This window comes from Cavia porcellus, unplaced genomic scaffold, assembly GCF_034190915.1.
Source record: "Cavia porcellus strain 051 isolate PalLab524CR breed Dunkin Hartley unplaced genomic scaffold, mCavPor4.1 scaffold_22, whole genome shotgun sequence".
In the NCBI taxonomy this organism is placed as follows: domain Eukaryota; kingdom Metazoa; phylum Chordata; class Mammalia; order Rodentia; family Caviidae; genus Cavia; species Cavia porcellus.
Genome location: NW_026947505.1, coordinates 52,365,702 through 52,654,059, shown reverse-complemented (window position 1 = coordinate 52,654,059; position 288,358 = coordinate 52,365,702). Strand labels below are relative to the sequence as shown.

The 288,358-nt window shown below is 36.6% G+C and overlaps 1 protein-coding gene and 1 pseudogene across 2 annotated transcripts; both read right to left on the bottom strand.

Annotated features, from left to right (window-relative positions):
- Positions 1 to 99,550: 99,550 nt before the first annotated feature.
- Htr1e (5-hydroxytryptamine receptor 1E) lies at positions 99,551 to 202,347 on the bottom strand. 2 transcript variants are annotated; one of them, XM_063232864.1, is made up of 2 exons: positions 201,898 to 202,347; positions 99,551 to 101,158 (listed from the first exon to the last, which is right to left on the bottom strand). In XM_063232864.1, exon 2 carries the CDS (start codon positions 100,975 to 100,977, stop codon positions 99,880 to 99,882), a length of 1,098 nt encoding a protein of 365 aa, XP_063088934.1. In that variant the 5' UTR covers positions 100,978 to 101,158; positions 201,898 to 202,347; the 3' UTR covers positions 99,551 to 99,879.
- A 79,616-nt stretch (positions 202,348 to 281,963) lies between these two features.
- LOC100724221 (protein EURL homolog) lies at positions 281,964 to 282,609 on the bottom strand (annotated as a pseudogene).
- Positions 282,610 to 288,358: the final 5,749 nt, after the last annotated feature.

Genomic DNA, 288,358 nt, shown 5'->3' with positions numbered 1-288,358 from the left:
TTCCTAAGTCATTGCTGGAAGCAAATACTACTCTAGTACCAAAACCTGAGAAAGACCGAACTAAAATAGAGAACTATAGACCAATCTCCCTAATGAACACAGATGCAAAAATCCTCAATAAAATATTGGCAATAGGATGCAGCAAATCATCAAGAAGATCATACACCATGACCAAGTGGGATTCATCCCAGGCATGTAGGGATGGTTCAACATACGTAAATCAATAAATGTAATCTACCATATAAATAGAGCCAAAAGTAAGAATCACATGATCATTTCTATAGATGCAGAAAAAGCTTTTGATAAGGTCCAACATTCATTTATGATAAGAACCTTGCAGAAAATTGGAATAGATGGTCTTTACCTCAATATAACAAAGGCTGTCTATAACAAACCAACAGCCAGTATCATACTAAATGGCCAAAAATTGAAGGCCTTTACTTTAAAATCAGGCACAAGACAAGGATGTCCTTTATCACCACTCCTATTTAATATAGTACTGGAAATACTAGCCAGAGCAATTAGACAAGCGAAAGAAATAAAAGGTCTAAAGATAGGAAAAGAAGTTAAATTATCATTATTTGCAGATGACATGATATTCTACATAGGAGACCCCCAAACTCCATTGAAAGTGTCCTAGATATAATAAATAAATTCAGATTTATACCTGCGTGGCTGCCGCCTTCGGAAAGCTTGCTTCTTGTGGGCATCCATGGCAGGAAGGGAGACACAGCCAGGTATACCCCGAGTACTACAGGCCACCATTGGAGATCCTTGGTTCCTTTGGGTAGCCAAAGCCCACCAGGAAAATCAGACAAACACACCTGCACATGCCCTCCAATGAAGGAGTCCTGATGTCAACATGCAGGGTGAGAGAAGCAGCACCCCCACTCCCACACACCCTTGACCATCAGGGAAGACTCAGTGTAGCTGCACGGGGCTGCAGAATCCTGTCCCATGCCCTGATACATCCCTGGGAACCTACATTCAGAGAAACCCAAGTGTGGTCCATTTTTATACATCACAGAAGGGCAGCCACTGTGAGAATACCTGGATCCCACAATGAGCTTGTTGGGGTGCATCCAGGAAAATGTCAACTTATTCATCAACCACAGAATGGATAAGAAAGAGATGATATTTTTTTTACAGCAGAAAGCTAATTAGCTATAAAGTAGGATAATCTCAAGACCCTGGTCCGTAAATGAACGCAACTAGAGATCATGCTCATGGGTGAAATAGTTTGGACTCATATGGGTAAACACTGAGCTGTCTCCCCAGCATAAAAAGCTGAAGGAGTTAGTCCAATCCAAAAAGCACAATAGATATCATGAAAAGTAAAAGAGGATGAAACATGTAAAAAAAGAAAGTGGTAACCACCGTTAATTTCCTACTACCTTGTTTTAAATTCTTGTATCATTTTCATAATTTTTGTTAGATTTGGTCTTATTCTGCCTTGTTTTAGGATGTATTATAGCAACCATTGTTGATTTCCTGTTATCCTGTTTTGAAGTCCTATAATTCTTTCATTCTTTTGTTTTGATTGTTTTTATTCTGTTTTGTTTTGTTTGATTGTATTGTATATGAAGGTATGAACAGCTATTTTGAAGAAAACAAGAGACATTATGGTAGCCATTGTTGATTCCCTGTTGTCTTGTTTTGAAGTCCTGCATTGCTTGCATTGTTGCATTCTGATTTGCTATATTGTGTTTGGTTTGGTTTGGTTTTATTCTCTTTAAAATAAAATTTTAAAAAAGCAAAAAAAATGACTATGTGTGAGAAATTAGATAATTAGACATGATGAGGAGTCAGGGAAGAGTGAAACAGGAATGCCTCTTGATCCATAAGTCTGTCTTCTGTAAGCAAGAGGCAAGTGTAGAGAAAGATAAGGAAAGAGAGATCAGGGGAGGAAAGAGAAAGAGGGTGAGGCTGCATAGAGTGTGGGGCATATGTGGTAGTGTGTGCTTGCAATCTCAGCAGTCTGGAAGGCTGAGGAAAGAGTTGATGTGAAGAACTCGGTTAGTGAGCAGACATTGTTAGCCTCCAGAAGTCCTATCTACCCAACAAACAACTAAATACCACTAATGATAGTGTAGCTCTTTAACTTGTTCAGCGTAATCAAGGTCTCATGTGTCATGAGTCTTGTTTAACATCTTGTAGACTTCAAGATAGGGGATGGTTCACCATGTCTGTTTAACAACTGGATAGGTCAGTGATGATGAACCATTTAGGGACAAGTGCTATGCAAAAGCTTGTACAAGTTGCTGCTAATGAATTGGGGTTCATGACATGATCGCCTGGCTCTACTACTCCTTTGCAAGTATGGATATGGCCTCTAAGAGTGCTGTTATCTGATGCTCAGCTGCTGCAGTGAACTGGCTTGCCTGATGACAGGCATGTGTGCCATAGGTTCACCACCACTGGAATAGACAACTGAAGCTCTGGTTTTTGAAGCCTGAAAAATGTATGGATGCCTGGGCTGCTGCTTCTCTTAAAATCTGATTTCTTCACAAAGATTTGAGGGCTTGTTTTACTTACAAAGGACCTACTTCTCCCGACACACTCTTTTGAAGATTTGCACAGGATGAGGAACCACATTAAAAGAAATTAAATCTAAACTGTGAGTTGTGTACTGATGTTTGGTCTTGAAGCTTCATCTGCAGTGTTATATTCATAGTTCCTGTTGATTTGCTCAGCACCTTTTCAGACACTTTTTTCTGAGTTTAATTAATATCTCACCACTACTTCAGCCCTCAGGAAGATAAACACAAAGAAATTTCTCTGTTCTAAAAGCCTAGTAGGATTTCCATAGTCACTTATTTCAACTTACCATATGGAATTATAAACATTAAACATCATTTTCATAAAGAACTGAAGCTGAGTCTAAGTCTCCCTTGAGCAAAGAGAGAGGTTAGTTATTGCACTGAACTTCAAGATGCAAGACATAAAAAAGGAAATAACAGTTAAATGGTTTTTTAAAATGAATTTCTCTTTGAACCCCAGGAAAGGACACATTCTGGAAATTTTTTTTTCTATTGAACCTGATTTCCAGGCTCACTCTTCTCAAGTAATTGCAAATAAAGGCTTTGCAAAGAGGAACAAAGGAAAAACTGGTCAGAGGCGGAGACTCTGAGGATGCAGTCAGAAGCTTGGCACACAATCTGAAATTTGTAAGAAAGTTTCCAACAAAGATACTGTTTAAAATCATTTCCATTAATAAGATGTTTTCAGAAAGTAGAAGAGTAAGGTGGAAAGCACTAAAACTGTAACCATCTTCTCCAAGAATTATAGTCATTTAATTTAGTTGTAAATTGTGAGCAGTAATTGATTTTCAAATAAGCTGGCATATAAGTAGAAATTTAGAATGTGAAAATTTATTTCTATACACCTTTTTCTCAACTGCAACTCATATTAGTGTTAACTAGACAAGGCTGGCATCAGGGCTGGACCTATTAAGTGAAGATGAACTGGGAGGCAGAGCGGTGGTACTGGTTTGCTCAAAATGCTTCTGGAGGACAAAGGAAAAAGAAGGTCAGAGATGGGATCTCCACTTAGAAATGCAATGTGTCTTTATGGATATGGAGGGAATGGGACAGGCTAGGCCTACAAAGGGCTGCTAGTAGGCACTTGGGTTGAAATTATGGTGCAGGAACTAACACATTCATTAATCTTGGATGTTTGAGAATTTTGTAATCAAATTAAATTGCAGTTTTGGCTTTGTTTCTCTGCAACAACGCTGTTGCAGAAGAGTCAAAACATCAGAGATGTGCTCATATTGGGTGAGGACAATGGGTTCTGAGTATGCACTGTGTGGTTTCTGAAGCTGAAGACATGATGCAGACTCCAGCACCAAGAAGCTGAACTTGGCTGAAGAGTAGATCCCTGGCCCCCAGGCCAACCATGCTATTTATTTATTTGGTCTGTAAAGCTCACTGCTGCCCCTTGTGGAAAATGGGATCATGCCCTTCTGGGAGTGCTGGTAGCTGAGTTTGTGTAGAATGTGCACTTTTCTAGAGATGCCTGGCAAGGTGACTGGGCACATAATTCTTCATGTTTATGGAGACTGTTTTAGTTATGTTCTTGTTGCTGGGGCAAATATAGTAGTACTTTGGTTCATGAGTGCTTCTGTTTGCAAATAACTCAGTTTGTGAATAGAATCATTTAGCAAAATTTGCTTCTCTTCATGAACTTCATATTAGGTGACAAGAATGACCACAGCCATCTTCCCCACATGAACATAAACAGGATGACATTTCCTGCTCTGACACAGGTTGTAGCTTCCTCTAGTTGAGATTGAAGTAACAGACAGGGCTGTGCACACGTGTTGTGAAGTTATTTTGTGGGTTTTTTTTTTTGCAATACAGTAATGTACAGTATTATTTGTTCTAGTATAGTTCCAAAGAAAGTCACAGCAAGCACGGTGATAAAAAAGAATGTGCAGAGTGGTAATGAAGGTGAAAAGAATGTGCAGAACAGTAATGAAGGGAACAAGAAAGCAGAGACCAAGAATGGTAAAAAGGTTTAGAAGCAAATAATCATTGAATTGATGGAGGAAACTGTAGAAAAGCATTAGCATGGTACTGGTATGACTGATATGGCCTTGGAGTACAAGAAGGCAAAGTTGACAATATTGATTATTTTGAAAAAGAAAGATGCCATCAAAGGAGCAAATGTGACAAAAGGAGTAATGATATTAATAAAGCAGAGGACACAAGTGCCAAAGAGGTGGAGAAACATTTGTTATGTGGTTAAATGAGAAATGGCTGGCAGATGATAGTTTTAGTGAAGCTATAACATGTGAATATTAGGAAATTGCACAGTGATTTACTGTGCAATTACTATTACAAGGCAAAGAAGTGATGAGCCAGTAGAGGGTGACTTGATGAATTTTGTAAGAGAAGTGGCATCCACAGTGTGGCAAGTGAGGATTCTAGTTTTGACAAGGGCACTTCAAAAGTCTACAAGAATTTATGGAATTCATGAAGGCAGAAGGATACATCACTTCACAAGAGTTCAACCATGATGAAATAGGACTTTTCTGGAAGAAGATGCCCTACAGAACTTATATTACAAAGAGGAAAAGGCACTTCTGTGGCACAAGCTCATGAAGTTCAGATTAGCTTCTGTTGTGTGTGAATGCAAGTGCTAATCTGAAGATTAAGCCACAACTGGTGTGCCATTCCCAGACCTCTTATGCATTCAAGGCACACAAACTGCTTATCTAGAGCAGGGCCAATGCAAAATCTTGGGTCACAAGACAATTGTTCATGGAGTGGCTGCATGAGGTGTTAGTGTCCAGCATTAGAATATATCTTTCTCATAACCAATTGTCTGAAAGATGCCTTCTTTTGATGGTCAGTGATCCAGTGCACCCTCCAGCCTTGGTGGTGATATGGATGCTGAGTGTGACTTCATAAAGGTCAAGTTCCCCCCTCCAAACACAACACTTTTGCAGCACATGGGCCAGCAAGTGATCTACAACATCAAAAACTGTACACACAGGCAAGCTTCAACAGGTATTTTAATGTCACTGAAGAGATATCCTTCACCTTGAAAGAGTTCTAGAAGAATCATTTCAATGTCCTCCACTGTATCAACTTGTCTGATAAAGCCTTATGTCACTGAACATAACTTTTAAGGGTCTGATGCACAAGTAGTGGAGAAATTTGTGACCATGGGCAAGAGTTTGGATCTGGATGATAATGATAAAGGCACAGAGGAGCTTGATGAAGACCACAAGAAGGAGTTGAGAGAAAATCCAGAATGAGCAGCAGAAAGGGCTTATTGAAAAGCATTCTACTGAGGAAGAGAAAGACTGGGAGGAGATTAACAGTGATGTGATAAAATTCATTATGGAAAAACAGACTAAGTGCCTGAATTTCTTTGAGAAGAACCACCCCAACATAACAGTATTGAACAGTGTTTAATTTAAAAAAAGACAACATGGTCTCTAATTTCTGTCAGATTATGCAGTGCAAGAAAAAACAAGTGACATTGGGCAGATTTTTTTCCAATAAAATTTTAGCCAAGAGACAAGAAGAAAAGAAGCCCTTGAAGGAGATCTCCATGATGTCCTTTTTGAGTGGGACTCTGCCTCCACACAGTAATCTCCTCCCCACACACCTTCTTGTCCTCCATGCCAGAAGTTGCCTCAGAGTTACTATTCTCTCTTGTTGGAGCCGGATCTTGCTCTGTCCTTAAGATTCTCTGTAAACAGCCTCCTATGATGATTGTATAAGTAAATGCACTGAAATTGTTTGACAGTCTTTTCTCCCATCCAGGAATGGGACTCCACATAACCTCAGCTTTCTGCATTCTAACTCTTATTTTATTTCTTCATCCTCTTCCTGGAGCCTCAAGAGCTGTGCTGGGCATAGCACTCTCTGCTTTCATACTGTATTATATTTTATTTCATATAATCATAGTTAAAAATACATATAGTTCAGAATGGATTAACCTTATTTACATTGAGCCTTATGGGGAAATTTGATTCTGTTTGATTCTATTCTTGTGTTGAATTTCTGAAATCTTGATTGTGATATGCCTGGCTGAAGATATTGTTTTGATCATGGCTAATTGGAATTCTACACATCTCACTTATGTGTATGTCAAATTCTTTTTCCCTACCAGGACCAGAGGTCCCACCATGACCTCTATGAACAGTTTGTTTATATCGCTTTTGCTGCTTCCTGTTTTTTTATTGACTGTAATAAATAAATTATCCTTCTTTGCCTTATCTAAAGCTTCTGGAGTGATTTCTCATGATCCCATGCTATTTTTAAGAAATCTTTCTTCTCACAATCACTAACTGCAAGCCTGTTTTCTACATCTGATATCCTGTCCTCACATTGTCTTATTCTGCAGATATGCTCAATGGAATTTTATTTTGAATATCTGCTTGAATCTGCCTTATGGATTCCATTTCTTTTTTATGCTGAACATTCATGGATTCCATAATTTTCTTAACCTCCTCTATTTTTTGTTAGTATCTGCTCTAGAGTCACTAAAAATGATTTCCATTGTGGATACCATGTCTGCAGTTATTTGAGAAATTATTCCTGATTTGATATTTTTCTTGAGCCTCTTTCAATTGCTTTGTTATCACTACTTCAGAGAGGTCATTTGGGTGGCTTTCAGGTTGTCCCATCTCATTGACCCTGGATTTGATGAAGTACATGTTTGGCGTTCCATCTTGTATCTTCTCATTTTCCTTTCTTTTATGGGTTTAATTCCTGGGGTGATGCTTACAGGTTGTCTATGGTGGGTTGCTTAATTGCCAGTATTTAGAACCCTTAGGAAATGACTACTTCTCCAACGTGTCTTTCAGGTGTTACTGGTTTTGAGGTTTGAGTGTTTTGCAAGACCCTACATCCTCAATTTGTTGAAGATCAGAAGTTGCTGCCTGTTTGACCCAGTCTCTGGTTCTTTGGCACAGTGCCACAGTATTGACCCTTAGTCAATTTCAGTCTTGGAATACCAGGAAGAGTAGCTATTTAGAATTCATTAGGTCACTTTTGGCTAGAGTAGTACCATCAGCAATAACATTAGCATCAATAACAGCCTAGAAAATAAAAAAATGAAGTAATCATTAATTTGCCACCTTTAAATATATGAACTACATTTGTGATTATATAACTAAATGTTCATTTCAAGATCTTCTTGAGCTGAAATTGTGTTGAGAAGTCTGCTGTGATTCTGATTAATTTTCCTTTTTCAGTGATTTGTTTCTTTTCTCTAACAGCTTTGGATATTCTGTTCTTGTGCTGAATTTCTGGAATCTCGATTATTGTATGTGTTGGTGTAGTTTTCTTTTGGTCATGGCTATTTGGACTTTTATGTGTCTCATTTATTTGTATGTCAAATTCTTTATCTACACTTGCCATTGTTTCGGTGAAGCTTTTTAAAATGGAGTCAAATCAATCTTTTTTATTTTAAATTTAAAACTCAATAAAAATGGCCTAGGCAAACCATTGGAGCCTTGGAGGAAAAACAAGCCACTTTGCTCTTCCCATGAGTCAGCAGAAGCCATTTGGGACCCAGGGTGAGTAACAAGAAGCCAATTCATTCTTCTTGTCAGCTGGCATGCAGTCTGGGAGACAACAAACTTACCCTGCATAAGTAACAGGCTGATTTGGAGGATGGGCCAACTTGATAGCAACTGAAGGACCAAAACAATCCTATTCTTATATTGTTTGACTTTTCAGATCTAAGCCTGGTAGTATGAACATTTATTAAGAGGATAAAAATATGTAATATGACAAATACGGAGATTTCCTTCTGTCTTGTTTTTGAAATCCAATATTGTTCTCACTGTTTTTTGTGTCACTTTATTGTTTTGTTTTATACAACATTCTATTTTGATTGGTTTTATTCTGTTCTGTTTTGTTTGGTTTTAATTATGTCTGATAGTATGGGCAGCAATTTTGAAGATAACAAGAGTGTATCGTAGCTGTTGTTGATATCCTATTATCTCGGTTTAAAATCTTGTATCACTCTTATTGTTTTGTCTTGATTGGCTTTATTCTTATTATTTTTCTTTATTTTATTAAGTGTGAAGGTGTGGACAGCTATTTTGAAGAAAACAAGAGAGATTACGGTAGCCATTGTTGATTTCTCATTATCTTGTTTTGAAGTTCTATATTGTTTTCATTGTTTTATTCTGATTGGCTTTACTCTGCTTTGTTTGGTTTTATTCTCTTTAAAATAAAAAAAAAAACAATGGAACAAAATTTCAAAACAAGAGGCTCCTGCTGGAAGATAGTGTAACAATAAGTAGCAAGGCAAAGAGACTCTCTAAGAGAAACAGCTCAGATGCTAGAATTTACCATCATGGAGAAGACTGGTTGAAAGGAGAGGGATTCGCAAGACTCAGGAAGAAATTAAAGAAAACGAAAAAGAAAAACAAAAGGAAAGAAAAACATGGATGGAAGGAAGGCTGGAGCCAGACACACTCTTACTGGAACCAGTCTAACTCATGGACATGGTGCTCTCACCAGAGTTGGTACAACTGGCAGTTGCACTGAAGTCAGGGATTGGTGAGCCCAATGCCCTTGGCAGGAGGATGCATTGCAACAGAGAACAGAGCTGGCATGGAGACCTTCACTAACCTGCAGTGAGTGCTCGGAATTTGGTCCTCCCATGGGAGGGTGTGTGACCAGCAGAATGACATATTGGAATTGGGCAGGACAGGCCTGAACCAGGAACTGCAGTGGCTTCAGTTGGCTGCCCAGAGCAGATTGGTGGGGTCTGCTTGGTCTGGGTCATGCCACTGGTCAGGACCCAGTAGCCAGGAACAAAATTGCCCCTGAAATGGTCCCTAACCAGCTCCATCTGCATGGCATACACTAACATGGTAAAGGCCCCTGATGGGTGACTTGCTTGGAGTGGAAGGGCCAGACTACACTGCCCCTGCTTGCACCTCAGTGATCAACAGCAAACTGGAGAGGGCAGCAACCCCTAGCCAACATGCTTCAGAAGAACCATAACCAATATGGAAAGGGGCTGGGACCTCTGCCATACACTGGTACGGAAGAAACCAGAAACATGAGAAGAGAAAGAAATAAGAAAAAGCCTTCAGCACCCAACTCAGTGAATATGGGTCGAGGAGAGGTAAATACAGAAGAGATCAAGGGCAGCAAACATGCAATATTGGACATGGTATCAACTGACGTAAAGAAATAGATATTATAGATGAACTCAAAACTGAAATACTAATACAATTAAAGCAAGATACAAGAAAATTAATAAAAGAAATTCTAAGCACCTCTCAAGAAGACACAGATGGAAGAATGGAGGAACACAGAAAAAGGAGAGAAACTTTCAATAAAGAATGTAAAAAAAAAAAACCCTAGAATACATGAAACAGATTTAAAGTGAATACCAGGAAATTAAAAATTCCATTAAACCTGGCATTGCTTGAAAGAAACTAAAGGTAGATTAACAAAATTTGAAGACAGGTTTGCAATGTGTGATTGTAAAAGGAAAGATATCTTAAAAATAACAAGGAAACAGGCAGTAACAATACAAAGGCTATAAGATGACAAGAGGATCTATAACTGAAGCATAAAAAATGAGAGTGAAGAAGCAGGGGTAAACACAAATGAAATACAAGGGCTATTCACAGAAATATTTAAGGAAAACTTACCAAGCATAGGAAAAAGAAATTATATTCACATGTCTGAGGCATACAGAACTCCAGCCAGCTACAACCAAAATAGATCTACACCCAGACATATAATAATCAAGATACCAGAAATTCATCACAAGAACAGAATATTTAAAGCTGAGAAAAGAAACAGATCACCTATAAAGGAAAACCCATCAAAATCATGACAGACTTCTCGACCCAAACCATCAAATCAAGAAGAGCTTGGAGCAAAGTATTTCAAGCCCTGAAAGAAAATAATCTCCAACCCAGATTAACGTTCTCTGAAAAAATGTCTCTCCGAGCTAATAGAGAAATAAGATACTTCCATGGTAAAGAAAAACTGAGGGAGTTTGTGATCACCAATACAACCCTACAAGAAATGCTGAAGGACATTCTAGAGAGAGAGAGAGAAAACCCCAGGAGTTCAGAGAGGCCTCAATGAATGGTGCAGAAAGTAGAATGAAGGAGAAAAGCAGACAATCAATCACAGAAAAATAGCAGAGCAGAAATGAGGCAGAGAAGGTTGGCTATAATCTTTAACATAAATGGCCTTGATACACTAACAAAAAGAAATACAGGCAGGGTAGATCAGGAGATAGGGCCCATCGAGATGCTCTGCACAGGAAATATATTAAACATAAAGAGGATTTATGGACTGAAAGTCAAATATGATAAAACAATGTTCTGTGGGCAGGGAACCAGGGAGAAATTAGGGGCAGCTCACTCAGCAACTGCAGATAGGTTGGAAAGACATGACACTTCTGTGCAGTGGAGAACTACTCAGCTATAATGAAGGAAAACCTTAAGGCTTTTGTAGGTAAGAGAATACAACTTAAGCTCAGGGGTAAAAAGGTTCAGAACCACTTAGGTAAATAACAGGTTTTCCCCCAATCTAAAAACTAAAGGAGTTAGTGGAACTCAAAATGTACAGTGCACCCTGAGAAACTGAAAGGGGAGGAACTGTCTAAAAAAGAAAGGCAGAGGACATTGTTAATAGTGTATCAGGATTTAAAACCCACATTGTTCTCATTGCTCTGTTTAGTTTGGTTATATTCTGTCCCAGTCTGTCTACTTCTACTAGACTTGAGGACACAGACAGCTATTCCAAAAATAGCAGGATATACTATGGTAACCATCCTTAATTTCCTATTAACTTAATCTGAAGCTCTGTATAACTTACACTCTTATTATGACTGATCTTATTTGAATCTGGTTTGTTAGACTGCTGTCTTGTCTTGACTGATTTTATTCAAATCTGTTATTTTTGATAGCATCAAGTGTCAGAGTATAGGCAAATACTCTGAAGATGACAAGATTCACTAGGATACCCATCCTGGTTTGAATATTAAATGCTTTTGAAGTCTTATAATGTCTCCAATTTTTTATTACTATTGTTATGTACTGCTATATTCAATTATACTATGCCTGATGATATAGACAATTCTATTAAGATAACAAGAGACATCATAGTAACTCTTGTAGATCACCTGGTTTTGTGATTTTATATGTCTTTTTCATTTTGTGTTTTTCTACAAGCTCATTTTTTTTTGTTTTTCTCTCTAATACAGAAAGGATAGGTATACATGTAGAGACTCATACATGTGTAGAACTTCTAAACAGTTCATTAGAACTGATTATATAATGAATGATGAAATGAACAACTACTTTGAAGAAAAAGAGACATTAAGGCACCCAGTGCTGATTCTGTAGCATCGTGATGTGAAATCCAGCAATACTATTATTCTTCATCCAGAGTGATTTTAGTCCGTTTGGTTTAATTTCAACATATGTGAAGGCATGCACAGCTATTTTGAAGAGAATGAGAGACATTATGGCAGCCATTGTTGACTTCTTTTTTATCTGGAAGATCTAAAATGCCTTCATTATCCTGTTCTGATCAGTTTAATATTATTTTGTTTTGTGTGAATTCACTGTATGTGAAGATATGGACAACTATTTGTAAGAACACAAGAGACAATATGATAGTGAAGATCTAAGGTTGTCTTGCTTTGAAATCTATGTCTCTTATGTTTTTTAATGATTTGTTTTGTTCTGTTTACTTTTAACCTCTTTAAAATAAAATAAAGAATTCAAAACAAGACTGTAGGTGAGTTACAACAGCTCGTACATTGTGTATTGTTATCTTCAAAGTAATTGGTCATATTACAAGATACAGGCATGAAAAATTGACTCTACAATATAGACACAGATATATCTTTCCAATGAACTAACAGCAGTTAGTAGTATACCTAAATTATGTATATATATTAAATTTTTCCTTTTCTCTTCTTTTCTTTCATCCAAGTTTCTCTTTCCTTCTGAAAAGTTGTTCTTATTTCACAGTATCTATTTCACAATTTGCATCTTATTTACTCTTTCAGCTTCTTGCACTAGGGAGACAATGTGCTATTCACACATGTGAGCCTGATTTATTTCATTTATGAGCATGAACTCAAGTTGCATCCATTTTCCAAACAATCTAATGTCAGTCTTCTTGGCTTCAACATATAGCCATTGGATTGATCTTTTTCATAGTCTCTTGCTATTTTTATAAGATATCTGTCTTTTTCATGATGGCTATCTGCAATTTGGTCTTCAAGATCTTAAACTCCATTTTTTTCCTTCTTTCAGTCTGTTGCATATACTTTTAATCTCTTGGATTTATGTTTGGATCTGGTTCATGGATATTCCATTTTTTCCTATGTTGGGCATTTTTGGTCTCCATCTTTTTCTAAGCTCATCTAGTCTTTTCTATTCTTTACTACCTTTGATTTTAAGCATCGTTTCTTTTGTATCTGAGAGACTGACTTCACTATAGTCTTTTCCACTTGTTTTTTCACTTCTGTTGATACCATTTCAGAAGGTTTCAGTGTTTGACTTCCAATTTGTCTATCCCACTGAGTTCTCAGCTTGTCCTTAGGGCTGAGGGTCTGTGACTGAAATTTGTTTCTGCATCTTGTCTTTTTGTATTCTCTCTTTTAAATTTTGTCTTTTTATATTGATGCTTGCTAACTTCCTATGATAACTTTATCACCCATATTGAGGCTTCCCTAGGAGATGTCTGTTCTTTATGGATGTCTTTTAGATGTAGGTGGTTCTTTACAGCTACCAAGAATTTATCTTCTCAGTGTATATAAAGGATGTGATTACTATTTGGCTCCATACCCAATCCATTGATACTGGGCTATGGTGGTGATTATAACCCTATAAAACCACAGTGTTATTATATAGGGGAGAAAAATGAGTATAATATGAGTGACCTCTTGGACAAAGTAGTACAGTTTGTAAAAACCATAATTTCAAGTACAGTTTATGATTGACAAACTACAATATCCATTAACCTGCTATGAACACAGGAGCAAACTCTAACATTACGTAACAAAATCAAACATACAGCATGTATGTGTATGCAGTGACTTTCTCCTTCTGCACTGGGTGGACGGAGTTAAAGATGGGTGAGGGACAGGATAAAGTGATGAATGAAGTCAAATATAGTAGAGTCAAGGCTAGAGGTCAAAGGATGAGCACCTGAGTTTTGGGAAACTGGAGGGTACAGGAGGAAAACAATGAAATAGAATGTGAAGAAATAATCAAAACAGAAGACACAATGTTTAAATTCAAGAAGTAGCTGAGAAAAAGAAAGAGGGTCAGTAGAAGAAAACAAAAAAATCAAGTTAAGAAACTTAAGTAGTGAATGAAAGAAGGAAGAAAGAGGAGAATGAAAAAGAAGAAAAGAAAAAAGAAAAAAGAAAGAAAAGAGATCAGAGAAAGAGAGTAGGAAAAAAAAGCCCTAAACAGAAATAACCACAAGATACAAAACAAGACAACATCCAACCAGACGGGAAAGGAATATCCAATCAGGCGAAGGAGGGAGAATAAAAGTAGCAAAATACCTCTATGTGGACAGTTCTGGGATAGTACCTTGTTAGATTTCAGAAATGTGCTGGGTGTGGACCTGATCTTGGCCTCCGGGTGTGGGTGCTGGGATTGATGTTCTGTGGGTGGTGTTCTCCAGAGTCCAGCTCTGGACTCCTCCAGAGCTGCTGCTCCAGATGGTCCCACATTGCTGTCTCACTTATTATTCTGTCCCCCAGAGGAATGTATAAGTCTGCATGCCTGGTGCTGGTCTGGGGAAATATTCAATAAGTTAAAAATACATGTCAAAATCCATTCATATTATAACAAGAATTTCAACATTAAATTTGCAATGAAAGAAAAAGAAAATCAGTTAGGCCTTTACATATAGTTTAAACTATTGTAAAATTTTGGATGATTTGTGAAATAATGGATTAAAGGGCTACAAATGTTTACTGATTATCATTAAAAACAATAATGATGAACTTAATGTAACCATTTCAATAACAAAACTTTACAAAAGTTATAAAAGAATAGACTCAAAGTCTGAATTGCTATACTGAATATATTTTCTTTGAAAGTTTTATACAAAGTTGATACTTTATATTTTTCTCATAAATGTAGTTTTTTTAAAAACCAAGCTCCATATATATACATGGCTATCCTCTCAAAACTTTCCAGTTCACTATTTCTTTTTCTTTGTGCTATGATATGAAAGCTGGGAAGCAGTTGCAGCACCTGAAGATACCAAAGGAATAGCTAGACAGGAGTCCGCTACACGGTGGAGCTGCTTTGGCTTAGGTTCAGAGGACAAATCCCACTACAACTGCATAGAAACTTATTAAAATTTAAGACCCATGGAATGGTATGATGGTCACTTGCTTTGGTCTAGTTATTATTTTATGTTGATGAGCATGAAAATATTCATATGTTCATTCTCCTGAGTACAATTTCTCTCCTGTGGTTGGGAGGACACATATAGGCTCGTTTACTCATGAGTCTCTTTGTATGAATTTGATAATCAAATTTGGGTAAAATGATGAAATTTATTTGCTATTAAGGTTTCAGAGAGTTATAAGCCCAGTTGATTGTTGAGAATAGTTGGGATAAGAGTCTTGGCCTTTGAAGGAAATTGGTTCACTCCACCTAGCTATTTACAACTTGCTAGGAATTCACATGAAGGGGTTTGCAGCTCAGCCTCTAGGCTGTACTAGTGACCCAACCTATTCTCTCAGGAATAACAAGGGAAGATGAAGGAAAAGAGGCATAAGAGATAAAGAATATAAAGAAATAGGAACGTGAGGTAGGCTTCAGGCTGTCTTGCTGGGCACTTCACAAATTTCTTTCTCAAAAAATTCTACCTGATATCTTTGAAGAAATTCAACATCAATTCCATAGTTTTCCTAAGGACACCAACCAGTTGCACCAACTTTTGAAGTTTTCAGTCTCTTTTATTCCTCATGCCAGAATTTCAGTAAATATTTGATTATATTTGGGAGCAGAAATTATGTGCTTTTATCTCACACTTTGATCTAATTTAATAACAACATAAAAGTGGAAGGCAGGAACTTGTGGTCAAATTTGGGAGTTGTGGGAGACTTGCTTGGAGACTGGCGCTTGCCTTATGCTTGGAATAGTTTCTCTTTCTTTCCATTTTCCCCTGAAACTCTCCTAGCCCCAAAGACAGACCCATGTTTACCCGAGGGGGGGGCTCTCCTTGATTTCCAGAATTGTTCTGTGGGAAGGCTGATGAGGCCTGATAATTCACGGAATAGATTAAAGTTCTATTATAAAGGGACCATAAATGTGTTGCTAACGGCAATTTAGGAGAGGGTTAGCCAACCACTTGTTCCCCACTTCCAAAATTTCTTATAATATGGTTTCTGTCCATTTTCACTTTCCACCAAAACTGATTAGAGGATTCTTTTCATATAAGGAACCAGATACTTTTTGCAGCCTCAAAGGAGACATGATTGCGGTTCCACAGGTGACTCCGACACCCTCTCCCAGAGAGCATCTTTCTTCTCACTCTGTCTTCATATCCACTTGTAAGTTGGCAGCAGGTAATTAAAAAAAATATTAATAGCTTTTGACATCACTCCAGGTTTCTAATCAGTGTACTCTAATGTTAGAGGAAGAGATGGGGGTGTGTGTCTTTTTTTTTCATTTAGAGGCAAAAAGAAAGGAAATAAAATTAAAAAAACAAAGCAGTAAAAGGGTACAAATAATACAAAGTTTCAAGAAAAAAATACAGTAAGATATCACTAGTTAATAGGTTACATATTGTCATCTTTGAAACAGTTGTCCAAATTATAAATTAAAGCATATAACATAAACATTCATACAATGAGATTGCAGACAGTGCCATTCAATGATCCAACAAAAGCTCAGTAATATGGATTTCCATCCTACACACTCAAACATACATGCAGTTATATCCCTTAGCCCACCTTCCTTTCCTCTCTTGTTAATAACAATTGCACTTTTTGGGTTTTTTTACTCCCACAATTCTTATTATTTTTTTGGACAGAATAAAACCTAACGTGACTAAACAAAACAGAGTCGGTTAGAACAGAAGGATGGGCATAGTACATGATGCAAAAATAGAATATCAGGTGATCAAAAGTGGTTACCATTGTGCCTCTTGCTATTTTTAAAAAAGTTGCCTATATCATCAGGTATAATAGAATTGATCAAAACAGTACAGAACAAGAGCGGGTGTGTGTCTTTTTGACATAGAGAATTACAGCACAGGCTTTCCATGAGTCTGACTTTAATTTTTTATTTATTTTTTCCATTTTTAATTTTATTGACACAAACACATAAATATATATATATATAAATATATATAATATTCATTATAGGAAGTTTGTACCTACACATGATATATCTTACTTCTTTTTTCTCTTCCCCTCCTTACTTATAAAAGCTTTGTTCCCATTTTTCTTTCTATTCTATTATTTTCTTGTCCCTTCTCTTCTTCCCCCACACCTCCTTTGTTCCCCTTCTCATATGAACATTTTCTTCCCATTTCCCAATATCTGTTATACATTTTGGTCCCAGAAATAAAACCTCAAATAAAAACTTGTGTTGATAGAGGTACATTGAGAAGACACAGCAACTAACCTAAAAGAATTCCAGTGGTCAAAAGTGAAACATTTTCAGAAATGATGGCAATCCTTTTAGAGCTTTCAATGGTAATGAACAGCTGGCTGCAGCACGCATGCCGAAGGTTCACTACCACTGATTCTGAGATGGAAAATAAAGATGCATTATTATCCAGAAAATAAGATGAATGCCTATAAATTGATACTGATCTGAATGATTAATTATAATGTAAATGGAGTGAAGGCACAACTCTTCCTTGCTGAAGAATTCTAATTAATAAGTGTGGAGGAAATGAAGGAAATTGAAAAATCATGATCACAGTGCTCACTGTTGTGGGCAAGGTTCATTGTTTCGTACTTACATCAGTGGGCAGAACTTTGTGGAGAAACAAAATACGTATGAAGTCAAAAGTATCTACCCCAACTATGTAAGATGATAGATATGTTAATCTACTTCACCACAGTTATCACTTCTATTATTTATCTTATTATACATTTATAAGTTAAATATACACAATAACACTTATTTAAAATACTTCAATATATTAAGGTGAAAATCATAACTACAGTGGAGAAGTTTGTGGACACTACCTTGACCAACTGACCAGGGTTAGCAGTAGCAGGAATAATGTGTTATCAACATTTTAACCTCTAAATAATACCAAGAGAGGGGCTTAAAATGCATAAGATAAATCTAATCATAAAAAGCACCAGAGAAGGCCTAACTGAAGGACAGTCTACAAAATGACAGGGCAGTAGTCTCTGAAAATGTCAAGTTCATGAAAGACAAGGAAAGGCAAGAGGTTGCCAAAAAAAGGGAGAAAACTGAGAGGACGCACAGACAATACAAAGTAGAATTCTTGGATTGGAATCCAGGCGAGAGGAAAAAAAAATGTGGGGGATGATGCCATTAGTTACTAGTCTGTCATTAGTTAGCAGTATTTCATTAACTTCATTAATTCCTTCATTTTTGAATTATATGCTGTTTTTGAAAGATGTGATCATTAGAAGGAATGGGTGAAGGATGTATGGGAACTGTCTTTCATTTTGCTGCAAAATTATGTCAAAATAAAAATTTAGCAAAAGAATCCTTCTGACGTAATTTCTGCCGTTCCTCTCTGGGGTACTGTTTCCTTAGGTGGACATTAATGACCTGCTTTACAAAGGACAAGGCTGTTCAATAATGTTTCCAACCCTTCCCTACAGCTCTGATTCCCTATATAACTATCTGCCTTCTAGCTACACCCGACTTTTGCACTACAGACCTGATTTATCACGCCCCTGATTCTGGCCCTTAGTGTTCTCATTGACCAGAATGCTCTTCCCTTTGTGGCCTTCAAAACTCAGTTCATACATCTCCTTCTCTGCGATATCTCCTTGGATTTCCCCAATAGAATTATTCATTTTCTCCAGCATTTGTTGAAATCCCTTCACTCTTTTATGAGTTCATTCATTCATTACAAAACATATTTTTTAGCATCTTCTCTGTAGGAGTTCCTGTGCTATGTTTTGAGTATACATAGGTCAGTAAAATAACGTTGTCCTTAGTTGGGTACAGCGGAACATGCCTGTAATGCTAGCAACCTGGAAGGCTGAGGGGAAAGATCTTGGGTATCTTAGGGAGACACTGACTCAGAATAAAAAAATAAAATAAGCTGAGGATACAACATAGTTGTAGTGTGCTCCTGGGATTGATCCTTATTAGTGCAATTAATAAATTATAAAAAAAATAGTCCTTCTTTGAGGAACTTATGGTCAAGAGGAAAGGTAATAAATAAATATGCAAAATAAATGGCCACATAAATACATAACTACAAATTGTGGCGAATGTTAAACAGAAAACCAACAGATTGCAATGATAGAGGTTAATGGATTGGGAATGGGTAGATATTTTTAGATATGACAGAGGAAGCTTCTTAAAAATGACTTTTATTAAACATATTCATTTAAAATCAATCTCGCATGTATGAGTACCGAATAGTTTCCCTAATGTAAGTAATGATTCAAATATATAAAAACATGTGGTAATCATGATTCCCCATTATGTGGCCTTGAAGCCTTATAAAATTTTCACTTATTAATTGGAAAGGCTTTATTCTGGGCTTCTTGATATGGAAATACTTGAAGCTATAGTATATGAAGTTTTATTCAAATATTTCAAGGAAAAAGACAGACACTATGGTAACTACTATTAAGTCGGGTTATTTGGTGGTGAACCACTAGGTTGCTGAAACAGTCATGCTTTGACCTGTATTGTTATATTGTTATGTCCTGTTTTATCTCAATCTCTGCCTTATTCATTAAAAAATTATTTAGTTATTCTTTATGTTTTTTTTAATTAAGGGAAAAAATTAAAAAAATTAGCAGGGTATGTAATAATAACTTTTTTGATTTCCTATTAACTTGTTTTGAAGTCCTGTAATACTCCCACCATCTTGTTTTGACTGATTAGACTCTGTTCCATTCTGTATGATAGTATCAAGTTTGAGGGTATAGGCAACTACTTTGAAGGCAATAAGATTCACTAAGATGCCCATTCTGGTTTGACTATTGTCTCCTTTGGAAGTCCTGTAATGTTTACAATGCTTAAGTTTTATTGGTCTTGTTCTCTACTGTTTTGTTCAACTTTATAATATATAATGAGATAGACAATTCTTTTTAAGGAAACAACAGACATTGTTTATAACCATTGTTTATAACCTTGTACTCTGTTTTACATCATGTGCTATGTCTATCCTTGGTTTCACTGACAGCTTTGTTTTGCCATATTTGACTTCATTCTCCCCCCCTCCCAAAAAAAGTAATAAGAACTAAGGAGTAATAAAACCCAAAATGTGTAAATTTTGTTGTAAAAAAGAGAGGGAAAAAAAAAAGTTCTAAATGATACAACAGCAAGAGTGTTTAGGGGTGTTAAGTAGCTGACCATATTAATGTTTTTGGTTGGATCATTGAACACATGTTTGCAGTCTCACTGTTTGAGTGTCCACTTTGTATGCTTTGATACTGTGCTTTGAGCAACTATCTCTAAGATGATAATATGTAATCTATTAACTGGTGATTTCTTACTGTTTTTTTTTGTAGTTCTGTATTACTTGTACCCTTACACTGCTTTGATTTGTTTTGTTTTTTATCTTTTTCCTTTTAAATAAAATTTAAAAAAAACATATTCATTTAAGGATTCTAGCAACATAGAAAAGTATAAAAATTAGTGAAGAAAATGATAAAGTGGTCATATTGTAAACTTGTTTTAATAAAAATCATTATGTTTTAGTTTCTTTTTTTTAAATTTTATTTAAGGAGAAAAAAAAGCAGAGAAAGGGTACAAGTTATACAGATTTACAGAAAAAAAAACAGTAGGAAATCACTAGTTGATGGATTACATATTGTCATCTTAGAAATAATTGGTCAAGTCACAAAATTAAAGCTTGTAAAGTGGACATTCCAACAATGATACTGCAAACAGTTCTGTTCAATGATCCAATAAAACTCAGTGATATCATTTTCTATCTTATACACTTAAATATACATGCAGTTATATAGTTTAGAGCACTTTCTTTTCCTCTCTTTTGTATAGTGACTGTTACACATTTTGGGTTTCATTGCTCCCACGGATCTTATTACTCTTTTGGAAGAGAGTAAAACCAAATGTGACATAACAGAACAGAGTCAGTCAAATCAAAAGGGTGGACATAATAGATAATGTAAAAACATAATACAAGGTGATCAACAATGGTTAGCATAATGCCTCCCACTATTTCTAATAGAATTGCCTATATCATCAGTTATAATAAAATTGAACAAAACAGTAAAGAACAAAAGCAACAAAACCAAAACATTGGAGACATTGTAGGTCTTCAAAAGTAGATAAAAGTCAATGAGAATGGGCGTCATAATGAATCTCATTATCTTCACAGCTGATGCCTAAACTTTCGAACCTGATACTATCCAGCAAAACAGAATAGGGGAACATCAGTCAAAAACAAGATGGTGAGAGTAATACAGGGCTTTAAATCGAGATAATGGAAAATCAAAGTGAGTTACTATAATATATCCTGCTATTTTTTTATTTTTCCCTTAATTAAAAGGATAAAAATAAAAAAGTAAATAATGGAGTGGAGATTGAAATAAAAGAGGGCATAACAGCAAAACAGCACAGATCAAAACATAACCATTTAAGCAGAATAGTGTTTCACCACCAGATAATCCTGACATAAAAGTAGTTGCCATATTGTCTCTTTCCTTGAAATCCTTGAGTACAACTTCGTATACTGTAGCATTAAATATATCAAAACAATGTAAAACCATTTAAGAGAATGACAGCATTACAGGGTATTTAGAATCGACTAACAGAAAATGAACAATGGTTTCTGTATAATCTCCTTGTCTTTAAAAGGTTTTTGCTTATATTGTCGTACATAATAAAATCCAATAAGATACAAACTATTTAGACCAATGGAGACAGAAGAACAAAAGCTTGATGAGACTTCAAAACAAGATGATACTAAATCAGTATTACCTATTAAGGTGTCATTTTCTCCAAAATAGCTGTTCCTATCATCCAATCTTCTCTGCCTAATTTCTGTTGAGCTCTTTTTCTTTCAGTAGCTGTCAGTTTGTCTTCTTTATTTTGTTCTCTGCTCCATTCGTTGTGGCCTCCCTGCCACTATTTCTGGATTCTTTGTATTTTTCTTTTTTTTTTTAGAATATCCTGCAATACTCTCTGTAGAGTTGAATTGGTGGTTGCAAATTCCCCCAGTTCCTCTTTATCCTGGAAGCACCTTGTTTTTCCATCAATTTCCAGGGACAGTTGTGCAGGATATCTCAATCTTGGCTGGAGATTATTATCTTTCAAAGCTTGAATTATTTCCCCCCATGCTCTTCGTGATTTGATGGTTTGTGCAGAGCAATCTGCTGTAATTTTGATGGGTGTTCCCTTGTAAGTGGTCTGTTTCTTGTCTCTGACAGCTTTTAATATTCTGTTCTTGTATTGAATTTCTGGAATTTTTATTATTATATGCCTGGGTGTTTCTCTGTTAGGGTTGTAGGTAGCTGGGGTCCTGTATGCCTCATACATCTGAGTATCTTTACCTTTTGCTGAATTAGGAAAATTCTCCTGGATTATTTCTGTGAGTAGCTTTTGTAGTTCATTTGTTTGTGGCCCTAATTCTTCTTTTATGTTCTTAATCCTTAAGTTATGGATCCTCTTATCATCTTCTTGTCTTTGTATTATTGCTGTTTGTTTCTTGTTATTTTTAAGAAGTTTTTCATTTCATTCTCCCATATTACAAATCTGCCCTCCAGTTTAGATAGTCTGTCCTTAGTTTCTTTCAAGCTGTTATGCCAGTTTTCGATAGACTTCTTAGTTTCTTGGTAGTCCCTTTGAACCTGCTTCATGTATTCTATGCTTTCTCTGTTTTCTCCATCAAACAATTCTCCCCTCTTTTTCTGTTCTTCCATTCCACCATCTGTTTTTTCTTGGGTGGTGCTTAGCATTTCTCTAACTATTCTGCATACTTCTAGCTTTAGGTCATTGATAACTTCATTCCTGAACTGATCTATGAGGCTCTCTATATGGCGCTTTATGTCTATTGGTGCGGTGTCCGCTATTACCTGTTTCTCAGAATCGGGGGCCGAGGAGCCTTTCTTGTTGCTGCCTCTTCCCATATTCTCTGTTCCTTATATATGCAAGCTTACATAGGAGGCCCAGCTTCTCTCCCTGTCAGCCACAGCCTGATCGAATTGCGCCGGTTAGGTGTTCCCGCCCACCGCAGCGCACCAGGAAGTTCCAGACCAGGCAGCCTACGCAGGGCCTGCCCCTTCCGGCCACCATCAGGCTCTGGGATCTGGGTTGGGCTAGCCTAATGGGTCCGCCAGGAGTGTCACGCAGGCCAGGCACTTTTCACCAATCCCGCCTGAGGGAGGAATGTGTGGCTGAAGTTGCCACCGCGCCCTGCTCCTGCAGGAGTGCCCGGGCCCAGAATGTCCTCCGCTGGAGTCAAACTGTGGTAGAGTGTCAGTTTCTCTCACTCACCTCACCACAAGTCAGTGCATGCCTCCCTGCCCGTCCTGTTTTCGACTCCGTTCACAGATTCCCGTTCTCAGAGCTTCCGTGCATCTCTCTCCTTGCCGAGCTGATGTAGAGGCAGCCGCCGTGTAGTGGGAAACCCAAATTGCGGCTTCCAATGGCGTGGGCTCCAGCCTCCACACTGAGGCTTTTCTGTTCCTGTTTTAGCACCAGGACTGCATTCCAAGTTGTTTTCTCTCAGCCCAGTTCATTCCTGATTCAGCAGAGCATATCTCCACCGGCTTATGTCTCCTTACTCTGCACCCTTCCTGACTTCTGAGCCGAGTCTTTCAGAGAGCCTCCGTAGTAGCTGTTATCTGTCCTCCATGTTCTCCCGGAATCTATGTTTTAGTTTCACATGAGTTCAATCTAAGTGAAACAAATAGAACTGCTGAATTTCAAACAAATGCATGATAGATACTAATTCTACAACAAAGATTCTCAACCTTGGCCATCCATGGGAGTGAATAGTTCTAGGTGAAGCAATCAGGTTTGCCTGGAGAAGGAGGTCGGGGTAGGGACTACTATAGTGTGGTGGCCACTATTAAGTAGTGCTTTGAACCATAAACATAATTTCAGAAGACAGAAAAGGAGGGCCAAGAATGTTTTCATAAGAGGTAATAGCTTGTACATGGGCTGAGGCACATCAGGCCTGAATGAGAAGGAAAGTAGTCTAGTGCTTGAGGGCAGTGGGTGAGCGCTACCAGCTGTGGGAGCCACAACTGGATCTCTAGGTGAGGTCCAGGTGGCAAGGCTGCCACTCCAAGGAAAGCTTTGCTCTCAATCTGTGTAAGGGTATTAGTAAAAGAACTGTTTTCAATTTAAAAAAAACCAATAAAGTCAATTAAAATACTTACATGTTGCATAATCAAAGACTCCTGTGATATGTTCATTCTTTACTTTTCATCTTATTACAGGCTTGGCTAAGATAATTTTTGTGTTGATTAGAGTAGAAGTTGAATGTTAAACAGGTCAGTTTTCTGTCCTATTACGGTAGTTTTTAGGACAGTTGGAAACAGGAATGGGTTTAACTAAATGCCATTTAAGACTAAAAATCTATCTGCTAGGGGATTTCCAGAAATCTTTTCTTTTGTGGTGCTGGAGGGCAAACCCTGAGCCCTCTGCATGCTAGGCAAACATGCTATCATTGAGCATGTCCCTAACCTGGATGTCCACATAATAACTGCTTCTCAGTTCTTGGTGACCATAGTCTTTCACCCACTCATACTTCATGGTGGGCTTTCCTGACACTGGCCGGTCACTGCTGAGTGAAGGACATGCCTTCCAATCAGCCTGGACTGCTCCCAGGCCACAGCTGGCTTCCTCCTCCAGTGCCTATCCCACACAAGGCCATCGCATCCTGTCCTTGCCCACTGAGCCCTGCCTCAATGAGAAGCCACTAGCGTGGTGAGTTAGGAAAAGCCGATTGGTGTGAGTGGAATGAGTGCAGGCGGACAGCGTCACATCACACAGGATTTGCTTTTTTCCCTAGTACAGTGAGAGAGAAATGTCACTGCTTTGCTGCCACATACTGACAAGCTGTTTATAGACAGATAACAACCACACATAGTTCAGAAAGTAACTGATAAGAAGGATTTAATTATTACTTACTTGACTGCAAATAATGGATAATAAATACTGGTAAAGAAAATCCTAGAAAGCATTTCAGCTCTAACCATGATTCTTTTCTGTGAGAACTTGATAGCCTGACTCAGTTTCACAATTTGAACAAATAGAGGTTATATTAATGATAGAAAATTTCACTTACCAGGAAGTTCAGGTACACTCCCTTTCTTATAAACAGGTGGGAACATGTGGTGCCTTATGGGCAATGAACTGCATGAAATGACCTCATCATTTCTGAGCAGGCATGCATGCTCTTTGTCCCCTGGAGACACTAGTCCTGTCCCAAATGATGGTGCCTCTATAAATCTGGGTTCCTGAGTGACTACATGTCCCACAATGACTATGGGCAGAAGGGTTCCCCCTGATCTCTCACTGACCTGTAAGAGAATAAAAAATTTAATCTTTGTCTTATGCAGCCACTGAGATTACAGCAGTTAACTCAGGCTTAAGTAACGCAGAATGCAAAAAGAAAAAAAAAATTCCGAGACATTGATTCCTTTTCTACGCTGTCTTCAAAATGATCAGTGTTTCGAATATCAAAATCAAACTTATGGAGACAGGTATAAATTAAAGCAAGCACACATTTTATTCCCAGATTTTTTGACCAAAGGTCTCTGATGCTTAGAGAATAGCTTCTTGAAGAGTGTTAGACTTCTTTAAAAATATACTGCCTATATTTTCTTGATCATTTTTAATACTTTTTGGTAGTAGCATCTCTTTTACAACCTTAAAGGTTGCTGGAGTGTGTTGGCCAAAAAATTGACCTGCTGGGTCCTTGATACTCTTGAGGCTGCTATTTTCTCCTTTGTCAACTCCAATGATAGTTTCCTACTTCAGGAAATTCTGGAAGGCTGATCATATTGTGCTCATCTTCTTGGAAGCTTGCACTTTGGATTTCAAGTTCCCAAAAGCAGGATTACATCCCATCAGGCTGGGGCAGGAGTTCACACCTGTTTTGTTCTGGCGTCACGTTCCTTCAGAGCTTTTTGGATGTCAGATTAGAAGCCTAGCTCCATAAATTGATATAAACCCTTCAATATGTTCTACCCTTAAACTTTTTAAAGTCTGATGAAAAGTTCCCAAAAAAAGAGTAGAAGAAAAAGTCCTAAAAACTAGTGTAGAATAATAGATCAAGTAAGTTCAGAGAAATCAGAGCGATCATGAAACAAACCTACAGGAATTCCTACTAACAAAGTTATGTCCCACTAAGGTAGAGCGTTCAGCCTCTGTCTTAAGTGGTGTTAAATTCTGACAGATGCGGTGGGTCTGCAGGCACGTGGAATGGTGATGTGGCACAGCCAGGAAAAAGCAAGAGCAGAGAAGTGGAGGGAGGCCTGGAAGTACGGGCTGGTGAAAGACCGTGAAAAGCCTTGAATGTTGGGCTAAGGAGGTGCAATTTTTAACCTCTAGATAATTTTTGGCATCTAGTCCTCCCTCTTTACTATGAAGACTATCATAATCCTAGTGGTGCTAGCCTGTCAGCCAAGTGCAAGATTTAGGAGGGGAAGGATGTGGAGGCAAGACTGCTTCACAGCAGACAGCGATCATTTGTGAGGTCAGAAGAAAGTAAGGAGGTGGTTAGTGGAAAAGGAGGAGATGTGTGATCAGTGATAACAATTGACAGAGTCAACACTTATTAAAGTGTAGAATATTCCAGGTACCTTCAGACACATTATGTACATTAACTCATTTAATCTGAGCAATGATGTAAGTACCGTTACATCAACAATAGCTTCTCATGGATGTACTGTTAATACTTGTGTTTCACAGCTTTAATAACATAAATAAAGTTCAACAACTTGCCAAATGACTTATTAAGATTGGGGACAGTCTCCATTGACTACCATGTGATAGAAATGGAAGGTGGTAGTGGAGTTCAGAAATGGAGACGTCAAAATATGGACTTTAAACTGAGCTCTTCTGGGGAGCAACAATCATAGAGGAGGGCTTTCTCTGAAGTTCCTTTCTCTAATGACTGGATCCGTTGAAGAGAAGCAAAGTTGCTTTCACTTTCCCCCCTAAAATCTCATTAACCAAGGAACATCAAATTCACTTCATAAAGGAGAAGACTTAAAACCAAACAACACACCTAAAGTGTAGAAAAACTTTGTCCCAGGCCACTGTCTTCTTAGAGGATGATTCATCTTCCTGAAAAATGAGTTGCTACCCTCTCAATGTGTCTCCAGTCTCAGCTTCCCTCTCCTCTATGAGGATGTTATCTAAAATCAATCCCTTGGTCCTTCTTTAAGTTTTGTGTTTTATCTGGCTCTCACGCACGGGCATATGTTAGTACATTTGTGTGCATTTTCTACTCTTATCTCTCTATTGGTTTGCTTCAGCAAACTCACTTATTGAAACTTCAGAGCAAAGTTGCATTTCCCTGTGAGTGTTGTAGAAGAACCTGGATGCCACTGACGATACTGCAGGGAGCAGAGCGGGGATCTGACTCCTGGGAAGCCAGATTTTCCTTTATCAACAGGTTGCAGTACTGCTCTGTGGACCACCAAGATGGCTTAAAACCATCTGCTTTTGCTAAACCAGGACATCGTGAGATCTTAATTAAAAAAAAACAACAACAACAACAAAAAAACACCAGTATGCAATGTATTCATTAGTTTTAATTTCCTTCTTTTTTGGGGAATTCTGTATCATTTCTATCCTTTTATTCTGCTTTGCTTTTTTTAATTAAAAACTGCTTGTGAGGAAGTAAGAACTAGAGTTTTGGCACAGAAGGACCTGGATAATGCCATTTCTTAGCTGTGTGTCCTTAAACAAGTTACTTAATCTTGCTGGGGCTCCATTTTCCTACTTGCAAATCAGAGAAGATAATGTTTCTTTTTTTATAGGGTTGCTGAGAGTATTAAAAGGCTAGAGTTAAAATGCTCAGCACCTGATGAATAATAAATGCTCAAGTGTTACCTATTTTGTTACTTCCCACCATCTGCACCTATTTTACACTCAATTCTGTTTTGATAAATGAGTCTTAGATAAATCTGCACAAGAAAAAGATACTGAAAATTGGAAAAAATTGCAGGCATATCTGCAAAAGAAAATGTCATTGCCGCTGGAGCAAGTTGAGACACACCCAGTTTCCATTTTCTCTTTGTTAAAGAACCTTTCAGGACATACTCTATACATAATGAAAGTCTTGTCATTCTTTTCTTCTCTGGTTTGCAATCCTTCTTTTCAGGAGTTTGTCAAAGGAGTGGAGGTTCTAGTCGCCTTATCTAAAACAGTGTAACAGTTGGTCGTCAGCCTGACATTTTGCATTTGATTTTCCCAAAGGTGATAGTGGCTGGAGCCAGACGGCTTGCCTGAATCCCAAGGCCAGCCTCTGGGCTTTCTTATAAAAGTGTATTTAATGTATTCCCATGATTAATATGCAAAGATTTGCATACTATATACATGAAAAATATTGCTTCAGAAATGGTGGGAGCTCTGTACAACTAAAAAGAAGCTGATTTAAAAAAATAAAATCAAACCTTTCTGCAAGGTCCTCACTTCTGTCCTTATTGTAAGCCACCAATCACATGCTCAGTTAAAGCAGACTGCATATTATTGACCTTTGAAAACTGCTACTGGCTGTTTTTTTCTCTCAGCTGCAGTGACATTTTCTTTCTTTTTAAAGATGGCTACTTCCTTATCTTCAGTGTTTGTGGCTTCTTTATGCATCAATAGCAACCGTAATATTTTCAATATGTATGTGTGAAGGCTGGTCAGTGACTGGCTGTTTTCTATTTACGGTCTGCATTTTTACACCCTTTTGTGAACTTTGAGCGCCACCCAATGGCAATAAAATACAGTAAAAAATTTCACAGTTGATACAATACTGCTTCAAAAGGCATTGCACTCAAAATTACAGTAACACTTGCTTTTTGTTCTTTTCAGCCATTCTAAAAATTATCATTGCTAGCATTAAAAAAGTCCCATGGTTTTGTGATGGTTTGTAGTACTTATTCCATGAGGCTGTTAAAAACAGTAATTTTTTCTTGCTTTTTTGTGATAGGACTCGTCCTGAAGTTCAGGCTGTCCTTGTACTCACCATGTAGCCCAGATAGGCTTCAAAACCACAGTAATCTCCCTTCTTTAGCATTCTGAGCACTGAGATTAGAGACGTGTGCAAATGTCTTGGTAATTTAGAAATTAGAATGGTAGCAATACAATCCAAATCTGTGTGCATCTGCCACCATTTCACGGGCTCTCTGACAAAGGTAATGGAACTCTAATGAGAAAGGAGCAGAATACTTTGACCATTGCAGCTGAGGCCACTATATGCACTTTATTTCTTTTGTTCTTTGTGGACACTGACCGTCTTATCAAACAAATTAAATTCACATGAATGACAGGCACTTACCCACTATAAACTCGAACTCAAACTCAAAGCCAAGTGGGTATTTATTTCTTTTGCTGGAGACTGAACTCTAGCTCATGCTTAGCACTCTGCCTCTGAGTTACAGCCCAATATGTAACTAAGTCTTTTAGATGAAACATAATGCTAAGTTTGTCTCAAGCAAAGGTCTCAGGTAGATCAAACACAGGCTTTCCTTTTCTCAAGTCTAATGTTACCTTTTTTTTTTCTTCTGTTTTTGAAACAAGATCTGCTTGTATAGTTCAAGCTAGTTTTGAATTTCGTGTAGTCCAGGCTGTCCTCAAACTGGCAGCACTCCTCCAGCCTCAGCCTCCCAGGCATTCATATCTGGGTTATATTTTTTCACTTTAGGGTTATAGGCATGCGCCAGCACACTCAGCTTCTCAGCAAATGCTATTTTATGGGCTTTGGTTCCAGTGTTGAGGGTCACTAACGTATTATAGTTTTATGGCCTGATTCTATGTCATGAAGAAATTTAATAATTATTTCAACCATGTCTCAAACTATTGACAAATGTATGGGGTGAGATGGGGCACTGGCAGCATAGCAGAAGTTTCTATCAAGGACTATTAATAGCACTGTGGGCTTCTCCCACTCCACAAGGAATCATTATATTTACATGTGTGTTAATGGTTCACCTTTCTCTAGGGTTTCATCATCCAGGTACATATCATTAAAACATATAGTTTACTTTTGCCTATAATTGACCCTGATAAATGAAAACATGCAGTACTGATTCTTCTGTCTTTATGTTTTTTTTGGACCAAATATCATTTGTGAGGTTTATTCATGTTGATGCACTGTGGCTGTGCAGAGGGAAACAGAAACATTGAAATGTCACCCAGGATTTATTTAACATCGAAGAGTTCTGATAGAGATCCATTTCCAGAATATCAGGCTAGTGGTGGGCTAGCATTTACAGCAGAGTACTTGGTTATCTTTGATTGGTTCTTACAATATGTATCACAGTGACCAGCCATTTCTAGGAGAGAGCAGTAACAGGCACTAGTAACAGGACCTGAAATAAACTGGAGGTTACTTGGGCAACTAACAGAAACTAAAGTATACTGGTGGGTGGAGGACATTTTATGCTATAGCTATATCCTGTTCACCATCAGCTGGCGTTCAGTTGCAATGTATTCATTCATCTTCCTGTTGATGGACATCTGCGATTTTTCCACTTTAGGGTTATGATAGACAGTGACCCATAGATATTATTTGTACATGTTCTTTGAACACACGTGTCATCTTTTCTCTATGACAATCATGGAAGTTTTCCGCTCAGATGTTGCTTAGGAGAATCAGCTTTGAGCCACATGCCTGACTGACTGCTTCTCACTGCTGCAAGGTCATGGTCAAGCTAAAACTATTTCCCATGATCTCTCCCAGCTAGTGACCGAGCATGGCATGAGCACCAGAAATAAATCATGTCTGTTCCAGATGAGATTCTTTAATGAACAACTCTAGTGCAGACTTTATCTGGTTGAGATTTTCTAAGAATCATGCAATAATCTAAGGCTCATTTGGTCCATCTTCTAACCTTCAATTTTTTTTTCTTTTTTAGCTTGTGATCTAAGAGCTATTATATAGAAAAATCCAAGGTTAAGCCTCTAAAACTGCTTCTATATCTCACCATGGCCAGTAACTAAGATAGTAAGGTAAAAAATTGTGTCACATTCCAGGTACTGGTGCCACCATTACCTAAAAGATCTGAGAATGGTGATCAACACTATACCTTTATTTAATTTATTGGTATGATTTTTATGTGGGTACAAGATGAAAATAATAGCTGCCTCAGGGATGGCCTTGAAAAATACTTCTAATGGGCAGGACACTCTTTTATATATTAGATCTTTGATCTGATATAGCTGTTTAATGAATACAGTATGATCTTTAGAATTTCTTTAATGAGGAAGCGTGGTGGTGGGGCTCTCAGTTTTTGTCTGAAATGTTTTGTTTTGCCCTAATTCTTAATTCTTTTTTTTTCTTATCTCCTTTCCTGTTTCTTATCCTCATCCTCACCCATCTTTTGTTTCCTTGAACCCTTCCCTTCTTCCCTTTCCTTCTTTGATCAATTTGGAATCAGTCCCAGGAAAAGGCAGCCTAATTACTTTAGCTTTCTGTTTTTGGTTTCTTTTATTTTCTGCTCTCTTAAACAGCAAAGTTTCTTGTAAGTTTTGAATCTACTCATAATTTAAACAACACAGAGCTTGTGTCAGGCTGTAATACTTCCCTCGTGGTTCTCTGTCTCACCCCAGCCAAATTGCTTATTTTTCCACCCATACCCTTATGTCTCACCAATTGGCAGCAGTGTTTCCTGTCCTGCATCTAGCCATTAAACCAGGATCCTTGTGTTGTGTTCAGAAATGATTACTCTAAAATAAAATAAATAAAATAAAATAAAAAATCTGGTGAGTGAAGACTAACTAGTCTTGATCCTGTGGTTCAGAAGAGTAAATTTTGGTTTGGATTAAACAAAAATACATGTTCAGGTTGTTCTTTGGAAAGACGAGTTTGGTATTTTTGATTTTGGGTGCCTTTTGCAAGAAGTTGATGCTGTTGTCTCCAAAAACTTAGCTCTGAACCAGTTTCTTCAGCCCTCCCATAGCTCTTTTTGAAAATTGCTTTCCTTTTTAATCAGTCAGCAATGGAAACAGGTTGGGAAGAAAGCTGAGAGGTTTTTTTTTTTTTTTTTTTTTTACATACCATGTGTGATGATTCTCTGAACATTTCCGCTAAGGAAATAGCCTAATTTTGCTGAGGTGAAACTCAAACTTGAATAATTCTTTGTTATTCTGTTTCTGTGTTCAGTGCTTCTGACCCTCAGCAATACAGTGAGACTAAGAAACCAAACCTCAGAAGTTTGCAAAACTTTGCTTTTGTTAGTTTTGGTTTAAAAAGCTTACAAGCTGTCAATAAGCTGACCTTACTTCAGTCATGCTGATAGTAAATGTCTTCCTTTTTGCACCATGTTCACTTACCTTTATTAGGACTGGACAATGGATGCAAATTTTTTATTATCTGTTAAGTAACAATAAATTTAATGTTTTTTGGCACTGAAACGAATCACATTAAAAAATCTAATATGAACCTGAAAGGAAGTCATGTGTGGAGACAGAAACAATACTCATATTTTGGATAAAAAAATTTCAACTGTCTTTAGAGACCTTCAAAAGATCCAGCGTACAAGCACTGAATTACATTAAAATTGACTGCTAGCTATGATAACAAGAAGAAAAACAGAGCCAGCATGAGCAGTCATGTCCAGGAAAGGATAAAGGCTGCCTGTCACTTTCTTTGAGCTCCCTGAATATTTTAGATAAGATAGGGCTGGACATTTCTTTTCAATGGTATAAACTTTGAATTTAGTCTCATTTTAGGAAAATTTGCTTTATTTCTATTCATATTTCTATTCATTAAATAATTCTTTTAGGACAATAAATTTTTAATGAAGTAGATAAACTAGATTCTACTTATGATACATATATGCTGTCTTTCTCATCAGAAAATAACTCGAGCATCTCAGCATCAATTACTCTGTGTTACTTTTGTGATTAACAGGTTTGCCCTGACTATGGACAACACCATGATGTTTATGTATGAACCTTGCTGGCGATGGGGCACATAGTGCTGGGGAAAAGGGCACAGTCGTAGGAAAATGTAGCTGAAAAACCTTTTAAACAGGTCATGGTAATGCATGCCTGTAATCAACAGTCTGGGAGATTGAGATAGAAAAAAATGTTTGGGATGTAGCTCAGTGAAAACGCCCTGAATTCAATTCAAACATCCCCGTTACTCCATAAAGAAAACAAACCCAAACCAAAACAAATCAAAGTAACAACAACTTCTCCAATACCGTTTAGATATTATCCATGAATAACTACTATTGTATTATTTTGTTTATAAAATAAATTCATATTATACTACCAACATATGAGCAATACATTTTCTATCAAAGTGCATATAATTCTGAGTGCTACAACATTGTTTCAGTTCAGGATTTTCAGTGTATTTTATGGTACCTTAATTCTACCATCTCTATTCTTTTTGATATTTTTTTTTTTTTTTTTTTTTTTTTGTCGTTTTCCTTTTTATCGGTACCGGGGATCGAACTCATGACTGCCTGCTTGCAAGGCAGGCGCTTATGCCGCTGAGCTAAATCCCCAGCCCCTACCATCTCTATTCTTTATTAAAATCACTCTAAACACTTCCTTTCATAGCGCCACTGTGTCATGTAACTTGTCTGGCATAAATTAATCATTTATTGCATTTAAATTTTGTTATTAATTTGCAAAAAGAAGGGAATTATTTGTTTTTAAAATGTTGGAGCGAGGCAATTAAAGGAACAAAACAAATAGAACAATGCCTGGCACATAGTACACATTCAATAAACCCTAGTCTCTCTCTCTCTGTCTGTCTCTCTGTCTTTTTACTTATTTACTTTTTTTTTGAGAAGGGGTTACTATATAGATGTGCCTGGGCTTGAACTCACTATGTAGCCCAAACTGGCCTTGATTTTGTAGAGATTCTCTTGCCTCAGCCTCCTGAGTGTTTGGATTACAGGCACACACCACCACACCCAACTCAATAAGTATTAATTTTATACTTTGTAGAGTTTGAGATTGAAATTTGCCTAAGGGATCAAAGAAGTAATTGCTCCCTTACCATAAGATACAGGTACAGTACCCCTATGGCCACATTGCATTGAAATGGGTTGGATCACACATTCAATGAATAAGTGTGTATTTAGGGTATGAAAATTTTAGCAAATGTGTTCTAAAATTTCTGACTTTTAATTACTCAATTTTTATTTAATTGTAATTTTGTAGTGCTGAGAAATGAATGCAAGGCATTGTGAATGAAAGCAAGGGCTTTTACCATTCAGCTATGTCTCCAGCTATGGAGGTGTAATGAAGTCCATCATGCCTATTTTTATTTTTCTTAGAGTTTTTTAGAGACAGCGCAGGCAACCCAAACTGCTAGTAAAGAGTAACTTTGACTTTGATTTGATTGGTCTGGGGTAGGATCTATCCAGGCATTTTTAAAATCCTTTAAATCAGCCACGTTTGGGAACTGTTGATCTATATAATCTATGTTTTCAGTTGTGTATTGGCAAAATGTACATAATCTCAATCTTCTCAGCTTTAATATGAGAAGATTGTATGAAACTAAGTTTTCAGTTCAAATATCCTAAATTTGGCTAGAAACCATTCTTTTTCTCTGCGTAAATATTTTAACAAAATTAACACTCAAAACTACATAAACAATTCAGCTTCATTGTAAACAAATTAGAAACACAGATAAGTGGAAAGACAATAAAAATCCTTTATTGACATTTTATAATCATTTAACACTTTTAGAGTGACTTTATAGTGACTATGTTTGTGCATTAAACATATTGTTGTTTGAAAGACTTTAAACATATTGTTGTTTGAAAGACTTGGTGTGTGTGTATGTGTGTTGTTTTATTCAGTAGTGTTGTAGATTGAACCCAGGACTTTGTGCATGCCAGCAAAACTCCCTATTGGGGAGATACAGCATCAACCTGAGAGATATTTTTAAATATCTGCCTGGTAAAACTGAAAAGCTGAGTATCGTATCAATAGTTTCTTTTTTTAAACTTTATTTTAAAGAGAGTAAAACTAAACATAACAAAACAGAACAAAGCAGGTCAGAAGAAAACAATGTAAGTAACACAGATTTCACTGCAAGACAGCAGGAGATCATCACTGGCTATCATGTTGTCTCTTGTTTTCTTCTAAATAGTTGTTCATATCTTCACACACAATGAGTTCATACAAAACAAAATAGTATAAAACTGATCAGAACAGAATGATGAAAGAATTATAGGCCTTCAAAACCAGACAACAGGGAAGTCAAGAGTGGCTGCCATAATGTCTCTCGTTCTCTTCAAAATAGCTGTCCATGCCTTCATGTATGTTAAAATTTAACAATACAAAACAGACTAAAATCACTCTGAACAAAGAATAATAGTATTGCTGGATTTCACAGCATGACACTACAGAATCAGCACTGGGTACCTTAGTATCTCTTTTTCTTCAAAGTAGCTGTTCATTTCATCATGTATTATATAATCGATTCTCATAAACTGTTTAGGAGAAGTTATACACATGTGTGAGTCTCTACAGGTATACCTACCCTTTTTCTATTAGAAAAATAAAATAAAATAAAACAAAACAAATTATTAGAAAAACATGAAGAAGAAAAGACAAATAAATAACAATAGCAAAGAGTCCAAAACACTGACAACATATGCCTTCAAAACAAGGTGGTAGGAGCTTACGTAGGGTTGTTATTTTACATAATGATCTTCAAGAGTTCCTGAGATCACCATACAATAACATGCACAATTGTTCCAATCCTATGAATGTTAACTTTTTGTTCCAAGAACTTATAAAATTTGTAGCATAATCATCTTACCTATTCTGTGTTTCTATAATTTTAGATATTTATTCTTTTCCCATTCTTTTTTTATTTTTCCTCATCTTTCCTGAGATATTGTATTTCCCCTTTAAGCAGATTCTTATCCATTCACTGTATTTATTGAGTTTTTTGTATCTTATGTGCTCTTTCCATTTTTTACACTAGGGAGACTATACAGTATTTACACATGTGAGTCTGATTTACTTCGCTTATGAGTAATGGTCTTGAGTTGCATCCATTTACTTATAAATATCTCAATGTGATCATTCTTTATAGCTGAGTAGTACTCCATTGTATAAAAATACTACAGCTTTTTTATCCATTCCTCAGTTAATGGGCACTTAGGTTGTTTCCAAGATCTGGCTATTACGAATTGTGCAGCTATAAACATGGATGCACATATATCATTGTGGTATGACGTTTTCAGTTCTTCTGGGAATATGGCTAGAAGTGGAATAGCTGGGTCAAATGGAACTTCCAATCCCAGGTTTTTGAAGAATCTCCTGACTTATCTCCACAGTGGCTGCACCAGTCTGTACTGACACCAACAGTGAAGAAGAGTTCCTTTTTCCCCCACACCCTCTCAGGCATTTGCTGTTGGCAGTTTTCTTGATCCTGGTCATTCTTTCTGGAGTGAGATGGACTCTCAGTGTTATTTTAATTTGTATTTCTCTAAAAACAATGATGCTGAACATTTTTCATGTATTTATTTGCCATTTGTATTTCTTCATCTGAGAAGTGTGTATTCATCTCAGATGCCCATTTTTGGATGGGTCTTTGAAATTCGGGCATCTGACTTTTTTCATTCTTTATATGTCCTAAACAAAAGTCCTTTGTAGGAGGGACAGCTCACTAAGATTTTTTTCCCAATTTGTGGGTTTTCTTTTGACTATGCTGGAAATTTTTTTTGACATGCAAAAACTCCTTAATAGGACATGATCCCAGTTATTGATTCTGTGAAGTATTTCACGCGTGGTTTGATTCTCGTTCATGAATTTTCTACCTATCCCTATCTCCTAGTTAAGGAGAATTGCTTTCCTTTCAGTTTCATTGAAAAGTTTGAAGAGTGTAGGCATTAAGTCTTCTTTGTTTTCAAAATTTCTACCTCCTTTTTCTTCCAACAGATTTAATGTTTTTGTTTTAATATTTAGATATTTGATCCATTTAGACTTTAGTAAATTGTGATAGGCATGGGTCTAGTGTTAGTTATCAGCATATGGAGAGCCAATTTCTGCAGCTCCATTTATTAAAAGAAATTATCTTTCTTCCAGTGAATGTGTTTGGCCCCTTTATCAAAGATAAGGTGGTTGAGTGTGTTTGTAGTTGTAGTTGTATCTTCTAATCTATTCCATTAATATTTAGGTCTGCCTTTATTCCAGTACCATGCTGATTTTATTATAGTAGCTTGGTAGTATAAATTCAAGTCAGGAATTGTGAAGCCTCCTGTCTTGCTTTTGTTGCCCAGGATTGCTTTTGCTATTCTAGGTGTCTTCTTGTTCTAGATGAATTTTTGGAGTGATTTCTCTAGATCTGTGAGGTGCGCCAGTGGTATTCTATTGGGATTGCATTAAATCTGTATAACATTTTTGAGACAATGGCCATTTTCAAAATGTTTTTTCATCCTATCCATGAACAAGGAATGTTTCTTCATTTTCTGAGATCCTCTTCAATTATTTTTCAGGATATTATAATTTTCCTTGAATGGATCTTTTACTTCTGGTGTTACGTTGATTTTTATGTATTTTCTTTTTTTTTGGATTTTACTGTGAAGATTGTGGCTTCTTTTATTGTTCTGTCAGTGATTTTGTTGTTAGGAATGCTATTGATTTTTGAGTATTGACTTTGTATCCAGCTACATTACTGAATTTAGTTATTATACCTAGGAGTCTTTCAATGGAGTTTGGTGGGGCTTCTATGTAGAGTATCATGTCATCTGCAAATAATAATTCAAATTCTTCTTTTCCTATCCTTACTTCTTTTATTTCTGTCTATTGTCTAATTGCTCTGGGTAGCATTTCCAACACTACACTGAATAGGAATGGTGATAATGGACATCCTTGTCTTGTTCCTCATTTTAGGGTAAAGGCTTTCAGTTTTTGGTTGTTTAATAGGATGCTGGCTGTTGGTTTGTCATAGATGGCTTTTATCATATTGGGGTAAAGGCCATCTATTCCAAGTTTTTTGTAAGTTTCATGAATGCATGTTGTACCTTATCAAAAGCTTTTTCTACATCTATAGAAATGATTATATGATTCTTATTTTTGGCTCTATTGATATGGTGGATTACATTTATTGATTATAACCATTCCTGCATTCCTGGGATGCACTTGGTCATTGTGTATAATCTTCTTGATGATTTTTTGCATTCTGTTTGCCAGTGTTTTACTGAGAATTTTTGCATCTATGTTCATTAGAGAGATTGGCATGTTCTATTTTTCGGTTGGGTCTTTCTCCAGTTTTGATGTTAGAGTAATTTTTGCTTCTAGGAATTAGTTAAGGAGAATTGCTTTCCTTTCAATTTCACTGAAGAGTTTGAGGAGTGTAGGCAATTAAGTCTTCTTTGAATTTCTGGTAGAATTTCTCAGTGAATCTCTCTGGACCTGAGATTTTTTTTTTAGTAATGTTCTAATTACATTTTCAATTTTGTTAATCGAATTTGGATTATTCAGCAGCTTTACATCTTCGTGATCCAGCTTTGGTAATTTGTATGTTCTAGGAATCTGTCCATTGCTTCTGTGTTATCAAACGTATGAGAGTAGAGGTTTTTGAAGTAGGTATTGATGATCTTTTGCATTTCCACGGAGTCTGTAGTTAACTTTATCCTTTTCATTCCTTATTGCTTGAAATTTGAGTTTTTTCTTTCCTTTTTAAAAAATAATATTGGCTAGGTGCTTATCAATTTTATTTATTCTTTCAAAGGACCAACTCTTTGATTCATCGATTCTTTGTACTGTTTTCTTAGTCTCTATTGCATTGATTTCTGCTCTGACATTTGTAATTTCCTCCCTTTCTTTGGCATTGTGCTTGACTTGCTCTTCTTTTTCTAGATGTTTGAGGGGTAGCATCAGGTTTTTTATTTGTGTTTGTTTTCTTTTCCTGATGTGGGAACTCACTGCAATGAATTTTCCTCTGAGAACTGCTTTCATTGTGTCCCATGGGTTTGGGTAAGATGTATTTATATTTTCATTTTTTTGTAGATTTTGCTTAATTTCTTCTTTACTTTCCTCTGTGACCCACTGATTGCTCAGGAGTGTATTATTCAATTTCCATGTGTTTGTAGGGTTTTTGCAATTTCTTTTGTCATTAATTTCTAGTTTCATGGTGCTATGGCCCAACAACATGCATGGGATAATTTCCCTTTTTGGATTTACAGAATATGCTTTATTCTGTTGGCTAGCACATGGTCTAATTTAGAGAACTTTCCATGTGCTGCTCAGAAGAATGTGTGTTGTGATGATGTTGGGTAGAACACTCTGTATATGTCTACCAAGTCCATTTTGTTCACAGGTATAATTCAGTTCTGTTATTTCTTTGCTGATTTTCTGTCTAGTTGATCTGTCTCTTTGTGTCAACGGTGTGTTAAGGTCTCCTGTATAACTGTTCTATTGCTTATTTGATTTTTCAATTCTGTTAATATTTGTTTTGTATAACTGAGTGCTCCTGAATTTGGTGCATATATATTTAATATTGTTATCTGTTCTTCTTTTTTTTTTAGTACTGGGGATTGAACTCATGACCTTGCAGTTGCCAAGCAGGCACTTATGCCACTGAGCTAAGCCCCCAGCCCTATTTATTCTTCTTGAAGTTTTCCCCTAACTAATATGTGACCTTCTTTATCTCTTTGGATCATTCTTTGTTTGAAGTTCACATTGTCCACAAACAGAATAGCCATTTCTGCTTTTTAAAAAGTTCCTGTTGCATGAAGTATTGTTTTCCATCCTTTGACTTTGAGTCTATGAGTTTCCTTTTGGTTTAGATGGGTTTCTTATAGACAGCATATGGTTGGATGTTGCTTCTTGATCCATTCTGCCAGTCTGGTTTTTTAAATTGGTAATTGAGGTCATTAACCTTAATGGTTATAACTGATATATATATATATATATATATATATATATATATATATGCTTATTTTTGACATGTTATCTTCCTACTCTTGATTCTTTACCTTTCCATTCTATTTAATTGTTTGTCTTGCTTGGTGGTTTTTCCTATGTCTATCTAGTGTCTTTCAGGATTTTTTGCAAGTTTGATTTGGTGGTCATAAAGTTCTTCAGCTGTTCTTTGTCATAGAAGTATCTTATTTGTTCATCCATTTTGAAGGACAGTTTTACAGGCTACATCAGTCTGGGTTGGATATTATTTTCCTTTAGGATCTGAAATACTTTATGGTCTTCTTGACTTCATTGTTTGTGCTGAGAAGTCTTCTGTGATTCTGATAGGTTTTCCTTTATAGGTGATCTGTCTTTTCTCTCTAACAGCTTTTAGTATTCTGTTCATGTGGTGGATTTCTGGGATGTTGGGTATTCTATGTATGGGTGTAATTTTATTTATTTTGGTTATGTCTATTTGAAGTTCCACATGCTTCCACTGACCTGTATGTCTGTTTTCATTCATATGTTTGGAAAATTTTTGGCAATAACTTTCTCAAACAGTCTTGATATCATTTGTGTTGTCACCTTTTTTGTTTATGTTTATAATTTATAATATTGTTTTTCTTTGCTTCATCCTGCAACTGTTGAATCACTATTTCCTGATTCCTTGTTAGTTTTAAATAATATTACTTTTGCAATCTTGTCTTTGAGTTCTGAAAGTCTATCTTCATTTTATTTTTAAAATTTTTTATTTATATTTAAATTTTATTTAAAGAAAAGAAGAGAAAATTAAAAAAATAAAATAGAAAAAATGAGAAGAAAGTAGAATATGTAATTTCAAAAAATAACATCATAAAATCACTAGTTGATACATTACATATTGTCATCCTAATAATAGTGGTTAAAGTTACAAAATCAAAGCATAAAAAGTGGCTAGGCACTCAAACATTGACAGTGCAATCTCTTCTTTTCAATGATCAAGTAGAAATTTAGTAATGTGGTCATCTATCTTACACATTATACATTCTGTTATATCCTTTAGAGCACTTTTCTTCCCTTTCACTTTTACAATATCTATTATATATTTTGGGTCCCTTTATTCTGTCAGTTTTTATTATTTTTTATACTAGAGAGATAATGTGATATTTACTAATGTGAGTCTTGTTTATTTCACTAATGAGGATATTCTCAAGCTGCTTCATTTATCTATAAAGGCCTCAAATTCATCATTTTTATAGTTGAATAGCATTCCATTGTATAAAAATACCACAATTTTTTTCATCTTCTCTGTGGTTGATGGGCATTTTGGTTGTTTACAAGATTTAGCTATCACAAATTGTGCTGCTATGAACATGGCACATATATATCACTGTGCCATGAGCTTTTCAATTTTTCTGGGAAAACACTCAGGAGGGGAATAGCTGGATTGAATGGAACTTCCAATCCTAGTTTTTGGAGGATTCTCCATACTGATTTTCAAAATGGTTACACCAGTCTACACTCCCACCAACAGTGGAGGAGTGTTCCTTTTTCACTCCATCCTTGCCGTCATTTGTTATCAGTTGTTTTCTGGATGGCAGCCATTCTTTCCAGAGTGGGATGAAATCTCAATGCTATTTTAATTTGCATTTCTTAAATGACCAGTGATGGTGAACATTTCTTCATATATCTATTTGTCATTTGTATATCTTCATCTGAGAACTGTGTGTTCATCTCCAATGCCCATTTTTGGAGAGGGCCTTTGAATTTGGAGGGCTTGATATTTTTTCAGTTCTTTATATGTTCTGGATATAAGTCTTTTGTCTGAGGGGCTGTTAGCTAAAATTCTTTCCCATTCTGTGGGTTTTCTTTTCATTTTGTTGATTATTTTTTTTGAAGTGCAAAAACTTTTTAGTACTATGAGATCCCAGTTGTTGATTCTTTGAAGTATCTCCTATATGATTTTCATTTTATTCATGAATTCTGTCTCTACCCCAATGTCTCCAAGTTTTTACCTACCTTGTCCTCCAGTAGGTTTAGTGTTTCTGTCTTAATATTTAGATTCTTGATCCATTTTGGCTTTAGTTTAGTGTATGGTGTTAGGCATGCGTCCATTTTAGTCTTTGGCATGTGGAAAGCCAATTTTTCCAACATCATTTATCAAAGAGGTTATTTTCTTTCCATTGAAACTGTTTAGCCCCTTTGTCAATTATAAGTGGCCAAGGGTCTTTGTAGTTGTGTTTGCATCTTCTAATCTGTTCCATTGTTCCTCAGGTCTATTTCTTTGCCAGTATCATGAAGACTTTGCCACTGTGGCTTTGTAGTAGAGTTTCAAGTCAGGAATTGAGATGCCTCCTGTCTTGCATTTGTTGCCCAGAATTGCCTTTGCTATTCTGGGTTTCTTTTGTTTCTAGATGAATTTTTAGGAATATTTTCTCTAGGTCTCTAAAATATGTTAATGGCATTTTGATTGGGATTGCATTGAATCTGTGTAATAGTTTTGGTAGTATGGTCATTATCACAATGTTGGTTCTTCCTAATCAAGAACAAGGAATATCCTTCCATTTTCTAATATCCTCTTCAATCTCCTTTTTTAGTGTAGCATTATTTTCCACATATAGGTTTTTACATTCTTGGTTAGGTTGATTCCCAGGTATTTCACTTTTTTAGATGCTATTGTGAAAGGTGATATTTCCATAATTTCTCTCCCATGGAGTTTTTTTGTTGGTGTACAAGACTTCTATTGATTTTTGAGTGTTGACTTTGCATCCAGCTGTGTGACTGAATTTGTTTATTACTTCTAGAAGTCTTTTAATGGAGTTTTTGGGGTCTTCTATGTAGAGAGTCAGGTCATCTGCAAATAATTATAATTTTACCTCTTCATTTATTGTTTTCATTCTTTTTATTTCTCCCTCTTGTCTGATTGCTCTGACTAATATTCCCAGAACTGTATTGAATATGAGTGGTGATAGTGGACATACTTGTCTTGTTCATGATTTTTGGAGTGAAGATTTTCAGTTTTTGTCCCTTTAGTATAATGTTGGCTGCTGGTTTATCATAGATGGTCTTTATGAGCTAGAGGTACATACCATCTATTCCAAGTTTCTATAAGGCTTTTATCATGAAAAGGCGTGGAACTTTATCAAAAGCTTTTTCTGCATCTATTAAGATGATCATGTGACTTTTATTTTTGGTTCTGTTGATGTGGTGTACTACTTTTATTAATTTGGATAAGTTGAACCATCCCTGCATTACTGAAATAAATCCCACTTGGTTTGATGATTTGTTGCATTTTATTTGCCAATATTTTATTGAGAATCTTTGCATCAATATTCATTAGTGATATTGGTCTACAGTTTTCCTTTTTTGTTTGGTCTTTGGTTTTGGTATCAGAGTGATACTTGCCTCCAAGAATGAGTTAGGGAGAAATTACTTCTCTTTCAGTTTTATTCAGGAGTTTAAGGATTATTTGCATAAAATCTTCTCTAGGTATTTTTTATAGAATTCATCCATTACCCATCAGGACCTGGGCTTTTCTTTGTTAGTAAGCTTTAAATCACATTTTCAATTTTAGTAGCTGATACTGGTTTATTCAAAATTGCTGTATCTTCTTGATTGAGCTTTGGTAGTTCATATGTTCCTAGAAATCTATCCGTTTCCTCTGTGTTTTCCACCCTACATGAGCAGAGATTTTCAAAATAGGTGCTCATGATCTTTTGAATTTCCATGGGATCTGTGGTAATTTCCCCCTTTTCAGTCTTTATTGCATGGATTTGAGTTTTTTCTTTCTTTTTCTTGATAAGGTTGGCCAGGGCTTTATAAATTTTGTTTATAAGCTCAAGCTCTTTGATTCATTAATTTTTGTATGGTTGTTTTAGTTTCAATTGCATTAATTTCTGCTCTAATCTTTACAATTTCCTTTATTCTATGAGCTTTGGGTTTGACTTGCTCTTCATTTTCTAGAAGCTTGAGATGTAGCATTAGGTTATTTACTTGTGTTTATTCCATTTTCTTTATGTGACTATTCATTGCTATGTATTTCCCTCTTAGGACTGCTTTCATTGCATCCAATAGGTTACAGTATGTTTATGTTGTATCTGCATTTTCACTGTATTTTAGGTATTATCTTATTCTTCTTTAATTTCATATGTAACCCACTGGTTATTTAGTAGGTTGTGCTTTAATTTTCATGTATTTGTGCAAGTTTTGCAGGTTTTTTTGCCATTTATTTCCAATTTTAGTGCACTATGTTCAGATACCATGCATGGGATAATTTTGCTCCCTTTGCATTTAGTTAAGAATGCTTTATGGGTTAATATACTATTTTGGAAAATATCCCATGTGCACCTGAGAAGAATGTATATTCTGATGTGGTTGGGTGGAACACTCTGTAAACTTCCCTAAGTCCATTCGCTCATAGATGTGATTCAGTTCTGTCATTTCTTTGCTGACTTTTTGTTTAATTGATCTATCTCTTTGTGACAGTGTGGTGTTAATGTCTCTTATTACAATTGTTTTTGTGCACTTGGTTTTTCATGTCCATTAGTATTTGTCTTATATAGTTGGGTGTTCTGTATTTGGTGCATATATATTCATAATTGTTAATTCTTCCTCTTGTAGTTTTCCACTTACAAGTGTATATAGTGGCCTTGTTTAGCTCTTTTAATACTTTTAGGTTTGAAGTTCATTTTGTCTGCAAACAGAATACCTACCCCTTCTTTTTTCTGGGTTCCTCTTGCATGGACTACTGTTTTCCACCTTTGACTTTAATCTATGAGTTTCTTTTTGAGTCAGATATGTTTCTTGTACACAGATTATTGTGGCATCCTATTTCTTGATCCATTCTGTCAACCTGTTTCTTTTGATAGGTGAATTGTGTCCATTTACATTTATGGATATCACTGATAAGTACTGGCTTGACTTTGCCATATTGTGTTCCTCTTATTGGTCTCCTGCTTTTCTCCCTTGTTTATTTTCTTGTCCAGGCTTGTGGTTTCTTTCTATTGTTGTTCTGGAGATTGTGGTCATTTTTATCTCTATCTAGCATGTCTGTCAGTACTCTTTCTAGGGTTGGTTTGGTGGACATTAATTCCTTTAGTTGTTCTTTGTCATGTAAGTATGTTGTTTCTGCATTACTTTTCTTTTTTTTATTTAAGGAGAAAAAGGAAAAAAAAAACAGAAAAAGGGTACCAGTAATACAAAATTTAAAAAAATAAACAGTAAGAAATCACTAGTTAATAGATTACATATTCTCATCTTAGAAATAGTTGTTCAAGTTACATTATTGAAGCATATAAAGTGGACTTTTAAACAGTGAGAGTGCAGACAGTTTTGTTCAATGATCCAAAAAACACTCAGTAATATGGTTATCTATCTTATACACTTATACATATATGCAGTTATAACCTTTAGAGCACTTTCTTTTCTTTTCTTTTGTGCAATGACAATTATACATTTTGGGTTTTATTACTCCCACAGTTCTTATTACTTTTTTTGAAGAGAGTAAAACTAAATGTGACTTATCAGAACAGAGTCAGTCAAATCAAAAGGATGGACATAATAGATAATGTATAAATAAAATACAAGGTGATCAGCAATGGTTATCATACTGCCTCTTGCTATTTTAAGAAGAATTGCAAGTTATAATAAAATTGAACAAAACAGTAAATAATAAAACTAAAGCATTAGAGACATTACAGGACTTTAAAAGAAGATAATAGTCAACCAGAATGGGTGTCATAATGAATCTTATTGTTTTCACAGTTGTTGCCTATACTTTCGAACTTGGTACTATCAAGCAAAGCATAACAGGGAAAAATCAGTCAAAACAAGATGGTGAGGGCAGTACAGGATTTCAAATCAAGTTAATAGGAAGTCAAAGTAGGTTACTATAGTGTATCCTACTATTTTTATTTATTTTTCCCTTAATTGAAAAGATAAGAATAAAAAAGTAACTGATTAAAAAAAGGGGGGGGGGTAATTGAGATAAAAGAAGGCATAAGAACAGAACAGCACAGGTCAAAACATAACCATTTAAGGAAAATAGTGTTTCACCTCAAGATATCCTGACATAAAAATAGTTACCATAGTGTCTCTTTCCTTGAAATCTTTGAGTATAACTTCGTATACTGTAGCACCAAACATATCAAGACACTATAAAACCATTCAAGAAAATGACATTATTACAGGGTATTTAGAACCAATTAACAGAAAATGAACAATGGTTTCTGTATAATCTCCTTGTCTATAAAAGTTTTTGTTTATACTGTCACATATAATAAAATCCAATAAGATACAACCTTTTAAGACCGATGGAGACAGAAGAATACATGTTTGATGGGATTTCAAAACAAGATGATACTAAATCAGCACTAGCTGTTATGATGTCAGGTTTTCTCCAAAATAGTTGTTCCTACCATCCGATCTTCTCTGCCTCATTTCTGTTGAGGTCTTTTTCTGTCGTTTGTTGTCAGTTTGTCTTCTTTATTTTGCTTTCTGCTCCATACATTGTGGCCTCTCTGCCACTGTTTCTGGAATCTTGGTATTGTCCTTTTTTAGAATATCCTGCAGTATTCTCTGTAGAGTTGAATTGGTGGTTGCAAATTCCCCTAGTCCCTCTTTATCCTGGAAGCACCTTGTTTTTCCATCAATTTCTAGGGACAGTTGTGCAGGATATATCAATCTTGGCTGGAGGTTATTATCTTTCAAAGCTTGAATTATTTATTATTTCCCCCCACACTCTTCGTGATTTGATGGTTTGTGCCGAGAAGTCTGCTGGAATTCTGATGGGTGTTCCCTTGTAAGTGATCTGTTTCTTGTCTCTGACGGCTTTTAATATTCTGTCCTAATATTGGATTTCTGGAATTTTGATTATTATATGCCTGGGTATAGCTCTGTTTTGGTTGTAGGTGGCTGGAGTCCTGTATGCCTCATTTATCTGAGTTTCTTTACCATTTGCTAAATTAGGGAAATTCTTTTGGATTATTTCTGTGAATAGCTTTTGTAGTCCATTTGTTTGTGTCCCCACTTCTCTTATGTTCTTCTTAAGTTATAGATCCTCTTATCATCTTCTAGCTCTTGTATTGTTGCTGTTTGTTTTTTTTTTTTTGTTATTTTTAAGAAGTTTTTCATTTCATGCTCCCATATTACAAATCTATCCTCCAGTTCAGATAATCTATCCTTAGTTTCCTTCAAGCTGTTATGCCAGCTTTTGATAGAGTTTTTAGTTTCCCAGTAATCTCTTTGAACCTGCTTCACATATTCTATGCTTTCTCTATTTTCTCCATCAAACAATTCTCCCCTTTTTTTCTGTTCTTCCATTCCACCATCTGTTTTTTCTTGGGAAGTGCTTAGCACTTCTCTAACTATTCTGCTTATGTCTAGCTTCAGGTCATTAATAATTCATTCTTGAACTCATCTATGACGTTCTGGAGATAACACTTTATGTCTATTGGTGCCATGTCTGCTATTGCATGTTTCTCAGGATTGGGGGCTGACAACCCTTTCTTGTTGCTCCCTCTTCCCATGTTCTTTGTTCTTTATATATAAGCGTATATAGGAGGCCCAGCTTCCTTGCCTGTTGGCCACAGTCTGAATTGCACCAGCTAGGTGTTTCTGTCCACTGCAGTGCACCAGGGAGACACACCTGGGCAGTCTATGCCGGGCCCGCCCCTGCAGGTCAATCTACCAAAGGCTTCACCACTAGGATGCGCCTCCAGGCGCTGGGACCTGGGTTGGGTAGCCTACTGGGTCTCAGCCTGTGGCATCTCGCAGGCCAGGCACTCCCCACCAATCCCGCTTGAGAGGGGGATATGTGACTGAAGTCATTACAGCATCTCATTCCAGGAAGTCTGCCTGGTCCAAGTATGTTCTCTGCTGAAGCCTCCTTCTCTATGGAAGGGTCCCGATCCGGTCACTCACCACAGGTCGATGCAGGGCACCTAGCCAACTCCGCTCCCAACTCCATTCAACGCTTCCCACTCTCTGAGCTTTCTCACCTCTCTCCCCACTGTGCCGACCGGGATGCAATAGCGGCTGCAGGAAATTCAGATCGTACTTTCCAGTGGCATGAGGTCTGGCTTCCATGCTGAGACCTTATCTGTTCCTGCTGTATCACCAGGATTGCGTTTCTAGTTGGCTTCTTTTGATTTAGTTTGTTCCTGGGTCAGCAAAGAATATCCCCCCTTGCCTAGGACTTCCTGCCTGGCACAATTCCTGGATTTCAAGTGCAGTTTCTGAGAGAGCCTCTGAGGCTGCTGCTATCTATCTGCCATCTCTGCATTACTTTTCAAAGATAGTTTTGCTGAGTACATCAGTTTGGGTTGAAAGTTGTTTTCTTTCAGGGCTTGAAATATTTCACTCCAAGCTTGCTTAACTTGAAGGTTTGTGCTGAAAAGTCTGCCATGATTCTAATCATGTGATTTAATAGGCTTTCCTTAATAGGTGAACTGTGTTTTTTCTTAACAGCTTTTAGTATTCGATGTTTTGCTGTATGTTTGGGATCTTAATTATCATATGTCTGGGTGTAGATTTATGTTGTTTGGGACTGTATGGCATTCTGTATGCCCCAATTATTTGTGTATCAGAGTTTTCCCTATGTGTGGGAAATTTTCTGCTATTACTTCTGTGAATAATTTAGTTATGTCATTTGCATTGACTCCTGCATCTTCACTGATGCCTATGAGTCTTATATTGTTTCTCTTGTCATTGTCTTGAAGCTACTGGATTGTCATTTAATGCTGTTTTATTGCTTTTATAAGTTCTAACCTTTCATGATTGCTATCTGAGATCCTATCTTCAAGGTCTGAAATTCTATCCTCAGCTTCATTTAAACGGTTTTGCCAGCTTTCAATAGAATTTTTTGTTTCTTGGATATATCTCTTTGAATTTGTTTCATGGATTCTGCTTGTTTTCTTCATTGTTCATTCAAAGTTTCAATAAATTTTCCATGCCCCTGTATTTTTTAAATACATTTATTCTCTAGCTATGTTGAGCAACTTATTTACTAGGGTTATTATTTCTGTCTTACATAAGACATTATTTCTAATTTGATTTCCTTTTATAGCCTCATGGATTTTTTCTTTGCTTCATTTGCTATCTGTTCTGAGATTCCTGGTATATGACCTTCAAAGTCCTTTATTTCAATGTCACCTGCACTTGCTCCTGATAGACTAGATATTTGAGATTGCATCTTGCTTTTTGTTTTGTCATTTTTCACCTTTTGGGTAAATATTTGGTCTTTCAACCCCAACAGTCTCAACTGTCCGTAGTGTGAATTTTAGGGTACTACTGTGTGGTTGATGTTTGGCCAATTATTTGGCCAATGTAGAGGAGAGTCAGTCACCTGAATTCCTCCTACAGGGCCTGTTGGGTGAGTCCTATATTCTTTCTGGATTAACTAGCCTGAAAGTATTGATGTAGGTCAACTCTTAGTTCCTGCTGTTGCTGCCTTCAGGTTGTTGCAGGTCACCAGATCTCCCTGTCTATAGTGTTTGTGTCAGTTGAGGCCCTCCTGTGTCACTGGGGGGTCTTAACTTGTACAGCTCTTTTAATTTTCTCCAAGTTGGCAGAGGCCTTATTGGTGGACTCATCAACCTATCTGATATTCTCTGTGTGGAGGAGGGGATTACCCACTCTCTTACCAGGTTCATTAAGGTCTTGCAATTGGAGGGAGTTTCACTTCCAGTCCTATTTACCCACTGCAGACCTCTATTTTAGGGGCAAACTCACCACACTGGCTGGAGCCTGCTGAGGTCTTCTGTTTGGGTGAGGGATTTCTGAACCTCCAATCCAGCCAACAAGGTAATTCGCTGTAGTCCAAGGTTCTGGGAGAAGGGGTTGGATCCAAAGATCAACTGCAGTACTAGATCCAGGAGTTGGGTAGGTTCCCCAAGAGGCAGGCCTGTGGTGGCAGCCTGAGCCAGCTCAGTAGTTCTGAGGAGTAGGCCCAGCAGCTGCAGTCTGAGGTGGCAAAGTCATGCTGGGGCATCCCAGATGTTCACAGCCCAAGGAACAGGCCCAGCTGCAACAGTCTAGGTGACCCAAGCCTGCTGGGGTAGCCCACAAGGTCCTGCAGAGAGGCAGGCCCAGTGTTTGCAGTCCAAGGTGACTGGATAGTGCTGGGACATCCCAGGTGTTCATGGCCAAGGGACAGCCCAATAGCAGCAGTCCCAGGTGGCTAGGTCATACTGGGGGCAGCCCCAGTGTTCCTGCAGAGGGGTAGGCCCAGTGGTGACAGTCCTAGGTGACCCAGGCCTACTGGGGCAGCCTCCATCTTCACTTTCATTGAGGTGGTTTTGATGGAATTTTTGATTTCCTGGATATATCTTCAAATCTGTTTCATGCATTCGGTTTGTTTCTTATATTGTTCATTCAAGGTTTCCCTCTTTTTGCATTATTCCTGTAATTTTTTAAACTATGTCTTCTTTAGATGTGTTCAGCATTTCTTTTGTGATGTTTATCATTTCTTCTTTTACCTGGGAGGTTGTTTCATATCTTTATACAAGAGAAAGAAAATTATGAAGATCAAATACTATGCTGTTAACTTGGAGTGACTAAGGCAAAAGAACTTTGGAAAGGAAAAAGCTGAGAAAGAAGGGAAAAGAGGAAAAATATTAATAGAAAAGTGAATATTGATTTAGGTATAGTATTGTATATTTTATGCACAATATCATATATTTATATATTTGTATATATAGATAACATTTATGTATTTACTTATAAAAGTAAAATAAAAGAGAATGAAACAAAGTAAGGAAGACTGCATAGAATTATCCCTTGTGTACTCTCAAGTGTCCTACACCAATTTTCTTCATCTTTTCTTTATTTTGATTTCCTTGTAGAGTAACACTTTTATTTCATAGTTTGGTAGTTGTTCAACTCAGAAAAAGCAGGGGATACATACAATACTAGGAGAGTAGGAGTGAGCACATATAATTATGACCAGTGTATCGAGTAAAGTTTAGGCTACACTGATCTAGACGGCAGACTTCCTTTAGATCTAGATGGTAGACCTGCCTTAGTGGTGTCCTGTAATGTGGTCTGAGTGATGAGCAGACAATGACTCCAGTTGTTTCCTATTTAAACCTGTGTCTCTTTCTGAATACAGTTTGAGACTTCTATCTAATCACGCAATGTAGGAATTTCAATATTTTCTCATATTACATTTATATTTCCTTATTTCAATATATATTTCCGGAGTGCCTACCATCTACCATATACTGGGCAGTATGGCCTTCATAAAGGTACATGATAAACACTCTCAGTTTCTAAGGAGATTTGGTTTGTGGTAAGAGACAACCATTTAACAGTTAAGACTGAGTGTTAGAAAACACGTATCAACCACTTCAGTAGGAGATGAGGAAAAAGAAGAAGCACTGGAAATGGTGAGTCCCTGACTTGAGGTTAGGGAATGAAATGTGGAGGAAGTAGCAGGTAAAAGGGATTTTTGAAACCACTTTTGACACTTTGAATAATTTGACACTTTTTCAGACAAAGGGGATAAAAAGAGGTATTGTTGAAATGACAGAATTTTGGTCTGAATGAGTAGGAGGAGGCTGAAGTCACTAAGAAGTATGGGAAGGAGGCACAGTAAACTGATGTGAAGTATCAGTGGGGCACCTCACACAATTAGTTAATTATTTATTTAATTCATTATATGAACAGGAAATAACTGGGTTCCTATTCCACATCACTTTTTGTTTTTAGCACCAAGCATACAGAATTGAACACAACTGGCAAAAATTCCTGCCTTCATTCAGACTTAAGGATATTGTACAATATCTCTCATTTGGGTAAAGTATGAATAAAAAGAATAATAATAGTTTGATAGAAAGAAGCAGAGAGACCTTTCACAAATGGGAAGAAATCTATGAGATTGAGGGCAAGGAGATGGGGAAGGGAAAATAGAAAGATTTAAGATGTGCCATACACAAGGACCAAACACTTACAAGGAATGTAAACATGATATGTCATAAACATGAACATGGTAATAATAATAATCATAATAATGAAAGTGGGGAGAGGGGATTTAGAGATGAGAGGAGGGAATATTTGGTGAAGAAAACTGAAAAAGAAACAAGATGTGTTATACACATGTACCTACTCCTCAAGATGAACATAAACTTTATATACTACACACATGTACTAATAAAATAAAAATTAAAAAATTTGGCTTTCCTGGAGCTTGTGTGGGGAATAGGCAATGAATCAAATAAATAAACAAAATGCATGGTTAGAAGTGGTAACTGTTAAGGCAAGAAAAGGGAACAAGAGTCTCTGGTAGGTTGCACTGTAATTTTGATGAGGATGATTAATTAGGACAATCTTGGTGACATGAAGATGAGAAGGAGTAAGGGGGAAGGAGGCGAGAGGGAAAGCCCTGCATATACAGGGGACCAGAACTCCAGCCCAAGAAACAGTGGAAACAAAGACCCAGAGGTGGAAATGTGCTGGCATGTTAGTCCAGGCCATTTTAATGGCTTTGGAAACAAACAAGCAAGTGACAATATCTAATACTCTGATGGAAATCACTATTTGAAGTTCAAGAGAGAAGTTAAAGCTAATAGTCAAATAGATTCAGAAACAACTCCTGATGATCAGAGCCAAGAGAATAGGGAGACAGAAAAAGAAAGGTGAGTGAAGGCCAGGTTTTTTTTTTGTAATGGGAATTGGACTCAGGACCTTGACATGAACTGCACCTTCAGCTTTTTTTATTTTTTGTTTTGAGAAAAGTTCTCCCTAAGTTGCTAAATTACCCAGACTGGGCTTGAATTTATAGACCTCCTGTTTCAGTCTTCTAGTGACAATCTGCACCACCATACCCAACTGAGGATATATTCTTTGAGGGGTCCCAATAGTAAGGCGAAGGAAGAGTTAGAGAAGTTAGAAAAGAGAAAGTACATTAAGACATTTCACCATGAACTTTATAAAATTACATGAGCAGAGCCAATTTCAGTTTCTTTAGTAATGAAGTTATATGTAACGATCACTAAAAATAATAGTACATTTGAAATTATCTCCCCAAATAACCTATTTATAGGATTTAGTCCTATAAATTCACAAAGATTCTATTTCACTACAAAATCTTTCAGTTCTCCATATTTTTCTGATGAGGGCTTGATGATAACTGCCTTCTCACTTTAGAGCATCATATGATTAGCTCTAAATACCAAAGAATGAAGTTATTCTGAGCAGTTACTAGGTGCATATCGACGGTTTGGTGTGGTTGCTAGGTGTCAAGCTATGTGGCACAAATTCACACATAAATTGAATTTTCTGAAAGTGTGGAGGAACAGCAACTGCTTTATAGGAGCTTCTTTTTATTAACCTGCTTTTCTTTTCTCCCACCTTTTCATCTACAGGCATTTTTGTCATTTTTGTCATGATCAATAATCTCTCACTCGCTCCTGGAAACACCATATTTTTTTCTCTTGTTTGGGTCCTGGATACTTTTTACATGGTATAAATCCAGCTGACATACGGTTCATTTAGGGTGACTGAGGGGATCTAGGAAAATATCTCTAGTGATCAAGCCTAATATAGTGTGTGCATTTATTTGTAGTGCAAAGCACATATTCTCAGTGTTTATGGGCCAAGCAAATTAGTTAAATGTGACTTTCAGCTACAAAATCAAAGGGCTTGTTTCCTCTTTGCCATTTCTTTTGTTAGGATGAAGGTACTGGTTAAGAATAGTTGTCATCAAAATTCTTTAAACCCTGGCTCAATTGCTTTCAAGCCTTGTGACCATGGATGAGTTATTTTCGCCCAATTTCTCTAAGTTTTTGCTCTCAATTTCTCAACTAACTCATAGGGTTATTTGTAAGGGTTGAGATAAATCACGTAGTACATATATTTCCATGTCAGGAGCTATTAAAATTTTGGAAGAGAAACTGATGTAGTAAATTTACACTCCCAAAAAAGTTCTATTAACTTGTTTCCATTTATTTATTTACTATATTTAAAATAAGAGGGTCACAGTTATTTATTCTTATGTAGCCTGAGATGTCTTAGTTACTTTTTACTCATTGTTGAGACAAATACCTGATGCCCAAAGTTAGGGAAGGAATGGATTATTTCTTACAGTTCTTGGAGGTTTCAGTCCATACTCAGTTGGCTCCAAGGCAGTGTGGCATGGCGGGGCAGCTGTTCATGGCAGATGCAAACAGCAAGGGTAAAACCGTTGAGGGAGAGAGAGAGACAGAGAGAGAGAGAGAGAGAGAGAGAGAGAGAGAGAGAGAGAGAGAGAGAGAGACCTTCTTTCTGCCATTACTCATAACCTTGGCTCTACCTCTGAGTGGGTGTAGCATTCACACCGCCAACCTGAGTGCTAGACAGTGAAGCAGTCACAAACGCATAATTGCATAAGACTTGGGGGCCACTGATATAAACCATGACATGAGGGGTTGGGGTTATTGTATGTAATAATGTAGTCATATGGAATGGGAAACCACAAAAATTCTAGGATGGACAGACTAGACTGCTTTTTGACCACCTCTGAAATGTTTTCTCTCACAAGTAAGGTCCATGAGAATATTTGTCCATAATGAAAATTTAAGATTATGATTACATAGACCCAGTTCATTATCTAAGTGACAGAAAGTTAAGTTTTTTAAACTTTAAACTAAATTAAAGAATTTAAATTAAAATTAAAGAGTACTTTTCAACTTTTGCTTACACTTGTCAAAATTAATTGCTAGTAATCATGAAATTAGTCTTACCCTATTCATTCCTAGCATTTAATGAGCTGTTAAATAATATATTATTAGATATTAGGGAGAAATGAATCTAGCTTTCATTTTTAGTAAGTAAACGCCCTTAAATATTCTTTCTATTCCTTCCTTAGTACCTGTCCTCATTCGACACACAAGCAAAACTATTCCTGTTTTAATATAAGAATTTGGTTCTCTTTGACTTTAGACTTTGAATCATTTTTATTCCATTAAGATTATAAGTTTTTGTTTTCTGGTAAGCCACACAAGCTAGGAGGGAAGAGAAAGGTCAGCATCTCCTACAAGCTTACTAGTGCACAGATTGAGAGCACCAGTGTCCTCCCTTCCGCACCCCAGCAACTGCCTGGTTCAGAGGACAGGATGAGTTGATAGCAACTGAGGTACAAAAAGCAAGCAAATGTTTATATTGTTTGGTTGACTTTGTAGGCTTGGGGCTGGCAGTCTGAGCATCTATAGGGAGGATAACAGTACGCAGTATAGCAAATATGGGGGATTTCTTTCTGTCTTGTTTTTCAAATCCAATATTGTTCTCAGTGTTTTTTTTTTTTTGTTCTGATTATTTTTGCTTTATTCAATATTCTGTTTTGATTGGTTTTACTCTGTTTTGTTTTGGCTTGACTTATATATCTGATGAAATGGACAACTACTGTGAAGATAACAAGACATGGTAGCCATTGTTGTTTTCTTATTATCCTGCTTTGAATTTACATACCAATTTCACTGCTTTGTTTTGATTGGATTTATTCTGTCTTGTTTTGTTAGGCTTTATCTTTAAGAAATGATTATAGGTTTCAGGTTCTGAAAAACCCAATGACTGATTTGTAGTCAGAATCTAACTCATTTAAATGATCTAGTGCCACAGTTTGGATCTGTAATTTTTCCCCAGAGACCCACATGTCAAAGACTTCATCCTAAAAGTGGTGCTCTTAGGAGGTTGTGGAAAGTTTAAGGGGTAGTGTTTATTGAGTGATATTAGGTAATTGAGATGTGTGCCTTTGAAGAGGACTGTAGGACCCTGGTTACTTCTTCTTTCTCTTTTTTCCAACCCGCCCATAGTGATGGTTTTGGTCTATTTCATGCTCCCACCATGATATGCTGCTACAAGCTAGAAGTAACAGGGCCAACTGATCCCAGACTGAACACTCCATCCTGTGATCCAAAATAAACCTATGGAAAACAGACTAACATGACTATCTACCAGACACTTATATGGAAAAGGAGTGTTTACTCAATTAATTTTAGGCATTATTTGAGAAAAGTTTCTAGAATTCTGGTAGAAATACAGTCCTTTTTTTTGGTACAGGAAATTGAACTCATGACCTTGCACTTGCCTGGCTGGCACTTAGGTCTCTGAGCTAAACCCCCAGCCCATGGAAATACATTCTTCCAAGAAGATAGCTGTTCAATGTCCCAATTAAGTCTACTGAGGATACTAAAACTCATTTGTCTTTTAATGTCCCTACAATGAGATAAATATAGAAGCAGTAGGAAAAAAAACTCCTCAAAAGACGTTTAACAGTGTCTCAAATTTTAACTGGAAATCTTACAAGGATCTTCCCCAGAATAGTTGTGACAAGTTTCTGTTTAAGTTGTCAGTTCTTATGTCCTCATTGGATGATAAGAAAAATAATTTGGCCTAAATTTTGGGATGAAAGTGAATTCATGCCAGAAAATGTTTTGGAGTAATATACTCAAATATCCCTAAAGTTAAGCAAAGTTAGTTATTATGTATGCAAAATTAAAATAAATTATATTGTGTTATGAGACATAAAAAATAGATGTTATAATAATTGTACCTATGGTAGTATTAAATTATCATGATTTTCATCAGTTATATAAATGAATGATTTACATTAAATATAGCATATACCCTTAGTTTTATGGTTTCTTCTTGATTCAGTTGTGGGACTACAGTGTGGAAACTAAAGATATTTGGAGAATTTAATTTATGATTAAGCTAGATAACTGTGTGATATATTACTTTTGAAATAGGTTAAATTTTGAATGTATTTAGAGTGGCCACTTCTCTGGGATATTAAAAAAAAGAGGAACCATTCTTCTGCTTAAAAAATTTTATTTGTGCACAAGATACTAAATATCTTTTTAAGTAAAAAATGCTGGACATTGGTGCTTGTATTTCAGCCACTTGGAATGTATTATAGTGATGGATACTAGTGGATACTAGTAATGGATACTAGATGGATTCTAGTAGTGGATACTAGTGATGGATACTAGATGGATACTAGTAGTGGATACTAGTGATGGATACTAGATGGATACTATAGCTGAGTACTAGTAAGACCCAGCTGGGGAAAGCTGCATTCTATGCTGCCATTTATGTGATAATTTCTTAAATTTATAAATTAGTTTCCAGGTTGCTATCCTATAATTCCATATAAGTTAGGAAAAATAAAAGATATAGTAATTATCGATTTTAAAAAAGGGATTATAGGAGTTAGAGTAGGGGTAATGACAGTCTATCATTTGAATTCTCTTGACATGTCAGTAGCTAATATTGAATAATAAAGTAAAGTAATTTTAAACAATGACCAATTTATTTAGCCCATAAAAGCATGATGACTCAGTCTGCTGATAGTTTGAAGCCAGCTTCTGTTATGTAGTTCATTTAAAATCAACCTGAACTACATAGTGAGACCCTGTTTCAGAAAAGGAAACCAAAACAAAGCAAAGTAATTTATTTAGCTCAAAATTCATTGCATGAGCAGTCAGAACTGAGATGTGCCTTTGTAATTCTTTAGTTTTGGCTAGTTTTCTTTTTAGTCATTGGTCAGCTGTGCTCTGGAAGTACGGAGGCTCTTGGTTTGTGACAGGGATGACCACGTGGTTTCATGACCCGGAAGACTAGTTCAGGCCTCTTCACACAGCAGGAAGCAGTTCCAGAAATAGTAAGAAGGGAACTCAAATTGCAGTTAAGTGCTTTTCAAACAGTAACTTGGGTCATATCTGCTCAGATACCTTTGGTCAAAACATATCACGTAGTCAATTTCAGATTGAGAGAGAGTTGTGGGTACAGGGGAAAGAAACATGTGGCTAGTTTTCAACTTAATATTTATGGCTTATTAAGATTACAATTCAATTAATCAGGAGACTCTTGGTTGTATAATTTTGGTACAACCTCAAAGCTATTATTATTATTTTTTTAATTTTAGAGACTATTCAAAGTTAGGCTGAATGGCAAATTATATCTGTGTTCGACTAGAATTAACACTTTATCCAAAAACATTGGGAAATATTGTTTGAATTATCAGACTTCCTGGAACTAAAAAGCTGTGAGGTCTGTATGTTTAGGTACGTAGTCTTTATTAGAAAGTGCTGAGAAACACAGCTTAGTTTCTATCATTGGTACCGTAGGCACTTCAGTGTAATCCTATACAGGGCCCTTCTAGTCCTCATCTTGATCTGGGAAGTTTGCATTTGTAATTCCATAGAAAAGTTATTGGAACTCAAATCAGTTAATTCAACTCTATCACTTCCAGTACAGTACATAGCAAGAATAAAGACATTAAGACATATTTATAGGGCATCCAAAATCCAATCAAGATAGTGATTCACTGGAACAAAGGCCTCAACCCATGCTTGAAGCTAGATTTTTTTTATTACCTGAAGAAGGGAGTGGCTTGAGGATGAATGATTGTGAGAATGGCGGGATATATATGAGTACTGTGGGCTGTGCTATGTTAGCAGACCTGAAATCAATGCTACAATATGCAAAGAGAAGAATATGCAGAAAGACTAACCTAAATAACACAACTGATGTAATTTCTATTGTTTTGAGGTTCATGCTTCAGCACTGATGTGTACATTTTTCTAACCTGGGAAATCATAACCTCTTATCTAAGGCTTGATCCTAGTTAATGGCATACAGTAGTGGCTCTTTATTCTGCCTTAATCAACTAAGTTTTTTGGGAGAACAGAGTGGGGAAAGGGCAACTGTCACCTTGCTTCAAAGATTACACGTCAGCTCCTCACTCAGCCCTGTTTAGATTGCTTGAAACCAAGTGAAGGGACAAAGAAATGGCCTGTATATATCAGTACATGCAGATAGGGCCAGGTTTAGCCAAAATGGAGATAACTGTTCTTTACTCAAGGAGAGTCACTTAGGTGGCCCTCCAAACAACCCATTCATCCTCATGGGTCTAGAATTTCAGTAACAGTATGTACTTTTGACTTACATGCTTTATGTGTGAATATAGTTATACTTGAGATGACTTTTGGTGGAGGCACAGGTATAACGGTAAGTTGTAAAAGAAATTGCATTCCAACCTGCTATGATGACTGGCCTGTAATCTCAATACTCTGGGAAGTTGAGGCAGGAGCATCACAAGTTGGAGGCCAGTCTAGGCAAAGTAACAAGTCCTTGTCTCAAAAGAAAATTTGTAAAAGGGCTGGGAATGTAGCTTAGTGGGAAGGCCCTTGGTTCAATCACACACACACACACACACACACACACACACACACACACACACACACACTGTACTGCATTCTAACAGAATGAGAATTTTTGGTTTAAAGAACTGAAACAGCAAGTTTTCATCATTCCTTGATGTTAGAGTGAAGCTTCCTTCATTGCTCATTTTTTTGGAGATACTGTTTTGTGTTGTTAGAACTCAAGCTTCATAATTTGTAAAGCACTGAGATTTATTTCCTATAACTCTGGAAGGTATGAAGTTCAGGTAGGAGGAATTGCATCTGGTGAAGTTCTTCTTACTGTATCATTCCATGGTAGAAGCCATAACGGAAAAGGGATTGACATGACAGAGGGCAACAGAGAGACCAGACTCATTTATAACAAAACCATCCTCGCCGTAACTAAACCAAGCCCACAGTGACAGTGTTAATCTGTTCACAAGGACAGCTTTCGTGACCTCATCACCTCTTGTTAAGCCCCATCTCCCAACTATTGCATTGAGCATCAAGTTTCTAGCGTGTGGATTTTAGAGATACCTTCAAATCATAGCAAGCAGTAAGTGCTCTCATCTGCAAAACATGCAAGATGTAGCACAGGTTCACTTCTTAGCATCACATGGCTAAATGAATTTATAAAGAGGGTACCTGCCTTGATAAGGTTAGGATCTTATAAGAAGAGAAAGTGAAAGTGGAGGTCTCTCTGTCCTTCCATCTAAGCACAGAGCAAAGGCTGTGAAAGGACTAAGTGAGAAGGCAGTTATCATCAAGCCCTCATCAGAAAACTTACCAACACCCTGATCTTGGATTACCGGACTTAAAAACTATGAAAAAATAAATTTTGTTGTTTAAGCTATAGTTCAATAGCAGCCCAAGCAGACTGTTTCACATACCGTTACTCAAATGAAGAACATCAGAAGGCATGTAAGATACTATTTATAGTGCTTAACTGTATTGTTTTACATAACTGAGTTCTAGGTGGCTGATTTATAATAAAATTTATTTAAATGATATTGGTACAGGTATTTAAGTTAGATGCAAATTAATATACAGTCAGATAGGACTGGGCTCTCAACAAGGTCAGTAGAAAAAATAGTCATCAGAATTGTGGCTGGAGGTGCATCTGAAGAAGGCCAGGCATCAAGATAAACATGCAATGACCAAGCCTACACACTCTTGGAATTATACTGTAATTAGCACCACCTAGTCCAGAAAGTGCAGAGAGGCATCAGTCACCCAGGTGGGTGACCAGAGCATCCAGACCATCCCTCCCCCCAGATTCCTTTGTTCTTTCCATGCACTTTTCCTTCATGATCCACTTCCCTTTTGGACTAATATAAGCTAAGAAGCTATAATTGTAATCACATTGTGACATTGCTTAGGCATGGATGGCAACCTACCTTGGAATCCCTCCCATCTCTCAGAACTTACTTCTCAGTAAAGTTTTCCTACTCTTAACCTGCATTGTTCTTGAGAATTCCTTCTATTTCAGGGGACATGAACTCGATACATTCAACTTCGAGCAGGTTGGGAGTTATACTTATCCTGTATCAATATGATGACTTTGTCATCCTAGTATACACACAATTGTTAGATTTCCAGGGATAGTTTCTTGTAAACAGTTGTAAATAGATGAGAAATTCATAAGAAAAATTTCCTAAGAAAACCTGCACATTTGTGGTAGAGTAGCTGTGTTTCTTAAAACAAGGTATTCAATTCATGGGCTTTACTTTAGGTTTGTTGAGTGGCTGGTATCTTACAATAGTAGAGATTTACATGGGTATTTACATACTTAGTAAATTGTCATTTGGTTGATGGGTGTTATTTGATAATATGCCAACATGCTCTTTTTCTCAAATAAATTTGTTTTGCATTTTTTGTTTGTGTAATAGTTGGTTTCAAGAAAGAATCAATATTCAAAAAGATTTGAAAGGCAATATCTACTGGTTTTTAGAATTCTTTTAGGGTTTTCAATAAAATCAATTTGTGTGGTTAAATCAGAAGATAACAATTGATTTTCAGGAATAAGTTTGCACAGTAATCCTAATGATAAGTATTTCTTTCTTCTTCCCTTTCTTCCATAATGCAACCTGTTTTAAACTCTTTGTCTTAGGAGAAGGAAAATACATTAATTCAAACAGAAGGTATTCATATATTTGTTTTCAGGCATAAAAACAGTCTTAGAAGGATAGTTTCTGTAGTTTCCAGATCAGTTGTAGTCGTTTCTTATAAAGCAATTCTACCTAGGTTGGTGGGCTTGTAAGCTAGAATTGGTACCCTGTGTATGGCTCACACATCAATGCTGATGCTTTTGCTTAAAGACCATTTTGTGGGCTTTTGAAAGACCAAATTCCTTCTATTGGTTGAAGCCTTCAACATCTTCCTGAAGTTGGTGCAGTTTTTTGAGATTCAAAGCCATTTCAGCCAGCCTTTCAGCTTACAATTTTCCATGTAAGAGGCAGACTTCAATATTCGTACTCAGCCTCTGTACCTACAGAGGCCATAGGTTAACTCTCTCCAGTGGTGGCCAATCCATGCTTGCTGATCAGTAAACTGTTTAACCAGGGATTCCTCTCTTTATTGTTCACTTTTATCCTCCTAGAATACTTCATTGTAATCTCTCAGCATTTCTCTGAGACCTCTGTCCCTGACTGGGTTGGTGGGAGGGGAGAATGTCCCATAAGGTGAGTTGGAATTAGAATGCATAATAATCTGATAATTCTATTTGAGCAACCTACTTAATCAGATTTTTTTCTCTGACATTCTGATGATAGGTTAAGGATTGTAGTTAAGGTTAAGGATTGTAGTTTTGATCTTTTGGATGCTCTGCTGTCAGTCTTGTCAGTGTTTAGCACTTGCCTTTAGAATGTAAGGACATCTGTTAGATATTCATTTTAGCTAAGGTTTGGAATTGTCCCATTTAACATTATAAAAAATTGGAATGAAGAAGGGAGGGAAATGTTATAGGATTAATCAAACTAACATCTAAATATGAATCATCAATAACTTATAATCAAGATAGAAAATAAGCAATAGAAAAAATTTTATTTCATAAAATATATTTTATTGTAAACATTCTTATGTGAGATACGGTGGTTAGTTAGGCATAGGTAATAAGTATTACTAAGAGCTATCTTAACTATTTTATTACAAGAGTTCTTTATAGAATATATATATTCTATAATATACGATATGATATACAGGAAGCTACAATTTAGCAGCATGTTCACATTAGTAATTCAGCCTGTGATTCTTGGGTTTAGTGAATGCATATTGCATCTAAAAATAATACTATTTGAATTTGCAATTAAATATATGTATTTTAACTAAAATTTTCTGTCAGTAATTCTGAAAATTTCATAAACTAGTATCAGGGATTTTTTTTGTGTGTGTATGTGTGTTTTTAAACTGGGAATTTAACTTAGAACCTTACACTTATCAGGCAGGCACTGTGTCACTGAGCTATATCCCCAGATAGTATGAGGTAATTTAAAATTTCTTTTAAAATGCATTTTTATTTTAGTGTAGTTTTAGATATGTAAGATTTGTAGAAATAGTACAGATAGTTCTCATGTAACCCGTATCCAGTTTCTTCTATTAACATCCAGTGTTGATATGACACATTTGTCACAATGAATGCATATATGCTGTATATTTTCAATTTGCTTTTCTTAAGTCTGTTTTGTAGCCTGATATTCTTTTCCTGTTCCAGGACTCCTCCCAGGTTATCATATTACATTTAATCATCTCATCTTCCTAGTTCTTCTAGGCTATAATTGTTTTCAATGCCTTTTTAAAAAATTATCTTAATAAGCTGGGGAGTGCTGGTAAAGTATTTCATAGAGTATTACCCAATTTGAATTTATTTGGATTAGTTTGATATTTTTCTCATGCTTAGATTGGGGATATGAATTTTTGGAAAGAAGCCCACAGTGACAAAGTATACTTTATTCATCAATTGTATTAAAGGTACATCTTGTCAATATGACTTGTTACTGTCAATATTAAATTTGGTCACCTGGCTGAAGGGACGTTTGTTAGGTCTATCCATGGTGACTGTTTTCCACACTTTCATAGTGATCTCTTTGGAAGAAAAGTCTTTGTGGGCAGTCCTTACTTAAGTAAAAAGACTCCTTATAGGGGCAAGATCTACATATTACTCAGAATTCCATATGGAAGATCTCCTAATTTATCCTATTAATTTACTTGAACATTTATTTGTACCATTATTGATTTATGACTATTCATTTTATATGTTGGGTGATAATCCAATTATATAATTTGTTAGCCAAATTGTCCTAGTTTTGGCCATTGGGAGATATGTTAATTAACTCCCGTGTTCTTTGACATATGTTTATTATTGAGTTTGTTGAACATCCTTGTTTTCTGGAACTACAACATCCTTTAGGTTCATTTTGTATATTATTCTCTCCTCTGGCTCTAGAAATAACCATTTTTCTGTGGAGTTCCAGTTCCATTTGTTGGAGAATAGTGTTAGAAGCCAGGAACTGGGTACTGGATATTGTCATTGTTACTGGGAACTAACTGTATTTTTTGAAATTTGAAATTGCCATATTATCAGAAAAACAGTATATGAAACAGCTGTGAGTTGTTTATATTAATGAGTCTTTCAGTGTGTCAGAGACCAGTGAAGATACTTTTAACAATTGTATCTGGAGAATTTAATTGGTGACAGTTTTAAATGTGGAAAAACTTGAAGGTAATTAGGACACATTTTTCTGCATTGAGGTAGAGAATTTCGCTTTGAGGAGAGATGGGGTGTGCAAGAACCTGCAAGAACTGAATTTCTAGAGACTGGGAGGGTAAAGAGATGGCTGTATCCATGAGGGCAAGAATTTTGCTTCCAACTTGCGTGTGGTGGTGGCAGGACTTTGGGTCGGCACCTTGGTACCCTATTAAGTGTGTTATCTCAGAAGATCTTACAACAAAACTTGAGGAAAATAGAGTGACAGTGTAAAATGACACCTTCACATGGTCTGTACTGTCTGGAAAGACAATGGATTGAGAAGGAAGATGTTCTTTCATGGTTTTCTGGAGTACAGAGTCCTGAGTCTATTTATGCTTCTCTGGATATTTTTTCAGACAATAAAATTTTATTTATCTCTTTTTAAAAAATAAAAACCAGTTAGGGTAGATTTTTGGGAATGTGTCTAAGTACTTCTGTTTTAGTTTCATGAGTTTCTTCTTTTCTAGGTGGTTAGTTGAAAATTTATTTGACAAATGTCTAACTGAGAGTTGGATGTGATTGGTAGAGCTCCTCCGGGTTTAGGGAACTGAGACAAGGTTAGGAGCTTGAGGAAACAAGAGAAATAAATACTTGGTGGATTGATGATCAGGTTACTATTGCTCTTTAAGATATTATTCCAAGATGTACTGGTTCTCACAGTGATCACCTATTTGCTCACAATTTTGTGGGTATATACTTCAAGAATGGAGGTTTTGCTTGGAGTGGCACAAACACTTCCTATCAGAAATCAGAGCGGCAGGCATCTGAATATTCAGTTTTACTGGACTCAGAGTTTTTGATGCTGGAAGTCAGCCAGGATCACTTGGGCCTGTCCATCAGAGGACTTATGTTTGCATTTTCCAGGGTGGTGATTTCAGGGTAGGTATACCCTGGTCTGGTGGAGGCTTCATCTAAGCAGATATTCTGAGAGAGATAGATAGAAAATTGATAATTATTTCTCATCCAGCTGCAGAAGTCACAGTATGAATTTTTCCTACTCTGTTGGTCGAGGCAGTCACCACCCATGTAAACTCAAGGAAAGGAGACACAGATCTGGCCTCAAGATGGAATTAGAATTATTTAGTTTGGCAACTATAATTTAAATCTTAAATATACTTTTGACCATTTTAAGTGTGTCTATTTAACAGTTGAATTTTGATTTTTAGTGTCATAGAAACTGTTTTTACTAGTCTCATTTATTTGAAGCACAAGTCAATGTTCCAGGAATGATTCCTAAGAGCAGCAGATGGCTTGGGGTGCGCATGAGATAGGGATGTGCATAAGATGGTTAGCTGTATGGGCTTTGGGGTTAGGAAGCTCCAGGTTCCCATTCTATTGTTTACTGGGTATATGACCATGGGAAAGCTACTTAATTTGTACATGTTTACATTTCGTATCAAAAATAAGAGCAATAATTAATTTACTCAGACATTACCGAGCTCCCATTATGAACCAAATTTATAAGATTATAGTGAGAATTATGCACAAGTAATGCTTGTTTACAACACCTGGGACATAGTTAGAATTCAATAAATGTTAACCATTATTATTGTAAGTAGAGGTATAGTAATAGTCTGTCAACAAGAAGTAGTTAAAGAGGTAGTCGAATCTGTGATTCAGCATGAGCCTTGCCTAGTAGACTGAGGAATTTATATATACATCAAATATGTATATATTGATATATAATGGTTAACATTAACTTCTGAACTTCAGCTTCCAAAGCTGATAACTTTCTGCAATCAAGGAAGCATGTCCCTTGTGTAGAGTCAGGCATCAATCAGAACTTTAACTTCTTTTGGATTTGTGACTGCCTAGTCAGTAGTAGTGAGCCCTGTGGTACCCGTACAGCAGCAATTTATCATGGAAAGCTCTAAGAGGTGTGCCATCATTGGCCTACACCAACAAAGTAGGATAAAATTATAGTCTGACTTCAGCTAGATCAGAAAAGACCAATTTTCTACCTAGTCCTACACTGAGATCACCTGCTGGAGAGCACAAGCACAGGTGTTCTGATAAAGAGACCCAGATGAGCTCTCTGTTGACAGATATCAATTATCATGAACCCAGGAATATGGGGTGCTTGATCACCAAATAGGAATGAGGCCATATGCCATGAGGCCTGTGTATCAGGTATCCATTGGTTTTATGGGTTGAAATGTGTCCCCTTAAGCTTCATATGTAAAAAGCATAATCCCCAGTGCCATAGTTGGAGAGAAAGCATTGAAAGTAAAATAAGACTGTTAGGGTGAATCTAATCCTAATCCTGTTTAGTTGGTATACTTAAAAGAAGAGAAAGTTTGCACAAATAGAGAAATATTAGGAATGTGTGCACATAGAAAAAGATCATATAAATGTGTGGTGCAAGAGTACTCATCTACACGTGAAGGAGACAGACTTCTAGACAAACTAATTGTGATGCCATCTTGATATTGGACATCTTGTCTCTGAAGCTGTGAATAAATAAATATCTCTTGTTCAAGTCAACCAGTCTATGGTATTTTGATACGCAAGACTTAGCAAGATTATACAGACATTGAGGAGAATGTAAACGACATTGAGGAGGATGTAAAGGGAGAAAGTAGAAGCTAAAAGAGAAATCTGTGACCAGCAGCCTGGGTTCATAGAAATGTTATATAGAAGCATAAAGCATTAGGTCTCACTGGTGGCAAGGAATACCAAAGGAGCTAAACAGATCCTTTCAGGTATTAAATATGTCTAGGTGATGGGGATCAAAATGGTTTCTTCGGAAACAGTCTTCTAGGCCTTCATTTAGGGAATGTATCAATAAGGTTATGGGTTAGAAATGGGGAAGCAGAGCCGCTAGAGATGGTACATTGGTGGTGATGGGGCATGGAGGACCACCAGTGATTTAATTGGGTTTGGCCTTAAGATGCTAATTTGGTTCATTTTGGGAGTTATTAATTTTTCCTTGAGTAAAGAGTGTGATTTTAAGTGGTGAAGGGCATTTATATGTATGTAAAAAATTGTTTGGGAGCCAGGAGTGCACTTATATTTTAGTTCAGCTCATTTTGGTCCAAGATTGTCTGAGTTGTTAGTGCTTATACTTACACTTTTAAAATATTACCTGTACATCTCAATAGACCAATATTACAGAATTTAGTGGAGTTGGACATTTTTTAATAAAGAAAAAGTTTTATCATGCTTATTATACTTTCAAATACTGGGTGAATCTAATTAATGTCAAAATAGTTTAACATTAGAAAATTTACCTGGTCATGATTTATTTCATTGTCCAAATATTACACTCTTATATACTGTATATATCTTTGTTCCTTTGTTTACTTAATTTATTTCTCAAGTCAATCTTTTTAGTGTTCAGGGCAGTTATAAAGTAGATTAGAGAAGTAATTTCAATTGTACTTGGGATGATGGCTTCATGACCAGTAGAGGGCATCAAGGATTTGTCAGAAAGTACAGACTTCATTAAGACAAATATAGCGCAGTTTTAACTGCAGAACAATTTCATCCAAAGCATCTGTTCTAAAATAAACCACAATGTAAATGTGTTGAAAGCACCATGTTTACATTGCTTAGAGATCATTTGGAGGCTCAGTTAATACAGATATACCTTAATTACACATATTAAGTAAGAGTTGATCTTATATTAAATTTTTGAATTTTGACATTGTTAGGAAAAACAAGGTGTTACATTTTGAAATAAATAGTATGGTTTCTGATTATGAAATGTTTATAAGAAGTTTTTTTAAAATGCCTTTTTCTTCATGTCTTTAATGTGGGAGGTTAAATAAATGTTCTCAAGGTCTTCTCTATTCATAATACCTACTTCTTTTTTAATTTAAAGCAACAAAAACAGAAAAAGGGTAGAAATAATACATAATTAAAAAAATAAACGGTAAGAAATCACTAGTTGATAATTACATGTTGTCCTCTTACAAATAGTTGTTCAAGTCACAAAAGTGAAGCGTACAAAGTGGACATTCAAAGAGCGAGGCTGCAAACAGCTCTGTTCAACTGTCCAACAAAAACTTAGTAATATGGTTATCGATCCAATACACTTAAACATACATGTAGAGCACTTTCTTTCCCTATCTTTTTTACTATAGCAATTACACACTTTGGGTTTTATTACTCCTACATTTCTTATTACTTTTTACACTAGGGACACAATGTGATATTTATAAATATGATTCTTGTTTATTTCACTAATAAGGATAGCCTCAAGTTATCTCCATTTGCCTATGAAGGCCTCAAGATCATCCTTTTTTATATTCCATTTTATAAAAATGCCACATATTTTTCATCCACTCTGTGGTTGATGGGTATCTGGGTTGTTTACAAGATTTAGCTATTACAAGTTGTGCTGCTATGAACATGGGTACACATATATCGCTATGATATGACTTTTTCAGCTTTTCTGGGAAAATACCCAGGAGGGGAATACCTGGGTTGAATGGAACTTCCAATCCTAGTCTTCTGAGAAATCTCCATACTGATTTCCACAGTGGGTGCACCAGTCTACACTCCACCAACAGTGGAGCAGTGTTCCTTTTCCCCCTGCAGCCTCTTCAACATTTATTATCAGTTGATTTCTTGATGGCAGCCACTGTTTCCGGAGTGAGATGAAATCTCAGTTCTGTTTTAATTTGCATTTCTCAAATGACCTGTGATGGTAAACATTTCTTCATGTATTTATTTGTCATTTGTATATCTTCATCTGAGAACTGTGTGTTCATCTCAGATGCCCACTTTTGGAGAGGATTTTTTAAATTTGGGGGGTTTGATGTTTTTCCATTCTTTATATGTTCTGGATATAAGCCCTTTGTCTGACGGGCTGCTGGCTAAAATTCTTTCCCATTCCGTGGGTTTTCTTTTCACTTTGTTTATGATTTTTTTTGAAGTGCAGAAACTTTTCAATAATATGAGATCCCAGTTGTTGATTCTTTGAAGTGTTTCCTGTGCAGTTTGCATTGTGTTCATAAATTCTCTGCCTACCCCTATGTCTCCAAGACTTTGATCTACCTTGTCTTCCAGTAGATTTAGTGTTTCTGTATTAATATTTAGGTCTTTGATCCATTTAGACTTTAGTTTTGTGCATGGTAGTAAGCATGGATCTAGTTTCAATCTTCGGCATGTGGAGAGCCAATTTTTCCAACACCATTTCTTAAAGAGGCTATCTTTCTTCCAGTGAACATGTTTAGCCCCTTTGTCAAACATCAGGTGCCTGAGTGTCTTTGTAGTTGTGCTCACATCTTCAAATCTGTTCCGTTGATCCTCAGGTCTATTTCTTTGCTAGTAACATGCTGATTTTGTCCTTGTGGCTTTGTAGTGTAGTTTCAAGTCAGGAATTGAGATGCCTTCTGCCTTGCCTTTATTGCCCAGAATTGCCTTTGCTATTCTAGGTTTGTTCTGTTTCCAAATGAGTTTTAGGAGTATTTTCTCTAGATCTGTGAGGTACATTGACAGTATTTTGATTGGAATTTTGTTAAATCTGTATAACAGTTTTGGGAATATGGCCATTTTCACAATGTTGGTTCTTCCTAGCCAAGAGCAAGGAATATCCTTCCATTTTTCTAATATCCTCTTTAATCTCCTTTTTAGCATACCATAATTTTTGACATATAGGTCATTTGCATTCTCAGGTTGATTCCTAAGTATTTATTTTTAAGATGCTATTGTGAAGGGCAATATTTCCATAATTTCTCTCTCAGTGAGTTTTTGGTTTGTGTACAGGAATGCTATTCATTTTTGAGCATTGACTTTGTATCCAGCCACACTGCTGAATTTGTTTATTACTTCTATTACTCTTTTAATGGAGTTTTTTGGTCTTCTATATAAAGTATTATGTCATCTGCAAATAGTGATTATTTAACTTCTTCCTTTCCTATCTTTATTACTTTTATTTCTCTCTCTTACCTGATTGCTCTAGCTATTGTTTCCAGAACTGTGTTGAGTAGGAGTTGTGATAGTGGGCATCCTTGTCTTGTTCCTGATTTTAAAGTGAAAGCTTTCATTTTTGTCCATTTAGTATAATGTTGGCTGTTGGTTTGTCATAGATGGCCTTTATAAGATTAAGGTAGACACCATGTATTCTGAGTTTCTGAAGGGCTTTTATCATGAACATGTGTTGGACTTTATCAAAAGCTTTTTCTGCATCTATTGAGATGACCATATGGTTCTTGTTTTTGGTTCTGTTGATGTGATACATTACGTACACTGATTTGCATATGTTAAACTATCCCTGCATTCCTGGGATGAATCCCATTGGTCATGATGTGTAATCTTCTTGATGATTTGCTGCATTTATTTGCCAGTATTTTATTGAGAATCTTTACATCAGTGTTCATTAATAAGATTGGCCTATAGTTCTCCTTTTTGGTTTGGTCTTTCTCTGGTTTTGGTATGAGAGTAACACTTGCCTCCCGGAATGATTTAGGGAGGATTGCTTCCCTTTCAATTTCATTGAAGAGTTTAAGGAGTATTGGCATCAAATCTTCTCTAAATTTCTTGTAGAATTCAGCCATGAATCCATGAGGAACTGGGCTTTTTTTGTTGGTAAGTTTTAAATTATGTTTTCAATTTCAATAGCTGATATTGGGTTATTCAAAATTGCTATATCTTCTTGGCTGAGTTTGTATAGAGCTACACTGGTAGCTGGAACTTTGGTAGTTCATACATTTCTAGAAATATGCCCATTGTCTCTGTGTTTTCCACTATGCAAGTAGAGACTTTCAAAGTAGGTATTTATGGTCTTTTATATTTCCATGGGATCTGTCATAATTTCCTCTTTTTCAGTCCTTATTGCATGAATTTGGTTTTTTTCTTTCGTTTTCTTTATAAGGTTACCTAGAGCTTTGTCAATTTTGCTTATTCTCTCAACAAACCTTTTTTGATTCATTAATTCTTGTGTTGTTTTAAGTTTCAATTGCATTGATTTCTGTTCTAATCTTTACAATTTCCTCTCTTCTATCAGCTTTGGTTTTAACTTGCTCTTCTTTTTCCAGAAGCTTGAGATGAAGCATTAGGTTGTTTATTTGTGCTCATTCTGTTTTCTTGATATGGCAATTTAATGCTATATATTTCCCTCTTAAGACTGCTTTCATTGCATCCCACAGATTGCAGTATGTTGCTTCTGTATTTTCATTGAATTGTAGGTATTTGCTTTATTTCTTCTTTAATTTCATCTATAGCCCATTGGCTGTTCAAAGGTTATTATTTAATTTACATGTATTTATGCATGTTTTGCAATTTCTTTTTCCTTTAATTTCCAATTTTAATGCACTATTGTCAGATATTATGTGTAGGATAATTTCAATGCCTTTGCAATTACTTAAAAATGTTTTATGGGATAATATATGGTCTATTTTGGAGAATGTGCCATGTGCAGCTGAGAAGAATGTTTATTCTGATGTGGTTGGGTGGAACGCTCTGTAAACATCTACTAAATCAAATTGCTCAGGTCCCCTGTTATATTTGGGTTCTTGTGTATTTGGTTTTTCATGTCTATTAGTGGACATAAGTGTCTATCTTATATAGTTGGGTGCTCCTGATTTGGTGCATATATATTTATTATTGTTAGTTCTTCATTTTGAATTTTTCCACTAATGAGTATGTAGTTTATCTCTTTCAATCACTTTAGTTTTGAAGGTCACATTGTTTGCAAATGGAACAGTTACCTCTGCTTTTTTCTGGGTTCCTATTGCATGGAATACTATTTTCCATCTTTTGACTTTTAAACTTTGAGTTTCCTTTTGTGTCAGATGTGTTTCTTGTATACAGCATATTATGGGATCTTTTATCTTGATGCATTCTGTCAACCTATTTCTTCTGATTGGTGAATTGACACCATTTACATTTATGGATATCACTGATATGTACTGGCTCAACTTTGCCATGGTATGTTCCAGTTGTTTGCTTTCTGCATTTTCCCATTGTTTAATTGCTTGTCCTACCTGGTATTTTCTTTCTGTTGTTGTTTTTGGGATTGTGGTCATTTTATCTCTAATCTGTCTAGTACGTCTTTCAATACTCTCTCTAGGGTTGGTTTTGTGGACATGAATTTCTTCAGTTGTTCTTTGTTATGGGAGTGTTTTGCTAGACAGTTTGAAAGACAGTTTTCTGAGTACATCAGTCTGGGTTGAAAGTTGTTTTTTTTCAGGGCTTGAAATACATTACTCCAAGCTGGTCTTGACTTTAGGGTTTGTGCTGAAAAGTCTGCTGTGATTCTAATGGGCTTTCTTTGATAGGCGAGTTGTGTCTCTTTAGCAGCTTTTAGTATTGTATTTATGCTGTATGTCCGAGATCTGAATTATTATGTCTGGGTATAGATTCATGTTGATTGTGACTGCTTGGCATTCTATATGACTCACTTATCTGTATATCAGATTTTTCCCCATGTTTGGGAAATTTTCTGCTATTACTTCTGTGAATATTTTAGTTATGTCATTTGCATTGACTCCTGCATCTTCAATGATGCCTATTAATCTTACATTGTTGCTCTTGGCATCATCTTTAAGCTGCTGGATTGTCATTTCATGCTGCTTTGTTATTTTTAAAACTTCTATCTTCATGATCGCTAATTTTGATCCTGTCCTCAAGGTCCAAAATCCTATCCTCAGCTTCATTTAAACAGTTCTGCTAGCTCTGAATAGAATTTTTTGTTTGTTGGATGTCTCTTTGAGTTTGTTTCATGAATTCTGTTTGTTTTCTATATTGTTCATTCGAGGTTTCAATCAGTTTCCCATGCTCCTGTACTTTTTTCTCTATTTCTTCTTTAGCTGTGCTCAGCAAGTCTTTTACTAAGGTTGTTATTTCTATTTTTACATGGGAGATTACCTTTATAGCCTTATGGAATTATTTTTTTATTTCACTTGCTATCTTTTCAGAGATTTCTGTTGTGTTACTTTTCAAGTCCTCCATTTCAATGTCTCCTGTACTTGCTCCTCGTGGACTAGGTGTTTGAGATTGCATTTTGGTTTTTTGTTTTGCCATTTTCCCCTTTCCTTTGGTCCTTTGATCCCACTAGTGTCAACTGTTGGTAGTGTGTATCTTGGGGTCCTAATGTAAGGTTGATGTTTGTCTAATTACTGGGTCCCTCAGTGAAGAAATGGGACAGCCACCTGACTTCCCACTGCAGTGCCTGTTGGGTGAGTCCTATATTCTTCCTGACTGACAAGTCTAGTAGTTTCGATGTAGGTCAACTTTTAGTTCCTGCTATTATTTTATCTTCAGGTTATTCTAGGTCACCAAATCTTCCTGTCTGTAGTGTTTGTGTCAGCTGAGGCCCTACTGTGTCCCTATTGTGTGTCTGTGTGTCTCATAAGCCCTTTTGATTTTCTCCAAGTTGGGGGAGTCCTTATTGGCACACTCCTCACCCTGCCTGATGTTTTCTATGTGCAGGAAGGGGTCACCCACACTCTTGCCAGACTCACCAAGGTCTTACAGTTAGTTGGAGGGAGCTTTACTACTGGCCACATTTACCTACTCTACACTTCTATTTTAGAGGCATACTCACCACACTGACTAGAGCCTGCTAAGATCTTCTATTTGGGTGAGGCAGTTACTGAATCTCTCTTCAAACTAGCACAGTTAATCCACTGTATTCCAATACTCTGGGAGAAAGGGTGGGAGCTGAAGATCAACAGCAGTATTAGGTCCAGGAGGCAGGGAGTATCCCTGAGGACCCAGCAGATGTCCTGTGTCTGGGCATCCCCTGGGTGCAGGCCAAGGTCCCAGGACAGCGTGTCATTCCTCAGTGCTGACAGGAAGCAGGTGGACAGCGTGTCATTCCTCAGTCAGGCAGGAAGCAGGTGGCTGTGCGGCCCAAGGTCTGAGGGCAGCATGCATTCTCCAGAGCTAGCAGGAGTTGTGCAGGAAGCTCAAGGCAGCCTGGGCCAAGGTCCCAGGGCTGTGTGGCATTCCTCAGAGCCCGCTGGAGTCACACCTATTTCCAGGTTTTGGGCGATGTTTCAAAGTTGCCTCAGTGCACTGGAAATCACCTGGCCCACTTTTGACTCCTGGGACAGACTGCTGGCAACTGTTTGCCACTTGGAGCTACTGGGAGAAGGTGGATTGGGCCTGCAGGGGCTCTGTATGTTCTTTGGTGATTTCAGACACAGGGCATGGTCTTACTGCCTCAGAGAGAAGTTCTAAGGCTTCCCTGGGCACTGGAATTAAACCCCCCACAGGATCAGGGCCCAAGACTGGACTCTGGGCCCTGCTTGCTGTTTAGAGGTGGCTGGGTGTGGCCTGGTTAGGCCAGAGGATCTGCTCCTGCACAATGTGACCCCTGGCAGCTCTGGACTTATATTGTTACAGTTCCCAGGTACCATGTGTAAGCCCAGAGAAGCACTTGGATTGGCCAGGTCTTGGTTACAGTGAGTTGGTTACACTCCTTGCTAGGAGTGGCCTAGCATGATATTGGGAGGTTTGAGTGACAAGAGGACTGGTGTCTAATGGCAATCAAAGAGGTAAAGAGCACAGAAACCAAATATCACTTATCTAACTCCTTCATTGGGGCAATTCCTGGCTGAAAGAAAACAAGAGCAAGTATAGAAAAAGATCAGAGTGTAAAGTACTATTAGGATTCACACTTAGAAATATCCTGTAAGGTATTTTTGATTGCCAGTATAATAAAAGTATAAATTACAAGTATGACAAAGAACGCATGATTTGTGACTTCTCTAGATAGTTTAAGGATTTTATTTTTTAAGGTTCTCTGAAGGAAATAAAAACATATATGTATAATTGTAATAAGGGGCTTATTACAGAGACTTATAGAATTAATGGTGGAAGACCCTATAATGGCCACCTGCTTGCCAGAAAGATGAAGGATCCAGGAGTTGCTCAACCCAAGAAGATGGAAACCACAGGACAAGAGAGATCAAGAATATAGCATCAGTCAAAGGCCTAGAAACTCACTGTAGAATCCATGGTACAAGACTGTGTTCAAGGGCTAAAGAAACTGGCAACTGATGTCCACAAGCAATGGCAAAGATTGGAAATCTTTCCAAATGGGCATAGTTCCTCCTCCTTTTGTTTTCATTCCAAACCTATTGGTTGGCACCATCCACACTTGGGCTGGGTCTTCTCCCCTCAGTTTGCCAACCTACATGTCACCCAGAACTATGCTTTACTAAGATGGTAGGTGGTTCTTACTCAAGTCAAATTGGCATATCACAGTTAGTAGCTGCAGGGCCCAACCTCCAGACAAAGAGGTATGAAGTGCTGCCTCACTGGTGGTGATTCTATATTGACACTTTTGACAAGACACACCGGATTGGGAATGATGGCATCCTGGAGGAGAGTGAGATACTCTGTTGTTTTTCTATATCTTCTCTTCGTTCACTAATGATGACCTTCATTATAATTATTTGAGAAATTATTTCTGATTTGATTTTTTTCTAGAATCTCCTTCAGTTGCTTTGTTACTTCCACTGTTACCACCTGAGAGAGTCCAGGTGGGTAGTTTTCAAATTGATCCACCTCATTGCCCCCTGGGTTTGTCTTTGGTGAACTGGAAGTCTGGTTTACATCTTGCCTCTCTCTCTCTCTCTCTCTCTCTCTCTCTCTCTCTCTCTGCCCACCCCTGTGTGTATCATTCTCTTTTTTCTGTTTAATTCTTGCTTTTCTACTTGAATATTAAGGTAAGTGTCTTTATTGCTAGTACTAACACTTCCTTAGGAAATAACTACTTCACAGGAAAGTTTTCCAGGTGTAGCTGGCTTTTGGTCTTGAGGCTGTTGCAAGATGCTACCTCTTCAATTTATAGGGAATGAGAAATTGCTGCGTATTTGGCCTAGCTTCTGGTTCTTTGGCCCTGACCTATAGAATTTTTGTGACTCTCAAGCAATCTCAATCTTTACATACAAGGAAGAATAACTAATTAGAATAGTTATGTCATCTTGGCTAAAGTAGTACAATCAGTAATAATGAAAGGAAAAAACTGTACAAGAAAAATTGTTCTATTTAAACACTTTGTTCTTTTTAAACTGCCTAGCTCTGTAACTGCTTCATGGCTCTGTATTTACTTTCTTGAACCCTCTAACTACAAGAGCATAACAAAACATATAGGGTGTTTGTTGTACCAAGCTTCAGAATCATTAATCTACCCTTGTAAACCAATGATCTCACCCCACAAGCTAATTAGAGAACTTCCAGCCTGTTCTGTCTCTTCATTGTACCTCCAGCTTATGTGTCATATAAAAGTACTAGGCCACAAGCACTGGAGGCCTGGCTTCGTTGTGGGAACTAATTCTGGTTCTGATGTAAAATAAAGATGTTTACTGCCTCAAAATCCTGGGTGTCATTTTGGTGTTTCTGCTTGCCAAAGCAATAACAATAGCATCAAGAACACCTTAGAAAATGACAAATTGTGGTGACCATTAATTTGCCTCTTTTAATTGTATGAACAAAACAGAAAATTGTGAACACTAAATATCCTTGGGGGATATTTACCTTCAGAGGAAAAAATGGAAAAGAGTTAAGGGAAAAAATAGAGCACTACAAAAAGAGGAAGGGATTAGAAGCAAGGCTGGAGGACAACAGAAGATTATACAAGTTTTGGGAACTGGTGAAGAAGTCATGAGGGAAAGAAACAAACAAGAATGAACAAAACAATGCAAACAACAAACCTAAAAACAATGTTTTCATTCATGTGAAAACAAGAACAATAACCAAAGGGAGGAAAAAAAGGACAAAAAAACACAGCAAATAAAGGAAGAAAAGTGGAAAACAACATCCACTTCAGGTCATAACTCTGCTGTTACTGATTGACAGAAGGGGCAGACATAGCTCAGATCCATGTTGACTGATCATAACAAGTAAGTAGTAGAATTATAGCGATGGTGGATGAACCTGGCAAACCTAGGATTTCAGTTCCACTGAAGTGCAGGCTGTGCCTGCTTTCTGACTGTGAATGTGGGACTGAGCTTTTCATTCTGCAACACTCCAAGTGTCTTGAACTTTGCTCCTTGCTGGCTCCAGTTTAGCTCCTTGACTTACCTACTTGAACATGACTGTGCCTCACCCTAATACTTGTAGCTGCTAGATGGAGCTGACACACAGGTGTGCTGACTTTAGTTGGCTACTTTCCAAAATGGGTACAACCAAAAACCCTTAGGTATGAGGGAGGCATCTGAACTTGAGTAACTCACCAGACACTGTAGGTTGTAGCATCCCCTGTTCTGTTAAACTGGAGTCTGTGTAGGTGCCTGGCATCTCCAGGAGTTACTGTACCTATTGAAGTTCAAGTCAACTTCCCACATCACTTCCCTCACCACGAGGTGGGGCTCAGAGAGAAAGTGCCACCTGTCACCTCCCTTTTCTGTGTAGTGGTCCCTCTGCTCTCCCTGTGGGCTCTAATTGTCACTTCACATCCTTGCTGAATCTCTGGGTCTCATTTCCCTCCTCCTTCTCTTTCTCACAATTCTATATTCCAGTGTCTGGACTTCAAATATCAGAGAGACTATTTCTTTGAAGTAGCCATCTTCCTAGAAGTCTGTATGTCTTTCTTTTGCTTTTCTTTTTTCTCTTTCTTTGCTTTCTTGATTTCTCTCTTTCTCTCTCTTTTTTTTCTCATTATTTCTTTTTGGTGCTGAAGATTCAGTCTAGGGCTTCATGCGTGCTAGATGAACACTTTAAAACTAAGCTACACCCTTAGATTCCTCTCAGCCTTTTAATTTTCTTTAGAAAAACAAAATATATGGTTTCAGGATCCTAGTCAATTGAATTTTCTTAGTTCAGGTACACATTCTTTCATCTTTCCTGAAGCACATCTTTAAAATCTAGGAGTTTTACAAAGACAACTAAAGGATTAGTTGTGAAGATAAGGTGAGATAAAATACACTTATCTAGATGACAGTCAATTGAGGCATAACTGTGAATGGAAAATTATTTAGAAATACCAGTATAATTTAATTTTGGGTTAGTTATTAAAGTGAATCCCTCTCTACAGGGTTCCAGGCAAAAGCAATGATGATGTGAGTTCTCTGTCCTGGCCCTCAGTTCCTGTTTCCATGGCTCTAGTCCCACATTTCTGCTGGAGGTTTCACTCACATCCCCATGCTCTTTTGTCTCATTCTAATCCCAGTAGAGCTATTATAGGCAGAGCACTATCAGAGTTCTGCAAATACACTCTTGTACTTCTCAGGCCTTTGTCTTTTCTTAATTGCTATTTCTTAAATCATGAAATGCAGAAAATGCAGAGGATTTTGTTTTTGTTTCAATTTCTGTTCAAATAACTTTGAATGAGACTCTTCTCTCTGACTTTATGACATTTAGAAGGTGATTAATAGCCCAGAAATATCATCACAGGGGAATTAGTAGAAATGCATTTTTATTATATAAATACTAGAAGCAGCCAATATACCCATCAATAGACAATCAGATAAAGAAAATGTGGTGTTGAGCATACCTGCACAGGCCTGGGGAGAATTTTAGATCATTGCTCCCAGCATTTAAGTGCCCCTACAGCTTCCAGCCACATTAGATGGGGCTCTTCAGGTTTCAAAGGCCTAGCTGGGTCACACCTAGTGACCTTCTTTCAATCTGGGGAACTGGGACGTAGCTGGGGGAGAGTTTTGGACCATCACCCACAGTAGTTAGGAGCCCACCCAGCTTCCTGGAGCACTGAAGGTGGATGGGAGGTCTGGTGTGCCTGAGTAGACCATACTTAGCAACCTCCCTTCAGTCTCAGGAGCTGAGGGCATAGGAGGTGATTTTCAACATGCCCAAGGGAAGCTTTGGAACATCACTTGAAACGGAAATATAGGAAAATGACAAGATGAAAGACCAAGATGCAATCCCAAACTTCCAGACCATCCCAAAAAAGCCTATGAGCCATGTACATAAAAGAAAATATATGCCACACATCTGAAATAAAGAAGCAACTCCAGGATGCTTTTAAAGGAATTCAAATTAGAAATAATCTCCCAGGTAAAAGAAGAAATGATAAAAGTGATGAAAGATACACTGAACACATAGAAGATACAGTTACAAAATTAGAGAAACAATGCAAAAAGATAGAATCCCTGGATGAAAAATATAAGAACAAAACAGAATACATGAAGCAGATTCAAAGAGATACACAGGATATCAAAAATTCCATTGAAAGTTGTCAAAACCACCTTAACAAAAGTGAAGATAGAATTTCAAACCTCAAAGACAAGATTGTAGCTAGTGAACAGGAAAGGAAAGATCTTTTAAAAATAACAAGGAATCAAGAAATAAAAATTCAACGACTGCAAGAATAGGCAAAGAAAAACAATAAGATTGATAGGCATAAATGAAATAGAAGGAACAACACAAATGATATCAAGAGGCTGTTTACAGAAGTAATAGCTGAAAATTTCCCAAACATGAGAATGGAAATCGACATTAGGATTAGTGAAGCATATAGAACTTCAAATAGCCATAACCAAAATAAAACTATACCCAGACATATAATGATCACCAGAAATTCAACATAAGAATAGACTATTAAAAGTTGTTAGGAAAGACAGATCACTTAAAAAAGAAAACCTATCAGAATTGCGGCAGACTTCTCAACACAAACAATGAAGACAAGAAGAGCATGGAGTGAAGTACTTCAGATCCTAAAGGAAAATGACTTCCAGTCTAGACTGATGTACCCTGAAAAAACTGTCCTTCAAAGTGGATGGAGAAATAAGATACTTCCATGACAAAGAACAGCTGAAGAACTTCATGATCACCAAGCCAATCCTGCAAAGAATACTGAAAGACATTCTAGATAGGCATAGTAAAAAACCACTACGAAAGGCAGACAATTAAACAGAATGGAAAGGTAAAGATGCAACAGCAGAAAGATAACATGTCGACAATAAACCAACATATAACAGTTATAACCATTAATATAAAGGGTCTCAATTCACCAATTAAAAGAAACAGACTGGAAAATGGATCAAGAAACAACAATCCAACTATACTGTATACAGGAAACCCATGTAACCCAAAAGGAAACTCATAGACTGAAAGTCAAAGGATGGAAAACAATACTTCATGCAACAAGAAGCCAAAAAAAAAAAAAAAAAAAGGCAGGGATAGCTATTCTGTTTGCTGACAATATGAACTTCAAACCAAGAAGGATCCTAAGAGATAAAGAAGGTCACTAAATACTGGTGAGGGGAAAACTTAAAGAGGAAGACATAACTATCTTAAATATACATGCACCAAATTCCAGAGCACACAGCTATACAAAGCAAGTATTAACAGAAATGAAAAATCAAATTAGTGATAACACAATTATAACAAGAGACCTGAACAAACCATTGACACAAAGGGACAGATCAACCAGACAGATAATCAGCAAAGAAATAACAGAACTGAATCACACCTATAAACAAATGGACTTGATAGACAGAATGTTTCATCCAACAATGTCAGAATGTACATTCTTCTCAGCAGTACATGGGACATTCTCTAAAATACACCACATACTAGCCCAAAGAACATATTGAAGTAAATGTAAGAGTTGAAATTATCCCATGCATGTAATCGGATCACAGCACCATGAAACTAGAAATGAATGATAAAAGAAACTGGAAAAATTGCACAAACACATGGAAATTAAATAATACATTCTTGAGCAATCAGTGTGTCACAGAAGAAATTAAAGAAGAAATTAAACAATGCTTACAAGCAAACACAAATACAACTTACCAGAATTTGTGGAATACAATGAAAGGGGTCCTCAGAGGAAAATTTATTGCCCTGACTTCCCACATTAGGAAAATAGAATGAATACAAATAAACAACATGATGCTATACCTCAAACATCTAGAAAGAGAAGAGCAAGCCCATCCCAAAGCCAAAAGAAGGGAGAAAATCATAAAAATCAGAGCAGAAATTAATGCAATAGAGACTAAGAAAACAGTACAAAGAATCAATGAATCAAAGAGTTGGTTCTTTGAAAGAATAAATAAAATTGATAAGCCCCTAGCCAACCTTATTTTAAAAAGGAAAGAAAAAACTCAAATTCATGTAATAAGGAATGAAAAAGGTGAAATCACTACAGACTCTGTGTAAATACAGAAGATCATCAACACCTATTTCAAAAATCTCTACTCTCATAGGTTCGATAACACAGAAGAAATGAATAGATCCCCGAAACATATGAACTATCAAAGCTGGGTCAAGAAGCTGTAAAATTGCTGAATAGCCCAACTTCTATTAATGAAATTTAAAATGTAATTAAACCCTAACCTACAAAGAAGAGCCCAGGCCCACACAGATTCACTACAGAAATCTACAAGAAATACAAAGAAGACTTAATGCCAACACTCCTCAAACTCTTCAGTGAAATCAAAAGGGAAGCAATCCTTCCTAAGTCTTTCCTGGAAGCAAATATTACTCTAGTACAAAAACCTGAGAAAGACCCAACTAAAAAAGAGAACTAGAGGCCAATCTCCCTAATGAACATAGATGCAAAATTCCTCAATATAATATGGGCAAATAGGATGCAGCAAATCATCAAGAGGATTATACATCATGACCAAGTGGGATCCATTCCAGGAATGCAGGGATCGTTTAACATGCATAAGTCAATGAATGTAATCCTCCATATCAATAGATCCAAAAGTAGGAATCAAATGATTATTTATTTTTTTTAAACTTTTAAAAAAATATTAAGATAAAAGAAGGCGTAACAAAATAGGTCAGAACAGAAAAATTTAAGCAACATAGTGTTTTACAATGAGACAACCTGACATAACAGTAGCTACCATAGTGTCTCTTTCCTTGAAATATTTGAGTATACCTTCATACACTATAGTATCAAACATAAGAAGACAGTATAAAACCATTCAAGAGAATGAAAGTATTATAGGGCATTCAGAACTAACAGAAAATGAACAATGGTTACTATATTATCTCCTTGTCATAAAAAATTTTGTTTATACTATCAATTATAATAAAATCCAATAAGATACAACATGATAAAACTGATGGGGACAGAAGAACAAAATCTTAGTAGGACTTCAAAACAAGATTATATTAAATCAGCACTAGCTATTATAATCTCTTGTTTTCTTCAGATTAGCTATTCATACCATCACAGACAATAAAATCAAACAGCCCAGAATAAAAACTAATTCCAACTAACAAATGAGACCATTATAAGGCTTCAAAGAAATATAATGGAGAATCATGATTACCGCATACTTCTATGTACTCTTACCATTTCTTACAATAGGGAGACTATTTGGTACTTACACATGTGAGTTTGATTTATTTCACTTATGAGTAAAGTCCCATATAAATATCTCAATGTGATCCTTCTTTATAGCTGAGTAGTACCCACTGTATAAAAATACCACAACTTTTTATTCATTCCTCAGTTGATGGACACTTAGGTTGTTTCCAAGATCTGGCTATTACAAACTGTGCTGCTATAAACAGGGATGCACATATATCACTGTGGTATGATGTTTTTCTGGGAATATGCCTAGAAGTGGAATAGCTGGGTCAAATGGGACTTCCCTGTTTTTTGAGAAGGTCCTTTTGAGAAGGTCCAGACTGACCGCCACAGTGGTTGCACCACGCTGGAATCCCTCCAAAAGTACAAGGGAATTCCTTTCTCCCCACAGCATCTCCAGCCTTTGTGGTTTTCTTGATCCTGGCCATTCTTTCAGGAGTGAGATGGAATCTCAGTGTGGTTTTAGTTTGCATTTCTCTAGTAATTAATGATGGTGAACATTTTCATGTATTTATTTGCCATTTGTATTTCTTCACTGAGAAGTGTGTATTCATCTCAGATGCCCATTTTTGGATTAGATCTTTGAATTTTGGGGGTCTGATTTTTAAAAATTCTTTATATGTTTTAGACAGAAGTCCTTTGTCTGAAGGGAAGTAGGCATCCAGAGGTGAATTTCCACATGCCATTCTGAGCCCCAGGTGTTTAAAGTCATCCCTCTGACCTGCCAAGGAATTTCCCAGCTTCCTGCCACACTCTACTGGCTCCACACGTCTTGGGCCTGCTTGCCCCACCCCCAATGACACTCTCTTAATTCTGGGAACTGGGCGGCCAGAGGTGAGTGTCCATATACCATCCAGAGCCCTGGAAGTTTAAGATCTACCCTTCCACATGATCATTTGTATAGATGCAGAAAAAGCTTTTGATATGGTCAAACACTCATTCATGATAAGAATCTTACAGAAAATAGGAATAGATGGTCTTTACCTCAATATGATAAAAGCCATCTATGACAAACCAACAGCCGGTATCATACTAAATGGCCAAAAACTGAAGGCCTTTACCCTAAAATCAGGCATAACACACAGATGTCCTTTATCATCTCTCCTACTTAACATAGTACTGGAAATACTAGCCAGAGCAATTAGATAGGCGAGAGAAAAGGAGCAATGATTGGAAAAGAGGAAGTTAAACTATCATTATTTGCATATGACATGATACTCTAAATAGAAGATCCCCAAAACTCTACTGAAAGACTCCTAGATGTAATAAATGAATTCAGCAAAGTAGCTGGATATAAAATCAGCACTCAAAAATCAATAGCATTCCTATACATGAACAACAAAGTCACTGAGAACAAAATAAGAGAAGCCACATACTTCATACTACCATCCAAAAAAAATGAAATACTTAGGAATTAATCTCACAAAAAAGTAAAAGATCTATATAGGGAAAATTATAATACCCTGAAAAAAGAAATCCAAGTGGATCTCAGAAAATGGAAAGACATCCCTTGTTCCTGAAGAGGATGAATAAATGTTGTGAAAATGGCCATCCTCCCAAAACTGTTACACAGTTTCGATGCAATCCCAATGAAAATACCATAAACATACCTCATAGATCTAGAGAAATCACTCCTAAAATTCATCTGGAATCAGAAGAGACCTGGAATAGCAAAGGCAATTCTAAGCAGCAAAGGCAAGGCAGGAGGCATCATAATCCCTGATTTGAAGTTATAGTACAAAGCTATTATAATAAAATCAGCATGGTACTGGAATCAAAACAGAGCCGAAGATCAATGGAATAGGTTAGAAGATACAATGACAACTACAAATACACTCAACCACCTTAGCTTTGATATAGGGACCAAATATATTCTCTGGAAGAACGATAGTCTCTTTAATAAATTGTGCTGGAAAAACTGGCTCTCCATATGCCAGAACCTAAAACTAGATTCATGCCTATCACCATGTACTAAACTAAAATCTAAATGGATCAAACATCTGAGTATTAAAACAGAAACACTAAATCTTTTGGAAGACAAAGTAGGTAAAAATCTTGAAGACACAGGGGTATGTAGAGAATTCATGAACGGGAATCAAACAGTATGGGAAATACTTCCCAGAATCAATAAATGGGATCACATCTTATTTAAAAGTTTCTGCATATGAAAAGAAATCTCCAGCATATTGAAAAAAACCCCCACAAACTGGGAAAAAAAGTCTTAGTTAACTGTCCCTCAGACAAAGGACTTCTGTCTAAAACATATAAAGAATTAAAAAAAATCAGACCCCCAAAATTCAAAGATCTAATCCAAAAATGGGCATCTGAGATGAATACACACTTCTCGGGTGAAGAAATACAAATGGTAAATAAATACATGAAAATGTTCACCATCATTAATTATTAGAGAAATGCAAATTAAAACCACACTGAGATTCCATCTCACTCCTGAAAGAATGGCCAGGATCAAGAAAACCACCAACAAATGCTGGAGAGGCTGTGGGGAAAAGGAAACTCTCCTGCACTGTTGGTGGGAATGTAGACTGGTGCAACCATTGTGGAGGTCAGTCTAAAGATTCCTCAAAAAGCTGGGATTGGAAATCCCATTTAATTGAGCTATTTTGCTTCTAGGCCTATTCCCAGAAGAACTGAAAACATCATACCACAGTTATATATGTGCACCCACGTATATAGCAGCACAATTTGTACTAGCCAGATATAGCAACAACTTAAGTGTCCATCAACTGAGGAATAGATAAAAAAAGTTGTGTTATTTTTATACGATGGAGTACTACTCAGCTAGAAAGAATGATAACACTGAGATATGTATAAATAAATGGATGTAACTGGAGACCATACTCATAAGCAAAATAAATCAAACACATGTATAAATTGCATAGAGTCTCCTTAGTATAAGAAATGGTTAGAGTCCATAAGACTTTATGATAATGATGATTCCCCATTACACTGCTTTGAAGCCTTATTATGTTTTCATTCATTAGTTGGAATGGTTTTATTCTCTTTTGTTTGATTTTCTTATGTGTGATGATATGAACAGCTATTTTAAGACAATAAGGCATTATTGCCCTCACTGCCTATTTAATATCATCTTGCTTTGAAATTCTACCATGCTTTTGTTCTTCTGTTTCCATTGCTTCTATGATATTGTATCTTATTGGATTTTAATATGTGTGATAGTATAAACAAATCTTTTATGGAAAATGAGATAATATAGTAGCCATTGTTCATTTTCTGTTAGTTTGTTCTGAATGCCCTGTAATACTTTCATTCTCTTGAATGTTTTTATACTATTTTGTTATGTTTGATACTATTGTATGTGAAGGTATGCTCAACTATTTCAAAGAAAGAGACTTTATGGTAGCTACTGTTAAATCCAGTCTGTCCTCTTTTGTCTTTAAAATAAAATAAAATATTTAAAAAAGAAAATGTGGTATTAATATAAATGGAATACTACTCAGCTATAAAGAGTGACTCATTTCAGACATTTGTAGGAAAATGGAGGCACCTGAATAATGTAATGTTGAGTTAAATCCGCCAGACATGCAAAATTAAATACCATGTGGTATCTCTCATTTGACTGAGGCAAAGTATAAGCAAAATGATAAAGGAAAGATAGAAAGATTTCTTATAATATGGATGGAACAGGACACGGGAGCAGGTTTCTTGCAGAAAGGCAATAGTCCACGGGAACAAGTGTGAGGGGTGAGGATGAGTGAAGGGGAAATTAGAGGAATAAAATGTGACATATAGAGGAACTAACAACCCCGATAATGTAAGCACCATATGTCATAACATGAACTAAGACAAATAATATCAACAAGTGCAAAGAAAGGGAATAGAGGAAGTGGAGGAGAAGTGTGAAGGAAGAGGAAGGGGATTAAAAAACTGAAAGACTCTCTCCTAAGCTCTATTCTAGACTTCCAGAATCTGAAATATGAAGTGCATTTCTGCTTATTAAACTCTAACACACTTTATTGAAAAGATTACTTATGTTCTGTCTCATTTATTGGACTGAAATTTGAATCAAGGAAGGAATCTGTATGGTCTAGTTCATGATTGCACAGCTAGAGTTTGAAATAATTTCTGACATGTAGTGAGGGCTTAGTAAGAGTCCTGAGTGATGACTGAATGGTAGATGCTGGAGTGAGGGCCGTTCTCTTAACCGTGCTAAGTAACCAGTGTGTTTAAATGAGATGAATGAGGGGCACTGCTAACAGTGGAGACAAATGAAGTACCTAATGAATGCTTCTGGTCCTGTTATTTCCTCTAGGAGACTTTCTACTTAGCTGACTGACTGAGCAGGGTATACGAGGTCCAAACTTGGACAGTGACCAGTCAGCTGTGCAAAGTTTACTTGCTCCATTTAACCACACTCTCAAATTTTGAGATTTGTGTTTTCTTGATGAAATCACTATCTGGTCTCTTTTATAGCCTAAAATTGTGCTCTCTTTTAATTTAAGAAGGTCACCTTTTGGTGACTTCTATGTCTTTTACCCAACGTTATTTCTGAAGTTGCTCTAGCATCTCCTCACTCTTTCTTTCACTTTCTTCCTCTTTGTGTGTCCTTCTTCTCTGTCTCTTTTTCTTTCTCTCTTTTTCCAACACTTGTCTACGTGGCCTTCATCCTGCCATCCTGTCTTTTACTCAAGGATGCTTTCAAAGCTATCAGTTTGAGAAGAGTTTCCTTTGGTTAAAAATTTCGGGTGATTTTCTGGTTCTGCAAGCAAGGCACTCAACGTCCCGCATGGATAACTGTGTGGCCAGCTTCTTCTTCCGATTTTTCTTCCTGCCTTGCAACCGGCTGCTGGAAACTGCTCCTCATTCTCCAAATATAATTTGTGTCTCTGTATTTCCACATTTTTATTCATGCGGTTTATCTAAATAAAATTTCAGACTAGGGAATTTTTATGTCATGTTTTAGTTCAAAATGTGATTGTTTAGGTTCTTCTCTCCGGTCTCCCACAGAACTCTTTTTCTGTGGCTTTGTACTACTTTGCACACATTTATTTTACAAAATATATCATACTCTATAACAATAGCTTACTTGTTTATTGAGCTTGATTTTCTAAGAGACCATATTTTCCTCAGGGGTCTGAGCTGTGTTTTATTAACAACACAATATATTGCATATCTTGACATACAAATGTTAGTGAATTTTTATTGATTGAATGAATTTTACATTTTTTCTCCCTTTACTGAGTTTTAGCATTTTTTTTTAGCAAAGAGATTCTTTTGTTAAAAATATGCTCATTTTCCTGCCAGAGTATATTTAGGTCTATGTCAATTTTTATAATGTTAAAGGGGATAATTCTGTTCAGTGTTGCAACTGAGCTAAGCTTGATGAGCAAGTAACGGTTGTTAACATTATTCATAACTCTGCTCCCCAAAGGCTTTGAAACATCCAAGGATGCAAGTGAGGCAGGTGCAGCCTAGTTCACAAACTCATCACAGGTATCTGTGAGTGCTTTCATCTCCCTGCACCCTGCTCTTGTCTTTCACCCTTCATGCTACACTTTCTCACTCCTAATACTGAATGAAAGCCAAAAGCAGTTAGTTATTGGGCAAAAATAGATCACTTTAACCTAGAAACCCAATGTAAAAGCAATAATGACTAATCATGCTAATTCACTTGACATGTACAATTGAAATATATATAGTAAAAACTAAGTGAAGAAATTTAATTGCACATAAAGAACAGAAATGTACTGGAGAGCAGCAGAAACTATGTACATTTCTACAATGGAGAAGTCAGTGGAAATGAAAGATGTGAATCTGATCTTACTGTGCTTGTCCACATGGAGCCACTTTGTGTGCTCTCCAAGCTCATGGTTTAGAGAACTGAAGCTCTGTGTATCAGAGAAACAGTCCAGGTTTCTTCAAGTAGTGGTTGTTTATCCTATCTGCTGTAACAAGGGAGAGGAAATTTCAGACTACTCTTATAGTTGAATCTCAAAACTTTGGTGAATAGTTTAGAAATAGGAAACCTATTTGGGATTAGAATAAGTTAATTGAGAGTTTTTGTGCTGTACCTGAGATGTGCATCAATTTATCTTGTTTAGTTTCAGCCTTTGTTTGCTTTTGGTTTCAAGGACAATAGACTGTGTCATCATTATGTTAGTTCAAATATTTGAGAAAGTTAAAAATGTTATTATTGCAACTAATTGCCTTGGGTTTAATAGGGAGCCTCAAATTCAGATCACATCATAGCATATGGGCAGCCTACAAATCCATGGTGCAGGTGTCCAACTCCCCAACCAATCAGCCGCAGTTCAGAGAAGGGGAGAGGTCACATGCCACATGGTGTTTATCCTAAAGGACCATGTAGAATTGCTTTTTTCACTAGAGGCTGTACTTAGTAACCTATTTTAAAGGATTCTGTAGGTAGATCAGGCATTCTAAGCAAGATTTTTCAGTATAGATATATTTTGGAAACTAATGATGTCTCTTCAGCATCGCTGGTGGGGCTGATAACTTCATATTTTCCTCTTCCATTTGGTATGGTATCTAACAATCATACATGAAACAGCATATACATTCACAGTACATCTGGCATTATGACTTTGATCCTAATTGGACTCTCCTGACCATTCAGCTGATGACACTTCCTGTATCAGATTTACCTCTCTTTTCCTTTCTAAGGTTGACGATATTGTTTTTGAGTGTAAGTATGCATGTGTGTATGTAGCCTTAGTTTTTCATTAGTGAAGAAAAACAAGAAAAATAACTAATCAAGTAAAGTTGTCAAGTAAAATGCTGCATCCTATCTTAAAAGTTTTATAGTAATTGTCAACACCACTGAGATGCTGGTTGTTCTTGTCATTTTCTATCACCAAAAGATGGGAAGAAACTGGCAGAAGATTTACCTTTCAGGCTTAGCTTATTTATGTGATTTATTCTTACTGCTAAATGTAATTTTATTAGTTCCTTCCTAGTCAACTCAGGTATTTTTGTCATAGCACTAAGTTATTCTCTTTTGCTATCCAAATTTTAACTAAGGCTTAATTGCTTAACTGATTAACTATTGTTAGTTCTTTGCTGAGTCCTTAACTATGACTCAAAAACACTTGGGGTCATTGATATGCTTATTATCAGAGAGCTTATAATTGTAACTTATCCCCCAAATATTAGCATTCTTCCTTGAGATACCTTCATAAATTAGACTTTTAAAATCACCCACTGAAGTATGATTATTGAATATTATATGAACTAGAAAAACATAGAAATACATGTAATTTATTTCTTGTGTCCAATAATACCATATATGACTTTTTGATAATAAATGTTCTGCTTATATATTTTCTTTGAGAACTCTCCCTCTTTCCCATGCTCCGTAATTTGGACATAACCTCATTTTTTCCTAAAATTTGGATGTGCAAAATGCTCTCCTCTGCTATCTTTCCCCCCAATTCTTTTAAAATATTTTATCCAAGTAAAATAAAAACAGATATAATAATCTTTCTAAATATATTTTCTTAGGATTTGTGTTTCACTGATTTACACTTGGATTATCTCCCATCTTTATTTTCCCCCCCTCACAGAGATCTCTGTGCCTAGTATGATGACAAACTCGCAGCATATGATCAGTTAATCTTTGTGAACTCAAAACCAGATTGATAATATCTTCCAACCTCTGCTCTTTCCATTGCTATATAATGGCTTCCTTTAAATCATTGTTCATCTATCTTTTTCAGTAAAAAATTTTATGATCTATGTAACACAGATGTACAATAAGTTTTCATTACTTAACACTACAAATACCTACCAGCTGCTTCTATTGCTGTTTCTTTCCTATCATTATCATGGTCTTAATGCCACCTTTTGTTTTTCTGGTACCAGGAATCAAACTCAGGACCTTGTACTTTCCAGGCATGTGCTTATCCCTCCCTTTCCTTTAAGACATTAAATACTTGACAACTCTGCTTTCACAGGATAAAGCAATAGCCTTACTTGTTACACAGTTATGTTTCTAAGTTTCTTAACGTCTATAATCAAGGTGTCCATTTCAATTAAATTGAATGAAACAATGTATATGAGAAAATTGAGGGCCACTATGGACCATGCTCTGTGCTTCACGCTGCAGGGAGCTAATAGATTACTTTTCCAAAGCAATTTTCTACTCATATTGATTCCCATCAATTCTGAAGGAATTAATTTGAAAATACTTTATGGTCAGACTTAAACCTGATATGTATTCTTCAGGATGTGGTTTATAGGTAGAGAGAGAGGCTCTAGTTAATTTAAGGGTCACAGGAGTATTCAATGTCTTCTTACCATTTGAAATGTTTCTTCTTTCTGTCAACTGCCTGAAATTCCCTCTCATAACGTCATTCCTTATTTGAGGGCATGTGAAGGTTAGAGACCATTCTTGTTTGTTCCAGTTTAGGAAAAGCTCTCCAATTTATAACCTAGTGAAGGTCTGAAAAGGTGTCCACAATTCTCTAGTTCTAAGTCTGGGGCAACTTAGGTGAGACCCTGCATACAGTCTCTGATCTGGAAGTCAATTTTTGGAAGCATTAATACTGTACATATATTCCTCCACGCTATAGGTATTTTTTGGTGTCACTTTGTTGGTTATCTCTGCATATTATAGGCATGTCTTGTGTTTAACTGATGCGATGTTTGAATTTCCTAGCCTAACTCACTTTTATGTTGGGCAAACTCAAATTGGCATTGACTTTTTAACCCTATGATATCCAATAAAGCTTCATAAAAACGTATTTACCATTGCCATGTTTATACTTGCCTTCTATGGTCTCAACTCCTACCTAACTCCTGAACTAATTTTCAGGCTCCTAGCTATGCATGTTCATGCTGATATACTTGAGTTTCTCAGCAGGTGGTGGCACTAATATTTTAGGTAAGGCAATTCTTTACTGGGTAGGATTGATTTACATATTGCAGGCATTAACCTCCTTGATTTCTACATTAAGTGCTATCACTTATTTTTCCTCTAGAGATAACAAAAATGTTCACATGTAAAATTCTCCTAATTATCATTTAAAACCACTGTGTGGTATTCATTTTTCCATCTCATTAATAGCTTCTTCCTTTTTGCTTATTAGAGGTGATAATTTACACACAGTATTTTCACATGGTTCTTGTGGTGGCTCTTGAAAATGGAAAAAGATTTTTGATCCAATTATCTTATGTAATAGTTGTCATTTGTCTGTACTTTTAATTAAAACTTGCCTTTATTTATATTTTAATTATAGCCACAAACTTCTCTTTACTTCATATACTTCTCCTGGCCTCAGGTTTTGCAAATGCAATGAATAATAAAGGTTAAAATTGAGTGCAGAAAACTTTAAAAACTAAGTAAACACAACAAACTCACATTAGTTGACTAAAACCAATGTGATAGTTAAAACTGAAGTACTTTGTGCTAGTAGCCAAACCAATTGCTGGATCTTGTTCAAGAATTTAATTCATACTGAATTATCAAAACTTTTAAACTGAAGCTTATAAAATAGGTTATACTGTCATCAAAAGCAGAAAGGGGTAACTGTGCAAATAATGGTTCTTATTATCACTAGTTATAACTAAAGGATATGCCAGGCTTACTAGGGAGTGACTTATATTCAAGAATTCTTTCAACAACAAGACAAAGTGAGCAGGACACAGTAGGGTACACATGGAGTCCCAGCTTTTTGGGAGACTGGAACAGGAAGATCTCGAGCTCAGGAGTTCAAGGTCAGACTAGGCAACATAGTATGACTCTGCCTCAAAAGAAAAATAAACCAAGTACAAACAAAGTAAAATGGAATTTCTGATTTTTAGTGGAGGACATGGACATATTGCCTGGAGAATACTTTTAATATGTTGTTTGCATTTGAAAAAATGACAATATTAGAAAGTATTGTTAACTTCACCTGGGTTTAAAGGAACAATAGCAATCAATAGCAGGTGGCATTATTAGTGAAAGGAACAAGCCAAAAAGTAAATCTGTTTTGCTTGGTTTATGTTAGGAAATACATGGAGTCACTTCTTTGTTAATGGCACAGGTAGTTGTGAAAGTAATTCACTACTTAGTACTTTGGAAACAAGTTAGTGAAAATGTGCAAGTGAAAATCAGTTACGCATCTGTTCTGCATTTTATTTAAATTCTTAAAAATGCAGAACTCATATAATTGCCAGAAATTTCAAGGATGATACATGAAGAAAGATGAAAAGCGATGTGAGTTGGCTTTATACTTTCTAGATATAATAGACATGATAAATACTGGATTTTTAGAATACATATAAATTTAATCAGCTATGATTGAAATGTCATCCTTCCTACACACAAATCACCATGACTGATTTGCTTTGTAACACTTGAGCTGTTCAAGCAGAAACCAGTATCCCCTGTGGCAGGGGTGACTCATTGCCCACTTGTTCCCATTGTCTCCTTCCTCCCTTTGGCCTAAAGTCTAATCCCTTATTTTTAGCAAGGCCCAACTAGATACATACTCTCTTTGTTCCTTTCATGAGTTAGTGTGGACATGTGATTACATTATCATTGATGGAATACAAGCAGAAATGATGTGAACAATTTCCACACAACTTTCAGAAAAATAAATATCTGCTCTTCACTTCTTTCTCTTCCTTCCTATACATAGGAACATGGATGTGATAAGGAGTCAGCTTTGACCATGAGATGAGGACAAGTTGCAGGGGAAAGGCAGAATCACAAGACAGAAGGAACTTGAATTCCCAGATAGCCTTGCAGAGCAGAATCCCCTACTCATTCTGGGCTAACTGCCTTCCAATTGAGAGAAATGTTTGGGATAAATATTGATTTTTTACAAAGGCACTAATTTGAAAGTTTATTTTGATAGCAATTTATTTGGAATCCTAACTAATAAGCGATGTTTATATTCGTGAGAAGTCCATTTTTGAGCCGGGTGTTGTGGCTCATGCCTGTAATCCCAGCACTCAAGAGGCTGAGGCAGGAGGATCATTGCAAGTTCGAGACCAGCCTAGGCTACAAAGTGAGCTGAAGTCTGGCCTGGACTGCATAGTGAGATCCTGTCTGAAAAAGGCAAAAAAAAAAAAAAAAAAAAAAAAAAAAAAAAAAGAGAAGTCCATTTTTATTTTGACTTCGATGTTATACCCAGCTTTTTTGAAGGGGAACAAAACTAGAATAATAGAATAAATTTTTAGGAGAAAATAAAGAGGTCAGTATTGCAAGATGGGATTTTAGAAGACTGATTTTTTTCTTTACTGAAATAAGCTACCATGTTTACATTTTCTGCTACCAGGGACTTAATTAACAGACATTCATTGGACATCTACCATGTATAAAATACTGCAGGCGTCTATAGGGACACAAGGGGGAAGCAGACATAGTTCCTACTCTCAAGGAGCTCACAATCTATTGGAGAAGACAGCACAAACACACAAACAAATGTGCTAGAAGACAGAATGCACACAATAATAAAGTATGAGTAAGAACAGGGCAACAAGAAGGTCTTCCAGGGTTGGGCATGTAGCTCAGTGGCACAGTGCTTGTCTGACAAGCATGAGGTCCTGAGTTTGATTCCCATTGGGGAAAAAAGAAAATAAAAGAAAAAGAGTACTTCCATAGGGAAAGAGAAAGGAAGGACCTCAGAAAGACTTTGTGGAAAACGTTTCATTTGAGTACATACTGAAGGATTGGTGGAAGATGGCGAATTTTGGGGCTATCATTCCTGAAGCAATGTGAACAAATGCTAGGATCACCCAGAAAGTACAGATAATAGTTAGAATTTTCTGAAGTATGAGATGGATGAGAAGAAATGGTGAGAAATAACTGTGGAAAAGCTATTCAAAGTCACAGAGTGAAAAAGCCTTAAGCACTATAACTAGAAATCTTTATTTTTTACTGTTGGGAAAAGAATAGATTTAGAATGTTGAAATTTTGAAATTTAAGATTAGTAGCATGCTTTAGCTCTGTGTGTGTCAGAGTCTCCTGCAGGCTTGTTAAAATAAATATCAATGAATTTTATTTAGAGTTTCAGATTTAGAAAGTTTGAATGGGGCTCTCAATTTGAAATTTTTAACAAGTTTCCAGAAGACACTAAGGCTACTGATCTAGAGTTGTTGTTATGAAATTCTCACAGTGTTTTAGGAAGCTATTTGTGGCAGATGTATGGGGCAAGGAGGTGGAGAAATCCAGAATCAGGTGGATCTAATAGAAACTGAACCAAATTACTGAAGAAGGTGGCATAAACAAAAAAATCTAAAGAAGCAAGTGGACAAGACTTTGACTATCTGGATGTAAAAGACATGGATGTGACAAAGAGAACTACATTTATCTAATATGACTGATAAGAAAGTATAGCCATTCTGTTGAGAAGGGAGAAAAAAAGTGGAAGAAGGAGAAGGCTTGTGTGTGGGAAAATGACCATGAGTTAGTTTAGAATGGCTGTGTTCGAGATACCAGTGAAATATTGCAGTCAATATTACCAGACATAATTCATGGATTTCAAGTTGAGGGAGAGATGAGAATTAAGGCCATAAGTGTAGATGCCAGTGGCATGGAACTAATTAATAAAATAGTAAATATTGGGATGTAATATGGACATAGAAGAAGTGATTGCTGAGGACAAAGCATCAAAATGAAGAATGAAGAATAAAGATATGGCAATAATGAAAGGGAAAGAAAGTGCTCAAAAGCAAAGAACAACTTGTAGGTGTACACATATAACTGTATGTTTAAGTGTGCAAGACAGATAACCATATTGCTAATTTTCTGTTAGTTCATCAACAAGACTAGTATTTGCTTCCATTGTTTGCTTGTTTATTTATAAGCCTAGATTTTGTAACTGGAACAACTACTTCTCAGATAACAATATATTATTTATTAACTAGTGGTGAATTTTTACTGATATTTTTTGAAGTTCTGTATTATTTCTATCCTTGTTTCAGTTTTGCTTTAAAAAAAAAAAAGATCGAGGAGGTGAGAAGGAAGTTGGAGAACAAGGAGAACAAAATATCCCAGGAGGCATAGACTTAAGAAAAGAGTGGTCAACTGTTTTAATTGATAAGCAAATGAGAGGTAGGTGAGGTCAGAGGGAAGGCCACTGTATTTGCCTGTTGGCAAGTCACCAGTGGCCTTTGGAAGGTCAGACTGGGGAGAACTGCCATCTATACTAAGATGGCAAAATATGAAAAAGCAGTGAGAAGTGGAAGCAGATCAGTGGAATAATAAACAGAACTCCCTAACTCTCTGAAATCAGAAATCAACTTTCTCTGGCAGTACTTTCCCAAAAGTAGGAGCTTTTGGGGAAGTACTGCCAGAGAAAGCTGATTTAGTATGCAAATGGTGTGAGCAAAATATAAGTGAGATTAGGGAAGCTCTGGGGCAGGAGGGATAAAAGCAAGCTTGGAAAAAAGATGAGAGAGCATAGATTTAAGGGATTAAAAAAATGGAGGTATAGAGCAGCCAAATCAGTGTCTTCTTAGTAAACAAAGAAGAGTGAAGAGGTTGGGAGAGGCTTTGAGTGAGGTGAGGGCCAGAGGCTTACAGCAGTCACTTAGTTGGAAGTATACAAGAATCTCCACAATTCAGTCCTCCTGTTACCATTCTTTAAGTTTTCATGGTGAAATCCTCTATAGACTGGAGCAGTCACTCTTGGTCAGGAGAGGTTGGGTCAGACCACTCTCCGTGGTCTCACCTCTCACTTGCATTATCCTGGCCTCAGGCTGAAGTCTAGCATGGAAGCTACAAGAATGTCAGGAGACACCATTTTATGCTCATTTCCTGAATGGTGATCTTTTCTATAAACAGATTTTCAGTTTTTTATTTATAAATGTATGAATGACTGTTTAATAAGTAATAATCCTCAATATAATGCATTTGGTTATCCCATTAAACTTCTTAGGAGTATTCCAAATGTTAAATTGCTTCCTGAATCCTGCCAGAGTGGGAATCTATGGGATGTGTTTTGAACAGGAGGAAGTCCAGTGTGTTTGTCAGCAACATAATGATGAAAGATTTCAATGATTTCTTATTTGCTCATGTTTCATATTCATAGTAAAAGACTAGTAAAAGTGGCAGTGCATTCATCATAGATTCTTCTTACATAATTAGGAAGTTTATTTAATTGTGATCTAAAAAACATCACTATTTGCTTGTCCCAAAGATGGCAGATAGATAACAGCAAGCAACAGAGGCTGTCTGAGATAGTCAACTTAGATTCCAAAAATAATACAGCTTGGGGAGGCCCAAACAGAGGGAGATATACCCTCCCGATCCAAGAACAAATTAAGCTGAAAAAAACCAATTAAAAATATAGTCCCAGTGATGCGATTGGAACAGCTACAGTTTCAGTGCTGCTGCTTGAACTCCCTGCTTGGACTCACTGCCACTGCTGTGCTTGAACTAGCACAGCCAGGATAGCCCGCCAACTTCAACTCACTGGAGAGGCGTTCGCATGGAGGGTGGAAGTTGGTGAACCGAATTGAGAGCAGAGCTGGCGGAGAACCCTGCACCGACCTGCAGTGAGTGAGAAGAATAAAAAACTTTTCCATAGAGAAGGGGGAGCTCCAAGAGATGACATTCTGGGACTGGGCAGATAGGCTAGAACAAGGAGCAGTGGTGACTTCAGCCTGCTACTCCCTTCTCAAGCGGGATTGGTGGGGTGCACTCAACCTGGGAAACACCAGACTAAGACCAAATAGGCTAGCCCAAATCAAGTCCCTACACCTGGCAGTGCACCCAAATGCAGTGAAGCCTTCAGCAGGTTGACTGACCTGGAGGGGCGGGTCCAGCATAGGCTGCCCTGGTCTGTGTCTTCCTAGTACACTGCAGTGGGTGGGAACACCTAGCTGGCATGATTCAAACAAACTGTAACCAACAAAGAAAGAAACGGGGCCTCCTATATACACTTGTATGGAAGGAACAAAAAGTATGGGAAGAGAGCAACAAGAAAGGGTCCTCAGTCCCCAATCCTGAGAACACTGATCCAGGAAAGGTAAATACAAAGGAGAATGAGGACAGAAAACATGCAATATCAGGCATGGCACCAATAGACATAAAGTGATATCTCCTGGACCTCATAAATGAGTTCAAAAGTGAAGTGTTTAACCAAGTAAAGCAAGATATAAGTAGAATAGTTAAAGAAATGCTAAGCACCTCCCAAGAAAAAACAGATAGTAGAATGGAAGAACAGAAAAAAAGGGGAGAATTGTTAGATGGAGAAAATAGAGAAAACTTAGAATACATAAAGCAGGTTCAAAGAGATTACCAGGAAACTAAAAACTCTATTGAAATCTGGCATGACAGCTTGAAAGAAACTAAGGATAGATTATCTGAACTGGAGGACAGATTTGAAACGTGGGACCATTAAACGAAAAATTTCTTTAAAATAACAAGGAAACAAGCAGTAACAATACAAAGCCTAGAAGATGATAAGAGGATCTATAACTTAAGAATGTTAAAGGAAGAAGCAGGGATACAAACAAATGAACTGCAAAGGCTATTCACAGAATTAATCAAGGAGAACTTCCCTAGTATGGGAAAAGGTAAAGATACTCAGATCTATGAGGAATACAGAACTCCAGCCACCTACAACCAAAACAGGCATATAATAATCAATTTTCCAGAAGTCCAATATAAGAACAGAATATTAAAAGCTGTCAGAGACAGCTACAAAGATCACTTACAAGGGAAAGCCCATCAGAATTACAGCAGACTTCTTGGCACAAGCCATCAAATTAAGAACAGTGTGGGGCAAAATAATCCAAGCCTTAAAAGAAAATAACCTCCAGCCAGGGTTGATCTATCTTGCACAATTGTCCCTAGAAATTAATGGAGAAACAAGATGCTTCCAAGATAAAGAGGAACTGGAGGAATTCGCAACCACCAACCCAACTCTACAGAGAATACTACAGGACATTCTAAATAGAGAGAAAAGCACCAAGATTTCAGGAACAGTGGAAGAGAGGCCCCAATGAATGGTGCATAAAGTGAAATGAAAAAGACAAACAGACAACTAATGATGGAAAAAGAGCCCAACAGAAATGAGGGAGAGAAGGTTGGATATAATTTCTATTATAGATGGCCTAGATATACTAACTTAAGGGAAAAAGAAAGAATCACAGGCAAAGTGGATCAAGAGGTAGGGTCCACTGAGATGCTCTTTATAGGGAATATAATTAACATGAAGAAGGTTATATGGACCAAAATCAAATATGAGAAAGCAGAACTCAGTGTGATAGGGAACTATAGGGTAATAGAGGCAAATAGACCAGTACTTATTGATAGGTTGACAAGACAGGCTTTAGTAAGTGAAGAAATACAACTAGAGATCAAGTCCAGGAGTGAGAAAACTCAGACACACTTAGGTAAATAGCAGGTTGCCCCCTAATAAAAACCGAGAGTGTTGGGGAGACCCAAAAATACAAGTACATTTTGGGGGAGTGATGAGGGGGGGGAATATTCTTTAAAAAAAAGACAGCAGAAGATATTGCTAATAGTGTATCAGGAATTAAAACCCATATTACTTGCACCACTCTGCTTGGGTGGAACTTGTTCTATCCCAGTTTGTATACAAGCACTGGATCTGAGGGCACAGACAGCTGTCCCAAAGATATCAGGATATAGCACAGTGGTCATCTTTAATTTCTTATTAACTTAATCCAGATCCTTGCATGACTTATACTGTTGTATCTTGACTGATCTTAGTTAATTCTGATTTGTTTGATTGCTGCTTATTATGACAGATTTTACTCAAAACTGATCGGTTGATAATATCAAGTCAGAGAGTATAGACAACTATACTGACAATGACAATAATTCACTACGATACCCATTCTGATTTGACTGTTACCTGTTTTTCTAGCTCTGCATTATTTACAAAGTTGTATTTCTATTAATTCTGTAGTGAACTGATATATTCAATTATACTTTATCTGACAATATAACCAATTCTGTTGATGATAACAAGAGATAGCACAGTAACCATGATAGAAGTCCTTGTACAGCAGTTTTACATGTCTTTTTAGTTTTATGTGTCTATAGAAATTTGTTTTGTTCTGTCCTGTTTCTCCCTCTAATATAGAAAGGATAGAAATACATGTTAAGACTCATGCTTGTGTAAAACCTATGAACAGTTTATGAGAACTGATTTATGACACATGATGAAATGAACAAATATTTTGAAGGAAAAAAAGGGGCACTGCAGTACCCAGTGCTGATTCTGGAGTGTTATGATGTGAAATCCAGCAATACTATTAATCTTTGTTCAGAATGCTTTTAATCTGCTATGTTTTGTTTGCTCTCAACATAAATGAAGGTATGGATAAATGCGTACGTGTCTAAGTGTATAGGATTGATCGCCATATTACTTAGCATTTTGTTGGATAGTTAAACAGAACTGTTTGCAGTCTCCCTGGTTGAATTCCCATTTATATGCTCCACTTTTGTATCTTGAACAATTATTTGTGGGGGGACAATATGTAAACATTAACTAGTGATTTATGTTTATTTTTTTTCTTTGAAAGTACGTACTATTTCTTCTCATTTTCTGTTTTGTCTTGTCTTTCTTTAAATAAAAAAAATCACTATTTGCTTGGAAAGAACAGGCTGTGCAGTCACAGTGCTAGAGTAAAAGATTTCAGTTTAGATCCGCAAGTCGAGATGATAGGATGTCACTTTCCTTTTATTCTCAGTGAAACCATGCAATTCCCAGTGGAAGATGTGTGTGTATAGAGCTATAACCTCAGATTTAATGCCACATAAGAGCAAGTTATCAGATATTTGATTTATAAGCAATAAAAAGTTCTGTAAATACAGATTTAGGTGGGTATTATTTAATTGCAGGTTTAGCTGAAATATCTAGAATAAACATAAAAATATTTATTATGTCATTTCATTATTATTTCTATGTAATTTATGTTTTGGTATGATAATATTTATTTCAAATTATGTACCACAGATAAGACCAGAGGTACAAGACAGTACAATAACAAACTGAAACAGAAAGGACAAAACAAAGAAATAAACAGATCTCACATACTTACAAACTCCTGAACCAAGCATGTTCAAGAATTAACACTTTGCACCCCCTACCCCTATGTACTGCAGGGGCTCTGAAAAAAGTCATGCCTTTTGGCCTTTTACAAACTAAGTATGCTCTCGGCATCTAATGAGCTTTTTAAAAGCCAGTTTAAAGTCTTCATTAAAACTTGTGTACAGCAATGGATTGATCAGAGAATTAACATAACCAAGCCATGTCAAAAAGTCACCCACTTCAGAGGATACAGTGTAAATGCTCAGACCTACAATTAACTCTTTGATAAAAAATGGAAGCCAAGACAAAATGAATGCACCCAAAATCAGTCCGAGGATGCGCGCTGCCTTGCGTTCCCTGGTACTGGAAATTTGCTGGCGTTCTCCAGGGTGATCGAGATCATTGTCAAAGGGGGGGATCCGAATGGAAGCATGGATCTTTTCAAACTCTGTGGTAGGATCTGAGGTGGAGAAGTCAGACACACAGAAAGTCTGTGTAAGTTTACAACTTGCGAAAGAATTCTGGCTATCTGTACTTCTATTACTCAAGTGGCGGCTTGATCCCCTTTTCTGGTAAAGACTCTTGGCCGCGTGGTAAATCCGGTAATATAGAATCAGGATCAAAGTCAAAGGGATATAAAATGCCCCGAATGTTGAGTAAATGGTGTAGATGACATGGTCATGCTGGATGGTACACTGGCTGGGGGGTGGGCTGAGTTGACGGTGGCTCCTCCAGAACAGAGGGGGCATGGAGATGAAGATGGAGATAGTCCACACAGTGAGGATCATCAGGCCAGCCCTTTTGGCTGTCCTCTTCCTGGCATATTCAATAGCATTGGTGATGGCCCAGTACCTGTCCAGCGCGATCACACAGAGATGCAGGATGGAACAGGTGCAGCAGGTCATATCCACACTCAGCCACACTTCACAAATGAAGTAGCCCAGCCTCCAGCTGTCCATGACAATGTACATGATGCTCAGCGGCATGACGAGCACTGCCACCAGGAGGTCAGTCACTGCCAGAGAGCAGATCAGGTAGTTGGCGGGCTGGTGGAGCTTCTTGGTGGTGCAGATGGCCATGATTACAGCAGAGTTCAGCAACATGGTTAGCGTGGTGATTATCACTAGAGTCATACAAATAAGCATCTTCTCAGTCACTGTCTTGGGCCTTACAACCATGCTGGCATCTGTGGTACAGTTCGTGAGGTTCATGTTTCTCAGGTTCCAATATATGATGTGGAGAAGCTGTTGGTTATTTCTCTTCTGTGGGAAGCGTATATCCTTAAATGCCTTTCAACTGTGAGGAGGCTATACATTCATCTCCATAGTTTCTTGTGTCCAGTTTTTGTTGGTAAAGAGAAAGACCACAGCATTTCTTCTGAACAGAGATTACCTGGAAAACATTATGCTACTGGTTAATGAAAGAAAAGGTACATTTTCCTGGAAAACATGATCATATTTTGGCATTCATAAAATACTATGCATTTTAAATATAACTTTCTGCAATTTGAGTTCATCTTAACATATTTCTTAAAGGATATTTTTGTTTAAAGTCCCAAACTCCTTCTTTTGAACATGTTACCAAGTTTTGTCTATTTTGCCACTTGAGTTAATTTCATCTTTATATTTATATATACTTACATATAAAAAGCCTTGCATATTAGAAAACACATGCCCACATTGAATGCCTTTAAAAGTTCTGGTGCCATTACATTAAAGAGAAAAAACTATATTGCCTATCAATGAGGAGGCTTTAAACTACATTTTAAACTTTAAACCACATTTAAACAGTGAATATTCAAATCTAAGATTTATTAGTATCACAAGTAGATTGTACAATTTCATCAAATTACTTTGGACATTTTACATATGCCACTGTATATTTTTTTGGAGAAAAGAGAAAAAAGCATATAATATCACTTTAATATTGGTGGCAAATTCCTCTTGCTGTGATACAGTAAATCAGCTGTGAAACAACATCATCATTGAGCTCAACGATTGGAGCTGTGGGATAGCTCAGTTGTCACATGCTTGCCTTGCATGTTCAGGTTCATGGGTTTGATCCCTGGTACTGCAAAAACAAACAAACCTGAATTTCTTCTGAGAAGGTGGAGGAGAAAATGTAGTCAGATATGATCAATAAAACTGCATGCATGGAAACACATTGAACTTCATAGATAGTATCTTTAATATGTATTAATAAGACAAAATAAAAAATACATGTTATAAAAATATAAAATTTTTTAGTATCAGTTAACATTGTTTTGTTTGTATATGTATGCATGTATATATTAATCTATCTCCCAGAGAGTTGCAATAAATCTGGTCAGTTAGTGAGACAATGATATTTTTAAAGAAAGAGACTAGCCAACCAGGTACGATGACATTCATCTGTAATCCCAGCACTTGGGAGGCTGAGGCAAGGGGATCACCGTGAATTAGAGGCCAGCCTGAACTGCATAGCAAGTCCCTGTCTCTGAGAAAAGGTAATAGTCAAATATAGATGTACATTCATGAGAATAAGACAATCAAAATCTGCATGGGAATATTAGAAGCTAATGGTTGTTAGAAAGAAGCCTAATCACATTCTCTGATTTGACACCATGGGATGGAGTTCTATAAGACTTCAAATCAAAACTGGGTATTTTAATAGTTTTAATAATGACATAGATTGATGCGCCTTGGGTTTAGCAGGTACAATAATTTTAGCACAGATGGGAGCAGGAGCAATGAGGTCTGTGTAAGCACACGGAGTGAATATGAACGAGTGTCTTTGAAGGGATTTGTGACTAGAAGTCAGGAAGTAAAAATAAAAATCTACAGTCTGTCGGTGAGATCTAAGCATGGCTATGATTTCTCCACTAAGAGAAAACCAAGAGGAGAAGGAAGTGGAATCATTTATCTTTCAAAAACAGTAAATAAAGTGATGATAAAGATCATAAATGGGACAATTGTTTCAAGACATTCTGTATCTTTCTGTGAATAAATGATATTCCTTCTGCTTGACTTTTCCATTATCTTTCTGTATTTCTGTGGATGTACCTAGTTCTGGATGTTTCTGTAGTTCTTCCATGGATCTCATTCTATAAACAGTACCCTCTTTCTTGCAGAATGAATGTTTTCTTACACTATGTTATCATTGAAAGAGGATGGGCTTTGGGATCAGATGAACATGGTTTCCAATTTTAGGTAAACTACAGACTATCTGTTTAGATCAACCTCTACATCTTCCTGTGTTCCAAGGATTTATTTCTTCATTAAGATTGCTATCTCTTTAATAAAATGAAATAAGTTGTTGTTCTTTATGCATATACTAATCTTTGCTTATGTTTTCTTGGGATCTTACGTTTGTTGTGGGTAGTTTGTTCTCAGTAAAAAGATTTTTTCATTAGAATAGTTAAGGACCAAGAGAATAAGGATGGAAAAGCTGGTGTGCAGCGGTGAGCGGGAACACCTAACTGGCGCAATTCGATCAGGCTGTGGCTGACTGGGAGAGAAGCTGGGCCTCTTATATAAGCTTGCATATATAAGGAACAGAGAAGAAGAGGCAGCATGGGAAGAGGCAGCAACAAGAAAGGCTCCTTGGCCCCCAATTCTGAGAAACAGGCAATAGCAGACACCGCACCAATACACATAAGGCGCCATATAGAGAGCCTCATAGACCAATTCAGGAATGAAGTTATCAACGACCTGAAGCTAGAAGTATGCAGAATAGTTAGAGAAATGCTAAGTACCACCCAAGAAAAAACAGGTGGTGGAATGGAAGAACAGAAAAAAAGGGGAGAATTGTTTGATGGAGAAAACAGAGAAAGCATAGAACACGTGAAGCAGGTTCAAAGGGACTACCAAGATACTAAGAAGTCTATAGAAGACTGGCATAACAGCTTGAAAGAAACTAAGGACAGACTATCTGAACTGGAGGGCAGACTTGTAATATGGGAGAATGAAATGAAAAACTTCTTAAAAATAACAAAGAAACAAACAACAATAATACAAAGACAAGAAGATGATAAGAGGATCCATAACTTAAGGATTAAGAACATAAAAGAAGAAGTAGGGACACAAACAAGTGAACTACAAAAGCTACTCACAGAAATAATCCAGGAGAATTTTCCTAATTTAGCAAAAGGTAAAGATACTCAGATGTATGAGGCATACAGGACCCCAGCTACCTACAACCCAAACAGAGCAACACCCAGGCATATAATAATAAAAAGTCCAGAAATTCAATACAAGAACAGAATATTAAAAGCTGTCAGAGACAAGAAACAGACCACTTACAAGGGAACGCCCATCAGAATTACAGCAGATTTCTCTGCACAAACCATCAAATCACGAAGAGCGTGGGGGGAAATAATTCAAGCTTTGAAAGATAATAATCTCCAGCCAAGATTGAGATATCCTGCACAACTGTCCCTGGAAATTGATGGAAAAACGAGGTGCTTCCAGGATAAAGAGGAACTGGGGGAATTTGCAACCACCAATTCAACTCTACAGAGAGTATGGCAGGATATTCTAAAAAAGAAAAATACAAAGAATCCAGAAATAATGGCAGAGAGGCCACAACGAATGGAGCAGAGAACAAAATGAAGAAGACAAACTGACAGCTACTGACAGAAAAAGAGCTCAACAGAAATGAGGCAGAGAAGATTGGATGATAGGAACAGCTATTTTGGAGAAAATGACATCTTAATAGGTAATACTGATTTAGTATCATCTTGTTTTGAAGTCTCATCTAGCTTTTGTCCTTCTGTCTCCAATGGTCTAAATAGGCTGTATCTTATTGGATTTTATTATGTACGATAGTATAAGCAAAAACCTTTTAAAGACAAGGAGATTATACAGAAACCATTGTTCATTTTCTGTTAGTCGATTCTAAATACTCTGTAATGCTGTCATTCTCTTGAATGGTTTTATATTGTTTTGATATACTCAATGCTACAGTATACGAAGTTGTACTCAAGGATTTCAAAGAAAGAAACAGTATGGTAACTACTTTTAAGTTAGGATTATCTGGTGGTGAAACACTATTCTGCTTAAATGGTTATGTTTTGATCTGTGCTGTTTCGTTGTTATGCCCTCTTTTATCTCAATCTCCACTCCATTATTTACTTTTTTATCTTTATCCTTTTAATTAAAGGAAAAAAAATAGCAGGATATGTTATAGTAACCCACTTTGACTTTTCATTACCTTGATTTAAAGCCCTGTATTACTCTCACCATCTGGTTTTTAACTGATGTTCCCCTATTCTGTTTTGCTGGATAGTATCAGGTTCGAAAGTTTAGGCATCAGCTGTGAAGATAATGAGATTCATTATGACGCCCAGTCTTGTTGACTTTTATCTACTTTTGAAGACCTACAATGTCTCCAATGTTTTGGTTTTGTCGGTTTTATTCTTTACTGTTTTGTTCAATTGTATTATAACTAACGATATAGGCAATTCTATTAGAGATAGCGGGAGGCATTATGGTAACCATTGTTGATCACCTTGTATTATGTTTTTACATTATCTATTATGTCCACCCTTTTGACTTGACCGATTCTGTTCTGTTATGTCACATTTGGTTTTACTCTCTTCCAAAAAAGTAATAAGAACCGTGGGAGCAATGAAACCCAAAATGTGTAATAGTCATGGTACAAAAGAGAGGAAAAGAAAGTGCTCCAAACTATATAACTGCATGTGTATTTAAGTGTATAAGATAGAAAATGATATCACAGAGTTTTATTGGATCAATGAACAGAACTGTTTGCAGTATCATTGATGGAATGTCCACTTTACAAGCTTTAATTTTGTGACTTGAACAATTATTTCTAAGATGACAATATGTAATCCATTAACTAGTGATTTCCTACTGTTCATTTTTTTTCTGTAAATCTGTATAACCTGTACCCTTTCCCTGCTTTTTTTTTTCTTTTCTCCTTAAATAAAATTAAAAAAAAATTAAAAAAAAAAAGAAAAGGTAGAAATTTTGTTTGATAGCAGAGGCAACTAGGAACTATAGTTATATTACAAGCATGACATAAAGAATATCAGAAATAATTCAGTTAGGTTGATCTCTTTATTTAAGATACCCTAACTCTGTCTGATTTGCTGAATCCTTCCTACCTCTCCAGCATTTCACCTAGGGCTTGGGATCTAGTTCTCAGATCTGTTTAATGTCTAATTGCTGCTCAACGAGGTCTTCCTGGACTCAACCCCATCTAACCATTATGCATGGTTGTGGACCAAACTTTAGTGTATGGTAAATGAAAAATATAAAAGATGGCAAGCTGGATATGGGCAGACTGTTTTGGTGACTGAAAATGCAAAATCAAGAAATTTTACTCCTACTCTGAAAGATATAGTCACAAAATAAGCATTAAAGATATGAGAATGTAGCCCCTAAGACTCCAATGTTTTTGAGAATTTAACTAGAAGAGATAAAGATATGAATTGGACATATATTCAACCACCAGAAATGTATATCATGCCAGGGGCAATGGAAAATCAGAGAAAAAGGCAGAAAATGGTGTCATCAGAGAAATAAGTAGGAGTTAGGGGAAGCAGAAAAGAATGAGGAGTTACTTTATTTCAAAAGCACATGAAGAAAAGCTATGCAACAAGAAAGCAGTCAGCTGTGTGAGACTGCTGTCAAGCAAGCACGGTGGAAACCTGAGCGTTGGACTGGGAAATACGATGACATCAGTGATCTTCACGAGAGCAATTTGGTGAAGCGATGCAGATGAAAGGCTGGATGTAATCGTTTAAAGAAAGAAGAGGAAAAAAGGAAATGGAGCATTTGAACATTTCAAGAATTTTGAAAGAAAGACATACAGAGTAATAGCTGTGTGGCGAGGGGATGTGGGATCAAGACTGTTGTTTCTTTCTTTTTTTATTTATAAAAGAGAAAAGTCAGAGAAGAAAAAACAAAAAGCAAAAGGCATAAACAACAATAGCAGACTCAAAACATTAGCAACACAGGTCTTTAAAACAGAATAAAAGAAATTTAACAATGGTTGTTTTATTGCATATTGCTCTCTTTTTTCAAATAAAGAAAAGAAAATAGAAAAACAGAAAATAAGGGTAGAACATTACCGAATTAAAAAAATTATCATCATAGAATTGCTAGTTGATACATTACTCATTGTCATCTTAAAAAATAGTTGCCAAACCACAAAATCAAAGCATAAATAGCGGCTAGACACTAAAACAGTGACAGGGAAAATCCTTCTGTTCAATATTTCAACAGAAATTCAGTAATATGGTCATCTGTCTTGCACACTATACATACCATTATACTCTTCAGAGCATTTTCTTTCCCTTTTGCTTTCAGAGTATCTATTATAATTTTTGGATCCCATTATTCTGTCAGATTTTACTGTTTTTTTAATACTAGAGAGACAATATGATATTTACTAATGTGAGTCTTGTTTATTTCACTAATGAGGATATTCTCAAGTTGGCTCCGTTTATCTGGAAAGGCCTCAAGATCATCTTTTTATAGCTGAATAGTACTCCATTGCATAACAAACCACTTTCTTTTCATCCACTCTGTAGTTGATGGGCATTTTGGTTGTTTCCAAGATTTAACTATCACAAATTGTGGTTCTATTAACATGGGTGCACATGTATCTCTGTGACACAACCTTTTCAATTTTTCTGGGAAAATACCCAGGAGGAGAATAGTGGGATTGAATGGAACTTTCAATCCTACTTTTTGGAGGATTCTCCATATAGATATCCACAATGGTTGCACCAGTCTGCACTCTCACCAACAACGAAGTATTCTTTTTTCCCTGCACCCTTGCCAACATTTGTTATCAGTTGTTTTCTTGATGGCAGCCATTCTTTCCAGAGTGAGATGAAATCTCAATGCTGTTTTAATTTGCATTTCTCAAGTTACCAGTGATGGTGGACATTTCTTCATGCATTTATTTGTCATTTATATATCTTCATCTGAGAACTGCGTGTTCATCTCAGATGCCCATTTTTGGAGAGGGTCTTTGAATTTGGGGGGCTTGATGTTTTTCCATTCTTTATATGTTCTGGATATAAGTCCTTTGTCTGAGGAATTGTTGGCTAAAATTCTTTCCCATTCTGTAGGTTTTCTTTTCACATTGTTGGTGATTTCTTTTGAAGTGCAAAAACCATTTAGTTATATGAGAATCCAGTTGTTGATTCTTTGAATTATTTCCCATGTGGTTTGCGTTTTATTCATGAATTCTCTCCCTACCCCTATGTCTCCAAGATTTTTACATATTTTGTCTTCCATCACATTTAGTGATTCTGTTTTAATATTTAGATCCTTGATCCATTTTGGCTTTAGTTTAGTGTATAGTGATAGGCATGCATCTATTTTCAGTCTTCAGCATGTGGAATGGCAATCTTTCCAACACCATTTATTAAAGAGGCTGCCTTTTTTACAGTGAATGTGTTTAGCCCTTTGTCAAATATAAGTGGCTGAGTGTCTTTGTAGTAGTATCTGCATCTTCTGATCTGTTCCATTGATCCTCAGGTCTATTTCTTTGCCAGTACTACAGAGACTTTATCACTGTGGCTTTGTAGTATAGCTTCAAGTCAGGAATTGAGATGCTTCTTGTCTTGCTTTTGTTGGCCAAAATCACCTTTGCTATTCCAGGTTTCTTCTGTTTCCAGGCTAATTTTAGGAATATTTTTTCTAGATCTTTAAGGTATCTTTATGGTATTTTGATTGGGATTGCATTGAATCTGTATAACAGTTTTGGGAGTATGGCCATTTTCACAATGTTGGCTCTTCCTAACCAAGAGCAAGGAATAATCTCCCAGCAAGGAATAACCTTTCATTTTCTAATATCCTCTTCAATCTCCTTTTTTTGAGTAGTATAATTTTCAGCATGTAGATCTTTTACATTCTTGGTTAGGTTGATTTTTAAGTATCTGATTTTTTAGATGCTATTATGAAAGGTGATATTTCCATAATTTCTCCTTCATGGAGTTTTTTCTTTTTTTGGTGTACAGGAATGCTATTGATTTTTGAGTGTTGACTTTGTATCCAGCTATGCTGCTGAATTTGTTTATTATTTTTAGTAGTCTTTTAATAGAGTTTTTGGGATCTTCTATGTACAATCATGTCATCTTCAAATAATGATAATTTAACTTCTTCTTTTCTTATTTTTATTCATTTTATTTCTCCCTCTTGTCTGATTGCTCTGGCTAATATTTCTAGAACTGTGTTGAATAGCAGTGAGATAGTGGACATCCTTGTCATGTTCCTGATGCTAGAGTGAAGTCTTTCAGTTTTTGTCCATTTAGTATAATGTTGCTGTTGCACTGTCATCAATAGCTTTATGAGATTGATGTATATACCATCTATTCCAAGTTTCTGCAGGGCTTTTCTCATAAACAAGTGTTGGACTTCATGAAAAGCTTTTTCTGTGTTTATTGAGATGATCATGTGATTTCTATTTTTGGCTGTTGATGTGGTATATTACATTTATTGATTTCTGTATGTTGAACCATCCCTGCATTTCTGGAATAAATCCCACTTGGTTATGATGTATTATCTTCTTGATGATTTGCTGCATTCTATTTGCCAGTATTTTATTGAGAATCTTTGCATCAATGTTCATTAGTGAAGTTGGTCTGTTGTTCTTCTTTTTAGTTGGATCTTTCTCTGGTTTTGTTATTAGGCAATACTTGCCTTCAAGAATGATTTAGGGAGGACTGGTTTTATTTCAGTATCACTAAAGAGTTTTAAGGAGTGTTGCCATTAAATTTTCTCTAAATTTTGTATAGAATTCAGCTGTGAATCCATCAAGACCTGGGTTTTTCTTTGTTGGTAAATTTTTAATCACATTGTCAGTTTCAGTAGCTGATTTTGGGTTATTCAAAACTGTTATATCTTCTTGACTGAACTTTGGTAGTTCACATGTTTCTAGAAATTTGTCCATTTTCTCTGTTTTCCACACTATGTGGGTAGAGATTTTCAGAGTAGGTGTTCATGATCTTTTGAATTTCCATGGGATCTGTAGTAATTTCCCTCTTTTCAGCCTTTATTGCATGGATTTGAATTTTTTCTTTCATTTTCTTGACAAGGTTGGCTAGAGGTTTATCAATATTGTTTATCCTCTCAAACAACCACCTTTTTGATTCATTAATTCTTTGTATTGTTGTTTTAGTTTCAATTGCATTAATTGCTGCTCTAATCTTTACAATTTCCTCTCTTCTATGAGCTTTGGGCTTGACTTGCTCTTCCATTTCTAGAATCTTGAAATGCAGCATTAGGTTATTTATTTGTGCTCATTCCATTTTCTTGATGTGCTATATATTGCTATGTATTTATTGCTATATATTTTCCTCGTAGGACAGCTTTCATTGCATTCCATAGGGTATAGTATGTTGTGTCTGCATTTGCATTGTATTTTAGGTATTGTTTTATTTTTTTCTTTAATTTCATCTGTAAATCACTGGCTGTTCAAATGGTTGTTATTTAATTTCCATATATTTATGCAGGTTTTGCAGGATATTTTGCCATTGATTTCCAATTTTAGTGTACTATGATCAGAGATTATGCACGAGACAATTTCACTCCCTTTTCATTTACTTAAGAATACATTATGAGTTAATATATGGTCTATTTTGGAGAATGTCCCATGTGCAGCTGAGAAGAATGTATATTCTGATGTTGGGTGGAACACTCTGTAAATATCCATTAAGTCCATTCGCTCACCGGTGTGAATCAGTTCTGTTACTTCTTTGCTCACTTTTTGTTTAGTTGATCTATCTGTTTGTGACAATGGGGTGTTAAGTTCTTCCATTACAATTGTACTCTTGTGTACTTGGTTTTTCATGTCCATTATTATTTGTTTTACATGGTTGGGTGCTTCTGTATTTGGTGCATATATATTTATAGTTGTTAATTCTTCCTCTTGTAGTTTTCCACTTACAAGTATGTAGTGGCCTTTTAAAAAATCTCTTTTAATCTTTTTAGGTTTGCAGTTCACTTTGTCTGCAAACAGAATAGCTACCCCTGATATTTTCTGGATTCCTGTTGCATGAATCACTGTTTTCCATTGTTTGACTTTTAATCTATGAGTTTCTTTTTGAGACAGATATTTTTCTTGTACACAGCATATTGTGGGATCTTATTTCTTGATCCATTCTGTTGACCTGCTTTTTTTGATAGGTGAATTGTGTCCATTTGCATTTATGGATATCACTGATATGTACTGTCTTTACTTTGCCTTGTTGTGTTCCTATTATGGGTTTCCTGCTTTTCTCTCTTGTTTATTTTCTTACCCAGTGTCTTAGGAACTTTTTACTCGTTGCTGAGACAAAATACCTGATGCCCAAGTGGGTGGGGAAAGGAAAGGTTTATTTCTTACAGTTTTCGCAGGTTTCAGTCCACACTCAGTTGGCTCCCAGGCAGGCAGGCATGGCTGGGCCGCCTTTCATGGTGGCTGCAAACAGCGAACAGGAACAAGCAAAGAGCAAGACACACCTTCTTCCTGCCATTACATCACATCCTGGCTCCACCCCTATATGGGTGTAGCACCGACACCATCAATCTAAGCACTATACAATGAACCATCACAAATGAACAATGCAAACTCACGAGGCCTGGGGGACACAGACGTAAACCATGACACCCAGCCTGGTGGTTTTTTTCTGTTGTTGTTCTGGTGACTGTGATCATTTTAATCTCTATCTAGCATGTCTTTCAGTACTCTTTCTAGGTGTAGTTTGGTGGACATCAATTCCTTTAGTTGTTCTTTGTCATGTAAGTATCTTGTTTCTCCATTAAATTTGAAAGACAGTTTTTCTGGGTACATCAGTCTGAGTTGAAAGTTGTTTTCTTTTAGGGCTTAAAATACGTCACTCCAAGCTTGTCTTAACTTGAAGGTTTGTGCTGAAAAGTCTGCTGTGATCTTAATCACGTGACTTAATAGGCTTTCCTTGATAAGTGAGCTGTATCTTTTATCTAATAGCTTTTAGTATTCTGTTTTTATGCTGTATGTCTGGGATCTTAATTATTATATATCTGGGTTTAGATTGCCAGTCTACCACAGTTCAAGGTTCTGGGAGGGATAGTGGAAGCCAAGAATTTACAGTAGTGCTTGGTCTAAGAGATGGGGAGGGTTGCCAAGGGCAGTGGATGGAGCCAGGGTGGGTGAGTGGTTCTAAGGATCAGCACATGAGAGGAGCATGCTGGGTCACAGGCAGGGCTCAGCTGCCTGAGCCAGAAAGGAGCATGGAGGTGTCCTCTGTGTGGTGGCAGTGGGAGGGCACGAATGTGGACAAGTCCCACTCAGCTGCCTGAGCCAGAGCAGAGGTCAGTGTTCTTCCTTCATGTGGTGGGATGGCCAGCAGTGGCCGAGGGCACTGAGGTGCTCACACATACCCAGAAGTGCGAGCTGGGGTGGAGTTTGGCAACTTCCTCAGTGAAGCACCTTTCACCATGCAGTGGCAGCAGTGAGGGGCAGTGCTGAGGTATGCTGGCATACCCAGCAGCCAAGGAGGGGTGGAAATTGGTGTTCTTCCTCCATGTGGCAGGGTGGCCATCATTGATCAGGGCTTGAGGCAGCCAGGCACATCCAGCAGCCCAAGTCGGGTAGGGGCTTGGCAGCTTCCACTGTGCAGCGACTTCCTCTTGGCTGCAGCTGTGGTGTGGGGACACCAAGGTGGACAGGCACATGCAGAAGACTGTTGTTTCTTAAGATTACCTCTTACAATTTAGCTGTTTATAGTTTTCTCTACAACTGTACTAGGCAGCCTTTTCTTGAGTATGGAGCATTCTGGGAGCAAGTGAAAAGAAATTGAGAAAGAACAAAAAGGTTCTAAAGAAGGAGACCAATGAGAGTCAGTCAGTGGAGTCCAGGTGCACCAAGTAAATATAGAATTCCTTAAGCACTTTTGGTTGTCTCACGAGCAGTAAAGTGATCAAAGACAGTAGCTACATTGTGGAAATGTTCTGTCTCAGTTATCTTGAGTTCATTTGTCTTCTTAAGAAATAACACATGGTTTTTATAACCACTACAAACTCCTTAGTAGTAGTATGATTTCTAACTAGAAATGTGCTGGTTAAGTAGTGTCTAAACATCTCTTGAATCTCTTCAGTTTTTAACAAGGTGATGGGAAAGGGACTATAATCAAACTCATGACCTCACACTTTGATTTAACACTTAAATGTGTTCTGCAGAAGTGATCCAACTGCTAATATCAATAGAGTAAGCTTTTTTTCACTAATGCAATACATTTTTGTAACTAATTATGGGCCAGTAATACATTTAAACTAAATGCAGTACTTCAGAGCAGTCTGCATACAGAATTTATAGACCACATTTATTTAATAATGAAATCTAATTGTTTAACAAAATAAGGACCACAGTCTAATTTTCAAAAGTAAAGAACCAAAGTGTTAAATAAATCACCTTGTAGTACATGACACTAAAGCTTATCTTTACAACAGCAAAGAGATTTTTGTGCTATGAGAATAGAAAAATTAAACTAAGCCAAAAATTAAAAATGGGGAATTTAGAAATAGTTGGTCAACCAAGACTTAATATGGCATCAGATTTTTTTTAATAAAAGCATTTCAAACATAGTATATTTGTTCTTTAGCAAAATGTCTTCCTTTTGATAACTGAAATTATTCCTCTGGAATAGAAAATTAACTTCAATTATAATAATTAAAAAGTGCATTCTACTGAGGCGTTCATGCAGGGATTTCCTGGGGATTTGTGACTTTCAGATTATGCTTTAATTATGGCTTGCAAGATACCAGTGCAGTTAATCATCACATTCAAATGATTTTTCATTAAAATTATGAACAGGAAAGAATCATTCTAAATCAAATTGATCAGTGTGTACTGCTTCCTATTTACTGGCATACTCCAGAACCACTATTTATACTATCTCAGTCAGAGCACTAGGGAGACCAAATCATATGGACATTAGATATTAAGAAGATATTGTTATGCTATTGTTTGGGCACATCATTCTTTGCAGGTAGAAGGAGATAAACAAGAATGTGTTTCTTGGTTGAAGATTTAGCTCAGTGGTACAAGTACATACTTGGCAAGTATGAAGTCATGAGTTTGATTCCCAGTACCAAAAAAACCCAAAAAACAAAACAAAAAAGATCAAAATCCAAAAACGTCTTCTTCATTCAGGAGGACTTTCTAAAGCACCTAGTGTTTTCTTTCTTTCTTCCTTTTTTGGTTGAAGCTCCAAATATACTTTTCTACTCATTTTTCTTCACATGTAGTTTATAATTTAAAATTTCTTTCTTTTCAAAAAAGATGTTTAAATATTTTATAAATATTTAAAAACTGTTTTTAGAATTTCTGATTTGGAATTAAATTCAAAATCAGAATTGGCTAAAATGTTTTTCTAAATAAATTCATCCCCTTTTTTCTTTTCTATTAATAAATTTAGTAATAAACCATTGTCACACATCAAAAAGGAATGCCACTTCGTTGTTGTATGGTATCTACATAACAAAATGTTGCATTCTCTTTGTTAGAAGTTTCACTTTAGAATTTTGAATCTATATAAAGTTCGCATACTATTTTAAAGAATTGTAAAGCTTTTAACTTTTCTCTTAATATAAGACCATGTTTTCATGAGGTCAGGTGGGGTTAGGTCAGCTGATATGGATTTTGTTGATATGTGTTTGAAAAGCAAGATTCTAAGGAATTTAAAATATCATAATAATTATCCTACCTGAAGCTTGGATCCAATACTTGTTTGAACAAAAAAATATATACACATACATATATGTATATGTATGTCAAATTTGCTGGCAGTCAAAATATTTTTCTCTTGAATGCATCTTTGGTTTCTTTTTGTAATTCATATCTATTTTTTTCTAGTTATTTTGAAAAAAATAATAGGAAATTAATACTAGTTAATATATTGCATATTAGGGCCAGGGATTTAGAGATTTAGCTCAGTCACATAAGCACCTGCCTGGCAAGCATAAGGTTGTGAGTTCAATCTCCAGTACTATATCTATATCTATATCTATATCTATATCTATATCTATATCTATATATATGCTGCATGTTATTGTTTTAAAAGTAGTTGTTCAGATTAAAAGATTTAGGCACATAAAAGGATCAAAGAATCAAACAATGAAGACACAAACTGTTCTTTTTAATGAACTAACAGGCTAGTAGTATGGTTATCTATCTTGTATATATATATATATATATATACGCATGCATATTTATGTATATACACAAGTATATACATATATACATACATTATGTCTATATATATGCATATAATTTTTTCTTTCTTTTCTCCTTTCCCCTATCCCAGTTGTTCTTTCTTTTTGAGTACTCTCTTTCCCTTTCATTTTCACAGTATCTATTGTACATTTTGGATCTTATTTTCTCTTGTTTTTACATTAGGGAGACAATACAATATTTACACATGTGAGTCTGATTTGTTCCACTTATGAGAATGATCTCAGGTTTTATCTATTTACCTATAAACGCCTCAAATTTATTCTTTATAGCCGAGTAGTACTCCATTGTATAAAAAAATCACATCTTTTTTGTCCATTCTGCAGTTGATGGGCATTTGGGTTGCTTCCAAGATTTAGTTATTACAAATAGTGCTGCTACGAACATAGGTGCACATATATCGTTGTGGCATGAAGTTTTGCATCTGATGTTTTCTAGAGGGATAAATTAGCTGGCATTTGCACAGCTTAAAAGTTCTTAGAGAAGATTTTTATATTTTGGATGAAGTTATTCCATTATAAAAGTAAATTTACTTCATACATTCTACTTTACTTCATCCTAAAAAGTGTACCTGAGTCAGAAGTTTTGGAGCAGAAGCTCCAGGTTGTGGGTACATGCCTGTACTTTGAGACTGACTCTGTTACTCCTCATTTCCAGTGTGATCCCAAGTAAGTTCTTTAGCTTTTACCTACTCCTTAGTTAATTTTCTCCTCTTTAAGTAGGGATTAATGATGCATTCCTCATGGGATTAAGACAATTTGAAGATTAAATGAGCTAATAGATGTAGAAGTGTTACAATGTGACTGGCACACAGTCAGCGCTGTATGTTTGTCATCTTTTGTTGCAGGGATTTCTCAGGGATTTCTGCATTGGGTGGCAGATCCCATTTCATAAACACCGATGTGTGATATTTTCATAACTCAACCTGATTTCTGACTTCAAATTACCTACTTCTTATGCTCAGTATTTTCATTGTACTCCTCACTAAGGTTTCTGCAGGATTATCCAGGGTAGAGTCCCTGGGGTTGAGAGTGTGGTGGGCTGATCTTAGATGAGCCACCTGTGCAGAGAAGTCCCTGGAAAGGTGCTACTGCTTGCCTCATGTAGTTTTTTTCAGATAGAATTTAACTCTATAACATACACGGAATTTCCTTAAATGGGAAACCCTACGCCTAAGTTCCTAAGTCTGTAACCACATCATGCATTTATTTTTTTTCCTGAAATAGTAAGTATGCAACAGGGCCTTCCAGTACTTCTGGTCCATGTTTTGAAGCTTCAGAACTTTCTTGTTTCTCCAGTTTTAGTATACATATGTGGAAAATGGGAATCCTTTTCTTTCTTATTTCCTGTGCCTCTTTGTCATTTACTGAAAAACTCTCCTTTCTTTGGTCATTGATGAATGTTACTAATCTATGAGTTTGCAGTTTGAAAACATAACCAGAAATTCTCGTCTGTTATTCCTGTTTTCTGAAATATCTGTGTGCTGAGAAAGCATAGAGCTAGCCACTCCCTTGCATAAAAAAGGGAAATAAATATAAAATATCATTCAGCCATATACATGACATTCTTTATTGGCATATTCCCCCTTTCCTAACAGTTTTAGACTTATCTGAAATATAGGACAACTATCCTCACCAAAAATTTTGTCAGACATGGTGGAACATTCCTGTAATTTCAGTCAGTACTTGGAAGGCTGATGCAGGAGGATTGCCATGAGTTCAAGGCTTGCCTAGGCTAGATAGTGAGTTTCAGGCTAGCCTGAACCCTGTTTCAACAAAAAAGTTTTGCTAAGACATTTGATTATCAGAAAAAGTTACATAACATCTCATTGTTAAAAGTATAAAGTACTATTAGACCTTTAAAACTTCTGATGAACTCATTTGCTTTTCATAAAACCACCACGATACAAAAGATAAAGAGCCCAGGTTACACTTGTGCTTCTCCATTAGTTTTCGGAATTTTTCCAGTGGACTTTCATATCTACCAGACACTATCCAGATGTCAATTTCCATTGCTAAGACGTTCCCTCAGACTCCAAGCTTTCTGTTTTTTACAGTCAAGAAATCTACCTTCAGTTCTGTCTGCTTAACTTTCATCCCTCTTAGCTCTTCCTAGCACTCCATGATAGGCTGAACTCTAATGGCTTCAACCCTTGCCTTCCGGAAGTCCACATACTGCAGCTGTTGGTGGAGTTCAGGCTGACTAAATGCAGTGCTTCCAAGTTCAAGTCTCTTATACCAATCGTTAACTTAGAGGAATACAGAGGATCAAGAAATACATCAAACTACATTATGATAATGTAATCATCAGAATACAAATTGAAGAAAATTCAGACATTATTATATGTATGTAGCTGTATTTTCATTTATGTTGTTTGTATAGAAAAATGCAACGTTTTAGGATCTCAATCTTGAACCTGTGACCTTGCTTAGTACCATCAATGTTAGCTGATGTTTTGGAGATTACTTATGAGTTTTACATAAAAAGGATGTTATTACTTGCAAAAGAAGACTATTTTACATATTTCCCAAGTTTATTGCTTTTATTACTCTTCTCTTATCCTAGTGACTTAAAATTCCAGTACAACTCTAAATAGAAGTGGTGAAAGGATACGTTTTTTACCCCTTGTCCAGTATTGAAGGAGAAATGTTTATCCTTCATGATTATTATGCTAGATGTAGGTTTCCTCTAGATATCTTTGTTAGTTTGAGAAAATATTCTCCTATTTCTAAACTGGTGATAGTTTTTTGTAATCAATGGATATGTAATGTTATCAAATGTATTTTTTCTATTAAGATAACACTGATTGTAGTCCTCATTCTGTTAAAATAATGAACTACAGTTCTTGGTTTTTGAATGATAAATCAATGTGCCATGCTTTGAAAAATCCAAGGTAATTGTGATGTGCTGTCTTTTTCACATATTTTGAATTTGTTTTGTTAATATTTTGCTAAGGATTTTTTTTGCATTTATATTTTTGAGAGAGATAGTTGAAATATTCTTTTTTGTATTGTTCTTATTTACTTTTGGCATCCAGGTTATACTGGCCTAAAATATGAGTTTAAAAAACTTCTGAAACAGTTCAAGATAAAGTTATGTCACTTTTTGGTAAATAATTACTGTAATGTATCTCTGAACCCTACTGTATTTTAAATTTTCTCAATGGGAAGACTTTTATGAATTCAATGTCTTTACTGTATATAGACTTTCAGAATTTGTATTTGTTTTGATGTTTCTCTATGTGTGTGAGTATATATATATATATATAAAATCTCATTACTGGGGATTGAGCACAGGGCTTTCACACTGAGCTATATTCCCAGTCCTTTCTCAAATTTTTAAAGGCAGGGTCTTGCTAAGTCAGTAAATTGCCTATTCTGGAATCAAATTTTTAGTTTTCCTGCCTCAGACTCTCAGAGTGCTGGGATTACAAGTGTGTACACCATGCCCAGCTTGTTGTATCATATTGAATATGATCTATAAAAGATTTTTCCATTGTATCTCAGAGGTCAAGTTCATAGGTATAAAGTTAATCATAATATCCCTTCCATATTTGTATTATTCATATTTCTGTTACTGGGGAAAAATATCCAATACCTGAAAATTAAAGGAGATGAGGTTTTCTTTTTATGAACATGCTTTAGGAAACTCAATTTATGATCAGCTGGCTCCAAAGTAGAAATGGCAGACACAGTGGCAGGGCCAATGGAGGATCATTACTCAATCCATGGCATCAAGAAAAGAGAGAGCAGGGAGGAACCCAGGAGAAGCATGTGTCCTTGAAGGTCATGTTCTTGGAGATACAGCAGGCCCCACCACTTAATAGCACATTTAGTCATCAATGGATTAATTTAATGGATTAATTTACTGATATGTATAGTACTCCTATGAACCAGTCACCTTTCAGAATCATCCCTATCTGAACTCATAAAAGTTTTGGGGGATATTCTAGATTTTATTTTAGGATATTAGCAAAAACCATACTTAGAGCAAAATTTATACTTCTAAATGCTTATACTTTTGGTAAAAAAGTTCTAAATTAATTATCTTAGCCTCTACATTGAGACCAGAAGAAAAAAATGGTGAATAAGACCAAAGTAAGGAAATAGTAAATATAAAGACAATTAGGATAAAATAAACAATAGATAATAGATGAGATTAAGTCATTCAGAAACTGGTTCTTTAAAAGATCAATAAAGTGAAAAATATTTGCCTAGCATGACCCAGAAAAAAATTAGTATTATCAAATATGAAACAGGGTTGGGGAGATAGTTCAACAGCACAATCACCTGCCTGGTAAGTGTGAGGTTGTGAGTTCAGTCCCCGGTAATTCTTCACCTATATTGCTATGCTTGAGGGTTTTTTTTTAAACCACTCTGACTCATTCATCTTCTCTGGCAACTGTGTCTCAATATCCTTTGCTGTTTCATCAATCCATCTAGTTACAGTGATAACCAAAAGAAATGTGTGCGGTTTTCTGAACTTCAGCTTATCCTACAAGTTTACAAATCATCTGCAGCAGGCAGGATTAACTCTTTACCAAAATTCTTCACCACAGTTAAGGACTTCTTAACTCCAATAATACATTTAGCCACTGAGGATGATGCAGAGACACTGAAGATGTAATGATCCTCAACAATTGCTTCTGATCCTCATGTTCATGTTTTTCTCTTTAAAAACACTAAAAGTTTGTCGCATTACACGATGCCTAGTCTGTATGTGGAAAAGCAATTTTGAAGGTTCCATGGCTTTGTTGGATAGCCAGTTGCCACGTACTGTACAAAATGATCTTGGAGAATGTGAAGCACCTGTTAAAATGAACTGGTAATTAAATATGGGCTTTTGGTATTTTCTTTTAAATGCAGCTTTTTGGGGGCAGTCTTATGGTCTTTTTCTGTCTAATTGGTGGGTCTTTCCCCCTTTTTAAAGAAGTTCCCCAGTAATGTTTGGTTTTTACTCATTTTGGCCAGAGCCAAAATGTTTGTGGACTTACCAGAAATATGACTGAGATAGTGCATGGTATAGAAAAGTAATAAGTAAAATAAAGGCCATGTGTAGATTAAGATAAGTTCAGACTGATTTAAAGCTGCTACTAGATTCATCTGTACAGCTGAATACATCAACTCACTTGCCACCATATGTCCAGCCATCAGAAGCAGCTTGTTACTTGCCCCTCCCTAATAAGATTTTGATGAACCTGCAAGCAATTGTTTTATTTTAGCCTCAGTACCATCAAACCTCCCTGATAATGTTAGTTTGTATTTTCAGCTGCTCTCTGGTGCTAACATCACTACCTCAGAATTCCAGGCAATAGGTTCTCATAAGGAGTATATAAACTAGTTCCTTTCCATGGGCAGTTCACAATAGAGTTCACTCTCGTGTGAGAATCTAATAGCGCCTGCCACTGATATGAAAGGTGGCAGCAGGAGTGATGAGAAATAACTGTCAACAAAATGGAAACTTTGCTTATTTACCTGGTGTTTATCTATTTTCTCTCTTACGCAAATAATATTTAGCAACAAGCACTGCTTTTCTTTTTATTCTACAGCCTTTGTTATTACTGCACTCGTCCAGCTGTGGAATTCATCTTGTCTTCCTAAATATTCTTTAATGGTCCTCTTTGGATTTGACAAGTCATTAGCTGTAAAGCTGCCACACTCCTGGGAGGGGCATGCAATGAGATAAATGTGTCATCTATTTTGTATATAGATTTTTTATTTTGGTATAATCTTGTATTTATAGAAGGGTTTCAAGGATAGTACAGAGCTTTCCTTTACATCCCTCACACAATTTTATTAGTTGCAAAGATGTTACATTACCATGAAACATTAATAAAAACTAAGAAAGTGACATTGATTCATAAATGTTCACTAAACTCCAGGCCTCATTTAGATTTAACCCACTTTTCACTAATATCCTTTTTCTGTTCCAATCCAGATACCATATTGTATTTAGTTTTCATATCTTTCCAGTCTCCTCTGCCCCATGACAGTTTTCCATCTGCTTGTTTTTTCATGATCTTTGTAGTCTAAAGGACTGTTGGCAAGGTGTCCTTGAGGATGAAGTTTCCTTGATCTTTATTTGTCTGATGTTTTTCGAATAATTAAACTAAGGTTCTGGATTTTTCTAAAGGATGTTAGAAGTAAAAATGCTCTTGGCATTATGCCATATCAGAAAATAGGACATTTACATGATACTGATGGTGGTGCCGACCTTCATCACCTAGTTTAGGTAGAATTTACCAGGGTTTTCCATTGTAAAATTGACACTTTTTGCTTACTTTGTTTTATTTTTCAGAAATCATTAAGTCTATTTCATCCCCAAGAGCAGGAAATTAAGTACCACCTCCTGAAGAGAGGAAATATATACAAGTGTTATTTAGAATTCCTTTGGGAAGCTTTACCTCGTTTCTACTTTAATTATCCAATCATTTATCTATATTGATGCTTGTTACCCACATATTTATAACTTAGTCACAGTGGCAGTAGCCTTTGGTTTGGAGAAACTACTTTTATAATGTATTGTTGATGATTATGTACATTTGTTTATGTAAGTATAAAATGGATATTTTATTCTATGGATTATAATCTAATAGTGGGCTATTTTGTTGCTCACAGTATTCCAGCTTTAGCCATTGAAAGCTCTTTTGATTAGCTCTGGTAGTGCCACCTCTTTTATTAGAAATTCCCTTTATCTGTATGGTCTAGTGACAATGTCCTTTAAAGTTAATGGGGGAGGCAGAGGAGGAGCTGGGCGGATCCGGAGTCCCTGCAGAAGCCCGTTCCTTTGTCTGAAGGACTGAATACTTCTGCAAGCAGAGAGGCATCGCAGCTTCCTGAGGCACCTCAGCCTGTGCTACACTTGGAAGTCTGCTGAGCTCCTGACGGATGGGCGGGCCTACACTAACCCCCGAGCCCAGCCGCACCTAGCCATCTCCTGCAGAGGAGGAGCTGGGCGGATCCGGAGTCCCTGCAGAAGCCCGTTCCTTTGTCTGAAGGACTGAATACTTCTGCAAGCAGGGAGGCATCGCAGCTTCCTGAGGCACCTCAGCCTGTGGTGAGTGCCCAGCACAGTCTGCCCAAATCTCAGACTGTTCCGGACCCCCTAGGCTTCTGGGTGCAGTGAAGTGGAGCAGTGGGTTAGAGGCCACTACAGCTGCCCCCCCCCCCCCCCCCCCCGGCTACACTTGGAAGTCTGCTGAGCTCCTGACGGATGGGCAGGCCTACACTAACCCCCGAGCCCAGCCGCGCCTAGCCATCTGCCTGCAGAGGAGGAGCTGGGCGGATCTGGAGTGCCTGCAGAAGTCCCTTCCTTTGCCTAGAGGACTGTGGATATCTCTGCAAGCAGGGAGGGATCACAGGCTCCTGAGGCACTGTGGCCTGTGGAGAGCACCCTAACCCGGCTGCAATTGAAGAGCTGTGGATCTTCCAAGGGGCAGGTGGGCGCACAGTGTCCCTGAGGCCCAGCTTGTCTGGAACTGCGGAGTTCTGAGCAGGCAGAGGAGGGACACTGGTTCTGCAGGCCCAATGGCTTGGGGTAGTGCGGTGTCAGAGGCTCAGTAGCTCCAAGCATAGAAGGGGATTTTCAACAGATCCTGAGGAAGCTTTCAAATAACACTTGAAACACAGAAATATACAAAATGACAAAACGAAAGACCAAATTACAACCTCAAACCTCCAGCCCATCTCAGGAAACCCTAGGAGCAATGTATATAGAAGAAAATATATCCCATCCACCTCATATATCGGACATAATAGCTACTGAAGTTGACAAACAACTCCAGGAAGCTTTAAAGAAATTCAAACTCGAAATAATCTCCCAGATAAAAGAAGAAATGATAAAAGAAATGAAAGAGATTCTAAATATATCTAAAGAAAACACAGATAAAAAATTGGAGGAACTAAACAAAAAGATAGAATCCCTAGACGAGCAATATAAGAAACAAACAGAATACATAATGCAGATGCACAGAGATATACAGGAAATAAAAAACTCCACTGAAAGTTGTAAAAACCGCCTTAATGAAAGTGAAGATAGAATTTCAGACCTTGAAGACATGATTGCAGCTAGTGAACAGGAAAGGAAAGATCTTTTGAAAATAACAAGGAATCAGGAAACAACAATTCAACAACTGCAAGACGATGCAAAGAAGAATAACATAAGAATGATAGGGATTAATGAAAGAGAGGGAGACAACATAAAGGATGTCAAGCGGATATTTAGAGAAGTAATAGCTGAAAATTTCCCAAGCATGAGATCAGAAACTGACATCAAGATCAGTGAAGCATATAGAACTCCAAACACTCATAACCAAAATAAAACTACACCCAGACATATAATAATCACCATCCCAGAAATCCAACACAAGAATAGATTACTAAAAGCTGTCAGAGAGAAAAGACAGATCACTTATAAAGGAAAACCTATCAGAATCACAGCAGACTTCTCAGCACAAACGATAAAGTCAAGAAGAGCATGGAGTGAAATATTCCAGATCCTAAAGCAAAATGATTTCCAACCAAGACTGATATATCCTGCAAAACTATCATTCAAAATAGATGGTGCAATACGATACTTCCATGACAAAGAACAGCTCAAGAACTTCATGAACACCAAACCGACCCTGCAAAAAATATTGAAAGACAGTTTAGATACACAAAGGAAAAAACCACTAAGCAAAGCAAATAATTAAACAGAACAGAAAGATAAAGATGCAACAGCAGAGAGATAACATTCCTACAATTAACCAGCATTTAACAGTAATAACCATTAATGTAAATGGTCTCAATGCACCAATCAAAAGAAACAGACTAGCAGAATGGATCAAGAAACAAAATCCAACCATATGCTGTTTACAGGAAACCCATCTAACCCAGAAGGATACTCACAGACTGAAAGTCAAAGGATGGAAAACAATTCTTCATGCAGCAGGAATCCAGAAAAAGGCAGGAGTAGCCATTCTGTTTGCAGACAACGTGAACTTTAAACCAACAATGACCATAAAGGACAAAGAAGGTCACTACATACTTGTAAGGGGAAAACTCCAAGAGGAAGAGATAACTATCTTAAATATATACGCACCAAACTCCAGAGCACCAAGTTATATAAAACAATTATTAACAGAAATGAAAACTCAAATTATCAGTAACACAATTGTAACAGGAGACCTTAATACGCCATTGACACCAAGGGACAGATCAACCAGACAGAAAATGAGCAAAGAAATAACAGAACTGAATCATACCTGTGAACAAATGGGTTTGATAGACATATACAGGATGTTCCACCCAACAACATCAGAATACACATTCTTCTCAGCAGTACATGGATCATTTTCTAAAATAGACCATATATTAGCTCACAGAACATATTTAAACAAGTGCAAAAGAGCTGAAATCATCCCTTGCATGTTATCGGATCATAGCGCTCTGAAATTAGAAATTAATGATAAAAGATACTGCAAAAATCCCACAAACACATGGAAACTGAATAACACACTCTTGAGTAATCAGTGGGTCACAGAGGAAATTAAAGAAGAAATCAAACAATACCTAAAAGAAAATGAAAATACAGATACAACTTACCGGAACCTGTGGGATGCAATGAAAGCCGTCCTGAGAGGAAAATTTATTGCACTGAGTTCCCACATCAGGAAAACAGAACGAATACAAATAAATAACTTGATGCTACACCTCAAGCAGCTAGAAAAAGAAGAGCAAGTCAAGCCCAAAGCCAAAAGAAGAGAGGAAATTATAAAAATCAGAGCAGAAATCAATGCAATAGAGACTAAGAAAACAATCCAAAGAATCAACAAATCAAAGAGTTGGTTCTTTGAAAGAATAAATAAAATCGATAAGCCCCTAGCCAACCTTATTAAAAAAAGGGAAGAAAAAGCTCAAATTCATGCAATAAGAAATGAAAAAGGAGAAATCACTACAGACCCAATAGAAATACAGAAGATCATCAACACCTACTTCGAAAACCTCTACTCTCAAAAGTTTGATAACACAGAAGAAATAGACAGATTCTTAGAAGCATATGAAGTGCCAAAGCTAGATCAAGAGGATGTAAAACTGTTGAATAACCCAATCTCGGTTACTGAAATTGAAAATGTAATTAAGTCCTTACCCACCAAGAAGAGCCCAGGCCCAGATGGATTCACTGCAGAATTCTACAAGAAATACAAAGAAGACCTAATGCCGACACTCCTCAAACTGTTCAATGAAATTGAAAGGGAAGCAATCCTTCCTAAGTCGTTCCTGGAAGCAAATATTACTCTAGTACCAAAACCTGAGAAAGACCCAACTAAAAAAGAGAACTATAGACCGATCTCCCTAATGAACACAGATGCAAAAATCCTCAATAAAATATTGGCAAATAGGATCCAGCAAATCATCAAGAAGATTATACACCATGACCAAGTGGGATTCATCCCAGGAATGCAAGGATGGTTCAACATACGCAAATCAATAAATGTAATCCACCATATCAATAAAGCCAAAAATAAGAATCACATGATCATTTCTATAGATGCAGAAAAAGCCTTCGATAAGGTCCAACATTTATTCATGATAAAAACTCTACAGAAAATTGGAATAGATGGTCTTTACCTCAATATAATAAAGGCCATTTATGACAAACCAACAGCCAGCATCATTCTAAATGGCCAAAAATTGAAAGCCTTTACTTTAAAATCAGGCACAAGACAAGGATGTCCTTTATCACCACTCCTATTTAATATAGTACTGGAAGTACTAGCCAGAGCAATTAGGCAAGAAAGAGAAATAAAAGGGGTAAAGATAGGAAAAGAAGAAGTTAAGTTATCATTGTTTGCAGATGACATGATACTCTACATACAAGACCCCCTAAACTCCATTGAAATACTCTTAGATACAATAAATAAATTCAGTAATGTGGCTGGATACAAAATCAATACTCAGAAATCAATAGCATTCCTATACACGAACAACAACAAAATTACAGAGAGGGAAATAAGAGAAACTGGACTATTCACATTAGCAAGCAAAAAAATGAAATATTTAGGAATTACTCTTACGAAAGAAGTGAAAGACTTATACAGTGAAAACTATAATACACTGAAAAAGGAAATTGAAGATGATCTCAGAAAATGGAAAGACATCCCTTGCTCATGGATAGGAAGAACAAACATTGTGAAGATGGCCATTCTCCCAAAACTCTTATACAGATTCAATGCAATCCCAATAGAAATACCATCAACATACCTTATAGATCTAGAGAAATCACTCCTAAATTTCATCTGGAACCAGAAGAGACCTAGAATCGCAAAGGCAATTCTAAGCAGCAAAGGCAAAGCAGGAGGCATCACAATCCCTGACTTGAAATTATACTACAAAGCAACAGTAGTAAAATCAACATGGTATTGGAATCAAAACAGAGGCGAAGATCAATGGAATAGATTAGAAGATACAACCACAACTACAAACACACTCAACCACCTTATCTTTGATAAAGGAGCCAAGCAGGTTCACTGGAAGAACGACAGTCTCTTTAATAAATGGTGCTGGAAAAACTGGCTCTCCATTTGCCGAAAACTAAAGCTAGACCCATGTCTATCACCATGTACTAAATTAAAATCTAAATGGGTCAAAGATCTGAATATTAAAACAGAAACACTAAATCTATTGGAAGACAAAGTGGGTAGAAACCTTGGAGACATAGGAGTAGGTAGAGAATTCATGAACAGGACTCAAACCGCACGGGAAACACTTCCCAGAATCAATAACTGGGACCACATCTTATTAAAAAGTTTCTGCATGTCAAAAGAAATCTCCAGCATAGTGAAAAGAAAACCCACAAACTGGGAAAAGATTTTAGTGAACTCTCTCTCAGACAAGGGACTCTTGTCTAAAACATATAAAGAATTAAAAAAACTCAGACCTCCAAAATTCAAAGATCCAATCCAAAAATGGGCATCTGAGATGAATACGCAATTCTCAGATGAAGAAATGCAAATGGCAAATAAATATATGAAAACATGCTCATCATCATTGGTCATCAGAGAAATGCAAATTAAAACCACACTGAGATTCCATCTCACTCCTGAAAGAATGGCCAGGATCAAGAAAACCAACAACAACAAATGCTGGAGAGGATGTGGGGAAAAAGGAACTCTCCTGCACTGTTGGTGGGAGTGTAGACTGGTACAGCCTTTGTGGAGGTCTGTCTGGAGGTTTCTCAAAAAGTTGGGATTGGAAATCCCATTTATTCCAGCTATTCCACTTCTAGGCATATTCCCAGAAGAACTGAAAGCATCATACCACAGTGATTTATGTGCACCTATGTTTATAGCAGCACAATTTGTAATCGCCAGATCTTGGAAACAACCCAAGTGTCCATCAACTGAGGAATGGATAAAAAAGTTGTGGTATTTCTATACAATGGAATATTATTCAGCTATAAAGAAGGATCACATTGAGATATTTATCAATAAATGGGCGCAGCTTGAGACCATACTCATAAGTGAAATAAATCAATCTCGCATGTATGAATACCGAATAGTTTCCCTAATGTAAGTAATGATTCAAATATATGAAAATATGTGGCAATCATGATTCCCCATTATGTGGCCTTGAAGCCTTATAAAATTTTCACTTATTAATTAGAAAGGCTTTATTCCGGGCTTCTTGATATGCAAATATTTGAAGCTATAGTATATGAAGTTTTATCCAAATATCTCAAGGAAAAAGACAGACACTATGGTAACTATTATTCTTTAAAAAAATTATTTAGTTATTTCTTATGTTTATTTTAATTAAGGGAAAAATTTAAAAAATTAGGATATATAATAGTAACTCTTTTCGATTTCCTATTAACTTGTTTTGAAGTCCTGTAATGCTCCCACGATCTTGTTTTGACTGATTAGACTCTGTTCCATTCTGTGGGATAGTATCAGGTCCGAGGGTATAGGCAACTACTTTGAAGGCAGTAAGATTCACTAAGATGCCCATTCTGGTTTGACTATTGTCTCCTTTGGAAGCCCTGTAATGTTTACAATGTCTAAGTTTTATTGGTCTTGTTCTCTACTGTTTTGTCCAACTTTATAATATCTAATGAGATAGACAAATCTTTTTAAGGAAACAAGAGACAACGTTGATAACTATTGTTAATAACCATATACTCTGTTCTACATCATGTGCTAAGTCTATCCTTGGTTTTCACTGACAGCTTTGTTCTGCCATATTTGACTTTATTCTCCCCCCCCCAAAAGTAATAAGAACTAAGGAGTAATAAAATCTAAAATGTGTAAATTTTGTTGTAAAAAGAGAGGAAGGGGAAAAAAGAGCTCTAATGGATATAACAGCAAGTGTGTATAGGGATGTTGAATAGCTGACTATATTAAAGTTTTTGGATCATTGAACACAGCTGTTTGTAGTCTCTCTGTTTGAATGTCTACTTTGTATTCTTTGATACTGTGATTTGAGCAACTATTTCCAAGATGATAATATGTAATCTATTAACAGGTGATTTCTTACTGTTATGCTTTTTTTTGTAGTTCTGTATTATATGTAACCTTACACTGCTTTGTTTTGTTTTGTGTTTTTCTCTTTTTCCTCTTAAATAAAAAAAAATAAAGTTAATGGGGGAAAATGATCTGTCTTGTGAGATAGATAAGGTTGTAGTCAATAGACTATTGCAGGCAAATAGAATATATTACGTTTTTAATATAAAGGTCACCTGTAGGAGTATTATTTCCTTTTTTAGCTGAGAATAATAAATGTGAACTTTATGAAGTGCCTGTCATTTAAGCTTGCAAGTTTTTAAGGTTTTATTAGCATAATTTAACAAAATAAAATGTCTTTTTTGGGGATCCAGATTATTGACACTGCTGCAATACTCAACTCTTCATAGAAGATCAGGACTCCTTCCTGTGCTATGCACACATTTTTATTTTGAATCTTTTATAATGCTGTGTATCTTTGTGGCAGAATGAAAAGAATAACCATATATATAGGCAGCAGAGCTTAAGATTTCTACTTGGTTTACACCTAAGCAAGCATCACTAATACTATCTTGGGCCACTTAGTTCTGTTCCAATGCCCTCCAAAGCTATGTTATAGAAAGGGAGAGATTTGTATTTTATTTAATTTTGCTTTGTTTGTTTTCACAAATCTACTTTAGGTTGAGGGGCAGGAAATAGTGTGGTGCATAGAAACAGAGGAGTCAAGAACACAATTCTGTAAATATATCTTAGATCTATTGATATATTTCATTCTATATTAACTGAAAAAAAAGACACGCTATACCTTTGGGTCCAGTTTCTCTATCTTCAATATTAAAACTTCATTAGTTTTAAGAATCCTTAAAGCTTAAAGTCATAGAGTATTATGGTGATTTGTTTCCATGATATATAACTTCCATAATGTTATAATCAATAGTTTAGGAAGGTGATGCTTAGATGTCACTGCTTCTTCAAGAAGAATTAATGGGTATTTAGCTATATTTGAAAGGAATAAAAAGTTTTGATGTGACATTGCACATTCATATGACTATAGATTATGACAATGTATTAAAAAATCTAGGAGAAAGGAGTTTGAATGTTTTCAACACAAAGAACTGATAAATATTTAAGGAGATATATGTAACTTTATATTAAGGTTATACAATGTATGCATGTACCAAATATCATACAGAATTCTATAAATATGTACAAGTTTTATGTATAAGTTAAAAACAAATTTAGGTTTAAAGATAACTGTATAACACACTCATATGACAACACTATTATTTTCCTCTAGATATTTAGTTAAATCTTGCAGTGTCACAAGAATTCTCAATACCAATCATTCTATTTCTGAGTTACCCTTCTCTGCAACTACCAATTATTCCTGCAAGCTATAAATAATTCATTATTTTTCTGATGACACAGCAATAGCTTCTCAAGTTGGGTCAGAAACATCAAATCACCAGGACATAAAACATTGAACATTTTCATTTTCACTTAATACATTCAAGGTACAATTTGATGATTTTAGGGCTATATCTACTCTAGGTTGTTTGAAATTAGTATTTAATGAATTTATTTCTTCCTCAAGTGTTGAGGGTCAAACACAGTGCCTTAGACATGTGAACAAATGATCCACTGAAAACTGAGTTCCTTCCCAGTCCGAGGAAAATTACATTTTAAAATGTGGTATTGACTTGTAAGAAGATAGTGGAGTGATAAACAGCACCATATCAGCTTCTCTGAATTGAACAATCCATATGCTGAAATATAACAACTTGAGGAAGAAAAAATGGAGGAAGGTAGATGCCTGCAATTCAGAAAGAATCTCAAGGGAGAATTGGAGTCTACAGGGAAAGTGAAAAAAAGACCTCAAAGCAGAAATAAGAGATGAAAGTGACATGTTCTCCATGACTCTCAGTTTATAACATGAGAGAAGACTTCAATATATAGAAATGCAATAAGGGCAGGTTCCTTTGTTTTTGTTTTTGTCTAGATTGCTTTTGTTTTCTCATTGAGTATGAACATTGTTTATAGATTTTTTGTTTTGTGTATTCATATTTAGGTTTTTTCCTTCCTGTCTTCTTCACAAGTTCCCCAAAGCTTGGGATTATTCTTTTGTACTTCAGCCTCACTTTTAATCTTTCTTTTCTTTTCTTTCTCTATTTTTTCCTCTTATCTTTTTTAAAATTTTCTCCTCTGAGGGCAAAATCATCATATTGAGGAGAGTTTATTGTACATAATTTTCTATTTGTTTTAGAATTTTTATATAATCATAAATATTATACCTAGGCTTAATGGTGGAAGATTCCCAGTTACCACTGTTGTACTTTTCTAGATTGTAGTTGATGCTATTGTTATTACTTATTGTACTACTTTAGCCGATGTGACATAATTGTGATCAGATATTCATATTTGTATGCCAATACTGAGATTGTCTGGAGACTTAAGCCACACCATAGTCCAGTACCAAAGAACTAAGTGTAAGCCAAGTAGGCAATAACTTCCCATATTAATAAATCAAAGAGGTGGGCTTTTGAGATAGATTGAAAATGCTTAGAGGACATCTCTGAGAAGGAGGCATTTTCTAAGAAGATGTTGATACTAGTAATAAAGTTACCTATAATAAAAAATTTATAACATCAACACAGAAAACAAATTTTAAAAAATAGAAAATAAAACAGCAGCGGGAGGTAACTCCAGGCCTCCAGCTTGCCCAAGGTAAATCCAGGGGCAATGAGATGGAAGAAGTTCAAATCCACCAGACTGAACTATCTGAAACTGTAGCAGCAGAAACAACAAAGCACATGAATAAAGTTACTGAAAAATGCAAACCAGAAATAATTTCTCAGATAACTGAAGAAATCATGATCATTATAAAAGACATGATTAGTAATAGAGTAAGCAAAAAAATAGAAAAGCTTAGAAAAGTGATAGAAACCATGAATGCCCAACATAAGGAAGTATGAGATTCCATGAAACAGATTTAAACAGATATCTAGGAAATTAAAAATTCTGTTGAATAATGTGTATGCAGCAGAAACAACCAATGTGAGAACAGAATATCAGATCTAGAAGAGAAGTTTGCAGTTAGGAATCATCAATGAAAGATTTCTTAAAAATAGCAAGGCCCTATAAAAGATCATTTATCAACTGCTACTAAAGCAAATAATAACAAGATTGAGTGCAGTCAATGAAAAAGAAGATGGCACAAAGGATATAAAAAACCAGTTTACAGCAATAATCGTGGAAAACTTCCCAAGCATGGAAAAATTTGGTAGAAAAAAATGTAAAGCATACAGAACTCCAATTAGCCATGTTCAGAAAAATTTACTCCCCAAGGAATATAATATTCAGGATTCTAGCAATTCAACACAAGAATATTAAAAGCTGTTAGAGAAAAAGGAATAAAACACCTATAAAAGCCCCAGAGTCACAACTGACTTCTCAACACATACTGTAGTTTAAAGGACAGCTTGGAGTGAAGTACTTCAGGTTCTAAAAGAAAACAACCTCCAATTAACATTGATGTACCCCACAAAATTATCTTTAAAAATTGATAGAGAAATAAGATACTTTCATGACAAAGAACATTTGAATAAATTCATAACCACCAAACCAGTACTGAAAAAAGTTCTGAAGGACATTTAAGAAAAAAGACAATGAAGACAACAATTTCATGGATCCTAAGAATGAATTCACCAGGAAAGGCAAGCAATTAAACAGAGAGGAAAGAAAGGAAACCAGAACAGGAAAATAACATGGCAGAATAAATCAATAAATTTTAGTTATAATCATCAATATTAATTCACCAATCAAAAGGAACAGACTGGCAGAATGGAACAAGAAACAAGATCCAACAATATACTCCATACAAGAAACACATTTAACTCAAAAAGAAATTCATGGACTTAAAGTCAAAGGATGGAAAGAAATACTGTATGTGACAGGAACCCAGAGAAAAGTAGGGTGGTTATTCTATTTAAAGACAAAGTGAATTTCAAGCCAGGACTGATCAGAAAAGAAAAAGAAAGTCACTACATTCTTATTAAGGGAACAATCCAAGATGAAGAGATTACAGTCATAAATTGTATGGACCAAATACCAACATATCCAATTATATAAAACATATTAATGGACATGGAAAATCAAATAAGTACAAATACAGTTGTGATGGTGAAACTTAGTACTCCACTATCAAAAATAGATCAACTGGACAAAAAAAAAAGATCAACAAAGAAATATCAGAACTAAACCCAATTTTTGAACAAAAGCACTCAGTAGATATCTACAGAATGTTCTACCCTGGAATAATAGAATACACATTCTTCTCAGCTGCACATGGGATGTTCCACAAAACAGACCACATACTAGGCCATAGAACACGTTTAAGTAAATTTAAAGCAATAGAGATTTTCCCATACATGTTATCCGACCATAATGCAATGAAATTGGAAATCAATGGCAAAATTGCATGAACACATGGAAATTAAATAACACCTTCCTGAACAACCAGTTAGTAACAGATTAAATTAAAGAAGAAATTAGACTGTTTCTACAACTAAATGACAAGGCCAATACAACATAATAGAATTTATAGAATACAATGAAAACAGTTCTATAAGTGAAATTTATACTAGTGAATTCCCATATCAGAGAAACAGAATGAGCTCAAATAAATAAACTAATTTTGAAACTTGAGCTTCTGAAAAATTAAGAGCAAGCTAAATTCAAAAGGCTTATAAGGGCGAGGGGTGAAAGCAGAAGTTAATGAAACAGATTAATAAAATAATACAAAAAATCAGTGATTCTAAGTGTGAGTCCTTTGAAAGATTAAGTAAAATAAACACTTAGCCAACCTTAAATAAAAAAAGGAAGGAAAAGACTCAAATCTATGCAATTAGGAATGAAAAGGGTGAAATCACAAGGGATTCTACAGACATCCAGATCATCAATACCTATTTCAAGAACCTGAACTCTATTAAGATGCAAAATGCATAACGAAAGGACAGATTCCTTAATAGATATGAATTAGCAAAGCAGAATCAAGATGATATAAAGATTCTAAATAATGCAAAATATGTCAATGAAATTGAAGAAGTAATTTTTAAAACTACCAGCAAAGCCCTTGTACTAATGAATTCACTACTGAATTTAGCGATCGAATGCCACAAGTTCTCAATGTAATGAAATTGAAAGGTAAGCAACACTCTAAAACTCATTTTAAAAGCAAGCATTACAATATTTATATCTGACTTTCCCATTTTCAATGTTTACTTTGTCAATTTTGCAACTTTTTTTCTTTGCTCAATATTACAGTTATCTAAAGGGTAGTTTATTATTTCTTTTTAGCTATGGTAAGCCTCTTCAGTAGTTAAGCTATTATTAGTCAAGTCCCTTCTGGAATAAAAGTTAATTAGATCTCGCTATTTTCCAGCAAGTGTTGAAAAAGTCTATAGAGATTAGTAGCACTAATTAGAATTTGAAATGGCGCTGATATCTCTGTAAACATTACAAGATCTTTTTCTTCTTAAACAGCTACATACGAAGATTTTCAGATATAGTAAGAATGGCAAATGGTTTACCTCATAAACTCCAATGCATGGATGTTGTTGCTGGAAAGTTAAGCTGAGGATTCAGAGGTGCTATCTAGACTCAGGAGAAGACAGTAATGATATTTGTGATTAATCACTAATATCTAGCTTGGGTGAGTTTATTTTCCTAGAACTAAAAAATACTGTCCTTGAAAATGCAGTAAAAGTCACAAGGACTATCATTTCGATCCAGTCTAATTTCAGTCTTGACTTTCCTTAGATAAAAAATTCTCCCCATCACAACACTTACAAGTTCAAGCTCTCGAGAGAAAACTGATAAATTGTGACCTTCAGGATATTTTTCTGATATTTATAAGAAACACACCATGCTAATGACATAAGGTTTTCCTTTTCCAAAATAGCATGCAAAGTGAATCATATAATTTTAGACATTGGAAATGGTAAACATCAGAATTTATTCTACAAAATATGAAGAAGGTAGCTTAGTGGTGGTTTGTTTGCCTTACATGTGCAAGGCCTTGGATTCAATTCCCTGCACAGAAAGCAAAGCAAAGCAGAGCAGAACAGAGAAAAGAAAAGCAAAACCAAACCAAACCAAAAACAAATCAGCCAAAACCAAAAACCAAAAGAAAACAAAACAACAAAACTCCAACCACCCTGAAACAAAAAAAGCAAAAACGAAACCAAAACAAAAACACACCAATTCAAGTCAGTAAAAAGTTTTCAAACCATGAATTTTTTTAATTAATAATTTTACAAATCAGATAGGACAGATAAAATATATAATGGTTGTTTCCTAAAGTAGTTCTTTATTGTCTTTTGGCATATGCTTTCTTTGAATATTAATCCAGTATCCAAAACAAAATACACATGAATAAATTCTTAATAATGTCATCAAAATCTATGCTTTTCTTTTTATAATCTAGGAATAACTATTGTATTGTAGTCAGTTATACATAATTTCAGTTTGAGATTTATTGGTGTGAAAACAGTACAAGAGACCAGAAGCAACATGGAGGAATACTACCAAATTCTTAATTCTAATAGTACAATTCTTTAAAAAAACTTTAGGAATACAAGAAATCACTCAAACTACTCAGAAACAGCTCTTTGCCCCCAAATAAATGAAAGATTCCCTCTAACTATATTAGATGGACAAGACTCTTTTAGTGGCAAAACACAGTCAAATTTATTAACACTGTATAATTTTAGACCATTAATATACAGTAAATTAAATAGCACATAAACCACCATACATTAAGTATGTATGATTATTTTGTAGAAAACAAACTAATAAGCATATTCATATTGGGTCATCTGTTGAATGAAGACTAGTACAAATACAAATAGAATAATTTAGCATTTACTGTTTACTGTAATGGTCTCCAAATCAAAATATTAGTGCTTTTGGTACAGTTGGTAAGTAAAGATGTACAAATCTATTATTTAATCTAAATAGAATCCTTATAGAGCAACAGAAAGTCAAACTGCAACATTTAAAAATATCTTTATGTAGGATGAAGCACAATCACAATTTTTAGAAAAACATTTCTTATTTCATCACTTAGCATGGTTCAGAAAGAAGTGGCCTGAATGAGGTGTTTTCAGAGCATGTGACAAGAAATTATGGGGAAAACATTGTAGTTAGAGCACAGAAGCATTTCTGAAAGAGTGTTCTACAGCCTTAATGTTTAAAATGTTTGCCTTTTAGCTTCTGTTGGCCTTGTCCTAGTGAAAAGTTTTCTATGGAGTGATGTGAACACTGCCATCAGAGTGCTGGGGTGCAAAACCTATGTTTGCTACTTGTTAATTTGTTGACCTTGAGGAATACAGTGAGTTTATCTGGCCTTTACTTTCTCCAAACTGCTGAAGATAGTATAGGATTTTCATCCCTCTGATTTTTCCACAGAGGTACAAGGACATCTGTTTTGATTCCTAACAGATAGTAGTAGCCTTCCCAGAAGTTTCCCATCCATCGCAGAAACTTGTGAGAAATTGGTGAGATCAGGGAAGACTGACATTCACCCTCATCCACCTTTTCATGAGCTCACAGATCTGGCAGGACCAACCTGGAGCCTACAGGTTCAGCTCTACTGATAAGCAGATTACTTGACCATGCAACCTTGGCTAAATCAGCTCTGTGTACTAGCTTTATAACATGACACTTGAAAAAAATCAGAGCAGCCAACCCTGATTATTGATAATTTAAAGGAAACTGTCAAAATATATAATTTTTGCATTATGTATAACTGAAGTTGCCAATAAATGTTGATAAAGCAGATTTCATAGCCCCAATTTGAAAATTGTAATTGTTGTAAAGAGAAAGTGAGTTAATACATATGTTTACGATTGTGATTTTTGCTATTATTTTTTAATTGGTCAAATTTTAAGAGATGTGATTGTTACATCATGCTGAAGAAATTTACCTATGGGGACACTGAGAATTCACAAACAAGTGAGGTGTATTTCAAGCTGTAGTGATCAGTCAGCTTTTGTCACTGAAATCCATGTCTCTTGGCTGGCTGGGGTCAATTCCCTTATTTCCTTTTGTTATATATCCCTGTATGAGTTCTGGGGGCTTCCATGGATGTCACTACTGCAGCACTATCATTGCTTTAAAATGTTACAAGACATTTTCATACATCTGGTTGATTGACTTGCAGAACCTGGGTACCAGGCAATTTGGTGCCCTGAGATAAACCCATTTGTTTCCCTTTCTCTAATTTTTATGGCCAATTAAAGGGAGAGAAGGAGACTTTTGGGGAATCTGGTAAAAGTCCTTTCACTGTTTGAGGTCTAACTTTTAACTAAGCATCTAAATTATAACCTAGAAACCATAAAATAAGTGAAATTTTCAAGACTAGCATTTGAGGAATTTCAAAAGGAAAAAAGACAGAGAAAATAAAGCAAATAGTGGAGGTTATGAATGCTCTCATTTTCCTCCCTCACATTGCCCCCTATAGGACATATTCTTCTTTCTAGGATACATATATCCTAGAAACATTTTTTATTTCATCACTTAACATGGTTCAGAAAGAACCAGCATATGTATGCATATATATATATATATATATATATATATATATATATATACCAGCATATATGCTGGTAACAGTATTGATCAATACCATTGTGTATACCTGATTTATATTGTTTTGAATTCTATTTCATATCCAATTAATTAGACATAGCCCAAAACTGAGGACCAATATTATGATGATTATTGGCCCTCTGATTCCTGCAAATATGGAGGCTAGTCTTGGGTTCCAGTTGAACAATTTGTCATACCATCCATGAGTGTTATAATACATTTTATGCATTTCTTTGCTTCTTGTTCTAATTTGTCTAGAGTTTTTATGACCACTCCTGAGTTGTTTGTGTAGAAGCAACATTCTTTTTCTCCTGCAGCCCAAAGTCCTCCCTGTTCCATGAAAAGTAATTTAAGTCCGCTTTTGTCTCATAAAACTACTTCTGCCATGGACTTTACCTGGTTATGAAGCTGTTTAACTCCTTGCTGCACCCCTGTCACACTGTTCTATGTTGTGGGTTGTTTAGTGAGGCCTCTGGAAACCTGTTTTAGATGGGCTACTGCTCCTGCACTCATTGTGAGCACCCTGGCTATGTTTACTCTGGCAAATATTGGCAAGACAGCAGCCTGCCCTGTGTTGTGTCTGATGGTTGACCAGAAGGTGTCATTCCTTGGGTCCTCCATGAGCAGTCAGCACTCTGAGGATAAGTATCATCAGGAGGCAAGGTCCATTTGAGTAAATTTTTGTCTAATGTCTAGGCATTTGAACAATCTATTAGTACAGAAAAATCAGAACCCATGAGGTGTCCAGTAGGTGACATCTTGTGACCTGGTCTGGTTGGATTCAATCTGGTTGTTACGCTACCCTACACAAAATTCCTGCCTATAGTCTCTGTCATGAGTAAAGGTATGAGTTTTTTTCTTCTTGGGCGTTTTGACTGGGTATTGCTATGGTTGAGGAAGCTGCAGCTTTGTAAAAGAATGGAGTTGGTCTTATACACATCAAATAGCTCTTTGTCATAGTGGGTCTGAAATATTTAGAAGTTGGTGAATCTCATTAAGTATCTAGTAAATCCTGGACTTTGTGCTTGTCTTGTGTAGCCCTGTATATCTACTAGGGATGCAATGTTACCTGTTTGGGGGCTTAGGTGAAACTTTGGACTTGGGCCTTCAGGACCATGCAACTCACAGGAGGGTGCAGGGAAAGAGGGAACAGGCTTCTGGGGCATTACTTTCATCTTTGATATGTGGATAAGGATCCTTGGGTCTTTCCACACCCCTACTTTTTGCATTTGTGTACTAGTGTCCCAAATGAGCCCTGTTCCCAAACTGAAATATTCATATCCTTGACGATGATTCTAATCTGCAAACAGAACTTGTCCAAATGCCCAATTCTGTAACTTTCTCAATTTTCCTCTATACTTCTGAATGAAGTTGTCATTCTGGGCTCACCAGTGGGTCAAAGGATTTGGGTCTTTTGTGCTAATTGCTGGGATTTACCCATCATATTATCTTCTTCAGAGTCTTATAGTCTCATAACTACAGTGTGGGCAATATGATTTTTCTTATTATTATTACAATTTCCCTTTTTTATCCTCAGACACATATAATCCATGTGCTACCAGGTCCATGTCACTATTTGTCTTATCCTTAATGAGTGTCTTTTCTTATACCTTACATGCAGGGAAGCCACCTTTAGACCCTCTGTCTCACCACCAGTGAGAGTTTCAAAAATAACATACAGGGATAACAAATATACAGAAGATTGGTCACAAGGGAGATCTTGTTCTGTTATTATAGCCTATTTAAGTTCACTTGTGGGCATGCAATGGTGTAATTACAGAGATGCTTCCCAAGTTCATCAGGGGCCACTGTTGTTATCTATAAACTGATGTCATCAAACTTCACTAGCAAGACAAGGAACAGGAAAGGTGAAGCCTGTGTCAGCCTTCTTAGGTATGGTCCCAGGAGGTTTAAACAGGTTAGCCATAGGACAATCATTTTAAACATTTAATAGTGCTTAGTCCATTAGCTACAGCTAGGTAGAAAAAAACAAAAACAACCTTCTCTAGAATTCTCCACTGTGGAGATGCAGCCCAGAGCACAACAGCAAAAACCAAGACTGCTGGGAGGAAAAGAACCAATAATTTAATGGGATAGCAGTACGTCAAAGTTACTGATAGTCTGGTGTACGGTGTCTGCTCAATCTTTAGCCATGTGTTGACTCATCAACTTCCAGGCTGATGAGGACAGGGCTTTGGGTACATTGTCTCCTCACTACAGTTTTTAGAGGAGCTGTCTAATTGGAGTAAGCTTTTCAGTCTTCATTGCAATCCATCTCCTCATTTTTGTGTCGCAGTCTCTGAGTAGTCACAGTAGACAGTGTTCGAGTGGGGGCCATGTACTGTGCAACGATGTGAGTCAGTAGTTGTCTGTTTCCCAAGTGTTCACTTTTTAACCCTAGAAGTATGGATTCACAGTGTACAACCTGAAAGTTTTAAAGTGGTGGGCATGGATATTATGACCCATGGATATTATACCCCACCATGGTTGAAAAGACTCCTTTTCCCAAGATTTATCTAAGACCCTGTCACCAGGTTTGAACCCATGGAAAAGAGAACGTATAGAAGGGGATGTCACAGCAGCTCAATTTGCTGAAGGTCGTTTAGAGCTTGACGCAGTGCTTTCATTTGCTAATCCAAGTCCAAAGTTCCAATCTGCTATAGTTCTTTAAGCATTGGCACAAGTGGAGGAGGCCTCCTAAATATTATCTCAAAGGGAATCAGCCCATCTTGGTATGGGGTGCATCATGATCTTAGAAGTACAATAGGAAGTGTTACAACCCAATTAACTCCTGTCTATTGGCACAGTTTTGCTCAGTTATTCTTTAGAGTCCATTTTGTCTCTCCAGCTGGCCCAATTTCTGAGATTGACAGGCTGTATGTAGCTTCCAGATAAGCCCTAAGGCTTTTGACAGGTGTTGTGTCACTTGACCCATGAAAGTGGGTTCATTATCTGAACCCACTATTATGGGAAACCCATTTAGGGGTATAATTAAGTTCATCATAGCTCTAACCACTTTCATTGATGTTTCAGGTCTAGAGTGAAGTTCCTCCATCTGACTCAAGTAAATGTAGGTCAAGCCTAGTCAGTTCCTTTTGCTCACACTTGTGGGTTTAATTTGGAAAAGTCAATCTCAAAATCTTCAAATGGCAAAATCCCTCTCCTTCAGATACCTGGGTGCTGTTGAGGCTACACAGCAGAGTTGTTATGATCACAGGCTTCACAATGAGCAGCCACCAGAGCACATGAGGTCCAAATCCTCAGTGCAAAGAAATAAAAACAGCAAATTCAACCTGGCTATTTTCCTCAGGTGATTGTGGCTGTGTAGGTATTGTATTACATGAAGTCCCAGGGCCTCAGGGAGAAAAACCTTTCCTCCTGGCTAAAGCTACCACCCATTCTCCTCAGGGGCCCCCTCTGTCTTTGCCCACTTAAGATTTTCTTTTGAATAGTAAGACATTTTAAGTGAGAGGACCACTAAAACATGAGCCAAATGAGGCTGCTGTCCCAGGGCAGCTTGTTTAGCATCTGTGTCAGCTGCTTAATTTTTCTGAGCTTCCATTAACTTATCCTTGAACAGTCATCATCACCACCCTAGAGGGCAGCCAGACAGTTTGTAACAGGTTTAAAATCTCTTGGGAGATTTTGGTGTTTTTCTCCTGCTGTCAAGAGACCTCTCTCCAGGTAAAAGGTATCATGTATATGTGGAGTAGCAAATGCATAATGACAGTATAAGTATTTACTTTTTTGTCTCACCTTTCCTCTAGAGTGTTCCTCCACGTGAGTGTTATTACTTCGGCCCATTTCCCTGAGGTCCCAAGAGGCAATACTGCCTGGACCATTTCACCCAAAGTGACAACTGCTGCCCCTGCCCTTTGGACCCTGTTGATTACCATGTTACTGCCATCAGAGAATAAAGTCAAGTCAGGGTGCTGGAGGGGAATATCTTACAGATTTAGCTGAGCTGAATATGGCATTTCAATGATTTTAGTGCAGTCATCTCAGGTGGCTCCAAGGAGGAGGGGGGCAAAGGAAATAAGGATAATGGCTTGAATGGTCCTAATGCTGAGTCTAGGACACTCTAATAAGGCCCCCTGATACTGGGCTAATTCATTTCCCAAGAGCCACTTACCATCAGATCCTCTTAGAAAAGTGTCTGTTGCATGTGGTAGAAACATGTTCAAATTTTGCCCTAGAGTCAATTTGTCTGTTTACCCCCCAAAATCACTGTGGCAGTAGTGGAGTGTAGGCAAGAGGGCCATCCCACTGCCACTGGGTCCAATCCTTTTGACAAGTATGTCACAGGTCTCTTCCAAGATCCCCAAATTTGTAAATTTGGGGATGTCAAATGTCTTCTTTCATGAGTAAAGAACTGGAAATGTTTCGTGATGCTAGGCAGTGCTAGGGTAGGGATGCTTAACAGTATTTTTTGAAGCCCATGAAGGCCACCTGCCATTCAAGATCCATCCTAATGAGTGGATATTTCCTCCTCTTAAGGCCTCCTGCAGAGGCTTGCGTGATAGCTGTAAAGTTAGGGACACAAAGCTGACAGTATTCTATGGTCCTCAGGAACTTTGTCAATTCTTTCTTCTTCATTTTTTTTTTTTTTTTTGTACCGAGGATTGAACTCATGATCTTGGGCTTGCAAGGCAGGCATTTATGTCACTTAGCTAAATCCCTGGCCCCTCAACTCTTTCTTGGTAAAGGCTGAGAATGGCCCTGAATGGCCCGAATCCATGAAATCAGTAGAGCCCATGGCACACAATTCAACATAAATCTCAGAAATTTAAGTTTGCATATAAATTTCAGCTTTTTTGAAACCTAATACCTCTTTTCCTGGAGCAATCCCAGCTACTTTTTGTTCCATTTTGGCATAGTTCATACATTTCAGTGGCCAAAAGCAAACCATTTACACAGTGTAACAGGGAGATTTCAGGGCTTTCTTGGCTGAAAGGGATAAGTTCTCTAGACAAGGACTTCCAAAATACGACTGGTGAGTTCTTGAATCCTGGGGGGAGTCTTGCCCAGGTTAACTGACATTTTCATGCTTCCTCAAGTTCCTCCCACTCAAAAGCAAGTATTTCTTGGGAACCTTTGACAAAGGAATACAAATGAAGGCATCTTTCAAAACTAATTTGGTATGCCAACTTAGACTAGGTGAGAGCAGGATATAGGGATTTAGAACTGTAGGGTGAAGAGTAGTGACTATATTATTTACAGTTCTAAGATCCTGGACTGATCTGTATTCACTGGTTCCAGGTTTTTGGACAAGTAAGAAAGATATAGTCCAGGTATATTGACATTCTTTTAATATTTCTGCCTCAGGTAACCTTTGGATGTGGGGCTTAATCCTCTTTTGTGCCTTCATTTTCATAGAATATTGTCTTAAACATACTGGTTTAGTGTGTCACCCCATTTTTTACCACTACTGGAGGTATGTTAGCTATCGAACCTGGGGTGTTGTCTTCTCCTCAAATCAGAGGAAATTGCTGAGTCCAAGAGGGAAGTTAAGGCCACCCAACGAGGATCTATTTTTATATAGTTCCATGAGATGATGTTACTCTTGTAAAAGAAAGGTTACAACCAAAACATGAGCTTCAGTGGAGGGAAACCCTTCTCTGGTAGTGAGGATGATTTCCAAGGGGGTGAAAGAAATTTGAGCTCACAGTTCATGAAGTGAGTCTCAGCCCAGAAAGGGAAATGGATAGTCAGGAATAAGCATAAAAGAATGACTAACTACTTGTTCAAGCCAGACCGGCTGGGGTTTACAAAAAGAATGAATAGATATTTGGTCAGTTGCTCCTTGTACATTTATTTATTTACTTATTGCTTAGAAATGGGGCCACTGGCTGGGAGACTATGGATATGTCTGATTCCATATCCACCAGGACTTGAACAGGCTTTCCCCCAACAGTCATGGTTAACACAGGTACCCTAGAACCAAGAGACGGGGCCCCATGACCTTGTCAATGTGAAACTTCCCTGTATTCATCATAAGTATTTTGGTTTTTCCTTCTTTCTTTTTTTAATTAGCAACTTTGGTCACTCCTGCTTATGATGTTCTGTCTCCATGCTGTAGGCACACTGATTTGGGCCCCATGGGACACTTCTCCCTTCTTGTTGGGACCACTTTTCATCCCCTTTCCTACTTCTTAATCCTGTCTGTGCTTCCTTCTAATGAGCTGCTAACATCACCTTCCTTTGTTCCTCCCGGGTTTTTACTTTCTTTCCTCTCCACTTCAGCAAATCTATCCTACCTCTCAGTTTATGGTGAATGTCAGGCATGGATTGAGTAACAGGGGACACGTTTGCCATGTGAGAATTTGCAGCCTTTAGGGAGTCAAATGGTACAAATGTGCAGTATTCCTCTCCCGCAGGTGCTCAAGGAAAGCAGAAGGGCTCTTGTTGGCTGCCTGGCACACCTCTGCCACCCTCTGCAAATTTGTGGGTTGATGGGCAGCCACACGAAGTCCTTTCAGCAAAGCCACATGATGATTCCTCAAGCTCTTAATCCCATCATGTGTGTTGGGATTTCACTTTGGCACTTTCCGGGGCAGCACACACATCTCAGCCTGTCTGTAACGTCCTGTGGTGTTTCTGGCCCTTCAGCTTTTACAATCTTTTCCCTCCTTCCATATTGTTTCTCTCTCCTCTGAGGTAAATAAGGTATAGAGCACTTGTTGACAGTCAATCCAGCTGGAGCAATGATTCTTAAATACTGATTCCATCAAGTTAGTTAGAGCACGTGGCTGCTCAGAGAATGGAAGATTTTGAGTTTTTCAGTTATCCAAGTCACTCCAGCTGAAAGGGGTGTAAGCAAAATGGTCTGAATTGCCCCTCCAGGTCCTGGCACCACTGTTTCCTGGAGAGGCAAAACAGGAATCAGGAAGAAGATGGCATTTCCTCCACAGTGAGTGGTGTTATTGCCATTTCCTGCCACATGCCATGCAGTCCCTTCCATACTGGAGTCTGCCCAGAACTCAGTGTCCAGGAACTCAGGTTCCACACACTGCACAGTCCCGTTTGAATTTTGACCTGCCAAGCAGAAGTCAGTGTCCTGGGAATCTGGCTCCACCCACTCAGCTGTGGGTCCCTGGAGGGGTTGAAGGTGGGGTGCGCGATAAAGTGGAGGCAGAGAGGGCACGAAAGGAGTCAAGGTCTCCTCCCCTGAGGATGGAGGCAATATAGATGATTTTGTGTTAGACAGACTAATGAATTACCAGCCCTCATTTGGGAAGATGCTGACCTCATAGCTTAAGCCAGGGAGGAGATACTTGAGCCACTCGTATCCAACAATCAATATATGGAAAGTGATTCAGATGTCCTGGACTTGCAGGGCAAGTAAAATGCATTTTACACTGTGTTGGCTATCTGATGGTAGAGTGTTCCCTCCACTGGCCACCTAACTTTAAGGGCCATTTAAATTTGCAAAATATACGGAGTTTCCTTTTTCTTATCTTAACCCAGAAATCTCTACCACATTTGAAATTATCAAGATCTGAGCATGCATCCCAATACAGCTGGCTTACTGCCAGTGGACGCCATGTCTCTGTGAGTCTTGTTCTCCCTCTTTTTCACTCAGCCAGCCCAACTAGAAACTAGAGGGAAAATCAAAGGCTAGCAAAGCTTGAAAGAATGGTGATGGCGCCATCTGCTGCTGGTGTCCTAGAAATGCATGCTCTTGACAAGGAAATAGACACACAAAAGCCAAATGACTCTGGAGAAACTTCTCCCCTTACCTCAAAATTTGGAGCAAACTTAGAGAAGCTCCCTGAAAAATAGGCAAACATCACACCTGATGTGTTTAGTTCTTCTCAGGTTCAACAAACAGCCAAATGATAGCACAGAACAAAATGAGTGAGCCATGTGCCAATTGCTTAACCAGAAACCAAAACTAAACTAGAAGCACTTACTTTGGTCAGGGGGTACTAATTCAATTATTTTTGTCTCCTGGCCATAGGCATCTGTTCCCTCAGCCACTTCCAGGAGGCTGGCTGGAATCAGCTAGGGGCCTTGCCATTCAATGTTGGCTGCCAGGCAAGGTGGCACTGGGGCCAGTTTCAAAGGAGGGTGCCATCATGGACAAATCTTGCGGGAAGCCTCCCAAATGTTATGGTATGCTCAAGAAATTTCCCCACAGAACACTAAGATTTCAGAAACTAGTAAGGTTTATTTCCAACTGTAGTGGTCAGTCAGCTTTTACCTTTGTTCCCTTCTGTTATATATCCCTGTAGGAATTCACAAGATCAGGGCGTCTCATGGATACCTCCATTTGCAACACTATCATTGCTTTGGAATGTTATAAGACCTTCTTACACATCTGAATAAACAAAAATAAAATCTTCATGAAGTTTTTCTAAGAATAGATATTCTTTTTCTCTAAAAAGAGAAAACTTTTGCTTTAGTGCTATTGTGTTTAAAGAACTACTTTTTGGAAATCAAGTGATCTTAGGTTTAACAGAGTATATTCATATTCTTTTATGCAGCAGCAAGCATATTCTTTATATTCTTTTATGCAGCAGCAAGCAGCAACACTGAAATGGCACCCAGGATTTGCAGGCAGATTTATTTATGTCAATGGGCACCGATCAGGATCATTCCCAAGATATCAACACCTGATCTGTGATGGCCTAGGGCTTATATGGGATAAGCAAGCAGGAAGTACAGAGACAGAATGGCTAGTCAATTGAGGACTGGTTTATACAATGTGCATCACATTGACCAGCTATGTATCATAGTGACCAGCTACATCTAAGAGAAACAATCAGATACGGACAGGAACTATTCCCTGCACAACTAAGAAACTCAAGTATATTGGCTGGGGGCATACCCTTATGTTACTTCCCTCTTTCAGTTGCTGGATTATTACATGTGATCTTCTGAGACAAGGCCCAACTAGAAGCAGTAACATTACAATGGTCAGTAATCCCAGACAAACTCCCCAAGACTGTCTTATTACATAATTTTTTCCCTAAGTTGTGTTTAGGAAGAAACACAATTTTTGGCCTGTCTGTTCTTTAATATTACTCTGGTAAGGTACAGGGAGTTAATCTGATCTAGGAGAATGTCCACTGCTTCTTGGATGCTCATCAAATCTTGGTCTACTGTTTTATTGTTCTGTCCTCTTTGGGCAACCATCCATAGAGATTAAGGAGAAATCATAGCTATCAGGGGGAGCAGAAGGAAGTTCTAGGATAAGCAGCATGAAAAGACATGAAAATCAAGGTGAATAGGTATGGAGCAATCCTGTGAATGGCATCCTCAGGCTCTGTGTGGCTCTGTCAGCATTCGGGGTGAACAGAGCAGAGCTTTACGTGCATCATCTCTTCAGAGTAAATGGTTTGGTCCAGGTAAATTTTTCAGCAAGTATCAGTCTGAATTTATGAAACTCGCAGAGGTAGTTAGTACGCACCTGGGTTATATGTGTGTGATTTAAAAGCTGTTTTCTGAATTTTTCTAGAAATTTGTGACCTATTTGTTGAATATAGTTTTTATTTCTACAAATTCAAGCTCTGTTGTCACCGCCAATGATCAAGGGTAGGCTATATCTTGGGATGATTTTTTATAGTAGGACCCTACAAACATTTTTTTTTCTTTTAGCTTGATGGGGAATGTCTCAGACCAGCCTGAGTAGGTGCATATAAGCACTCACAGATGTCCATGGGTGGCGGTCAGGGTTGGTGATACAGATGCTGCAGACAGAGCTGGCTGCAGGTTATGGCTGCCAGCACTGCAACTTGAGCTTACAGAACAAATGGTGGGGGAAGATCTGGTTTTGATCTCTCTGGGAAACTGGGTAAAGTCTTTCTGGCTGGTGTGGGTGTTTCAGTCAACTGGATCCCTAGAGGGTGCTTAGGCCTCTGGATTTGCACAGGAGGCCGCTGGGTTCTCCTAGGGGCTGACCGTCTGACTAAGCACATTGTTTTTGTGAATAGAAGCTAGCAGCTAGTCTAGATCAGTTAACCTTTGAATACAGATCTGGGGCTTTTGCAAAGAGGGATTGAATGACAGGAGGCAACTGAAGGCAGAAGGCATTTTTTTAAACATTCAGGAAGGAGTTCCAGAAGGTTTTGGGTGGCAAAAATCTAAGGCAATGTATATGGAGGGCAATCATGCCAGCATTGGCAACTTGGAGCTCTTGAACTGGCTTTATAGACAGGAGAGGTGTACTTTTTGATGCCAGTGGGAGTTTGTTTAGGACAAAGTTCAATCACCAAACAGGCATGATTAATAGCAAGTTCTGGGGGTGTGTCCTTTGTCTATACTTCTGGAAATGAGTTTCTCAAAGTTTCAGGGTCATGATTATCAGGTATTTCAGGCTGATGTAAGTATTATTCTTTCTCCCAGGGTCTGGTCAGAGTCAATATTAAGTTCACAACAGTGGGCTCAAGTGTGAGGGATGCTGGTCACTTCCCTGGAGAGGTACAGAGCAGTCAAGCGTGGATAAGAAAGAATTCAAATTCAATGAAGTGCCCATAAATCTTATAGGATCTGCTTTGGCAGAATTTCTTTTAGTGGAGTTGCAGTGGATAACTTCAGTAACTTTAGACATGTTTATTGGCTTCTCATTTGCCTCTTTGAGGTCTTCCAGGAGAGCAATGCATTACTGATCTAAGGTTTCATGCCTTATGTCATAGTACAGCCCCAGTTTGGACACATTTAGGGGAGGACTGTGTTCACTGAAGTGTCAGGATCAACCACAGTGGTGGGAGCTATGGACTTTAATCTGGTTTGGGCCCCATTTGAAACATGCTGGTGTCCTTCAGTATTAAACAGAGTGAGAAGGAATTGCTGACAGCAGAGCGGGAGGCTGTGGTGCAGGAGACAGGACGGTGCTGGTGGCATCAACCTTGGCTGAGCAGCTTGGGGCTGATGAATATGAGGGGGCAGGTCAGAATCGGGGTCCTTAAGCAGAACAGAATAAAGCTTTTTGGGCTTCGGCTGAATCTGAGAACCTCTCAGATGGCAATGTGGGTTTGTTCTGATGACTAGGATGACTTTCTTTTCATGCAGGACACAGATGAAGAGTCAAGGTGGGAGAGTTTTTAACCTCTATGGCAATTGTATCCAAGTGAGCTGGTCTTTTATCCCAGAATTTTCCGAGTTGAAGGATCTTAAGGGAGCAACTTGTAAGCAGAGGAAGTCATCTTCTAAATCTATAACAGTCCAAAAGGGTGTATGAGCTAGAAACCACAGAGTAAAAGGTAATGACCACAGTGTTGACATCACGGAAATGCTGCCCAAGGTGATTAACAGTCTCTCAGGCTGATGTGTGGCTGGATGCCTGATGCTTCCCATGATGTCTGACAGCAATGGGGGGTTTGCAATGAGGGGGCATCGTATTGTTATCTTATTAAAGTTTTCATTATAAGAATCCTGTTTCCATTTTGAAGATGTTGATTCTTAAAGTAGTTTCCAATAATACCTCTCAAAATAGCAAGTATTTAAACATGCTAGTAAGGAAATACAGTACCAAAGACAAAATCCAAAATTGGCTACACAAATCTTCTAGATATATTTCATTTAGTAATATGCTGAAAAGAAGAACAGCTAGCAATTCTCCATTATTTGCTTAGATTTGTGAGTGGTATTGGAGTAGATGATTTTTTTTTTCATTTGGCAATGCACTGCATTAGTGCTTAGACTGCTTCCCAAGGATTTGGTGATCAAGTCGAGGTCTCCTGATCTGTACTTCCATTCTGCACTCCTCCCATTAGCTCCCTCTTTTTCCTCTTTTCTCCAAGATTTCCTCTTTCCATTTCCCTCCTCAGTACTTTCTTCATTCCCGCCTCTTGCTTTCTTTTCTCACTCCTTTTGTCTTCCATAATATCCTCCTTGCATTTCCTTTTTTATTGTCATCACTTTCATCTCATAGAAATTGTTCTAGCCACACAATGTTATTGGCATTTTATTTTATTTTTTTACTTTTAAATGGAATAGAAGAAAACAATAAAATGGAGCAAAATGAAATACTGAGAACAATATTGAATTTCAGCAAGACTGAAGGACATTCTCCACAGTTGCTATGCATCGCTGGTTCATTTGAGAAATGTAAATTAAAATAATACTGAAATTCCACCTTGTTCCAGAAAGAATGGCTATTATCAAGAAAACAACTAAGAACAAATACTGGTGAGGCTGTGGGGAGAAAAGAGCCCTTTTCCACTGTTGGTGATAGTGTAGGTTGGTGTGACCACTGTAGAAATCAGTGTGAGGCCTCCTGAAAAAACTAGAATCAGTAATCCTATTTAACTCAGCTATTTCCATTCTGCGTATCTTCTAAGAAGAACTAAAAGTATCATACCACCATGATATAAGCATTCCCATGTTTACTGCAGTAGTTTGAAATAGCTAAATCTTGGAAGCAACCCAAATGCCAACCAACAAATGAATGGATGAAAGATGTGCATGTTTTTATATGAAGGAGCATTTCTCAGCCATAAAGAAAGATAAAATTGAAACATTTATAGCTAAATAGATGAACCTTAAGACCATAATCACAAGTAAAATAAATTGGATATGTGAATATCACATTTTCTCTCTGGAATATAAATCTACAATAAATCTACAATAGATGCTGTGAATTTGGAAGAAACAAACTCAAAAGGAAAAGAGAAATAAGGAGGGAAAAGGGGAAAGGAAGACAGGAAAGAAAAAATAAAAAAAGAAAGAAAAATGAAAACTGAGCTTTGTGAATGGGGAGGGAAAGAGGGTTTGAAATGACGGAATGGGGATGGAAGAAAGGAGAGGAATCAAGATACATCACATACAGATACAAACTGCTTAAAATTAATGTTGTCAGTATGTTTACCTAAATTGTATCAATAAACAAATAAAAATGTAATAGCAGTATTTCACACAAAATATCAATAACTTGATTCTCTTTTGCCAAATTATTGCCTTACCAGGAATCAGGAGTGAGGAAAACTTCATGGTAGAGGAGAGAAAGAGAGAGAGAGAGAGAGAGAGAGAGAGAGAGAGAGAGAGAGAGAGAGAGAAAGAGACATTTAAAAATAAAAGAACATACATTTTAAAACAATGATTGCTTAATCATTCATCAGATGGATAGAAAACACTGTGTTTCAAGTACACTATACAGTCAGAATTTGGGAAGAACATTAAGGTTCAAATGTTCCTAGACTAAGAATTCTACCAGTATCTCTTTTTCTTTACATTAAAAACTTACCATTTGAAATGACTTCTGAGAGGATGTTTACCTGTGAGTGATGCGGTGGAGTGAGGAGATCAGACATGTATCAGCACCAGGCAGGGAGAGGAGGGCCTCCACATGGTGTGTGGCCATGCACTGAGACCTCAGAGAATCAACTGGTGTAGGAGGGTATGCACAGCAACAAAGAGGAAAGGAAAACATTGCCCTTAGAATTTAGAAGAACTTTTCTTAGATTCTTTTTCTTTTTTGTGTGTGTATTTATTGCTGCTGAGCTTCAGGAATGGAGCTGTAAATTACAACAGCATCAAGACACAGTTTATGCCTGTAAGAAACTTGAGCTTTAAGAATAATTTAAAATTTTCAGCTGGGAGTGACAGAAAATCCAATTTAAAATGATTAGAGAAAAATAGGGAATGTATTACTACACAGTGAAATAGTTCAGGGATAAGACTGGTTTGATTTATGGCTTTGAATGATTTTCTATTTCTCTATTTCTTGATCCTCTTAATTTTGTGTTCATTCTTCAGCCTTCTATTGTAAGAAAACGTGTGTGTGTGCTTGTGTGTGTGTGTGTGTGTGTGTGTGTGTGTGTGTGTGTGTGTGTGTGTCTGTGTGTGTGTTTAATCTGCGGTCAAATCCAGAGCTTCATACATGGTAGAGAAATGTTGTAGCACAACATTTCCCAACCTACACCCTCAACCCGTAAGATGACTTCCAGTGTGGGTTTTTGCTCAGGATCCCCCGCTGGAGTTTATGCCCCACTTATTTTTCTTAGTTACCCATCTCTCCTGGATCCAGTCACTGAGGCTTGGAGAATAACTTGTGCCAAGTGGCTTTGCCCTTGGTCTGGACTCCAGTCAAGTCATTGTCACCAAAAAGAACCTGGGCCTTATTTAAGAAAATGGGCAGTCACTCAGAAAATCTAGTAACTAGAAGAAAGATGAATGGAAGCTGGGAGTGAAAGACAGTGTCTACATCTGAGGAAAAGCATTAAGAGATCACACTACTTGATTATGTAAAGTTCAGGAAGCTGCAGAGACCATTATGAGAATGTTTGTTCAGCCTTAGCCGGGTTAGGAAAGGAGATACCAGGAAAATTTTGTTCAAGCAAGCACCTGAAAGTAGCAAAATGTGCCACTGGGATACAGAGGGAGGCAGAGGTTATACCAGAAAAGTCCTAGGGCTCATGTGGTGGTGCTCGAACCTGACAATGAAGAAATTGGCACACATAGCCTCTTCTATCACCTTCTCTTCCACTAATGATTGGTTTTGGAGTTTTTCTACTGTTTGTTTAATATCTTTAATTTCACTTTTATGTGTTTTTTATCTGTTCTTTCAATTCCAACTAGGCATTCAGCTGATTTTCTGAATATTCATTTTTTTGTATTCCTTCATACATACAACTGCTTGAATTTAGTGGGTTATATAAAAAATTAACTGTGTGGAAGTGACCCAGGGGATTCCTCTAAACTGAATAATGATGAACTCCACACAGCACTTCCTGAAATGCATTAAAGTTGGTCTTCTATGTCATTTAATTCTGCATCTGTGGATTCAACTAATGGCAGATTGAAAATATTTGGAAACAGTGGCATCCATACTGAAATACATAGCCTTTTTTAAAATAATTAATTCCTAAACAATGTGGTATAATAACTGTTTACCTAGCATTTGCTTTGTTAGGTATTATAAATAATCTAGAGATAATTTAAAGTATATGGGAGGATGTGCATAGGTAATATGCAAATGCTGTGTCATTTTGTAAAAGGGATCTGAGCATATCTGTATCTTAGCATGGGGAAGTTACCTGGAGCCAATCTTTCTTGAATATTGACGGACAACAACAGTTAGTCTTGGTCATCAGCAACTGGATTAAGAGACATTTGGAGATGTGATTGGATTTTGAGAGCACTTACTTCATCTATAAGTAGGCCCACAAATAACTTCATAGTGGAACCGGCTATTAGGAAGGGGATCTAGTTCAAGTGAGTCAGAGAGTGTGCCCATGGGGACCATAAATGGCTTCTGGCCTCTTGAAGACCTCTGGCTCTTCCCCTGCTTTTTGCTTCTCAGATGTCATGATTTGACCAGCTTTCTGCCACAAGGCCTTCTGTCATGATGCTCCTGCCTTGGAGCCAGAAACATGGATTGAAATCTTTGAATTTGTGAGGCAAAATAAACACATTTTCCTTTATGTTGTGAGCATCAGTCATTGTCCTAGCAATAGAAAAGCTGACAATATAGGTGGCATTTCAAATATTCAGAGTATCTGCAGTGGCCTCCATGCCCCTGGCAGTGCCTGGTGGACTCTGGAGTTCTGAGCAGGCAAGTGGGTGCCATTGGTTCCAGAGGCTGGGAGGCTTGGCATAAGTGCCCCGTGTACTTTCCCCCGAATCCAACTAGTTTGTGACTCTTGGTAAGCCCCAGAAAGGGAACTTTGTGGCAGATCCTAGGTGGGCCTGCAGTGGCTTCCCTGTTCCCAGCCTTGCTTGGTGGACTCTGGAGTTCTAAGCAAGCAAGTGGGCACCATTGGTTCCAGAGGCTGGGTGGCCTGGTGTAAGTGCCCTGTGTACTTTCCCCCCATCCAACTAGTTTGGGACCCTCACTCAGCCCCAGAGAGGGAACTTTGTGGCTTTCTGGTGCACTGGACCAGCACTGTGGGTCCTGGGTGGGCCTCCCTGCTCCCAGCTGTGGTTGGAGGACTCTGGAGTTCTGGGTGAGTGGGCACTATTAGTTCTGGGGACTGGGCTTGAGCCAGCCTGCCCCACACCAAGTGAACCTCTCTTAATTGGGGGAGCTGGGTGGCCAGAGTCCCAGGAGCTGAGGGCATAGAAGAAGATCTCCAATAGACCCTGGGAAAGCCTTGGAATAACACTTGAAACACAGAAATATAGGAAAATAACAAAATGAAAGACCAAATTACAATCTCAAACCTCCAGCCCATCCAAAGAAACCTTAGGAGTCATGCATATAGAAGAAAATATATGCCATACACCTGAAATATTGGACATAATAGCAACTGAAATAAATAACAACTCTGGGAAGCTTTAAGGGAATTCAAACTAGAAATAATCTCCCAGGTAAAAGAAGAAATGATAAAAGAAATATAGGAGATCCTGAATATATCTAAGGAAGACACAGTTAAAAATTGGAGTAACTAAACAAAAAGATAGAATCCCTGGATGAGCAATATAAGAAACAAACAGAATACATAAAGCAGATGCACAGAGATATGCAGGAAATCAAAAATTCCATTGAAAGCTGTAAAAACCACCTTGATGAAAGTGAAGATACAATTTCAGACCTTGAAGACAAGATTGCAGCTAGTGAACAGGAAAGGAAAGATCTTTTAACAAGGAAATAGCAGGATATTTTAACAAGGAAATACCAGGAAATAACAATTCAACAACTGCAAGACGACACAAAGAAAAACAACATAAGATTGATAAAGATAAATGAAAAGAAGGGGACAACATAAAGGATGTCAAGAGGATATTTAGAGAAGTATTAGCTGAAAATTTCCCAAACATCAGGATCAGTGAAGCATATAGAACTCCAAATAATCATAACCAAAATAAAACTACAGCCAGACATATAATAATTACCATCCCAGAAATCCAACATAAGAATAGAATATTAAAAGCTGTCAGAGAGAAAAGACAGATTACTTATAAAAGAAAACCTATCAGAATCACAGCAGACTTCTCAGCACAAACAATAAAGTCAAGAAGAGCATGGAGTGAAGTATTCCAGATCCTAAAGGAAATTGATTTCCAACCTAGACTGATGTACTCTGCAAAACTGTCCTTCAAAATCAATGGTGAAATAAGATACTTTCATGACAAAGAGCAGCTGAAGAACCTGATCACCAAACTAACCCTGTAAAGAATATTGAAAGACAGTTTAGATACACTTAGGAAAAACCCATTAAGCAAAGCAGATAATTAAACAGAACAGAAAGATAAAGATGCAACAGCAGAAAGATAACATGTCAACAATAAAGCACCATATAACAGTTATAACCATTAATGTAAATGGTCTCAATGCACCAAGTAAAAGAAACAGACTGGCAGAATGGATCAAGAAACAAAATCTAACCATATACTGTCTACAGGGAACCCATCTAACCCAAAAGAATGCTCACAGACAGAAAGTCAAAGGAAGGAAAACAGTAGTTCACACAATCGGAACCCCTGAAAAAAAGCGAGAGTAACCATTCTGTTTGTAGACAATGTAAAATTCAAACAAATAATGATCAGAAGAGATAAAGAAGGTCACTACATACTGGTTAGGGGAAAACTTCAAGAGGAAGAGATAACTATCATAAATATATGCACCAAATTCCAGAGCACCCAGTTATATAAAACAAGTATTAACAGAAATGAAAAACCAAATTAATAGTAACACAATTATAACAGGAGACCTTAACACACCATTGACACCAAGGGCCAGATCAACCAGACAGAAAATCAGCAAAGTAATAACAGAACTGAATCACACCTGTGAACAAATGGACTTAATACACATATACAGAGTGTGTCATCCAACAACATCAGAAGACACATTTTTCTAAGCAGTACACAGATAATTCTCTAAAATGGACCATATATTATCTCACAGTACATATTTAAATAAATGCAAAAGAGTTGAAACTATCCCTTGCTATCGGATCACAGTGCTATGAAATTAGAAATTAATGATAAAAGATACTGCAAGAATCCCACAAACACATGAAAACTGAATAACACACACTTGAGTAATCAACAAGTCACAGGGGAAATTTAAGAAGAAATAAAACAATACCTACAAGCAAACGAAAATACAAATACAACTTATCAGAATCTGTGGGATGCAATGAAAGCTGTCCTCAGAGGAAAATTCATTGCAGTGAATTCCCACATCAGGAAAACAGAATGAATACAAATAAATAACCTGATGCTACACCTCAAACAGAAAAAGAAGAGTAAGTGAAGCCCAAAGCCAAAAGAAGAGAGGAAATTATGAAAATCAGAGCAGAAATCAATGCAATAGAGACTAAGAAAACAATCCAAAGAATCAATGAATCAAAGAATTGGTTCTTTGAAAGAATAAATAAAATTGATAAGCCCCTAGCCAACCTTATTTTAAAAAGGGAAGAAAAAGCTCAAATTCATGGAATAAGAAATGAAAAAGGTGAAATCACTACAGACTCTACGGAAATACAGAAGATTATCAACACTTATTTCAAAAACCTTTATTCTCATAGACTTGATAAAACAGAAGAAATAGAGAGATTCCTAGAAACATATGAAGTACCAAAGCTGGGTCAAGAAGATGTAAAACTGTTGAATAACCCAATTTCTATTAATGAAATTGAAAATGCAATTAAGTCCTTAAATACAAAGAAGAGCCCAGGCCCACATGGATTCACAGTAGAATTCTACAAGAAATACAAAGAAGACCTAAAGCCGACGCTCCTAAAACTCTTCAGTGAAATTAAGAGGAAAACAATCCTTCCTAAGTCATTTCTGGAAGCAAATATTACTCTAGTACCAAAACCTGAGAAAGACCCAATTACAAAAAAGAACTATAGACCAATCTCCCTAATGAACACAGATGCAAATATCCTCAATAGAATATTGGCAAAAAGGATGTAGCAAATCATCAAGAAGATTATACACCATGACCAAGTGGGATTCATCCCAGTCATGCAGGGATGGTTCACTATATGTAAGTCAATAAATGTAATCCACTATATCAATAAAGCCAAAAGTTAGAATCACATGTTCATTTCTATAAATGCAGAAAAAGCTTGTGATAAGGACCAACATTCATTTAGGATAAGAACTTTACATAAAACTGGAATAGATGGTCTTTACCTCAATATAATAAAGGCCATCTATGACAAATCAACAGCCAGTATCATACTAAATGGCCAAAAATTGAAGGCCTTTACTTTAAAATCAGGCACAAGACAAGGGTGACCCTTATCACTGCTCCTATTTAATATAGTACTGAAAATACTAGCCAGAGCAGTTAGACAAGAGAGAGAAATAAAATAAAAGAGACAGTATGGTAAAGACAGGAAAAGAAGATGTTAAATATTCATTGTTTGTAGATGACATGATACTCTACATAGAAGACCCCCAAACTCCATTGGAAGACTCTTAAATACAATAAATAATTTCAGTAATGTAGGTGGATACAAAATCAACACTCAAAAATCAATAGCATTCCTATACACTAACAACAAAATCACTGACAAAGAAATAATAGAAGCCACGCCCTTCACACTAGCAACCAAAAAAAATGAAATATTTAGGAATTACTCTCATGAAATAAGTGAAAGATCTATACAGGGAAAATTATAATGCCCTGAGAAAAATAATTGAAGACAATCTCAGAAAATGGAAAGACATTCCTTGTTCATGGATACGAAGAGTAAATATTGTGAACATGGCCATTCTCCATAAACTGTTATACAGATTCAATGCAATCTCAATAAAAGTACCATCAACATATCTCATAAATCTAGGCAAATCAATCCTAAAATTCATCTGGAGTGAGAAGAGACCTAGAATAGCAAAGGCAGTCCTGAGCGGCAAATGGAAGGCAGGAGGCATCACAATCCCTGACTTGAAGTTATACTACAAATCAACCGTAGTAAAAACAACATGGTACTGGAATCAAAACAGAGCCAAAGAGCAATGGAGTAGATTAGAAGATACAACCACAACTACCAACACACTCAACCACCTTATCTTTGATAAAGGAGCCAAGCAAGTTCACTGGAAGAACGACAGTCTCTTTAATAAATGGTGCTGGAAAAACCAGCTCTCCATATGCCAAAAACTAAAACTAGACCCCTGCCTATCACCATGTACTAAACTAAAATCTAAATGGAGCAAAGATCTGAATATTGAAACAGAAACATTTAATCTATTGGAAGACAAATTAGGTAAAATCTTGAAGACATAGAGGTAGATAGATAATTCATGAACAGGAATCAAACCGCATGGGAAGTACATTGCAGAATCAATAACTGGGACCAGGTCTTATTAATAAGTTTCTGCATATCAAAAGAAATCTCCAGCATAGTGAAAAGAATACCCACAAACTGGGAAAAAATCTTGGTGAACTGTCCCTCACACAAAGGACTTTTGTCTAAAACATATAAAGAATTAAAAAAATTCAGACCCCCAAAATTCAAAGATCCAATCCAAAAATGGGCATCTGAGATAAATATACAATTGTCAGATGAAGAAATACAAATGGCAAATAAATACATGAAAAAATGTTCAGCATCATTAGTCACTAGAGAAATGCAAATTAAAACCACACTGAGATTCCATCTCCCTCATGAAAGAATGGCCAGGATCAAGAAAACCACCACCAACAAATGCTGGAGAGGCTGTGGGGAAAAAGGAACTCTCCTGCACTGTTCGTGGGAGTGTAGACTGGTGCAACCATTGTGGAGATCTTTCAAAAATCTGGGATTGGAAGTCCCATTTGTTCCAGCTATTGCACTTCTAGGCATATTCCCAGAAGAACTGAAAGCATCATACCACAGTGATATATGTGAACCCATGTTAATAGCAGCACAATTTGTAATAGCCAGATCTTGGAAACAACCTAAGTGTCCATCAACTGAGGAATGGATAAATAGGTTGTGGTATTTTTATACAATGGAGTACTACTCAGTTATAAAGAAAGATCACGTTGAGATATTTATAAATAAATGGGCACAGCTTGAGACCATACTCATAAGTGAAATAAATCAAACTCACATGTATGAATACCAAATAGTTTCTGTAGTGTAAGACATGATAGAAATACATAAAATATGTGGCAATCATTATTTCCCATTTTATGGCTTTGAAGCCTTATTAAGTTTTCACTCATTAATTGGAATGGTTTTATTCTGGGCTGTTAGATATTATTGTCTATGATATGAACAGCAAAATAGCTTTCTTCAAAATAGAAGAAAACAAGACATCATAATAGCTAGTGCTGACTTAATATCATCTTGTTTTGAAGTCCCACCAAACTGCTGTTCTTTTGTCTGCATTGCTTTTTTCATGTTGTACCTTATTGGATTTTATTGTATGTGATAGTATAAACAAAATTTTTTATAGGCAAAGAGATAATGTAGAAACCATCGTTTGTTTTCTGTTACCTGGTTCTAAATACCCTGTAATACTTGCATCCTCTTGAATGGTTTCACACTGTCTCCATATGTTTGATGCTATAGTATAAGAAGTTATACTCAAATATTTCAGGGAAAGAGACACTATGGTAACTATTATTAAGTCAGGTTATCCTGTGGTGAAACACTATGTTGCTTAAATTGTTCTGTTCTGACCTGTATTGTTATATTGTTATCTTTTATCTCAATCTCTGCCTTTTTAAAATTTATTTATTTTTCAATATTATTTTTTAATTAAGGGAAAATTTTAAAAACTTAGCAGGATATATTATGGTAACTTTTTTGATTTCCTATTAACTCAATTTGAAGCCCCGTATTGCTCTCACCATCTTGTTTTGACTGATTTTACTCTATTCTGTTCTGTTTGATATTATCAATTTTGAGGGTATAGGCAATGGCAATAAGATTCACTATGATGCCCATTCTGGTTTGACTATTATCTTCTTTTGAAGTCCTGCAATGTCTCCAATGTTTAGGTTTTATTGGTTTTGTTCTGTACCATTTTGTTCAATTTTATTATACTTGATGATATAGGCAATTCTTTTTAAGGTAGCAAAAGGCATTATGGTAACCATTGTTGATACCTTGTATTCTGTTTTTACATCATGTGCTATGTCCATCCTTTTTTTTTTTTTGACTCACTGCTTTCTTTTGTCACATTTGGTTTTATTCTCTTCCAAAAAAAGTAATAATAACTGTAGGAATAATAAAACCCAAAATGTGTAGATGTTATTGTAAAAAAGAGAGGCCAAGAAAGTGCTCTAAAGGACACAATTCCAAGTGTGTTTAGGTGTGTTAAGATAGATGCCCATATTACTAAGTTTTTATTGGATCATTGAACACAACTGTTTGCTGTCTCACTGTTTGAATGTGCACTTTGCATGCTTAATTTTGTAACTTGATCAACTATTTGTAAGATGACAATATATAATCTATTCACTAGTGTGTTATCACTGTTTATTTTTTTGAAATTCTGTATTACTTGTACCCTTTTACTGTTTTGTTTTATTTTTTTCTTTAAATAAAAAAATAAACTTCAAAAAAACCCCACCAAATATTCAGAGTAAAGACAAATTATTCATAGGTAGGTATGGCCCACTTACAAATCACCAACGAAAAAATGCAATTATGTCTCTACCTCAAAACTATAATAAATAGCAAACTGATTAACAATTTACATAACAATCATGGAATTAGACGAAACATTGAGAGTTTCATTTTTTAAAATAACGTGTTGATAAACATTTATAAATACGAAGCAAAACATAAAAGCTACAAAGAAAAGATTTATTAATACATTAATTTATAATAAAACAAGATAATTCTGAAAGGTAAAAATGCTACTAACAAAGTCAAAAGATAAATGCCGTGCTAGTAAAAACTATTGCAATGTAGATAATTTATTTAGGGCTAATTTCATGACCATGACAAGAGATTCTCAAAACTAACCAGAAAAAGAACACAAGACCATAAGAAAAACTCATAGAAAAGCTAAGAAATTTTCATGAAGAAGGAAATAATAATGTTTTAAAAGTATGAGTGAATGTTCAAGCAATTTTGTAATTAGAAGGCCTACATAATACTTGTATGAAATCCCATTTTTTTATCAGATTATAAGAGATCAAGAATCTAGGAATTAGTGACAGTGTGAGGAAGGAAGTGCTCACAGACTGCTGCTGAGAATTTAAATTAATATAAAGTTTTTGGAGGGAATTTATCAACAGCTGTCAAAATTCATGTGTTGATTTATTGTTTATAATAAAGTTTGCAGAAGCAAGCAAAAACACAAAAATCTTCTAAAGTCCTTTAATAGCATACTAGTTAAGCTATGGCATCTTTCTATCTGGAATATGCAAACATCAAATATCATACATGGTGTGAAATAATCTCTATAATATATGAGAAAAAAGTGGGGGGTACAGAACAACACATAGAGCATAGGTTTAGGGATGGAAACTGATAACTGCAAGATAGAAATGGGAGGGATGAAGTTTTATGTATATACTCTTTGTCCAAAAACATCTTTATCATTCCCAATGTGTGATATGCCAAATGACTCTTTTCTTGAAATGAAACTCCCTCTCTCATGCTGACATCTTCCAGATTCTGTATGCCAAGTTATCTAATAAAATGGGTACATAAAATCCTTTGTAAAACACTGAATACGAGCAAGGAACCACTATTATTAGTAATAGTCTAATACCTTGAAGTATGTTAATTTGACAAGTAAAATAAAGAAAGTTTAGAGTAGAAAAACAAGTTTCCTTGATCCTAAGCAGGCCTAAGCTTTCCTGTCTTCTGAGTATTTAATTTTTCCTTGTCAGGCTATGAACCACATGTTTCCAAAGTTTAGCTCACTACAGGTGTTTGGTGAATGTTATTATTATTATTATTATTATTATTATTATTAATAGCTACTTATGGGTCATTGCACTGCTTGACAATACTTTTTCTCCATTGAATCATACCTTTTAGCATGTCATTTTAAAAGTTTATTCCTACCTAAATTAAGGTGTAAGAACTCAAAGTGAGAATTGATATTTATATAAAAAAGAGAACTGGCACAAAACTAGTGATTTAAACTGCAACTTTCCAATTCCTTCTTCGTGGCATTAATAACGGTTCCCTTTTGAAGTATCTTTTCTTCTCTAAAATACCATATTATAATAGTGATGAGCTAACTGGAGGGTATTGGCTTCCCATTTGCCGTTTTTTCTTCCTTTTGCTTTTTATATTTTGTGATATGCCACGAGGGAAGGGCATTAGAGAAAATAAGGTTCTAATTTTAACCTTTAATTTCTCTTGCTCTTTGGCAATGTTCCTGGCTTCACAGTCTTTCTGCTCATTACACTGTTTCATTCCTCAGCTAAGGTACATGGTACATGAGATTATCTCTGAAGTCTCCTGCAACCAGAAGCTCTATATTTTCTAGAAGAGATGTATATTTTATATGCCTTTCATTGTCTTTGGTTATGAAGAATTATGTCTGTTTCATGAATTTTAATAAAACATTAATTAAAAGAATGAAAATGTTCTGGGTCTTTTAAGAGTATGTTCATAGAGGTGAATTTCAGAAACTGTGGTGTGATGAAAATGCATACTTTTATCTCTGATCCCCACATATGTTGGTTATCCTTACCCGGAATGCTCTCTCTCTGCCTGGCAAACTCTTGTCTAAGCATTGCAGACTCAGTTCCAACCTGAATCCTTTTCCAACAAGGCACGAAGGGCTGCTCTCTCCCCGGCTTGCCCGCCTCTCAGTGCTGCAAAGCTTCTCTAGGGCTCTGTTACCTCTGTTTCTCCTTTTTAGAAGGAGAGCTCCTTTTTAGAAGTTGTGTTTCACATTATTCCAGGAATCCTGAAGGGCTGCAGTACAGTAGGGGCTCAACAAATATTTTCTGAAGGAGAGTAAGGAGCCATGAGTTGATTATAATTAGCTCGGCTGCTAATAATGCACAATTCTGAGAAATTGGACTAATTTTTCCAGATTTCAGTTTTCTCCAGTTTAAAATGAATAGACATGTTAGAGGCCTCTTTAGATCTATGTAAAGATTTTGATTTTTGGGGGGTGCCATATTTCTTTATTTGAAGGAATTAAAGAACTTAAGTAGATGTTCATGTTCTGGAACAATTTGTAGGAAAGGTAAAGGTAACCCCAACATGCATGCACTGGCTTAGTGACGTCAGCTCTCCTTGTCACCTTCCCCAGGGTATGTTTGTCAAAGAGGCACTTTGCACTACAGATTTGGGGGTTCTCATCTTGCACATGTTGGTCACATGGTCACCCAGCTCTTTGTTGGTTTTACCCACTTGTCTAGGTAGTGAGTAGTGATGAAGTCACACAGATGGGGATCATACTGAATCAGTAGCCACTTGTGGAGCTCCAGGAGTGACTGATTCACACTCCAAGTGTAACGCACACTCTCTAGTGTTCAGCTGGTCCTCCTAGTCCTCATGGTCTGGTTCCTTGCTGGCTTGAAGAAAGATCCAACCAACTGCACTGATTCTGTAGCTTATTAGCCTCCAGGCATATTTCCTCTCCTCCTGTGAAGGAAGTATTTGGCAAATTCTTCAAAGCCACATCATCACAGCCAAAGTAGTAAGCACTGGACAGGTAGGGAAGTAGGCAGTACAGCTCCAGGTCTGCTAGTGGTTCTGGTGCAACTGCCAGAGCCAGGCGGCGGCTGCGGCTGCTGAGGCTGAGGCTGAGGTTGTGCTGGGATGTGGGGTGGTGCTGGGGTGGGGGAATGGGGATGAGTGGAGGAGAGGGTGGTGTTGGTGTTGGGGTGAGCAGGAGGGACAGCACCGCACTCTGCCCAAACCCTGTTGAAGCAGGAGGCTGTGGCGATGCTCGGCAAGAGGACCTGATTTTGATTTGTTAACTTGGTTATCAACTCCTTTCAGCAGAAATTCTATATTGTGCATCACTGTGTGCAGCGCAGTTTAATAAATGCGTATTATATTGCTTAGAAGAACATGATATAGATCTTTTATAAAAAATAACTGTCAGTAACTTAATTGAGCAAATAACTAGTACAAACCAAAGGGCTAGTCCTTTTGTCTGTCAGCTGTGGATGAGAATTCCTATACATACTTTTTTTGCTTGTATTCTTAGCCATTTTCAAGCATAAATGACAACTAAAGACTCATGGCAGAGGTCAGTTCTCAAAAAGACAATAGTGAATGGAAATATATAATAGCCAGCAGCAAAGATCAGTATGATTGATTGAGCACTTATTTGATGCCAGGAAAATTACACACATTATTTCTAATTCTCAACATGTTACACAAGGAAGAAGATAGAACTAACCCTTGAAAAGTAATGTAGCTTCTGTCCAGTCATCTATTGCTATAGCAAAATACCTTAAATACATGATATAAATCAATAACCACTTTCTCCCTCAATACCTGTGCATGGGGAATTGAGAAACAGTACAACACTGTGCTCCATGATATCTATGTTTTCAACTGGGATAATCAGAAGGCTAGGAAAGCCTGATAGATGTGGGCTGGAATAATTTAATGTCTTGCTCTGGAGCTTAACAGTGATGGCCAGTTCATCTCTGCTGAAGTGGCCAGCCAGAATCCCTACATGTGGTCTCCCCTGTGTCCTCCTGTCTCTGTGACTGACACCCAAAATGGGGCATCCCAAGAGGACCAACAAAGTTGTATCAGTGCTCATGACCTAGTTTCAGAAGGAGTGTTGTATCAAATCCCCTGGAGTCCCAGGCCCTCCCAGACTTAAAGGACGATGTAAGCACACTGTAATTCCTAGGAAGAGGAATTTTAACCTCATATTGTAAGGAAAGCATGTATAGTAAAAAATCTTTGTAGGATTCTTTGGAAAATCTTTCTCAGTTGTTTTGCTCCCAGACCTAGAAAGAGGTAGTAATGAGATTCAATTTGTCCATTTTGGCTCAGTGTCTGTACATTTTCCCTTACACTATGGGGCCTCAGTTGTGTGACGATGCCAATATTTGGTGGAGAGTTCTTTACAAGGCTGTTAATTTATGGAAGATTAACTTTCTTCAGAACCTAAGGTTTTTCTTTTCTCTGTCTGTTACATAACTCCTCTCCCCTTACCCCTTTAAACTCAATTACTTAATTTCAGCTGTCTTCTTCCCTGTTCTTAGTAATATCATTGGTTTCCTAAATTCTACATGGTTGAGGCATTCCTTTGATTCACTTTTTTTTTCAGAATCTGAAGAACTGTTAGATTACTCCGTTTTTCATTTTTTTGCTATCCTCTGAGAAATAATATATCAATTAGAAGTAGTTACAGAAAAGACCACTTATTTGGGGTGTGTGTGAGCTGGGATGAACAGCCGTGTCCCAGAGAAGGTAAAGATGAGCTTATTCGTGAGGCAAGGTAGGGTATTGGCTGCACTTTAGAACTACCTATGAAAGTTTTACAAAGCTCTGATGACTCTACCCATTCCAAAACTCAAATCAGAATCCATTCTTCCAAATGAATAAAATGTGCAACTAAGTTTGAGAGCTACTGCACTAAAAAGGCCGGTTGTTTCCAGTTAAAAACTGAGACCTCTGAACTGGGACTCATTAAATACTGGAGAATGAGATACATTTCATACCAGGAATGGGAGTTCACTGTCAGACAGAAACCTCTACTCAAGCACATGGTGAGACTCTCAGAACCATCTAGAGGCAATGGTTAGCTCCAATCAGGGGAAGAGTGAGGATACTCTGGGGTTGATGGAGAAATCCCCAGGCAGCTCTATCAAAAGGGGTAGAAAGCTCCAGCCACTGATCTCCTTAGTTCTGGATTGTTCTTATGGCCTACACAAGAGATATGGTGTGTCAGGTAAGTTGGCTTGTAGAGGCAAGAGAAATGAAGGAGAAGTTGGTATTAGTTAAGTACATTTAATTTACTCCCTGAAAAAAACAATCAGGGAGTAGATGAAGAACATTAAATTTGGAGGATATGTCTCTGAAGTTATTCCTTTGTATTTCTTATGATATTGCTATATGTATCATTTAGTAAATTATCAATTTAATTTTACATGAAAGTTATTCCTATGCATGGCATAGTTCATTATTACAAAGCATTAGGAAATATAAGGATGCTAAAATAAACATTAATTATTTGTAAGTATTTATTTTACTATTCTTTTTTTTTTTATCGGTACCAGGGATTGAATTCATGACTGCCTGCCTGCAAGGCAGGCGCTTATGCTGCTGAGCTAAATCCCCAGCCCCTATTTTACTATTCTTTCATTTAGCTTTTCATAGCTACGAACCACTAATTTAAGATAATTTGCTAATAAATGTCAAAGATTTTGTTCATATTGTCATTTATTACACTTATACAGAGAAGTTTACAATTTAGGCAAACATCTCTTTTTTGTTGTGAAGTGAGGCTTCACATAATTTAACTACATATGCATGAAAAAAATAACAAGGTTGAGAAATTGAGAAGTAATTTACTGAAAACAATTCTGCTGTCTTACTAAAAGGTTTAGTACCTGTGAATGCAAATACATTTTCATTGTGTCTCTCAGAATAATAGCATTTTTCCATCCTAGTGTGTGTATTGCCTGGACTGTGTATTTCAGCATATTTATTACTGCATACATTTATACTTTAAAACTTGTGCATTTTTGTATGTATTTCTTTATGAGCAGCATGAAGAATTTTAAGGGATAATTGTACGCACTTGATTTGTTTGATAGTAGTGCAAACTGCCCCTCACTATAAGAAATGAGTCCAAGTATATTATCCTATTCCTACAGATGATATTGAAACTTTGTTCATAACTGCATGATGATTTAGATTTTTGGAACTAGAGAGTTAGATACTGTAAGGAAGGCATCTTTATACTCAACTGCCTTAGGGAAGTTACCTTCCCCCACTCTATACCATCCAGTGCAAAATTATAGGATTTTCAACAATTATCTTTTGAGTTATAGAGCAATTTTTAGTTTGTTCTACTCCTGAAACTGCTGTGTCTCCAGTGCACATGTTTGACATGTACCAAGTGCTTGGTAAATATTGTGGAATATTTGACTATATTATTGTCTTTATGACTATGTGTGATCAGTTGTATATAGCTGTGTAAGCTGATTTTCACTCCAACTCTGTTGCTTCTGATTTGACCTTAGGCAAATGGCTTTTGACTTTTCTTCCTTATGTATTTGAGGGTGTAGAAATCACATATTGTATGTTATAAACTCTTATATTATTCCTAAACAAGAAATTTTGTTTCTTATGCAAAGAAAAATTTCACCTTCTTTATATCCTCTGCTTTATTGTTATTAAATGAACCACTAAAAATTATATGAAAAACAGATGCTCTCAATAAGGTAATTCTTGCTTTAAAGGGTAGCCCTGGAAATAAGTAGTTAAGTGAGATGAGTTGTCACTTTATTTTTTCTGCATGATTGATTTCACCTCAGTGCAGTTTTTGGAGGTGATAGTGCCTTTCTCATGGTTATGTTCATGTTCGTGGATCTGTTATTAGTAGAAACTTCAGTGTATGTGTCTAAGCCTTGGTATATAGAATATACCGTAGGGGTAGAATAAATACATGTACTGAGGGACTATAATGTACCAGGAACATTTTCCACAACTCCAACATAGTCTCCATACACACCATTTCAGATTTAACTTGTCTACACTCTTAATTCCAGGAACTCCCAACATCATACATTTAACACTTATTTTTTTGGTACTGGGGATCGAACTTGTGCTTGCCGGGCAGGTGCTTATGCTGCTGAGATAACTCCCTGGCTTAACACTTTTTAAACAAACATTTTTTTCAAGGTCAGTCTCAAGAACATGTACACTCAGAGCATGATTGTATGCCACAAGTTCATGAATTTATTGAATATTCATCTTTCCTGCTGTGGATGTGAGCCTGTGACTCTGCTGTGACAGCTGAAGAATATGAGTAACCAAGTCTTAAAAGAATATAGAGTAACTGCGACCCATGGATTAGAAGAAACCAAACAAGTTCTGCAAGGGAATTGCATTTAGATGAGCTTAAAACATAGAATTTATTCTGATCTTCACTTGCCACTCATTTATGATCTTAGAATGCATTCAACAATTTGTATGTCTGTGCATGTGTATGCACTGCAAAAAATAAAAGCAGAATAAAGTTTCTAGTCAGGCCCAGAGCATGACATCTTTCTTCTTATGCTAAACGTGCTGCTTCTGTTTCTTCATCCAAAGTCAGAGCTCCTTAATAGCTATGGAAACACCTCTGGTTAACGATATCTTGCTGACGTACTTGGAAAAAGAAGGGCATGCAAGTGAATCACTAAATTCAGTGATAAAGAGAAAATTAATTGGACTGACCAGATGCTCAGGAAAGGACTAATAAAATTTTACTTCAAGCTTGGTCAAATTAAACTTACAATTGATTTTGGTCACATTTAAGTCTTTTTCAAATGGGATATAAGAGAATGGTAAAGGGTTAAAATATGGTCAAATAATGAATTACAAAAAAATCTCTTATTTAATATATTATCTTACATTTAATAGTTTAGCATTACAATTAGACATGACTTTTAATGGTGAAGTTATAGACATATAATTTTAAAATAAATGAAAAAAATCCATTCAACTTCCATGGCAACAAGATATTTTTCTGAATTAGCTGAACTGAAAGAATATTAAAAAAGAAAAACTAACTCTCCAAATATTGGAAGTTGATTCAAAGCTAAAAATATTAAACAATATAAAGAAAGAAGCTGGAAACAGGACCAGATTCCGGATAGTTCCTGGTTTTATTTCTATTACTGGCACAATATTATTCTCTAGTATAATTAGGTAAACATACTATGTATGTGGAAAGCAATTCAGAAACTTCTTACTAACCACTGTGAGGAAAATAAATACTTTTTAATATGAGTTTTACATTTATTTAATGAAGTAAAATGAGCAAAAATAGTATCCTGTACCAGTGTAAAGGGTACTAACCCATATTAAGCATTAGGAGTGGGGGTCTAAATCTACTATTGCCAGTGAGTGCCTGAGATTAGATAGTCTGTGATATTATAGGGCTGGGAGAGGATCAGAGAGGAGGACTTACAGTTACTTGTTCTAAATTACTAAGAGGCACATTAAAATCTGATAGAAGTGAGCCCCATTGGGGACACTTCCTGCCAGAAAGTAACATGGGTTAGGAGAAACAGCAGCCACCTTTGCCCCTGCCAGTACACCAGCCGCCAGCAAAGATGTTTCCTGCTGCTAAGCAGTATGAGTTGGGAAAAGCAGCAGCTAGCCCCTGGAGAAGCAGAAACAAGTCCTGCCCCAGGAGGACCCTAAGACACACATGATGGACAGTCAAGACTAATAGGATAGAAAAGACCAAAATATTAACCCAAGAGGTGAAAATAACAAAATGAAAAAGCAAAATGCAATCTCAAACATCCAGTCCAACAAGAACAAGTACAGGAGACACTGAAATAGGGGACATTAGATGTCTTATACCTGAAATATCTGAAAAGATAGCAAGTGAAATACAGAAACAAACCCACAAGGCTATAGAGAAAATCAGATTAGAAACAATCTCTCAGGTAAAGAAAGAAATGACAACCTTAATAAAGGAATTGATTAACAAAACTAGAGAAGACATAGATTTAAAAAAAGTACAGGAACATGGGAAAATGATGGAAATCTTAACTGAACAATTTAGGAAAAAATATAATGCATGAAACATTCAAAGACATATCCAAGAAATAAAACTCCATTGAAATCTGGTAAAACAGAAAGAAGCTGAGGATAGACTTTCAGACCTCGAAGACAGGTTTACAGCTAGTGATCATGAAAGGAAGAACTTTTACAAATAACAAGGAAGCATGAAATAACAATTTAACAACTTCAACATAGATGCAAAAATCCTCATAAAATACTAGCTAATAGAATGCAACAACTCATCAGGAAGGTTATACACCATGATCAAGTGGGATTCATCTCAGGCCCACAGGGATGATTCAATATATGCAAATAAACAAATATAATACACCACATCAACAGAGCCAAGGACAAGAATCACATGGTCATCTCATTACATGAAGAAAAAGCTTTTGACAAAATCCAACACTAATTCGTGATAAAAACTCTACAGAACATTGGAATAAATGGAGAGTTTGTGAGCAAACATCAAACTGCATGGGAAACACTTCCCAGAATCAACAACTGGGATCTGGTCTTATTAAAAAGTTTTTGCATGTCAAAGAAAATCTCCAACAGAGTGAAAATAAAACTCATGAATTGGGAAAATGTCGTAGCCAACTGTCCCTTAGACAAAAGATTTTTCTCTAGAACTTATACAGAATTTTAAAAAATCAGGCCCTCAAAAAAATTCAAGGACACAATCCAAAAATGGGCATCTGAGATGAATACATGCTTCTCAGATGAAGAAATACAAATGGCAAATAAATACATGAGAAAATGTTCAACATCAACGGCCAGTCTGGAAATGCAAATTAAAACAATACTGAGATTCCATCTCAATCCAGAGAGAATGGATGAGATCAAGAAATCAACCAACAACAAATGCTGGAGGGGCTGTGGCGAAAAAGGAACTCTTCTCTACTGTTGGTGGAAGTATAGACTGATGCAATCACTGTGAAAATCAGTGTGGAAATTCCTCAAAAAGCTAGCTATGACTAGAGGTTCCATTTGACCCAGTTATCCTGCTTTTGGGCATTTTGCCACAAGAATTGAAAACATCATTCCACAGTGATATATGTGCACCAATGTTTATAATAGCACAATTTGTAACAGTCAAGTCTTGGAAACAGCCCAAGTGCACATCAATCAAGGAATGGATAAAAAAAAGATATGGTATTTTTATACAATGGAGTACTACTCAGCTATAAAGAAAGATTGTATTGAGGCTTTTATAAGCAAATGTACACAATTTGAGATCATACTCACAAGTGAAACAAATCAAACTCACATGCATAAATACTGAATTATCTGCCTAGTGTAAGAAACTGAAAAATTATATATGCTCCAAAATCTACAATGAATACTGTGTAAGAGTAAGAAACTGTTCAAAGAGGAAAAGTAAATGAAATAAAGGAAAGGAGAAAAGAAGGAAGAGAAAAGAGAAATTTGTGCATATATATATATATATATATATATATATATATATGATAGCTAAAATGACTATACTACTAGTTGTATTAGTTATTGGAAAAGAACAGTTAATACTCATATGTTTATGTCCATTTTACATGTCTATATCTGTTAATCTAGGCAACCCTCTTAAAGATAACAATATGCAACATTACAACCTTTGTCAAATTCCTATCATTTTGTTTTGTAAACCTATGTTATAGTATTTGATTTTTTGATGTTGTTTGTATGTCTGTATTTTTTTCTTTTCTGTGTCTTTTTAATTTTAAATAAAAAATTCAAAAACCAAGACATTACAAAGAGAAGAAATATAAGACTGATAAGGATCAATGAAAGTACAGGAGTCAATGCAAATTACATAAAAACCTATTTGCAGATATAATAGTGGAAAAATTTCACAAATATGGGAAAAGAATTGTGTGTACAGATAAAAGAGGCATACAGAATGCCAAATAGTCATAACCAAAATAAATCTATGCCCAGATATTTAATAAGTAAGATCCTAGATGTTCAGCATAAAAACAGAACCCTAAAAGCTATTAGAGAAAAGACACACCTCACCTATCAAAGAGAACCCATTAGAATCATGGCAGACTTTACAACACAAACCCTCAAGTTAAGATGTGTTTGAGTGAAGTGTTTCAATCTCTGAAAGGAAACGACTTTCAACCCAGATTGATGTGCCCTGAAAAACTTTGTTCCAAAATTGATGGAGATATAAGATATTTACATATCAAAGAACAGCTGAAGAAATTCATGTCTATTAAGCCAACACCTAGAAAGTATAATGAAAGACATACTAGAGAGAGACAAAAATGACTGCAATTCCCAGAACAACATGGAAAGAAACCACCAGATAGGGCAAGCAACTAAACAAAGGGGCAAAGCAGAAATTAACAAAAGAACAGTAAAATGACAAAGTTAAGCCAGTATGTATGTTATATCATCAATATAAATGGCTTCAATTCATCAATTAAAAGAAATAGAATGGATCAAGAAACAGGATCCAACAATATGCTGTATACAAGACACACATCTGACTTAAAAGGAAACTCATAGACTAAAAGTCAAGGGATGGAAAACAATATTTCATGTGAAAGGAGCCCAGAAAAAAGCAGGGATAGGTTTTTGTTTGCAGACAATGTGAACTTCAAACCAAAAAAATGATCAAAAGAGATAAAAAGGTCACTACATATTTGCTGGAGAAAAATTCAAGAAGAAGAGCTAACAATCATAAGTATATTTTCACCAAATACAGCATCATCCAACTATATATGACAAATACTAACAGACATGAAAAACCAAATATGCAATAATATAATTGTAACAGGGGACCTTAATACCCTGTTGTCACTAAGAGATAGATCAACTAGACAAAATGTCTGTAAAGAAATAGCAGAACTGAATCAAACCTGTAAACAAATGGACTGAGTAGACAAAAAAAAAGCCCATGGTTGAATTCTACAAGAAATTTATAGAATATTTAACACCAATATTCCTCAAACTCTTCAATGAAATTGAGAGGGAAGCAATCCTCCCTAACTCATTCTTGGAGGCAACTATTACCCTGATACCAAAACTAGAGAAGGACCTAACCAAAAAGGAGAATTATGACCAGTCTCCCTAATAATCATGAATGCGAAGATTCTCAGTAAAATACTGGCAAATAAAATGCAGCAAATCATCAAGAAGATTACATCAGGACCAAGTGAGATTGATCCCAGGAATGCAGGGGTGATTTAACATACACAAGTAAATAAATGTAATACACCACATCAACAGAGCCAGAGACAAAAATCATCTGATAATCTCAATAGATTCAGGAAAGAATTTGATATATCCCAACACTTGTTCATGAAAAAACCCTACAGAAACTTGGAATAAATAGTCTTTACCTCAATCTGATAAAAGTCATCTATGACAAACCAACAGCCAGCATCATATTAAATGGCCAAAAACTGAAAGCTTTTCCTCTAAAATCAGGAACTAAAAAAGGATATCCACTATAATCATTTCTAATCAATATAGTTCTGGAAACATTAGCCAGAGCAATCAGACAAGAGAGAGAAATAAAAGGAATTAGGATAGGAAAGGAAGACATTAAATTATAACTATTTGCAGATGACATGATACTCTCTACATCGAAGATCCCAAGAACTCTATCAAAAGACTACTACAGGTAATAACCAAATTCAATAATGTAGCTGGACACAAAGTCAGCACATTCCTTTCATTTCTGTAAAACAAACAACAAACTCACTAAGAAAGAAATGATGGAAGTAACACCTTTCACAATAGCATCCAAAAAATTGAAGTACTTAGGAATCAATGTACCAAAGGATGTACAAGACCTATATGTTGAAAACTATAGTATACTAAAGCAGGAGATTGAAGAGGATATCAGAAAATGGAAAGATATCCCTTGTTTTCGGTTAGGAAGAACCAACACTGGGAAAATGGCCATACTCCCAAAACTGTTATACAGATTTAATGCAATTCCAGTCAAAGTACCATTAACATACCACACAGAGCTAGAGAAAATATTCCTAAAATGTATTTGGAAGCAGAAGAGACCTAGAATAGCAAAGGCACTACTAGGAAACAAAAGAAAGGCAGGAGGCATCTCAATCCCTGATTTGAAATTACACTACTAAGCTATAGTGATAGGATCAGCATGGTACTGGCAAGAAAACAGACCTAAGCATCAATGGAACAGATTAGAAGATGCAAACACAACTGCAAAGACACTCGAACTCCTTATATTTGACAAAGGAGCAAAACATGTTCACTGGAAGAAAGATAGCCTCTTCAATAAATGATGCTGGAAAAATTGGCTTTTCACATGCCAAACACTGAAACTAGACCCATGTCTATCATGATGACTGAAGTCAAGATGAATCAAATATAAATATTAAAACAAGAACACTAAATGTACTGGATGACAAAGTAGATAGAGATTTTGAAGACATAGGCATAGGCAAAGAGCTCATGAACAAAATTCAAAGTGCACAGGAAGTACTTCAAAGAACCAGCAACTGGGATCTCATTATTAAAAAGGTTTTACACTTCAAGATAAATCATCAGCAGAATGAAAAGAAAACCCACAGAATGGGAAAGGATTTTAGCCAACTTTCTCTCAGACAAAGTACTTATATCTAGAACATATAAAGAACTGAAAAAGATCAGGACCCCAAATTCAAAGACCCAATCTATAAATGGTCATCTGAGATAAACACACACTTCCCAGATGAAGAAATGCAAATGGAAATAAATGTATGAAGAAATGTTCAATATCACTGATCATCTGAGATAAGCAAATTAAAGTAACATTGAGATTCCACCTCACTCCAGAAAGATTAACTGCCATCAAGAAATTAACTGACTGGTATAGCCACTGAGGAAATTAGTGTGGAGATTCCTCAAGAAACTAGGATCGGAAGTCCCATTCAATCCAGCTATTCTCCTTTTAGGTATTTTCCCAGAAAAATAAAAAAGATCATGTCACAGCAATATATGTGCACTCATGATTATAGCAGCTCAATTTGTAATAGCTAAATCTTGGAAATAACTCAAATGCTCATTAGCCATAGAATGGACAAAAAGATGTGATGTTTTTATACAATGAAATATTATGCAGCTATAGAAAGGATAATCTTGAGGCTTTTTATAGATGAATGGAGACAACTTGGGATTATACTCAGAAGTGAAATAGGTCAGACTCACGTTTGTAAATATTGTATTGTCTCTACTATAAAAAATAAAAATAACAATAAAAAACTGAAAAGATAGTAAGATCAAAATGTGCAATAGATATTGTAATAACTAAAAGGAAAGAAAGTGCTCAAAAGGAAAGAACAACTGGGATAGGGGAAAGGGAGAAATGTATGTAGGTGTACACATGTAACTGTGTGTATGTATATATTTGAAAGATAAATAATTACAGTACTAATTCTCTGTTAGTTCATAAAAAAGAACAGTTTGTGATGTCATTGTTTCGTCATTTTTTAATGCTTAAATCTTGTAACCTGAACAACTATTTCTAAGACAGAAATATGCAATATTTTAACTAATGTTGATTTGTTACTGTTTTTGGAAATTGTGTATTATTTCTATCCTGTTTTTGTTTTGCTTTTTCAATATAAAATAAAATAAAATAAAATAAAAGAATAAAAGTCAGACTTTGCTAGAATCCAGGTTCCACCTCGCATGTCCTTTCTTCCATTAGTATTCACTTTCCTGGAGTGGCTGCTCCTGGTCCCCCCCCATCCCCTCACCTGCACTTCAATATAATTTAAACAGCTTGCTGACAAACCTCTGCTTGAGTTAGTCCCAAAGAGAAACTAAATCATAAATTTCACTGGCTAGAACAACATGAAAACAAAGCACAAGTTTTTCAAACTTACTTACTCCTGGCTTGAATGTGTTCTATGGAATGCATGTGTTGGACTTTTCAGGGTGGAGCTTTTAGGGAGGGGGTCATGAAGGCTGGCCCAGTCCTCATGAATGTGTTAATGCCTCTTTAAAAAGAGTGAGTGGGAGGAAGTTTGCTCCGTTCTGTTCTCTCCTGTGAGAATGTGGAAAGTAAGCCCTTCACAGTCACTAGTGGTTGGCACCTTGACCTTGGATGTTCCAGAACAGTAAGAAATAAATGTTTCTTTTAATCCCTCAGTCTGGTATTCTGTTACAGCAGCACAAAAAGAACCAAGACAAGAATTGATAATGGATGTCATGGTTTATGTCTGTGGCCCTCAGGTCTCATGCGTTTGCATTATGCATTTGTGATTGGTTCACTGTCTAGAGCTTGGATTGATGGTGTCAGTGCTACACCCACATAGGAGTGGAGCCAGCATACAGTGTAATGGCAGGAAGAAGGTGTGTCTCTCTCTTGCCAGTTTCTGCCTTGCTGTTTGCAGCCGCCATGAACTGTGGCCCCGCCATGCCACCCTGCCCTGGAGCCAACTGAGTGTGGACTGAAACCTCCAAAAACTGCAAGAAATAAACCTTTCCTTTCCCAACTTTGAGCATCAGGTATTTTGTCTCAGCGATGAGTAAAAAGTAACTAAGACACTAGAGAAGTGGGGTGTTGCTATAACATACACCTAAAGGTGAGGAAGCATTTTGGAACTGGGTAATAGGCGAAGGCTGGAAGAAGTTTGAAGTGAATGCTGGAAAAAGCCTCAATTGCCATGAATGGAGCATTATGGGTAGCTCTGATGATGAACTCTGAAGAATAGGAGACCTTGTATTGCTTAGAAATTATTTCAGGACTTGTGATAGAGAAGAAAGTGATTTAGTTCTCAGACAGAAATAAGGACAGCGAAATATGTCTTGTATTCCGAGTAACTAATTTGAAGATTATGATACACAGTGTATGAACCATTACAATGTTTTTATTATTTTGCTATGAAATTTTGTTTTAGTTTTTCATAAAAAGGCAATAAAATAAAGAGAAATATACACACATGCAAAAGACACTGGAAAGTGGAGGGAGGGCCACCCTTGTTTGAAGTGGCAAATAACTTGGTGAATGGTGTCCATGTCCTAGGACTTTGTAGAAAGCAGAACTTGAAAATGATGAACTAGAGAGCTGGGCATGGTGGTACATGCCTGTAATCCCAGTACTCTGGGAGGCTATGGTGGGAGTAACGAAAGCTTGAGCCCAGGCTGGGCAGCTTAGTGAGTGAAAGCCTGTCTCAAAACAAAATAAAAATCATAAAACTATAAGCAAGAAGGGCATAGATCACTGTGAATGCCCTATGTTTTTCCTTCAGAGGAAAAAGAAAGAGTGACAAACTAGGATATTTGACAGAAAAATTTCTAAGTGTAAAGCACTTTAGGGCACTAGGTAGCTTCTCTTAACTGCTTATTTTTTTCTATTATTAAGCACAGACAAATCTTGATTATATTGACACAATATTAATATTTCATTGTTGTAGTCAGGGTTTGCAAGGAAACCAAGACAATACAGGACACATAATTTATAATTTACAGAACTGTTTTATAATAGCCACCCAAAGAGTTAAATACAAGAAGTTCAGGAATCTGTCCACACATTAAGACTCAAGAAATCCAGCTGTCCTGCATGAGTCCAGATGAAAACCTAGAGCCCGTAACAACTCCTCCTACTAATCCATCCGAAGGCCTAGAGCCCACAACAATGACTCATGCAAGTCTGTTTCACGAATCTGCGCTGAAAAGGCCAAAGGTCAGTAGTTGAAGCCAGAAAGTCTGTGCCAGCGGGGTGAAGATCTGTGCCAGTAGGTTGAGGGATCTACACTAGAGCCAGAAAGCAACACTCAAAGTAAGAATCCGAGCTTGCTCAAAAAGTACCACAGCTATCCTCAGCGGCAAGATGCAGGGCTCCTGTGATGAGGGGAACAGCCAAATTACATCAGGAAAGAAGTTCAAAAAGCTCCTCCAGGAAAACTTAACAGCAACAGGAGAACCAACAACACCACAAAGAACCAATAACACTTTTTTCTCTTCGAGTCGAGTATCCTTTTTATCTTGGCAACAGTCCTCAGGTGGGCCTTTCACGCTCAGCACCACGCTGATTCAGTTCAGCTGGTATTACAAGTGACCACCAGCTACCAACCCACCACAGTCATAGATTACTATTTTATATATATATGTACATATATATATATCCATTATTTGAATATAATCTCCAAATCCTTGCTTTTTCACAATCACAGTAGACTTGGTTTTTGAATTTTTAAAAAATTTTATTTAAAGAAAGACTAAACAAAACAGAGAATAGGTATACATATGTCCAGATAAAAAAATAAACAGTAAGAAATCACTAGTTGATGTTTACATATTGTCATTTTACAAAGAGTTGTTCAAGATACAAAAATGGAACATGTAAAGTGGGAATTCAAACAGCAAGACTGCAAACAGTTCTGTTCAACTGTCCAACAAAACCTAGTAACTTGGTTGTCAATCCTATACACTTAAACATACATGTTTACCTGCTTATTTTCAAATGTGAGAAGAAAGAAGTGACTGAAATATCGAATGTATAATCAGAAGAGAAGCAGAACTTAAAGATCTGGAAAATTCTCAACTTAGCTCCATCAAGATTAAAAAAATCATACTTAGGAAAGAAAGCCTGGTGATTGTGACAGGATTATACAGGTAGAAGGAAGTCACGTGATACTCATCAAGAAAGTTGGGATAACCCCAATAGACTGTGAGGCTGTTCTGACCCTCATGCATGCCCAGAGAGACAAATCCTGGCGGGGAGCCCTGGACTAAAGAGGTGAGGCTTGGGGCACCTTAGAACCTTGGACTTGGGGTCACTGACAGCTTCGGGTCTCTGCTTCTCAAATTCCATGCCACCCTAGCATTAGCACAAGAGTCAAAGTGTTCCTTCAGCCACTGCTCTGAAAGGTGAAGTTATATGTTTTGGTGGTCACATGGCACCAGTTCTCTAGAGAAGGTGCAAGAGCTGTAGAAACACGTTACCATCTACATGCACTTCAAAGTGTGTCCCTGAGAGCCGAAAGCCCAGTCAGAGAACTGCCACATACTTGGAGCCTCAGAGCCCTTGCTAAAGCAATACTTTAGTGTAGTTGTGGTGACAAAATCTCCACTGGAGAGCCCAGAACTAACTGTGCAGGTCAGCAGCAGGCAGCCCTGCCTGAGAAAACTGCACAACTTTGATGCAAGAGGGATGAAATGTAGACTGTGCTCAGCAAAGCCACAGGGGGCCTCACAACGGATCTCGGAGGACAGGGCTGCCTGACAGGGAGTCAAAGAAGAATTTTCTTTTTTTTTAAATTAGTAAACACTTGCTAAACATTTCCTTCCTCCCTCTGCAATCCCTTTCCCACTTGAGAAAGATCTATTGCCCTGTTTCCTATTATCTAACTTTTATTTTTGCTTTTGATTTATAATTTGGGTTTGTCACATAAGAGAAACTACATGATATTTAAGCTTTTGTGTCTGATTTATTTCACTTACATTGGGATCTTGGGTGAATTTATTTTCCTATGAATGTCTCAAGTTTATCTTTTTTATGGCAAAGTAATACTCCATCATGTGAAAACATCACATTTTCTTTTTCCAGTCATGTACTGATGAATATGTAGGCTGCCTCCATAATTCAGCTGTTATGAATTGTGCAGCTATAATGCAGATACGCATCACTGCAGTATGATGACTTTTACTCTTTGGGAAGATATCTAGAAGGGGAATAGCTGGGTCATGTGGAATTTCTAGTTTTAGTTTTTTGAGGAATCACCATACTGATTTCTGTAGTGGTTGTACTAGTTTACATTCCCACCAAAAACATAGATGGGTTCTTTTAATTTTACAGCCTTTCTGCATTTGTTATTTGATTTATTAAAGATGGCCATTTTTTCTGAGGTAAGATGGAATCTCAGTGTTTTAATCTGCATTTTTCTAATGTCCAGTGATGTTGAATAGTTTATGTATTTATTAGCTCTTTACACTTCTTCTGAGAAGTGTCTGTTCCTTTTAGTAGCCCATGTTTTGATTAGTTCTTTTATTTTAGGGGTCTAACACTTTTGAGTTCTGTATATATTTTAGATATTAGTCTTTGAAGAATAGCTGGCATTCCCCTCTCCCCACCATTTGGTAGGCTTTCTTTTCATTTGGTGGTTTCTTTTGCTATGTAGAACGTTTTAAATTTGAGATGATCCCACTCATTGATTCTCAGTACTATTTCTTGTGCAAATAGGATTTTGTTCAGAAAATCTTTGCCTTAGGTCCACATCTTCAGGAATTTTGCCTGTTTTTTCCTTCAGTATGTTATTTCTATTTTAACACTTAGAATTTTGATTTGTTTTTTATTTTAGCTTAGTACATGGTAAGAATTATGGGTCTAGGTAAAATCTTCTGCATGTGGACAGCCAGTTTTCCCACTAGCATTTATCAAATAGTCTATCTTTCCTCCAGCATTTTTGGGCCCTTTTCTCAATGATCAGAGAGGCAGATGCATCTGGAGTTGTTCCTACACCCTGTATTGTGTTTAGTTGATCCATGTGTCTGTTTTTGTGTCAATATCATGCTATTTTGTCATTGTTGTTGCTTGTTTGCTTTTGTAATCATGGTAGGTTTGTAATGTAACTTCAAATGCAGCACTTCTGATTGTTTTTATCAATCAGGACTGCTTTTAGTTGCTCTGGGCCTCTTCTTGTTCTGTATGAATTTTAGTAAAATTTTAGTAAATTTTAAAAAGATAGACTATTTGATAAATGCTAGTGGGGAAACTGGCTGTCCACATGCAGAAGATTTTACCTAGACCCATAATTCTTACCATGTCCTAAGCTAAAATAAAAACAAATCAAAGTTCTAGTATAAATTCTGTGAGGAATGCTGTTGGTATTTTTATTGTGGTTGCATTAAATCTGTTCATCAGCTTTGGAAGTATAGCCATTTTGACAACATTGGTCCTGCCAATCCAGGAACAGGGGATATCTTTCCATTTTCTGATGTCCACTTCAATCTCCTTTTGTGGAGTAGTTAGTAGTGTAGCTTTTCTGTAGTACTTCTTTCACTTCTTTGGTTAGGTTACCTCATATTAAATGGGGTATAGTAGAAAGCTTTCCCAGTAAAATTAAGCACAAGACAAGCAAACATGTATGCTTCCATGATTTATCTGTTATGAATTGTGCAGCTATAATGCACTACAATATGATGACTTTAGCTCTTTTGGGAAGATACCTAGAAGGGGAATAGCTGGGTTCACTATCACCACTATCACCACTTCTATTCAATATAGCACCTGAAAAACTAGTCAAGGCAATCAGGCAAGAGAAACAAGTAAAAAACATACGTATAGGAAAGGAAAAAGTCAAATGATCATCATTTACAGATGGCATGATTTTCTACAAAGACTCAAAAAATGTCACTAACTTAGAATTCATACCAAATTCAGCAATGTATCAGGATACACAACCAACACACCAAAATCAATAACCATCTTGTACATCAACAAAGAATTCACTGAGAAAGAAGTTAGGAAAACATTATCATTCACAATAGCATCGAGAAAAATTAAACACTTAGTTTTTTAATTGTAGATGAGATTATCATTTAAACTGGTAGTCTCTGAGTAAAGCAAATTATCCTCCATAATGTGCTGGCTTCATCCCATCAGTTGAAGGCCCTTAATAGGACAAGAAAGTCTGAGGCTTCTCTGTGAAGGGGGAATTCTGCATCCAGACAGCCTTCATATCCAGGCCAATCAGTTTTTCCCTGGTTCTCTAGCCTACTGACCTAATCCACAGATTTTAGATTTTGGAGTAACCATTATCTAAATCTCTTAGAAAATCTCTCTGTCTCTCTGTCTCTGTCTCTGTCTCTGTCTCTCTCTCTTTGTTTCTCCCCCCTCCATTATTCTATTTCTCTGGAAAACCCTGATTAATATATTGCCTCATACTGGTTGTGAGCTAGGCCAAATCTTATTGATAGATACTTCCTTTTCCAAATCTGTGGCTACTGGGACTACAGTAGGCAAATGTTCTGCCAGGCTCTTAAAACAAAAAAGTAAGGTGTATTTTGGGATGCAGATGTAAAACTTGGGCAAACTTTTTTTGTTTTCTGTCTCTGCCTCTTTGGTGCTCTATAGCCTAAGACAATAGTAGAGGGTCACCTGTTTCATACCTTCAGATGATTATTCAAATATTTATTGGTTAACTACTCTATGGTGTGTTCTCTATCAGAAGATTGAGGACACTTCTGATGTCACAAAATCTATATTCTAGTCCAAGGAGAAGGTAGAAACACGTATACAAGTTGCTTTTGGATTATGGCAAATGATATGAGGGAGAACAGGGAGGTAGAGATAGATTAGAGGAAGAGAGAGTTTTCTTTAGATGGAATGACCAAAATGATGGGGAACAGATAATATTTAAGTATAACTCAGGGTTTCTCCCCATGGGTTTGTAAGTGAAAACTGCCCCTGTTGGTCAAAGATTACATCACCGTACCCTAAATTCAAAATTAAACAGTGTGTGGCTGTAGCCAGAATACAAAAATTTTCCCAATATGGAAGCATATGGAACTAAAGGTAGTGAGCTCCCTTCATCTTTGCACTCTGCTCCTTTTCTCTCCATTTCCAGAATTGCCATTATATTGCTCCCCAAATTTTGCCCTTACATTTCCATATGTACAAGTTCTTGTAAGGCATGTTATTCTTTATTCCACTCAATGCCTCCTCCAGTTTAATAACATTTATCCAAAATTCTTCCAAGCACATGCATAGAATTTTTCTTTTTTCCACTTGGAAAATAATTTGTATCATTAAAAATTTGTAAAACACAGACGAACACTACAATGATGATATAAATTGACTCAAGTGATAAGTACCGCCATGTTTTCCTCCCTTGTCAGGTGACCGAGATGGTGGAGACTGGAGAAGGGATACTTCAATGATAAGAGGCAGGATGAAAATGACTGGGAGGGAAAGCTCACTCCAAATTCTGAGATTTACTTTAACAGTGCTTCACAAAAAACAGATGGTCTTGGCCACCATCTGTGATAATAAGAAACCTTCAAATGTCATAACAGAGGTTATTTGACATAACTATTAAGAGAAAAAATGCTTTCCTCTATTGCCTTTTTAAAATTAAAATGAAAGATTCTATGTAGATTTGGATTACTTGAACATGTTGCCCAGGCAGAAAATACTTAACCTGGAGCAACATCAACTATTTATCGTTTTAAAAAGTCAGTCAATGTCGGCTTTATTTTTGCAAAAATTCATTCTGAGCTGGTGCTTAATGTTGTCTAAGAATTCCACAAAATGTCTGTTCCTAAGACTTACTATTGGAGGGGGTGGGTTTTACTAAGCTGCTTCAGTACCATAGATTTGGTGGATTCCAGTGGTGGCACCAATTCTCACACTGTTTTACATACTGAACAACAAGTCTGGCATGTAATAGAACTCAGCTCCTCAACTCAGTGAAGACCAGTAAGGAATCAAATGAATAAACAGATCCAATTTTATAGTCCTCCAGTTTGATCAAAATGAGCTAAGTATATCAATACTTCAATCATTTTACTCTCACAAGACTCTAAAGTTGGTGGGGTGCACTTGTTTAAAAAACAAGAACATGAAACAACAATAAAAACTAAGTGACATGTACAAGGTCATATGGCAAGCAAGTAGCATCCAGACCTCCTGACTTTAAGAAACGTTTTAAAATGTATTTCATTTTAAAATACATTTTATTGTTTAAGACACATACTCTGTCACTTGCTCTCACTTACACCTATACAGTCATACATATTCAGGATTCTATTATTTAATATGTGAAACTTGTCCTCCCTCAAAATTCTGATTTCAAACTGGGCATAGTAGTATAAATCTGTAATCCCAACTTTAGAGGCTGAAGCAGGAAGATTACAAATGAACCAAATTACAAACAAAGAAAAAACAAAACAAAAAAATAAAAATGGACCTGGAATATAACTCAGTGCAAAGGAGCTGGATTTAATACAGTGCCAAAACAAAGAAATTCAGATGTCAAGTATTTTCCATAACTTACTCCATATGTTTGAATCCAGATCAAGTGAGACGAGAGATGTCTGCTCAGCAATGAAACGTCTCTCACAGACACTTGGCAATGACATCTATGTTATCTACAGGTCAATTTATGTCCAGTGTTCTTGTGCAGATCTAAAGCTTCACCTCAGAAACGTAAGGAACATGTAGAATTCTAACTCTGCCACCTGTGAGACCTGACACAGCAGATCCAAGTCATGCTCAGACTTCCCATCCACAGAAATTACAGTAAGTGTCTTAAAAGCTAAATATGTGGTAATTTTTTATAAGGCAATAGACAACCAATATAGTGCTCAATCTTCAATTCCTTCTTCCACAGGGAAGGTTACCAGAAACCATATACCTAGTCTGTGCCCTCCACCCAGATGCAGTGGGTATTCTGTGGTGAATTGCTTCCCTCATGTTGGGGCAATTAAATCATCTGTCCTGGGAATCTGGCATTGATGCTTGCAGATCATTTGAACGGAAGACATGCACATGGAAGAATTATGGGGCAGTCCTCTCTGGTCTTGAATATACGCATCAAATCAATAAAAGAAAGTCATGAGTAATGTTAGTTGTCTTAGAGAAGGAGAGCAAGAGGCTAAATGAGAGGCAGATAGTGAGTCTGAATAAAAAGTGTCTCTGCCAGCCTTTCAGTTTCCAGTACCAGCTCCTTGTGGTGTCTGACTCCACACAAGAGTTTTTACTTCTCTGAAATGTTCCTGGTTGTAGATTGCAGTATGGTTCTTAATACTATGTGACACCTGTAATTAAGAGACACACCTGTTTCCTGAGTTCTTGAATCTAGACTGATTTGATGAATTAGTTTGACAAACGAAATGTGGCAGAAATTGAGATCTACAATTTTTGAGTCTAGATCTGAAGAACTCTGGATCTTCATCCACTGATTTTTTAGAGAAACCTCATGTCTATCATGGAGGATAACTAGTTTAGTATCTTGGATGTTGAAAGCCCTATGGTTCAGTCCTCCCTAACACTGGCTTTTTGTTTGTTAGGGTGTTTTTTTTTTTTTTTTTTTGCATCAGCTGACAGCCTGCTTCCTCTTAGTAGTGTGAGAACACAATAGATTATCTAGTTTATAACTGACTTGTCAGCTGTTTGAGAAGCATGAGCAATCTTAGCAGAGACCAGATAAGGTAAGTACAAGTAGAAAAACCATCCAGCTATTCTTCACAATTCAGTTAAATAAGAGATGCTTTTAAAAAGTCCATTATGTTTTGGAGTAATTTATTACAAAGTGAAAGATAACTGATATATGCCTGTATCCTTTAACTAGACTCCCCCAACATGTTTTTTTTTATTTAAAGAAAAGGAAACAAAAAAATACATGGAGATAAAAAAAAAGGGTAGAAATAATACAAAATTACAGAAAAACAAACGGCAAGAAATTGCTGGTTGAGAAGTTACACATTGTCATCTTAGAAATAGCTGTTCAGGTTATAGAATTAAAGTATTTAGAATGACATTCAAAAAGTGACACTACAAACCGTTCTGCTCTATGATTGAACAAAAGCTCAGTAATATGGTTATCAGTCCTACACATTTGTTTTATATCTCAAAGAGGGTAAGATTAAACATATCAAAACAGAACAAAACATTTAAAAAACAATTTAAAGAAATACAGATTTCAAAGCAAGTCCACTGGAGATCTTCACTGTCTATCTAACTGTCTCTAGTTTCTTACAAATAGTTGTCCCCATCTTCACCCACTTTATATACTTATTGCATATTATAGAACTAATCAAATCATTACAGGGTGATGAAGGCTTTTTAGGTCCTCAAGTTCCAAATTAGGGAAGACAATAAAAACTACCATCGCATCTCTCATTCTCTTTGTGATAGCTGTCCCCATCTCTACATATGCTGAAATTGAACTCAAGAATCCAGTCCAATGTCATTCTAATCAGCGAACAATAGTATTGCTAGAATTTATATCGTAATGCTACAAAATTAGCCTTGGGTTTCTTAGCGTCTCTTCTTCAGAGTATCTGTTCATTACATCTTGCATTATATAATCTGTTCCCGTAAATAATTAAAAAAAAAAACCCATGTGTGAATTTCTACATATATATCTATCCTCTCTGTATTATAGGGAAAACCAAGTCATAGCAAGACAGCAAAACAATTTCCTAGAAAAACATGCAATGGATATGACATATAAGACCACAATATAGATGATCTTCCGTAGTTACTATGTTTTCTCTTGTTATTTTCAATAGATTTGTCCACAACATTGGCTTATTATAGTTAAACATAGTATCACCTATTTTTATAAAAACTTAACTTTGACAGCATTGTAGGATTTGAGAGCTATTAGTAGTTAATACAGTATGGATATCCTTTATATCTTGTCATCTTCAGCGTAGTTGCCTCTACTTTTAGGGTTGATACTAACAAGCATACCAAATTCAAATAAAATCAGCCAAGGCCAACCCATAGTCTTATGATTCAGATTCAGTTAAGATCAGTCATAGTAAGACAATGTAAGTAATACAGGATTTCAGTTTAAGTTAATAGGAAAGTAAGGATAGTTACCATGGTATAACCTGCTATTTCCCCCAACATGTTTTCCCCTTAAGCTAACTTGAAGCTTATGGTTTTGTACTTATGTATGTTTTCACATGTAACTGAAAGAATTTTGACTGAGAGAAAAATTGCATCAAAAGAGGGCTAAAATTAGCAGAGCCATTGAGATCCTATAGAATGGACTAGCTGGCAGCATGAAACCTGTTAACTTCATTGGTATTAAACTGCAGTGAAGCACTCAGTTAAGCAAGGAACCAGTACCAAAAGTTGCTCATGAAATATCCTACCATTGACCTTGCAATCCCATTTCTGCTGGACACAATATATTCTTTGATCTGGTTATGAGTATATGTTTTGCACTGAACATTTTTGCTTTTCTATCTTTTTCTGAGTGGAAATGTTTGTGATACTATTGATAGCTTAACATTGATATTTAATTATTTAGTTACAAGATAAAAATTATTTCTGCCTGCCAAGATAGAGCCTCGTGTAGAGGAATTGGACTAATCTAGGAATCATTCACTTTGAGAGGAGGGACCCACTAATGACATTTTCTAATTCAGTGGATAGTTATACTGATTGGATTATCTCCCTTTAGGAAAGACTGGAAATGTAGTTTTAATATAAGATAGTAAACTCGTGCATTGCAGGGAAACCTTTTAAGTAACAGAAAGATACGGCTCTCTGTGCCTGCCTGTCTCTCTGTATATGCATGTGGACCAAAATGAAGAATAGAAATCTCTTGCGGGATATATCTATACAACCAAGATTTACCTTTTATTCATATTGGTCTGATCCTGTGAGAACTAAAGTTCCAGCAGTCAAGTTTGCACTACATAACCTGACTCTCTGGCCAGTGTTGATAGACAGACGTAGACTCCCAATACTTTTTGAGCCAATCTGTTAGTTTTCTAGGAATTTGAAACTCTGAGTGAGAGATACTTGATAGTGTTCTCTGTAAGTTGTTTGAACTTGGGTACCTAAACTAGGGAATTGTGGAACACTAACATTTTTGCATCTTCTAATAAATTCCTCTGATGATTAAGCTTATTAAAATTGAGAATCTGTTATTTATAGTCTGGAGAGCTTCAACAACAAAAAATTCACAAGAGTGAAGATGCAGTTACGAAAAATTTCTCAATAGTTTGTAAGGATATTGGCCATGCTTGCCCCATCTCATTTCTAGTATATTTTCTGGCACTGATGGGAGAGTACATCTGGGGCTAAAAATATTGTGAAATACTTGAAATTCTGGTGAACTTCTTATCTGCATTATTTTACTTATAGATCAAAACATACTAAAATTTCTCTGGGTATATTTAAACAACTATATACATTATTGTTTCCTTTAGTGAACTGAGTTTTGAATATAGACTTAATAAATAAATCTACAATAGCTCTTTCAAAAATGAGCATAAAAACCAGTTAACAAAAATGTGTTGTAAAAAAGAGAGCTCTCATCAGTCAAAAATGTTAAATTTGCTTAATGACTAAGGCTCCTTTAGCCTGTCTTTTCTCTATGGATAATTCTTCCAGAATTTTGTGAATCAATAAAGCCACAATTATTCACACACGATATGTAAAAGTTGTATATTTTAATGAAAAAATATCAAGTTGGAGTTAATGATGTACAGAGGATTTCAAAAGTCTATTTTGAAAGTAATGTTTTAAAATTAATTTATTACTTGGAAGTGTAGACAAAAATTTTTTTAAAAACTTCACTAAAAATAAAAAACAATCCAGGCATAATGTCACATGCTTGTAATCCAGCACTAGGGAGGCTGAAACAGGAGAAATGCCATGAGTTCGAGGGCAGACTAGGCTACATAATGAGTTCAAGGTCAGCCTAGACTACATAGTGAGATACTATCTCAAAAACAAACAAACACACAAAACCAAAACAAAACAAAAAGAAAAAAATACTTCAAAAGCCTTGTTAGTAAACTACAGAATTAAGGATTACTAAAGACATTTTCTCACATTATCTTGGTTACTGGAGAAAACAAGAAAATGCACTCAATTAAATAACATTCCATACCAAAATAATTGAGAAGAAATAATTTATAGTGTCAGTCCTCATTAATTAAGGTCACCTTTTGGTTGATTACTTTTGTGTGTCAGAAATATCATGAGTTCTATGATGATGACGAAGATTCATTATGAAATCTGAAAGATGACAATATTAATTATTAAAGTTTTCATGTCAAGGAAGATTCTACAATGCAACACTCCTCCTCAATAGGTGAAGAACTTGAGCATTGGGTGAAAGAAAGTCATGAATAGAAAACCTTGATGTATCACTTAGAAGGATGATCAATCTTAGAGAGTAGATATAGCTCAATTTCAATGTGGAAAAATAGGTTTTAAAAAGTTTCCCAAATTAGATTTAAAAAAAAATTATCCCAACACCTAAAGCACTGTTAGCATTTTAAACCTGAAAAACCACTTTATAGAATTAGTCTAATTTACTCATTTAAAAGATGGCACAAATGAGGTCCAGAAATGTTAATAATCTGCCCAGGGATATAAAGGTAGTTTGGAAATACTTTAGAAATGAAATAAAGCAGGTCTCATTATTTTGTGTGCTTATTAAGCACTAAGTACTGTGCTAAGAGTATTGTCCACATTTTCTTATTTTGATTCTGGCAATTTTATCAGGTTCATGTAATCAGTGCACAATATTATCAGCATGTTATGAAAGCAGACAGCAATTAGTATCTTGCTTAATGCCTTGCAGCCTACAAATGGGAGGCTTGTTTGCATTGTGACCAATTTGATCATCCTTTCTCACTATCTCCACCAACTATATCTCCATCCAAACTTACAGTCTTACACAAGGACTGGAAATGTAGTTTTAATATGATAGTAAACTCATGCATTGCAGGGAAACCTTTTAATCAACAAAAAAGTTCTCTACCTGAAGAGAAATAGTCTGTTTTAATTAACAACAGGAAATATAGCTATCTGAAAATATTCTTTAATAACAGAAGTTAAAGGCAGCTTGAACTGGAACAGCATGGCATTAAATACCAAGGAAACATTTTCAAGTAGGATAACAAAATTTTGTTACAATTCAATGGAATGACCTGACTTAGAATGTAACAATGATTATGAACTTGAATATAACATTCATATTCAGAAAGTGTTTTTTTTTTCATTGTGCTCTAGGTATTAGCTAATTCTCAACAGAAAACTTCACTAGGCAGCTGTGTACTCATCAGCCATATGCCACATTCTCTCTGAGCCAGACATGATGAAATCTGATTTACATTTGGGAAAGACCAGCTGTCTCCTCCAGCAAACACTCAGCATTAGCGTAGGTAATGTGAATTTACTAACCAAGAGCTGAATGATTTGAACATTCTGGAAAAAGCAACTGGCTGAGTAGGAAGCTATATTTTATTCAAAGAATACAACTCTGCAAAAGACAAAAAGCATTTCTTTTTCAGTTATTTGTTACAATATAAATTACAGTAAATTAATTTCAATTCGAATTAAAACCCATTTAATTATAATAAAATAAATTTTTCAGTAAGAAGTTATAATAATGTATAATCCTAATAGAAGGGTGAAGTCATTGGTGTAAGGTCAAACTATTTTGTGGGCTTCAGACCTTCCTCAAACATTTTTTAAGGTGAATATTTTAATTACAATAATGACATTTTTTAAAATTAGCACACGTTCCAAGTATATGAAGTTTACATTCATTTTATGGAGTAAGAGCATACGCACAACAGAGTATAATTCCAGTGTATAAAGCCTTTAGAAAGCTTAATGTACAAATTGCAGTCATAAAGCTGATGATATGCTTGAGTTTGGAGCAGGAACACTGAGCAGAGAACATTTGTTTGACGTTTGGCTTGGTAAATAAGTCTCTGTGTGAGTGCAGTAAGTAGTTTATTCACACTTCTGTGTTTCACTTTCCACCTTCAAAATAAAAACAGCAGAGGCGGGAAGTAATTATGTAGCACTTACTGTTAGATTATTCTGGCTCAATAGAGAAGCAAGGTACAAAATGAAGAGGTTTATTGAGTTGAGGACATGTGAAGGAGCACAGAACCCACGGCGGCTGGGCTGTCTCCTTGACTGGAATATGGGGAACGGGACATTATGGGCCATATGTAATGTTTGACTGGGGCTGGTGTTTAGGGCGGCTTTGATGATGTGCAAAGAGCTGATTGGAATTTTCTTCCTGTGCATTGGGAAAGGAAACAGGAAGTGGTAATAGGGGAAGGAGGAAGTGACCTCAGGGTAAACATCCCCAATTTGTCCTTTCACCGCCATAATGTTCTATAGTTTGTTCTGCAGCAAAACTGTTTCACTTACTATTCACCAGGCACTGTTTTAACCACTTTCCACATCTGACTTAACTTTTTGGAAATCTTTCTGAAATAGATATTAGCATAATCTTCATTTTATAAGAAAGCTGATTTGAAAAGTCATGTAATTTTACCTCGTTGCACTGTGTGATAGAACTACGATTCAGGTACAGAGTCTTTCTTTTTTTAATTGCATGTTTATTTTTACTGGCACATGTTTGCAGTACCTAAAGATTACATTCCTTCTGGGGAGCTAGGACATGTACATAACACATGTTAATCCCTTCTATTCTTCTCTCTCTCCCTCCATTTCTTGGTTCAGAAATTTTCTTAATCACAACTCACAAAGCTATAAAACAAACATTTTTACTATATATCTTTCAAGTATGTTAGTCACAGCCCATCTTTATCAGTGGATGTGTAGGATCTCTGGATTCGTCAAGACTCTTTCAAAGATAAATGACAGAAACCTTCTTAGGCTGGTTTAGGTAAGGAATTTATTTCCTAGTGAATCTTCATGTCCAGGTTAGATCAGCAGAGGTAGATCCAGATACTTGATATAATCCAGAATCTTTCCCCAGTTTTTGGCTCTTATTTAGTTCAAATAAGGTTATTCTTAGGAAGCTCTCCCTTTATATTGGATCCTAGCAATTCCTAGCTCTCCCTTTATGTTGGATCCTATCCTCAGATCTCTGAAGCCATTATAAATGATGGCACCTGTAAAACTCTGAACTGAGTTTCATTGATTTTGATTGGTTTATCTTGGTTCATGAGTTATTCCTAAACCAATGAAAGTTGCCAGGCGAATAAGGTGTTCTGATTGGCCTGTGTTACATATAAGTCTTGATGTTAATGGTACACTCTTTGATCTGAATCATATGAGCAAAGAAATGAGGGTTTTAGGGCCTGGGATTTAGCTCAGTGGCCTAAGTGTCTGTCTGGCAAGCAAGGTCCTGAGTTTGATTCCGGTAAAAAAAAACAAAAAAACAAAAAAGCAAAAAAAACCCTGCGTTTTCTTAAGGAAAATTAGCAGTATTTCCTGAGATGATGGATAAAAACTAACATATTGCTACATCAACTAGGTTATTACTTTAGCAATTGTCAGCACTAAAAGCCTGTAAGTTTCTACCTACAGGGAAAAGAGGAAAATGGTGACGAGGGGAGAAGAGAAGGGACTGGTGTGTGTATGATTCTCACCCACAGTTGAATTGCCAAACCATGCTTTCTCCTACTGACTTCAACGACTCTTCTAAGAAACTTTTAATAAGATTACTAGAATAATAAGGGAGAAGATTTATGAACATTTTTCATTTTGTAATTTTACAATATTTTGAAAAACTTGTGATTATCTACAAGTCCAATATTAGTGGTTGGTTAAATAAGCTATAGTATATCCATACAATGAAATATTCTACAATTGTTAGAAGGGATATTTTGAAAGCATATTTAATGCTAAAATATTAAAGATATATAAATTGGCAACTGTAAGATGTGAAAAAACATAGAATTCTCCCAATCTTGTTTATAAAGGAACATATATTTTCTACCTATATACAAGAAAAGCATGGGGGCAGAAATACATTAAAATTATCAATACTGGCCATCCTTGATAGTAGCAATATCAGTAATTTTAATTCTATTCTTCATACTGTTTCCAGTTTTCTCCATTGGATATGTACCATAAGCATAAAACAAAACCCATAAGGTAGTTTAAACCTTACCTGTTTCATTTCTACTAAATTTGTGTCAATTTATAGTGAGAGACAAAATGTAGGAAGTGTAAGAATCAAATGAAAAGCACTTTGAGATGAGCAAGAATTGTTGTATTTCTTTCTTTTTTTTGTATCAGGGATTGAACTCATGACCTTATGCTTGCCAGGTGGGTGCTTATGCCACTGAGCTAAACCTCTGGCCTAAAAAGTTGTTTTGTGGGTTCTTTCTTTTCTAAGACTTTATTATATGATAAAATAATATTTATTCAATTATGCTCAATTTAAAATCCCTTGATACAATGTCTGAAATTCGAGCTAGTAAGAATAAGATTATTATATTACACTGAAGCAATTATATTTCAGTATCATATATACATTGTAAAATTCTACCATATATATATATGGAAAGTCTCTTTGTGTATTTTAAATCTGGCTTAGTTTTCAACAATGCTATTTGTATGTCACTTTTCAGGAAAGTATATATAATATACTATGCATGATAAGGTTAAATCATATAAAATTATTGCTATTCTTATGAATTAGAAATAAGACAAATAAATGGCTTTTCCAAAGTCATATACAGACAGAGCTGCAGAACAGAGATCACTTTGTCTCTCTTCTCTCTCCATCAAGTACTGAGGATTGAAACCAGGGCCTTGAGCTGACCTACGGGCTGAACCTTTAGATTTTTTTCTGAAACAGAATCTTGCTACGTTGCTCAGGCTGGCCTGAGTACTTGTGATTCTCTTGCCTCAGTCTCTTGAGTAGCTGGAATTAAATTGTGTACTATCCTGTCAAGGTAGAAGTCAGACATGTTAATCCTTTGTGTGTTCCATTTGCAATATGGAATTAAAATTTTAATATTAATAAAAGTAACATAATCTTTACTTTGCATGGACCTCTATATTTTACAAATCCTTTTAAGTACATTGTCTAACTTTGGTATAAGAATATTATCACTGTATATACCTAGATTGTACCAATAAATTTAATTACAAAAAGAATATTAACATAAAATTTTAGTACCAAGTGATAGTGAGTTTTGGGTCCTTGTTGTCTTATTGCGGCCAATATCCTCTGAGCTCCTAGTGCTCTGCATCTGCCTGGAATTCATATTCTTGTGTAACGTCCATCTTTTGAGTGTGAGCTGGAACTAACGACTTGTTTTCAGTCTCTAGAAGACTGAAGTGATGAGATGTCCCTTGGAAGCTTGTGGCTTCTATTTTGGAATCTCACACTCAGCCCTTGCTCAGAGGAAAGTTCCTGCCACATTCAGGGGAAAAAGTGTTATGATTTTGATTTAAAATGTCTTTTCTTCCTGGCCAGCACAGGCTGAACAGTTTTTCCTCCTGCAGAACTTTCTGTCATGCCATTTCTGCCTTTGAGCTAACCAGCCATTGAGTGAATCCTTTGAAAACTATAGCCAAAATAAACCTCTCTTCCTTTAAATTGTAGATGTCAGCTATTTTGTACCAGTGATGGAAAAGTGATTAATACAGGAAGTAGCCTTTGTTGTTAGTAGCCTTAACAATAGAGACATGTGACAGTGAAATGATGTGTTCAGGCAACAGCCAGCCAGAACCTGAACAACACACAATAACCACATGAGTGAAGTAGAGGTTTTATCTTTCTTCAGTCAATCCTTGAGATGTTCTCAGTCCCACCTGACACTTGGCACCTGTGACACCTGAGCCAAAGGACCTGGCTAAGCCATGTTCAGATTTTCAGTTCATAGATATCATCAGGTCATAAAAATTTGTTGTTTTAGGCTATTATGCTTTGGGATAATTTATTATGTACCAATAGACAACTAACTTGCTTATTTAATTCTTCTAATAGCCCTATGAAGTAGTACTGTTGTGCAATTCCTATCTGAAAAATAAGGAAGTTGAGGTTTAGAAATGTGAAATAATCATCCCCAAAGCAAGCAGTTAAGTGGCAGATCTGGGATATGAGTTTGGCCTGCTGGACTCGAGAACTTGAGATTGAGCGCTGGGCTGCCTTGGCTTCTTGTAGTAAGATACAAGATGCAATTTCACTTAACACAGGTGATAATGAATTCAGATCAGCCCACTTTGATTTGAATATCCTTCAAAGAAGGCTAAGGTAGGCAGAGCCACTACTATTGCCTCCAATGTAATGATGACAAACCATGTAGGTCACATTGCCAGGAGAGTGGGGGACTAACCCGAGCCATGCCTGACCCCAGTCTCTGTTCCATGCCTGTTCATCCTGAGGTTCATGCTTATTTTATTAAACAGGCAAAATAAGTGCCACAAATATCACATATTTTAGCATAATGGTAATGTGTAATAATCATAGGAGCAATAATCTATACCATGAATTATTAATTAAATGCACGTTAAAGGAATGTATGTCAGAGAAAGAGGCACTCAGCAAAATTAGGGCAAGGTGAGAAATTATCCAAAAGCCAGTGGGACCTGGCTAGGGATCTTTTTAGTATTAAGGTATAAACTGTCACAGATGTGCTGGAGAAAAACTGCTCTATCTGCAAAACAGGAGTAATTCTTCTATCATTAAGATGAAAACTAATGAAGTCTGTGAGACTTGAAACTTTTGTTTCTTCTAAAATCATTTGTCTCTCTTGGTAAAATGTTTCACTTATGTGCAAAACCCTGGTGTCAGTTCATTTTGGTCATCCACCATGTTAGGCATAAAGTATGGCCCTCAGTGACTTAGAACTGTTTTTTTTTGTTGCCAAAAAGTCAAGAAGGTGACCTTTACCAGCTTGTTGCCAATGGAATAGAATATGTTTGCCATTATGAATGGATCTTGGAAATGATTTATTTGCTAATGACTAATTAAAATACACATTTAATATTTGATTGTTTTCAAAGCATCTGTGTAAGGAACTGGGCTCAGAAGGACAGCACAAGGGTGAAAATGACCAGAGAGGTAATACAGTTCAAGTGAAAATACACAAATAAAGCCCTCCTTCTTTCCCTCAAGTCTACTTAAATTATATTGAAGTATATGATGGAGTAACATTGTCAAATTCTTAAACCAAATGATAAACATTTCCTTGAATAGGGTCAAATTCAACATTAGAATCAGTGTTATGTAAAAAAAGGTTTTTTTTTTTTTGTACTGGAAATCAAACTCACAACCTTGAGCTTGCCAGGCAGGTGCTTGTGCCACCGAGCTAAATCCCTGGCTGTGTTACATAAAACATTTAAGATGACAGCTACTTAAGTGTGCAATTCTTGTTCATCTAAAACAGCGGAGAAAATTTATTATAGTGCCATACTATGTTGTCAGAAATCATGGAAGTATCAATATTACTGAATTTAAGTGAGAAATTTTAGACTGTGTCATCCTTTCCTGCAGGACCCCCCTCCCCATCTTCTCAGATGAAGTGGGCTTTCATTTCCTATTCTTCTTGGACTCCTGCAGTATCTAATTCACCTCTTAGGGCTGTTTTCTGCCCAGTAATGTGCAAGATTGGTACAAATACCTGTGATTATATTGTGCTAACCAGGCTAGCTTTTGGACTTTGTACATTTTGTAACCAGCCAATTTACTAGATCCTCTTATTCTTTCTAAAGGAAGTTAAATTTAGTTACTAATAATCATGACATTTGTTCACAACATAAATCATAATACAGTTTCTTTATGACTAATATTTGTAATACTTTCTCCCTTCTCTTTATTTCCTTCAATACATTGGTTAGAACATTCCGATGAACATCATCTAATGATATTCAGTAATAACAGGCATCCTTCTTGCATCCCTATAGTGTTTTCCAAATAATACCACATTGACTATTCTTTGAGGTGTCCTATTGTCAAAAACTGATCCTTTTTTTACTAAAAGTTTAAAATTTTTTTTTGTTTACTAAAAGTTTTTAAAAAATTGTGAATAAATATTGGGTTTTATAAACTTTGGTAAATTTTGAGATGACTATTGGCTCATTGATGTAATATTCTTACTCCTTTTAAAAGGCAGTTTAATTTCTTCATAAAAAGACTGGTAATAAACTATTTGCAGCATCCAAACTATTTGTAAAATATTTCCATTCTCCCCTCCAGTCTGACTCCCTCCTATCCTCTCTTCTTTGTGGTAGAAGACTGAACAAGGACCTCTGCACTGACTGAGCTATATCTTACTCTTTTTATTTTTTTGGATGCAGAGTCTTGCTAAGTTGTCCAGGCTGGGCTCGAACATGCAATCCTCTTGCCCCAGTCTCTTGGAGGGCTGGTACTGCAATCACATGCCACCATGCCTGGATAAGTAACATGTTTTCTTGCACAAAGATTTCAGAGCTAGTTCTTTCAGAGCGAATTGCATTACACATTTTTCTGTTTCATATTATCCAAAGTACAGTCTGGAGACCAGCAGCATCAGCATTACCTGCTGATTAGAAATTTCAATTTTTGGCCATCCCCCATGCTATTGATTAGAAGTTTTGCAGGTGGGGAGTGAGGAATTCAGAGGTTTAAGATGCTTTCTATTCTTCTGCACACTAGGGGTTGAGAGACGTAACTAAAGAAGGCACATGCCTGGGTGCACAGCAACTGAAAACAGAACTTCAGACTCACAACCTGGGATCAGTACCTGAAAAGGAAGGTTTTTCTTAGTGGATTCAAAGTTTGAAGTTTTAGTAATTGAAGACAGGAGCACCCAAGGACATTCTCTTTGACTTGCACATATACCTGATCTGAGGGGATGTTTAGAAATCAGGAGAGAACAAATTCTTGTCAACAGACTTTGGGTCATGGATTTAGTATGGGCCTATCTTACCTTCTGTTCTAGAATGCCAGACCCACGCACTCACCTAAATTTCAGTGAGGAGTATTTCTACAAGTTCTTTCACAATAATAAGGAAAATGATAATTGTAATATGCCTACTATTTCTTTACAGTCCATGATGCACAATACTTCCTTTACTTCAAATACATCTACAAGACAGGAGTTAGTATTACCTTTTTTTTTTTTTTTTTTTGGTACCAGGAATCTAACTCAGGACCTCGTGCTTGCCAGGCAGGCACTGTGCCACTGAGCAATATCAATAGCCTCTATTACTATTTTAGAGATGAGACAATGACTTACAGAGTAGTTAAAGAACTTGTTTTGGGTTATAATAAAAACAAAATGAAGAGGAGCATCAAATGAGAATCAAGAGAAGCATAGTGGAATACTGGAGTAAGAATGTTATACAAAAGAAACACACAATGATACTTTCTTAAAAGCCTATGCTTTTATAATGATGCTTTTGCAGACACCAAAACTATTTCTGAAAGAACATCAAGGTGAAAAGAAGCAAATCCTAGGATTGGAACTGGGGTAGATGCACAAAAAAGAGTATAATTTTGCCCTTTCTTGACCAAAAAACCTTTGTAAAGTTGCTGTTCTTAGAATCCATTAAATAGAACTGGTGGGAAGCTAGAACCAGTGATGCCAGTGGGGAAAGCAAAGACAGAAAGAATCAGGAGGTTACAGGCATCATTTTCAGTCAAAGTGCCACAATCCCTGATGTAAAGAAACAGATTTTCAGCAGTTTGTTCTGAGAGAAAAAACTGTTCCCTTTATGATCCAGGAAGCAAAAGAGAAAAAGGAAGAGGCTGGGCCCCCAATCTTCTTTAAGGGCATGCCCCCAATACCTACGGACCTACCATTAGTCTGCATGTCCTAAATGCTGCATCACCTTCCAACAGTGCCACTATGGAAACCTGTCTTCAAGCTGACATGTCAGTCACCCCATTTTCAAAACTGCACAACATAACATCTTTGTGCAAGAGGAAGAGGTTGTAAGGGGTGGTTTTTCATAAGCAGTTTTTTCTGCTATGTTTCAGTTGTCATGCAAGTCTAGTCATAAAAGAGCAGTTTTATAACCTAAACTAAGCACTAAATACTGGTTTCTCTTTCTCTCTTTCTTTCCTCTCTCTCCCATGCCAAAATGTCCCTCCCTCCCTCTCACACATGAATGTGTACATACACAGTATCCTTTTATAATCATGTAAAAAGTTCTACTGAAGAAAGTTGGAAATATACCAGTACACCCTCTCTGCTTCCAAACAGAAGTTATTCATTGCAGAGCCGATATAAGTTTACAAGGATCTCTGCATCCCACCTACTGAGCAGTTCAAGTGATATATATACAGCCTGAGATGAAAAGCTAGATTAAAGTAAAATGGCAGGTTATTTACCATAATTTATAAATTCTTCAGTGAAACTTGGGTACAATGAAATGAGTAAATGTAGATATCAGAGTTGGACATAACCTAGAAAGTTATTTAGTTTAATCCGCCAAGGTTGAAGTCCATGCTGAAAATTCCTAAGGGCTGGGGATACAGGTCAGTTGTAGAGCATGCATTTAGTATTGTGAGGATATACACGAAGATACACATTCACATCTGTCCTTCCAGAAAAGGGGCAAATCCCAGCTGCTGGGTAGCTGTCAGAATAGTCCTGCTTTCATTTCCTTCAGTAATTCCTCAGCCATAGAAAGACGCCTCACCCTTGATTATGCCTTCCTGGGGCAGAACATATTCAGTGGCTGATGGGAGAAAAATCTGGTAGATCCTGGGATAACTCTGGTGGGTCATTTTAGCTCAGAGCTCCCCATGAGATTGACTGAAACTGTCGTGGGTTTCATTTACCAGTTCAGTATCCTCTGTTCAATCTTGTTTACTTGCCTTCCTCTCACATAGTTCCCAAGGTCATTTGCTAATAAACATCCCATACATTATATCTTAGCTCAGAGTTTGTTTCTTAGAGAACTCAACTCAGATAGAGAATTGGGTTGATCAGTGACCTCCGAAGGATTTTGTCTTCCTAGTACTTTAACTGCACATGTTGAGTATGATCAACGACAGAGTTCTAACAACTTATTAAAAGTTTCCACTAACTGTATTTTTCACTTGAGCTGTTTTTGGAGAATACAACCATGACATTTTCAACCATGCACTCCAGTAAAGCAAGGATCACAGTGAACCTAATAATTTACAACAGATGAGAAAAAATAAGAGAGCTAATATGAAAATTAAATGTAGCAACATGTCCTCTGCTTTATTTAGTTTTGTTTTCCATGATTTCAGGTACTTGTGACTGTGATTTAAAATATTAAAAGGAAAATTCCAGAAGTAAACCATTCATAAGTTTTGTTGTGCATGCTGTTCTGAGTAGTGTGATTAAATCTTGTACCTTCCTGCCCTGTCCTACCTGGGACATGAGTTATATTACTTCAGCCAACATACCCATGCTGCATATGCTACCTGTGCCAGTTGTTAGTGCTCATGTAGATCATCAGATTAACTGTTGTGGTGCTGCAATGCTTATGTTTAAGTAATCATTATTTACTTATCATGACAACAAAATGCAAGTGTAGCAATACAAAAGAGGCATCAGAACATAAAATATGGCAGGACAGATTAATTCTGGTACTACATGGCAATAGACTATCTACAAAGTCAGATGTTCACTGGGGGCACTTTAGAAGAAGTGGGGGGACTACTGTAGTATCAAACTGTGTCAAGACTGTAATTCTCAAGGACTTTACTTATTTGTCATGATTCAGGAATATGCCAATTGTTTGAATCAATAATCTTTATAGATTCTGGATTTTAGATTCTTTTTTAAATTAATTAAGTTTATTGGTGCATTTCAGTTATACATGATTACATTCATTACAGTGAATTTGTACCTGTACATAATATAACTTGATTCTTTTTTTCTCCCATTCTCCTAAACATCTGAATGCAAGAAATGAGAAAATAAATACTTTGTGAAAATTAGGTGGGATAGTGATAAAATCTCTTTATTTTCAGGAACATAGATTTTGGAAAATTGACTGCCTTGGGCTTCAAATGTTAAGGATTAACAAATGTTAAGAAAATATCTTGGTGGGGGGAGCTTTTGTTCCATTCCAAATCAAGTGATTCCTCTTTTTCTTTTTTTTCTCTCTATTTTTCTATTCACCATACAGCATTTTATTGTGTATTTACCTAAAGATAATGCTTATATAATTTCATGCATGCAAAAATGTGGCAAGTGGACAAGAAAGGAGCATAAAGCACAAGATGCCCAACTCCTCCCTGCCCTGAGATGGTCTTGATAACATATGGTATGAACAATAAGTTTCTATTTGGTTGAAGTTCCCTATCATGCAGACTCAAATTTATTTTATCAAGTAAATAAGCTGCATAAATAGAAAGAGTCCCTGTATAAAAATATTAGATGTATTTTTAAAATATAGAGACAAAATTTTGAGAGGGTCAATATAAATATGAAAAAAATGTTCTGTGTGTAAAGGTGGAGAGTAGGGAACTGGATGGTTGAGTGTTGGAAGATGACCCCAAAGTGCAGGATTGGCTGAGGAGTTTTGCAGTGATCCAGTTTCCATTTAAAGTCTTGGTATCTTGGTGATGCTTTTAGCAGTGAAGTAGTATGTCAACATGTTGGTGCTTGATTCAGGCAGAGACAAGATGCTGTTAGTGACATATCTTATTTCCATTTCCTGTAACATTTCCAACAAACAGCAAGGAAAGGAATTGTACTGTACTGTCACCTGGACTAGAGATTGGCTTGGATTTTGACTTCCAGGATATCACTTCTGAGAATCTCTGACTTTGAATCTCCCCAGAAAAGTTAAAATTTGTTAATACCATTGCTCCTTACTAGGCATGCAGAAGGAGAAATAGAAAGCCAATATTCTAAAAAAGCAAAGTGGCAAAAGTGTCATCAAGATGAGTTGTAAAGAAGGCTATGTCTCCTGTCTCAACACTTGCCCAAAGGAATGGAAGGTCCAGGAAAATACATATCAGCATCTAGTCTTAGAATGTATCTTGTGTGGAATTCTCATGGGCAGACAAAGAGAAAGAATATAAAGTGAGTTTACTGAGTTTGTGATGTTGATTTCTAGAATACACATGTCAGCTGGGCACACACTGCTCATTTGAATACTTTCTATTGTAAAAATGATCTGTGAAGTGTATATACATCTCTGAAAATTTTCATGAACAGCTACTTAAAGGAGTATTTCAACATGCATATACCTAAGGGCCAGAGTCAAGGGTACAGATTTTGAAACTCTTCTCTATTTTTGTCATTATGGCTCAATTTACAGAGATCTGTAGTAGTCCTTGGAATTTCTCTAGCTCCTGTCAGGTAATGATGACATGATACTTAAATTCTAACAATGACAAACAAGATTTGAATAAAGTGCTCTTCATAGCTTTCTTGGTGATAAAATATCTGGACTCGAGTACTTCTCTCACCTCCATGCAAAAAAATGGTTAGTTGTGAAGCAATATGCAATTTTAGAAATAAGCAACACATTTTGTTTTAAGCATGATGCAGAAATTGAGCTGAGTGCTGCTCTGGAGGTCACCATCATCATTACAGCCTTAGGCTGGAAGCTAGTGCTTTGAAGGGAGTGAGAGGATCGGTAGGCTGATTCGTTCAGTTGTTCAGTGGACCTCAGATGCCTCTGTTCATATATTTCTTGAGCACAGGGCTATCTTATTTAATTCAGTGAGAAATAAATGCATTAGCAAGAGAAGAAGGGCTTATGATTTCTTCTCTGTATTTCAAAGGTATTTCAAATATCCTCCCCATGGAAGAGGCTGCACCGGGAGCCAGACTCAGAGGCCTACTTTGTCTTTCAAGCACAGGGTTAAATCAGACAAGCCCGTGATTTACAAGACCATCTGGGTGTTCAAGGTGATGCACATTGTCCCAGTGTGCAACTGTGGTAAATGTACATTCTAAAGCAATGTCAAGTTCAGACCAGTAGCATCATGCACTGCTTGGTAATTTGAGGGAATACCTAGGAAGGAGGGTAAATGAAGCCTTAATTATTTGGAAAGAAAATCTCATTTGATAGTCTATTCCCGCCCCCCCCCCCCCGACTTCTCCCCTGACTGAGAGATTTGGTGCAAGAGGGGGAAAAAAAAAATAAAAGAAAAAGATAATCAGGAAGGTTAGGAAGAAGTGCCTGCTATTCTGACACCTTCTACTTCATCCTTTCAACTCAAGGACAACGCTGGGTTAAACACAAGGTCCTTTCCGGAAACGATGTGGGCAGAAATCCATCAAAGTACATACATTTTAACAACGCAAAACCATGTACCTTAGGATCCTGTGCGGGAGCCAGCGCCTCACCTTACAGTATTGGGTGGAAATAGCTTCAGATCAAACTTCTCATCTGTAGCCACACGACCGAGCTTTATTTTGTAAAATACCCCACCTGGGTGTTTTGGGTATGTGGCTGAGAATTTTGTTTATCAGGACTGAGTAAGGAATCCTGCAGTCATTTCTAATCAAAGGTTTTACAATCGATGTTGGCTTTGAAATCACCTCGCCCTGCTGCTGTCCCCGGGAGCAAACCATCTTCGTGTGCGGTTCCTACTCAAATCTTTTTTCTTCTGCTTTTCCTTCTTTTTTCCTTTCTAACATCCCTTCCAAAATAATTTAATCTTTAAACTGTCTTAAATCCTTTTGCACGGAAGCAGCATAAAATTCTTAAACCACAGTTACATATAACATCAATCCATACTCATGTTCACAAATTTGAGGGATTGAAGGAGAAATGCATTCTATACTAAGAACTCCAGGAGACTAGCACAGACCCCTATAATCGCCCTCCCCACACCTGGAGCCCTAACGCTCTCCACCTTTGCACCTCAGAGGGAGCAAAAATCCCCCAGCTAGAGCTGGAGCCCCTGCCCGGGGGAGGGATGAGAGAAGCCTGGAAGGTGTGCGCCCCTCACCTTGCGGATGGTGAGTGCAGCCGCGTCGCACTGGGGGAACTGGGGCGTCCCGCTGGCTCCAGAAGTCTCACTCCGAGCAGCTCCTTTATCTCTCGAGCTCTATCTAAGCCCCGCTTCTGTCAAAGCCCGGCTCTGGTGCACTCCCCTCCGGAGCCCCAGTCCGCCAGGGCTCTTGGGCTGCGGCGAGAGGAGCCCGGAGCGCGGCGCGCTGCGCTGCGCCGAGTGGGGGACTGAAGAGGAGGAGGAGGAGCAGATGCAGAGGGCAGAGCGCTCAGCCAGCCGCGGAGGCTGCAGCCACGCAGGACACCGCTGGACGGAGAAAGGGGTGGGGGGATGAAAAGGTGAACCCGGGCGCAGAGCAGGAGGTGGTGCTGGAACAGAACTGGGGTCGGACTCCGGGGTGCACCAGGCTCGCTAAATTCCTGAGCTGAAGGCGCCTTCAGGGTTCCGGGTTGCAGACACTAGAGGGCAGCGCTGTCCTGCTGTACATCTGCTTTATAGAGCTGGAGGTCTGGACAAGGTCCCACCCCTGGTGTCCTAAATTGGCCTAGGCCCAGGCCAAGAAGGGACGTTTGGTGCAACAGAGACAGACTTTGTTTTGGTGCGACAGAGACAGACTTGTTCACCTCTGTGGAAGGCTGCGTGGGAAGGAGGGGACAGCAGTGGGTGGCTCCTCCTTGCAAACTTTTTGTGGGTGAACTGGCATTCCTCAAAAGGGAAAATTATGGTCAAAATCCACAGGGTCCATTAAAGATCAGGTTGAGAAGAAAGAAAGGAGAGGGAGAGGTGGAAAAAATTGAGGGTGGGTCAAAGAGGAAGCGGGGTGAAGAGGTGGGGAAAGCAGTGAAAAGGAGATGGTGTGGGCGTGGGTGTGGGTGTGGGTGGGTTGGATCTGAGAGACCTGCTGAAGCAGATGGGTTGTTTTTCTGGTGTGAATTCTCAGAGGGTTGGCATTTAAGCTTGGCCAAGGACTTTGTCCTCTTCTTATCCTTCTCGGAACACTCAGTTTTGCCGTAAAAACCACAGAAGTTAAACTCGGAGGAGGGACTGTATAGTAGGAACTCTGCTTAGGGGCTGACCAGCTGTTTTCTGTTGGTGCTTGTGGGACTGAAACGTTGGGTCTTTTATGGTTCAGTTCCCTAATATTGTGGGGGAAAGCACTAAGATTATTTGAACTAGAATTCAGGCAGGAAGAACCATAAAATGAATTTTAAGAAAAGCTAATTATGGTCTGTAGACTGCCTGATGCACCCTTTAAAACTGAAAAGGCTTGGAAACTCATGTGGGCAATCCATCTAGCTTCCTCAAACTCCAGCATTATACTGCATCCTTTTATTTAACTTGTTTGAATTGAGAAGACAGTGTTAATTTTTTAGTGTTCTTCAACTTGAAAATTTTTTGAACATATTAAACCTTACAATTGAGCAAGGCAATCCTACATGCCCTTTATCCTGCTTTCTGGAGTGCATCTCAAGGTCACAGGAACAAAGGTGATGAGTATGAAGAGAATTTCACTGAGCAGTGAAAGGAAGGTTGATGAACTACCCTCAAATTGTGATTTGCTTTTGCCTGTGCCATTTAAAAACACAGACAAACAACAAACAAAAACCAAGCAGAATTGCCAGGAGAATAGTATGGGGAAATATTTCTCTATCAAAGAAAGACACATCTTGAAATCAGTTTGATGATAAAAGTGCTATGTAAAAATTATAGAACAAGAACCACTCATTTAAAAAAGAACCTCAAAGAACAGAACTTTTTGGACACCCCAGAGTAAGCATTACTTGATACATGGCCTTACTCTGGTTTTTATTCTGGCAACTTTGGGGTCCTTTCAAAAGATGAAAAAAGATTTAACTTATTCTGTTCATTTCCTTTCAGGAAATAGCTTACTTGATCTTTGATTAATATAATGTAAAGAACTATGGGAATGTGTATTAGACACTTAGAAACTATCCTGAATATATTTCAAATACTCTGTTTTGACAGTTTTCAGATTCATGAAGTTCATGGTTATTCTCAAGATATTAATTAACTTCTGGGATGTATTTTACTGGTTTTAATAAAATTCAACACCCACTTAATCAGGAGCTGATAATTTAATTTGTGGATTGCTCATTTGAATTTCCAGTGGGCTCTAAGTGCTTAATGAGTGTAGGTATATGTAAATCAAACTCCCAATTCATAGTGAAAAATTTCTTGTTGCTAAAAACTTGTCTTTACAGATTGAGTGGAGCCTTGGGTAACTGGCATAACAAATTTCTCACTGTGCACTGGGAATTCATAAAGCAATTAGTTTATCAAATTGGTTCATTCAAAAAATGTTGATAAGTACCACCATGTTTCAGGCATAAGCCAGTTTCTAGGAATATGATAAAGCAGGTCCAATTTCTTGTCTCTCTCATCCTAGAATTCAGTGAAAGACTGATTCACAAACTAGCAAATTGGATCCAGAATAATAGTTTGGGAGTTGGGGAACTAAAGGATGCACAAAGAAGGACAATCTAATTTAGCCTTCAGTGGTGGTAGGATGCGTAAGTTCAGGAGGAATGTTGTTGGTAGCAGTGGACTGCAGGAAATGATGCAAATAGCTCACTTGCATTCCCCAGATTCATTCTAATCACATTTTGTTAACTTTTTGTTTGGATGATGAAGTCACACTGATGTATGAGGAAACAAGGATGCTTGTCTGCACTTTCTTACTAGAAGATAGATCACAAACTTTGTGAGGCAGAGATTATGTATGACTTGTTCTTGACAAAGTGTCAAGACCCTAGTTGACATTGTCTGTGGTTTCCCACCACTACTGTGGAAGTCAGAATAACTTTGGCAGGGAAGGAGTCAGAATGGAGCAGACATGCATATTTATTAAGTTCACACCATCCTAGGTGCTCTCCAGACATTATCCCACCAAATATTCCAGACAGTCCCAAGGTTCACATTTCATCCCACCTATTCTTTGTGGTGTCACTAAGACCAAAAGAGAGTAAGAGAGTAAGAAATGTCTCTAGGTAGGTCCTTCCATTTGTCAGCTTTCAGCAAGCTATATTATGGTAATAAAGTATAACCCCCAATCTCATTGGCTTATTACAGAAAATTATCATATTCAGAGAGCATACTAACTCTAGATTGGCTGTAAATTCGATGTGTTTATTCTGGGGCCTGGACAGATGCAGCAAAGTCATTCTTAAGGTAAAAGGAAGAGAAATGGTGGAACAACACAGCAGCTTTTAACATTTCTGAATAATTATAAGGTAAAACACTTCTGCTCACATTTCATTTGCTAAACTAAGTCACATGATTGAGGTTGCTGTCTGTTGAATAAAAAGTATGAGAGATTCCAAGGAGGAGCTTAGTAAAGATGAACCTAGGAGTGAAAAAATGTTGTGAACAACAGCTGGAGGAAAGTCCATGCTATGCAAGCCTCCATTCCATTCCAGAGGACAGGCCAGATTGAAGTCATTGAGTTTGTGTATGGGCCTCATCCGTTGCACCCTGGAGGGTGGGGCAGCTATAAGAATGCAAAACTGACGGGAACCCCAACACCCAGGACAAAAGCCTGGTGCACAGATGCACACACCTCTGGAAGGTGAAGTAATCAGTGAGGCCAGTAACATAGAAGCAGGAGTGAAGAGTCAGTAGTTGGACTCTGGAGAACTCCACTGACAGATGACCAGTCTCAGTCCCCATATCCAGAGGCCAAGATCAGGTCCATACCCAGAATATCTCTGTAATGCAGCATGGTTACGAGCACAGAACTACAAACACCAGAAGAAGAAACTGAACATAGATACCACTGTGGGCCTGCCAGCTACTATCAGGGACCAATAGCCAGTGCTGGTGGGGAGAACAAGCTAGCCAAGGTCCCCCACATCTGCCACTATCAGGGGAGCCTTGGAGTAGCTGTACTTCAAGTAGCTGAAAAAGTCATCCCTAAACCCTAATGCATTTCTGGGAACCTAGGATAGGAGAAAACCAGGTGCTCAAACTATTCCCCTACATGAGTTGGACAGCCAACATGGGAAGGGCCTGGGACTCCATCACTGGCTTGTAAAGAGGAATGTAGGAAAATGTCAAGTTGAAGAAGCAAAAGGCAATTTCAAATCTCCAGCCCATACAGAATGAGTCTAGGAGACACAGAAACAAAAGAAGTTGGAAGTCACACACTTGAAATTTCTGAAAGATAGCAACTGAAATAAACAAATTCATGAGGCTATAAAAGTAATCATATCAGAAAAAACATCTCAGGTAAAAGAACAAATGACAAACGTAATGAAAGAAATGGTGAGCATACCTAAAGAAGACTAGATAAAAAAGAGGAGCGTTGTTAGTTGATGGAAACCTTGAATGAAAAATACAGGAAAGAATTGCAATATATCAAACAGATTCAAAGAGATATCCAGGAGATTAAGAATTCCATTGAAAGTTGGCAAAATTATTTGAAACTGAAGATAGACCTTCAGACCTTGAAGACAGGATTTCAACTAGTGATCATGAAAGGAAATATCTCTTAAAGATAACCAGGAACCAGGAAATAACAGTTCAATCTCTGCAAGACAATGCAAAGAAAAATAGTTTAAGAGTGATAGGTGTCAATAAAAAAGCAAAGATCAACACGAATGCCACAAAAAACTATTCATAGAAATAATAACAGAAAAATTCCTAAGCAGGGGAAGAGAATCTGGCATATAGATAAGTGAGGCATATAGCACTCCAACTACCCAAAACTAAAATAAAGCTACTCCCAGACATGTCATAATCAAGGTCTTAGAAATTCAGAATAAGAGGAGAATATTAAAGGCTGTTAGAGAAAATAACTAGATCACCTATAAAGGAAAGCCCATCAGAATAATGACAGGCTTCTCAACACAAACCATCAAGAGCTTGGAGTGAAATGCTTCAAGTCCTGAAGAAAAGAGGTTCCAACCTAGATTTATGTACTCTGCAAAACTATCTCTCAAAGTTAATGGAGACATAAGATGCCTTCATGATAAAGAAAAACTTAAGGAATTAATTACCATCAGACCAATTCTGAAAAAGAGTTCTGGAGGATATTCTAGACAGAGATAAAGATGACCATGCTTTCAGGAGCAGTAGCAGAGGGTAATTGCCAAGCAGGGCAGGCAATCAAACAGAGAGGAAAAGTGGTGGGCCAATGGCAGGATACAACTGCCTGGACATAACTGCCAGCCACCATCAGGAACCAGTAGCCAGTGCTGGTGGTGAGAACCAAATATCCAAGTGTCCCTGCATCTGCCACCATCAGGGGAGCATGGTAGAGATGAGCCAGTGCATATCAATTGTAGCCATTAATGTAGATATCATCAACGCACCAATAAAAGGAAACATGGGTGAAATAGATCAAGAGTTGAAGGAAAACTGGTGGACTGAAGGTCAGAGGATACAATACAATGCTCCATGTAATAGGGACCCAGAAAAAAGTAGGGTAGCTTGCCCATCAACGATGGACTGAATGGGAAAGGTATGCATTTTTATACAATAGAAGGCTACTCAGCTACAAAGAAGGATAACCTTGAGGCTTTTTTGAGTGGAATGGTTTACGTGAGTGAACATCATGCTGTCTCCCTAGTATACAAAACTGAATGAGTTAGTGGGATCAAAATGTACAATAGATATTATGAAGGTGAAAGGGGAAGAAATGTCTAAAAAGGGGTGGTGGCAGCCATTGTTAATTTCCTATTACCTTGTTTTGAAGTCCTGTATCATTTTCATTGTTTGGTTTTGTTAGATTCTATTATGTGTGATGGTATGGGAAACTATTTTTTTATTTAAGGTGAAAAAGAAAAAAAAACAGAAAAAGGGTACAAGTAATACAGAATTTTTTTAAAAAGTAGGAAATCACTAGTTAATAGATTACGTACTGTCATCTTAGAAATAGTTGTTCAAGTTACAAAATTAAAGCATATAAAGTGGACATTCAAACAGTGAGACTGCAAACAGTCTGTTCAATGATCCAACAAAGACTCAGTAATATGGTTATCTATCTTATATGCTTAAATATAAATGCAGTTATATCCTTTAGAGCACTTCCTTTTCCTCTCTTTTTTACAATAACAATTACACATGTTGGGTTTTATTACTCCCACAGTTCTTATTACTTTTTTTTGAAGAGAATAAAACCAAATGTGACATAACAACACAGAGTCAGTCAAATCAAAAGGATGGACATAGTACATAATGTAAAAACAGAATACAAGGTGATCAACAATCGTTACCATAATTTATCTTGCTACCTTAAAAAGAACTGCCTATATCATCAGTTATAATGAAACTGGACAAAACAATAAAGAACACAACCAATAAAACCATAACATTGGAGACATTACAGGACTGCAAAAGAAAATAATAGTCAAACCAGAATGGGCGTCATAATGAATCTTACTGTCTTCCCAGTTGTTGCCTATACTCTCAAACTTGGTACTATCAAGCAAAACAGAATAGAGTGAAATCAGTCAAAACAAGATGGTGAGAGCAATACAGCATTTCAAATCAAGTTAATAGGAAATCAAAGTGGGTTACTATAATATATCCTGCTATTTATTTATTTTTCCCCTTAATTAAAAAGATAAAAATAAAAAAAATAAATAAGAAAAAAGGAGATTGAGATAAAAGAGGACATAACAACAAAACAGCACAGGTCAGAACATAAGAATTTAAGCAACATGTTTCACCACAAGATATCCCAACATAAAAGTAGTTATCATAGTGTCTCTTTCCTTGAAATATTTGAGTGTAACTTCATATAATGTAGCATCAAACATATCAAGACAATGTAAAACCATTCAAGAGAATGACAGTGTTACAGGATATTTAGAACCAACTAACAGATAATGAACAATGGTTTCTGTATTATCTCCTTGTCTATAAAAGTTTTTGTTTATACTATCACATATAATAAAATCCAATAAGATACAACATGTTAAGACTGATGAGAGACAGAAGAACAAAATTGATGGGACTTCAAAACAAGATGATATTAAATCAGAACTAGCAATTATGATGCATTGTTTTCTCCAAAATAGCTGTTCATACCATCTCAGACAATAAAATCAAACAGTCCAGAATAAAACCATTACAATTAATGAATGAAAACCTAATAAGTCTTCAAAGCAATATAATGGGGAATCATGATTACCACATACTTTTATGTATTGTTATCATTTCTTAAACTAGGGAAACTATTCAGTATTTATACATGTGGGTTTATTTATTTTACTTATGAATATGGTCTCAAGCTGTGCTGATTTTTTTAAATAAATATCTCAATGTTATTATTCTTTATAGCTAAGTAGTACTCCATTGCATAAAAATACCACAACTTTTTTATCCATTCCTCAGTTGATGGACACTTAGGTTGTTTCCAAGATCTGGCAATTACAAAGTTTGCTGCTATACATATGGGTGCCCATATATCACAGTGGTATGATGCTTTCAGTTCTTCTGGGAATATGCTTAGAAGTGGGATAGCTGGAACAAATGGGACTTCCAATCTTAGCTTTTTGAGAAATCTCCAGACTGATTTCCACAATGGCTGCACCAGTCTACACTCCCACCAACAGTGCAGGGCAGCTCCTTTTTCCCCACAGCCTCTGCAGCGTTTGTTGTTGGCCATTCTTTCAGGAGTGAGATGGAATTTCAGTGTGGTTTTAATTTGCATTTCTCTAATGAATAATGATGATGAACATTTTTTCATGTATCTATTTGCCATTTGTATTTCTTCATCTGAGAAGTGTGTATTCATCTCAGATGCCCATTTTTGGATTGGATCTTTGAATTTTGGGTGTCTGATATTTTAATTCTTTATATGTTTTAGACAGAAGTCCTTTGTCTGAGGGAGAGTTCACTAAGATTTTTTCCCAGTTTGTGGGTTTTCTTTTCACTATGCTGGAGATTTTTTTTGACATGCAGAAACTTTTTAATAGGACATGATCCCAGAGGGGCTGGGGATTTAGCTCAGCGGCATAAGCACCTGCCTTGCAAGCAGGCAGTTGTGAATTCAATCCCCGGTACCAAAAAAAATAAAACACACACACACACACACACACACACACACACACACACACACACATACACACACACACACACAAATACATGATCCCAGTTATTGATTCTGGGAAGTATTTCCCACGGGTTTTGTGTCCTGTTTATGAATTCTCTGCCTACCCCTATGTCTTCAAGGTTTTTACCCAATTTGTCTTCCAATATATTCAGTGTTTCTGTTTTAACATTCAGACCTTTGATCCATTTAGATTTTAATTTAGTACATGGTGATAGGCATGGGTCTAGTTTTAGTTTTTGGTATATGGAGAGCCAGTTTTTCCAATACCATTTATTAAAGAGACTGTCATTCTTCTACTGAACCTGCTTGGTCCCTTTATCAAAGATAAGGTGGTTGAGTGTGTTTGTAGTTGTAGTTGAATCTTCTAATCTATTCCATTGATCTTCAGCTCTGTTTCGATTCCAGTACCTGGTTGATTTTACTACGGTTGCTTTGTAGTATAACTTCAAGTCAGGGATTGTGATGTATCTGCCTTGCCTTTGCTCTCAGAATTGTCTTTGCTATTCTAGGTCTCTTCTCACTCCAGATGAATTTTAGGAGTGATTTATCTAGATCTGTGAGGTATGTTGATGGTATTTTTTATTGGGATTACATTGATTCTGTATAATAGTTTTGGGAGAATGTCCATTTTCACAATATTTATTCTTCCTATCCATGAGCAAGGGATGTCTTTCCACTTTCTGAGATCCTCTTCAATTTCTTTTTTCAGTGTATTATAATTTTCCTTGTATGGGTCTTTCACTTCTTTCATTAGTGTAATTCCTAAATATTTCATTTTTTTTGGCTGCTAGTGTTAAGGGTGTGGCTTGTCTTATTTCTATTTCTGTGATCTTGTTGTTAGTGTATAGGAATGCTATTGATTTTTGAATTTTGATGTTGTATCCAGCTACCTTACTGAATTTATTTATGTTTAAGAGTCTTTCAATGGAGTTGTGGATGTCTTCTATGTAGAGTATCATGTCATCTGCAAATAATAATTTAACTTCTTCTTTTCCTACCTTTACCCCTTTTATTTTTCTCTCTTGTCTTATTGTTCTGGCTAGTATTTCCAGTAAAATACTAAATAGGAGCAGTGATAAGGGACATCCTTGTCTTGTGCCTGATTTTAAAGTAAAGGCCTTCAATTATTGGCCATTTAGTATGATACTGGCTGTTGGTTTGTTATAGGTGGCCTTTATTATATTGAGTTAAATAGAATCTATTTCAATTTTCTGTAATGTTCTTATAAATGAATGTTGGACCTTATCAAAAGCTTTTTTTGCATCTGTAGAAATGATCATATGATTATTACTTTTGGTTTTATTAATATGGTGAATTACATTTATTTATTTATGTATGTTGAACCATCCCTGCATACCTGGGATGAATGCCAATTGGTCATGGTGCATAATCTTCTTGATGATATGCTGCATTCTATTTGCCAATATTTTATTGAGAATTTTTGCATCTGTATTCATTAGGGAAACTGGCCTGTAGTTCTCTTTTTTAGTTGAGTCTTTCTTCAGTTTTGGTACTAGGGTAATATTTGCTTCCAGGAATGACTTAGGAAGGATTGCTTCCCTTTCAATTTCATCGAACAGTATAGGAGTGTGGGTATTAAGTCATCTTTGTACTTCTTGTAGAATTCTGCAGTGAATCCATTTGGGCCTGGGCTCTTCTATGTAGGTAAGGACTTAATTATGTTTTCAATTTCATTAATTCAAATTGGGTTGTTCAGTAGTTTTACATCTTCTCTACCTAGGTTTTGTACTTCATATGTTTCTAGGAATCTGTCTATTTCCTCTGTGTTATCAAACCTATGAGAATAGAGGTTTTTGAAATAGGTGTTGATGATCTTCTGTATTTCTACAGAGTCTGTAGTCATTTCACATTTTCAATCCTTATTGCATGAATTTGAGCTTTTTCTTTCCCTTTTTAAATAAGGTTGGCTAGGGGCTTATCAATTTTATTTATTCTTTCAAAGAACCAACTCTTTGATTCATTGATTCTTTGGATTGTTATTTTAGTCTCTACTGCATTAATTTCTGCTCTAATTTTATTATTTCCTCTCTTCTTTTGGCTTTCGGCTTGACATAATCTTCTTTTTCTAGATGTTTGAAGTGTAACATCCAGTTGTTTATTTGTATTCTTCTTGTTTTCCTGATATGGGAACTCAGTGCAATAAATTTTCATCTGAGGACTACTTTCATTGTGTTCCACAAATTCTGATAGGTATTATTTGTATTTTCATTTGCTTTTAGGTATTGTTTAATTTCTTCTTTAAGTTCCCCTGTGACACACTGATTACTCAAGAGTGTGTTTTTCAGTTTCCATATGTTTGTGGGATATTTGCAGTTTCTTTTATCATTGATTTCTAATTTCATGGCATTATGATCTGAGAGCATGCAAGTGATAATTTCAACTCTTTTGCATTTATTTAAATATGCTCTGTGAGCTAATATATGGTCTGTTTTAGAGAATGACCCATGTACTGCTGAGAAGAATGTGTATTCTGTTGTTGCGTGGAACACTCTGTATATGTGTATCAAGTTCATTTGTTCACTGGTGTGATTCAGTTCTGTTATTTCTTTGCTGATTTTCTGTCTGGTTGACCTGTCCCTTGGTGTCAATGGTGTATTAATGTCTCCTGTTTTAATTGTGTTACTGCTAATTTGGTTTTTCATTTCTGTTAATAGTTGTTTTATATAACTGGGTGCTCTGGAATTTGGTGCATATATATTTAAGATAGTTATCTCTTCCTCTTGAAGTTTTACTCTATCCAGTATGCAGTGACCTTATCTCTTCTGATTATTATTGATTTTAAGTTTACATTGTCTGCAAAAAGAATAGCTATCCCCACTTTTTTGGGGGTTCTTTCCATCCTTTGACTTTCAGTATCCTTTTGGGTTAGATGAGTTTCTTGGAGACAGCATATGGTTGGATTTTGTTTCTTGATCCATTCTGCAATCTGTTTCTTTGAATTGATGCATTGAGTCCATTTACATTAAAGATTATAACTGTTATATATTGGCTTGTTTTTGATATGTTATTTTTCTGCTGTTAATTCTTTAGCTTTCCACTCTGTTTAATTGTTTGCCTTGCTTAGTGTTTTTTTTTCCTATGTCTATCTAGAATGTATTTCAGTATTCTTTGCAGGGTTGGCTTGGTGATCATGCATTTCTTTAGCTGTTCTTTGTCATGGAAGTATCTTATTTCTGCATCCATTTTTAAGGACTGTTTTTCAGGGTACATCAGTCTAGGCTGCAAATCATTTTCCTTTATTATCTGAAATACTTGACTTCATGCTCTTGTTGACTTCATTGTGTTGAGAGAGAAGTCTGTTGTGATTCTGATAGGCTTTCCTTTATAGGGGATCTGTCTTTTCTCTCTGATAGCTTTTAGTATTCTATTCTTATGTTGGATTTCTGGGATGGTGATTATTATATGCCTGGGTGTAGCTTTATTTTGGTTATGGCTATTTGGAGTTATATATGCTAAACTAATCCTAATGTCAGTTTCCATTCTCATAGTTGAAAATTTTCAACTATGACTTCTGTGAATAGCCTTTTGATATCATTTGTGCTGTTTCCTTCTTTTTCATTTATCCCTCTTACTCTTATGTTGTTTTTCTTTGCATCATCTTGCAGCTGTTGAATTTTTATTTCCTGATTCCTTGTTTTATTTTAAAAAAGATCTTTCCTTTTCCTGTTCACTAGCTGCAATCTTGTCTTCGAGGTCTGGAATTCTGTCTTCACATTCTTTGAGGTGGTTTTGACAATTTTCAATGAAATTTTTGGTTTCCTGCATATCTTTTTGAATCTGCCTCATGCATTCTGTTTGTTTCTTAAATTCTTCAAGGATTCTATCTTTTTGTTTTGTTCCTCTAATTTTTTAACTGTGTCTTCTTTAGATGTGTTCAGCATCTCTTTCATTACTTTTATCATTTCTTCTTTTACCTTGGAGATTATTTCTAGTTTGAATTCCTTTAAAGCTTCCTGGAGTTGCTTCTTTATTTCAGTTGCTATTATTACAGGCATTTCAGGTGTATGGCATATATTTTCTTCTATGCACATGGCTCCTAATCTTTCTTGGGGTGGGCTGAAGGTTTGAGATTGCATTTTGGTTTTTAATTTTGCCATTTTTGTATATTTCTGTGCTTCAAGTGTTTTTCTAAAGCTTCCCTTGGATGTGGTGGAAATCATTTCCTATGTCCTAGGATCATGGGACTGAATGGTGGTTGCTGAGCTTGGTCTAGTCAGCCCCTGAGGCCCTCCTGTGCTACCTTCAGTGTTCCAAGTAGCTTGGCAGGCACTTACCCACTGTGGATGATGGGCTAAAGCTCTCCCTGGGCAAAGACCAATGTCCTGAAACTCACTTCACCTGCTCTCCACACCCATAATTGAAGAAGATCTTGGGGGTAATCTACTCAGGCTGGAAAACCTCCCAAGGTGAGTCTAGAGTGGCTGGGCTCTGGGCGGCTTCTTGAGCTCTGGGAGCAATGATCTTAACACAATGTCCCAGGCTCAGGATGCCATGTGGACTCACCCCAGCCACCAGCTGAGTTTCCTGGCTCCAGGTTCCAGTGAAGGTTGCTGGGCATGTCCCGAGCAGGCCTGAAACCTGCCAGGCAACTGCAGCCTAAGTGTGGCTGTTCTCTGGGTGAGTCCTTGAGCTCTGGGAGCTATGATCTTAACACAGTCTTCTGGGTTCTGAATGGGGAACAGACTCACCCCAGCCACCAGTTGAGTTTCTGGGTTCCCAATTCCAGAGAAGGTGGCTGGACATGTCCTAGGCAGGCCTAAAGCCTGCCAGGTGAGCACAGCCTAGTTTGGCTGGGCTCTGGGTGGCCCGTTGAGCTCTGGGAGCAATGATCTTTTTTTTTTTTTAATTTAAAGAAAAGGAAACAAAAGAATACATGGAGATTTTAAAAAAGGGTAGAAATGATACAAACTTACAGAAAAACAAACGGTAAGAAATTGCTGGTTGATAAGTTACACATTGTCATCTTAGAAGTAGCTGTTCATGTTATGGAATTAAAGCATTTAGAATGACATTCATAAAGTGACACTACAAACCCTTCTGCTCTATGATCGAACAAGAGCTCAGTAACATGGTTATCAGTCCTACACATTTGTTTTACTTCTCAAAGAGGGTAAGATTAAACATATCAAAACAGAATATAACAGTTAAAAAAACAATTTAAAGAAATACAGATTTCATAGCAAGCCCACTGGAGATCTTGATTGTCTATCTAACTGTCTCTAGTTTCTTACAAATAGTTGTCCCCATCTTCACCCACCTTATATACTTAGTGTATATTATAGAACTAATCAAATCATTGAAGACTTTTTAGGTCCTCAAGTACCAAATTAGGGAAGACAATAGTAACTACTAACGCATCTCTCCTTCTCTTTGTGATAGCTGTCCCCATCTCTACATATGCTGAAATTGAACTCAAGAAACCAGTCCAATGTCATTCTAATCAGCAAACATTAGTATTGCTAGAATTTCTATCATAATGCTACTAAATTAGCCTCGGGTTTCTTAGTGTCTCTTCCTCAGAGTATCTGTTCATTACATCTTACATTATATAATCTGTTCTCATAAATAATTAAAAAGAAAAAAAGAACCCATGTGTGAATTTTTACATATATATCTATCCTCTCTGTGTTATAGGGAATACCAAGTCATAGCAAGACAGCAAAACAATTTCCTAGAAAAACATGCAATGGATAAAACATGTAAGACCACAATATAGATGATCTTCCATAGTTACTATGTTTCCTCTTGTTATTTTCAATAGATTTGACCACCACACTGGCTTATTATAGTTAAATATAGTATCACCTATTTTTATAAAAACTTAACTTTGGCAGCATTGTAGGGTTTGGAAGTTGTTACTAATTAATACCAGTATGGATATTCTTTACATCTTGTCATCCTCAGAGTAGTTGCCTCTACTTTCAGGGTTGATACTGACAAGCATACCAATTTCAAATAAAATCAGCCATGGCCAACCCATAGTCTTACGATTCAGATTCAATTAAGATCAGCCATAGTAAGACGATGTAAGTATTATAGGATTTCAGTTTAAGTTAATAGGAAAGTAAGGATAGGTACCATGGTATAACCTGCTATTTTTGGGTCAAGATGTCTGTGTCCTCAAATCTGACATGAGTGGACAGACCAGAACAAATTAAATTCAATCTAAATATGGCACTAGGGCTACTGTGTCTTTTAAATCGTTATACACTATTAGCAATGACCTCTGCTTTTTTTAAAAATATAGTTTCAGAGCTGTCTATACTAAAGACTAGCTTACCGTCTCTGCCTCATGTCTGCTACTCCACTTTTCTGCTATAATTTGTCCACCTTATTCCCTCATTCCATTGTCTGCCCCGTTCACTGAGGCCTCTCTGCCACTGTTGCTGGAATCCTGGTATCTCTTCCTCTCTTTCTCTGTAATGTCCTTCAGCGCTCTCTGTAGGGTTGGATTGGTGGCCACGAACTCCCACAGTTCCTCCTTGTCTTGAAAGTATCTTATTTCTTCATTAATTTTTAGAGAGAGTTTTGATGGATATATGAACTTTGGTTGCATATTTTTTTCTTTCAGGACTTGGAATATTTCTCCCCACTCCCTTCTTGACTTAAGAGTTTGTGTTGATAAGTCTGCTGTTATTTTGATACATTTCCCGTTATAGGTAACCTGCATCTTTTCTCTGGCTGCTTTTAATATTCTGTTTTTTTGGTGGATTTCTGGGATCTCGATTATTATATGTCTAGGTGTAGATCTGTTTTGGTTGTAGGTAGCTGGTGTTCTGTATGCTTCTTTTATCTGGATATCATTTCTTTTTGCTATACATGGGAAATTTTGCTTTAATATATCTGTGAATATTTTTTGTATTTCATTTTTGGATGTTCCTGCTTCCTCATTCACATTCTTTATCCTTAGGTTATGTATCTTTTTGTCATCTTCCAGTTTTAGAATTGCTTCTTTCTGGTTCCTTGTTATTTTTAAGAGGCTTTTTCTTTCACGTTCATATGTCCTAAATCTCTCTTCAAGTTTCAAAAGGCTGTCTTTAGTTTCTGTCAAGGCATTTTGCCAATATTCAATGGAGTTCTGAGTTTCCCGATATTCTCTTTGGATCTGTTTCATGTATTCTAAGTTATGCTTAAATTCTTCTTCAGATGCTTCTCTTTCTTTTCTGATTTCCTCAGTTCTTCCATATGTGTTCTCTTGGGCGGGGCTTGTCATTTCTTTAATTAATCTCTTTATATCTTGCCTCACTTGGATCAGGAGTACAGCTTTAAATTCCTCTATGAGATCATGTAGGTACTTTTTAATTTCGGCTGATGCTGTGTCGAGTAGTGGATGGTTACTGTGCTTGTTCTCTTCAGTGTTTAGTTCTCCTGGGCTTATTTTCTCCTGTTGGGCAGCTGGAGATTTTTTTTTATTTTTATCTCTTGTCATGTTTCTGGTTTCTTTCAGACTGTCCTGGAGTTCTCTGGCCCTCTCCGAATTGCTTAGGGCCTTTCAGAAGCGTGCTGGCTTGAGTTTTTGCTGTCCTCCCCAATTTACTGTTATCTGGGGTAGGCTGGGATGCAGGGGTGGTACAGGCTAGTCTCTAGCCTCTGTGCCAGTTAGTTCCTAAATTAGGCTGAACTTTCTGGTTGTCACTGAGTTGTGACTATTTTGTATCCGCTTATTGGGCCCCAAGCAGAGGCTTGGTTTAGCCCCAGTATCTCCTGCCGGTTCTCTTTGTACCAGAAGCAGCTGACTAATATCACTATGGCACAGGGTCCTGCCCAAATCTCAGCTGTTCTCTTCCAGACCTCTCTGTGTCACGAGCACCAGCACAGCAGAACTGCCCAAACTCAAGATGTCTCCCACCAGTTCTCTGTATGAGGCTGAAGCCAACACGTACTCAGGCTCTGCCCAATTCCAAGATGCCTTCCACTAGCCCTCCCTACAGGGGGCTCAGTGACGCCACTGAGCTGTAGGTTCTGCCCAACTGTAAAATGGCTGCCACCAGACTCTGTGTTATTGATGTCCCCGTGGTGGCGGGCACTGTCCCGTTCCAAGATGTTCTCTGGCCAACCCCAGCAGTCGCAGGGTCCCCAGTACTCACCAGGGTCCACGCCGCCCACGTTTCCCATGCTCCCGGCACAGCGCGGATCGGTCAGAAACCCGCGCTGCGTGCCCTCCCGGCACAGTGCGGAACCGTCAGAAACCCGCGCGGCGTGCACTCGCGGCCCGGCGCGGAGCAGTCAGAGATCCGCGCTGCGTGCACTCGCGGCCCGGCGCGGAGCAGTCAGAAATCTGCGCTGTGTGCAGGGAGCAATGATCTTAACTCAGTCTCCTGGGCTCTGGATTTGGGAAGCTATTTTTAGGACCACAAGATATATTGTTGATTTCCTATTATCTTATTTTGAAATCCTGTTTCATTTTCATTGTTTTGTTTCAATTGGCTTTGTTCTGTTCTGATTGTTTGATATTTTATTAAGTCTTATGATATGGGCTGCCATTAAGATAACATAAGGCATTATGGTAGCCATTGTTGATTTCCTGTCATCTTGTTTTAAAGTCCTGTACTTGTCTCATTGTTTTATTTTGCTTGGTTTTATTCTCTTTCATTTTGTTTGGTTTTATTCTCTTTGCAATAAAATAAAAAGTATTGTGAGCAAGTTGTTCAATTGGTAACAGTCTCTAGCAAGTCTTTTCAATGAAGGCATCTTCTCTTTATTGTTTTGAGTTTATTTGCTAATTGTGTTTAACAACGTTAGTATAAAGGGAGAAAAGTAATGATTCCTGGCAAAGCAATTCAATTGACTAGAAAATGTCCTCTGGGTAAAAATTACATAGGAAGCACCCGGAAAGTTGGCCCTGCCCTAGGAAAAAATTCTATACTCTGGTCACCGACTGGTTCTTCCTCTGTTGGCACTGTTGCTAGGAGAAAATAAGAATGTACACTAGAGGGAACAAGATCTCTAACACCAGTCAATGGTTTTGAGAGTGGTTCAGGACAAACACAGGTAATCATCAAAAGTAATGGGAAGAAGTTCTTTCACTGATGATTAGTCATAGGTGATACATTGAAAGCCTCAAACTTGGAAGGTTGAAAGTTATGTAAAACCTAGTCCCTGTCTTTAAGGAGCTCAACATCCTAAGTAGGTGAAAGCACTTAATTCCTATATGAAGAAACTGAAGAATAAGAAGAACCCCTTTGGAGGGACTGAGGCTAAGCTATTTTGACAAAGGTGCATAGAGTAGAGCTGGACTTCTCTTTGTGGTGCTAATCCTTCGACCTTCCTGTCCTTGGGGGGGGGGGCATGCTTCTATGTACTTAAGGGAATTGTCTGAGAGTGGTAAGAAAATGGATCTGGGAACTTTTCAGCCTGATACATTCTAGATGGACAAGCCATATGTCACATGCTATGTCTATGTGTTCTAAATATGTTCTTTTTGCCCAGTTCTTTGTATTTATTTATTTACTTATTTATTTTTTTAAACAATGTCTCATTATATAATTCAGGATGACCTTGAACTCACATCTTCTTGCCTCAGATTCCCAAGTCGTGGACTTCTAGGCATGTTCCACCATGCCTAGTTCTGTGTCCCTGTTTCAATAAGTAAATAGTTTGCAAGTTTCTATGAAAGCATAGAAAGCATAACCTTCCCTTCCACTCAATGTGTCAACTTGGTTTTATAAACTGTTGTAAAGGAGATGCTGACAACCTGTAAAAGTGATTCACATATTTGTGTGTATGTCATTCTATGTTGCACATCTAACATGGAGAGTGCATTTGGTTCTGCTCTTCCTGAGTTCTGGACAAGGCTGGAAGTCCTTGTTCTGTGCTCCCATAAGGACTTCAGTGATTTGGTACCACAGTAATGGCTGTCTCCTCTCTTCTTTCACCACTCTAAGTGATAATATTTGGGCTATTGTCACTCTGATTTTACACTCTATGATTCAGATTCCAGCCCCAGACCTCACAGTAGAATGATCTTTGGACAACTTCTTATCTGACATTCATTTAAGTTTCCAAATCTCTAGAATGGGAATGGTAACTCATTAGACGTAAATGAAAGATTTTCTCAAGAGATGATGCACAGTGGATGACACACACTAAATGATCAGAATTAGCTATTAAAATATTTTTTCTATTTTCTTTACTAAGAGGGAGATTCATTTATTGGATTTATTTCAATGTCTGTGCCCCTGGTTTCTGAACCTTTTTTTTTTAGCTTGCAGATGGGAATATTCTCTGTTCCAAATTCTCTGTCTTATAATTGACTCTTCTTTCTTTTTTTTCCTTGAAAATATCTTCTTGTTTTTGTCATAACCATTTAATATTGACACTAGTACTAATTTTAATCATTGTAGTACTGGAGATTGAATCCAGTTAGACATCCAGTGCTTTTAGCTTTATTCTTTTAATTTTTGAAACAGAGTCTTGATAAGTCGCTAAGTTGCCAATACTAGAAATGAACTTGTATGGAATCTTTCTTCCTCATCTTCCCAAAGTGCTGAGATTACAGACAAGTGCCACTATATCTGACTAGCACTACCATTTAATATCATGGAAAGAAAAATACCATGTTCAGCATTTCTCATTTTTCAACTCCTATTGATTTTTACTGAACTAAATATAGCTTCTAACTTTGTTATGCTGTCAAGACTTCCCCTAGGAAAATCACCAGTGACTTTGAAATTACAAATTACAAAGAATCTGCTTGTTTGATTCTTATGTCCTTTATCAGTTTTAGCACTGCTGACCACAAGTCTTCCTTAAACTTTCTCTGTTCTTGGCCCTAGGAATGCTTCTCTGCTGATATTCCTGTCTCTTACACTGTTATGAACAAGCTGCCTTCCCTGAATTTTCTTTCTTTGAGTGTCCTGTAGATACGGCTGATCATAGGCACAGTTTTTGGAGTTAGAGATTTTAAAGGTAAACTTGAGTAAATGGGCATACATTTATGTATTTAGATAAGACTAAAGTATTTTTTTCTAATGGAGTGAATTTGACAAAATATTATAATTCTTATCTGAAATAATAAACGGTAGAGAAGCAAAGACTTGGAAAAATACTAACTGGAGGATAATAGTCTTAGGTAAAGTAATGTAGCCAATTATAAGGTTAAAATTACAATTATGGTTTTAAGTCACTTTCTTCCAAAGTAGGCTCTTATCTATTATTCTTCAAACTTTCTTGCAACAGTGAAATACCATATTAAAGTTATGTAGCAGAGATAATGAAAAGGGTTAAATCTAATTCTGATTTAAACAGTTGGATAGAAGAGTTAATACAATTATGTTCCAAATCTGTTAGATTTGAGGATGTTGTGTATGATTAGTATAGTCTCTGATCAGTAGTGGGAGCTGGAGGTAACTGTTTCGGGGGGTCACCAGGCATTGGCATTTATTGCATCTTTGGGCTAACTACTCAAACTACAAGTGGCATCAGTGTGCTTATCTAGAAAATTCTTCTTTCATATTTCAGAGATTTACTTTTCTCTAAGATATTTAAAATTTTTCTTTTTGGACTTTCTTTGCACATCATTAATATTACTCACTCAAGGCTATTCATAAAGTTAGAGAAAGGAAAACATTCTTTTGATCTTTAATCCCTGACAGCTTTCTCTAACTTACCTTCCTGAGAAAAGAATATGCCTAATGTTTTTTTTTTCTTGATCTTGGAACTTTTATTTTTGCATGAAAAAGGAAACCTTGGCATCACTAAGAACATTTCTATTATGCTCCAGCTCCAGAGATCAGGAGCTGTAAGGACCATGTGCAGTGCACTTTCTTACCAAAGCCAAGGAAAACACCATTATTTATAAGATTTGGTTTCTGCTGGAGGGTTTTTAAAATCCTGTATTTAAAATTTCTTACAATATTGGATAAATGATGAATATTGAAATATTAAGAAAAATCACTGTTTTTTGCCACAGCAGAAAAACCATATTTAACATGTACATGGTGCTTTATATATATCTTTTTATCATTGGAATTCAAATAAGTTTAGGAGACAGAGATTATCTTCACCAATTTATAAACAGGGGAAAGGAAGTGTTGTGGTCACAAGTAGCTGAGCTAAAGTTTGAACCTGTGGCCAAATCAAAGGGTTATTTTTTCTAATTATTTGTAATATGTTCCAGAATTGGGGCAGCAGAGCTGTAAAAAAAGCTTGGTTACAGAAGTGACAAGTATATATGGAGCAGAAGGGTAGGAAGAGAGGATTCAGCACCACTACAGCAGGGAATTCCTGACCTAGCAGTACCTGACATGGTGGTATGTGTGTGAGTAGAACAATCAGAGAATGCTTTAAAATGTTTTTACTCATTTTAATTTATAATGTTGTTAGTGTGTATAGAAATTTATAATTTTTGAAGTAATTCCACTGTCATCAAAAGATCCATCAGTTTCAAATCATTTTAAAAAGAAGCTTACAAAATAACACAGTATATAATAATATTTCAACTTTACATTGTTTTAATAGCTTAGTGTAATTATCTAACATAAAATTAACTCATTTTGAGTCTATAACTCAATGATTTTAATAAATTTTTAGAGTTGAGCAGCCATGGCCACAACTTTGCTATGGAATACCTCCATCACTCTAAAGAGTTCTTTCCTACCTGGAATCATTCCCTGACTCCATCAGCAGTTCTAGGCTCAGTGATCTGTCTTCTGTTTTTATAAATTTGCTTTTTTCAGACATTTCCTATAAATATGCAATCTTTTGCATCTAGCTTCTTAGCAAAATATGTTTGGATTCATGTTTGACTTTGTACCAGTAGTTCCTTCTTTATAATTGCTGAATATTTTCTCACTGTGTGGTTATTCCATATTTTAAAATTCATTTAAAATACTCACTAACTTGAAATAATTTACATATCAGTCTGAGATTATCTTAGTTAATTCTCAGGAATCACGGGAAAAAGTTATGGCAAGGGTCTTATGATGACAATGATTGGTAATAGAAGATAACATTTATTGAGTACTTACTATTTGCTAAACTGCTTTGAAATGTTCTATGTATTAACTCATTAAATCTTGCAATAGCATTACAAGGAATTCATTATCATTATCATTATATTTTAGACTACTGGTAGACTAGTTTGTCTTAGTTACTTTTGACTGGTTGCTGAGACAAAATACCTGAAGCCCAAGTTGGGAAAGGAAAGGTTTATTTCTTACAGTTTTTAGAGGTTTCAGTCCACACTCAGTTGGCTCCAAGGCATGTGGGCATGGCTGGGCTGCAGTTCATGATGGCTGCAAACAGCAAACAGGAACCGGCAAAGAGCAAAACACACCTTCTTCCTGCCAATACATCACATCCTAGCTCCACCCCTATGTGGGTGGAGCACTGACACCATCAATCCAAGCACTAGACAATGAACCAATCACAAGTGCACAATGCAAACTCATGAGGCCTGGGGGGCACAGAGATAAACCACGACATAGTTTAAACACATGGAGTAACATTCTCAGCTCTTTTCAGCCCATAAATTGCAAAACTAGGTTCTGAAACCAAACCAGGTAATATGGAATAAGAATTGGCCTAGAGAAATTAGGAACTGTCTTAACTTGTTGAAAGTTATCCTGTCTCATGATATCAATTTATATGATAAATTTATAACATAAATATGTGACATAAATTTATCTATCAGATACCAAGCAAGTTTAGATCCATTAGATACCTTAGAGAAACTCTTATGGATTGATGAAGTATAGGCTGAAATGATAAAGAAAATGTATGTGTCCTCTAAAGTTACTTGTGTGGTCAGTGATAGAATATTAGTTTTTTGGTAAGAGCTTGATTGGATTCCAGTTCTCATGACTATACAGTCCATGCTTTTATCAATTCCTTTTTAAGCCTGGTGTGATGGGACATTTAGGATCCTGAAAGACAGGCAAAGGATGAGCTTGTTTGGGGAGGAAGAATACTGAATTGGGAAGTGAAAGTCTAAGGAAACATAATTACTTTTCTTTGAATTTGTGTGGAAAGAATTCATGTCCAGCAGGGTCCACTCTAGTTCTAGTAGTCTAGAGGAGTGGAATAGTCCAATACTGTGGATTTTTAAAAGTTACACATTTCATTGGAGCAAACTTGAAAAGATTCATTTATCTTGAAAGTATAACCACAATTTTTATTCTAATAATCTCCTGCATTTATGTAAAACTTTAAGATGATGGATTTTACTTACATCAAATGGATAATAAGTGGTCATCAGAAACTCCAGTGAAGGAAATGTGATGCTAAATCTGGGTAGCATCCTAAATGGTTCCAGATTATACCTCACCAGGAAAAGAGCTACACACATGCTTCTTTATGATCACTCTTTTGATTCTTGAATTAGTTTCAATGGATTATAATAAAGTTTTATAATTTCTTTAGAAATCAAAGCAATCATTTTTAATTTAAGTAAAATATTTTAAATTATCATGTAATTAAAGACTGCTTGTGAATTTAATTTCAAAATTGTTCCTTTTTCCATTCTCTTTTCAAAAATATTTAATTTTTATCAGTGCATGGATCCAGTACTTAATAATCACATTCATCATGGGGAGTAGGTGCATATACATAATGAAGATTAATTCTTTTTTACATCCTCCTTTCCTCTCCTCTCTTCTTTCTTGCTCAATCTCTTGGTATGAATTTCTTTTTAATAATAGACATGACATACATGTATCAAGATTGTGGCCTCCTTCCTTCTATTTCTGGAACTTGAAATGTATAAAAATGTAGGTAACTAAGGAAAAATCTTTTTCTTTTTTGGATCTGGATCAAACTTATGACTTCATCTATGTTTAGGCACCTTGCCATTGAGCTATGCCCCAAGTAAGAAGGGACTTTGCAAAGCAACTTGAAAGATGCAGAAATCAAAGCAGAGGCTACCTTTTGTGCTATATCACAGAAGTAAACAACGGATATATGAAGAGAAGGTCTGCTTTCACTGTGTGGAGCTTGCTTTCTCTTGTAGGTAACTCAGCTTAAACTAGATGCCAGTGGAACCTCTTTCCTGCCTCCTCTCATATTTCTGTCACATCTGGATGTTCAGAACAAAACTACAAAACTTACTTTTAAAACTAAGAAGAGGGTGACAACTTGTGGTGAGCAAAACAAGTTAACTGGATTCTAAAATTGATTGAAAGGGAAAAGAGTAAGAGTTATAAAGACAATGACTTACTGAGGCTAAGGTTGGTCACTGGAAGTGGCTTAGAAGCTCTAAACTGAAGCCACCTTTCCTCTCAGCCTGTCGAGAAGGTTTCAAACATTGAGTAATATGAAGATATCCCTCCTGAATACTTCCAGGGACTCCTGTATTGAAACATAAATGTTACGGACTATTTTTTGGGCTTTTTCTTTTCTATTTATATTTTATTATGTACATATAGTAGTTGAGATTCACTCTTGCATCATTAAATTTATAATGTGGGTTTACATATGTAAGAAAAGTTGAAATGATCCTATTAAGGATTCAGCTCTTAACTGCTTAAAAAAGCACAATTTTTTGAAATGTATTTTACAGTGACATGTTATGCTTGGTTTAAAGTAATGATTGGAATTTAATTGTATGTTCTGATCTAAAAATAGCTCCTAGGCACTTTCATGAGCTGAAATTGAAAATCTTGCATTTGTACTTCAAAAATAATACACTCCATGTCTCTCTCTGTGTATATACGTGTGTGTGTGAGTGTGTGTGCACACATGTATGTGTGTGTGTTTTGGACTGTAATCATGACTGAAGCAGGTTAAGCTATAATCAGATCAGTGCTGGTGAGATTGATTATCCTTAATGTGAGGAACCAAGGTAAATTTAATATAACAACATGTTTTAAGCATTAGTTTTTGTTGCATTGTGGATATTTTATGAGAATTTTGACTCAGTGGCTGCAAATTATACATTTGTTAAGATGAATGACGATTTGGGAACTTTCGAGATATGGTGGTTAGATACTCTCAGCTGGGTGAGAAAATGACTGCCCAGTAGGAGTCTGCGACTCACTGATCTTCACCGGTCATCATTTGTATGCACTTGAGAGGATTCGGGGACCTTTAGGAAGTTCTGTTTTTAAATGTGAATTTAAATAATTGTTTCTAAACATTTGGATTTAGGAAGAATAAAAATCAAAACAGATATCATGGTTATAATCACATCCCTAAGGACTTGAAGCCCCAGAAAAACTTCATGAAAGGGAAAATAATGAACCAATAAAATTTGTAATTTTGAAACTATTAAGATGACACTCGATGTTTTGTGAGGTTGGAAATATATCATTAATCATGACAAGTTCCTGATTACTTAATTCTTAGATTATGTAATGAGTATCAAAAAGCAATTGGCACTTGTATTCTAATTGTGTACCAGGTTATGAGGTAATTTATTTCATGTAACTTTTTCCAAGGACTCCAGGAGGGAATTCTTTTTTTTGTATTTTTTATTTTTTTGTCTTTTTGTTTTTATCAGTACTAGGGATCGAACTCACAACTGCCTGCTTGCAAGGTAGGCGCTTATGCCGCTGAGCTAAATCCCCAGCCCCTACCCACGTTTTCTTGATTGCTTCTATCATTTTGTTGCTAAAAAATTACTATATTATTCAAGACCATATTGCTAGTATTTATAAACTGAGGACCCTGGCCCCCTGCTGAGTCACTTAGTTAAACTTATAAACTTCTCCAGTTGACACAACTGACTATATCCTATAGTCATAAATGCATGTCCTCTGTGCCCTAGGATATATACCTGCTGAGTTCCTTGGTTAAGCTCTAGACTTCTGAAGTAAACACAATTAATTAACATTACAATTCACTTCCTTGTCAATTTGGCAACCAGACACTCTTAGGTCTGGCTGCAGCTCTAAATGTTCCCTGGGGGAAGGAGGGAGAGAGGATGGAGAACTAAAGATAAGAGACAGAAAGCTGAGATTGGGTGGAGCTCTCTCTCTTGATAGGAGGAAAGGAACTGCTCAATCATTGCAGTGCATTTATTTATACACTTGGGAGGTTGATGTAAATTTCAACCCATCTTCTTTGCAACTTTGTATGGCTTACCTGGGCATCTTGTATTCTCAGAACTGGAATAGCTTGTTTACTTGGCTCACCTCAAGCTTACATGTTGTCAGGGCTGAGCTTGCTTTAGCTCTGTTTAAGCTGATTCCCACAAGACACATTTCTTTAAACCAGTTTCTAGATATAAAGACATGCTTATTCTTATTATTTCACAATTTAAACATTATAACACAGGTCTAACAATCCTTAATAGCCAGTATTAAGTCTATTAATTAAGTCTGTTAAGATTATATTACACTAGAACCATAACCTTTTTCCCCTGAAACCCCAAAGGCTCATGCACAGCTCTATGCAAAAGGCATTTATTCCAGCTCTAAGAGTTACCACAGCTCTAACAGTTTGAGCATTGCTTAAAAGTCCAAGTCCCAAGTCTTCTCTGAGACTTAAGGAACACTCTTAACTGTGAGTGAAAAGAAAATTAAACAATTACAACATTCACTGGCACAAGATAAATATTTTCATTCCAAAAGTTACAAACTGGGGTTTATAAAGGATTGGGACCAAAGCAAGTCCAAAATCTAGCATGGCCAACATTAAGTTCTGTAGTTATATGTGCAACATCTATGTGAGGCAATCTGTAACAAATTTTGAACTCCTAAGAGCTTCAGTGGTTAAACCCCTGTGCCACTTCTGGTGGTAGAAATTCCCACAGCTTTTCTCTTGGGCTGGCTTTGTTCTCTCCCTAAAGGTTTATTCAGACAATCCATATTCCTGATTTTTCTAAACTTTTTGGGTCTCCATTTCACCTTTGGCTTCATCCTAACAGCTTCACACATTTCCTTCTCAGGGGCACATTGCCTGGTCTCTCAGGCCTTCTGAAATCAGGGTGGAAGCCTTCCTATCCCTACAACTCTTGCATTCTGCATGCACCTAAAACCAGTGCCACACAGATGATGCTAAGGTCTGCTGATAACTGGAGCAGTAGCAAGACTTCCCTTTCTCCTGGCTGTAGGAGTCAAATGCCTGAATCACTGGGCACTTGAGTAACAAATATTCTATGCTGCTGCCATTCTGTAACATGGTGCTCTGTGGCTTTCTCTTCAAAAAAAGTCTTTCACTTCAGCAGTTTTGAGGCTGTGAAATGTGAAGACATTACTTACTGTAATGTCTTCAAGTCATCTTCTATATTTTCCTGCACATTTTCTCAGAAGTCAAAATCTCACCTCTGTCTTTGCAGTCCACAGCTTTACTGGAGCTTCAACATTTTAAATCATTCTGCAGGCTCTTTGCTCTTGATTCTCAACACAGATCTGGCTAAAGGCCCCCAACAGCCATTCCACAGCCTCAACATTTGACTGCCTTGAAATTTGTTCTAAAAGATTTGTTAGTCCACTGCCTTATATTTTTGTTACAAGTAATTGAACTCAGGACCTCATGCTTACCTGCTGAGCTAAATCCTCAGCCCAATTGCCCTTAAGCTCAGTTTCAGACAAAGTCTGTGGACAAGTGGAAAATATAGGCAGATTTTCTGCCAACCATAGCAGACATTATCTGGACTCCAGCAGCCAATGTCATCCTCAACAGAAATTTTCCAAACCTGGTCCTTATCTCCTGGATTTCTATCACGCTTCTGGTCTTCTGAGCTCTGATTGAAATCTCCCACACTAAATGGGCTAAGATCTTACAAGATCTCTGAACCTTTCCAAACTCTTCCCACAAGTCCTTTCAAAAAGCTTTTGAACCACATAGTCAGATATATTCACAGCAACAGCCTAACTTCTCTGATACCAATTTTCTCTCATTGCTGAGACAATACCTGACACTCAAAATTAAGGAAGGAAAGGTTTGTTTAGCTTATAGTTTGTGGAGGTTTCAACCTGTAATCAGTTGGCTCCCTGGTTGAGGACAGAAAAAACAGCAACAGCAGAATAGGGGAAGAGCAAGCCTCTTTTCCTCTCTTTAACTGTATGCAGGATATCCTCCCTTGAGTGGGTGTAGTACTCACACCATCTCTGTGCCCTCCCATTGCACAGGCTCTGGATGTTTACAAAGTGAGGACCCTGGCCCACTGCTGAATCACTTAAACTTCCAAACTTTTCAAATTGACACAACGAACAACATCCTACAATTGTAAGGGCATGTCCTCTACACCCCAGAGATGTAGACCTGCTGAGTTACTTTTTTAAGCTTCTAGACTTCTGAAGTTGACACAATGTATCACCCACTACAGCTAGTAAGTAGAGGATACAGTTTCAAAATAAGAAAAATATTACAACTAAAGATGGTTTCTGTCCTCCAAACATACATATTGCTAAATATATAAGTAAATTTTGAATTTTTTGTTGAGTGCATTGTGTCTTGCAATGGGGTTTGGGAAAGTTCTGGTTATATCACTGGTTGAAGTGTGGTATTTGTGAGCAGGCTAGCAGTTTTTATTCTCCTCTTCTTTCCTTAGTACTCAGAGGTTGGCCTAGGCACAGATTTGCTCTCTGTAAAACCTTGCCACTGTGGAAGAGGTCTATCCCATATGCTACTTTTTGATGGAGCAGAGTAACAATAGTCTTATAAAGCAAGAGCAAACAGCTGTGTAAGGCATATGGGGAGATACCCTCTTCCCAATGTCTACACATTGTCTGTCCCATAGGAAAGCATCTCCATCCAGAGTTCCTCAAGTTGAGAAAAAGAGAAACCATTGGTTCCAACTAATTCATTGTCTATTGTATTAGTTTCTTCGAGTGCTATAACAAAATACCATAAACCAAATGGCTTAAACAGTGCAAATCACTTCTCTCACATATCTTGAGATCAGAAATCTAAAATGAGGTTGTTGGAGGAATGACACTTCTTCTGAGACTTTGGGTAGAATATTTTCATGCCTCTTCCCAGGCTCTAGTGGTGACTAGCAGTACTTTATGCTCCTTGGTTTGCACTGTATCACTCCTAGCTCATCTCTGTTGTCACACAGCACTCTCTCTGTGTAACTTCATGTTCATCTGGTATTTTCCTCCTCCACTTCTGTTTCATATGTGGCTTTTAAAAAATCTTCTTATGAGGATTTTAATCATATTGGATTAGGATCTACTTTACTCAACTTGTAAAAACTCGATTGCATCTACAAGAACCCTATTTCTGAGGAGCTCACATTCACAGATACTAAAAAGTGGTACTTCAACATTTGTTTTTGTGGATGAAATTCAAACTGTAACATCTGATGGACCAATGAGAGCTCCTAGTCAATTTTCTTTGCCTCTGTTTATTACTACAATAGTATAGTAGGATAGCCTACTAAGGGAATCTCCATCATTTAGATGACATTGCTATGTAACAAAATATTTTCAAGTTTATTTTATTTTAAATAAATAAATAAATAAATAAAAGAGGAAAGAAAGAAAGAAAGAAAGAGAAAGAAAGAACAATGAAAACAAGTTTCAAAACAGGTTAATTGAATCAGGACAATAGTTGATACATTACGTATAATGTTTGTAGTTGTCTCAGAGAATGAAATATAGGCATGATATCTTGTCCTAATATTATTAGCAAAATTCTTTTCAATTAATGAAATATTTAAATAAAAAAGAAAATAGTTATTTCTGCTTAGTAACCAACTACACCTTTTAGTACTAGAAAGTATAATTATAGACACTTGTTATCCATGGTTTTGTTTTTGGATACATCAGTTGCATCTGCTCAATCATAGCCTGAAAATATGAAGTGGAAAATTCTAGAAAAATTAATGAATAAGTTTTATTCATGCTTTTCTTGGTAGTATGATGATATCCAGCACAGTAGCTCTATTCTTCCCAGGACAGAGCTGTGTTCAGTTATCTATACTGTGTAGGCTATTCACCCATTAATAGTTTAGTAGACATCATGCTTATTACATTGACTGTTGCAGTATTTTAGTACTTTTACTTAGGATTTGGTACTGTCTGTGGTTTCAGGCATCCACTGGGATGCTGAAACATAGCCTCTGCAGATAAACAGGGATGACTGCATTTTGTAAAATGAAAGGGAAAATGTCCTTTTTGGTTTCCTTTTCTTTTTCTTTTTATTGAGTGTACTGGGGATTGAGCGCAAGGCCTTCTTATTCTACATGCTTACTCTTCCATTTAAATTTTTATTTTGGAATGAGGTCTTGTTTGTCCAAAAAGACTAGAACTTGTGGTCCTCCGACCTCAGCCTCTCAGAATGCTGGGATTACAGGCAGGCACCGCCAAAGCTGGATTGTCACTTTCTTAGCTTAGATCATGCCAGTCAAGTTCCTAAATTCAGAGTGGATTTTTTCCTATAACAGGAACACAAACCCTGGGATTAGAGTTAATTTTGTTTTAGTTTAAAGAGAAGAAAACTAAACATAACAAAACATAATAAAGCAGAGCAAAATAAAACAATGTAAGGAACACAGATTTCAAAGCGAGACAACCAGAGATCTTCAGTGTCTATCATATTGTCTCATATTTTCTTCTAAATAGTTGTCCATATCTTCACACACAATGAATTCATAACAAAATAGTATTAAACTGATCAGAACACAATGATGAAGGCATTATAGGCCTTCAAAACCAGACAATAGGGAAATCAACAATGGCTGCCATAATGTCTCTCATTCTCTTCAAAATAGCTGTCCATACTTTCATGTATGTTAAAATTAAATAATACAAAACAGGCTAAGATCTTTCAGAACTAAGAATAATAGTATTGCTGGATTTCACAGCAGGATGATATGGAATCTGCACTGGATACCATAGTGTTTCTTTTTCTCCCAAGTAGCTGTTCATTTCATCATGCATTATATAATCAGTTCTCATAACTGTTTAGGAGAAGTTCTACACATGCATGAGTCTCTACAGATATACATATCCTTTCTGTATCAGAGGGAAAAACAAAACAAAATAAATTCCTACAAAAACACCAAACAAAAAAAAAGACAAATAAATAACAACAGCAAAGAGCTCAAAACACTGACAATATAGGCCTTTAAACAAGATGGTAGGAGCATAACTAGGGTTGTTATTTTACATAATGATCTTCATGAGTTCCTCAGATCACCATACAATCAGATGCACAATTGTTCCATTACTATGAATGTTAACTTCTTCTTCCAAGAACTTATAGAACTTGTAGCACAATCATCTTAGATACCCTGTGTGTTTATATAATTTTAGATTTTTTAATTTTCCATTCCTTTTTCTTTTTGCTCATTTCCCCTGAGATATTATTTTTCCCTTTAAGCAGATTCTCAACCTTTCACTGTATTTATTGAGTTTTTTTATATAATATGTACCCATCCCATTTCTTTCACTAGAGAGACTATATGGTATTTACACATGTGAGTTTGATTTATTTCACTTATGAGTATGGTCTCGAGTTGCATCCATTTACTTATAAATATCTCAGTGTGATCATTCTTTATAGTTGAGTAGTACTCCATTGTATAAAAATCCCACATCTTTTTTATCCAGTCCTCAGTTGATGGGCATTTAGATTGTTTTCAATATCTGGCTATCTACTAGTATTTCCAATTTTGGCTATTACAAATTGTGCTGCTATAAACATGCGTGCACATATATCACTGTGGTATGATGTTTTCAGTTCTGAGAATATGCCCAGTAGTGGAATAACGGAGTTGAATGGGACTTCCAATCCCAGCTTTTTGAGGAACCTCCAGACTGACCTCCACAGTGGCTTTAAACAGTTTGCACTCCCTCCAACAGTGCAGAAGAGTTCGTTTTCCTCTGCAGCTTCTCCAACATTTATTGTTGTTAGTTTTCTTGATCCTGGCCATTTTTTCTGGAGTGAGATGGACTCTCAGGGTGGTTTTAATTTACATTTGTCTAATGAATAATGATGATGAACATTTTTTCATGTATTTGCCATTTATATTTCTTCATCTGATAGCTGTGTATTCATCTCAGATGCCTGCATTTTTGGATTGTGTCTTTGAATTTCAGGGATTTGATTTTTTAAAAAATTCTTTATATATTCTAGACAGAAGCCCTTTGTCTGAGGGACAGTTCACTAAGATCTTTTTCATCATTTGTGGGTTTTCTTTTGACTATACTGGAAATGTTTTTGACACACAAAAATTCTTTAATAGGACATGATCCCAGTTATTGATTCTGGGATGTATTTTGCCTGAGATTTGATTCCTGTTCATCAATTCTCTACCTACCCCATGTCTTCAAGATTTCTATCTACTTTGTCTTCCAGCAGATTTAGTGTTTCTGTTTTACTATTTAGATCTTTGATCCATTTAGACTTTAGTACATGGTAATAGGCATGGATCTAGTTTTAGTTTTTGGCATATGGAGAGCCAGGTTTTGCAGCACTATTTATTAAAGAGACTATCTTTCTTCTAGTGACTGTATTTGACCCCTTTTTCAAAGATAAGGTGGCTGAGTGTGTTTGTGGTTGTATTTGTATCTTCTAATCCATTCCAGTTCCATTTTTATTTTATTACAGTAGCTTTTTAGTATAACTTCAAGTCAGGTATTGTGATACCTCCTGCTTTGCCTTTGTTACTTAGAATTGACTTTTCTATTCCAGGTTTCTTCTGGTTCCAGATGAAGTTTAGGAGTAATTTCTCTAGATCTGTGAGGTATGCTGGTGGTATTTTGATTGCGATTGCATTAAATCTGTATAGAAATTTTGGGAGAGTGGCCATTTTCACAATGTTTGTTCTTGAACAAGGATTGTCTTTCCATTTTCTGAGGTCCTCTTCAATTTATTTTTTCAAGGGATAATTTTCCCTGAATAGATATTTTACTTCTTTTGTTAGATTGGTTCCTAAATTGTGGATGCTATTGGGAAGGGTGAGGCTTCTCTTTTTCCTCTCTCAATGAGTTTGTGTATAGGAATGCACTAAAACAAACTTTGATTTCTGAGTGTTGACTTTGTATCCAGCTACATTACTGAATTTATTCATTATATCTAGGATTTTTTCAATGGAGTTTTGGGGGTCTTCTATGTAGAGTATCATGTGGTCTGAAAATAATGATAACTTCTTCTTTTCCTATTCTTACTCCTTTATTTCTCTCTCATCAAATTGATCTAACTAATATTTCCAGCACTATATTAAATAGGAGTGGTGATAATAGACATCCTTGTCTTGTACCTGATTTTAAGGTAAAGGCTTTCAACTTTTGGTGATTTAATATGATTCTGGATGTTGGTTTGTTACAGATGACTTTTACCATATTGAGGTAAAGAACATCTATTCCAATTTTCTGTAAGGTTCTTGTCTTTAATAAGTGTTGGACCTTATCAAAAGCTTTTTCTGCACCTATAGAAATAATCATGTTGTTCTTATTTTTGGCTCTATTGATATGTGAGTTACATTTATTGATTTGTATATGTTGGACCATCCCTGTATTCCTGGGATGAATCCAATTTGTTCATGGTGTATAATCTTCTTGATGATTTGCTGCATTCTATTTGCCAATATTTTATGGAGAATTTTTGCATTTGTGTTCATTAGGGAGATTGGCCTGTAGTTCTCTTTCTTCATTGGGTCTTTCTCTGGTTTTGGTTTTAGAGTGGTATTTCCTTCCAGGAATGAATTAGGGAGAATTATTCTCAATTTCGTTGAAGAGTTTGAGGAATGTCAGCATTAGTTGAATTTCTTTTAGAATTCCACAGTGAATCCTTCTGGTCTTTTCTTTGTTGGAAGAGGTTTAATTACATTTTCAATTTCATTAATTGAAATTGGGTTATTCTGAAGTTTTACATCTTCTTGATCCAGCTTTGGTAATTCATACGTTTCTAGGAATCTGACCATTTCTTCTGTGTTATCACGCCTATGAGAGTAGAGGTTTTCAAAATAGGTATAGATGATCTTCTTTATTTTGACAGAGTCTGTAGTGATTTCACCGTTTTCATTCCTTATTGCATGAATTTGAATTTTTAATTTCTTTTTTAAAATAATATTGGCTAGGAGTTTATCAATTTTATTTATTCTTTCAAAGAACCAACTCTCTGATTTATTGATTCTTTGTATAGTTTTCTTAATCTCTATTGCATTGATTTCTGTTCTGACCTTTATTATTTTCTCCCTTCTTTTGGCTGTGGGTTTCAGTTGCTCTTCTTTTTCTAGATGTTTGTGTTGTAGCATTAGGTTGTTTATTTGTGTTGGTTCTGTTTTTCTGATGTAGGAATTCACCTCAATATATTTTCCTCTGAGGACTGCTTTCATTGCATTCCACACACTCCAGTAAGATGTATTTGTAGTTTTGGTTGCTCATAGACATTGTTTAATTTCTTCTTTAATTTCCTCTGTGACCCACTGATTGCTCAGGAGTATATTATTCAATTTCTATGTGCTTGTGAGGTTTTCGCATTTTCTTTTGTCATTAATTTCTAGTTCCATGGCACTAAGATCGAATAATATACATGGGATAATTTCAATTCTTTTGTAATTACTTGAGCATGTTCTGTGGTCTAGTATATGGTCTATTTTAGAGAATATTCCATATGCTGCTGAGAAGAATGTATATTCTGATGTTGCTGGGTAACACTCGGTATACATCCCCCAAGTCCATTTACTCACAGGTGTGATTGAGTTCTATTATTTCTTTGCTGATTTTCTGTCTAGTTGATCTATCCTTTTGTGTCAATGGTGTGTTGATGTCTCATGTTTTTATTGTATTATTGTTTATTTGATTTTTCATTGTTAATATTTGTTTGTATAGCTGCGTGCTCTGGAATTTGGTGCATAAGATTTTTATCTTTTCCTCTTGAAGTTTTCCCCTAACTAGTATGTAGTGACCTTCTTTAACTCTTTGGATCATTCTTGGTTTGAAGTTCGCATTGTCAGCAAACAAAAAAGATACCACTGCTTTCTTTTTTGGATCCTGTTGCATGGTGTATTGTTTTTCATCTTTTGACTTTAAGTCTATTAGTTTCCTTTTGGGTTAGACATGTTTCTTGTATATAGCATATGGTTGAATGTTGTTTCTTGATCCATTCTTCCAGCCTGTTTCTTTTATTTGGTGAATTGAGATCATTTACATTAATGGTTATAACTGATATATATATATATATATATATATATATATATATAATATATATGTTTACTTTTGACATTTTCTCTTTCTGATTCTTTACCTTTCCACTATGTTTAGTAGTCTGCCTTGCTTAATACTTTTTTCCCATATCTATCTAGAATGTCTTTCAGTATTTTTTGCAGTGTTGGTTTTTTTGGTCATGAAGTTCTTCAGCTGTTCTTTGTCAAGGAAACATCTATTTTTTCCCTTCATTTTGAAGGACAGTTTTTCAGGGTATATCATTCTGGGTTGGAAGTCGTTTTCCTTCAGGATATATAATACTTCACTGCATGCTCTTCTTTACTTCATTATTTGTGTTGAGACATCTGCTGTGATTCTGATAGGCTTTCCTTTATAGGTGATCTGTCTCTTCTCTCTAACAACTGTCACTATCCTGTCCTTATATTGGATTTCTGGCATGTTGGTTATTATATGTGTGGGTGTCATTTTATTTTGGTTATGGTTATTTGGAACTGTATATGCTTCACTGATCTGTCAGTCTGTTTCCATTCTCATGTTTAGGAAATTTTTGGCTATTACTTCTGTAAATAGCTGCTTGATATTATTTGTATTGTCATCTTTTTCATTTATATCTATCAATCTTATGTTGTTTTTCTTTGCAGCATCTTGCAGTTGTTGAATTGTTATTCCTGACTTCTTGTTATTTTTTAAAAGATCTTTCCTTTCCTGTTCACTTGCTGCAATCTTGTCTTTCTTGTCTGAAATTCTATCTTCACTTTTGTTGAGGCAGTTTTGCCAACTTTTTATGGAATTTTTGATTCTCTGTATATCTCTTTGAATCTGCTTCATGCATTGTTTGTTTCTTATATTGTTCATTCAGAGTTTCCATCTTTTTGTATTGTTCCTCTAATTTTTTTAACTATGTCTTCTTTAGATGTGTTCAACATTTCTTTCTTTACATTTATTATTTCTTCTTTTAACTGTAAGATGATTTCTGTTCTGAGTTCTTTTATAGTTTCCCAGAGTTGTTTCCTTACTTCAGTTGTTATCGTTTCAGGAATTTCAGGCATGGTTTACATTTTCTTCTGTGTCCATGTCTGCTAGGCTTGCTTGGGATGGGCTGGAAGTTTGAGTTTATATTTTGTTTTGTCATTTTCCTATATTTCCAGGTTTCATGTAATGTTCCAAAGCTTCCCCCACGCCATGGGAATCTCCTGGCCCACTTTTGGCTTCGGGGCAGAATACAGGCAACTACTAGACACTTGGAGGTCACTGGGCAAGGCCCAGTTAGGCCCTTGGGGATCTTGGGTGCATCCTCAGGAGAGTTGGGAAGCTGGGTGTTTTCTTACTAGGTGGGAACAATGTTCCAAAGCTTCCCTATGTGTTGAGGTTTAACTCGTGCATGTTCAGCTCCCAGGACTGAACTCAGGCCCCTGCAGGCATGGCCCAGTTAGGCCTACAGGGACCTCCCTTGTGACTTCTGGTGATTTGGGATGCTGGGCATGGTCTTACCAGGTGGGAGTGATGTTCCAAACCTTCCCTGTACACTGGGGTTCAACTTGCACATATTTGACTCCAGGACTGAGTTAATTTTTTAAAATCAGTTTTATCTTGGTCATTGATCTTAATGGTGCAACTGAAAGTAAGTTTCTTCCTTGCTTTCATTTCAAGTCTCTGCAGTGTGTAAAAGTTTCAACAGATGCTGTCCATCTTCAAATGACACTGTCAATAAGATGCTGTCCATCTTCAAATGACACTCACCCTGATTTTCCATTAAGAGATAGAAATATGCTAAGAAAAACTATCTTGCAAACATAATTTGATAGAGAAAAGAGAGAATGAGTGATGAAGAAAGATAAACCAGAAAATGAAATAAAGATAAACTTTTGCAAATTACTGTTACATTCATGTTAGTAAGATCATTCCATTACCCAAAGATTAGATGATTAATAATGTTTAGATAATTTTTTAATTTAATTTTAGTACTCTTTTATACTTGAATGCCAGTTTTTGCGTTGTTTCCTTTCTAAGAAAGTTCTGACATTTTCTCTTTAATCCAGCTTAATGAACTAAAATTTATAATCCATAACTAATAATTTATAAACCAGTTGTCTATCATGTTAGTTTACTAAATCACTTGAGATTATACCACATTTCAGGACCACACTGTCCAAAGTTCAGACAAATTCTAAGACATTTCCAGAGAGGGTAACTTGATCTGATAGATACAAATGAGACTAAAGACAATGTTTTATGTCCTACTAAGGCTTATAGAGAATAAACAAGCTGATGATAAGTACTCATAGTTTCTTATTAAGTTTTGAGTTTTTAATCTGGATAGACAAGGAGGAAAAAGTTCTCAAATAGTAATGATAATCCATCATGTGCTCCGAAGTCCCCAAATTAGTGTTAATTATTTAGTTTTGTAACATACCAATGAAAGTTTTTTTCACAAACAGGCAGAGTGGATCCTGTTTTAACTGTACCATCAATATTTATAAATGCTGAAAGGTTTTGTTACTTTAGTCATCCCATGATTTGTTTCATTTTCTGAAATTCATGCTTCTTAGTTTAACCTGTGCTGTCTTTTGGGTCCTATCTGATTCCACTATTTGGTTTTGCGCATTGTACACAACTCGTAGTAATACAGTGTTTACAACCATTAAGCACAGTTTTGTAAAGATTCTATGTACAGAACAAAGTTCAAATGTCTTAGCTTTGAAACAAAGGCTTTTCCAAATCTACCCCTCTGCCTGTACCTGACACAGTAGCTGTCCAGCCTATCCTCCTATGGACAGGCCTGAGACTTATCTTCCTTAGTCATTTATGGTTATGTTCAATCCATCCCTCAAGTTTCACTGCACAAAGTGTGTAAGGGATATCTCTTAAATTTAGCTCTGTGATTGCCAAACCTAAGAAATTTATTTGAAAAAGGCAAAGCAGACTTTAGCATAGATCTCCGCTTGCATAGATTTTTTTCTTACCCTAGAAATAGTAAAAGAACAGAATTCAAATATTTTGACTTAAACAGTGTCAAGGATTATTAGATAATGTTTAATCAGTCAGCAGGCCCTTCTTGAAGAATGTTCTGATTGAGTGAATTTGTCATTAGTCCTGCCAATAGCAGATAGAACTCCTCAGGAAACTGAAATCTAGTAAGATTCATCTCTTGCAGCACTTCTGTGAGTCAGATGTCCAGGAGGTAGGGATATTTTTCAAGATAACATTCTGGGCTACTACAATAACATTAAATATGTTTCAAAAAAGTCTACACTAATTTGGATGTACCATAGATGCGACGTTCTAAAACTTGAAGAATGGCTTTGGCATTATCCTCAACACTTTCCTTCAAATTCACAGCTAACCTCTTGACATTTGAAATAATAGGCCCAGTGGGAAGTCACACTGTCAGTCTATCATTGCCAGCAAGTTCACCTTCTTTTTTAAATCTTCAAGCCTGCTGTTTTACAGGTGTCTCTAATTTTTGCTGTGGTTGAAAGTGTGGAAGCCATGGTTGCTCTTAGAGTTTGGAGCCTGCAAAATGAGTCTCTCATTGAGCTTCAGTTGCAGTCCTCAAGTGCAGAATATTTTAAAAATGTGTTCTCTTTAATCTCAGTTTGTACATTTGATAGCTGTGATCTCAGTTTATTTCTTCATGGTCAGTTTCACTAAAAGTGATGAAAGGTCAACATATGATCACTGAGACTATCCAACTTATTTCCTCAACACTGGAGTCTCTGTTGACACTTGGATATCCTCCCAATGTACAGAGGCAAGAATGGGACCCACTACTTTGCTACAACATTATAAAGGCAGCTTTCTAGTTTGTCTATCTCACTAAATCATGGTGTATTTTTGTTTAAATGTTTTGTTAGCATTCTACTTTTAGTACCAGTTAGATTTTTATTTGGTGTATAGATCAAACAATACAGGCAATATAATAATTTGTTTCTTTTTCCTGTAAAAGTTGTTTAGAGGTAGGCAATTTTCGGCCAGAACTCAGTCTTCTATTTATTTGTTATGTCAACATTTCGTCTAATATTAAAAAGTTAGTTATATATAAAACTAGTCATGGAAAAATTATTTATATTAATAAAATACAGAAAAAAAACCTAATGTCACTTTTACAAGATTATTTGAATGGCCACAAAATATAGCAATTTCATGCTGTAAAATTGACAGAGAAGATCTTTATGAAACTATATGGAATGATTTTCAAGATTTATTCTTGAGCCATACCTGCCCTGGGAAGAAACAAGAAACAATTTGTCTTTCCTTTGAGCTAGCACAAGCCATGTAGGGCACACAAGGAGAAACAAGCCAGTTTGCCCTTCCCATGAATCAGCAGAAGCCATACTGGGCCTGGGAAGAATAATAAGAAGGCAATTTGTCCTTTCTTTGAGCTGGCACAAGCTAGGTGAGACCCAGGATGAGAAACAAGCCAATTCACCCCTTCTGTGAGTTTGAGGAATTCGTATTGGGCCTGAGAGAAGTAACAAGAAGCCAATTCACCCTTCCCATGAGCTGGTACAAGCTATGCAGGGTCTGGGAGGAGAAAAAAATCCAATCCAATCCCTTCTTTGAGTTGGCAGAAGTCATGCTGGCCTTGGGGGAAGTAAGAAGACACTGATTTGACCTTCCAATGAGCCAGTGCAAGCCATGAAGGGCCCAAGAGGAGAAACAAGCCAAATAGCCATACTTGCAAGTCAGTGGAAGAGATGCTGGGCCTGGGGACTCACAAGAAGCCAACTTGCCTTTCCCATGAGCCAACTGGCATGCAGGCTGGGAGATAAGAAAAACTCCTCTTACCCCATCATCCCAGTAAGCAACTGGCTGGTTTGGAGGACAAGCTGAGTTAATAGCAACTGAGGTACCAAAATAACTTAAGGCTTGTATTGTCTGGTTGACTTTGCAGGCCTAAGGCCAGTAGTCTAAGCATCTATTTAGAGGATAACAATATGTACTATAGCAAATATGGGAGATTTTCTTTTGTCTTGTTTTTGAAATCCAATATTGTTCTTACTGTCTTGTTTTGTTCCATTTTATTATTTTGTTTTATTCAATATTCTGCTTTGATTGTTTTATTCTGTTCTGTTTTGTTTTATTTTATTATGTCTGGTGGTATGGATGGCAGTTTTAAAGATAACAAGAGGCATTATCATAGCCATTGTTGATTTCCTATTAATATTGCTTTGAAGTGTTGTATCACTTTCATTGTTCAGATATGATTAGCTTTATTCTGTTTTGCTTTGGTTAGTTTTATTATCTTTAAAATAAGAAAAAAGATGTAGTGTTAAATTTTAAAAAGGTACAAAAAGGGATACATAGAACACCACTGGTGGGGTAACAAATATGGGAAATGTGAGTCTACACCTATAAATGTTTTGTTTTACAAAATGGTGGACTAGAAACAAAGAAAAAAATGATTACATAAGACGAGGAAATAGAAGTAGGAACTAGAGTTCATTGTTTTTTCAATAGTTTTGACTTTTGTAGTATTTTACATGTCCATGTATTCAAAAATAAACACAAAAATGATTAAATAAAAAGCAAATAGAGAGTAAAAATGAATGAAAAATCCACAAATGATCCTTAAAACATAAGTTAAAACTACATGGAAAAAAGATTTAATACAGTAACTGTAATTGTTTAGAATTAATTAATTTAGAATTTACTATGAAATAATTACATTTAATTCCTATGTTTTTTCATGCTAAGAACTCACCACATCTTGACATTTCTACTTAATTACTATATTATTTGCACTCTCCAGCTAGAATGGGCATCATGAAGCAAGAATTTGGTTTTGACCACATTATCATTGCCACCTAGAATAGTATCTAGTATTTGCAAGATGCCCAGGAAAGGAAATATCTGTTGCTTAAAAGTCAAAGAAAATATGTCCAAGAAATTAAGTTGAAATTAAGACAGGATGAAAAGTACACTAAAGTATCTATGACTCATTCCCTAAATGACCCAAAATGACATAATTGGGCACAAATCCTTTGGCAGGTACTGGGCATGTGGAAGACACTGTTCAAATAGACTTTTGTATGCTTTATCTCTGGGAAATTCTCTTATTGATAAAATGTGAAGCCTCAATATTTGGAGTTGTAAAAATAAAAACAGTACAAAATACATGCTAAAATATTTCTTGGTCAAATATCACTTGTAATGAAAAATAGCAATCTACTGTTCATTGCTAAACTCATGAACCATTTTATGTATTTTGCTTTTAGTAGTTATATCTTTATTTATAATTTTGTTTTTATATAATCATATTGTTGCTAGTCACTTCAAGAATCCTGTTAACTTCTTGTTTTGATTGGTGATGACTTAACTCTTTTTAGACATCTACTTTCCCTTTCTTAGTCTTCTTAGTATAAACATACCACTACTTTAGGTCATTAGAGTCAATATATCACCATATTTGCTTATTCTACAGTTTGAATTTTTCTATGTCAAGGTGTTATTTTCTCTTTTGTCCAATTTAAATTTATAACTCTTCAATATTTCTAGATGTTCTAATATATTTTGTATCTGTGCTCCCCTATCTTTTTCCAGATGGCCTTGGAGTCAACTTGGAATACTGTTTTCCTTTGTTTTTGCTCAATTTTTTTCCAGACATGTAGTTCAGCCTATGTTGAGAGATGTACTTCCCTTGTCCATTTCAGGTTTCCTTACCCTTGTTTTCTTGATTGCCTCTATCATTTTGTTGCACTGTATTGTCAGAACTGTTAAAGAAGATGTGCCTGACAAAAATTTTATTTGAATTTATATATTTGCAAAAAATCTTCATTTTATTTCACATTTGAGTGACAATATTGGTGCATGAGAATTAATTGCTGAAAATAACTTAGCTTTATATTTAAGGATATAGTCTACTTCCATATAACAATTTTTAATTAAAAATCCCAGTCTCAGATTGCCTGCTCTGAGCCTGGGAGAGTTGAAAATCATCACATCCAGTGGTCAAGGATGTGCCCATCTTCCAGCCATACCACACTGGGCACTGCAGTTTTCAGGCCTGCCTGGGCCATGCCCACTGACCTTCATTCAGTCCGGGGAACTGAGCTGCCAGAGGAGGGACCTGTGCTGCCAGAAGAAGTGAGGTTCTGCACATCATCCCAAGCTCTGGAAGAGTTTAATATCACTTCCAGTGGTCAAAGACATGCCCAGCTTCCTGCCACACTAGGCTGGTCTCTGCAGGTTTCAGGCCTGCCTGGGCCATGCTTGTTGACTTTCTTTCAATCCGGGAACTCTCCTGCCAGGGGAGGGAACTTGGATCATGGCAGGGAGGAGTTTCTGCTCACAATCTTGAGCCTTGGGAGAGTTTAAAATCATCACTCACAGTGGTCAAAGACCCACCCAGCTTCCAGCCACACTAGACTAGGCTTGGGAGGTTTTGTGGCATGAGTAGATTACACCCAGAGACCTTCTTGAATCAGGGGAGTTGAGAGCACATGAAATGAGTTCCAGCCAACTGGTCCTTGCCTGAGGAGAGCTTTGGACATTCATCCACAATGGCTGGGTGCATGCTCAGCTTCCTGGAACACTGGAGGTGGTATGAGAGGTCCTGTGGGCCTGACTGGACCATACTCAGCAAGCTCTATTCAGTCGCAGGAACTGAGAACATAGGAGATGATTTCCAACACGCCCAGGGGAAGCCTTGGAACAACACTTGAAACACAGAAATATAGGAAAATGACAAAAATGAAAGACCAAAATGCAATTTCAAACCTCCATCCCATCCCAAGGAAGCCTAGGAGCCATGTGCATAGAAGAAAATTCATGCCACATACCTGAAATATCTGAAATAATAGTAACTGAAATAAAGAAGCAACTCTGGGAAGCTTTAAAGGAATTCAAATTAGAAATAATCCCCCAGGTAAAAGAAGAAATGATAAAAGTAATGAAAGAGATGTTGAACACATCTAAAGAAGACAGTTAAAAAATTAGAGGAACAAAACAAAAAGATACAATCCCCGGATGAACAATATAATAAACAAGCAGAATACATGAGGCAGATTGAAAGTGATACACAGGAAATCAAAAATTCCATCGAAAGTTGTCAAAACCACCTCAATGAAAGTGAAGTTAGAATTTCAGACTTCAAAGACAAGATTGCAGCTAGTGAAGAGGAAAGGAAAGATCTTTTAAAAATAACAAGGAATAAGGAAATAACAATTCAACAGCTACAAGAGTATGCAAAGAAAAATAGCATAAGATTGATTGGGGTAAGTGAAAAACAAGAGGCTAACACAAAAGATATCAAGGGGCTATTTACAGAAATAATAGCTGAAAATTTCCCAAACATGAGAATGGAAACTGACATATGGATTGGAGAATCATATAGAACCCCAAATAGCCATAACCAAAACAAAACTATACCCAGAAATATAATAACCACCATCTCAGAAATCCAACATAAGAGCAGAATATTAAAAGCTGTTAGAGAGAAAAGACAGATCACCTATAAAGCAAAACCCATCAGAATCACAGCAGACATCTGAACAGAAACAATGAAATCAAAAAGAGCATGGAGTGAAGAATTTCAGATACTAAAGGAAAACAAATTCCAACTGTCCTTCAAAATGGATGGAGACATAAGACACTTCCATGACAAAGAACAGCTAAAGAACTTCATGAACACCAAGCCAACCCTGTAAAGAATACTGACAGTCTAGACACACATAGGAAAAAACCACTAAGCAAGGTAGACAATTAAACAGAATGGAAAGATAAAGATGCAATAGCAGAAACATAATATGTCAACAATAAACCAATATATAAGTTATAATCATTAATGCAAATGGTCTTAATTCACCAATTAAAAGAAACAGACTGGCAAAATGGATCAAGAAACAACATTCAACCATATACTGTCTACAAGAAACCCATCTAACCCAAAAGGAAACTCATAGACTGAAAGTCAAAGGATGGAAACAATACTTTATGTCACAGGAACTGAAAAAAAAAGTGGGGGTAGCTATTCTGTTTGCAGACAATGTGAACTTCAAAACAATAATGATCCTAAGAGATAAAGAAGGTCACTAAATACTGGTGAGGGGAAAACTTCAAGAGGAAGAGATAATTATCTTAAATATATATGCACCAAATTCCAGAGCACCCAGTTATACAAAGCAAGTATTAATAGAAATGAAAAAATCAAATTAGCAATAACACAATTATAACAGGAGACCTTAACACTGTTTACACCAAGAGACAGATCAATCAGAGAGAAAATCATCAAAGAAATAACAGAACTGAATCACATCTGTCAACAAATAAACTTGACAGATGTATTCAGAGTGTTTTATCCAACATCAGAATATACATTCTTTTCAGCAGTACATGGGATATTCTCTAAAATTGACTATATACTAGCCCACAGAACATATTTAAATAAATGCAAAAGAATTGAAATTATCCCATGCAAGTTATCAGATCTTAGTGCCATGAAACTAGAAATTAATGATAAAATAAACTGCAAAACCCCCACAAACACATGAAAATTGAATAATACACTTTTCAGCAATCAGGGGGAATTGAAGAAGAAATTAAACAATATCTACAAGCAATTGAAAAATCAAATACAACTTACTGGGATCTGTAGGATGCAATGAAAGCAGTCCTCAGAGGAAAATTTATTGCACTGAGTTCCCACATCAGGAAAACAGAACAAATAACAAATAAACAACCTGATGTTGCACCCAAATATCTAGAAAAAAAAAAAAGAGCAATTCAAAACCAAAACCAAAAGAAGGGAGGAAACTGTAAAAATCAGAGCAGAAATTAATGCAATAGAGATTGAGAAAACAATCCAAAGAATCAATGAATCAACGAGTTGGTACTTTGAAAAAATAAATAAAGTTGATAAGCTTCTAGTGAATCTCACTAGAAAAAGAAAAAAAAAACCTCAAATTCATGCAATAAAGAATGAAAAAGGTGAAATCACTATAGACTTTTTGGAAATACAGAAGATCATCAACACCTATTTCAAAAACATCTATTCTCATAGGTTCGATAACACATCAGAAATGAACAGATTCCTAGAAACATGTGAAGTACCAAAGCTGGGTCAAGAAGATGTAAGACTGCTGAATAACCCAATTTCTATTAATGAAATTGAAAATGTAATTAAGTCCTTACCTACAAAGAAGAGCCCAGGCCCAGATGGATTCATTGTGGAATTCTACAAGAAATATAAAGAAGGCTTAATGCCGACACTCCTCAAACTCTTTGATGAAATTGAAAGGGAAGCAATCCTTCCTAAGTCATCCCTGGAAGCAAATATTACTCTAGTACCAAAACCTAAAAAAGAGAACTACAGGCCAATCTTCCTAATGAACATAGATGCAAAAATCCTCAGTAATATATTGGTAAACAAGATGCAGCAAATCACTAAGATTATTTATCACAATGAAGTGGGATTCTTCTCAGGCATGCAGGGATGGTTCAGCATATATAAATAATAAATGTAATCCACTATATCACTAAAGCCAAAAGTAAGAATCACATGATCATTTCTATAGATGCAGAAAAAGCTTTTGATAAGATCCACACTCATTCATGGTAAGAACTTTACAGAAAATTGGAATAGATGGTCTTTACCTCAATATGATAAAGGCCATTTATGACAAGTCAACAGCCAGCATCATATTAAATGGCAAAATTTGATGGCCTTTACCTTAAAATGAGGTACAATATAAGGATGTCCCTTATCACCCCTTCTATTCAACATAGTACTGGAAATACTAGCCAGAGCAATTAGACAAAAGAGAGCAATAAAAGGGGTAAAGATAGAAAAAGAGGAAGTTAAATTATCATTATTTGCAGATGACATGATACTCTGCATAGAAGACCCCAAAACTCAATTGAAAGACTCCTAGATATAATTCATAAATTCAGCAATGTAGCTGAATACAAAATCAATACTCAAAAATCAATGGCATTTCTATACACCAACAACAAAATCACTGAGAGAGAAATAAGAGAAGACAAACCTGTCACAATAGCATCCAAAAAAATGAAATACAGGAATTAATCTCACAAAAAAGTAAAAGATCTATATGGGGAAACTTATAATGCCCTGAAAAAGAAATTCAAGACAATCTCAGAAAATAGAAAGACATCTCTTGTTCATGGATAGGTAGAATAAATATTGTGAAAAAGACCATTGTCCTAAAACTGTTAAACAGATTTAATGCAATCCCAATGAAAATACCATCAACATACCTCATAAATATAAAAGAAATAACTCCTAAAATTCATCTGGAACCAGAAGAGACCTATAAAAGCAAAGGCAGTTCTAAGCAGCAAAGGCAAGGCAGGAGGCCTCACAATCCCTGACTTGACGTTATACTACAAAGCTACTTTAATAAAATCAACATGGTACTGGAATAAAAACAGATCTTAAGATTAATGGAATAGATTAGAAGATAGAACCACAACTAAAAACACACTCAACCCCCTTATTTATCTTTGATAAAGGGACCAAACATGTTCACTGGAAGAACGACAGTCTCTTTAATAAATGGTGCTGGAAAAGCTGGCTCTCCATATGCCGGAAACTAAATCTAGATCCATGCCTGTCACCATGTGCTAAACTAAAATCTAAATGGAGCAAAGATTTGAATATTAAAACAGAAACATTTAATCTGTTGGAAGACAAATTAGGTAAAATCTTGAAGACATAGGGGTAGGTAGATAATTCATGAATAGGAATCAAACCGCATGGGAAATACTTCGCAGAATCAGTAGCTGGGACCACTTCTTATTAAAAAGTTTCTGCATGTCAAAAGAAATCTCCAGCATAGTGAAAAGAAAACCCAAAAACTGGGAAAAAATCTTAATGAACTGTCCTTCAGACAGAGGAGTTTTGTGTACAACATATAAAGAATTAAATAAGACCCCTGAAATTCAAAGACCCAATCCAAAAATGGGCATCTGAGATGAATACACAGTTGTCAGATGAAGAAATACAATTGTCAAATAAATACATGAAAAATTTTTCATCATCCTTAGTCATTAGAGAAATGCAAATTAAAACAACACTGAGATTCCATCTCACTCCAGAAAGAATGACCAGGATCAAGAAAACTCCCAGCAACAAATGCTGGAGAGGCTGTGGAGAAAAGGAACTCTCCTGCACTCTTGGTGGGAGTGTAGACTGATGCAACCATTATGGAGGTCAGTCTGGAGATTCCTCAAAAAGCTGGGATTGGAAGTCCCATTTGACCCAGCTATTGTACTTTTCGGCATATTCCCAGAAGAACTGAAAACATCATACCACACTGATAGATGTGTACCCATATATATAGCAGCTCAATTTATAAACGCCAGATCTTGGAAATAACCTAAGTGTCCATCAGCTGAGGAGTGGATAAAAAAGTTTTATTTTTATACAATGGAGTACTATTCAGCTATAAAGAAGTATCACATTGAGATATTTATAAATAAATATATGGATGTAACTTGAGACCATACTCATAAACAAAATAAATAAAATTGACATGTATGAATACCCTATAGTCTCTCTAGTGTAAGTAATGGTAAGAGTACATAAGAGTTTATGGTAATCGTGTTTCCCCATTACATTGCTTTGAAGCCTTACAATGTTTGCATTCATTTGTTGGAATGGTTTCATCCTGGTTTGTTTGATTTTATTATCTGTGGTGGTATGAATAGCTATTTTGAAGACAACAAGACATTATAATAGCCAGTGATGATTTAATATCATCTTACTCTGAAGTCCCATCATGTTTTTGTTCTTCTGTCTTCATTGGTTCTATCATTTTGTATCTTACTGGATTTTATTATGTGTGATAGTATAAACAAATTTTCTATGGAAAATGAGATAATATAGTAGCCAGTCTCTGTTATTTGGTTCTGAAGGCCCTGTAATACTTTCATTCTCTTGAATGATTTTATACTACTTTGTTGTGGTTGATACTATTGTATATGAAGCTATGCTCAACTATTTCAAAGAAAGAGTGATTGTGGTAGTTACTGTTAATTATGGGTTGTCTTGTGAAATTCTATGTTGCTTACAATGTTGTGTTCTGATCTGCTTTGGTATGTCCTCTTTTGTCTTAATCTCTTTAAAATAAAAAAATTAAAATCCCAGTCTATATTAATTTTTGTAGAGTGACTTATGTTTTTATATTTACTGTGTTTAAACATGATGTTAAAATGTCCTGGCATCTCCAAGATGTGAACATTTTCCGAGTTTGAGGAGTAAAATGATCTTTCTTTTGTTTCTGTGTGTTCTGTGAGCATTTTAATCTTGGTTTTCTCCATTTTGGTTAATATGTTTCTGGAAATGTCTGCCTACTTTTCTTTTTTCAAATATTTATATTTATATTTATATTTACTTATTTCAGGAGTATTACCATGAGTTTGAGTCCACCCTTGGCTACATTGTGACTTTCACATCAGCCTGGAATATAACCTGTCTCAGAAAAATAAAAACAAAAACAAATTTACTGGTTAAGAGGGAGTGAAGCCCTTTCATTATATAATTATGTTACTGAAATTTTAGTGAAATATGACATAGATATTATATTTTGAGTTATACTATGTTATTTGAGTTGTACTATTTTAGTTACTTTGTTACTCAAAGTATTTCAGTTTTGACCATCAGGAGCTCCTTTATGTTGCTTCTTTCTTCCAAGATTGAGCACCGTGTATATTAACTGCTGCTGATGTGTCCATGCTTATACCCCTCTCTGAAGACAGCTAAGTAATATATTGTGTTGCTGAACACATATAGATATATGCAAACACACCTAAATTGTTAAAATCTATTCACTTTTATGTTGTTAAACATAAATTCATACTGATATCATTGACTCTAGTTTCATTCTAGTTGGGGTAGTTTCCAAATAGTTAAGGTCATTAAACCATTATACTCAAAGCTCCTCTAAATTTCAAGAGACCACTAAACTTACTATTAGTTAGAAGTATAAAATTAATCCTAAATCTATTTTATCATCTCTAAGGTTTATCTAACAGAATTCTAGTTTGAGTATGGTATTGAACATGAACAAAAATATATATTCATTCCTTATTTTATGGGACTTGGGACATATTAATCATTTAAGCTTATGGACTTTATGGCTTATAGTTGTTAATTTAAGTGAGATACTTATCCTAATTTTTTGGTTTAAGCAAGAAATAGTGCAGTTATAGGTTTTAATATCTTTCTGCTTGATGGAGAACAGCTAAGTGCTAATAATTTTTTACATGTATTTATACTTTTCCAGAACAGTGCTGTCAGTTAAGGTGACTAGTCTCTAGATTTATCTAGGATTGAGGATTTTCCTGAGATGTGGGACTTTCAATACTAAAACAATTGCTTTCAGTCCTCTCCATTTGATACTATGAAAGTTCCATGCAAATAGGGAAGAGTATGTATAAATATTATCCAGGAAAATAAACTTTTTAGGCAATTACACCAAAATTACAGATTATTTAGATGTTAAAGGTTAATTTTACAAGGTAATAGAATTATCTTTGAGGTACATGTGTTTTAGAATATGCATTTATTCTAACTGCATGTCTAAGCTTAGCTGTTTAGTGAAGAATTAATAAGTAGAACATCATTTTCTTATTATTTGAGTTTTACTTTTGGAAAATAAATAATGTATAGTTGAGATAAGTGCTAAAAATTTTTTTTATTTAAAGAAAAAAACAAAACAGAAAAAGGGTAGAAATAATACATAATTTCATAACATAAACAGTAAGAAATGACTAGTTGATAATTAGATATTGTCCTCTTAAATATAGTTATTCAGTTTACAAAAGTGAAGCATACAAACTGGATGTTCAAACAGCAAGACTGCAAACAGTTTAGTACAAATATCCAAAAAATTAGTAATATGATTATCAATCCTGTACACTTAAAAGTACATGCAGTTACATCCTTTAGAGCACTTTATTTTCCTCTCTTTTTTACAATAGCAATTTCACATTTTGGGTTTTATTACTCCTACATTTCTTGTTGATTTTTACACTAGAGACACAATGTGATATTTATAAATATGATTACTTATTTCACTAATGGGATAGCCTCAAGTTGTCTCCATTTGCCTATGAAGGCCTCCAGATCATCCCTTTTTATAGCTGAGTAATATTCTATTGTATAAAAATACCACATCTTTTTCATCCACTATGTGATTGATGGACATCTTGGTTGTTTTCAAGATTTCATTGTTACAAATTGTGTTGCTATGAACATGGGTGCACACCTTTTCATTTTTTCTGGGAAAATACCCAGGTGGAGGGAACAGCTGGGTTGAAAAAAACATCCAATACTAGTCTTCTGAGAATTCTCCACACTGATTTCCATAGTGGCTGCTCCAGTCTACATTCCCACCAATAGTGGAGTAGCGTTCTGTTTTCCCTGCAGCCTCACCAACATTGGTTATCAGTTGATTTTTTGATGGCAACTATTCTTTATGGAGTGAGATGGAATCTCAATGCTGTTTTAATTTGCATTTCTTGAATGACCAGTGGTGGTGAACATTTCTTCATGTATTTATTTGTCATTTGTGTATCTTCATCTGAACTGTGTGTTCATCTCAGATGCCCATATTTGGAGAGGGTTTTTGAATTTGAGGGACTTGATGTTTTTCACTTTGTATGTTCTGGATATAAGTCCTTTGAGGGGTTGCTGGCTAAAATTCTTTCCCATTCTGTGGGTTTTCTTTTCACTTTGTTGGTGATTTCTTTTGAAGTGTAGAAATTTTTCAATAATCTGAGATCCCAGTTGATGATTCTTCAAAGTGTTTCCCATGCAGCTTGCATTTTGTTCATGAATTCTCTGCCTATTCCTATGTCTCCAAGACTTTGACCTACCTTGTCTTCCAGTAGTATTTCTGTTTTAATATTTAGGTCTTTGATCCATTTAGACTTTAGCTTTGTGCATGGTAATAGACATGGATTTCGTTTCAATCTTCAGCATGTGGCAAGCCAATTTTTCCAACACAATTTATTAAAGAGGCTACCCTTCTTTCAGTGAACATGTTTAGCTCCTTTGTAAAATATCATGTGGCTGAGTAGTTGTGCTTGCATTCTCTAATCTGTTTCATTAATCCTCAGGTCTACTTCTTTGCCAATATCATGCTGATTTTATCACTGTGGCTTTGTAGTATAGTTTCAAGTCAGGAACTGAGATGCCTCCTGTCTTGCTTTGGTTGCCCAGAATTGCCTTTGCTATTCTAGGTTTATTCTGCTTCCAAATGAATTTTAGGAGTGTTTTCTCTAGATCTGTGAGGTATGTTAATAGTATTTGATTGAGATTGAATTAAATCTGAATAACAGTTTTGGGAGTATGGCCATTTTCACAATGTTTGTTCTTCCTAGCTAAGAGCAAGGAATATCCTCTTCAATCTCCTTTTATAGTGTAGCATAATTTTCAGCATATAGGTGTTTTACATTCTTGGCTAGGTTGATTCCTAAATATTTCATTTTTTAGATGCTATTGTGAAGGGTGATATTTCCATAATTTCTCTCTTGCTGAGTTTGTGGGTGTGTGTGTACAGAAATGCTATTGATTTTTGAGCTATGACTTTGTATCCAGCTACACTGCTAAATTTGTTACTTCTAGTACTCTTTTAATGGAGTTTTTGGATCTTCTGTATAAAGTATCATGTCATCTGCAAATAGTGATAATTCAACTCCTTCCTTTTCTATCTTTATTCTTTTTATTTCTCTGTCTTTTCTGATTGCTCTGGCTAGTATTTCCAGAACTATATTGAATAAGAGTGGTGAAATTGGATATCCTTGTCTATTTCCTGATTTTAAAGTGAAAGCTTTCAGTTTTTGTCTATTTAGTATAATGTTGGCTGTTGGTTTGTTATAGATGGCCTTTATAAATTGAGGTAGACACTGTGTATTCCGAGTTTCTAAGGGTTTTTATCATGAACATGTGTTGAACTTTATTGAAAGCTTTTTCTGCATCTATTGAGATGACCATGTGGTTTTTGTTTTTGGCTCTGTTGATATGGTGCTTTACATTTATTGATTTGTCTATATTAAACCATTCTTGAATTTCTGGGATAAATCCCACTTGGTTATGATCTATAATCTTCTTGATGATTTCCTGCATTCTATTTGCCAGTATTTTGTGGGAATCTTTGCATCAGCGTTCATTAGTGAGATTGGACTATAGTTCTCCTTTTTGCTTGGGTCTTTCTCTCATTTTGGTATGAGAGTAATACTTGCCTCTAGGAATGATTTAGGGTAACTGCTTCCTTTTCAATTTCATTGAAGAGTTTAAGGTTTATTGGCATCAAATATTCTCTAAATTTCTTGTAGAATTCAGCCATGAATCCATCAGAACATGGCCTTTTCCTTGTTGGTATGTTTTTAATTATGTTTTCAATTTCAATAGCTGATATTAGGTTATTCAAAATTGCTTCTTGGTCGTGCTTTGGTAGTTCATACATTACTAGAAATCGGTCCGTTTCCTCTATGTTTTCCACTATATGTCAGTAGAGATTTTCAAATTAGGTATTTATGATCTTTTGAATTTCCATGGGATCTATCATAGTTTTCCCCTTTTCAGTCCTTATTGCATGGATTTGAGTTTTTTCTTTCTCGTTCTTTATAAGGTTAGCTAGAGGTTTGTTAAATTTGTTTATTCTCTCAAAAACCAGCTTTTTGATTCATTAATTCTTTGCATTGTGTTTTTAGTTTCAATTGCATTCATTTCTGATCTGCTCTTTACAATTTCTTCTCTTCTGTGAACTTTGGGTTTAACTTGCTCTTCTTTTTCTAGAAGCTTGAGGTGAAGTATTAGGTTGTTTATTTGTGCTCATTCTGTTTTCTTGATATGACAATTTATTGCTATATATTTCCCTCTAAGGCCACTTCCATTGCATTCCACAGAGTGCAGTATGTTGCATCTGCATTTTCATTGAATTGTAAGTATTGCTTTATTTCTTCTTTAATTTCATCTGTAGCCCACTGGTTGTTCAAATGGTTGTGATTTAATTTCCATGTATTTATGCAGGTTTTGCAATTTCGTTTGCCATTAATTTCCAATTTCAATGTGCTATGGTCAAATATTACAAATGGAATAATTTTAATACCTTTGCAATTACCTAAGAATGTTTTATGGGATAATATATGGTCTATTTTTGAAAATGTCCCATGCTTAGCTGTGAAGAATGTGTATTCTGATATGATTGGGTGGAACAATCTGTAAACATCTACTAAGTCCAATTGCTCACAGGTATGATTCAGTTCTATTATTTCATTGCAGACTTTTTGTCTAGTAGATCTATCCCTTTGTGACAATGAGCTGTGAAGGTTGTTATAATTGTGTTCTTGTGTATTTGGTTTTTTACGTCCATTAGTATTTGTCTTATATTTGGTTGCTCCTGTATGTGATGCATATATATTTATAATTGTTAGGTCTTCCCCTTGAATTTTTCCACTAGCGAGTATGAAGTGACTTTATTTATCTCTTTTAATCATTTTAGGTTTGAAGTTCTTATTGTCTGCTAATAGAATAGTTACTCCTGCTTTTTTCTGGGTTCCTGTTGCATGAAATACTGTTTTTCATCCTTTACTTTTGGGTCAGATGTGTTTCTTGTATACAGCATACTGTGGGATCTTGTTCCTTGATCCATTCTGTCAACCTATTTTTTGATAGGTGAATTGAAGCCATTTATATTTATGGAAATCACTCATATGTACTGGCTGGAGTTTGTCATGTTAAGTGCTCAGATTTGTGAAGAGGAAAACCTCAATGGCTGTTTTCCACAATGATTTTATTAATTTATATTCTCACCAAGATTATGTTATGTTCTGCCCCCTTTTAATATCCTTTCTTATTCTTTGTCATTTTTTGATAATAACCATTTTAAAAGACATGAAATAATGTCTCATTGTGATGTTGATTGGCATTTCTCTGATGATTAATGATTGTGAACATTTTTTTCATATAGCTCCTGGTGATTTTGTGTTTTATTTGGGACTTGTCTCTTCAGATCTTTTGCTCATTTTTAAGTAGGGATATTTGGTTTTCACTACCAAGTTGTGTAAAGTTTTTATGTAGTTTGGAAATTACAATGTTAACACAAGCACTGACCTAAAAGGAAGAAAATATTGTATATGATATAAAGTACTGTAAACTCTTCTTTTGTACATATAATATTATATACTGTTCTCTGCTATGTCCTGTATACATGTATATCACCTATTATTGCATCTGACGGTATACTCAAAACTATGTCCTGTAGAAGGCAGTCTACTTTATATCTTAGAATCTATAAGCTTTGCTGTAGATATGGCTCTATTCTATCACTAACCTGAAGGCATTAGACAAGTGGCCTTTCATATATATGGCTCTCACTTCAATATAAATATGGACAGAAAGATATTTACTTGTTTTTCTCAGGTGACCCCAGTCTTTCCCATTCAATATTGATTACTCTTGTATGGATACAATAAAGTCAAAGGAAAAAACCCAAAAATTATGGCAGAAAAAGCCAGCCTGAAAATTTTAATCATGTAATGTAGAAGGAAACAATGCAAGGCAATATCTCCTTCAGCACTGTGCCTTCAGTACACAAGCTGGTCATGAATGTGGTTCATTTCATGCTGATTCCTTGACAGATTCTTGACAAATGATCATCATTTTGTCTTGGGATTACAGCATCCTTTTTGGGCTTGTTTAATAATGTATTTTTTTAGAATCATAAAAATATCAAATATTGATATATTTATATATTCAAATAATTCATCAAATTATATTTTAACTTTAAAAAACTATTGATTTGAATCTATCTTAGACATGATAGTGAGGGAATTTTCTCAGAGACATGATTGTATCCCCTAGAAGTGTAGAGGAAAACAAGTGTACAAGAAAACTAGAGGAATTAAAAGGTTATGAGAATGGTACAATGCCCAAGCCTTGGTGAACAGTTTTGTATGTACCTTATCTTTATTATTAGTTATATAAATCAGTAGACTTCACTTTGGCATATTCGTACATACTTTTAATATACTTTCATCATTCCCCTCTCATTACTTCTCCTCCTCTACTCCCAATTTACTTCCTTTTTTCTAATAATGATTCTATTATGTATATAGTTTCATGTGATATTCTATGTTTCTTTCTTTACTATTTGAGAGTCTTTAGTAAAGTGTTGGTGAATGTTTCAGGTTTTAAATCTTGTTCTTTTAGTTATTAAAGGTGATTAACACTTACAGCTGGTAGAAAGGATGTTCAAAAAGAAATCTTGAAATAAGAGCTGGCGTTCTATTGTCTATTTACCCTTATCCCGAGAAGATTATCCTTCTATGGTGAAGTTTTCAGTACCTAGCTGTTTCAGTACCTGAGAAAATCATAGGCTATTGATATTGTTCCAGATAGATGTAAACAGTTTCAGTTTACTTCTATACATGAAACAAGGCCAGAAGAGATGTTCATCTTAATAAAAGATGATCATCTTTACTTTTAATATAATCTAAAAATTTGAACCATACAAAATAACTTTTTCCCTTTAGTTGCTAAAGTGCTGTGATATTCTTTCAAAAATTTACTTTCACACAGGCAACAGCAAATGAAATATTTTGTGAAATTAAATTCAAGTCAAGGAGACAAAGGTACCTTGTGATTAGAGGGATGGCTTGGCTGTAATTACTTTGACCTAATCATTCCTTCTTCCCTGCCATCGAATATTTCATAATTAATTGGTTCATACACAAGTGATATTAAGGAGAACATTATATAAATGCATTGTTACTTTCCTTAGAGAAAAATTTGACAAAAAGAATTAAATAGAAGGGAATTTAAATAAAATTATACCATAAGTAACTTGTATAAAATGTAACATGAAAAGAGAATAGGACTTTTCTTGCTTTTTAAAACTAGAATTGGAAAGTCTGATATTTCAGAAAATACCTAAATCACTTCAAAAGGCAAGAGAACATAAAGATTTTGAGGACATACCTTATTATGCACGATCCAATTAAAATATCATCTACATTAGAAATGTTCTCTGACCTCCTGTGCTATGTAAGTATTTTCTGTACCCCTAGTAGCCCCACAGACCACTTTTCACTATCTATTTCTTCATATAATTATTTATAAAAATATTTGCTCCTCTTACCTAAATTGTAAGTTAATTGAAGTGACATTTACGTCTTAATCATCTTTGTTTCTCCCTTTGTGTAGCTGACACTAAATACATATGGAATGATTTAAATAGCAATTCAAATGATCCTTTTTGTGGAAGAGAGCCTCATAAAATTTCTTTAAAGGGTCATGGGGATAATTTTATGTCATATAGCCTGGGTCTTGACTGATCAATTTTGCCATTATAATGTGAAAGCAGTTATAGACAAAATGTAAATGAGCTATAGGGCTTTGGGCTGTAGTTTACCAGATTCCCCAAGAAAGAATCTTGTGAATTCTTTTATGAAAAGTATAACTCTCACTGTTGCCATTGACAAGCAAGTAAGGGACCAGGACAGGCCTTCTCAGCATCTGGTCACTGTGTTCCTCTTTTCAGTCCTCTGTGCTCATAGATACTCAAACCTACATCTGGAAATTCTGCCACATGTAACTGAGTTTTTACCACGGTAGGAGATAGAAGCTTCTGTTAGGGCCCCATGAAGCTCGTTTTTTCTCTCTTCAAGTCACTGTATCTTGGGGTAACCAGTTTCCACAACTGCTCTTCCCAAACTATCACGTTTGACATAAATTTTAGACGTTGATTCCTTTAGGAGCTATGCTGTTGACACAAGCCCATCCTTCTACTGCTCAAATGTATTTTTCTGGAGCCTCATTTCCTTCAGCAATGGTTATTACTGACTGAGAAAGGTTCAGGGGCATCAGTAAATACAAAACACTGTGGGAAGAGTCTCAAAATATGCTGACTTAATCCTTATCACATGGCAACAAAAGAGCCCATTTGCTTCTTTTCCTTTACCTTGACACTGTATTATTGTGCAAGCGTAAACCATGCCCTTTTCCTGTAGTGATAGCCTTGCCTAGCACACTGTACATGCTCTGCAGATGTTTGTTGAGTGACTAGAAAACATGGGGCTGCAAGAGACATTTTTTGCTTTTTGGTTATTGGAAACCTAATATCTGATTTTCTACCATGATTTCCCATCTTTCTTAGAATATCAGTATGTTTATACTTTACAGCTATATCTTCTTGTGAAATTTTCTATAAAAGGGTATAGAGTCTATGAGAAGGAAAGGAAACAGGAAAATAAATGTTGAAAAAAAATGCTGATTTATATTCTTATTCTTATATTAATTTTGTCTCCTTTTTATTTTAAAGAACAAAATAAAATAGAATAAAGCCAATCAAAATAGAACAATAAAAGCAATGTAGGGTTTCAAATCAAGATAATTGGAAATCAACAAGGACTACCATAATGTCTCTTTGTTTTCCTCAAAATATATGTCCATATCATCACACATAATAAAAACAAAACAAAACGGAATAAAATCAGTCAGAAAGTATTATAGAACTTGAAAACTGCTAATAGGAAATAGACAATGAGTAACATAGTATATCTCATTATTTTCAAAGTAGCTGCCCATATAATCCAACATAATAAAATCAAACAAAACAAGGTAGAATAAAATCAGACCTAACAAAATGTTGAAAATGATACAGGAATTCAAAATAAGATAATAAGAAATTAACAATGATAACCACGTTCCCTTTTTAGAAGTTTTCTCCCCTTTTGTTTTCATAGTATCTATTGTACATTTTGGATCCCACTAAGTCTTTCAGGTTTTTATGCTAGGGAGATAACACAACATTCACGCTATCAGTCCAAACCATTTCACCTATGAGCATGATCTCAAGTTGTATTCGTTTACTTAGAAAAGCCTTAAGATTATCCTTCTTCATAACTGAGTAATTTTCAATTCTATAAAAATACTTATCCATTCTGTGGCTAATCAGTAAGCTTTTGTTCTGCTTTTTTCTGGTTTCCTGTTGTATGGAACATTGTTTTCTCTCCTTTGAATTTCAGTCTATGAATTTCCTTTTGAATTAAATGTATTCTTTATATACAGGATATTGATGGATCTTGTTCTTGATCCACTCTCCATGTGTTTCTTTTTATTGGTGAATCAAGGCCATCACATTAATGACTACAACTGGCAAGCATTGGCTCATCTCTGCATGCTGTCTTCCTGCTATTGGCCCCTCACTTTTCTCCTCCATTGAATTTTCTGCCCTGTTTGGCAGTCTCCCTCTGCTGCTGTTCTTGGAACCATGATCATCTGCATCTCTCTCTAGAATATCCTTTAGTACTCTTTGTAGTGATTTTGTGATTATGAATTCCTTTAGTTCTTCTTCTACTTATTGTAAAAATAATAAAACCCAACAAAAAACCCAGAAGAAATCCAATCAAAACAAAGCAATGAAATTAGTACAGAACTTCAAAGCAGGATAATAAGAAAACAACAGTCACTATCATAGTATATCTTATCTTCACAGCAGTTGTCTATTCCATCATACATAGCAAAGTCAAACCAACCAAAACAGAATAAAACCAATCCAAACAGAATACTGACTAAGGCAAAGTAATTAATAGGAAAAAAGAAAAACAGAACAATATTAGATTTCAAAATACAATAGAAGGAAATCCTCCATAACTGCCACACTGCATAACATCATCCTTCCAACAGATGCCCAGATCACTGGCTCCAGGCCTGCAAAGTCAATGAAACAACACAAGCATTTAGATGCCTTTTATACCTCATTTACTATCAACTCAGCCTGTCCTCCAAACTAATGAGTTTCTTATGAGTGTGGGGGAATTGGTGATTCTCAGGCTAAGTGCCAGTAGGCACATGGGAGGTGCTAGCTGGAAGGTTTTTGCCTCAGTAGAAATTTTGGCGGTGGTCTAACAAGGTGGAAGGCCAAAGTGGAAATGCTACCCCTTCCTGCTTCTTCCCCAGCTCCTGTTTGCATGCGAAGAAAATTCCAGTCAGCTGCTTGCGCATCAGCAAGGCCCCCCCTAAGCACCACCCTAGTCGGAAATTATATGTATATCACATGCCCCACCTTTCCAGTAGATAAAGGCGGGCCTCAGCAGTCATGGAGCTCTCTCCACATCCGTAGAATAAAGGCTTTTGTTCCCCTATATATTTTTTTCTCTTTCCTCATGTCAAAAACCCTATCATTTGACTCCCTGACCAGGAAGGCAGTGTGAATGACTCCTGGTCCTCCTAGTTTGAGTCCCCTTGCTAATTCATGGACTGGACCATATCTTGGATTAATTCTTCATTTCTCAACATGCAGAAGCTGCTCAACTTGTCCCCATCAGCCTGCAAACAACACCAGCCTAATTTCATTTACCTCAGGTGAGCCAGTTTCTGTCCAGGGTTTTCTGTTACCATGGGACAGGTCCATACTGGATTACCCATTCCATTCCTGGACTAAGGTAGCAGTTAGGCAGAGCAGTTACTCAGGTCCTTTGGGATCCTGACTTGTGCTTTTTGGTGATGGCCAGTGGTTCAGTTTGGAGCCATTTTTAATCAGGCTTCCAAAATAGGTGACAATCTCTTTTGTTAATCTGGGCAACTTTCACCTTCCTTGGGGGTGGGTCAGAGCTCTCACATCTTGGAACAAAATTGTTCTTTTTGGCTCAATTTTAATTCAGTCATGGGAAATACTTTTTCCTCTCTCCCAAAAAACACACCTCTGGGGTGCCTGGCTTGTAACCTTGGTGCACTTGGCCTAAAGAAAACTATAAGAATTAAACAGTTAATCTTTTATTGCCAAGAGGCTTGGCCAACCTACAAGCTTAACAGGAGCCCATGGCCTAAAGAGGGGACTTTGACCCTTGCATTCTCAAAAATTTATATGACTTTTGTTACACTGGCAACAAGTTAGCAACAATTCCATATATATAGGCCTTCCTTACCCTAAGGGACGTGCTCTTCTCTCATTAAATCATGTACTGCAGCTCAAGTATTTTTAGCTAACTCTACTGTATCAAAAACTCTCCCCTCTTCCCCTAAAGACCCCTTAGATGATGTGCCCCCATCTTTACTCCCCCTCCCCTCATCCCCAAGATCAAACCCTGCAGCCTTCTCAGCCAAAGGTTTCTATACTCCCTGTACTGTCCTCTCATCCTCCTTCACCCACAGTGGCCTCTCATCCTTTCCCTAGCATTTATCCCCAGACTCCAACTTCTCAATCCCCTCTCCCCCACCTGAGCCATATGTTCCATCTGAGGGTTCTTTGTCCCCTTCCTCAGCATTGCCATTTTCTCTACTGGCTCACCATATGTGGTCACAGGCATTCCAGCCTTTTGGCAGACACATGGTTGCCAATAGCCATGTTGCTGCAGCTCGTGTGGAGGGTTGCCAACATCTTGTGGCCCTCCACCTCACAATAAGGCACCACCATCTTGCAAGGGGTCAATGGCCATCCCCTTGTGGCTCTCATATGATCAGCAGCAAGCACCCTGCTGCAGGTCACATGATGACCAACTGCCATCTTGCACTCACTCACTGTGTTGCTGGCAGCAGCTACGCCGCTGCAGGTCACATGGTGACCCACCAAGAAAGAGCCTGTGTTTCCTTGTCACATGGTGATGAGCAGCCATTTTGTAGCCAACTATCAGGTAATTGGCCACACATGCCTGCCAGGTGGTTGGCTGCTCAATGTCCATCTACTCCACAATCTTCTCCACCTCAGTCTCTGTTCCCACTTCAGGAACAGGAACTTCAAGGACTTGTTAATATACATGTACCTTTCTCCCTTTCTGACTTATCTCAGATTAGCCATAAATTACGTTGCTTCTCTGCTGACCCACAGAATTATATCAGAGAATTTGAATTTATAACTAATTGTTATGATTTGCATTTTAAGTATATTTATGTGATTCTGAACTTCAGCCTCAGCTCACAAGAGTGAGCTCAGCTGTGCAAGCAGCTCAAGAAGAAGCTGATCACAGACATTAGGTAAAGACTGCTGAAAATGATCCTGGGCCAACTGTAGTGCCAGAACAGGATCCTAACTGGAATTACCAAAATGGAGAAGGTTCCTATAAAATACATAAGATGATTGAATGTCTAATTGTGGGCCTTAATAAGATTGCTCATAAACATACTAACTATAACAAACTTTTAGAACAGGTCCAGAAGGCTAATGAAAATCTGGCTGTGCTCCTAAATTGGCTTAGGGACACCTTAATTAAGTTTACTAATGTAAATTCAGGCTCTCATGAAGGGATGATTGTTGTTAACTCATTTTACTTCTCATACATTTGTGCAAAGCTACAAAAGGCTAAACATGGCCCTCAAACCCCACAAAGAGACCTTCTTAATTTAGCTTTCCATGTTTTCAACAACAGAGAAAAAACTCAAAAGGAGGAAAAAGAGGCATAAAAAAAAGAAATTTGCTAAATATCAATCTGATTTCTTAGCAGTGGCACTTGTGCTCCCAAGACAGGAAAGCCAAAACAAGATGGAGCTGCCCAAGCCCCTCCCAAACCAAGCTTCAAGTGCAACAAAGAAGGACATTGGGCAAGACAGTGCCCCAATCCTGGTGTTCTTTGGGGCTTTGCCTCTATTGAAATCTCAAGGGCCACTGGAAGAGTGACTGTCCTAGCCACCAAAGAGCAGGTAAGCCATCCTCTAACTTGTTGCCCTCACAGAAGACTCCATTACTGCCAGATTCATTGCTGGCTGATCCACTTGGGCATGCTGCTGAAGACTGATGGGGCTTAGGGCCAACAACCCCCATTAAAGTATCCTTCTCAGAGCCCCAAGTCTCACTGTAGTTCTCAGGTAAGGCACTATCTGTACTTGTAGACATGGGGGCAACTTATAGTGTACTTCCTGACTTTTCAGGCCCTTGTATTGAATCCTCAATCACTATAGTGGATATTGATGGCCAGCATATCCAGCATTTGCACACAGGGCCTAGTCCATGCAGATTCCAGACTCTCTTCTTTACCCATAGCGTCCCAGTAGTTCCAACATGTCCCACATCCCTTTTAGGTAGGGATCTCCTTTAAAAGCTTAACTTCTCCTTTACCTTCTCCCTCCCCACAACTCTAGTCCTCCAAACACCCTCACAGTGCACTGCAAAGTAATCCCCTCCTCTTCCGTCTTCTCTGGTCAGTCTCATAGTTTGGGATACTTCCAATCACAACCAAGCTACCCATGACATGACTATTGTAATTCGTCTCAGGGATCCTTCAATTTTTCCTTGCATTCCCCAATATCCCATAGCTCCCAAACATTTACAGGGACTTAAACCTATAATTAAGCACCTTTTAGACAATGGTTTTCTTAAACCTATCCATTCACCCTATGATACTCCCATTCTCTCAGTACTCAAAATGATGAGTCTTATTGCCTAGTGGAGGACCTTAGGGTAATCAATAGTGCTGTTACCCCAGTCCACCCAGTGGTGCCAAACCCTTATACCATGCTGTCTCATATCCCTCCCTCCACCACTCACTTTACAGTTGTAGGTCTTAAAGATGCCTTTTTTACCATCCCCCTATACCCTGATTGTCAGGATCTCTTTGCATTTACATGGAGTGATCCAGACACTCTCAGGTCTCAACAACTTACTTGGACAGTGCTCCCCAAGGGTTCAGGGATAGTCCCCACTTTAGTCAAGCTCTTGCTGCTGAACTTGCAAAACTTGATCTCAAACCTAGCACTATCCTTCAATACATAGATGACCTTCTCTTATGTTCTCTATCCTAAATGTTAGTCATAGAGCATTCAGCTAGTCTCCTTAATTTCCTTGCCAATTGTGGGTACGGGGTATCTCCTGCCATTCCAAAATAGCTTCTGCAAAAGTCAAATATCTAGGTCTCTCTCACCCCTACCACTTGTTCCATCACTACAGATGGTAAGGCAATTCTTCAAGATCTCCATAACTAAACAACAGGTTACATCTTTCCTAGGGTTAGCTAATTTCTTTCATCTCTGGATTCCTAACTTTGCAGCTCTAGCTCAACCCCTCTATAAGGCTTCTATCAGAAGATAAGGCCCCTTATCAGAACCCTTCGATCCCACTATGCCCGTACATGACTCCTTTCAAAACTTGTAAGAGGCTCTCTTAAGGACTCCAGCCCTTATCCTTCCTGACCCCACCCAGCCTTTCACTCTATATACTACCTCTCGGGACCACAATGCTGTAGGTGTACTAGGACACAAGAAGAGACCTTCTTTTCAAGTGGTAGTCTACTTGTCAAAGCAGTTAGACAACACAGTAAAAGGATGGACACCTTGTCTCAGAGCCCTTGCGGCTGCAGCCCTACTGACACAGGAAGGTAAGTTTACATTAGGCCAATCTATTACAATACACTCTCCTCATCATCTATATGAGCTTATCTCACATACGGCACTCTCTCCCCTGATGACCCCTTCTTGCCTTCAACAGGTACATCTAGCCCTCTCTCAGGATCTTTCTGTCTCTATTGCAACTAGTGGTCCTATTAATGTGGCAACTTTACTTCCCACCTCAGAGGGTCATCCTCACCATGACTGTACTGAGGTCTTACAAATGATGCCCACCCCTTTCCCTCACATTAGTAGCACACCTCTCTCTTTAGCTTTTGACACATAGTTCATAGATGGCAGTTCAACAAACACAGACAGCAAAAAAAAAAAAAAAGCAGGTCATGCAATAGTTAACCAGTCAAAAGTTATAGAGGCTAATCACTGCCACCTGGGACATCTTCCCAGAGGGCAGAATTTATTGTCCTTACAAGGGCTCTTACACTAGCAACGGACAAAGTCATAAATATATACACTGATTCAAAGTATACATTTAGTATTTTACACTCCCATGCCTCTGCCTGGCAAGAAAGGGGTTTTATTAACTCTCAGGGAACCTCCATCATTAATGCGCCTCTTATCCTTAAACTCCTAAAGGCAGCACTACTCCCAAAGCAGGCAGCAGTTATTCATTGTAGGGGACACTAAAATTCTGCAGATCCCATTGATCAAGGCAATGCCTTTGCAGATTCACAAGCCAAGTTAGCTGTATGAAGGCCGTATCCTTTTCATCTTCTCCCGTTAGTCCCAAACAGTCTATACCTCAACTCAATTATTCACCAGAGCAGCTACAGTTACTTCATAAACCAGATTACACACAAAACACTCAGGGAAGGATTTTCCAGGGATCAAAACTTGTTCTCCTAGGTCAGCAGGCCTTAGACATTATCACTGATTTACATACTGTTTCCAAACAGGATCACAGGCCCTTTACAGACTCTCAGCCCCAGTAGTTACACATCCTTCTCTAAAGGCTATCATTCTTCAGATTACTAACACCTGTCATCTCTGTGCTAGGACCTCTCCTCAGGGACATATAGCACCCTATTTCTTTCCTAATCATCAATTTTGAGGACACACTCCTGGTCAGGACTGACAGATAGATTTTACACATATGCCCCACTACAAAGCTCTCAAATGTCTTCTCACCTTTGTACATTTTTAGGATAGATAAAACCTTTCTCACAACCAGGGAGACTGCTGATGTAGTTACTAAAGTCCTGTTACAGGAAATCATCCCAAGGTTTGGTCTACCTCAGATAATTGTCCAGTCTTTATTTCTCAGATCACTCAAGATTGCACATCATCTGGAACCTACCTACACATCCATACCATCCACAATCCTGAGGAAAAGTAGAAAAGGCAAATGGCCTCATAAAAATACACCTTACAAGGCTCATTTTAGAACTACACCAACCTTGGCCTCAACTTCTGTCCCTAGTCTTAGCCAAGCTCAGGACACTTCCCTGGGATCCTACATTTTTAAGTCCTTTTGAACTTATGTATGGCAGACCATTCTTACTCCCAATATTCCTACTCCCCAAAGTCTCCCTCCTCTTGCTGACTATATCCCAATCCTCTCCTTCCTCCAACACTTGTTATGACAACATGCTGATCTCTGGCTTCCCTAACCCTCTGAAGGAACCAAACCAGATCCTCCCATATCCCTAGGAGTCTAATTTATCACAAATGTTCTAAACCCACAGGACTACAACCAAGGTGGAACGGCCCCCACCTGGTCTTCTTGGCAACCCCAACAGCAGTCAAAGTTGCTGGACTCCTATCCTGGTTTCACATCACTCAAGTTAAGTGGTGCGCTCCCAACCCTGAATCTAACCATTCTGAGTGGTTATTTCATCTTCTATCACCTATCCGTCTCACCAAGACCTCACAGCCACACTCTCAGGCTAAGTCATATTTTGCTATCTAATTTGGTTCCTAATTCCTTACATTCTGTTAATTATCTTTTTTACAGCAGGACTCTTAACAGTCTTTCCTAAAAACACCCATATTATGCATAAGATCGTCTTCATGCTTTTCTACAACTGTCTTAGTTCTCTCTACCCTCAGCTGTTACAGTCAAACGTGAGATCCCTGAAGGCCTAGGCTCTTATCTCCCTTATAGTGACACAGCCATGCCATGGCCCTCCCCACGCCTCTTATGCTTTCCAGCTCAACTCCTGGACCACAGACAAATCCTACATACCTACACTTTTAACTTTTATCCTTTAGGCTAAAAATAATCACCTCTCATAACTTTACTTCTAACCCCACACTTATTTTTCAGAATTCTACCTCTCTGTGGTAATGATTCTATCTCACCATGGTTGTGATAAAATGACATCTAAATCAAAGGCACCTTTCCTTCTACCTCACCTTGGTCCTTAATTATGATAGTGGCCTGCCTCCTCACAACACCTTGTCTCTTTGTTTTTCCAATCTAATGTGTAGGCATTCACCAATGATAAAGTTGTCCTGGCTGAAACACCTGGCACCAGCTTCTGTATGGGCATCAACCATCATCCCATCAACCTTCCTAAACTCCAATATGCCCCCCCCCCTTTCAGAAGGAAACAATAAAAAAGAGACTTTGCCCTTTTCCCAATAATACAAAGATGGGAATGAAAGGTTCTTGCCTCAATAGAAATTATGGCAGTGGTCTAACAAGGTGGAAGGCTAAAGTGGAAATGCTACCACTTCCTGCTTCTTCCCCAGCTCCTGTTTGCATGTGAAGAAAATTCCAATCAGCTGCTTGCGAGTCAGCAATGCCCACCCTAGGTGCCACCTCAGTTGGAAATTGTATGTATATCCTATGCCCCACATCTCCAGTAGAAAAACGAGGCTCCAGCAGTCATGAAGTTCTCTTCACATCCTTAGAATAGAGGCTACTTTTCCCATATATATATTTTTTCTTTTTCCTTACATCCCAAAACCCTGTCACTAGCTGACTTTTCTCTTCCTGGGCCCTGCATAGCTTAAATGGCTTACCAGAAAGGCTGACTAGTTCACTTGTTGGTGGGTTCCTCTCAGTTCCAGCTTGGCTGATTCTCTGGAGATGCTATCTGACTTTTCTGTACCTGGGCCCCACCTGGCTTGCATGGCTTACAAGAAAGGGTGGCTACTTGGCTTGTTGGTTTTCTCCTCCCAGTCTCAGCATGGCTGATTCTCAAGAGGGGCTATCTCACTTTTCTCTTCGTAGGCCTTGCATGGCTTGTGTGGCTTACTAGAAAGACTGGCTAGTTGGCTTCCCCTTTAGCTATTCTTTAGCATAGAAATACCTTATTTTTCTAAGAATTTTGAAGTATAGTTTTATAAGGTACATTAATCTGAGTTGGAAGTTGTTTTCTTTCCAGATTTAAACATTTCACTCCAACCTCTTCTTGACTTGATGGTTTTATTAAGTCTGATGTGATTTTAATCAGTTTTCCTTTATAGGAATTCTTTTTTTTTCTCAACAGGTTTTAATATTCTGAATATTAAATGTTAAATAATCTTGTGCTGAATTTTTGGGAATCTTGCTTATTATATGCCTAGGAGTAGGTTTATTTTGGTTATGGCTAGTTGGAGTTCTATATGCCTCGCTTATCTGTATACCAGGCTTTCCCCCCATGTTTGGGAAATTTTCTGCTATTATTTCTGTAAATAATCTTTTAATGCCATTTGTGTTGACACCTGCTTCTTTGATGACATCTATCACTCTTAAATTATTTTTCTATGTGTCATCTTGCAGTCATTGAATTGTTATTTCCTGGTTCCTTGTTATTTTTTGAGAGGTTCATGATCACTAGCTGCAATCCTGTCTTCAAGATCTGAAAGTCTATCTTTAGTTTCTTTCAAGTGATTTTGCTGGATTTCAATGGAGTTCTTAATTTCCTGGATATCTCTTTGAATCTGTTCCATGCATTGCAGTTTTTTGCTGTATTTTTCATTCAACATTTCCATCATTTTTCCAATGCTCTTTTTTAAAAATCTGTCTTCTTTAGATATGCTGAGCAATCCTTTCATTATGTTTGTCATTTGTTCTTTTACTTGTGACTTCCATTTTTGTCCAACTCTAGATCTGCCAGGCTTTATCTGTGGGGCTTAGAGGTCTGAGATTACCTTTTGCTTCTTCATCTTAATGTTTTCCTGTTTTTCTTCTGAAAAAAAGGTTGTGGAGTCCCAGGCACTTCCCATATTGGTTGCCCCTCCATGGTGTAAGAGAATGGGTCAGGCACCTGAGTTTCTCTGAACCTAGGTTCCTGGGGAGGCAGTATAGCATGGGGTGGGCTTCTCCAGACCCACATGGTTACACTGAGGCTTCCCTGTTGACAGTGGGTGCAGGGTGATGGGGTTGCTTCTCTCAGGCCACATGGCTACATTGGGAATGCTCCAGTGGTGGCAGGCATACAGACTTATTTGTCTGATTCTCCTAGCTGGCACTGGATACCTGCAGGAAGCAAGCAACTCCAATGCAGGCACAGAAGGCATATCTAGCTGTTTCTTCCTGCCTATACTGACTCAAGTATTGTCTTCTTAATCAATTGATTTGTATAGAACCTTTTATAATTCTTAATTGGAGTTAATTCATGGTTTGCACTTTAATTTACCTATGCAGTTGTCTTATTATTAAAGATTACTTAATTCAATTCTGTTTTAACTAAACGTCAAATCAAATGGTATCTTAGCAACCTAGTTTGGATATTTTCTAAACATAGATAACAGTGTTATAGGACTGAACCTGCACCCTTCTTGCAATAACTGAATCTAGATTGAAGATGAAAAATCTTTTACCTAATACTCAGTTAATTATTTTACTAACTCATAGGAGATATAATATATATACTCACAATCTACTTTTCCTTCTCATTTGACATTTCTCAAGCTTGATTAGATAAGGCAGATAATAAAGGTCCCTTGGATATAGTCTCCTAGGCTTTTAAAAAGTAATAGAGCCTCAGATTCTTAGTTGGGACAGTTTATTCCATAGACTGTCTTACAAGTATGTGGCTAGGCAATTAAATTCTGAACAATAAATAGGATGAATGAAAGCAGAAGTGATGTGCTAACGTTCTAACTTGTGCTCCTTAAAAAGGAAATTGCTTGCTTTCCATGTCTATTTTTTTCCTTTTTCTTGTTCTACTTCCTGAAATTAGAATGTGAACATAATGTAGTTGAATCAGCTGTGATTATGCAGCAAAGGGAACATCTTGAGGGGTGGAGAAACAAACAGAAAGAACCTCAATGACTTTGTGCTGTTACTACATGAAATAGAAATTAACATCTATCTCTTTGAGGTGTTTTTCTTGGGGCAGAGTCTTTCTAACAAGGGATTTTCCTACACAATAACTCATAAATTTTGGTGTCAAATTTTATGTACCTAAGAAGTATACACAAGTGTTTTGAACACTATAAAAATTATGCTATCTGTACTTGTATCAAAAATGTGCTTATGAAAATTGGTTTTGCTCTTTTATTAAAGAGTTTGTAATATTGCTTTCTTGTTACTTAAATAGTTCTAGTTAATAATTTCAAATTTCTTTAAAATACATGATATAAATATTTGACAAGACAGATTGACATCATCTTATTTAGTGAACTATTTGGTTTTCTTTCACATGTATTGTAAAATATTTAAATATATTTCTATACCATGCTGTGTAGTTTATTTTTTTCCCTGATCCATAGTATTTACATAACATAAATTCTCATATTCTATATTTGATTAAAACAGAATAGTGTGCATATACTAATATTTGTAAATAATAAGGATGAAACAATGAATACACATAATTATTACATGTAATTTCGTTGTTCTTGGTTTTATATGCTGAAGCCCTTATACAGAAATCTGCTAGCAGTAGATATTGTGATTTTTTTAAAGTCTGAATTAGTCATGTCAAATAAAGAAATAGCTTTTCAGGAAATACAAACAGCTGACTTGCTATATTTGAAGACAAGAGTAATAAAAGATAAACCTGTGAGGTATGTTAAGCAGAGTGACTGAGTATCTATCCAAGTGGAAATTAAGTTTGTAAATTTATCTTTTGAAATCTTAGCAAACAAACTTTGAGTGGATTAATACAAGTTGTAAATGGCTGGTTGAGGTGTTATGGAATGGTTATGGGTTCATTGTGACACCTCAAAGGTTTAGGCATTGGAGGCTTGTCCTCCAGGTGGCAACATTGGGAGGCACTGGGACCTTTAAGATGTGGGGCTAGAGAATGGTCCTTAGGTCATTTGAGGAGGTGCTTTCAGAATAGATCATGGTACTCAGCCTCATTTGCTTCCTCTCTGGCATTGGGACCTATTCCTCCCACATGTACTCTTGCCATGAAGGGACAAAGCTAAAAGAATTTTCACCAGAGCCTAGTTGATGCAATGCGTGCTTTTGAACTGACGGCTAAACTATTTTCTTTATAAAGGTGTTCTGCCTCAGATATTTTATTATAGTAACACAAATTGGACTAATACAGTGGGATAATTTTAAACCCAAGTAAATAAAATAGAAGTGACCCTGAAGTGTTTTTCCCCTGTAAGTCTGACAAAGGTAGAAAATATTGTTACTAAGCAGATCAACTGTTTTCCACTCTAATTTTTATATAATGTACTCTTTTACATGCTGCATTAGAAAGATATTCAGTTAAAGGTATCTTTTTTGTATGATGCATACCTGTGTGTGTGTGTGTGTGTGTGTGTGTGTGTGTGTACATGCATGTGCATGCATTTCTGAGAATTAAAACCAAGGCCTTGTAACATGCTAGGCAAATTCTCTACCACTGAGCCATATTACCATTTCTTTATATTTAGAAATAGTAAAGTTAGACCTATATTAAAAATGCATCTTGTTTTGAGTGAGGTAGTGGTTCCTTATTTAGTAAAGAATTAATTCCCTCATCTATTTATAGATGGGCAAGATTTTAATAAATAGGTTTCTGTAAGTTCCCTTAGCAGATACTGCTAGTTATTTTTCAATATTTTTAACTTCTTCTATTGCTACCAATTTAATTAGTGGGTGTTATGACTAAAAATAATGGCCTTATCTACTTATTTCTTGGGCAGTTGAATGTGGTCTGCTGTGGTTTGAATGTGTCTCTCCCAGTTTATATGCTGGAAACTTAGTACAACAATGTTGAAACATGTGACCGTAAGAGGTGATTAGCTCTTGAGGGCTTTGCTGTCATAAATAGACTAATGGCATTATGTCTGAAATGGGTTAAGTCACGGGAGTGTATTTGTTATAGTGTGAGTTTCTGATAAAAGATGAGTACAGCCCCCTTTTCTTCCCCTTCCTCTCCCACCACGATTTCTTTCATCAAGAAAACTCTTTCCAGATTTGGGGCTCTTGACCTTGAACTTCTGCCCTTCAGAATTGTAAGAAATAAATAACTGTAAATGTCAAATGAATGATGTCCTGTGGTTAAGGTGTTAGCACTTGTGTGAAACTATCATACTCTAATTAGCTAGCAAGCTTAACCCCGGGATGCCTGTAATTTTCCTGCCCAAATCCCTGCTTGTTGGGGGCCTGTAGTTAGAGACTTGAGCCAAAATTGTCTTCTTTTGATCTTTCTATGTTTATTCCAGAGCCACAGGACCAACTTCTGTTAGCTGATTTATCTCATTTAACTAACGACCATTTCAGCCTTATTTACTACCTTTTCCTTCTAATCTAGAAGAAAGAACATTGGAGCATTCTTCCAATGGAAAAGCAGAGCATTTTTTATAAACTCTGAGGTTATCCCCCTACACTGGATTGGCCAGAACAGTGTCACATGGCTCCCTTAGCTGTGAAAGGGTGTAGTGAGTATTTGCCAGAAACTAGGTTAATTGCTGTCTTAAAGAAAATTAGAAGTTATTTTCAAAGAAGAAGTAGGGAAAGAGATGTCTGTCACACTTGGTTTAAGAGCATTGAGAGGCAGGGACTTAAGTGACTATACGATACAAGTTCCATCTAAGAGGGCTAGCTACCTATATTCTGTTACATTCGTGTGTTGGTAGCTGACTGCTTTGACTGTTGTGAATGGGACTTAACATATTTTGATGTGAAAATTTTATCCTAGAGCTCATCTTTTGCTTGCTATTGGAAATACAAGTGAAAACTTAATATGTCTTGTATCATAATATGCTACCATTTCCAACCAAAACAATTCATTTGATACTGTTTGTTTTTGATATTGTTGTGCCTCCCAGAACCAATTAATGATGAAGGTATTTTATAGCTATATTGGGTTTTCCAATCTGTTTGGATAAGCCAGGTATATACATTTTTGTAAGAAAATTTCTGATCTCTGAAACATCATGCAGACCAACCAAAACATGTTATTGGTTAAATATAATGAGCATTTGCTTTGAATTAACAGTGTGAATTCATAATCCTGAGTCTAAGAGTCTAAGAATTATGAATTCACACTGTTATTCCCACATCTTCTACACTCCACTGTATTCTCCTTGTAGGATTTTGAAGTTGTCTGCCTCAGCCACAGAGGAACTAGGCATTTAAACTACATGTGTAACAACTAGTTTACTCCCAGCTCATCCTGCTTAGGAATTGGCCTTCCACTTTGACACTTGTCATCTATCTGGACACCATTTCTGTACTATACTATAAAAGAATGACACAACCTATTTGTTTTCAGTTCTAATAGGCACTAGAAGGTTTGGCTATCTTTTTAACATTTCAAATGGCAGGTCTAGACATGTCTATCTGAGGCTGTGTTATCTTTTATAATAGCAATTCATTTCCTCTCAGAAGGAGCTCTCTTAGTTATATTTTCAATATCATTAATACTTCTAGATTTTATTTTTATTTCTGCTACTTTTCTCAGGGCCTCCATAAGCATCCTATAAAAAGTATTGTTATAACTCAGGCCCAGGTATAAAATCCAAGGAAACAAGAGACCGAAAATTTAGGTAGCAAAGGCTTTATTTCCAGGCCTGGTGACAAGTCTCTGGGAGCCAATTTGGAGACTGTGTCCCAGAGACTGAAGAGAGGACTTTAAAAAGAGGCTGGAGGAAAAGGGTGGGGGGGAGAAACAAAGTAACCTGCAGAGCCATCAAACTTGTTGACCCGAGTCTGGAAACTGTATTGCTGTTCACTTAGCTCTGACAATCTCGGGAGTTCCTGGTGTTTCTCAAATTACTCCCATCCTACAGACTGACATTATCTCGGAGTGGCACATCTGCAGCAATATTTAGAGAAGAAAGTGGACAGTTAATTATCCCAGGACAGCTCGTTTTCGCTAGTGGGTGTAAAGGGGTCAAGAGTTACAAGAAGCTGAAACTTAAGTTTTACAAAGATCTGATATCTAACTCATTTGATGCATACAGAACAAAAGGAAAGCACCGATTGGGGTTTGAGCCATAGTATTTCCCGGTAATTTCTTTGAAGCTAAACAGTTCTTAAAATTGGGGCAGGCTCATTTTATGATAGATCATCACCGGGTCGGGAAGAGGTCACCAGAAACCCAAATTCTTTTTTTTTTTTTTTAATTTATTTATTTAAAGAAAAGGAAACGAGAAAAAAAATACATGGAGATTTAAAAAAAAAGGTAGAAATAATACAAAATTACAGACAAACAAAAGGTAAGAAATTGCCGGTTGATAAGTTACAAATTGTCATCTTCGAAATAGCTGTTCAGGTTATAGAATTAGAGTATTTAGAATGATATTCAAAAAAAGTGACCCTACAAACCATTCTGCTCTATGATCGAACAAAAGCTCCATAATATGATTATCAGTCCCACCTATTTGTTTTACATCTCAAAGAGGGTAAGGTTAACCATATCAAAACAGAACAGAACATTTAAAAAAGATGAAAAACAATTTAAAGAAATACAGATTTCATAGCAAGTCCACTGGAGATCTTCCTTATCTAACTGTCTCTAGCTTCTTACAAATAGTTGTCCCTAACTTCACCCACTTTATATACTTATTGCATATTATAGAACTAATCAAATCATTACAGGATGATGAAGTCTTTTTAGGTCCTCAAGTTCCAAATTAGGGAAGACAATAGCAACTACCTTCGCATCTCTCATTCTCTTTGTGATAGCCGTCCCCATCTCTGCATATGCTGAAGTTGAACTGAAGAAACCAGGCCAATGTCATTCTAATCAGCAAACAATAGATTGCTAGAATTTATATTATAATGCGACAAAATAAGCCTCGGGTTTTTCAGGTCTCTTCCTCAGAGTATTTGTTCCTATCCTCTCTGTATTATAGGAAAAACCAAGTCATAGCAAGACAGCAAAACAATTTCCTAGAAAAACATGCAATGGATAAGACATATAAAACTATAATATAAATGATCTTCCATAGCTACTATGTTTTCTCTTGTTATTTTCAATAGATTTGTCCACAACACTGGCTTATTATAGTTAAACATACTATCACCTATTTTTATAAAAACTTAACTTTGACTGCATTGTAGTATTTGAGAGCTGTTACTGATTCATACCAGTATGGATATCCTTTACATCTTGTCATGCTCAGAGTAGTTTCCTCTACTTTTAGGGTTGATTCTAACACGCATACTAATTTCAAATAGGATCAGTCAAGGCCAACCAATAGTCTTATGATTCAGATACAATTAAAATCAGTCATAGTAAGACAGTGTAAGTAATACAGGATTTCAGCCTAAGTCAATAGGAAAGTAAGGATAGTTACCATGGTATAACCTGCTATTTTTGGTTCTAGAGGTCTGTGTCCTCAAATCTGACATGAGTGGACAGATCAGAACAAATTTAATTCAATCTAAATATGGCACTAGGACTACTGTGTCTTTTAAATCATTATACACCATTAACAATGACCTCTGCTTTTTTTTTAAATATAGTTTCAGAGCTGTCTCTACTAAAGACTAGCTTACCGTCTCTGCCTTATGTCTGCTACTCCACTTTTCTGCTATAATTTGTCCACCTTATTCCCTCATTCCATTGTCTGCCCCATTCACTGAGGCCTCTCTGCCACTGTAGCTGGAATCCTGATATCTCTTCCTCTCTTTCTCTATAATGTCCTTCAGCACTCTCTGTAGGGTTGGATTGGTGGCCACGAACTCCCACAGTTCCTCCTTGTCTTGAAAGTATCTTATTTCTTCATTAATTTTTAGAGAGAGTTTTGATGGATATATGAACTTCGGTTGCATATTTTTTTCCTTCAGGACTTGGAATATTTCTCCCCACTCCCTTCTTGACTTAAGAGTTTGTGTTGATAAGTCTGCTGTTATTTTGATACATTTCCCGTTATAGGTAACCTGCATCTTTTCTCTGGCTGCTTTTAATATTCTGTTTTTTTGGTGGATTTCTGGGATCTCGATTATTATATGTCTAGGCGTAGATCTGTTTTGGTTGTAGGTAGCTGGCGTTCTGTATGCTTCTTTTATCTGGATATCATTTCTTTTTGCTATACGTGGGAAATTTTGCTTTAATATATCTGTGAATATTTTTTGTATTTCATTTTTGGATGTTCCTGCTTCCTCACTCACATTCTTTATTCTTAGGTTATGTATCTTTTTGTCATCTTCCAGTTTTAGAATTGCTTCTTTCTGGTTCCTTGTTATTTTTAAGAAGCTTTTTCTTTCACGTTCATAAGCCCTAAATCTCTCTTCAAGTTTCAGAAGGTTGTCTTTAGTTTCTGTCAAGGCATTTTGCCAATATTCAATGGAGTTTTTAGTTTCCTGATATTCTCTTTGGATCTCTTTCATGTATTCTAAGTTATGCTTAAATTCTTCTTCAGATGCTTCTCTTTCTTTTCTGATTTCCTCAGTTCTTCCATCTGTGTTCTCTTGGGCGGGGCTTGTCATTTCTTTAATTAATCTCTTTATATCTTGCCTCACTTGGATCAGGGGTACATCTTTAAATTCCTCTATGAGATCATGTAGGTACTTTTTAATTTCGGCTGATGCTGTGTCGAGTAGAGGATGGTTACTGTGTTTGTTCTCTTCAGTGTTTAGTCCTCTTGGGCTTATTTTCTCCTGTTGAACAGCTGGGGATTTTTTTTTTTATCTCTTGTCATATTTCTGGTTTCTTTCAGACTGTCCTGGAGTTCTCTGGCCCTCTCCGAATTGCTTAGGGCCTTTCAGAAGCATGCTGGCTTGAGTTTTTGCTGTCCTCCCCAATTTGCTGTTATCTGGGGTAGGCTGGGATGCAGGGGTGGTACAGGCTAGTCTCTTGCCTCTGTGTCAGTTAGTTCATAAATTAGGCTGTACTTTCTGGTTGTCACTGAGTTGTGACTATTTTGTATCCACTTATTGGGCCCCAAGCAGAGGCTTGGTTTAGCCCCAGTAGCTCCTGCCAGTTCTCTTTGTATCAGAAGCAGCTGAGTAATGTCACTATGGCACAGGATTCTGCCCAAGTCCCAGCCGTTCTCTTCCAAACCTCTCTGTGACAGGAGCACCAAAATAGCGCCCAAAACTAAGATGGCTCCCACTAAGTTCTCTGTGTGGAACTGAAGCCAGCAAGTAATCAGGCTCTGCCAGGACTCAAGATGTCTTCCACCAGCCCTCCCTACAAGGGGACCTGGTGATGTCACCAAGCTGCGGTTTCTGCCGCCAGGCTTATATGTCTGCACCAGACTCTGTGTTATTGATTTCCCCGTGGTGGCAGGCCAGCTGTTCTCTGGCAAAACCCAGCAGCCGCGGGGTTCCCGGTACTCACCAGAGTCCGGTGCAAGTCCTCGTTCCGGGACCACCACACACCAAGCTGCCCACCTTTCCCGCACTCCCGGCACAGCGCTGACCGGTCAGATATCTGTGCACCGTTTAGATTTGAAACGCCAGAGCTTTGTACATCCGCTCTGGTGCAGCGGTGCAGAACTGGCTGCTACTTGGAGTCCCGGTCCGGGTCTCAGTTTCCCGCAGTCCCCAAATGCAACTCAGCTTTTCCTGCTGGGTCCACAGGTCAGTTTGTTGATTTAAAGGCGCGGGATTTGCAGCCTCCCGTTATCGGCGTTCAAGGTCTCAGCACAACTTTAAATCCTCCAGCTGTACTGTCTTGGTTAATAAGAATCGCTATCGATTTGTCTGGCCCTCTCCATGCTGTCTTTTTTTAGCTTCGAGTATGAATTCTCTGGAGAGACTCTTCGCTCGATCCCCTAGTCAGCCGCCATTTTGACCTCTCCCGAAACCCGAATTCTTTACGGCCTAGATAGATAGGTGAGGGGAGAGGGAGGCAATAAGGTGACATACAGAACAGAAAACAGCGGTTATGTGTCAAGGTCAGGTAAAGGGTTAAACTCATATGCAAATCTCTCTGCACACAAGCAGGTTACTTTAAACAAGTGTAAATTAATGGGCCATTCTAGTTTTCTTTAGCTCTTTAGTGGAGAATAGAGGCACCTAACAGTGATTAACAACCCTTGTTAGCTTGTTTTAGCACAACTTCTGTAGTTTGGAGAGGGCAACAATGGTTAACATATCAATTAGGTGAGATTCTTGCAATTCTTTACAGAGGAGAGTATTGCTCAACATATCAATTAGGTCACTTAACATATCAGTTAGGGAAAAAGGGTAAAAAAAACCACATTTAGTAAGCCACGTTGCAGGTTTGCTATAATACACATATAATGAAGCTATTTTCTTAGAGTACAACAGTATACAGTATACTGCCAGGCAACCTAGGCACCTTTATCTTAGTAGATAGAAGCAGCTGGGACAGGAGCTAAGGGGAGGAGGTTAGCCTTGGAAAAAAACAGGTAGTAAGCACCATTTAATATTTTTTTCTATTGTTCCTATTATTCCTGTTTGCCTTTGAATTATTTATTTATTTCTGTAAACTAATGCTTTATAGAAGGAATTCAGCATATTTTTGGATGAATATATTTAGTGAGAGAAGCGATGATTTTTGGAGTTTTATTTTTTTTTTAGAAGCACTACAACCTACAGACTCAAACTTTTAATAATAGTTCCTGTGTTAAAAATATTTCTGCATTATTATTAGCGTATGTTGTAATTTCTGATCTTTTTTGCCATTATCCACATCTTTCTGCTGATAAGTGTTTATGCTAATTTCCTTTGGTAAGTAAATTAACGTTTATTTGCTCACCAGGAAACTACTTTATGAGGCGTCACAGAGTTTGAGACTCTAGTGACCTAAATAAAAAGATGTCTATTTTGTAATCATGGAATAGGTTGGATTCAAGGAAACTCAGGCTTATTATTTGATAATATTAGGAACTGTGCATTTGATTTTAAGACTCTAGTGACCTAAAAGGATGTTTATCTTGTAATTATGAAATAGTTTGGATTCAGGGAGATTTGGGCTTATTGATAATAGTAGTAATTGTACACTAAATTATGATTTTGGAGGAGAAAAACAGAACCTGTAAAGACAAGCAATTTTGCTATTTTGGCTAAGTAAATGAATCAGTGGATGTGAAAAATCATCAGCTTTAAAAAATCTAGTGAACTTATAAATTTCCTATAACATTTATTGTACTTGTTTGTTTGCATTTTGTAGAGGTCGAATTTCAGATTTTTTGCATCCTGTGTGGCAGACTATGCTATTGGTAGCTAACTGATCCTTTAGATATTGGTGTAAGTGAAATAAATTTCTAATGAAGAACAGTATTACAAATGCATGGAAAATCATAAGCAATCACATATGACTTTCATTAGGGTGATCCAGGCATAACGTAGTAGCAATTGTGTTTCCTAAAGAACTTACATTCTCATTTTCTTTCAAATATGGCCTGGATAAATGATAAGGCCTCAAACTTGCCAAACAAGTCAATGTTTAAGAATGCTTGAGACTTTGTGGCTATTAGTATTCAATTAGTTTAGCAGAAACCTGTTTTTTTTCCTTCTTTTAGTCATTTAATTTTGCCTCTTTTGCCTTCTGTGTCACATGGGAAGTGGGCCTGTCTGTAGCAGAATGATTAGACCAATCACATGGAATTATAGTATGTCTGTGGTAGGAGGGACCTTAGTGGTCATCTTGTATCATCGCTCTTTGACAGAGTAGAACCCTGAGGCCCTGAGTTCATGGCTAAAGGTAAACTGCTTCCTTACCCTAAACAGGTTCTACCTAAACTCTTGTTTATCTTGTCTCTCCCTTACCTGCCAAATAGCTACACTTTCTATCCAGATATCAAGTGCTGTCCATTTTGCATTCTATACATGTATAAATTGCTTTGATCAAACTCTGTCTTTTCTTAACTGCAGTAAGACTAGTCTTGTATAAAACCTTGTAGTAGCTCCCATCATCTACAGAATTAAATTTAAGCTTTGTAACTTGTAAGGTTTGTGAGGTTACATGCTGTTTCCCTCTTTCTCTTACTGTCTCCAACCCTGAAGCTGCAGGATTAGACCACGTGCCATTTTCTGAAGGAATCCTGCAGCTCTGGTCCTTGAACATTAATGTTCCCTCTTCATCTTTCTGGAAATTCCCTATACTTCCCAATCCTGTACAGATTCCAGGTGGAATTGTCCAGGAAGGTGAAAAATCTAGTCCAACAATTTTTTTCCTTCTTTGTCAAGTACTATGCTATCTATATCTATCTATATCTATATCTATATCTATATCTATATCTATATCTATATCTATATCTATATCTATATCATCACCTATATCTATGTCTATATCTATATCTATATCTATATCTATATCTATATCTATTATCTATATCTAGTTACCTTATAATATTATGGCAATAATGATGATATTTATGATTTTTTGCTTGCTGGTGGTACTTTCTTCAGAGTTCTTCAGAGTATAACTACTTCTGAGGAGTCCTTAGGAAAATGGAGTAAAAGATAATCAGGACTTTTTATGTTCTTTGCTTAAAACTTTATGTCTTAAATGGTGCATAAATGTCACTTTATTTCCAAATATGTACATTAGGAAGCATAAAAATCATGATATAGTTCATAAATGAGGCATTATTTTATCTAGAGGAAGGGTTACTTGATGATAACTTAGATTCTGAGTATAATAAAGTATCATAATGGATCCACAATAGATCTGTATTTTTTTTTATTTTGTGAGAGAACTAGTAATCAGAGATTATACAGGAAATGGTATACGGTAATGAAGATTTATTACCAAATTCTATTTAGAAAATATCCTACTTCATTACTTTTGGAATTATAATTATATTATAGATGTCACTTAATGTAAGTGGTAGAGATGGATTTGTTAAATAGATTTGCCAAAAATATACTTCTTACTAGTTATGGTTGTTTGTGGAAAGTTCCGTTCAATTAATTTGAATAGAGATAAAACAACAGATTTTAATGCTGATGAAAATAAAAGAATCAACAGACTTATCATTGGATACTTTTATAGTAGATAATCCAAACAGTAGAGTATTCATTGAATAATTTCAAGTGGATCACACTTTGAAGCAGTTCAGGTTTAATATATCAAATAGCTCATAGTTACAAAAATATGGTGAATTTTCCAGTAATAGATAGTACAGTACATTAAAACTTGAAGACATTTATCTCAATTACATAATAGTTTTTAAGTATACAGAAATTTTATCATTTGATGATGGTGATATGTAAAATAAGGACTTCTATTTAAAATATGAGTAAAAATTTAGTATTTTTTTTTTTTTTGGTATCAGAGATCAAACTTATCACCTCTCACTTTCCAGGCAGGTGCTTGTGCCACTGAGCTAAACCCCTAGCCAAATCTTAGTATCTTTTTAAAGCAACAAAAGTTAAAAGCGTGGCTGAATAGCTAAGTTAGAATTTAAAGAACTAAAAAAGGGTACTTAACAAATATGTGTACTTACATATTTATAGAAACATTATTCACAATAGACAAAATGTGAACACTGCTTAAATATCTATAAACAAACGAACAAAGAAATTGTGGTAAATGCATCCATTGTAATACTGATATGTACAAGAAAAGGAATTCTGTTATGTACTAAATGTGGATGAAGCTGAGCATGGTAGTGCATGCCTGTAATTCTGGTACTTGGGAGGCTGAGGAAAGAAATTGCTTTGAGTTTGAGACCATGCTAGACTAGACTACACAATAAGATTCTGTGTAGAAAAGCCAAAGAATAAAACTAAAGAAATACATTTTAAAAATGTGAATGAACTTTGAAATCATTAGGCTAAATGCAGGAAGGAAACTCAAAGTTTACCTATATTTATCAATTTGTATGAAATATGGAGGAAGTTAAATTCGGAGTGACAACACAGACTAGTTATTGTCAGAGGCTGGGAGAACAGTTTTCTTTTGGGTATGAAATGTTTTAGAGCTAAATAGACTGCAGGAGTTGTGTGACATTGTGAATGTACTAAATAGTATGGTATTAGTTCACTTTAAGATGATTAATTTTATGTTAAGTGAATTTCACTTCAATTTAAAAAAAGAAATTTCCTAAGCAGTTCAAAACAAATCAAGGTATATCATGTACAGGTACAAATTCCCTATGATGTATATGATCATTGTATGTGCAGAGATTTAAATTGTACCAGTAAATGTAATTAAACTAAAAAATGTTAGTGAACACTTAGTTAAAGAACATAAGAAATACTTTGAGAATGATAATAAGTGATATTTTAAATTTGCTGGTATTATTTTTTTTGAGTGCCGTGATCTTTATTAGACAAAGACGTTAAATAATGTCTTATGCTTTGTAAGCTTAATGACCTTAAAATGATGCACCATACCTTGCTTCAAACTCTTCGAAGCGTGCATGCCTAGTCAACTGGTAAAGGGTACAGAATATATGAAGCATATGTAAATCTTCAGTTGTTTGCTTCTGTTTGTCCTACTTACAGGCATGGTAACTTGGAGCAGTTCTTGTGAAGCTGTTCAGTGGCAACGTGGTGGACTCAACACTGTGATGTCAGAGAATCTTTTTCGTGTATTTGATGTATTAACTCTTCAAAAACTTCCTGATTTGCTGTCAAAATTTTATATTCAGTTCTACTTCATCAAGATCATTCAGTTCAATTCCTCTCTGCTGTAAATGCAGAGTCTGAATTTGGACATAAGCTTCAGGGAAGAAAATGGCCACTTCTTTTTTCTGTGTCTGGCTGTGAGTACGAGACCACAAAACACTGTCATGGCGTAAAGTGGCACCTAGACCTTGTAACATAGCAAGTCCAAGGTCTGTATTTTTTATCTGCTTCAAAATTCATTGTGTACAGTTTGAGATGCCACTAGTACTTCTATCTAACCATCTTGCAGAATATTTTGGTACTTCGGAATCAAACTGTGGGAGTAATTTTTCATCTGGCTTATTCCTGGAATTTTTTCCATGAGACCAATTAGTCTATCACCTTTAAATTCAGCCTCACACAAATTCTTAGAACATGGCAAAACGTACACAAATTCTTTGCCAGAAAGAAACACATATACTCCTCCATAAGCAAGTTCTAAAGCTTCCATTATACATTGTCAGGTGACAGCAACGCCCACTCCTGATACCAATTTTCTATATTAGTCACCTTTCTATTGCTGAAAGAAAGTATTCAAAACCTGTAATTTAAAGGGGGATTTATTTTGCCACTCTTTTTCTTTAGGTTTAGTCCCTGGTTGGTTGCCTTTCAGGCAGAAATGCCATGATGGAAGGGCATGACAGAAAAAAGCTGCTCACTCCATGGCAACCAGGAAGCAGTGAGAGAACAGAGGAACATGAAAAAAAGAATATGTCTTCCAGGTAGTGCTCCTAGTGACCCAGTTCCAATAAGTTTCCTCATCCTACCTTGTTTCCCTGAACATAAGGTATAAGTGGAAAATAAATTGAAGCTGTAATTAATAGCTGGCCATGACTATGTTGGTAGCCAGTGTCATGTAGAAAATTATATCTCGCTATTATCTTGCTTGTTGGCTATTATGTACTAGGCTGATTGGGGTTGGCATTTTTGCTCTCTAGGTAGATCTTATTTTCAGGGAAATATGGTCACAATACATTCAGCCAAGGTTTCTTCTCTATTCCTTCTCTCTGTTTTCTTATAACTTTCGTTGAACTCACAGTCTATCTCTGAAACATGCTAATGTACCTTTATTGATGCATATTTTCAGGGGAACATATAGAAATGTTTATATATGAGCAGTCATATAGGAGTTCTACAATGCACAATGTCTTTTTACAACCATGTCTTTTTACATGGTTATATAAATGCAACTGCAAATAAAGGATTTTTTAGGATTAATATGAAAGTTGTATCTTTATTTATTTTTAGCAGACAGAGTTTTAAGAAAATCTCTAGGCTTTCACTTTCACAGGCTGACATTCTTAATAACTAAAATGTGGAAGCTCCAGATATTTACCAAAATGTTTCAGGATGTTTTCTGGCCCCTGAAAACTTTGGTCAATAGTGAGGCTATCTTATATTCATATGAAGTTGATATCAGTAAAGAGATAGTTATGATTATTGAGAAACATGGCTATCTTTGGCTAATGCTATAGTTGAATAGGGTTATAGAATTTAAAGATGCAGAGAATATGAGAGGTGATTATAGCTGTCACTTTTTAGGTTGTGGAAATGAGTTCCCAGAGTTGGTTGAGCTCCTACTATTATCCACTAGTGGTAGGTCACCTCAGTGGTTATAAAAAATTGAATTGGTAAAGGATGAAAATTTGATTGTTTTATCTAAATCAGGGTTTGGTTTTTAGTGTTTGTGACTTATCATCTCTATGTTGCTACTTCATCTCTTCCTGAATTCCTCAATCTTTTTACCCTGGCAGACTCATCCTCAGGCTCTCTTTAATGAGGAACTTTGCAAACAGAGCTCTCCCCTAAAGTCTTCCTTGTGCCTCTCCATATTATTAAAGGTATCATTACCAACTACTTCTTTTTTTCTTTCCATAGATATGCATTAAAAAAGGAGGACAGAAGAAAAGGAAGGAAGGAAATTTTCTCATGACAGTTCCTCATCTCAAAGGGTCACATCATATGTCTTTTGACTGATCTTTCCAGGTGACCAAGTCCTCCAACACTTGGACACTCTGGCTTAGGCCCCTCCATTCCACAGTAATTGGTCTGGAGTATATCAACACTCACAGTCACTATTTGACTACCAAGTAGAAGGAACATTTTTCCAGGCTTTTATGACTTGATCTTTTTGTATATTGACATATTTTATAGCTTTCTCCTTGAAGTTGTTCTTGCTTTGGCTTCTGAAACAAGATGGACTATTACCTTATTTCCTTGCACTTTGAATATTTATATGTTGGGTTTCATGTGCATCTTCCTCAAGGTTATGCCATCTTTTAGGAGTTAGTGTGATGCAATATTTAAAAGCTGATAGTCAAGGACCAGAATCCCTATACGTAAGCCCTGACTGCCCCATGTAGGATCAGTTATTTAATTTTTCATCAATTTTTTTTGAAAAATTGGAAATTTAGTGTTTCTGTTTAAGTATTTAGATCTTTCGTCTATTTTGTCTTTAGCTTAGTGCATAGTGATAGACATGGGTCTAGTTTTAGTCTTTGGCATGTCAAGAGCCGGTTTTTCCGGCACCATTTATTAAAGAGGCTATCTTTCTTCCAGTGAACATGTTTGGACACTTTGTCAAAGATAAGATATCTGAGTACATTTGTGGTTGTATCTGCATCTTCTTATCTGTTCCTCAGGTCTGTTTTCTTTTGCAAACATCATCCTGAGTTTACTACAGTAGCTTTGTAGAGAAAGTGGGTAGAAATCTTAAAGACATAGGGGTAGGCTGAAACTTCATGTTCAAAACCCAACAGTATTGAAAATGCTACAAAAAATCAAGAACTGGAATCACATTTTATTAAAAAGTTTCTGCACATCAAAAGAAATCACCACCAGCATGTAAAGACAACCTACAGAATGAGGAATAATTTTAGTCAACTGTCCCTTAGACAGAGGATTTGTGTCTAAAACATATAAAGAATTTTAAAAAATCATAGAATATATAGAGTTGAAAAAATCTCAAATTCAAGCACAACCCAAAAAATGGGCAGTTGAGATGAACACAAAATTCTCAGTTGAAGAAATACAAATAGCAAATAAATACATATGAAAAAATGTTCAATATCATTGATTATTTGAGAGATTCAAATTAAAACAGCACTGAGATTCCATCTCACACCAGTAAGAATGGCTATCATTCAGATATCTACCAACAGTGCTTGGTTGCCAGCACATATATTAAAATTAGAAATCAATGAATAATAAATACTAGAAGGGCTATGGGCAAAAAGAAACACTTCTCCACTGTTGGTGGGAGTGTAGATTGGTGCAGCCATAGTGGAAATCTGTGGAGATTCTTCAAAAATACTAAGATAAGATGTCCCATTTGACCCAGATATTCCCCTTCTGGGTACTTTTGCAGAAGAATTTAAAACATCATACCATAGTGATGTATGTGCACCCATGTTTATAGCAGCACAATTTGTTGTACCTAAATCTTGGAAACAACTCAAATGTTTATCAACTGAGGAATGAATAAAAAATGTGACATTTTTATACAATGGACTGCTCAGCTATAAAGAAGGATACATTTGAGAAATTTACAGGGAAAAGTATGCAACTTGAGACCGTACTGATAACAGAAATAAATCAGATTTGCATGTGTAAATGCCATTTTGTCTCCTGAGTATAAGAAACTCTGAAAGAGTAAATAAGATTCAAAATGTACAATAGGTATTGTGAAGTGGGAAGAAACTTTCAAAAGGAAAGTGAAAGTAGGACAGGGAAAGGAGAAAAGGAAAGGAAAAAATATGTTGATAGTTAAGGTAGTTGTACTACTAATTGCTTTTAATTAATTGAAAATAAAGATGTGTACTCATTGGTTGATCAGCTTGCCATGCCTATACCCTTTGATATGAGCAACTACTTTGAAGATAACAGTACACAATGTGTTAACCATTGTTACTCTCCTACATTTTGTTTTGAAATTTTGTACCATTGCTTTTATTTCTTTCAAATAAAAAATGAAAAGCAGGGATATCACCTTATGTTGTTTTGAAAATTAAATTATCTAATATACATAGAATGCTAAGAATAATTCCTGGGAAATGATAAATACTTTGTAAATACTAGTGTTCAGAGAGAAGAAAAGAATCAGGGAGGGAAGAAAGAAAGATCATGCATAAAAAGAGAGAGAAAGAGAAAGAAGAAATAGAAAAAGAAAAAAAAAAGAGAGGCTCTGGCCGAGACTGTCATTTACTCCTCAAGACTCATGCTTAAAAGACAAAGGAAACAGAACATACATGCGCATTAATATTCATTCATAAATTTGAAATTCTAATATTGAGTCTGACAACTTCACAATATCTTTTCCATCCAAACATTTGTGGTCCAATAAACTGTCGAGCTCCTGGCCACCGTGCTTATCCCAGCTGCACCAGAACTCCTTCTGCCTGCCTGTTCGTCTTCCCTGTTCCATGTCAAGCTGGTCTTCTGGGTCACATATTCATATTTGGAATTTCAAATGTAAGTACTCAGCCTATCCTTAAATAAAGGTGCAGGAATAGAAAATAATATGGTTTTTTAGCCTTTTCCACTCTTGAAGAAATGTGCAGGAGGGTAGGGAGGGATTATAACAAGAAAAAGCATTTGGAGTTGAAGATAAAAGATACTTTCCAGAAGTTTGAGTACAGGAGTGTGGTGTTGGTGGCAGTGGCGTGGAGATTGTGCTTTCACCTGCTTTAACCTCTAGCAACATGGTGGGAGAGAGGAGAGATATTCTTGTGGATTATTTTTTTGGTGGAAGCAGGTTATTCCCAGATGAAAAAAGTGTTCGTAGAGCATGTAAAGCAAGGACTGGGGTGGTATGTGAGAGTACAGGCAGGGGAACGAGGTGAATAGATGGAAGAATTGTAATAAAGTTTTTCTCTGATCTACCCATACCTCTCACAGTGTCCAAGAAACACATATAAAGAATTTAAATTTTTTGAAATGCCATTTGGCTCTTGTGATAGCTTCTCATCACACTGTGACACTCAACCTTGGCTATTCTGGCTTCATAAATGTTATATAAGCCAATAACTTTGCAAAGCTAGAAACAAAATTTCACACCCAGACCATATTCCACTGTTTTGTGTGATCACTCAGGGTTTCCTGTGCTTTGAAATTAAATTGCCAAGTTTTCTGCCTTCACATTACCCTGGCCTATCAATTATCAAGAACATGCTACAGGTTCATGCCTGCAGTGTAACTGCTCTAAGTGAGGGTAGTATGTTCATGGTGGCAGAAAATACCAAATACTTTTATCTCAAAGCATCCTGAGTGCAAATCATGGGCAACTCCTCTGTATTTCACAAAGTATCTCAGTGTGTGTGTGTGTGTGTGTGTGTGTGTGTGTGTGTGTGTGATTACTGCACATGATAGAAGGACATAAATCATATGAAATTGTGGAAAATTTTATGTATTTTAGGCTTCTAAGGAAATGGATATCAAGTGCTTGGACTTTGGAAAAATAATGCTAAGAAATTGATGGTGGTTTCTTAACTCATGAAGACTGATTGTAATGTAAACTTGGAAAAGCAATGTACATTTTAAATAATTTTAATTCTATAGAAGTCTTATTTTATAGGCAATCTTTTATTTAAAGATTTACTCTGTCATTTTTTTTGTTGGAATCTGTTATACACTATTTTTCTCAACTATTCATGAAATGACAAAGAAAATCCTATCATTTGTTCTTATTTATAGAAAAATTACACTACTTTAAAAAAGAAATTCTACAATCTTTTAAATATTTGTAATTCCAAAATGTGGTGTGTTAGACTTTAAAACAGGGTTGGTCCTGAGTTTGGAACACATGACAAAGAAAACACATAAATGATAGTGTAAATTACAGTACTTTCTAATTATTTTTTAAAAATGTCAGCCTTACCTCCATTTTGAGAGAAAAATAAGGGCATGGCAGGAAGCAGAGAAGAATGCATTTCTTTTTGTACCATCTTCAAAATCATTAATAATAGAATTTATTGAGTGCTCACTTTGTTCCTACCTAAACAAAATTTTAAGATAAATATTATTATTATACCCTCATTTCACATCCAAGGAAACTGAGAGCTAGCAATGTAAAGCAGCATGCCTAAGTCAGACAACTAGCTTGAGAGAGATTTTGCATTGAAGCCCAGATTGCGTAATGTACATTCTCTATGAGGTTCTGTAACTGTCTCCTCTTTAAATCTGCAACTTTTTCAGTAAGATGA

Coding starts and splice junctions, on each gene's coding strand:
- Htr1e (XM_063232864.1), bottom strand. CDS start 100,977: ATGAACCTCACGAACTGTACCACAGATGCCAGCATGGTTGTAAGGCCC.